Below are 258,929 nucleotides of genomic sequence, written 5' to 3'. Positions count from 1 at the left end.
GGTTATAGGAACTTGGCAAGGCACTTTAATTTCTTTAAGCTTCTCTTTCCTCACCAATGAAATGAGGCTAATAATACCTACCCTGCAGTGTTGTTACTACAAGGATTAAAGTTGATAACTGTAAGACCACAAGAATAATGCCTAGCACATAGCAGTTACCTAGTAAATGGTAGCCACTATACCAGCTCCATTCTTTGATTATTGTCAACGCAAGTAAAAGTTGGCTTTTCCAAATCTATCATTAAGATGAATTTTTAAATAGTCATATTAAAAATAAACTTATCAGAAAACCAGTTTAAGGTATGTTGAAGTTTTATTTCCAAAAAGAGTTAAATAAATTATATTTTAGCTTTTATTTATCCAGTTGGGTAGAAAAGTACAATTGAGTCTGTACATCAAGAAAAAAATTGTTCATACTCAATAAAATTTAATCACAGGGGGTGAGTTTTCTTAGCCACGGCTTCATTGTATCTTTGGTTCCATCATATTTGGTAAAGAAGGTTTTCAAGTTAGCAGTAAATACCTAAAAACAAATTTTAAGTTAGCAAACACTTTTTAGAATTTACAGGCATTATTAAAGATGTTGCCTCAAAAAAAAATCCTATAAAATGGACAGTCCTACAATTCTGTAGAGCACCTAAGAGAAGTAATCCTTCAAAGATTGGACTGGTTTATGTATGACATCCTGTGTACTTTAAGACTAAGGGTATCAAATTTAGTTGTCAGTTAATGGCAAGTTAATTTCTGACACATGGCAGATACTGGAGTATCACAATGAATTACTTAGGGGACCTGTGCCACAGAGCCTGCTAGAATAAACCTAGCCCGAACTTAATCCTGACAGAATTTCTTTCTTCTGAACCCCTTTTTAAAGAAAATCTTTCAAGAAAGCAAAAAATTGTAATTGCTGTTTTCTGAAAGAAAATATCTTTCTAATTAGGATATTTGAAACAGACCCACTATGTCCCAAGCTCCTTTTTAGAAGGAAATACTATTAAAATAAGGTTTCTGAATATTACTGATAAAATTTAGGATTCCATTCAGCTACATGCTAAAGATTCCATTTTTTGTAGTAGTGATTTACCTTACTTATGTCAGTATTCTTATTTGACAGTTAATTTGAGTTCAGTGTAAATAAGACCTGGAAAAATATTTTTTAACTTAAGATTCTGTGCCTCATATTCCATAAATATTGTTATGACCTCCTTGGAAATGTAGGTTTAGGAGACGCAAATTCTGTCAGACTTGTTGATGAGAATTTGATAGTGAGGAATTCTTCTCACTGGTCTAAAAACAATAAAAACATGAATTATGAGGTCAAAAGTGGGAGTTAACATATTATCTACATTACAAAATTATGTGGAAGACAAATGTTTTATTATTCATTCCAGAAAAAAACTATATAAATCGGTTTAATCAAAAATAACAAACATTTATTATTTTATTCATATTATATTTGCAGCCAAATAGTTTCTAATAGCCATAAAATCTCCTGTGGCCTAAATCACTTTAACATGTTCAGTTATGTTAAAAGACTGGAATTAACAGTGGCTTATCCAAGTCAAACACTTCTCAGGGTGAGGTAATAGATACTTTTCAAGAGGAATTATTTGTACTATTTTATTAAACAGAATAACATCCTTTTATCACCTGTTTAGCAGGGGGATATTCTGTTTCAGCCACCCTCTGGAGCTCTGGCTTCAGTGTCCCAACCAAAAGTACTCCCAAATAGCCACGTCACTTATGGATGTTCACCAGTCCCACCTCAGAATGAGCAAATGCTGGCTTTGGACTTCAAATGTAAGTTGGTACTGTTATAACAGTGATAAAACAAAACAGCTAATCAAAAACATATTATTTGCTACACAGAGTTTGATTTATCAGGGTTTCATATGCTTGATACAATTAATAAGGCAAATCAGTGAACCAAAAACTAAAATCAGTTTCCACACTAAGAGATTAAAAGCCTAGGTGGCAGGAGAAAGTACTAATCTAAATGATCCTGAAACAAGGCAGTGATCCCTGAATTTTAAAAAAAATCCTCCAAATATCACGTTGCCATCTGGTGGCAGTGGGGGGGGGTGCGTGTGTGTCCATTTTTTTAAATATAGAGATTCTGTCATCCTCTGCTCCTTCCCTTCTGCAAACGATTTTGCACAAAAGACTCAAAAACAGGTAAATAGTTCCAGTACTTCAAACAGAAAAATTTGCACTGATCACATTCATTACATCCTAATTTTTCATCAGTTTCTATACAAGACTATGAACTCCTCAAGGGTAGGGCTATGTCTTAAACATTTCTTTTCCTAGTACCTGGCTAATAAAAGGCTAAGAGGAGGAAAAGCTGGTTGTCAGTTATTCTGCTTTATTCCCAAATCAGAAGGATAGCATTTATAGCAGAGTACCTCAATGTTGGTACACATGGAAGTGGGGAAGGGAAATGCAGGGCACTGATTCCAGAGTCAAGTACAAATATGATCTTCTATAATAGGCTTTGAAAATTAATGGTAATGGGAACAAATTCAATTTAAATATCTATTTATTAAAAGTTTTAACTGAATTTATTAGATGCAGTTTTATAGTGGTTGCAGTCAGAATTTCAAAAGCAACTTTCCCTGAGAGTGTGTTATGGGCTGTTGTTTTGTTTTCTGTTGTTGTTTTGGGGTTTTTTTGGCTCTAGTTCACTGTTTTTATTTACATAACCACCTTTCTCCCAGACAAGCAACATTAGCAAAACTTAAGGCAAAGATGCCTTGCTGGTGACCATCCTGTTCAGTTTTCTTCCGCGGAGGGTCTTCTCAGTGGCCAGTTACCACATGGAGTTCCTGCTGTGTTTGCACATTTTCTACTGGATCAGCTCTAAGTGAGGACCTTTGCCCTACCCTCCTGTCACCACTGAGAGTAATTATACTTGTACCACACATTGCTCACCAACAGGCCATGACAAACTCTCAGGGTAAGTTGCTTTCTTTGAAATTCTGACTGCAACCGCTATAAAACTGCATCTAATAAATTCAGTTAACTTACAACTTCTAATAAACAGATGCTTAAATTGAATGTTTCCATTACCATTAATTTTACTTTCAAAACCTATTTTAGAAGGTTATATTTGTACTTGATAGCAATAATGAATTTGTATCTCATACAAAAACAGTTTTTATGCTTTTTCTTTTTACCAAATCAGCCATGTTTATTGTAATTCCATTTAAAAAGAGTGAGTGTAATGATTCAGATAAATCAAGTCTAGCCCAAGTAAGTAAATAGCATCAAAAGAAAATTTTTCTTAGTTTATGCTAAACTAATGATGAAAGGTCTAAAGTATTACATTCTATATCGGAGTAGGAGGTGAGGTATAATTAAAGTTGAATGTCAATCAAATACAATACAAAATTATTTTAATATAGCAAATGTTTCACTAGCTCAATACCTGCAAGGAAAGCATAGATTTCTTCTTCATTGTACCTATTCCTAAAATGATAAAGATGCAGTGATACAGGCTGATGTGTTCTGCAAAGAATCCATTATGAATATGCAACTGAAACCTTTGAAAATTTTATTTGCAAACCACAGAGGTCGGCATATATTTGAGGAATGACTCTATTTGTTTCATTCTGTAGGAATGTTGAGAATTCATAGCATCCCCAAATATTACTACTCTTAAACGTTACATTCATTTAAAGTATTCATGGACTTCCCTGGTGGTCCAGTGGCTAACACTCCACACTCCCAATGCAGGGGGCCCGGGTTCTACCCCTGGTCGGGGAACTAGATCCCATATGCCACAACTAAGAGTTCTCATGCTGCAACTAAAGATTCCACATGCTGCAACTAAAGATCCTGCATGCCGCAACTAAAAGATCCCGCATGCCACAACTAAAAGATCACACATACTGCAACTAAAGATCCTGCATGTGCAACTAAAAAGATCATGCATGCTGCAACTAAAAGATCTCGCATGCTGCAATGAGGATCCCGCACGCGGCAACGAAGATCCCGCATGCTGCAACTAAGACCCAGTGCACCCAAATAAATGAATAAAACTTATTTTAATAAATAAATAAAATATTCAACTGTTCGTTTGAATAAGAAATAGAGAATTGATGATCTCACTAACATTAAATCCAACACTTTAGACATGTTTATCTAAATGATTAGACATTTCATTGTCCAATATTAACTAACGGTTTTTCATATTATTTGGTGACAACTCTGGAAACATAACCCTGCAATAACCACACGACTGAATAACTATGAGAACACCTGCAGCTCTGAGACTTGGAGAGATTCTAGCCCTCACTCCACCACCGCAGCCCTGATGGCAGGAAGAGCAGAAACCCCAGCACTGTCTATAGGGCCACCCAACTACTGCTTCTCCATGTGTTCAGAAAGGGAATATGGGAGTTGAGAGAATAATGAACTTCTTGGAAGATAGCAGGCATGACAGAGGCTGTCACATCACTCCCAGAAGTATATGTGGAGGCAGTTCCTTCAGTGCTCAGTTTGCAATTTGCAGTCTGCTACCTGCCAGAGCTTATTACGACTAGAAAGAAACATGTAAAGTCTGAATATAAAGAATTTTTTAAAATCTTGATCAGGAATGTGTGTAGTTGTAATGCTACACTTGCAAGCAACATCATTTAAGAAGAAAGGACAAAAGCTAAAATAAAAATGCTTGAAATTAATAAAACATATAAGAAATCAAAGTTTTGTTTAGGTTTTTATCTTTAAAAAAAAAGAATTCTGAATACTCTTCTCCCCTTCCTACCCTGTCTCACATACAAACTGCTATTTCCCATGAATGCTCTCTCTCCAGTCATACACAGTCAAGATAAACAGCCCAAAATCTTGCACATAAGTGACCTTAACTGAGTCTGCATATCGCAAATAAAGCCAGACATCTTTTCATTTTTGCCACTGAGAAGATGAATTATCATGGATGGTGAGGTTTTCATGACTTATTTGGGGAAAAGTGGATTATGTATTAAAAAAACTTTTATCAAGTCTTAATAACAGTTATATTAGGGTATATTTTGCTACCTGCATCATAATTCTTTTTTCATACCCTGTCCAAAATATATCCCCTTTCCAGCCAAGCCTAAAATAATCGAGGAGCAAATGTTGGAATAAATGTCAAGTTACAATTATTTCTTACAGTTTTTCTTATTCTTTTTCATAAAAAAAAAAATCAGTATTGAATCAGCATGAAAATGTCAAAAATAAATGACTTTTATTTTCAAGGTTTGAAATGAACTTAGGATAATATTCTTACACCTGTAGAATCCCTTAAACCATTCTGTTTGCTAGATGTCTGTGGTCAGTTATATCCCTATGCCCATTATTATTTTTAGGACACTTTTTATTCTCAAGTGGCCTTGATGCTTTTAAATTCATGGTTTTACACTGTTATCTGAAAAATCTTATAAACATTTGTATATATAGATGTAGATACATAGATATATAAATTATCAAAATAAAAGGGATTACTCCTTTGCCACTTCCCCATTACTACTAACAGTATAGTTTTTTTTTTTAAATGATGGGCTTCCCTGGTGGTGCAGTGGTTAAGAATCCGCCTGCCAATGCAGGGGACACGGGTTCGAGCCCTGGTCTGGGAAGATCCCACATGCCGCGGAGCAACTGAGCCCGTGCTCCACAACTACTGAGCCTGCACTCTAGGGCCCATGAGCCACAACTACTGAGCCCAAGTGCCACAACTACTGAAGCCTGCGTGCCTAGAGCCCGTGCTCCGCAACAAGAGAAGCCATCCAATGAGAAACCCATGCACCGCAACGAAGAGTAGCCCCCGCTCGCTGCAACTAGAGAAAGCCCGCGAACGGCAACAAAGACCCAACACAGCCAAAAATAAAAATAAATAAAATAAATAAACTTATTTTAAAAATGAATCAGCCTCCTCTTTTTAAATAGGAAGTAATTATCCCTACTCTTAGCTCCCTGGCCTTTAAAATATTTATTCAGGAATAACATGGAATTAATAAGTTTTACATAAGATTACTAGAAGCCTGGTGAATCTTCTAGATGGGCAGAAAAGACCATTCCTAACTTCCTTTATTTTATACACGATATCTTAGTTCAAAATATATTTTGGAAAGGGTATGTGCAAACCAGGAGTCAGATAAGGCAAAATTTGAAAGCAGATTTATAAATGCTCCCACCTTGTCTTTAATAACCAGTGCTTCATGTGAGTCATGCATGCCTTCATTCTCTGGGATGACCATCTAAAACCATTCCAACAGTCAGAAAGCCTTAAAAAGAAAGAAATAAAATGCTTTTAAAACAACAAATGGCATAATGCATATTAATATATAGCAAATGGCGTTTCTTGTTACCTAAGTCTAGCTATCATCTCTGAGAGAGGAATTTGTCTTTTATCCAACCATGTTGAGTTTATCTGTGTAAAAGTTAGAGAAAATAGACCTCGTCCATGAAACAAGAGTATTAAAATACGTAAAACACACACACACACACTCCATATCATGCCCAGTAAATTTTCTGTTGTGTGAGAAATCAGTGTCGGAACCATAGGTTATTTTATCTTAAGAATGTAATTTTTTAATCAGAAAAGTATAATCTAGCTACATAGTATTTTTCTGCATTTTTATTACAGTTTCATTATTCATTAGAGCCAATTTCTCTTTTCCACAAAGGATCTTTTTCTCATTTTGTACATGTTTAAAAGGAATATACATCAGACAAAATTTATTGTTTAGAAAAAAACTTTTACGAGCACACTATTTTGAAAAAGTGTAATATACCTTATGGGGCAATCAGTCACCTCTGGAATACTGTGGAGCTTTTCACCCTGTAGGGTCAAAACTGAGCTAATAGTAAAAAGGAATTCTAAAGTCTTATATACCAATATTCAGCATTGATATGTGATTTTATAGTAATATTTTACTACAGTTCTCTGATGTCCCAAGAGTTCACAAAACTGCAAAAAAAAAAAAAAAAAGAAAGCAAAAGAAAACTCAGGGTAAAATCCAGATTTGGCAAGGCCAAAAAACCGACTGCAATCCCCACCTCAGCCCTCACTGATGTGACAGACAGGATCTGTCTGAAATAGGGAGAGTAACTCGGTAATTTCTTTCCCCCAAAAGGTAAGGAGAGTGTACACCAATAAAAAGCTGAGAGTAAGACATGTATGCTGGAATAAACTACCCTCGAGTATATGGAATGCTAAATATTCTTTTTTTACTGAATAATCTGGTTTCTTTCCCAACTATATAGGGAAATGATATGTGAAAGAAAGTGGACAAAGAACAGGCTAAGATCATGTCTCCATTACCCTCATAGTCTTGCTTGATTTTCCTTGAGATAAAGCTAAAAAGTAAATACTTTTCAGAAGTTACACTTTGTCATCCAAGGTAACCACCTGACTTTATTTTTCTCCAAAATTGTTTTGAGCCCCCATTTGCCCATCCGTGCTCAAGCTAGTTTTAAAAAAAGATTTTAAGAAGAGTTCCTGTTTGTTCTTAAAGCTAATTGCAATTTTCAAGTTTTCTTATCAATCAAATGTTATTGAAAAGTACTGTGCTAATCTCAATAAGTAGAGGTAGTGTTATAATTTATTGAGCCACCCTCCCAATCCCCGCCTCCAAGAAAAAGATAAGGAGGGAAGATTTAATTACGGAGCTTCCACTACAAAAGGAGAATGTGTACCGATCTTTATTCATTTTTGTTTTTTTTTTAATATTTACAGAAGGATGACTATATCATTGTGTTAAGGGATTTCTATTCTTGGACTTTACTTTTCAACATTTTTGTGCACATGTTGTTTAATATCTTTTATTTGCCAAAAGCCACTACATTGATTAACCCATTTCCTGCTCCCACAATCCCAAAGTATTATCTTAAATGATGTGTAAAGTTCTCCCCTGAAGGATGGTAGCTATTTTTTTTTAAGGATGAAAGAAAATACAAGAATTACAGTACAGTACAACCCTTTGATTCCTTGAAGACTCTTAGCAGGACCATTGGCATACCTGAGTCAGTAGAGTTTCTAGTGGCGTTCAGCCGACAGAACCATCAGTACACCATCTTCAGGAATCTCCACAGTGAGAAGTCTTCCAAGATGCTTCTCTATGTAGTATATCAGGCAAAAAGAAAAATACATTAATTCACCTTCACTGTGCAATCTCCTTTAGCAAGATTTACATATGGAACACTAGATGTTTTCTAATTACTACCTCTGAACTCAGTAACTTACTACTTTTTATTTTTGGTATTGGATTGAAAGCTAACTAGAAGCATTACCAGGTCATTAGGTTTCTTCCCAGCTACAACTACTCTTCTTAAAATAAATGATAAATAGCATAATTTATTTCCCCTAATTCAAGCACCCGACTTTCCACAAAACTTGGGTTCACTTAACAGGTTTCTTACATTTGTGAGCCCAGATAAAAGCTCACTTGATAAACTTGGTAAAAATAGCTTAAAGAGAAATCTTAGACTGCAAGAAAAGCTTCCTTCAGTAGGAAAAGAATATCCTTTCTTAAGGGTAAATTGAAATTCCTAAGACCAATTTAATCCGCAGTTAAAACAATAAAAGGTTAGAAGTTGGCACTGAGAATGTTTATTTTGTATGTGTGTAGAACACACACACAGAGAAAAAAAAATATTGAGATAGCCTAATTTGGACTTTATTGCTGAATTGGGCTATTCTCAGTCTGAGTTAGCACTTGTTGTTGATCAGTATAACGCAGGTGCCTACATTACCCCTGCAGTGTGTACATCTACCAGAAGAACTTCTGGATTTAGACACGTCGTGGGGCAGAATCAACGTGCACTAAATTTTTAAGCTGCCATCTGCTGACTCTTCACCGACAGAGGTCTGACTGGTTTTTCTTCCTTTCAATTTCTTTCCCAGCATCAGGTTTGTTTCCTGATTTACATGCACTCTAGAGCTGGACCGTAGAGGTCAACTCTGGGTCCGCTTTCTACCTAAACCCAGACTTCTTCTACAGCATCTTTGATGAGTGGTCAGCCAGTCTTTGGTATTAGGGCATTGGTAGAAAATTATAAAGAATGATAGCACGAAGGCCAGTTTTGGGACGAGAGAGAAAATATGAAATGGGAAGAGGGAAAAGTGTATATTGAAGAGGAAAACTACTGACTTAAGAAGGGAAAGCAGGCAAATAACACACTGGCTGAGGGGTTGCACATCCCTGCAATGTAAAGATTCTAACCTAGCTTCTCGCAGCAAATCCACTGTGTGTGTGTGTTTTGTTTTTGTTTTTATTTACTTGGCCGCATCGGGTCTTAGTTGTGACGCTCAGGCTCTAAAGCGCGCAGGCTTAGTTGCCCCTTGGCATATGGGATCTTAGGTCCCTGACCAGAGATTGAACCCGCGTCCCCTACATTGGAAGGTGGATTCTTAACCACTGGACCACCAGAGAAGTCCCACATGTGTATGTTTTTAAAGTACATCAAGGATGCCGCTGAATGAGATTTGTCTCTCTATGCTCTTTTCCACTTTCTGATTCCAAGCCAAAATGCTGGGCTTTTAAAGGCATACAAAATGCCAAGGAATTCCACAACTCTTAAGTCCAGACATCACTGGTGAGTCCATTTCACCCTCTAGGAAAAGGTCCTTAAAAAACTAATAATTTACTTCAGTAACAGCAGAAAGTGGTCCAGAGGCTGAGATGAAGTCCAGATGGAGGGGAACTTAGGAATTACTTAAGATATATTAACCAATTATTTGGAGCTTATTTGGATCCTGATTCAAACAAACTAAACAAAACTATAGCAGGACACATTTGGAAATTTAAATACTGACCAGATGTTTGACGTTATTTCTATGTGTTTGCTCTTTTTCATAATATGGTTGTTTAAAATGGCATCTTTCCATTACTGCGTGCTGTTTCCAGTAACAACACAAGAAAAGAGAACAAAAAGAATGAGAAGGCTTGGGTGGGTCACGAAGGAGGGACATGCAGTCTGAAAGGCAGGCTGAAAAGCCAGGTGCCCAAACCTTGACGTTTATCCAAGTGATACTAAGGATAAGCCTGGGGAGTTTCCCGGGAGAGGGGTTGCTAGACCATCACGCGAGAAACTGGAGTTGCTAGTCAGGAGGCAGGGCAGGATCTGTAAGAGGGAATGAGGGCCTGCTTGGGGGTGGGGGGGCTTTCTGATCAGGTCACAAGAGGAATGAGAAGAGGATACTGCTTTCTCTCTGCATACAAAAGTGACAGATCAATTAAAATGATCACTTATTCGTTGAGATAGGTTTGTTAAACCAATTTAACTTCATTATCTTAATCACTAGCTGCTGCAGATGAGTGCATGTGAAGTAATATAAAAGATTTTCATTAAAAAGTGTTGAAAACTTCTAAGGTAAAATGGTGCATTGAGTCAGAACACAGAATCTTTTGAAATAAATAAAAATAAACAACAAAAGAATTACATTATGAATTTTAAAAAGAGTGACAGATTATCAAGAATATATTGAAAGGTAACTGTGTGCCTACCACACTCCTGGGCATTATGGAACATTCTAGAGAAATACAAATCCCAGAATTTAGCTCATGAATCAGCATCAGAACATAATCGCCTGAGTAAACTATTCACGTAAAGTAGTTAGTTTGGTGACAACATTTGACAGAAGAAAAAAAAAATCCACTTCTGGTAAAGTCAATAGTTACTGTTTGAAGAATCATGAACATACATGGGTAGACTGAGGTTGTGTAACAGCTCCAAGATACCTAAAGAAAGTGGAGAATGGGTCATAGCAAAGGAGGAAACATGGCATCAACCAAAAGAGAGATAAAGATGCAGACGACAAAGGACAAACCAAACCAAAACTCACCGCGACAAACACTTGCCCTCCCCCAGGTCCAAAACAGAGCAATAAATTATACACGTCGCCTTCTTCCTCGCCCCCAAAACACCTAAAATGACGCAGGGCGAAGGAGAAGGAGCCGCCCTCGCCCTGGTTCTCCCTCAATCCGGTTACCGTCCAGCAGCCCCGGAGCGGAGGCCCCGGCCCACCCCGCGCTCCGTCCCGGGCGTCCCCGCGCTGAGACGCGGGCGCTCCATCCACACGCAGCGGCGCGGGCCTGTCCCCCGGGGGAGCCGGGATCCCGGCCGGCGCGCCGGGCGAGCCCCTCCCGGGCCGGGCTCAGCCCCCGGGGCGACGCACTCCGCCCCCGCGGTCGGCTCCCCGGGCGGGCGCTCGCTGGGCAGGGCTGCTGGGGGCGCGCTGCGCTGGGACCCCGCGCTCCGCCGGGTCGTTCGCGCTCCAAGGCGCCGCGCCAGCGCGACCTCGGCCTGCAGGCCTCCGGCGTTTCAGGCTCACCGGCCCTCGGCGGGATCTGCCGTAGTCCACCCAGAGCCCCCGTCTCGGGCTGGGACCCCCCCAACCCTAGGCCGTGCCATTTCCCTGCTTTGCCCACTGTTAGTGCAAAAGGTCAGGATGGCCTTCGTGTCCTCCGCATCCCTCACCCTCCTAACGCCGGCAAGGGCCGTGGTTTTTACCTCTTTTTCGCCCTTGCTTCTCAGGCCTTTTACTCCGTTTCTATTGCAGCTGCCTGATCCCAGGCCACCGTCCCTACTGAGACCGTCCTCCGGTCTCAAATCACCGCAAATCCACACCAGGATGCAGTGAGCCAACGTAAACGCGACTCTGATCGCGTTCTTCCCAGCTTAAAACCTTTTGGTGGCTCCTGATGGCCAGCAGCATTAAAGGCCAACCCCCTTGCGTGGTTTCAAGGCCCCTCGAGATCTGACCCCTGTGCTCTCCGCAATCTCACCCGTCCTCCTCCTCGGGCGCTCCAGAAGAATTCCACACTCCCTTCTCTGCGATGTTCCCCACCCCCAATGCCTACCAGGCTTGTCTGGCTAATTTACTCACCTTTATGTTAAAAAGTCGCCTCTGGGGCTTCCCTGATGGCACAGTGGTTGAGAATCTGCCTGCCAAGGCAGGGGACACGGGTGCGAGCCCTGGTCTGGGAAGATCCCACGTGCCGCGGAGCAGCTGGGCCCGTGAGCCACAACTACTGAGCCTGCGCGTCTGGAGCCCGTGCTCCGCAACGGGAGAGGCCGCGATAGTGAGAGGCCCGCGCACCGCGGTGAAGAGTGGCCCCCGCTTGCCACAACTAGAGAAAGCCCTCGCACAGAAACGAAGACCCCACACAGCCAAAAATAAAAATAAATAAAATAAGTAAATTAAAAAAAAAAAAGAAGTTGCAGCACTGAGTGCAACTCTTTAAAAAAAAAAAAAAAAGTCGCCTCTGACATCACATCCTCCAGAACTGCCATCCCAGCCAGCAGAGTGAGACGACCCTCAGAGCCCCTGCATGTTTCTCTCCATTGTAGCAAACCTCACTACTCCAGCTACGTAGTTACCGGTTTTCCCCACCCCACTCCCAGCAGTTCATCACCTGCTACTTTGTACCAGGCACGGGGCTAAGCAGGTGTTACCAATTATTTAATACTTAACAGCCACCCTATGAAGTAGCTTCTGTTATTCCCATCATACACATGCAGCATAGGCTAAGAGCTTAAGAAATGTGTCTAATCTCGCATGGCCAGGACGCAGGGGACTCAGGCATCCATATTTTTTAAATTTATGCTCCCGGCGATTCCTGTATGCAGCCATGATTGAGCATCGCTCTGTGGCCTGTGCGGTCTTTTAGGACAAGGGCCCATCCATGCTTCTGGACCTAGCACAGTGACTGAGACGCAGTAGGTGTTTGTGGAATGAATGGAGGCTTTATTTGATCCTCTACGCCAGTCTAGAAGGCAGGCCCATTCAGAAATCATAACTGCCTTGTTTTCAGATGTGCAAAGAGATCCAGAAAGTTGAGTGACTTTACAGTTCATAAATGGCAGTGCATGTTCCGGACTAGGAACATCTGACTCCCCTGGGCTCTTTTCACCATCGTAGCTTTTTCTTGGACAGCCTCCCAAAGAAAGATTTCCTTTTGATTCTTCCTGGAAAACTTTGGTGATAAGAGTTTCATTTTCACCTCTGATCAGATTTAGAGCATCTGTAGTGACAGAGTACAGAGTAGAAAGGGACAGGGTAGGTTCTGCTGCCAGAAGGAAAGAGGAGTAGCAACCTTCCTGAGCAACATCGCTCTTTGGATGTTTATCCTTAAAAGGAATTGCTTCAGTTACTGGAGTTATCTCGAGATCATTCCAGGTCATCTGGAATATTATTCCAGGTGGTTCTGCTAAGCCTCTAGGTTGAAGGATTTTTAAGTAAGAAAGAGTAACATCAGAATTGGATTTACTGAACACACACACACACACACACACACACACACACACACACACACACCACCAGCAACAGTGCAGGGGATGGGTTGTCAAGGAACAAAAAGCAAACACAGGAAATGATGTCCATAGCAGGGTTGTTAATAACAACAAAAGGCTGGAAACAACCACCATGTCTACTGGCAAACGGAATGGTTCAGTTGTGATGTTCACACAATAAATATTATACGTAAGTGGAAATGAATGAATTATACCTTGTGTAAAACATGAATAAATCTTGGAAGTATTACAAAATTACAGTCGTATGAAGAAACAGCCAAAGAATGTAGGAAAAAAACAGCCAGCAAAAATGTAGGAAAAAAAGATATTAGAGAGCACTCAGGCTCCTTATTTGTTAAACAAAAATGTGATATCCATGTATACACTTGCATACAATATATGCAATTTATTTCACAGATATTTGGATGTTTATAACTCACAGTGCCTCTACAAGCACATGTATATGCATGCTATATAAACACATTATACAACTGGTATACAATGGACTGTGAAAGCATGATTGATGGCACAAATGTTATTACTATGGAGGTGACTGCATCTTTAAAATAGAGTTTAGCTGTATGGAGCTTCCTCAAAAAATTAAAAACAGAACTACCATGTGATCCAGAAATCCCACTTCTGGGTATATATCCAAAGGAAATGAAATTATTGTCTCAAAGAGATATCTGCACCCCCCCCCCATGTTAATTGCAGTATTATTCACAACAGCCAAGATACGGAAACAACGTAAGTGCCCATCAACAAATGAATGGATAAAGCAAATATGGTACATATATACAAGGGGATATTATTCAGCCACCAAAAAGAAGGAAATCCTGCCATTTGTGACAACATGGAAGAAAGTGGCGGACATTATGCCAAGTGAAATAAGACAAAGAAAGATAAATACTGTATGATCTCACTTATTATATGTGGAATCTAAAAAAGTCAAACTCAGACAGTCGAGTGGTGGTTTCCAGGAGCTGGGGAGGAGGTGGGAATGGGGAGAGTTTGGTCAAAGGGTACGAACTTTCAGTTATGAGATGAATAAGTTCTGGGGATCTCACGTACAACATGGTGATTCTACTTAATAATATTGTGTGGTATACTTGAAATTTGCTAAGAGAGTAGATCTTAACTGTTCTCACCACACCAAAAAAAAAGAAAGAAAAAGAAAAAAGATAACTATGTGAGGTCATGGATGTATGAGTAAATTTGTGGTAATCATTTCACAGCGTGTATATCAAACTATCATGTTGTACACCTTAAATATATACAATTTTTATTTGTTAATTATACTTTAATAAGTCTGGGAAAAAATAAAAGAATTTAAAATAAAAAATAAAATAGAGTTTAAAGATAAAATAGATCAAAAAGTGATGAGAACGACTAAGACATAGTTAAATGAAATGGCCCCTTCTTTTTTCTAGCAATATTTCAATGATTTCTGTCAAATGAGTAAAAAAATAGCATTTCTTAGATTTTGGGGGGAAAAACTGACATTAGGTAAAATAGTAAGTAAAATAGGGAGAAGTAAATAGGAAGTGAGCAGATGATATAACCTTATGTCATTTGACGTTTTCTAGCTGCTCCTTAGTGACAAAAGTTAAAATCTATATTTGTAACTGTAACAATATATACTATGCCAAAAAACCTGAGTCATATGAAATGTCCCCAAATAAAATTTCATTTGTAATATAAGACATTTTAACCATTCTTCTAATTGAAAAGAAACTTGATTTAATTAGAGATCAACTAATTAATATATTTGTTATCTAACTCCTAGGTAATTTTAGTAACTTGTAGGAGAAAATTATTTTTCTCAAAATTCAAGGAAAATTGTGTCTCTTAACTTTCCTCTCAAATAACAAGAATTATGAAAAGGGTGACCCAGAGGGTAGCTTCTTTTAAAGTTTTGACTGAAATGAATGTTAAGTTTATAGATAAGCCATTATCTGAGTTTGGGTATTGCCAATATCCAGCACATTAAAGTTATTTATTATAAGCCTTCATGTTTCCAAAATAAAATGTCTGGCTTTTGCACACCACAGCCGGCATCCACACTGAGTGAAAAAAATAATAATAATAATGTTTCTCAGGCTGAAAAGCTCTGTTTATGAAGTTGGAATCTGATATTTCTGTTTTGTGTTCAGTGGAGCCATTTTTGCCTCAGTTGCCTGTCTGCAGTCTTCTTGTTGATGACCTCTTTGATGTAAAAAATTAATTCAAGGCAACACCCCTAACAATTTCAAAGCTTGCTGTGAAATATGGCATATATAGAACTACTTTCAAGGTTTTCAGTGAACCACCCATTACCTATCTGTGATAATGGAGAACTCTCTTGCCAGGTGATTATGACATTCGGCTTCAGAAGCTGAATACATTTTATTGGTACCAATTAATTCTAACGATTACGTTATAGTTTTCATAGCTTAGCCGTTATTGGCAGAACTGTCATCATGCTGCTCATGTTTCCTTCTGGCCACAGCATATGGACCCTTGCACACTGGGTTGCATATCATGCATTAAAAACAACTGAGATAGGCAGAGAAAATTATTCAAGGACTGCCAGTCAGCATTTCTAACAATGTAATACATCAAGCGATTAGAATCAATGGCAGTCATGTAAGCAGAAATGTTACACTGACCTCATGATTAAAATAAAGGCAAAAACTCTTGAGCATGTCATGGTAGCCATGAGAATGGGGCTTGAAGAACTCCATCTACAGGGAATCTAGACCAGAGCCCCAGTAGCTACACTCTGAATCCCATCGCTGCATTTGTGCCATGGATTCACCCTTCCCTGGGCAACTTTGACTCAAGGACTTCCCATTTGTCCTGCTGAACCTTTCTTAGACTGCATGGCAGTTGGGATGCTTTCACCCCACCTTACTTCCCTTTCTGCTTCACTGGGGTCAGACTTAACACTGCAGTCTGATGGATCTCCCAGCCTCTCCTGGCTCCTTCCCAATTTTCTTTCATAGCACTTCCTTATTCAAATCCTTGTATGCTTAATCCCAACTTGTCATCCACTTCTTGGAAGACGTGGACTAATACATATGTCTAGAAATATCTGTTGGGTATTCAATTAAAAGTGTAGTAGTGAAGAACATTTGTATCCTATTACAAGTTAATCACTGAAGGGATGTTGCCTATATGCTTAAATTACACATAATGACCCATATCTGGGAACCCTGCCTCCCAGGTAATGAGCATTAAGCTAAAATACCTTTGTGTAGCTCACAGGAAACATCCTGACCAGGCCCACCTGTGAATGACTGCAGGAAGGAAGAACTAAACACATCACATCTGGAGGCTGATGGGAACCAGGAAATGTTTGAATGTATGCCCTCCCCTTTTAGTATAAAAGGTGCCTGAATTCTAACTCAGGCAAGATGGTTCTTTGAGACTTGAGTCCACAATCTGCTGGGTCTGCTAGCTGTCTGATTAAAGTTGCTATATTCCTTGCCCCAACAACTCGTCTCTCAATTTATTGGCCTGTCCTGTGGCAAGCAGTACCAGCTTGGACTTGGTAACAAATGTTGGCAAAGCCAGCCAGAAGCCCTGCTGCTCAGGGCCAGCCAGCCCCAGTTAGGGAACTTTGGGGTAAGGCCCAAGCAGCTGTCAGGACCACTTGTCCTGTGGATCTTCCTTTCAAAATTCCCCAAAGTGCCACAAACTGCCCCAGCACTTGGCAGTGGGAGCAAAGAATTGTCATCTGGGAGCTGACGAGTTCCATACAGTAGGGTAAGTTACTCCAGTGTGTACAGCCAGAAACTTTGTGTCCTCTCCATTTGGGTTTTTTTCTCCAGAATAAGCCAATTTTCCCCTAATTTCAGCAGGTTACCCTGTTACAGAGAGGAAATAGTTGCTGGACTTTTACCCAGTTTGTGTACCAGTTTGTTTGTTTCTTTGGATGCTAGCATTTGTGTGTGCCTTTTGTTTGTTTGTCTTGTATTTGTGTCTTTAAAAAATGGGGAATGTTTCAACTATCCCTGAAGAACATCCTTTGAGGCCCATTTTGGATAAGTGATCTGATTACAGCTACGAACTAATGAGTGAGAGGAAGATGATATTTTATTGTAACAATGTGTGCCCACAGTACCTGTTAGGATCTCCACAAGGGGTTTAGGCAGGGTATCTTGGGACCCTGTGCACCGTGTACTGTCAGCCTTGCTGTGTTAATTACGTCATCTGTGGTCTCCTGTGTCGTTTGTATATGTAAAACCCCAAGACCAAACTTGAGGATTTATTTAGGGTTTTCTGTTTGTCCTTTGGGTATTTTGTTTCATTTTGTTTTGTACCATTTCTCCATTTACAGCCAAGTCAGTTATATGATATTTAAAACTTCGACTGATGTCAAATGGAGGAAAGGAACAGGACAAAAACAAAAAACAAACCAAAAAACCTGTCCTTGTTTGTTTCTTTTCCCAGGGAGAAAAGAAAGATTCCGCTAGGCTCCTAAAATCAACCAAAGCCCCATCCCAGAATTCAGCCCAGTTGGTTGATGGCAAGGCAAAAAGGCACACTTTGAATGGTGAGAGATGACCAATTGCTATTTATGGTTTTACAGTGGCTTTTGAATGGCTCTATAGCTATTCTGTGAAGAGGTGGAGAAGAATGATGAAATCCTTTATGTGCAAGCATTTGTGCTGTTACATCAGGCAAAATAAGAAAAGGAAGGGAATGAGAGTGAGGATATATCGCTTCAGACCTTAACTCCTCCAGCCGAGCTGACTGTCTCAGCTGCTCTGGCCACTATGCCAATATATCCACCCCTTCCACCACCTCCCCTTCCTATCCAGCCCCAGTTCCTGGTACTGGGGCTCAGGACTCCACCCTCCTTCTGGGGAACAATTAGAAAAGCCTGTGTTAGCTTCTGGGGCGCAGGGACCTGATCTGGTATTGCCACCGTCTACGATCCAACAGGGCACCAATTTGGGCCAGGTGTCACCCCCAAAGCAGGCCAATTTCCCTTACACTGTTATCTCCCAGGGGGCCTAAATGTAAACGGCCAGCTGGCTGGGTTTCTCAGGCTTCTTTAATTGGAAGAGTCGCAAGCCTCCTTATAGAGAGGATCCTCTACACCTGAAGCTCACTTGGCAGTACACACAGCTGAACCAAATTGGGACCCCAGGGAGGGAACAATGCCCTTATTAGAGCCCTACTTGTTAGTTGGCGGGGCTTTGAAAGGGGAAACCAAAGCAAAAGCGTTTGAAAAAAAATTCAAGAAATTCAGCAAAAAAAAAAAAAAAAAAATGAATACCCCTCTGAATTTTTGGAAAAGATTTATCATATCTACAGACATTATACTAGCGCAGATCCTGAGGCCCCTGAACATACTAGAATGGTAAATTTGACCTTTCTGGAGGGCAAAGCGCCTCAGACATCAGGAGAAAGTTGCAACAATTAGATGCTGCTTTTGGAATGAACCCTTATCAGTTGGCAGATGTTGCTTTTCAAGTGTTCAACAGGGAACAACAGAATAAAGAAGATGTCAAATGAAAGGACACTTTTCTGGCGGCATCACTGGATTCCTGGAAGGCAAGTAACCCATTGGGGAGGGAACACTGTAAGGAAGAAGGGAGTTGGAAGAAAGATCGCCCTAGGCTGAAACATAAGAAGAAACAAAAAGAGAAAGGCAAGGGCCTCTCATTCTGATGAATGAACAGACCCAGGGGCTTCCTTGGGCTTGAGGTGCCCAATTTCAATTTCCCCACAGGAGCCCCCAGTAAAATTGACAGTGAGGAATGAGCTGATTAACTTTCTGATAGACATCACCCTGAAACATAGTTTCTTATAGATGCCAGAATGTCCAATCCCTCTTTTGGGCCAAGATCTCCTTTGTAAATTAAATGCTCAAGTAACTGAATGCTCGAGTAATAGAATACACAGGTTCTTCTCTATTACAATTCCCCACTGTCGGTGATCCATTCCACAGTTCTGTGCGAAGAGGGATGAAGACCCTATATTCCTTAGAATCTTTAGTCAATAGTACAATCCTTTTTCTTTTTTTATCTACAACTACTTTAACCTGATGAAATCCATGAGCATTTTGTTGTCTAGTTTCTAATCTCGGGGTTTGGGTTCCAGTTCCCAGTACATATACTAAATTCCTGTGCTATTTATTTGGACAAAATTAAATAGGTTGACCCTTCTCCAGCTACAGTGAAATTACCATCTCAATACATTTAAAAAAGAGCAACCTTAGGTCTTAAAAGGGTTCACAAGCCCATTTTTCCCCAGGCCTCTCGGGAGTTGAGTCATTTTTCTGATGATGGTGGTGCTGCTTTAATCCATGGCTTCAACCCAGCTAACTTGACAGATGAGAGCGTGGTAAGTAATACCACATGTGGTCCTGTCCACCTTGCAGTCAGCTGATGTTCAGGCCCTTTTTCTCTCCAGGTTTTCAGGAGGACTCAGTCTGCAGGTCGGAAGGGATGTAAGGCTACTTCAGTTGGATAGGCAGATCTGCTGGAGGCAAACTCATGAACAGAGATTGGTATAGTGCCCAGAGTTTTAACATAATCGGCAACTGCTAGGTCTTTTAAAGACTTTATAGATTCTCCTGCCCAGGCAGACACCTGGAACGGCCTACCATACAATATTTCAAAGGGGCTTAATTTAAGCCTGCTTCTGGGAGCCACTCCGTAGCAGGGCAACTGGCAAGGCCTCTTCCCAAGTTCAATTAGTCTCTTGACATATTTTAGCAATGCTCCTTTTTACTTTTATATAAATTTATTTATTTTTGGCTGTGTTGGGTCTTCGTTGCTGGGCGTGGGCTTTGTCTAGTTGCGGCGAGGGGGGGCTATTCTTCGTGGCGGTGCATGGGCTTCTCATTACAGTGACATCTCTTATTGCGGAGCACGGGCTCTAGGCACGCGGGCTTCAGTAGTTGTGGCATGCAGGCTCAGTAGTTGTGGCTCGCGGGCTCTAGAGCACAGGCTCAGTAGTTGTGGCACATGGGCTTAGTTGCTCCACGGCATGTGGGATCTTCCCAGACCAGGGATCAAACCCATGTACCCTGCATTGGCAGGCGGGCTCTCAACCACTGCACCACCAGGGAAGTCCAGCAATGCTCCTGTTTAATGTATGATTCATTTTCTCAGTTTTTCCTGTGGATTGCCGTCTCCGGGATGAATGTAGTTTCAATGCCTTAATGCAAATCAGGGGATAATTTCCTTAAGGAGAGCTTTAGCCTCTTCAGAGACTTTCTGTCTTGTGGCATATGCTTCCACCCATCCTGAAACAGTGTCCATATGTCAGGCATTTGAGTAAAGTCTATTTGCCAGTCGTTGGTGGGGCAGGTTCCTTTGTGTTGAGTCCCCCTCTGGGGAGGTCTGATGGCAGTCTTTGGGTTATTTTTAGCCCTAGAGTTTGAATTAATACCCCAAGACTTATGCTTTGTCTTTCATGAACATACAATTTGAAATGTTTCTTTAAATCTGGTAGTCCCCAAACCAGGGCCGAGGCTAATTTTGTTTTTATTGTTTCAAAAGCTGTTTGGTGTTCTTTAGTTCAAGTAAGGGACTCAAGATCATGTCCCTTTTAAAGCCTTATAGAGGGGCTTTACTATGAGCCCATAGTTCAGGATCCGAATCCGACAGAATCCTGCCATTCCCAGAAACCCCCTCAGTTGTCTGCGGGTCTTGGGTGTTCCCAAGCCTGCAATCACCTTTTTTCTGTCAGGCAAAATATCCCTCTGTCCCTGGCAAAGGACAAAGCCCAGATATGTGACTTGTTGCTTATGTATCTGGATCTTTTTCTGGGAGACCTTATATTCACAATAGTTCAGGTTTCTGATGGTATTTTGTAGACATTTATCATATGTAGGACTCAGAATCCTTCATTCAATATGAAATTTCTAAGGTCCCTAGCCAACATTTCCCCAAACACGGTAGGGGAATTCTTAAATCCTTGAGGCAGGACTGTCCAACAATATTGTTGTGCTACCAGTGTGTCTGGGTCCTGCCATTCAAAAGCAAACAGCTGCTGTGATTCTTCTGCAACAGGAATGCAGAAAAAAACATCTTTCAAGTCCAGAACTGAGAACCAGCTGTACTCTCCTGTAATAGTTGTGAGCACAGTGTACAGGTTAGGTACCACAGGGTGCAAGTCTTGGACGACTTCATTAATAACGCTCAAGTCTTGGACAAAGTGACACTCTACTGAGTTTGGCTTTTTGACCAGGAGAATAGAATAGGGGTGTTGTACAGGGACCTGCATTGTTTAATCAGTCCTGTTTTCAGAAACTTTAAGAATTGGCTGAATTCCCTTTTGGGTCTCTTGCCTCAGAGGCTATTGTTTTAGATCAGGTGTCGCAGTGTCCCTTTTTTAATGCGATCTGTATTGGCCTTCTTTGGAGTGCTGTCACCACACACTTCTGGACTTAACATTTCATAGACCTTGAGATTGGAGAGGGGGGAAGATATGTATATATCTGTCTCCTTTTCTGGGGATTTCATGGGTACCATCTGTAGGCTTACCTCATGTTCTAGTGGGCTCTGACGTCAAGCTGTACTGGCGAGCAGTACCAGCTTGGATTTGGTAACAAGAGTAAAGTGATCTATGCCAGACTGGTGAAGTTTGTTAAATCCTAGATATCAGAAAATGATTACGGGTAGTCCAAAAAGGTCCTTGTGGTGGTCTGTATACTGGCCTTTTATAATAAGACCCAACCTTAGGCAGAATTGCCTTTAGAACCAATATTATAAATCATATATGGAAATCACTCATTAATCCAGTCAATTCATTTGGTAGGGGGGTGCAAATTACTTAATCTCTGAGTGTTTAGTTTCTCCTAATTTAACATAGGAATAATAATTGTACCTACCTCAAAGTTGTGCATTCTACATGAACTAATATATATATAAATAATGTATATTGACCCAAGAGTTTAATCACCACATGTTAGCCATCATTATTAATAGCAGCATGAGCTTGGCACTTGAGAACATGTAGTTTGCAAAGACAGCTAGGATAGAAAATTTACATTTAAGTGAACAAAGAGTCAGAAAAGAAATGGTCAGAGTGTTTAGGAAAGCTAAAATTGTTTATTCAATGGCATATCTGAAAAGGGGGAGGAGAAACTTGTTCCATTTGCTCCAAGTTTTACACTATTTTTATATAGCAAACTTTATTGTAGCTTGGTGTCCAGTGAAATAACTAATATTGCTTATTCTGTAAAACAATATGGCTACTCTGACCACTATGAGAACTTATTAGCATTCAATTGGTTCCTTAATAATAATGATAAGAGAAATACATTCCAGATGATCTTTCAAGTGGTCTTAATAAGTGAGGATGACTGACTAAGGTTAAAGAGGAAATAGGTCGCCATGGGGATTAGCAAAATTAGTGACTCATCTGAAAAAACAAAACTGGGACCTCAGAGTCTTTAGGATACAGCTGTAACCAGGAGCAAAATGGCCATATATGTGCATTCTTTCTCTGGGATAAATATGGCCTCCATGGTTTAATAGGGGTGTCCTTATATTATGAGAACACCAGAAAGCTTGATGGAATTACTTGTTTCACAAGTCTTTGGGTGTGGGAGTTTCAGCTGAGTATATGAAGTCCTTTTCATATGACTTTTAAGATTTTGCTTAAAGATTTCACATTAAGTGAAGTTACAGGTTAACTTTTAGATTTTGTCCAGTAGAGTTAAATATCATTTCTGTTCAATGGAAAACATAACTACGAAGTTGTGGTATTGCTCTGTTAAACATTAACCAGTTTTGTATCTAACCCAGCAATTTTATTTTCCTGTGAATGGGCCATATTTTCTTACTTTTCATGCCTCAATTTTTGTTGAAAATTGGACATTTTGAATATTCTAATCTAGTAACTGGAAATCAGATTCTTCCCCCCAGCCCCCGGGGTTTTTTGTTTCTGTTTGTTGAATGTCACAGTTGTTTGTTTAGCAAGTTTTTTAAACTATTTTTGTAAAGACTGTATTCTTTGTCATGTGTGGCCGCCGAAATCTCTGTTCCATTAATTTAGGGGTCAGCTATTGATCTGACAGATTTTCTTAAACAATTAGGGCCCTCACTCTCCCCCCCCCCAAGATGTACCTCCCAGATTAGCTTTGTGTTGGGACATGGACTCATGATTTAGGCAGCCTGTTTACAATTCTGCCATAGCCTTTACTTTCTGTTGTGAGGAGCCTAAAGGTCAGACACAGGTGAAAGTTTAGCATCTTCTCAGGTCTTTTCTGAGCACGCATGCAGCCCTGGCATGCATATTGCCTCCTAGACCATCTAGTATACCTAGAAGCTTTTCAGAGCCTTTATTCCCCCATGTATTATCTTCCTTCCAAGCTTTTCAGTCTGCCTGCTGCTTACCCCATCTGATCTGCCTTGCTTCAGGCAGCTGTGGTTAGTACATTTTTCTTTAAATCCTTTTGACAAACGCCACCCAGGGGACCACTTCAGCCCTGCGAAAGTTCAAATGTAGCTGAAACAAAGGCAAGCCCCTGACCTGATACTTCCAGGAGCCACTAGACCAGTCAAAACACACAACTGCGATTTTTTTAGACACCACATTACAGCAGCCCTCGCAGTGAGCCCTGAGGGAACTCAGGATGGAAACAAAGAATGCCTGCCATCTAGCAGTCAACTGCTGCAGCCGCCCCAGATGGTGTATCCTGAGGAGACTCAGGAGGAGAAAACACATGATACTGGCCCCAGATAGCTGAGATGCGTGTAAAAGGAATGATTTCAGTGAGGCCAGACTCTTGCATCTTCTGATGCATAAGATAACCGGTTTTGTTTTACTAACAGTCATCTTTTGATGTTCCGACTACCTGGTCTTTTGTTGCAAAAACTCCTATACATCCTGGCTTCTCCCCGTTCCTCTTTGGAGCAGTCTCTCAGAATTATCTGAGATGCTGTGTCCAGGGCTTAAGTCCTCAATTTTGTCCACTGAATAAAACATAGCTCAACCTTTAGGTTGTGCATTTTTTTTGGTCAAAGGTTTTGGCGACTAATTATGAAGGGACTCAGAGAGGACTTCTCCCCTTCGCCTGAACTCTATGGGGATCCGGAGCCTTGGTACCAGCAGAGGCCTCTTGTGCCCATCCACGTCCTCGGAGAGTCCAGACAAATTTGGGGGAGTTTGTCCTGGTTCTAGCATCTCCCATTATTGGTTGGTAATCCTAAGTTTTATTTGGTGGTGTTAAACTCCTCTCTGGAGGAGTAGGTTATCCTTGAAACTTAGTTTCAAGAAGAGGTACCTGGGTTATCCTCAGTGAAAGAGACACTGGGAAGATTTCACTCAATTTAGACACTGAGGGGTTTATCCTCAGTTGAATGACTGGGAACGCTTTGCTCAGTTAAACACTGAGTAGGGTTGGACTGAGTTATTAGAGGGAAGACTGGCCTGTTCTTTTTCCTTGAATTGACTACGCTAACGATTTTATTTTGACAAACCAACCTCTGAATGGGGAATAAAACTTTCAAAACAAAAGAAAAAGGAGCGACATATTGCCAGCCTCCAGTTAATACCCCAGCCAAATTTATGTATATACAAAACTTTGGAGTATTTACTTAATTGGAAATTAAAGGAAATCTCACCCTGAAAATAAGGGGCTCTTTTATTACATAAACAGTTAAATTTAGAAAGCCGGCTTGATAAAAATCTTTTCAGAATTCTGACCTTAAACAACAGCCTTGTAGGGGGGAACTTGCCTTTCTCCTCCTGTGTCTTTGAGATGTAAATGTTCTACCTGATCTTGTGTGTGTGTGTGTGTGTGTATTGAAACCTTGACCTCTGCCATATTGTCTTTGGGAGTAAACTTTCTGGGTCTTATTTAGGTGGTATCCTCCCCACTCTCTTATGGGGAAGCCTCTTGCCTCCTATTGGTTTGAATCACTATGAATATATATCTCATTAATAGCCAAAAGATGGATCCTTTAAATTGGAGAAACTTCTAAATTTGTAAATTTTTAAAGAGCTCTCATTATAAACAGCAGCTTTATTGGTACCTATAAAAAATCAAATTAAAGGTGGAAAAAAGAAATCTAATGGTTAACCTAAGAACTTCCTTAGTTTAATACAAATAAAAAAAACTGGTTTGGGAAGCTTTACTTGAGGTCTTTGCTTTCCCTCAATAGGTATTACAGATGCTAATAAAAATATTAGAATAATTAATGTTAACAGGAAAAAAAAAATAAGGAAAGCCTAGATATTTTTTTCCCAACAATGTAGAAATTTTAAAAAGATTTATCCCAAACGGATAAAGAAATCTTTAGATGGTTATTTGAAATGGGATAAATAAAACGAACGTTTATGGGATTAAAAAACCAAGGTTTTGATATTACAGTACCTAGGTTAAATGAGCCAAAAGGGATCCCCTACTGGTCCCCAACATTAAAGGCCAAACAAGTCTGCTCTATTTACCCCAGTTTAATATATAAAATCCTTATAAGTAAATTAAATGCAAATAAGAAGAGCTTTTGGGTGAACTCTTTAAAAATAATTATGTTTTTAAAATGTCTACTTAAAATGATCTCTCCAGATACTTGGTAACTTAAAATTCTAGAGTTACACTAATTTAAGTTAAATGATGGAAGTTTATTGAATAGCTAGATCATTTCCCAAAAATATAAAATACTGAGACATCAATTACTAAACAGAGAAACTAAAGGTGTTTCAGACTATTAATGAATATGTTTGGTGCTATCCTGAGGTGTTCTCTATAAGAAAGCAAATGTTTTTAGAAATTGTCACTGGTATTATGTTCACAATCTACAGAATGCTAATGTAAAAGAGTTAATAATTGCTTGCTTCTTAGCTTTCACTAGAAATTAAGGTTTGTAAGAGTTGAAGATTCTAATTTAAACATGTAATTAAAGCTAATAGAAATAATAAGGAAACATTTCAGTATACAGTAGGAAAGTAGGCTGTGTGTCTTCAGTAAAGAAGGTATGAGGAACGGAATTGCGTTTTGTTAAGGGAAAAGAAAGTAGGTTTAGATCTGTTTGTTTTTGGATGGAAAAATAAGGGACAAACTAATGGATACAGAAAATGATGGAAGGTTGTGGAAAGGAACCCTGAGAAAGTTTTATGCATGGTCAGGATTAGCTAAATTTAGATTGAATTTAAATTAGTAAACGGATCTTGTTAAAAGTAAGCTAGTAAAAGACTGGAATTTGATTTCTCTCTTGTTTACGAGAACAAAGTTTCTTGAGTGCTCCTATTAGATAAGAGATTGAGCTTCCATGCCCTTAAGTGATCTGTATTTGATTTTTGAAATCTTTTTATTATTTTGGTTAAATGAATAAGTATTGTTTCACAGTGTCCTATGATCCTATTGTGTTTTAAAACCTTTTTAAACAAAACTTCCCAAATATCAAATTCTAACTAAAGTTCTTTTAGCCTCCAGCTAACTCTAGGATGCTTTGAAGGAACCCTGAGACATCTCAGAGAGGAACGTTAAATTAAATAGGCTTATTTGGTATGTTAAATTACTTGAAAAACTTTGCCCAGTGATTGGAGGTGAATCTTAGTTTATAGTGTATGGATAAATGTCATTAATATAAATATTCCAAAATTTATATGGAACTCCTAAAATCTCATATACCTTGAAATAATGTAATCTTAAAATGTTGTATGTCACAGAAGTATCCAAGTTTCTTGCCAATTTTATTGTAATCAAATCTTTAACTATGCCATTTTAAGTTTTGACCTTTATAGACAATCATTATTTTACACTGATGCTTTAAAAAATGAAGATCTTCAAGAAGACTCATAAAAGCTCTTTTAAACAAATATAAGTTTCTGATAGCCTTTAGATAATACCACTGAACTAAATAACAAATGACAGAACTCTAAGGGAAAACCTGATGACTTCATTCAGATAAATAGGAATTAATTACATGGGACTAAATGAACTGATAAATATGATTTATAACTTTATGACTCTTGAGAAATACACTAGTTTTTAATCTCTGATTTTCAGAAAAACCTTTCTTCTTATGCTAGGACCTCCAACAAGTTGATAAAGTATACCTTTGTAAACAAAGATGAAACGTTTATCTTTTTTCCTTCTAGAATTTGGATTCTCCAGCTGGCTCTCCTATGGGCTTCATGGCTTATTGCAACTGAATTACAACTAGTTATACTAATCATTGTTTTAATTTGTTCTTTGTTTCCAAATTGTTTATGCTTTGTGTCTCCCAGCCTCACCATGATTTTATTTAATGTTACTAGCGGTATTACTTATATCCTATTTTATAAGGTTATCTCTTACATTACACAACGTGTAAACAGGCCTTCAACAAAATTAATGATGGCTAAACATCTTGAGGAAATAGATCATATTTATGACTCATAAAATAATCGTAATAGTGTGATTCTAGGTATGGGAAGAAGCAACGGGGGAAAATATTTCCTGGATAACAATATACTAGTAAGACAGGAACCAGAGAATTTTTTTTATTGGAGTATAGTTGATTTACAATGTTGTTAGTTTCTGCTGTACAGTAAAGTGAGTCAGTTATACATACACATATATCCACTTTTTTTTAGATTCTATTCCTATATAGGTCATTACAGAGTATTGAATAGAGTTCCCTGTGCTATTCAGTAGGTTCTTTTAATTATCTATTCTATATATAGTAGTGTGTATATGTCAATCCCTATCTCCCAATTTATCCCTCCCTCCCCCTTCCCCCCACCCTGTAACCATAAGTTTGTTTTCTAGATCTGTGACACAATTTCTATTTTGTAAATAGGTTCATTTGTACAATTTCTTTAAATTCCACATATAAGTGATATAATATGATATTTGTATTTTTCTGTCTGACTTCACTCAGTATGACAATCTCTAGGTCCATCCATGTCACTGCAAATGACATGATTTCATTCTTTTTTATGGCTGAGTAATATTCCATTGTATATATGTATCACATTTTCTTTATCCATTCCTCTGTTGATGGATATTTAGGTTACTTTCAAGTCCTGGCTATCGTAAATAGTGCTGCAATGAACATTGGGGTGCATGTATCCTTTTGAAATTATGGTTTTCTCCAGATACATGCCCAAGAATGGCATGATTGCTGGATCATATGGTAGCTCTATTTTTAGTTTTAAAAGGAATCTCCATACTGTTCTCCATAATGGCTGTACCAGTTTACATTCCCACCACTGTCCAGGAGAGTTCCCTTTTCTCTACACCCTCTCTGGCATTTATTGTTTGTAGATTTTTTGATGATGGCCATTCTAACTGGTTGAGGTGATACCTCATTGTAGTGTTGATTTGTATTTCTCTAATTATTAGTGATGTTGAGCATGTTTTCATGTGCCTCTTGGCCATCTGTATGTCTTCTTTGCAGAAATGTTTATTTACAACTTCTGCCCATTTTTTGATTGGGTTATTTTTTCTTTTGATATTGAGCTGCATGAGCTGTTTGAATATTTTGGAGATTAATCCCTTGTTGGTCGCTTCATTCGCAAATATTTTCTCCCATTCTGTGGGTTTTCTTTTCGTTTTGTTGATGGTTTCCTTTGCTATGCAAAAGCTTCTAAGTTTAATTAGGTCCCATTTGTTTATTTTTGTTTTATTTTCTTTACTCTAGGAGGTGGATCAAAAAAGATCTCACTGTGATTTATGTCAGAGAGTGTTCTGCTTATGTTGTCCTCTAAGAGTTTTATAGTATCCAGTCTTACATTTAGGTCTTTAACCCATTTTGAACTTATTTTTGTGTATGGTGTTAGAGAATGTTCTAATTCATTCTTTTACATGCAGCTGTTCAGTTTTCCCAGCACCACTTATTGAAGAGACTGTCTTTTCCCCATTGTGTATTCTTGCCTCCTTTGTCATATACTAGGTAATCATAGGTGCATGGGTTTATCTCTGGGCTTTGTATCCTGTTCCATTGATCTATACTTCTGTTTTTGTGCCAGTACCATACTGTTTTGACTACTGTAGCTTTGTAATATAGTCTGAAATCAGGGAGCCTGATTCCTCCAGCTCCATTTTTCTTAAGATTGCCTTGGGTATTCAGGGTCTTTTGTATTTCCATACAAATTGTAAATTTTTTTTGTTCTAGTTCTGTGAAAAATGCTATTGGTAGTTTGACAGGTATTGCATTGTATCTGTAGATTACTTTAAGTAGTATAGTCATTTTCACAATATTGATTCTTCCAATCCAAGAACATGGTATATCTCTCCAACTGTTGTGTCATCTTTTATTTCTTTCACCACCATCTTATAGCTTTCTGAGTATAGATCTTTTGCATCCTTAGGTAGATTTATTCCTAGGTATTTTATTCTTTTTATTGTGATGGTAAATCGGATTGTTTCCTTAATTTCTCTTTCTGATCTTTCATTGTTAGTGTATAGGAATGCAAGATATTTTTGTGTATTAATTTTGTATTCTGCAACTTTACTGAATTCATTGATGAGCTCTAGTCATTTTCTGGTAGCATCTTTAGGGTTTTCTATGTATAGTATCATGTCATCTGCAAACAGTGACAGTTTTACTTCTTCTTTTCCAATTTGGATTCCTTTTATTTCTTTTTCTTCTCTAATTGCCGTGGCTAGGACTTCCAAAACTATGTTGAATAAAAGCAGAGAGAGTGGATATCCTTGTTGTTCCTGATCTTAGAGGAAATGCTTTCCGTTTTTCACCATTGAGAATGATGTTTGCTGTCGGTTTGTCATATATGGCCTTTATTATGTTGAGGTGTGTTCCCTCTATGCCCACTCTCTGGAGAATTTTTATCATAAATGGATGTTGAGTTTTGTCAAAAACTTTTTCTGCATCTATTGAGATATCATGTGGTTTTTATTCTTCAGTTTGTTAATGTGGTGTATCATATTGATTGATTTATGTATGTTGAAGAATTCTTGCATCCCTGGGATAAATCCCACTTGATCATGGTGTATGATCCTTTTAATGTATTGTTGGATTCAGTTTGCTAGTATTTTGTTGAGGATTTTTGCATGTATGTTCATCAGTGATATTGTCCTGTACGTTTCTTTTTTTGAGATATATTTGTCTGGTTTTGGTATCAGGGTTATGGTAGCCTCATAGAATGAGCTTGAGAGTGTTCCTTCCCCTGCAATTTTTTGGAATTTTTTGAAAAGGATAGGTGTTAACTCTTCTCTAAATGTTTGGTAGAATTCGCCTGTGAAGCCATCTGGTCCTGGACTTTTGTTTGCTGGCAGTTTTTTTTTTTTAATTTTATTTATTTATTTATTTATCCATTTATGGCTGTGTTGGGTCTTCGTTTCTGTGCGAGGGCTTTCTCTAGTTGCGGCAAGTGGGGACCACTCTTCATTGCAGTGCGCGGGCCTCTCACTATCGCGGCCTCTCTTATTGCGGAGCACAGGCTCCAGACGCGCAGGCTCAGTAATTGTGGCTCACGGGCCTAGTTGCTCCGGGGCATGTGGGATCTTCCCAGACCAGGGCTCGAACCCGTGTCCCCTGCATTGGCAGGCAGATTCTCAACCACTGCGCCACCAGGGAAGCCCAGTTTTTTTAATCACAGTTTCAATATCAATACTTCTGATTTGACTCTCCATATTTTCTTTTTTTTTTTTTTTTTTAAACTTAGTCCAGGCAGGGTCTTTTTTTGGGTTTTTTTTTTTTTTGGCTGTGTTGGGTCTTCGTTTCTGTGCGAGGGCCTTCTCCAGTTGCGGCAAGCAGGGGCCACTCTTCATCGCGGTGTGTGGGCCTCTCACTATCGTGGCCTCTCTTGTTGCGGAGCACAGGCTCCAGATGCGCAGGCTCAGTAGTTGTGGCTCACGGGCCTAGTTGCTCTGCAGCATTTGGGATCTTCCCAGACCAGGGCTCGAACCCATGTCCCCTGCATTGGCAGGCAGATTCTCAACCACTGCGCCACCAGGGAAGCCCTCTCCATATTTTCTATTTCTTCCTGAAATAGAAAAGAAACCTTCCTGAAAAGTTGAACCTTTCTAAGAATTTGTCCATTTCTTTTAGGTTGTCCATTTTATTGGCATATAGTTGCTTGTAGTAGTCTCTTATGATCCTTTGTATTTCTGTGGTGTCAATTGTAACTTCTCCTTTTTCATTTCTAATTTTATTGATTTGAGTCCTCTCCCTTTTTTTTTTCTTGATGAGTCTGGCTAAAGGTTTATCAATTTTGTTGATCTTCTCAAAGAACCAGCTTTTAGTTTCATTAATTAGTCTTTGCTATTGGTTTCTTTGTCTCTATTTCAATTTATTTCTGCTCTGATATTTATTATTTCTTTCCTTCTACTAACTTTAGGTTTTGTTTGTTCTTCTTTCTCTAGTTGCTTTAGGTGTAAGGTTAGGTTGTTTATTTGATATTTTTCTTGTTTTCTGAGGTAAAGTGGTATTGCTATAAACTTCCCTCTTAAAACTGATTTTGCTGCATCCCATAAGTTTTGCATTGTCGTGTTTTCGTTGTCATTTGTCTCTAGATATTTTTTGATTTCCTCTTTGATTTCTTCAGGGATCCATTGGTTGTTTAGTAACATATTGTTTAGCTTCCATGTGTTTGTGTTTTTTTACAGGTTTTTTTTCCCTGTAATTGATTTCTAATCTCATAGCATTGTGGTTGGAAAAGATGCTTGATATGATTTCAATTTTCTTAAATTTACCAAGGCTTGATTTGTGGCCCAAGATGTGATCTATCCTGGAGAATATTCCAGGTGCACTTGAGAAGAAAGTGTATTCTGCTGCTTTCGGATGGAATGTCCTATAAATATCAATGAAGTCTATCTGGTCTAATATGTCATTTAAGGCTTGTGTTTCCTTATGAATTTTCTGTCTGGATGATCTGTCTATTGGTGCAAGTGCTGTAAAGTCCCCCACTCCTGTTGTGTTACTGTTGATTTCCCCTTTTATGGCTGTTAGCATTTGCCTTATATATTGAGATACTCCTATGTTGGGAGCATATATATTTATAATTGTTATATCTTCCTCTTGGATTAATCCCTTGATCATTACATAGTGTCCTTCCTTGTTTCTTGTAACTGTCTTTATTTTAAAGTCTATTTTGTCTGACATGAATATTGCTACTCCAGCTTTCTTTTGATTTTCATTTGCATGGAATATATTTTTCCATCCCCTCACTTTCAGTATGTATGTGTCCCTAGGTCTGAAGTGGGTCTCTTGTAGACAGCATATATACAAGTCTTGTTTTTGTATCCATTCACCCAGTCTGTATCTTTTGCTTGGAGCATTTAATCCATTTACATTTAAGGTAATTATCAATATATATGTTTCTATTGCCATTTTCTTAATTGTTTTGGGTTTGTTTTTGTAAGTCATTTTTCTCCCCTTCCTCTTTTGTTCTCTTTTCTTGTGGTTTGATGACCATTTTTAGTGTTTGTTTGTGTTGCTTTTACTTTTTTGTGTGTATCTATTGTAGTTTTTGGGTTTGCTGTTCCCAAGAGGTTTTGATTTAGCAGTCTATATGTATACAGAAGTGTTTTAAGTTGCTGGTCTCTTTCCCACCTAGAGAAGTTCCTTTAGCATTTGTTGTGAAGTTGGTTTGGTGGTGATGAATTCTGTTAGCTTTTGCTTGTCTGTAAAGTTTTTGATTTCTCCACCAAATCTGAATAAGAGCCTTGCTGGGTATTCTTGGTTGTAGGTTTTCCCCTTTCATCACTTGAAATATATCATGACACTCCCTTCTCACCTGCAGAGTTTCTGCTGAAAACTCAGTTGATAACATTTTGGAGATTTCCTTGTATGTTATTTGTTGCTTTTCCCTTGTTGCTTTTATATTTTAAATTTATTTATTATTTATTTGGCTGCACCACATGGCATGTGGCATCTTAGTTCTCCAACCAGGGATTGAACTCATGCAGTGGAAGCACAGAGTCCCAACAACTGGACTACCAGGGAAGTCCCCCCTTGTTGCTTTTAGTATTTTTTCTTTGTCTTTAATTTTGGTCAGTTTGATTAATATGTATATTGACATGTTCTTCCTTGGGTTCATCCTGTGTGGGATTCTCTGCTCTTTCTGGACTTGAGTGTTTCCTTTCTCGTGTTAGGGAAGTTTTCTGCTATTATATCTTCAAATATTTTCTCAGGACTTTTCTCTTTCTCTTCTCCTTCTGGGACCCCTATAATGCAAATGTTGGTGCGTTTAATATTGTCTGAGAGGTCTCTGAGACTGTTCCCAGTTATTCTGCTGTTGATTCCTTCTAGTGTATTTCATTTCAGTTATTGTATTGTTCATCTCTGTTTGTTCTCTAAATCTTCTAGCTCCTTGTTAAACATTTCTTTTACTTTCTTGATCTGTGCCTCCACTCTTTTTCCGAGATTTTGGATCATCTTTATTATCAATACTTTGAATTCTTTTTCAGGTAGATTGCGTATCTCCTCTTCATTTAGTTGTTCTTGTGAGTTTTTATCTTTTTCCTTCACTTGTAACATATTTCTTTTTTTGTCTCACTTTCTGTGTTTGTGGTCTCCTTTCCACAGGCTGCAGGCTTGTAGTTCTTGCTTCTGGTGTCTGCTCCCTGGTGGGCAAGGTTGGTCCAGGGGCTTGTGTAGGCTTCCTGGTGGGAGGAACAGGTGCCTGCTCTCTCGTGGGTTAAGCTAGGTCTTGTCCCTCTAATGGGCAGGGCCTTGTCAAGGGGTGTGTTTTGAGGTGGCTGTGAGCTCAGTACGACTTTAGGCAGCCTGTCTTCTGATAGGTGGGGTTTGCAGCGAGAAGAGGTACAGGAAGAAGCCCAGCAACCAGACACTGTGCAGACAGCAGGTCCTCATGTCTCCACCACCCAGAGAATTTTAAATTATCAACTAGGCCTAATCCAGAAATTAGCCCCTGGAATGGCATATCAACAAAATCTTCGGGGACTTCCCCAGCGGTCCAGTGGTTAAGACTCCACCTTCCAATGCAGGGGACCCAGGTTCGACCCCTGGTTGGGGAACTAAGATCCCACATGGATCTAAGATTCCACATGCCGCACAGTGTGGAAAAAAAAAAAAAAATCTTCACCTGATCTGGGATGAATTTCCCAGTGCCACGGGACAAAAATTGTTCATGAAATGCCTCCCAAACATTGGTCGAATTTATGATCATGAAGGGGCACTGTGAACTAAGAATGCCACCTGCCATATCAGTAAACAAAGGCAGCCATCAAGTCACCACATTACAGCTGCCCTGGCAGTGAGCCCTGAGGGAACTCAGGGTGGAGGCAGGATGCCCCCCCATCTAGCAGTCGACTGCTGCAGCCACCCCGACGGTGCACCCTGAGGAGACTCAGGATGAGAAAGCACAGGATACTGGCCCCAGACAGCTGAGGTGCATATCAAAGGAATGATTTCAGTGAGCCCTGACTCTTGCATCTTCCCATACATAGAAAAGCACTAAATTCTGAAACTTGAGATGTCTGGTTTTCTTTAATCTTTTGATGCTCTGACTACCTGGTTTTTTTGTTGCAAAAAACTCCTATATATTCTGGCTCCTCCTTTACCTCTTCCGAGCAGTCCCTCAGAGCTATCTGAGATCCTGTGTCCTAGGCTTAAGTCCTCAGTTTTGTCCACTGAATAAAACACAACTCTCAACTTTTAGGTTGTGTTGTTTTTTTTTTCAGTTGACAGCATTTATGTTTGACTTGTTACTGACTAAAGTTGTAGAAATGAAGCTATAAGATCTGTGTTTCTGTCTGTAACCAACAAAAGCCTTTACCCTCTTAAGTATGAAATGATTTCCTACTACCAGAAAGTATTAATAAATTGAACTGAAGCATCTCTTAAAGGACTTCAAAGGAGCTCTCTTCTGATTGGTTTATAGAGATAAATGTGTTTTTATAAACTTAATATTTCCCAAATTCACAGAAAATAGAGAAACTAAATTTCTAGTATTTTAAATAAGAGACATTAAAAACAGTCTTACAGAAGCAACAAGCTCACAAATATTTTAAGAATTTCAATTCATATAATTAAGATGAATCTTTGGACAAATTAAACTTATTTAATAACTTTGGTTTTAAAAAAAATGGCTGTCTTTTCTATATAAATATGGAGTATAATGCAAGAATATTTTGCTTTTTTTTTAAATGAGAACTGGGTCTGCTATCTCAAGAAGAGACAAGTTAATCTGAAGCCCCTAAATTTCTCATGCTGGTCTACTGACTAGGTAAGCTAACACTACTCTTACATAATATTTGGAAGAGCTAAAAACATAAAATATGTGTTCAAATTAATTGAATCATAATTCTGACAAATGTTTTTATAACAGTAATTATGTTCTGTAGTATGTCAGCTTGAACATAATTTCCAAGATCTTCAGGTAACTTAAAACTTTGGACTAATATTAAACGGAATTAACGGTTAATCATTGGGTACCTATTTAATTGTAAAATTCAATACTGAAATATTGCTAAGCATAATTTCAAGTTTATATACATCTGGTTATATTTATATACCATGGAGTGGCTATCTTTGGGTCATGTATTTAATGAACATGTTTATTTTTGCAATTTTAAGATTTAGAAGTTATACGTATTCATGAGTTTCCTATTCTACAAAAATGCTTGCACCTGACAGTTTGCAAATTACTTTCCTTCCAATTTTCTCTGAAATCGAATTTAGTTACTTTGGTTGAAATTTGTAATTCATGTAGGTAGTTGAGACCAAGAACAAATAGTGACAGAGAAATAAAACTGAATATCAGGATAACGGAATGAGTTTTTCTAGGACAAAGAGTTTTGTCCTTAAGTGTCTATTTGTTCCAAAATATGAAAAACAAGTATATACAAGTAGCAGAGAGAATAGGAGCCTGAAAAGAAACGATAAAGTGCATTAAAAATTTGACAATTACCCTCCCTTTGATGCACTTATTCAGGTGAAGAAGAGGGGGAGGGAAGAGCTTGTAAAACCTTTATTGCTAAGTATTATGTCAATACCAAAGTAGAATTTGGTTTTCTGTTACAATAATCTCGTTTTCAAAGAGCTTGAAAGAAGACTGAGTTGCTCTTTAGCTTCTGTATAATCTGCTCAGATTTTCCATATCTCATCAGGGTTATTTGCTTTGCTTTGTTTTGACTTTATAATGTCCTTTTTATTAAAACAAAGACCAAAACGAAGAACAAACGTTTTCCACTTGCCAAAGATCTAAGTTTTCTTAAAATAATTCTGCCTTCTATATTTAAATATTTTATTTCATTTTTAATTAAATGGGAAACCAATTATTATTCTCAGGCACCCATGATTAAATTTTCTCAAACTCTTTTGACTTTGCTTTCCCAAGACTGGACCTTAAATAAAAATTTCAGGATGTGTTTTACACTAAAACTATCTTTGAGATTCCTTAGAGGGCCCTGGGAAAAATCACAAACTTTAGTACTTTTTATTACCAGTAAACAAATATTTCAACTCAACTCACAATGTATAGTGTGTTGCAACAGCACAGTTGAAACTAAGGGTTCAGAAGTTCTCGTAACTACAATCAGGTCATGGCCACAAGGCACAGGTTGCCTGAAAGCTACACATTAAATGGCATATTTTCTTTAGGGACTAAATAGAAAAGCCAAGATTGAGTCATGAATGCAGAAGACAATATACACATGAGAAATAATCATGAATTATTTGAATTGAATTGGACATTGCAGATTATCTAATCAATTTTTTTAACTTTACAGATGAGGAAAGTGAAACTCAGAGATGAAATGACTCAACTCCAAGCCCAGTTCATCCCGTTACACTGTGTTGTCAACATGTCTAATATATTAGGCAGAAAGGTACTTACATGAATCTTTTCCACTATTTTCTTCCCCAAACAAAACCGAAAAGAATAATCTATATATGGTAAAACATGTTAAATGCAAAAAAATGACAAATACAAGGTATTCTATTGCAAAGAACAGACATTTTGAGCTTTGGCTTTTAATCTTATTGTTCTCAAATAATGGAGATGCTTAGCCTAGAACATAAAGTTGATGTTATTACAAAAGAGAAACTAGTAAAAAGTGGTTGCTAAAAATAATATTTTTCTTGGCTGGTTCTCCTAAGTATAAACTAGGTATTAGTATCAGCATACTTTAGAAAGAAGAAAGGTACCTGGGAATGCTTATCTGTTTTCCTCAACTTATAAATTTATTTTATACAAAGTCATTTAAACAAAATTTCTTAAGGAGAAGTGATCACTAAAAGCTACAAATTCACAAATTATCTCATGTGCTTAATTGGAGTTTTCATTTATCATAGCCTTATGCACTCTTTATACTAAAATTGGGATTCTCAGGATTGTCAATAAAAATGTATACCAATGTGAACAAATTTCTAGAAAAACAGCAATAGCCTTATGAATCTCATTCTGTATAACTGCTTAACAAATGAAACGTTTTCATCATTCTTCCATTTAATTTTCCCAGAAATTTCACTTCACACTTTTGAGAAAATACTTACACAAACTGTTCCTTTGAAATATATCTTAGAGAAAAAAGTCTGAATATTGAAGTATTCTACCCAGTACAGTAACTTATGCATAGTAGCAAATCAATATAGTTTTAAGTGTACACACTGAAAAGCAAATGACATTTTTAACCTTTGGTTATTTTGGAATTAAATTACATTAGGGTACCCACAATCCTTTAATTAGCTAATGTATTTTAACATTTTGCCAAGCAGACAGGGCATTGGAGACACTAATGTACCAGCATTTACATAATACCTCTTGAAATTATGTACTGAGTGCTTTATGTGTTACCAAAAAAAAAATAAAGAAATCATGAGGCTCTACAAAACAGCTTAGAAAAACAAGTTTTCTATTTATTTAAAAATAAGTTTGTAGTTACTACATTGCAGGGACAGGAATTCTTACACATACATTCTAGTTTGTATAAAAGGATTCAAAGAATTATGCTTCAAAACTAACATAGAAAGTGTCCACCTAACAGTAAAGAAAGGTCCAATCAATATGTACAAAAACAAAGGGCACTGCTATTCTGGTGTGAGACTGCCGTTTATAACATGATACTCCAGGTTTCCAGAAAGAAAAAAACCAAAAACCTCAATAAAGCTAAATAATTAATTTGTTTTTAAACTCTGTTACTTATTACATACAACAGATTTGCTTGTGTTTAACATTGTTTTCTGTACAAAATAAGCATTTTAATTTGCAAATGTGTCAGTTTCAACATTAACTCTCTAGGTCAGTTACTTTTTAAAATTGAGCTACATTCTACACGTCTAAATATCGTGTGACAGGATTTAACAGTTTTCTAAAAGATCTTTAAATAAGACCCCATCTTGCAGTTTTAATATGGTCCAAAAATGTAACTTTGTATTTTGTCGAAATTTGTAGCCTTTCATCATGATCAATCAACACGCACAGTCTTAACAGTAACGAGCGTGTGTGCATCTGCCTCATAGGTGTGTGTACTATATATCATCTCAAACCTATTTTCTTAGCTCCTTAAATGTAGACACTCATAGCCACCCACTATTATGTATTTGGTTTGTGCCATGTAAGGTTAATTTCCTGATGATTTTATCTGCATTAAAAAAGTATTTCAACACAGAGCTATCAAAACTAAAAATTATATTTATAGCTCATAATATTTTCTAATTGTTTTACTACAGTGTGTACAAGGTTTATATCTGGAGCGTCAAAAGCGGTACTTACAGTCTTCTGACTCAATGTGACCTCTTCTTGGGTATTGTACATAGTACAAAATGACCTTCCATCTGGAGTCCTTAGCTCAGTATAATTAAGAACAAAATAGCTTCTTAGTAAATGTAATATTTAGTTCAAATCACTTGGAAATTTGGGAAATGAGGGGAACTGCAAGGAGGGAAGTGAGGAAAAGGTATATTTTCCGATTTTAGTAGGGAAATAAATTGTCGCCTAAATTTAACTAAACCACTTCTCAACCTGTTTAAAAACAAAAAACCCCCCAAAACAACTAAATACGGGTGTAATTCACAGAACATAAAAGTACTTCCCCTATTATGACTTTTAAAATCATATATTTCCTGCATATGAGAACACTTATAGCCCTTTTAAACACTCAAGTATCTTGGTCCTTTCAACCTACTCAAAAATAAATTTCAGGTGGACAAAAACATTCAGAATACCAATTTGTTTTCATTAGGTAGAAAACAGTCAAAATTGCTTCCAGTTGACATCTGAGAGAGAGGTATGTTTGCATGTATAAAATGGAATGCTAGAATTAAACGCTATAAACTGGAGAAACTAATTTATATTACAAATCATATTTCAAAACATGTAAATGTTGCTAATATCATATAAGCTAAAAATATTATTTGAATACTTTTGTTAAAATGTCTGATTAATCTACTGCACTGCAGATAAGGGACAGTTCTAGATGTTAACATACATGCTGCACAAGGATCTTTTTGCTGATCAGTGTATATTACATACTTCATTTCCAAGTGATACTAGATTCAACCAAACTTCGTGTCTCAGATGTGACCTAAACATGCTCACAAATATTCTATACAATTATTCTACTTAAGGAGGAAGATCGTTGTTACAAATGCTGCCAAATAGTCTTCAAATTTGTGATGCTGTACAATAATAAAAACAATGAAAGCAAGGCCAAATCTTTAGTTCATGAATATATGCAGAAAACAGTCCAATGTCATAATAGCAGATTGCAAAGAATAAAATTTTTAAGAAGTATGTCTACTGCCCAGAGTTATGAGATTGTAATTAGACTGACTGTTTAATCTGCTCATTTGCAACATTTTGTAGTTTTATAAGATCTGATTGGGACTCGAGAATGTTGGGGTGGAGGGAGAGAAGATTAGGGTTAGGTACTTAAAAATACATAAATTGATTTACATTTTCTATGAATGTAATAACAAGTTATATTTCTGAAACTTTCAGGAAACTTAAAATTCTTTTATTGCTCACCTAAAACAACTGCCAACATTTCCTTTTGACCTATAAACAGTATATATACGGTGTTACTGTCTCAAAGAAGATATTTTCCAAGTGGTAAAACAGAACAAAACTATGGTGATGACTTAAATTTCTCAATTCAACTTTTGCAACGTATAGAAGCTAAATTATAAAAAAATAAAATCTAGATATATCTGGTTATTACTAACACATTTTTAAGTGTTTCAATTACAAAGAATCTGATCCAAGTCATTTTTGCCTTACTAAGTAACCAGTGTCTAATAATATCCAAATAGGTCATAAGTATATAGTGTCTTTAGAACAGGAATAATACATTTACTTGTTGCAGGTAAGATGGTAAATACTCATTTTTTTGCTCAAGAGTTAGAATTAATACACCCTACTAGTGGTATATTTCACTCTTAAGACTGTACGCTCTTCCTTTTCCTGTACACACCTTAAAACTGTACACATACTTTTTTTTACAAAAATGGATTTTATAGTCTTATTTTCTAACACAATGCAGATAACATCAGGAAATTACATGTTTCAAATAGACTGCCTTCCAAAGCAACAAATTAATGACTTAAATTTCAAACATACACACTATTATTTTCAATACTGGTGTAACTGAGAGACTCATTTTACTATACAACCAAGCCATCCATTTCTGCATTATGAAGAGTTTAACTACTGAATTTTAATTATATAGTTAAATATATTTGTTAGAAAAAAATAAATATACAAAAAACCTGAAAAATTTGAAATTATTTTCAACTGCAAAATCACAGCAATCCAGTTAAGATCTGGAAAATGGTTTACTTAATTTCATAGGAGGATTTCTGTACAAATTTAGTTACAAACAATCTAAAAAGCCCAAATGTATCACTTTCCATCCTTTTTCAAGACAATCAAATGACAGCTAACATTTATCCCTACCAGAAATATTGTAGAAATAATTATGTAATGTATTTTGCCAAGGTTCAATTAAAGACTTTATTTTTCTATATCAGGGTCATGCTGATACATATATTCCCCAGCCTCGCTTTTTAAAAATGTAGTATCTGAAAATTTTGGCTACATTTTTGTACCATACCAGTCCTCAGAAAATACTACATTCTTTAAAACTTTTAAAAAAATGGACAATAATCTTTAAACAATAGAAATGGTATTTATGTTGGTTTTTAAGGTATAAAATAACTGTACCATAAACAAATAAATAACTGCTTTCCTTTTCCATAGCAGTACATATAGCAATACATTCTCCTAAGTCATATAGTTATCATTTACAATAGACAACTTAATTTTACTAATGATGCAAAAAATAATAGAATACAAGGCACAATCATTAAATGGAATTTTTCTTTAGGGTGTATACTGACATACCAGCGTGATAAGGATACCGTAAAAAGTGCAGAAAAAACACAATGTGCAATGAGACCACTGTATAAAACATGATTGCATAAAAAGTGATTTGGCCTATTTTTAAACCTTTAATAATTGAAAATAACCAATCTTCCCCTTAAAATTAAACTATAAAGTATGACATTTTAAAATTTTTATTCTACCATTATCTAAAAAATCCTGAAAAAAGAATTTATACCTGGGTAATAGTATATAAGTATGTGTTTGTATATATATTTAATTATACCCATTTATCAATATATACACATACACACACAGACACATTTCTTTGTAAGTCATTTTAGCCTATTAGATATGTCTAAAGTTTAGAAATGACATTAATCCGGATTAACAAGTAAACATCAAATCCCATACCTTTTTCCTGTATTTTCCTTGAATCCTTTAACCACTTAAACATTTTCTCTAAAACATCTCTGTCAAAGGACCCACCAGTGCATTATTTTCTACTATTAGTACCAAAAAAAGATACACCTCAGCATAACTCTTTAATAACTTGCTCTTTAGAATAATATATAGCCTTTCCAATATTGAAAAAGTGTATGCTGTCCTGACAGTCAAAAACAGGCTTTCCACTGCACTGATTCTCAGTCTTTGGCACAATAAACAGAGATTGAGTGATTGACATAAGAATCAAGGTCTGAAAAATTAGACAGTCAAATGTTTTCCAATGTGGATATGTCTCCTTTTCATCAGTACATTTTCTCTTAAGTTTGGCAGAAATGGAATACAGCAAAAGCCTCCTCTAGATTCTTTGTAAAGGAACATTCTATAATTAAAATTAAAGTTTTCAGGGTATCAAATGGTGGGAATTTTATATTTATCTTTAGAGGAAACACATTTCTTAATTTACTGCTACTCTGGTAACATCTGTTCTCCTAGGGACAAGACTTCTGTATCAACAGAAATGTACCTGGCTTGGTCAAAAATAATTCATTTTAACATAAAATGCTCTATCACTAGGAATATTATGCTCCTTAAGAGTATAGCAGAACTGTCTTCTTCAGAAATAAATTGGGAATTCTATAATATAGAGCCTCAATTTCCTTTGTTTTGAACAGTAAACGAAATGAATGTTGAAATGCATAACCTACCTAAGGGCAATAAATAGCAAACATTTAAAATATATATGTATATATTTATATATATATATATTCATTTAAAGAAGTGAAGTGTCTTGTAAGTTTGTTTTTTTTTTGCAAATCAAATCATAACATTCCCTAATCCGTCATAGCAGCAAGGAAGCAGAAGCCATAGTTCTACATACTCCTTAACTGTACCTGCTTTATAGATTTTGAAGTAAAATATTTTGGTGCAAGTTACCAACCAATTAAGTTAGCTTTTGCTTTTTCAGTCAACTTTCGGACTCGTCCTCTACTAGAAGTTCCAAAAGTCAAAGAAGTGTCTTCAAACAACAGCTGCCTTTGCTCCTCTTCAGAGTCATCCTCGTTATAGAAGGCTGTCCTTCGACCTTGGTTTCTAGTTCTCATGTGAGGTTCAGAGCCTTTAAGTTCCTCAAACTCTTCTTCCTCATCCAGGGGATCGTCTGTCTTTTTTCGGTTACTTCTCCTTAGCATTTTAACACTTGTAGGAACTATGAGATCTGAGTCTAGTTTTTGCGTCTTCATCTTCCTTTTGGGTTTTCTGCCTCCACGACTCTTTTTCTGTAACAAATCCTCCTTTACAATATTAGTTTCAGAAAGAAAATTGCAGGCTGAAGAAGGAACTACTTCATCTCTGATGGGATGCATGCTATTTTGCTCCGAATCTTCGGGCTTTGCATACTGTAGCTTTTTGGGCTTCCTACCCCTCTTCTTGTGTGTAACTTCACCACTGCTGGTATTAACATCCACCTTAGGTTTCCTTCCAGGTCCTCTCTTCACAAGCTTAGACGGCTGCCCTCCGTGCCCATTTACTTGAATGCTTCCGGGTACAAGAGCATTGTTTTTACAATCTGCTGAAAGGGAACAACAGTGCACTTAATATACGGAACTGCTTTTTTATTTGACCCTCAAACCAGTCAAATAAGTCCACTGCTATACTTATACGTAATGACATAATCCTAATTTTTTTTTAACTAATATGAGAAAAAGAACTGACAAAAGGCTAACAGTTTAATGATATTATTTATCTTCTATTTAAAACTCACAGAGGAGAAGCATCCTTAATGAAGTCATTGATGACTTGACAAGAGGGAAATGAAACTCAGAGCGAATAAATTACTTGCCTAAGTTAATACTGTAAATTATGATAGAGCTGGGATTAGCCAAGGTTTCTTATTCCTACTACCTTTACTACACATTCTAACGTATGAGCGTTGTTTTCATTACACAAAATGACCTGTTTACTCGTATGGAACTTCACCACCACAAAGCACTTTGTTTCCCTCATTAACACAGAATTTTTCTGTCTTGTAATTTTTCTGTCTTGTAATCGGAATAAATAAGCATTATCACCCCCCTCTACTTTCCTCTAATCATTTTTTCTATTACAGATGGAGGAAAAAGGGATTATCAAGACTGGAATGATTCTAACTCTTATTTAATCCTCTCTTGGATGTGATGATCATGACCTCTCTGATATCAGAGAAGAATTTGTAGTCTAAATATTTCCTTATGTTCCTCAGAAGTAAAAAGGATCTCCTTTCCTACTAACTCCTATGCAAGAGGTTTGGAAGTACATCTACTGGAATAATTTATAACAGTTGTTCTCCATAAACACTACCATGGCTTTGATATTCTTCATCTATCCTTTTTACAAGAGTAGAAAAATAAGTTACTCTTGGTCACAGAATTTTTTAAAAAAGGGTTAAAAAAAATAGCAACTAAATGGCAGTTTTCTTCACAGGCTCTTTTTGGAACAGTCCTATCTCCTTATGTAACTGAACGGCAAATGACTGATTTATAATCATAAGCAATACTGGCTGCATATATCAATCAAATCCACTATGTGTGCAACTATTATCAGGATCAAAATCCCATTATAACAAACTCCACGATAAAGACCATTACGCTTTATTAAAAAATAAAAAAAATTCTGAAGATCAAATTTTAAATCTGTAGGATCTAGACATCATGATGAACTGCCTTTCTATGGTTTAAAAAAAAAAAGCTATTACCCTTGCAGATGACGAAAAAGATGACAAACACGCATTACCACTAACTTTTTTTCCTCCAAAATTCTCAAGTTTTTTGTTTTGGTTGTGGTGGGAGATCTGCAATGCAGTATTTTTACAGGAAATCCATAAAGAGATGGAAAGTGCTGTTAAAGAGAATGCTTCTTCATAATGGTATATGTCTTGGGCTTGAACTGTACAGTGCTTTGTAAACTTCAGGAAATAACTGTCAAGAGACTCAGAGAAGGAGTCTCTGAGCCAATAGCAGAGGAAGAAGGCAAAGCCCTCATTTTCTGACCCCACAGTACAAATGACTTTCTTCAGATTAGTGGTTTTGAATAATGATGAGGGGAGGGGTGCAGGGGAGAAACGTGTGTGTGCATAAAGTAGTAAAAGTATTTTCTAACAAACAATTACCCTTAACCTGCCTGAGGATTCTGTAAGATTCTGTATATCTTTTAATTTGTTTTACATTAAGACTACTGGCAAATAAACATCCAGTTCATATACCCTACAAAAGTTCTACAGACTGGCTTCAAGGACTCCAGCAGCTCCTTGAAATGGTCCAAATTTTGTGTGGATATGCCTATGTGAATTTTTTTAGGGAAAAAAACTACAGGGTTGGCCAACTTTACAAAGCAATATGTAACCTAAAAAGGTTCAGAACTAATGCAGTTCTTTTAAAAAGGAATTCAAGAGTTAAAAAGAAGTTTTAAAAATCACTCATCTGGACCTGTACTATCCAATGAGGTCACTACTAACCACATGGCCACTGAGCACTTGAAATGTAACTAAGCAATTGAGGAACTGAGTGTTTAATTAAGTTTAAATTTGAATATGAAGCGGTGTACATTTTGAAACACTGATGACACACTGAAATAATATTTTGGATATAAAGGAGTAAATAAAATACAGTATTAAAACTGATAATTTCACCTGTTTGCTGTTACTACATGTAGCTACTAGAACATATGTGGCTTGTATTATATTTCAATTGCACAGCACTGCTCTTGTTTCTAATAGTTAATTCAAGTGCCAATATTTATGTGATAAGTCATCATTAATGAGTTACATAGTAGCTTATTATATTTCTATACTGTACTCATATTCCTATGTATTTGTAATACTCAAAAACTATGAATCAAATTGGCTATTGGACCTCCCTTATCACAATGCTAGAACCAATTCTCTATATTTGATTTCTCTAGGATTCAGGACTAACAGAAGCAAGGCCAATATACCATTCAAAACTTTGAATTCAGTTCAGATAGGAAGCAAATATGAAAATGTAAAACACTCACATACAAAATTATTTGCTTATTTATTCAAACACTGATTGTCCACTATATAATAAGTTCAGGCAGTTAAAAAATGAGCATGGGCAAGCACAAGAGTTCAGATTGTACTGGAGATAGACAACGTAAAAAAAGAATAGTGGGCTTCCCTGGTGGCGCAGTGGTTGAGAATCTGCCTGCCAATGCAGGGGACACAGGTTCGAGCCCTGGTCTGGGAAGATCTCACATGCCGCGGAGCAACTAGGCCCGTGAGCCACAATTACTGAGCCTGGGCGTCTGGAGCCTGTGCTCCGCAACAAGAGAGGCTGCGATAGTGAGAGGCCCGTGCACCGCGATGAAGAGTGGTCCCCACTTGCTGCAATTAGAGAAAGCCCTCGCACAGAAACGAAGACCCAACACAGCCATAAATAAATAAGTAAATAAATAAAAATTAAAAAAAAAAAGACTAAAGGGAAAAAACTGCAAAAAAAAAAAAAGAATAGTTCTATCAACATTATAAGGGCCGCAAAAGGCAATGAACAGGAAACTATTAAACTAGTAGGAAAAAAGAAATTCCAAAGAAGGAAGAAAGGACAACAATATTTATGGACTTCCAAGTGGTTTTAAGATGGCTGGGACATAAAAGGGAGACAGAAAAGTAAGGACAGCTGAATGTCAGACAATAGCCAAATAATGAAGAGTCTTGTATAACAGGCAAAAACATTAAACTCTGATTCCATGTATGATTCGAAGGCAGGGAAGGATCTTAATTCTCTCTGTGTGTGCGTCTGTGTGCACGTGATCAGAAAGGTCACTTTGACTGAAATGTGGAAGATGGACTGAATAAGGTAGAGCTGAGAACTGAGGCAGGGAGACCAGTTAGGAGAGAATGACAGTCCACCGAAGTGAGAATGGAGAGGAGGAAATGGATCTGAGATGTTAAGGAGGCAGAAAGAAATAAGTAGATTTGGATGATGATTTTAAACTTATTCAGGTGGGAAGATCCCAATATCATTAATCAAAATGAGGTCGTTTCAGTAGAAAAATTAAATTGTGAGAGGTTTCTGGGGGGAATACTGAAAAGGAAATGGTCTAGACACTCTGGAAGTCATGACGAAAAATGCTTAGTCTTGAGCTGTCTGCTGTCAAGAAGCCATAATTATTTTAACATGTCGTAGGGTGTATTTCATCAGTTACTTTCTTCATCTTACAAACAGAAAACTTTTACAATGAAAATCTGAAGACAAAAGAACTTTGGAAGCATAACTGTAAGCGGTCGAAAGTTGTATGCTAGAATAGATACCTGGCTATAGACAATCCTAATGAATTATTATTTAAAGGTCAGTGTGTTGAATTTTGTGATATAAAAACAACTCAAAAATTTTTCTAAAGGAGTGCTATACTGGGTTAACTAAATTCAACTTTATTTAAACTTCTTGGATATACTTTTCCAGGTTTTGTAATACTGAAGTTAAAAACTACTAAATTTATATCATTAAAAGCCTCTGATTTTAGAATATGTTTTTATTTTTCATAGGGCAGAATATGCTTTTATTTTTCATAGGGCAAGTTTTTCTTGGCTTTTAAAATTTAGTAACAATACAGTTTGCTTTTGGCACAAAACTGAAAATCAAAAGATGTCTCAGTAAATTTATCAACTAATACAGAATGTGTGACTTAAATGAGCAACCTAAAAAGTGGATATAAATGTTATCTCCAATAGAACCATCATTTGTAAGATCTACGGTACCTTGCTCGATGACAGCTGATGACTTCGAGAGAGCGGATGTCTTGGAGAGCACAGATGATTTCATTTTACGTTTGGCTGGCTTTTCCTTTTCCATGTTTTCTTTTGTAGAATTATTCCTGGTGGCATGACTAAAATTGGACTGACCAGGACTTGAAAGAGTACTCAAGGTTTTGGAATGTTTCACGGAATTCTCTAGAACTAAAACACACATACAAAAGATTAAAAGCTAAGAGTTAAATTATTTAACGTTAAAACAAGCAAGAAGGTTGGGATTACTTCCAAAGTGAATTGTCTGAATTAGCCAACAGGACAAAACCTGGGGGGATGCTTAAAGCTTCCGTAAGAAATCTACTTTCAAAAAGGAAAAAGGCGTACATAACAGTTTCAGCCCTTTCAGAAGCTGTCCAGTCACGGCAAGATTATGAAGGCAAGTGCTGGCAAACTGCTGGCAAGTCTGGGTTCTTCGATTTAAATTTAGGCAGTCTGGGTCAGAGTTGCCATTTCTGAGCATTATCCTATGCTGACACTCCTAAACCTCAATATACTTTTCCTTACCAAAAAAAAATTAAAAGAAAAACATGCAAAAACAATGAAGAAAAGCAAAACCAACAGTGTCTCCTGGAATTTACTAAATCCAGTATATTCCATTTGGCAAAGTAAATGCTTAAATTACAAAAGTCATTATATATATTTCAATTTAGAAACTGCAGCTGATTCTTACTTGTTTTCCCTGGCACTGCAGATGTGTTAGCTTTCGAAATAAAAGTCTTCGCTGCTGAAGAAGTTGATGGTTGCTCACTGGTAACTGGATCTACAGCTACTCGATTGCTTCTGGTTCGAACTACAGAACTGGATTCCGTTTTACCATTTATCTGAGCAGCACTGTGCCTTGGTGGTATTGATCGTGTAGGTGCAGAGAACGGAGAGGTAGCAATATCTGACTTTAACTGGGGTTTTAAGATCCTTTTTTTCCGTTCAGGGCTGTAAATAAAATAGTATCATTAGTCATTCTTATAGCTCTATGTGGATGAATAAAACAGTTTTATAATACTGTTGGATTCAATATTTGTACTGTTATGAAATATGTTAAAATATGAGATTTGTAGTGGATTTCATATGGTTGTGAGCCTTTGAAAAGTGAATATTTAGTGAAGGATCGCTGTAAATACTATAGTTATATGACAGAAAGCATGATGCCATCACTATCCTAAAAATGCTGTTTTACTGTACAGATTTAGCAGTTTGAATTTAAGCACTTACACTAGTATAGCTTTAGTTAAAAGATTAAAAATCCTCCACATCATAGGAACTTGCATGTCAAATATATCATTCTGCAATATAGGGAATAGTAAAGGAAGTATTAAAAAACACCAAGTTCTATCATTTAGACGACAAAGTTATAGATCAGTTGATGATATTTAAAATAAATCAAATACCTTGATGCAGCACTACTGGAAACAGAGCTGCTTCTATTTCTTTTCCTCCTCCTTTTGGTTATTGTATTTCTTTTATGAAAACGAAGGGCAGATTTATAATCCGATAAAACTGAACTAATGTGTTCTTCAAAGAAAGCGGACAGGCGCAAACTCATGCTGTAAATCTATGGAAAGAAAACTGTTCAAACATTCCCGAAAGGAAATGCCTGTTCCTTTGAGATAATAATTTAAATATTTTTCTAGCAAAACGTTTTTAGAATTTAAAACACTGCTTTTTCTCAATCTCTTTTGACAAAGACTAAAACAGAAACATTGTTACAATTAAATTATTTTTGTATTTGTTGGACAAAGAAAAGTAAATGATATTTATAGTTTTACTCATTTTTATGACTCATATGAGCATTACATGGAAAAAAATGCTCCTTTCCACTAATTCAGAAAAGAGCTGGAAAAGTTAAGCACACGTACCTCTAACACATATCAGGACAATGTGTACGTGATGTCTATTCAACTACACTACCTTCAAGAAAAGTAACCATTCCTACACATTAGTGACATTAGTGTTTTTTCACAGAAGGAATAAAATAGAAAGATGTGAATTCTTTTTTCCACTAGAATACCATTAAGAACCTAATAGAAAGTTTGTCAATTTTGCTTTAAATTTTAAATAAAAGCAGCATTTAGTTACTCAACATACTTTTCTACTAATTTCATTTCATTTAAACAGAAAAGAAAACAATTCAATTATATATACCCTTGATCTTTTGCTTGGTGTATATGCTTTGGAATTACTAAAAATAAGTCTGACATCTTTACATAACTCCATTGGTGACTCATAATTCCCAGCCTCTAAAGTCTCTCTAACGGTAGCAAAATCCATTGGAGTGTCAATGATGTCTCTGTAGTCCTAAGAGAGGGAAAACAGGTCATATTAATAATATAATATAATATAATAATATAATAATAATAATGCATTACTTCTCATAACAGGGATTCACATTCAATTTCTGTGATGACTGCAAGTCCTAGAACTATTAATAATCACTCCTTGTTTCCCTCATCAAGGCTCCCTTTTTTCCCCCAAGTCATTTTTATTTTTTTCATGTCCCCTACCTTTTACTGCAATCAACACAGGATTTCTCTCATTCAAGAACCTATAAATTCTGCTTTTTTTTTTTTCCTTCAGAAAGAGGTAACGGGTAGAGTTGTGTTCGAAAAAGGAGATTAAAAGAATATCGAGGGCTTCCCTGGTGGCGCAGTGGTTGAGAATCTGCCTGCCAATGCAGGGGACGCGGGTTCGAGCCCTGGTCTGGGAAGATCCCACATGTCACGGAGCAGCTGGGCCCGTGAGCCACAATTACTGAGCCTGCGCGTCTGGAGCCTGTGCTCCGCAACAAGAGAGGCCGCGATGGTGAGAGGCCCGCGCACCGCGATGAGGAGTGGCCCCCGCTTGCCGCAACTAGAGAAAGCCCTCGCACAGAAACGAAGACTCAACACAGTCATAAATAAATAAATAAATAAATAAATAAAAGAACGTGAATTTCTTAAAAAAAAAAAAAAGAATATCGAAAAAACTCAGTTCCACAACTACAAGTTTGATATAAAAAACCCAAAACTTTATACTACCCATGAACTCTAAAGGCTTCTAATTCACTGAAACATAATTGTACCTTTAAAATTAAGAGATAAAAACAATAAAAATATGTTAACATCCCATGTATGTGAAGGCCTGAGTTCTAGTAACCTCAACTTCAGTACTACAATGACTATAATTGGGAACTTTGCAGTAATCAAGAATTATGAATGTAAGTATCTGTCACAAAGCCTTTACACTTCATTCCACGGAAGAAAAGTGCAGTCACCCAAAGTCTCCACCTAATCAATTGTGTATAAAATAAAGCAATAGATTAGAAGCAATAAAAACAGGCAAATGAAAGGAGAAAAAAGCAACAGAATAGTATAAAATGATCCAAATATGGTATCTTTAAAGGAGTAAATAATACTACACCTTTTCCATAGCCCCAGAGTATGTAACTGTATTTGTTGAAATACAATAACTTGACTTTGCCCCATCAAGTTTAAATTATGATCAAATATGTTTGACCATAAAAGCAAACAGTATCACTGCCTTTTACAAATAGGGACAGTTTTATTTCTTCCATAACAATCTGCAATGCCCTTATATTTCCTTTTCTTGTCTTGTTGCACTGGCTCGAATTTGTAGTACTATGTTAAATAGCAGCTGTGAGAATGGACATTTTTGCTTCACTCCCAATCTTAGGGGGAAAGCATTCAGTTTTTCATGATTAAGCATGATGTTAGCTATAGGTTGTTAAACAGATGTTCTTCATCAAGTTACGGAAGATCCCCTTTATTCCTAGTTTTCTTAAGAGTCTGTTTTTATTATTAATGGTGTTCTGTTTTCTTAGATTATGTATTTGTCTTTTTGGCATCCATTCAACACAGGGCCAACTATATTCATTTTCTTATTTTTGTATTCTTGATACTGCGGCATTTTGGGGGCCAAAAAGAACTAAGGAGAGACGGCCCCCTCCCAAGGGCTAGGCAATTCTTAGAGATGGCAAAGGGTTGTGCTGGGAATACAGCTTTCATATGCAAACCAACCATGTCCTTAAGCAACCCTCACACACCAAGCCAGTAGTTCCTCTGCCCTGAATCATCCCAGGGTCAGGTATCAGACAACCAGAGACCACCCTTATGCCCCAAAACCAACTGGAGTAATTCTAAGTAGCCAATCTTAAGCTGTTGACTATGCCCTGCCTTGCCTTTCTCATGGAAACCCCAGTAAAGGCTCTGGCCTAAGCTTTTCCTTTGCTCCTGTTTTTTTTTTTTGGCTGTGTTGGGTCTTCATTGCTGTGTGAGGGCTTTCTCTAGTTGTGGCGAGTGGGGGCTACTCTTTGTGGTGGTGTGCGGGCTTCTCACCGCAGTGGCTTCTCTTGTTGCAAAGCACGGGCTCTAGGTGCGCGGGCTTCAGTAGTTGTGGCTTACGAGCTCTAGAGCACAGGCTCAGTAGTTGTGGCACACAGGCTAGTTGCTCCACGGCATGTGGGATCTTCCTGGACCAGGGATCAGACCCGTGTCCCCTGCTTTGGCATGCTGATTCTTAACCACTGTGCCACGAGGGAAGCCCCCCTCCTCCTGTCTTCTGCAACATGACTAAGACCCTGTGCTTTCCCCTGTGGCCCTAAGTGGTATTTGGTGAACCTCTCTCTGGGATCTGTAAGTGTAATAAATTTCTTTCTTCCAAGACTCATTCTTGTTTCCTCCTGTGGTCACAATGATTAATTACCACACCATACCCAACATGTACATTCTTAGAAGAAATGAGTACTGAATTCTGTGAAATGCCTTTTCTGCACTGATATGATCATGTGATTTTTCTTCTTTAGTAATGAATTACTGACATATTGACTGATTTCTGAATACTGAACCAGCCTTATATCCCTGGGGAAAAAACCCACTTGGTCAGGGTACAAAATCATTTTTATATATTGCTGAATTCTATTTGCTGATATTAAGAATTTTTGCACTTTCTTCTTTTGTACTGTTTTGTCTGGTTTTGACATCAGGGTAACACTGGCTTCATAGAATGAGTGTAGAAGCATTCTTTATCTTGAGGAAGAGACAGTGTAAATTTGTGTTAGTTCTTTAAACATCTGGTAGAATTTACCAGTGAAAACTCCTGGGCTTAGAGATTATATAAAATACATACTTGGGCTTGCAAGAAACAAAGGGAAATCCACAGGTTTCAAAAACAAAGAGAAATGAAAACCAGAGCACTTTAGCATTAGCTCAGTTCTTCTAAGAGGTTTTTTGGATGGTAGGGTTTGAATTAGTCCAGTTTATCACATTGCTGGAATTATAGATTTATCTTCTACATTTAAGATTACATGTTTCTTGATTTTTAAAACGACAAGTCATTTATGATATTTATCTATTGATGAAATTTCTCTATTTTCATCATTGCAAATTAGAACACATACATAAAAAAACAGATAATAAAGACTTTGGTGATACCACATCCAGGTCATGATCTCTTATAAAACATTTAATTTTAATTTGAAACCATGAATGTTATCTGATATACAATCTTTAGTAACTGGAAAAAGGAATAAAAAAAAATCACTTCTAGTGAAATTTAGATTGCTAAGACTGCATGCAAAAATAAATACTTGCAACATGTTTACTCAAACTTTTTACCATGAATTCCATAAACATCATAAATTGGCATAACCTACATATATAACAGTGCCACCTTACATTTATATATAATGCTTCCGTGTAAAAACTACTTTAATGTTTAATAAATAACTAGTAATATTCTCATTCCACTTCTATAACCCTGTAAGGAAGGTTAGAGACAGGTATAATTATTCTTGTTTCCTAAATAATTTCCACAGTAAATTCACAGAATTAGTGTGGAAAAGAAAATAGTAACTATATACTCAGATATGAAAACAAAATAACTTGCTCGAAACTGCAGAACTGGTAAGAGGCAGAGCTGGGACAATGACCCAATCCTCTGGAGTCTTAGTCCAGGGTTACTTCTTTTGTACCACACTGTTCAATTTAGATGCTCTATGTAGCCAAATGGATAATGAGAATGTGTGTGAAATAAAAAAGAAAGAAGCTATAATCATAAAAATAAATAGTAAACTGTCATGTATAAGAGATATATATGTATTTATATATATAAATCAAAATCAAACTGACAAGTTAAGAAAGTATTTTCAAAAATACTTCCCTGGTGGCACAGTGGTTAAGAATCCGCCTGCCAATGCAGGGGACACGGGTTCTCGAGCCCTGGTCCGGGAAGATCCCACATGCTGCGGAGCAACTAAGCCCGTGCGGCACAACTACTGAAGCCTGCGCTCTAGAGCCCGTGAGCCACACCTACTGAGCCCACACGCCTAGAGCTGGTGCTCCACAAGAGAATGAGAAGCCTGCGCCCTGCAACGACGAGTAGTCCCTGTCTGCCGCAACTAGAGAAAGCCTGCGCGCAGCAACGAAGACCCAACACAGCCAAAAATAAATAAATTAAAAAAAAAAAAAAAAAAAGCTATGTGCGAACACATTAAAAAAAAAATACTTACTGGATATTCAAGAAGATCTACTGGCTGGCGGAAAGGCTCAGAATCTTCACACTGAAATATGAGATTTAACAACTCTTGACACTGTTTTTTCCATGCTTGAATATCATAAGACTGTGCTCTGTTACGTAATCTTCTTCTAGGCTGATGGTCCTAAAATTAAAATGTTCAAATAATATTAATAAAATAATACATATAATAGAAATTTTTATTTTTAATCTTGGATAATTAGGTAATACACAGTAATTCAAATAAAAGAAAACGTCATTCACCTAGTTCTGAAAACCATGCATTTTTGTGATGGAAACTGGTCTGGAAGTTAATACTTAATCTGTCTTTAGAAACAGTAAGAGTAAAACAAAGGCGGAATACATCTGCCTTCCTGTAAGGCAGCCCCGTGAACACACACGCTTACTACCTTCCTTTTCCGGGTGGAGGCTCCTGGCGCACCAGGGTCTTCTTTCTCTTCGTCCTTTGAAGCAAGAAGTCATCAGATTCATAAAATATTCTAGGTTTCACTATATTCTATAGTTTTTTAATACCAATTATCTCCTTCACATTTTGGAAAACCCATAGTATATATGATGCTGGAACACTTTATTGACTCACTAAAAAGTCTCCCTCCACCTACCGTTTAAAAAAAATTTTAACTATAACAAGATAATTCCGAATCATTTTTTTTAAAAAGTTAGCAACAGCATTAGGCAAAAATAATTTTCCTAACAGCATTTACCTGAAAACTACTGTGTGTAAATTCCTTTTTATATACGGAACATAAGCAATGTAGTAAATGAAATATTAAATACCTCAGAGTCAGACAGAACTTTCTTCTTCATTGAATTGTAGAGTGGAATTAGGTTATAACAAGTCTGATCCCTAAATAACAAAGAAATGTTAGTATACAAGACTGGAGTCATGAGATTTTTGTCCTTTAAACCTGTTAGCAAAACAAGAGCTTAAGATAAAACTTGAAGCCGAAGGCTTCCGCATCAGTTGACCCCAAAGCCCTGTGCACACACATCTGCCCCTGCCCCTCCACTCCATGTGGAGCCTCCGCTCTGGCCTCTTTCATTACACCAAGCCCAGTGCCCATCTCCCACGTTTTGCTCAGTTCACTACTGTGCCTGGAATGCCTTCCTTCATTCTTCAGTCTACAAGGAACAGCTAGTATACCTCCTGTCTTCTAATTCCTTCTTCCTTTTATTCTTAAATGTAGGCATTCCCTAAAATTTTGTCCTTAGCCATCTTCTATACCTTTTGACCAGATAATCTTCTATATCTGCAGTTTATCTGTGTTAATGAACTCCAAATTCCTATAATTTGGTCTGACTCTTCTCCTGAGATTCCTGACACCATCTAAAATTCTGCATGTCTAAACCTAACTGTCGTTTTCCACTCTTTCTCCCTTTTCTTTTTAACTTTTTTTTTTCAACCATTCTTACAGTAATGCATGGTTTTTCAATATTCCTTCCCTTGCCTCCTCCTTATAAACCCAATCACTGGACAAGTTTTGTGATTCTACCTTTAAAATCTCTTGGCATCTGCCTCTTTCTCACTTCCATAAATTAAGCCATCACCTCTTACTTGCTCAGCTGTAGAAGTCAATCTGCAGTCAGTTTAATATTTTCAAGGCAATTTGCATCATGTTATTCTCATGTTAAAAAAATTTCAACAGTCCCTTGCCTTTTGTCTCCTCCCTATCGGTTAACATTAGACACTGCAGTCAAATTAATATTTTTAAGGCATAGCAAGCATCATGCTATTCTCATGTACAAATATTTTCGATAGCTCCTTGCTCCCTGTGCTCATATTTTAAGTATAGTTCCTCAGATCAGCATTCGAGGCCCTCCACGATATGGTCCAAACTCGAGTTTAGCACACTGTATCCCTATTACTTCTGCTCATGTACTCTCTCTACTTCACCTGATTTCAGTTACTCGATTCCCTTAACAAATCTTTACCTTCCTCCATCATGCCATTCCTCATCCCTGGAACTGCTTTCCTTTCATCTAACTCCTGAATCAGTATCTACCTTGTCCAGAACATCTTAACATACTTCTCCCTGTACCTGAAATCCCACCCTTATAGCCAGAAGTGACCCTATCCCTCATCTAAACATTCATACAAACTCCTTTTACTTTTTCCTTATATTATAGTTACAGATTTATCTACCCTACAAAACTGTATTAAGAGGATAATTATGCATTTCTTTCTATCTCCAAGTATCTATTAAAACACTTTGTATACATCTATTGCTTGAAATTTGGCCAAATAACTCAATTAAGAAGTACCATTACCAAAATTTCAAGACATACTAGACACATCTTGAAAAGTAATGCTAGCTAAAAATGGTTCTTAACAAATTGTATACCTCTAAAAAATGCCGGGGATTTGCTTTTAGATATATACAATGTAAATGCTTTATTATTTTATTTTAATCTGTTCTTATAAGGCATTTCAAAATAACTATTTGAAAGAAATACAATTTCACAGATTATTCCAAATGTAAAAATAATTGTTTCATCTAAATTATTTCACTAAAATATGAATTTACTCTATCATGTGATTCTATTGATTCCTATCTCTTTGGAAAAACAGATGTACATAACATATATAAAACACACAAAATTACAGATTAAAAACTTTACAGTTAAGATATTATAAACTTTTACAACCAAGTTATATAAATAGTTTTCTGAGGATAACTAGTTTTTATTATCTTGATTATTAATTCTTGATTATCAATTTTACTGAAAAGCAGCAAAAGCTTAGCAATAACAGCCCCGAAACTACTTGGAAGGCAACAGCTTTCTTTAGAGAAATAAGGTCGAGGAAGGGCATAAAGTTTATCTTACGAATTTTCTTTGGTGGTTTTTTTATATTGCAATTACCTACATTCCTTAGCAAAACAAACTCACCTAATACCAAGAAAAGGGATCCTATGATTATGCTGAGTAATGAGAATGAAGCTGGAGATGTTTTTTTAAAAAAAAAGCCTCAATAATCCCTTCATGTAAAAATGAAAGCTGATAACAGGTGAATACTTAAATTATAAAATACCCAATTCTCCTCTTAATGAGAAAAAATTATCCAATATAAATAAACTTAGTATGAATTCAGATCTGTATTTTGTAGAAAACATACATATGATTCATTCCTCGGGCTTCAATTTAGAAGACTCAATTCATTCTATGAATACATAAAATCCATAAGACAAGGAAGTAAAAGTCCTGCTGTCTTAAGAAGTTGTAGTTATCTTTACTCTTGGTATGGGATTAATGAATGAGGAAGTAAACCTGACTTTGAAGAAGAAAAACCTTGAAAGTTAAATTCAGTTTCCTACTGACGTATTTGAATACTTGTTCATAAACTTGATAGGGGCAATACTATTTTAAGATGAAAGGTTCTCAAATCAAATGGCAGACACTCATTTACTGTGAAAATTAAACAAGTTAACCTCTAAAAGATTCAACTTCCTTAACTGTAAATTCCAGATAATGACTCCCACCTGTAAGATTTTTATCTGACTTAGAAGAGCTAATTTAGGTAAAACATTACACGTTCAGTAAAAGTTTGCTATTATTATTATCGAACATTGCATTTAGAGAAAGATCCACGTTTTCTTACTTGAATTGCAGAACACAACTGTAACACAATCTCTTTGACTCTGTAATTATTATCAGCCAGTGAACTAAACGCTGCTTCTTTAGACAGACATACACTTCCTATTTTGAGTGGAACTATGCTTACAGCACAGCACGTGACATGATGTATAATAAACAATGATTGTATTCTACGTTTTGGCATTTTACCTTTTAAAATACTGCCATTAATTATTACAGTAATATAATTAAGTGTGGAAAAATACTCACTTTATAAAATGTAGAAGAAGATCAGTCACAAATTTAGCAGATTTCACAATAGGGCTTCCAGGCTCATTAAATGTTCGTGTATTATGCTCTATATACCGAACTTCCCACATTAAGGAAGAAACCCGCCTTTGAACAAAATGCAGAAGTCTTATTAATCTCTTTATACTTAGAAATACATACAGACATTTTAAAACCAAGACATTCAGACTTTTTAATTGCAGTTTTAAATCAATTACAAAACTCACACCTTAAAAAGCTGTTTTCAAAAAAATAGAACGTCATTTGTGTTAGCCGGGGGGGAAAGAGTAGAAACGTTATGTACTGGCATAGAAAATGTCTGGATTAGACACATTAGACTATCAACAGGGCCTTCTTTTAGGGAGAAAGACTATAAGGAGAGTAGCAGGAGGAGAGAAACAGTGGAGTTTTAGTTTTTGCTTTACATATTCCTTTCATGTATGGTGTCATTTTTTGGTAATAAGCATATCTGACTTTTACTTAAAAAAGGAAACCAAGCAATTTCAATCTAATTCTATTACTGGTAATCAAATGACATTTAAAAATGAAAAGCTAACTAAGATCTTGCTTATGAGATACAAAAATATAAAAATATGGTGAACATGTTAGTTTACTAAGAAACCTAACGAAATGAAAATTAATTTTTTTTTTACACTAAATTGACAATGCAGTTGATCCTTGAACAATGGGGGAGTTAGGGGCACTGGCCCTCCTTGAAGTCTAAAATCCGAATACAACTTTAGAGTTGGCCCTCCGTATCCGAGGTTCCGCATCCGTGGATTCAATCAACCATGGATCATGTAGTACTATAGGTACATATTTATTGAAGAAGAAATCCATGTATAAGTGGACCCGTGCAGTTCAAACCCATGCTGTTCAAGAGTCAACTGTACTAAAATTTTGGTGTTTTATTATTTTATTTCAGTAACTAAAGAAAAATCCAAAGGCAGATTCTAGAATATCATCCAACTTAAAATAAGGAAGAAAATACTCAGAAAATGTTACTGATGTGTGACCAGAAAACAATTATATGGAATTTTAAAAGAATTATATATAATTATGGATACAGAAGCATACAGAAAAGCTTCTGTGCATTTCCAATAGCATTTACAAGGCTCGTTCTGATAAAGGAATCACAGTACCCTATAGAAACTGTGTATAAGATAAGGCATGAGGTTTTAATATCAGTAGGGCAAACTGACAGTGGTTTAAGACTGAACTAGAAGTATCAAAGAGGAAAACTACAAACTGCAAGAAGTCTGAAGCCAATGAGTAGAGGAGAAGCAAAAAAGCTTGAAACAGTGAAATAGCACATGAAGGCATCATTATTATGAAATAAGAACATAACTCAGGTCTACAACTACATTATTTGGTTAAAAATCAGTTTCTAATTTATGTAAGGACTCTGTTCCAAAAGATTTTTTTCCTAAGTTGGTTACTAAGCTAGGCTAATGCCAAAAAGCCTAATTAAGCTGTAATGTATATTGAAATACAGTACACCTTAGCAATTCTCATGTTGAGCAGTATTTCTGAGAAAGTATATTTTTAACAATGGTGGGAGATGGCAGAAGTTTATCTTTCTAGATGTAGTCCAACTACTAGTGTGTAGAAAACAGTTCTTTCTCTCCCTTTTATCCTCCCACGTCTTGTTCCATCTCTGAAGCACTGGGTGTAACTCCTAAGGTTTAACAACTTAGGGGCTTAGAGAGAAATAAGGATATAGTTAAGAATTTCTTCTCCATTTCCTGTCTTAAACCTTTAACATGTAATGTTGAAAATGATTTACTTAAAGAAGTGTGCTTCGAGAGGAAGATGGCTGGGAGGCACATATCACAGGTGATTTCCTCCTCATCTCAATACTTTTGACAAATACTAATGAAGCAGCAGCAGAAATACCTAACAAGATCAGAACGTAAAGTCCAACGCCTTAGTTTTCTTTATTCCAAGAGGCTCTCGGTGAAGTGACTCTGACCAGCAGGAGGCATCTGGCAATGTCTAGAGACACTTTTGGTTTTTACAACTAGGGGCTGCTACGGCACTTAAGGGTAGAGGCAAAGGACAGCCCCTCATAATGAAGAATTTTCCAGCCCTAAATGTCAGTAATGCTTTTGTTGAGAAACCCTACCTTAGTCAGTAAGGAATAACAAATGGTGTTTTCAGCGCCAGGTACACACAGTATCAAATTAGAATTATAATTTAAGTATTAAAAAGAACTAAAGGCACATTTCACACAGAAAAATATGAATACAAAATATGATTAAAAACTTCCCTAAGTTAAAATAAACAGTAGTGTAAAGAACTGCAGTACTATAAAACTGGTCACAAAAATAAAGTTTTAATGCAATTATTATTTAAGTTAAAATGTTGTTGGCCTGCTAATAAGCAAAAGTCATAAGAAATGTGAAAGCTAAAAGTCTGATTTCATTACGTGAAAACAATGGACTTAACCTCACTTTTTGATAAGACATTTTAGGTAATAAACCTACAAAGCCTGCCCAACATTAGAACTCAATGTTTACCAAAATTGTTAACCAGCATACGCAAATTAACTGAAATTACATCTTTTTAAAACTCTCGTTATATTTCAAGCTAAGCTACAACTATAAAAAGTACCCCAAATTTTCCTAATTTCATTTTTCAGAAGTATTCATAAGCTAAATAAATAAGAGAACACACAGTTTTTAATATTACTCTATGAAAAAATCCATGAACAAATATTTCAATGGGATATCTCGGAGAAAATAGAATACGCTGGACTGTTTCATAAAACACAATACACACACCGTGACCATCAACTCACATTTGTTTCTAAGTGTGGTCTACAGAGCAGCAGCGCCAGCATCACCGGGAACTTGTCAGAAACGCAATCTCAGGTCCTACTCTAAACCTACTACCAGATTCTACATTTTAACAAGATCCCCAAGGTGATTTGCATGCACATGGAAGTTTGAGAAACACGGCTAGAGAGGATCAGTAAAAGGGTGAAAGAAGCACTTAGCTTTCTTTTGGTAGTAGCTACAGCAAATGGTTCTAACCTGTAAAACCTGTTTTCCAGTCTTTGCTTAATTGTACTTAAATCCGTTGGATATGCCACTACAGTGCAATACATGGGATAGGCTTGCAAATCCACAGGAGCCACAAATGCTGAAGCAATATCTAAGATAAACAAACAAATACGTTTATAAATTTATTTTTGTACTGCTTAAAATACTTCAAAATTCTGCTTGAATTAAGCTTTAAGTTCTAATCCACATAACCGTTAGTCTACCACTATCTTCTGATAGAAAATACATACAGTTTAGCTAACACATAGTCTCACTTTTTATTATGTCTACATTTATACTGCAAAATTCTAGGAGTATTTGTTATTTATGGATTCCTTAGAAGAAAAGAGATGACAGACAATATATAAAGCTGACTTATTAAAGAACATCCACATGTATTTCTATAATTAAAACCAGGCCATTCCTGAATCTATGTTATGCATTTGACAGTAATTGTTTTGACATAATTACTAAAATTACCTAAGATAGTATCTGAGACAATAATTAATTAAGTGTTGCCCATATTTTAAAAGACTTCAGATGAAAATATCATCCAACATGTGTCTCCAATATCTTCAGCTCTTATTCATGTTAATTTCTCCCTTAGACTCTTTAAAGCTCATTCCTTACTGAAAGTCTAGGTTAATACAAACCACCACACTAGTTTAGAGTTATTTTGGGCACCAAAAGTTCAGATAATCATGCTTTGTGGTCATTGTTCTTTTTCTTTTTTTTAAAATAAAGCAAAGCAGTTCATACACCCTCTCCCTTCCCTTTACAAATATTCTATTGTGTATACCTATATCAAGTTAAGAGGAAAACTGGTACAGTTACCCATATAATTCAGCTTTCAGCCCTCCTCTTTCAAGTCGCATCATGTCAGCTTGAGTATGTCAAGGATTTTAAAATTAGGTTCTGGAGGATCTAGGTTTTTCAACGGTACCCCTGGTGTTTCTGGGGTCCCTCACTCTGAAATTCAGCTAGAGCAACCTCATTTATAACTGTTTTAGATATTTAAGCCCTGTGTAAAATCGCATTAAAAAAAAAAAACCACTTAAAAATGTTTGAAAACAATGACATGATATTATGGAAAAAAGTTTTGCTTGAAAAGTAATATTTTTCCTTTCCTTTGCTTTCTGGCAACATCTTCTATCTATATTCATGTGTTACTATTATTTACCTAGTGTCATTAACTGGTTTATTCCTGTAACAATTCTTTCACATTCTTCATCCCTGGGATTGGAACCCCATTCACCATCAAGAGGCTTATAGATCAATGATCTGCATTCAACATCAGTTAAAGGAACACTGGTACCTAGTTCTTCAGGAAATACAGCTGAAATACAAAGAAAGCAAGCAGATTTAGTGAAAATATGTGGTAATTTACTAATATTTAGGTTACCTTTAGAAATTAGAGTTAATATTGTTATAAAATTAAAGTATAATTTTGTAAAGGTTTGGTAAGTATATTCTTTATTTTCATTAAAGGAAAGTATGTTTCAAGGGTCAATAAAATTTATTCTTTAAAACATTAATTTCATAATTCTCTAGATGAGCATATAATTACTTCTCCAAAATTATACCTGACAACTTGCTCTATTATCAGTTACAGGTGAAGGAGAAAGTATTCCTATAAAATGATGCAAATTTAAAGTTTTCTAAATCATTTCATAATATGTAATCTCCATGTTTACTTTGATAAAACGCACAGGTGAAACTGAGCAAAAGTGGTATTCTTTCAGAAATGCTTCAATCAAAGGCTCAGTTTTTTTCAAATGTGGGAACAGAGACAATTATGAATATTGACAGATGATTCTTACGCTTTTTGCTCTTAAATGATGAAGGTATGCTTTCTGCATGCCTGAATCTTTAACAGAATCATTAGGGGGTGGTGGTGACATAAAATCTACAAATCTGCCAAGCAATTTTTTCTTTGAACTAGACTTCATGAGAGAAACATTTCAAAATATGCTACTATTTGTTTACAAAATTTCTCCTCCTCCCAAAATGTAATTAAACTCTATGAGTGCCTATGTACGTGTATCCAAATAGAACAAAAACAACAAAAATCACCCCCTCCACATAGCAATATATTCAGGTAGGAGACAAGTAGTATATTACTGTCACTAATTCATTTCAAGAAATACCCCAGACATTACAACATCGATTAGCTTCATTTCTCTCATATTCACAATAGTCTGATGTGACTTCAAATTCAAACCTTCACAAAGGAGAGAAATAAAACCAGAAGATAAGCCATGTAACACATTTACAAGTTGATTAAGATATTTTAAACAGCTCTAATTTAGCAATGAGATGAAAAAGACATTATTGGTATTGGTATCTCAAAGTGATAATTTCTAGAAAGTATTAGTTTTGAACAAAATCAGCATGACCATTTCCTCATTTCTAAGATTTACTAGATTGGGTTTACTTTTTCCAGGTTGTCTTTTCTCTGCTTTTTTAGAATACAATAACTAGTGAGGAACTCCATTTATAAATGATTATTTCTACTATGTTACAAGTCAGGCTTTTTTTTCTTTTTGTTTTTTAAAGTCTTTATTCTTACATGATCGTAAAAGTAACATACTATTAAAAAAAATCAAACAATACAGAATAATGTAAAAGATAATTTGTGGAAGTCCTCATATCCCCACCCTTTATAAATGATCATTATTAATAATTTGGTATATATCCTTTTAAACCTTTTTGGGCATATACAATTGTGTGTGTTGTATTTTTTTTTTAAACTGAAACAAACATGGACAATGAAATAGAAAGAAAATGCAATCTCCAGGCTCCAGCCACATTGGTCTTTTCTCAGTTCCAGGAAGATGTCATACTCACTGCCTAAGGCTAACTCCCAAATCCTAAGGCAATGCGTCAGGCCATATGCAAGATGACGGTTATTATTATTAATTATAATTACCTACTCATTGAGCCCTTACATGTGTCAGGCTCTATAATAAGCACTTTACACATATGATATCATTTAATCCTCACAGCAGCCCTCTAAGCAAAGTATTAGTTTACACAGTTTCAAAAGCTGAATCCTAAGAATCTGGAGTTTTGAGATTTAAAGGAATTGTCAAGATGACATAGATAAAAGACAGCAGAGCTAGGATAGAAATCTACGTCTCACTCAAAAGCCTGAACTCTCAGTATTACATTGTATTCTATGTATTCTGCTGGAGTTACAAAAATATCTTTGATCCCAAGTGCTCATCTTCTAGAGCAGCGGTCCCCAAACTTTTCAGCACCAGGGACCAGTATCATAGAAGACAATTTTTCCACGGACGGGAGGTGGGGGTGGGGGGTTTGGGGGCGGAGTGGGATATGGCTCAGGCGGTGATGCGAGTGGTGGGAGCGGCAGATGAAGCTTTGCTCGCTTGCCTGCTGCTCACCTCCTGCTGTGCGGCCCAGTTCCTAACAGGCCACAGACCAGTACCGGTCCGCTGCCCGGGGGTTGGGGACCCCTGTTCTAGAGTGAATAATAATTAGCAAATCAGTATCGTATTCTGCTGTAATTAATTTCAACCTTCCCTGTTAAACTACAAATTCCAAGTGGGCAAGGATTATGTCTAATTTTTTCACTGTTATGCCTCCCCTACCCTCCAGGGTCAATAATAGGTGCGTAATAAATATTTGTGGAATGAATATTTTCTACTTGGTCTTCATTAAGAACTCTTTGTAGTTGCAAGTTAGCAAATCAGATTTTTATTTAAGAAATTAATTCCATAATACTGACACAAAAAGCTTAACCTACACTTACCATTGTTAGGTATAAGCTCCATATCCCAAGGACTCATCTTTTCTGTATCTCCATTGTCCCAGCTTAAAGGAAGGAAAACCTTTATATTAAAAAATCTAAATATTGCATTGCAATTTTAATAAAATCACATTGTAAAAATAATTACTTCAGTGTTTAAAAGTAGTATCTTTATCATTTTATTAACAGACGGGAAAACATTCAAAACAAGTTAGGCTGAACCAAAATACAATACTTCCTTACCAAACATTATAACACTGAAACAAACTATCAGGGTACTCAGGCTGAAGAGGTTCCTGGCTTTCAATTGTTCCAAACCACCAGGCATCATCTATGACTGATCTGAAACGGTCACCTGGACAAGAATAAAAGCCATCTCATTACTCTGAAATGAAACGCTGCTGTTGTTACTCCTCTTTCCTTTAAGACACTTAAACTGCCTGTATGATTTTAAAAGACCTATGAAAAATGACCTACACACTCCAAAATAAATAAGTAAATAAATAAAATCAGCAATACTGGGGGAAAAAGTTATTTAATAAGCACACCTGAAGTGTGACCGACTTTCAGCAACATTTTTTTACATTTTATTACGGTAAGGAGAAATTCACTCTTATCTTAAACATTTTTACCAATCTAGCACATCATTAGGACTATGCACAAATTTTTCATTCAAATAAAAACACAGATAATTCCTTCCCAACAAATATTTATAGTCTATCTTTAATTTCTTACTTTCTGTAGGGAAGTTTCTCTAACCAACAATTAAGAGTCCAGGCTAAAAACAAACCAAACAAGAACAATCCAACCTGCTTTCCTTTGACTCAGATCACCCTTAAGTTACTAACACTCATCTATACACTCACTTTCCCTTTCCTATAGAAACAAATAAAAAAGAAACAAAAACAACTAATCTTTGTAATAGTTTTGATCCAAGATTGGTTGAATCTGTGGAGGCAGAACCCATGGATACGGAGGGCCAACTATATATAGCATAAAATGAATTTAAAAAAGAAAAGAAATTTAATGACAAAAAAGAAAGCTGGAGTCAGGCTGAATTAACAGAACACAACTGCATGTTGTTGAGTTATATATATGTGTATATATATACTCTGAGTGGGTATGCACTGGGATCAAATTTAGATTCAAATTCAAGCATTCTAACAGCCAATGTTAAGAGGGAAACATGATGTATTACTAGACTAAGAGTCTCTGATTGCTCCTCAGATGCATATTAGTGACACTACCCTTAGTGAGAAGCTAATATATAATTTAATAAACAGCACTACTGACACCTCCGACACCTTACAGTAAACATAATGAGTTTCATAAAGCTATTTCTTACAATCCTATTGTACCTAGACTGACGACATTACGCTAAAGAGGAAGAAATGGATAATGTGTGCCTGACCACAATGAATGATACTGCAGGCTAATGACAATAAAGTTAAGCAAGGAATACAGTCTACCAGAGCAAGCCTTAAACATACCTGAGGACAGGCTGAAGTAATTATTATTGATGTAATTTTAAATGGCAGTTGGTAGATACATGCAAATATCTTCAGAAATAGAAGACTAGCTAGTATTAACTTTAGAAGAAATAGTAATCTATAAATTTAGGGGAGAAAAATGATAAGATCCAAATGAGAACATTCTGATGTACATCCATTTGAAATCTCTCTCTGATCTGTCCAATGCGTGCCGTATTCCTTTGCTTAGGTTGTCAGTGCATTTCTAGAATGTTCTCCTGGACTCTGACTGCTAATATTTGTTCCGCCAATTTATTGGCGGATGCGTGTCCTCAAAAATAAGAGATGAAATTGATCTTATCAACTAACACATGTAAATAATTTAAAACATCATATGTACCAAAGGCTTACATCTAAAACCAAGAAGAACTTTTAACTCTTTCTTCTTGAATTTACTTACGGTTTTCTAAATAATGAGTATATAGCTATTTCTTCACTCATCAATTTTAGACATTAAGTATTGGTCTCTCTCCATATAACTGTATATAAAGGGTATGTGCATTTTATTTAATCCATATTCAGTTTTACTTTGTCATGACTACACTGTATAAATATTGTTTGCTAATGAGCCAAATAGCACATAATTCCTTTCCTATATAATTTTGTATAATTGCTTCATTTTCTTATGGTTGGTTTTCTCTGAATTTATGATTATGTCTTCCCACATTCTCTAATAGCTCAAACTATAAAACACTCTTCAATACATAATTTCCCACAAAGTCAAACATGTTATACAATTTATCAGTTTCACTTTTTTTTCCTGATGATTTCACTCTTAGAGGACAATGTTTTCGGGACTGTTTGTTTTACAGACTTGCTAAACAGATGCTATCCTGAGACTTCTGTTGACTGTTATTTGGGAATTCCTTTCGGTGCTTTCCTGTTCTGAATTTCCTGTCTCCTGCAGAGATTCCGTGTCTTTTTCTTTACTCCCTTATTTGATGGAACACATCTTTCAAAGCTTCCCGAGAAATGGCACATGGGTGTAAATTTTTTTCTGTAACTTGCATGCCCCTTATTTTAATGACTTGCATTTCCATAATTTTTCTTTTTACAGCACACATGTAAATTTCTACATTTACCAAGACCAAACAAGAGACAACAAATCACCACACAAAGGCCTTCCAATGGCACTGGAAGAGGGATGAAATGCCACGTCAACTGATGTGCTTTTTCAAACCAAATAAGCCATATAGGCACCAGAGTCTACTCCAAGATGACAGAGTGGCCCTGTCTGAAATTTTTTAAAAGGAATACTCTAGAAAATAGCACATCTATCTGTACATAAATTAATGCACCTTAAACGCCTGGAGACTTTTAAGGATTTTAGAAGTTTTTTTTGAGTCTTGATTACAGTATTAGCTTTAATTTTAACAGAGTTAACCAATAAAAGAAAAATGTCAGTTCAGTTTTAGTCCCAGTCCAAATTATTAAACATTTTGAACTGGAAGACTTCTTTTGCTTCAAGTTTGAATTCTGTCATTAATTCCTTTGGATAAAAAGTTAATTCAGCACATAAAACAGCAGAAGGAATAGCTATAAACAATCTTATACATAGTTAAGAAATATAAGAGAGAAAATGTTTGGAATTTCAGCATCACCTAGATTAAAAGTATTTTCATTCTTAGAAATAAATAAATAAATTCCTGACACAATATCTTATTTTCTTATTAACATTCCTGCAAATGGCAAGATTTCTGATTATCTTTACCTAAATTATGAAAAATAGTAAGTCACTTATTAGATAAAGCAAACATTACGGCTTCTAAATAAATTACCCACCTATATTCCACCGCCTATATTTTGCATCGTCAAATTGTTGTCTCAAGACTAGGAAATCTATAACATCAGGCATATCATGGTACCTAAGTACAAACAGAAACAAACTGATTAGGTCATATACTTACAAATATCTAAAAGGTGTTCAAATTTATCTGGATCTTGAAAAATAATCTACAATACTAAGAAACTACTGCCTCTTTCAACAGTCCTTACTTCATGGTAAATGATCCACCGGTCAGTTTACCAGTATCAGGATCCAGAAAAGCAAGTTTAAGGCAGCAAAGGGTAGGCAATCCCACTTCATACTTTATGCCGACTATTTTCATCAGTTCTTGTTCCTGAGGAAAATACAGAAAATAAGAAACCATCTTCACAAAATAAACTGCTAAAACATGATAAAAAAAATTATCCATTTTAATATTGATCTAGGTGATTACTCTGTATGTATATGTAAAAATCCATTGAGCTGTGTACTTATCGGTGTACTTTACAGTATGCAAGTTATATCTCAATTTAAAAAAGAGAAAACAAAAGAAAGAAAAAAAAAAGAAAAAGGAAAACTTTAGCGAAATAAGAATTTTCTAACACAGTTCCAAGGACCTGGAAATAATTTTAAACTACTGCTGATAAACCTAGAAATACTTGCAAATTTACAAAGATGAAGTTTGCCTTAGATGTTAATGTTGTCCAGTTCTCACCATAATTACATTTTATTCCCAACTTATAAACTATTGGAATATATAAATTCAATCTTATGTTTCTTTAGAAATTAAACACCTTCTACTTCCCAGATTGTTTCAATTAGAAAAGGTATCTTCATGATACAGTTCTTATAGTGAAAATAGTAACACTCAATACAATTTCCTCTATAATCGCATCTTTTTGGACTATTAAATTATAAACACCATACCCGTAGTTCCATTTTATGCCATGGCTGTTTTTTGGGATTGATACTATAAATTTTATTTTTCCGGGCCATTTCAACATATGCTTCATGTCCTTGTCGGAAATAATAAACCTAAAAAGTAAATAAAGTCACAATTTTAAAACTTGAATGTGTTTCCTTTGACGCAAGATGCACGGTATCAGCTGAAACTGCAGAGAGAATTTAATGTCCTTTAAACTAAAAGAAATTCTAATATTTTGATTTCTTTTCCCTTCTTTTCCTCAAGCTGTCCTACTGTCACTTAATCATAACCATAGTGTTCTAAATAACATTAAGAGGTCAGGATAAGCAGTTATTTTTTGGCTTTTTGGTTTCACCATTTTATTTTTGGATTCAAAATAAGTTAATTTATGTTGTATAATTAAGTTGTAACTAGGGGTCATGTTTAGTTGATTATTCACCTACTTTTATAGCAAGCAGTTTGTACAAATGCAGGAAACTTTAAAATGAAAAATATATTTTCATATATATTTTCACATATATTTTATCATTATAAAGAGAGCAAGGCATATATTTATCCTCATTTATGGAGGTCAAATTTAAGTGACTCCTGACTACCACCCTGGAGAACTGGTACGTGAATACAGCAGTCTGAGCCCAAGTGTTCTTCCCACGACGCTTCCCACGATAAATAGTTGAGCTTGTTAAAAAATGCTGCTGGAATTTCAAAAAATGCTATTAAGTTCTTAGCAATATTTTGGGATACCCATTAGCTTACACACATTCATTCTATTCATTAATATCATTATTGCTCCAGCTGCCTGGAACTTTAGAGTTACTTACTCTTGTATTAAAAAGTTTTTGTTTTCCTTTTTTTTTAAAGCTGTCAACTGCCACCTGTCACTTTCTACTGTTAGTGTGCTCTGCTAAAGAAGCCTCTATTTTAATTCCCAACTTACTACTATGAATCTACTGAACACCAGATAACCCTGCCTCTTAACATTTATGCATAAAACAAGGAGACATGAACTCCTGAGTGGAAAAGTTTGGTCTAATATCTTACATTTTCATTTCAAATTCACAAGAACATAGTCCAAAACGATGGCCAACCATATTTTCTTAAAAATGAAATGATATTCGAATAGATTTTTTTTAAGATCTAAGAAACATATTATGAACATTATAGTTATTTAAACAAAATACTTTTATGAAATAAAATGCTGAATTTTGTTTTTCCTTTACCATATAAATATAACTTAGGAAAAAGAAAACTGGCCATAAAATCTTCTTTTTTTTTTTTTTTTTTTGTTTTATGGAAAATTGAGCTGAGTAGTTTTTCCCCAGTGTTTGACGGTACACTTGGAAATTCAAGGAGCATCCCTATTTACTGGAACATGATTTGAGAAACGTTAATTTTTTTTTTTTTTTTTTTAATTTTATAGCTACTTTATTTATTTATTTATTTATTTTTGGCTGTGTTGGGTCTTCAGTTCGTGCGAGGGCTTTCTCTGGTTACGGCAAGTGGGGGCCACTCTTCATCGCGGTGCGGGGACCGCTCTTCATCGTGGTGCGCGGGCCTTTCACTATCGCGGCCCCTCCCGTTGCGGGGCACAGGCTCCAGACGCGCAGGCTCAGTAGCTGTGGCTCACGGGCCCAGCTGCTCCGTGGCATGTGGGATCTTCCCAGACCAGGGCTCGAACCCGTGTCCCCTGCATTAGCAGGCAGATTCTCAACCACTGCGCCACCAGGGAAGCCCCATAAAATCTTCTTATTAAAAAATACGTATTAGTTTTTAAAATGTCAACGAAACCTCTATTCTCTTACAATATTTAATTTGTTATTGCAATTTTTACAGTAGCCTCAAAAAAGATTATCAGTAAAGCTTTCCTCCTAATTTTCCTTTTTCCACATACAGCTACAAATATGTAAAATGAAATACTTTATAAAACTGCTGCAATTTTCTAGAGTTCTGTTTCAAGAGCTATAAAAAGTATTTAGTTACTTGAATGAAACAAAGGATATTTTCTAAAAGTTAAAAAATACCTCATCACCCATTTGTGGCACAAATGGACATCTTCGGGGGAGAGTATCTGTAATCCACGTTGAAGGTAACCATTCTTCTAACGTCAAACCATTTTCCGTTAGTTCTCCCACAGCCAATCTCTAAGTGTAAAACAATATAAAGTAATATTATCATGAAAGCATTCATCTATCAATCTGCCCTTTAAAATAACTACAAAGGTAGTTTAAAAAATAAAAGGGGAAGGGATCTTTGTACAAAAATGTATATTAAGTATTAAAAACCTTACTCTGGGAAGATGGCAGCAGTGGCAGTATAGTTATATTCGATTTCTCCAAATCACTCCATAAAAAAAGAACTAGATAAACCAAAGCTCTACAGACAATATTCAAAACAAAACTAGGTGACAAGATATTCCCATAAACACTGAAGTATAAGCTCTGTCTCCTTTCTTTCCTCTCAAAATTCTATCAGTTTCATAAACACTCCATGTAACAGACCAAAGCATATTCGAGATTTTATTTTAAAAAATCCTAGTCATAAGCGTGTTAGTAAGAACTAAGTAAGATATTCTCATATGGGCTGAGCAGTGCCAAGATACAGAAGGCTAACTGTTTCCATGGGCTGGGCATTATACTTCCACATAGCCCAAGAATATTCCTTTAACTCCTTTTAAAGTAGCCATTTCACACACAAGCTTCTAAAAAAAATTTTTTTTCAGATTTTTTTTTTTTTTTTTTCCAAACAGAATGCTGTCAAGCCAGGTCTCTTACTTTTGTGAATAGGCCTTTGAGAAAAAGCTAAAATTTTCTGGTCACCTACAGGTGGCCATCATAGTCTGGATATTGGTACCTTAGACTTTGGAAAAATGGACTTTCTAAGAGCTGAAACCTAACATATGTAAGTAGAGACATAGAAACTTCATGCAGTTGATTAAAAATGTTTTGGTTCAGTGTTTGTAAACTAAGATTTCTAAATTTTATTCTCTTGCGTTAAAAAAAAAAAAAAGGTGGTTATAAGGTAATTATCACTGTGAGTTAATGAAAGCTCATGAAAAGAAAAAAGGTCATAATGGGTGTCGAGAACACTACCTGCAGCAGGTATGCTATAGTTGCTACTTAATACTCATTTTCCTATTAACTCTTCTTCCTATTAACCACCTTTATTTGTATTTCTCAGTTAAGCACATCAGGAGAACTCTCTCTGGAGAGTAAGGGAGGGGTAAAGGACTTTGGCATTTACTATACGTGAGATGGATCCATTGGAGAATTTTAGGCAGAAGAGTGATAGGATCTGACATATTTTAAAAGGATCACTCTGGATGCATCAGAGCAGGCATCTGCAAATTACGGCCCATGGTCCAAGTCCAGCCCACTATCTTCTTTTATAAATCAAATTTTATTGGAACAAAGCCATACCCATTCATTTATGTATTGTCTAGGGCTGCTTTTAGGCTACAATGGTGGAGTAGCTGGCCCTCTACAGAAAGTTTGTTGATCCCTGCTTTAGAAAACAGAGCCTAGGGGGACGAGGGTAGAAGCAGGAAGAGAGATGGAAGGCTACTGCAGTAATACAAGTGAGAGTTCACGGTAGCTCACACTAGCATGATAGCAAAAGTGGTGAAAACAGTCAAGTGCTGAATGTATTTAGAAGACAGAGCCATGATAATAATTCCCTGATGGACTGAATGTGGAATGAGAGAAAAAGAAGAATTACAGGGTTTTGGTGCAAACAACTGGAGTTGTCACTGCTGAGATGAGGAAGGCTGAAGTGCAGCACGTTAGAGGGGAAAGCTTAGAAAATAAATTTTGTTATGTGTTAGATTTGAGATGTAAAACCACATGACATGTGAACAGTTATTTTATCCACAAATAGCTACTGAGTAGCCAGTACTGTTATGCACTGAGCACATCACAGAGTGAGATCCACAGATCGTATCCGTCTTACATATGGTGAGGTGTTCAGTTAAAGTGTCTGAAAAAGGTTTCCTTTGACTTAATAAAAAGAAAGAAAGGTAGGAAAAGTCTAAAAACTACTTATTCCAGCCTCAATATGAACTATTAATATGCTAAGGCAAGCATTTCTTCCCAGAATGTCGATTAGGATAGCTAACAACTCTTACACGAGAAGTAATCATATTTATAACTGTAAGACTGTGGCATAGACAAGAATCATTATGATAAACATTATGACAATTCCTCAACAATTCTTGGGGAACCTAGAAGTTTTGGTTAAAGTAGATTTCTGTCAGTTAGTACTTACAACCACTTAGGGGATAAAATGCATTGACATGTCTATAAATTTCCAGCCTCGTGCATTGCGATTTCTTTAATTTTGGAGATACAGGTAACTGATTTATTTCCTTTCTATCCATGGATATTCTTCTAGGTCCACCTAAAATTTTATTTCTTCTGGAAAGCTTATGTGAAACTCTAAGATAAGATGGCCCCATTTGGTTTCTGAGTTATTATCTATAAAATTACTTTGCCAATCAAACATATTTTATCATGTGATATTTATTCTATTTTTTTGGGGGGGGATTCAAACAACTTGTTAGTCACACATTGTTTCTGGAGCAAGTACTACGTCTTACACTTCTTTTTATCCACTGTATTGCTTTATAAACTGCAGGCACCAGATAAAGATTCATTGCTCTGATTTCCAGAGCTCCTAACAGCATAAGGGATATATGTCAGATAATATCTGAGATAACTTTACTGTATCTCTCGAGAATTCTATTTTTTAATAAGCATTTTCTATATTTGCCTAACTGGGTTTTTTTTTTCTGTTTTTTTGCTTAATTCAAACAATCATATGGAAAATATTTTCATTTTTTTCATAGACGCAATAAATATCAACTAATTAATGATGTCTCAGTTACTTTTCAGCTCTACAGCTCTATGCATAAGAAGGGAAATATTGTGTTTACTTGAGATAGGACGACTAAGGAATAAGAACAATTCTATCTACTGTTAGATTCACTGATAGGCTAACAACAAACCATGTGAACAAAATCCGAATTACAGGGAGTAGCCTGTAACATCCTAACTTTATGCTATTTAAAATCTGTCCCACATAAATTTAGTGGCAGACAGACCCTGGGGTAATACTTTAAGCAAAAGAGTGAAATGAAAATACGCCAAACAGTAACAGTGGATCCAAATGTAGCATGTGTGAAGGAGCCTGAGGTATTAGTTTATGGATAATCATCAAATAAAAGGGGACCAGGTGAAGTAAACTGCACTCCTGAGACAAAAGAATTATGTGAGGTAACAATGCAAACCTCAAAAGTTCATCAAAACTGTCTTGAGATGAAAAAAAAGTTTACCTCATTAGCCAGATACATGGCTAAATCGGTTTTATCTGTCTACTATGTAAAATAATGGGTCAGCCTACATTTATCATCACTGACAAGGAAGAAGAGAAATACTGTGGCTAATGTGTGGTACTCTCTTTGGTAAATATCCCCTAGACAAAGGCAAAGGAGGTGACAAAAAGGATAGTAGGCTGAGGAATGCAGATTAAAGTAACCCATAATTATAAAGCTGAAACAAACAAGCGCTCAATGGATGCAGATAAAATAAACACTTAAGACAGAAGTAGTCTTAAAATTTTTCAAAGCTCTCTAAAGATAAAGACCCTACCGTCTCCCTAGTATTTAATTCTACAGGTAACAACTTCTATTTAATTCTAAAAATGGCAGAGGTTTTAAAAAAAATCTTCCATTTGTTTAACCAAATGTGCCTCGAACTTACAGTCTTCTGGGGAATACAAAACGTGTCCCTTGTATTTCATTTACTTTAGAGCAAAATTTAAACAGTTCTTGTTTTTGAAGTATTCCAACTCCGTAACAGCTAACAGATCTTATTCACATAACATTCATCTCTTGCTTTCTCTGATCTGTCTCAAAGTATCCACAGACTAAAGACGTAGTAATCAAACCAGTAATTAAACCAGTGACCTAAGGACTAGTGATGGCTCACATACTCTGTAAATTAATGAAGGCTTGTTACCACAGTAGTATTTTCAGCAGTAACAGTTAATAAGGATGGTTGAAAAGGAAAGGCAATTAAAAGACTAATAAACTGTGTGTTTTGTAGCATTATTTTTTTTACATAAATAAACAAATCCCACTGGAGTCTCAAGAAAAAGATCTGCTCATGTTATACGATTAAATGCTCAATATTTACAATATGGTAATTCTACAAGTAAATACTCTCACATGCTAAACATTTAAAAACTTGAGGAAACTAAAGAGATCTTAACATATTTTATTTTACTACTGCGTACTTCTGAGTTTTTTCTATTACTTGCTGGTACACTTGAAAAATGTTTATGTTCATCAGCTGCACTTTTAAAATGCATGCTTTGTTTTTATAGAAAACATATATATATATAAAAATCAACCTTTTGTTTTCTTTCTTTGGGCTTCTTTTTCTTTGGTGATACTGGTCCATCTTTTTCTTCATTTACTTTCTTTCTTTCCTTTTTAATCTGTTTCTGCTTCTGTTTTTCAGATTCTTCTTCTTCATCTGAACTGCTTTCTGCTTTCTTGGTTTTATGCTTAGGAATTTTCTTTGGTGGCTGCAGATTAATTCCTGCATCTGCTGTCCAGTCAGAATAATCACTGGAGTAGTCACTAGAAGGAAAGAGGAGATTTAAAAAATACACAGACAAGATACACTTTCAGACTTTGTTGTATGAAAACGTAAAGAAAGATCATAATAAAAAGTAATGACAGAACAGTACATACTAAATGAACTAAAAGTATTTCCTAACTTTCAACTCATCTTCTCAATAGTTTCTTAAACGTCTGTAGGCTTAATTTACTTAAGTATCTCCAAAAATTTTTAAGATAAATAAGGTCGTAGTGCTAGTTAAACAATGAATTTAAGTACCTTCTATGATTTTAGCAAACATACAGATTTCTGAGTGCTGCATGTGTTCAAAATATTGTGGAGTATACAAAAATGAGGAGCACAGCGCCACTTGCCTCAGCTCTAGCAACGGCAGAAAGATAGCCCTAGGTAGCACAGGAGGTACTGACACTGAGGAAGAAGCATAGGGATTCCTTTTTGAGGGCAGGTGGGCCCCTTGACACGGGAACGCCCATGATACAGCCCTGGTGCCTTCACGGTAGCTAGATACCGAATTGGCAGGGCCAGAAGTCCTCCCACCCAGCGGGAAGACTGTGCCTGCCAACTTTGCATGGCATCTCCAGTGTACACCCTAGGTGTATCTTATGCTTCAAAGCAAAGTAAGATTCAGAAAAATACAGGCCTAATATTTTATGTATCACTACCAATCGTGTTTGCCATTGGCTGTATCTCACTGGAAACTCAAGCTTTCTTTTCAGTTTACCTTCAACAGACCTAAGTTTTACTAAACTGATGTTGCAAAATAAAGAATCCAATTATGTTATCTTCTGTTTTAATTTTAGTACATGAGAATATTTCATTACTTGATTTTATAGTTTTATAAATATAATTACCTTAATGGAATCTAAATTATACTATGTTAAAATCAATAATCAGGTTGCCTAGATTTACTGATGTATATATCCTCACTCCTCTAAACATATTGCTGATAACACTGAAGGCATATTTTTCTGGAGTTTTATTCTACTACCTTGTCCCTCTGGCCCGAGTGTCCTCTATGGGCAATTTACCTGTTATCTCCCTAAGAATAATCATCACAGATAACAATCAAATAATTAAGGTGTTTTCTAGTATGATTTCATGACTTCATCTTAAAACTTAAAATGATTTTGAAGAACTTAAATAAAAAATATTTTCTGACACTACTCTGGATATGTGGGAACACATCTGCAAGGCAAATAGCTACCTGGCTATCCTCAACTTAGGAGCATTTATTTACTCTAACCCCAGCCATGGTCACTGTAAATGGCACTCGCCAAATACTCACTGTTGTTACTCTCTGGAGCACTCAGCTCTTACAGAAAATCTGCTGCCGCCAGCACGGACTACAAACCCCAGAGGTCTATGTACTTTACAACAATTTCCCCAACTGCTGAAGCCAACACTGCTTTTTCAAAACAAGAACCTCTATGTTGTTTCATGGTTTGAGATACAGGCATACCTTGTTTTTACTGTGCTTCATAGACACTGTTTTTTTTTTTTTTTTTACAAATTGAAGGTTTGTGGCAACTCTGCACTGAACAAGTCTATCAGTGCCACTTTCCCAATAGTATTATTTTTAGATTAATGCTGTTTTTAAATGTTTAATTATTTTTTTTAGACGTAATGCCACTGCACACCTAACAGACTACAGTATAGTGTAAACATAACTTTTATATGCACTGGGAAAACAAAAATTCGTGTGACTTGCTTTACTGCAATATTCTCTTCATCGTGGTGGTCTGAAGTCAAACCTGAGATATCACCAATGTATGCTTGTACTCTATTTCCACTGCTGAGCCAAAAGAAAGTGAGTTTTCCTTCTACTGTCTTGTTTCAAATACAGAAAACCACCAGACATAACAATGAACACTTGCATATCATTACTGGGAGCAACTACTGTGGAAATAGGAAAAGTCCATGATAAAAAGAGGTGAAGAATTCTTAAATACAGCCTCTTGGTTTCTTTGGCAATTTTAAGAGCTAGTGCTGCCAGGGAATAAGTATCAGGGGCTAAACATAATTACCATTCCCAAAGGCTCTACCTCTTTCTTGCTACTAAGACCTCGCAAGGTCAGCCAAGGCCATCAAGCCCTGTCAACAATGTGAATCACCAGTAAGTAGAAGGAGCTGAAGGAATCCTCGCTTACGTGATCAAATGGGGTGGGAACAACAGGAAAAAGGGAAAGTTTATTCTCATTGCTGGAAGAAAATATTATTAGCATTCAACAAATTCCATTAAAAAAGACAGTTAATTCTAAAAAATCTCATTACTTTCATAATTTAAGGCATAAATATTTCTCAAAGCCAGTAATGAAGCTAGTTTGTGGTTCAGTATTACAAATATAACAGCATTCAGAAGATAAAATATCAACTAAGAAAAAGTTAAAAGCATCATTTTGTAGATCTAGCTACAATATCCAAAATTTTCTTTCTACTAGAGAAAACATGTCAAAGGAAATCTAAATTTTGGACAACTACAAAAAGACTCTGAAGAAAGATCAACTTTAAACCCAAAGGGACTCTGAAATATGTTTCTGATGGAAAGGATTTTAACGTTAAGAATCAAGGCAGCTTTCTAACGAATTAACATTACATTTGGAAGAATACGAATTCATTAAGTTACCTAGAACTGCCATCACTGTGCCACGCTCCCTCTTCCTCTCCGGACGTCCCGCCACTGACAGCGACAGCTTCACCTTCCTAAGAGGCAGTTAATGCATATTTTATTGTATAGCTTTACAGAATAACATTCTGTGATGACAGAAAATGTCACTGATATCCAATAGTATGAATCATATTAGGATATTTATATTAAAACCTGATTTAAGTTAGTTATAAAACACAGGTCTCATATTTTTATACAAAAATTACTGAATGTATCCAAATATTAAGTGTATCCAAAGATAAAATACTTATTAATACTGGATTCAGAGCAATCTCTCGGGTGGATTAACATTTTTTTAAAAAGCCTCATAACACATCTTCTAGACTGGGTGATACCAAATTAATATTTGATATCAACTTTACTTCTTGGGCCTTTTTTAAAATTTAAGTTTTCTTTTTCTATAGATGCATTGAGAAACTTAAATTTAGGAACTTTTATGTTTTTATTATTAAAATAGCTTTATCATATAAAAAAAGGATATTCCAACTCAGGTATTATTTTATACAAATGGAGAGGATTAGAAACTACCCAAACACTCTGATTTCTCTTTAGTAAATATTCACTGGTTAACACAGGATACTACCTGTGAAGCCATTTTCTTTATAAAAATTGGGTTTTTTTTTTTTTTTTTTTGGTCACAAAATCTTGCTCCAATAAAAACACCAGCTCACATTAATTAAGCTTTTAGTATATGTCAGAAACTGTTCTAAGCACTTTGTATATATCATCCCATTTGATCTAGACAAACAGTGCTGGTGATAGGAAATCAGTCATTTAAATAAAAGAAACTAAAGCTTAAACAGGCTAAGAAATTTACCCCAGGCAGCACAATTAATAAGCAGCAAAGCCTATTTTGAACTCATGTCATTTTACTTCAAAACTCAGACCCACTCTACACAAGAATGGTTCAGTGTTATTAACTGCTGGGCACATCCAGATCATTTTTCACGAGGATAATGAAATGTATTTTTTTACTAATTAAATGTTACATCTTGGGGAGAAAATTTTTCCTGTTTTGATGGCTTAAAAATGAAGAATGTATTATATAACTGTTCCACAGGGCTTTGAAAACTAGGCAAATATGAAAAGATCAAAATCCAGAGTAAATTTTATTTAGCAAATTTAATCTTTGCTCAATATAACTGAAAAAAAAAATCTGAACAAGTGATCTGATTATTCCCACTCTTAGTATATTAATTCTTTAAAGGGGGAGAACAGAAACATAATTCTACATTCTAAATACAAAATAAAAAGGTACTATATGGAAGTACAAATTATTTGAACCAAAAACCCAGGATTCTTTCATTTTTAACTAATATATTGTGCCAAAGGTGATATTCTTTTCTTATTATTCTCCTCTACAAATATAAGGCATAAACAAATTAGTTTTGAAGACAAATCAAAGAATTAGTAGAATTTTCTTATGTAACAGATGTACCTGGAAATACATTTTGAGCTGAATTAATATTTTTAAAATTTTATAGAAACTTAATATTTAAAGGAGGAATAATACTATAAATCTTTCAAAAATAAAGAAATATTTTATAATGCAAATAAATAGCACACATATATTTTACATTCTGTGGCGTATTAAATTGTTATGTGTCAAGTTTATATAATAAGTATATTTTATCTTTTTTGCCAGATTGAACGTATCATTTTGTTCTGGCCATACAAGGACCTGAAAACACTGGAGACTAACTTTTAAATTATGGTTAGAATACTCTCGGTTTGTGCTAATATTGCCCTGTCCATAGAGAATATATGTGGAGAATCCCCATACATGTCTACCACTGCAAAACGTAACATGACTTCAAAAATGTGTAGCTGTCAACATCTCAGACCATAGAGTCTCTGACTTAACTGTGAGTGAAGGGGTAATAGGGCAAGTGGGACAGGGGAAGGAAGACCATTGTAATTGCTAAATAAGACTGATTTGTGACTGCAAATGGATTCCCTTTGCTGAAAGAATATATAATTTAGTAGGGACAATGATATTTATGGAAATAATTATACATAAGGAATATTTTAAAAATTTACATTGAGAAAGCTATAAATTGGTACAGAGATTAAAAACTAACCAAAACTGTCAAATGTCTACTGATCAGTTATAGTTACAGACTAGAGTTTCATGGTACCATTTCAAAAACCTGGCTTTGGAGTGAAAGGAACATGGGTTTAATCCCTGCTCTACCATTTAATAGTTCGGTAAATGTGTAATCTAAACATCTTTGAACTTCAGAGCCCTCAAAATGGGAATAATTAATTCACATGCATTTGTTTTGTGGACTTGAGGTTATGAATATCTGTGCCACGCCCAGAACACACACTACGGTCCTTCAACTATCACTATCATTTTAAGACCTAGACAAACCATGTTTGAGCTACATCTATAAATATAACAATGAATGCAAAGAATAAAAGTTACATTAAAAAAAACAAGTAAAAATGAAAACAGAAATCTATGAGTGTGCTGAGCTCTCACATCTGAAGAACTAGTGCCATTTTCTATCTCTTCTGAAGGTCTGGGAGTCTCTTCCAATGCAGATCTCGTACGATAATTGTGTTGGTTTGCTTGCTGCTTTTTGGATTCTCCAAGATCCAGGAAATGTTCATGAGTATGATTCTGGAAAAAAGTAAATTAAATTTATTTAGAGTATGCTTAAAGAACGCCTTTTACTTTAAAAGTTGTATTTTTTAATGATAAAAAACCCATTCATATTTAAGATATCCCATAAGTAGACTAGACTATAGTACCAGCTCAAATATTTTAACATTAAGTTAAAACACAGGTTTATGATATGTTGAAATTCACTTGCTGATTGATAGGTTATAAAAACTTTTTTTTCTGATGAGGATTCATAGTAACAGACTAAGCCTAACACTGAACTCTCCTGTATGCACCCCAAACCTATAGAACAGATGTAAGAACGAGGACCACAGACTGTGAGGCATATATAATAAGGCAGAGGCAAACTAGAAAACAAAATGGTGATCACAAAGCTAACCAATCACTATGAGACTTGGATACCAGGTGACTAGCTCTCTCTTCTGCTGCAGGCAAATGTGAGAAAAAAGTCTTCTGCAGCAGATGAGAAAACAACTAAGACTGATCAAAATAACTTAAAGTCCAACATGGTTACAGAGATGAAAAGAACTCAACACAAGAATTTACAGCTGAAAAAAACCCAACTTGTGAATATAAAAAAATAGAAGCAAAATACTAAAAACTACCTTCGAAAAAAGAGACTGACATCAGACTTATACATACAACATATCATGCAATAAATCATACAATAAGAAAAAGGAACACTATCTTTAAAGTGTGGGCAGAAAATAATTTTGAACCTATTAGTTATATTCTCAGTCCTTTGAACCTATAGTTATATCCTCACTTTTTTTTTTTCTCTTCTCATTAACTTTGTCTTAATGGATCTCAAAATTCTGTGACAGATTTCTGGTCAAGTTGTTTCCATTAAAACGTACTGATTTAAAAACTATTAAGTTAAAACTGCCACATACAGAAAATCAAATGGTCCACAAAACATTCTCCATTTCTTTAAGGTTTTATGACGCATTGTTATCAATCAGTCTTTTACTATTCAGCTTAAATGGCTGATCGAGAAACAGTCCTGAGACAGTTCTTCCCCCACTGGTTAAGACTGGGGTGCCCGGTACTGGCAATAATATTCATTTAGCCCTCTGAGCTTTCTGGGCAGACGTGGTGACCTTGCCAGCTCCAGATGCCTTCTTGTCCACTGATCTGATGACACCGATAGCAACTGTCTGTCTCACGTCACGAACAGCAAAGCGACAGTCAGAGGAGCTCTCAACACACAAGGGGGCTTGCCAGGAACCTATCAACAGTGGCAGGCAGCACCACCACCTTTCAAGAATTTGAGGCCATCTTCCAGAAGCCCCTTCCCAGAACAGTGACCAATCTTCTCCTTCAGGTCAGCAACCTTGCAAGCTGCGTGAGCTGAGCTGTGGTACAATCCAGCACGGGTGCGTAGCCAGCACTGACTTAGCTTGGATGGCTCAGGATAATCATTTGAGCTGTGATGCTGGCTGCTTCCATCATTCATGGCTTATTTTTGCTGTCAGGAAGCACAAAGCTATTATGGCGAGCAGCTCTGACAGACACGCTCTTGACACTGAGGTCTACATTGTCTCAGAAGAGCTTCACCCAAGGCTTCACGCACACTTCAACAGACTGTTTTTTTTTTTAAACTTCAGTTGTAATGACGACTGAGCAAAGGTGATCACATGCCAGATTTGAGAACCCCAGTCTGCAACTGGCCCACAGGGACAGTACCCATACTACCTGGAGAGGCAGGCACCAAGGGCTTGTCCATTAGACAAGTGGGTGGCAGGATGCCATTCAGAGCTTTCGGCCGCATGGTTCCACTGGCACTGCCATCTTTACAGGGGACTTTCCATCCCCTGAACCAAGGCATGTTAGCACTTGGCTCCAGCATGTTGTCACCATTCCAGTAAGAAATCAGCATAAGCACTACTGTCTTGGGGTTGCAGACAGCTTCCCTAATGTAGGTGTTGATTCTTTAATTTCCTCTTAACTCTTCTGGCTGTAGGGTGCTCGGTGGAATCCATTTTGTCAACAACAAACAGAAAGTCTAATATTAGTCAAGTTCAAGTTCATGGGATTCCCTTTTTCTCTCCAGAAACTTTCAGAATATTCTGTTTTAGATATTTTCAAATCTCACTATAATGTGCTTAATTGAGGTTTTAAATTTAATTTTGTATTATTTTCTTCCTTATTCTAGTTGGCACCCCATGCATTTGCTCAGCTAGAGATTAATTCTAGGAAATTCTGGATCATTTTTCCAACTCTTTTCTCCCTCTGTATATTTCTTCTTCTTTGAAGACTCTTACCAAATAAAGCTTTTTTTGTTTTTATTATGTACTTCTAATCTCTCTGTGCATATATGTGTGTATACATGTGTGTATACAATATACACATGACATAAACATACACATACATGTTTTTCACATTTCCCTCACTCTCTCCATCATTTTATCCCTTGTTGATGCATTCTGAAGAGTTCTTCAACTTGACATTCCAGCTTGTTAACTTATTTTTCAGTGTTTTGTATTCCTCTATTCAACCCATCCATTGAGTTCTCCATTTCAAAGACAAGATGTTTCATCCCAATTCCTCCAACAGAACCCTCTCCAAAACAGCTTGCTGCTACATCATGTTTCCAATATCCTCTCTTATCTCTCTCAGAATAATATGCTGTGTTGAGTATCTGAATATGTTTGGCTCTGGTTTCACAAGTGTATTGGGTGGCACTTGGGAAGGGAGGGAAAAAGAAAACTTGCCCTGTCTCCTAAAAAAGATTCTGTATGTGTATGGGGGGATGGGGCTGTGTACCTCAAGACCTATAATACTGCAAACCTGAGTTCAACCAGTCTCTGTCTCTCCATCACCTCCACTCTCCAGTTCCCTCCCCACAGTCTTGTCACTTCTTCCCTGCACTTTACCTCTACTCTTGCTGGGGCTGTTAACTTGTAAAAGCCAAGTGAAATAAAATACATTTTCACATACAAGGATACAAGATTTACTCCACACAGATTCTCTCTACAAGAATTACTGAAGGGTTCTGTAATTTTGCAAAAATTTGGGAAAATATGTAAAAGGTGTAAAAAAGGAAATAATATTCAACTATAATCTCATAAGCTTTGAGTAATTTATTGTTAAGAATGTAATGGATCTTGCTTCTTTCATTTAAATATTATTTATCTACGCAAATCTATTTCATTAAAAACTGCTTTTTGTTTCATTTTGTAAAGCTTTATCCACAATTTTGCATTTCATTAGAATAAATTCCAAGTCAAAGAACATGTTTTTAATGCCTTAATATATAATGCATAAGAAAAAGCTGGTTGTCAACCAACATCTGTTCCCCGCTTCTTGCACAGAAAATGAAATTTTCATTGCCAGAATTTCATGTGACTAAATTCTGGCCAATGGGGTATCTGGCACAATGTTGCAGAACAACTTCGAAAAACCTTCCTCAGGAGAGCATATGTACCCTCTGCACCTTCCTCACTGACATGATCTTCCATCCTGCAGCCTTATATGAAAATGCTGACATCCTGGGGCATGAAGTCAAATTCACACACAAGAGAATCAGAAATATTTAAAGGACTTCAGTTCTCAACACAGAGGGCATCAAACCAGATCTTGACCACCTACCGAGGCTTTTAATCAGAGAGAAATACATTTCCCTCAAGGGGAATAAATAAATATGTAAGAGAAATTAAGTAAATTTAAGGCACTGTAATTTGGGGACCAAACCTATTGTCAAAAATCAACTTTATAACTGCTTTCTAAACAGTTTTTTTGTATTAATTTATACAACCCCCCTGCACAGTTAGTACCCTCTACTATTAGAGGAAAAAAATAATGCAACTCTGAGATGAAAGGTAGCATCTCGTAACTTGTACATCTGTGATTATCAATAGGAGGTGCTTTCAAACCTTTCTCCAGTCTCATAAAATTTGAAAAACAAAAATGAGGTCATGTTATAAACACTACTTTCCCACTTGTTCTTTTTCACTTAACAAATACATCATGAACGTTTCTCCAAGGCAATGGAGTGAGCTCTAACTCATTTCTTTAAAAAGCTGTATAGTATTCCATGGGTATATATATGTCATGACATCCTACCTTTCGTCCACCAATAAACACTAAAGTTATTCCAGTTTTTGCACCAGAGACACTACAAATATCTGCATGCACACACACATGTATACATTCACATCAATTCTTTTCTTTCTAAAAAAATAGTCTTCGAAGTACCACTACTGGATTAAAAGATAAGCATATCCTTTTAATTTTTACAGATATTACCATATTCCATCCATAAAAGTGGTAGCAATACAAGCTCACAATCATTATATGAATTATGTCTCCACATCCTTGGATTCAGAGCAAAGGATACCAAAAAAAGGGTATGCTTTCCAGCCACCATGAAAAAAACCAACAACAACAACAACAACAAAAACCTAAAAAAGAAAAGATTATTTCAGATTATACTAACAGAAACTGTAGCAGTGTAGGGTCCTACTGATGCCAAGGTATGATACCCTTAGTAAAGGAAAACATAAAATAATAGCAAAGGACTACTTGAGTCCTTCAAAGAGTCACAAAACAGAAAGAGGGAGCTGTAATAAAGGAAACTACTTTAGAAGGTCTGAGGAACTCAAATAAGAGGAAGGAGCACAAAGCTGGGTCTAGAGAGCAGTCAACCCTTGACACGCAAGAAGGTTAAGTACGTATCTCTCCCAGATTAGGGCATAACCAATTGAAATCCACTGGACTGAAAAGTTTTTCCAGAGTAGGATGACAGACAAACCAACAGGGTAAACTAGTAGGGACAATTTACCTATCTTAATGGAGAAAATGAGAACTATTATTTATAGCAGCATAGCTGACTTAATTACCTGCAATAACAAATAGGTGCAAAAACAGTAAAAAAAAAAAAAAAAAAAAAAAAGTGTAGGACAAAAAACAAAACCAGAACACTGTTTTACAGTGTGCCACCAATGGCAGAACTAAAAAAAAGATCTTGCTTAGGCTTAAGGTATAATTTATTAGATTTAACAGGCATATTACAATTGGCATTTGGGGGAAAGGTATGCTAGAAAGTAGGAAATGTAATGTTAAAGATTTAAAGATAATCCAAAGATAATCGAGAATTAGCTATGTTAACTTTATTTCACTAGTTAAATATCCTGTCTACAATGCTAACATCTTTAATTACAAAAAGGCCTTAAAATGGTCACTATACTTATGAAGCAAATATTAAACATTAAAGTAATTACTATTTACCTTTGAGACAGTGGGCATTTTATTCTCTTTTGGAACTGTGAAGTGTTTTCTTTTCTCTTCTGATCTGTAAGTCTTTATTTCTTCTTCTCCCTTTGCAGTTCTCCATTCTTCTTGCCTACTGAAAGAGAATTAAAAGCCACATATAATCTATAATGTTTATAACTGATTTCTCCCCAAAGGGAATGTTAGGTATCAGAGAGGGGATGTTACTCCTGATGCCTTCTTTTCAGATGAGGCATGTGATAAAGATTTCTGAGTTTTATTTCATAGATTGTGAGCTCTGGACATTGAGCATTAAATGACTGGCATACTGGAAAGACAGACTCTGTCCACTTGAACTAGATACTATGTTTCTACTACAGTATTAGGCAAATAAAGTTTTAGGATCTGGGAACACAGTTACTCCTAAGGTAACTGCTCCAAGGATTAAAAACAGAATTTATTTATTCTTCAAAAATTATGTCAGGGTTGGGCTTATGCTGCGATAATCTTAGGTGCCGTACAGATAGCTGGAATTAAAAAAAAAATACGGCACAACAGACCCTTGAGGTAGAACTAACATTAACTCCCGAAGCCCTGAAAGAACTACATTCTCTCCAGTGAAAGGCAGGTCAGGCTTCAGCCGCTGAAAAAACTTCAACTCTATCCAGGTATGAAGCTGAATTTGAGCAACAGAAGTTTTGAGGAACATTAACTGTGAACTTTAATTTCATGGAACCTGAACTCACAAGGACAACACAATTCTTAAAAAATTTTAATTCCTTAAAACTTTAAGGTTTTTGAACTGGAAGGGTATTTAATCTTTGAACTTTAATTTTTCCCTGGAGATATCACAGTTGGAAGGGAGTTAAAATTCGAACCTGGAAGAGCTCTATAATATTGATATTTTATTACTTGGGTATATTAATGTTGTCATTTCATACTTAATTGCAGAATCTCTAATGTGGCTGGTCATGATTCTGAATGGAAATGAGTGAACTTGAATCTTGTGAAAAGAATGCCCTTGGATTTAATTTTGTTTGTTCTTAAATTTTTTTTTAATTAAACTTTTTTATTGAGATAACTGTAGGTTCACATACAGTTCTAAGAAATAATACAAAGAGGTTCCTTGTATCATTTACCTAGCTTCCCCCAATGGTAATATCTTGCAAAACTACAGTACAACATCATAACCCGGATCTGGATATTGATACAACCCACTGATATTCAGAACTCCCCAGTTTTACTTCCACTCATGTGTCTGTGTTTGTGTGTGTATTTGGTTCTCTCCAAGTTTATCACATGTGTACATCTGTGTATCCATTGCCCCAGTGAAGATACAGAAAGAACATTTCCATTACCACAAAGATCCCTTGCGGTGCCCTTTTAATGATCATATCCACCTTTTTCTCCTCCTCCTCAGCCCTTCCTCCCCACAATGTCTAGCAACCACTAATCTGTTTTCCATCTCTATACTTTTGTCATTTCAAGAGTAGTCCATAAATGGATTAATACATAACCTTTGAGATTGGTTGCTCACCATAATTCCCTGAAGATTCAATCAAGTTGTGTATCAACAGGCTGTTCCTGTTTAATGCAGTCTTAGTCTGTGGTGTGGATATACCATAGTTTGTTTAATCATACACCCACTGAAGGACATCTGGGTTGCTTCTAGGTTTTGGCTATTACGAATAAAGCTGCTATACATTTGCGTACAGGTTTTTGTGTGAAAATAAGTTTAATTTCTTTGGGATAAATCCCCAAACAGTGCAATCAATGGATCGTATGATAGTCTTACGTTTAGGTTTTAAGAAAAAAATGCCAAACTGCTTTCTGGAGTGGCTGCACCATTTTACATCCCCACCAGCAGTGCGTGGAGGGATCCAGTTTCTCCACACCCTTCCCAGCATTTGGTGCTGTCACTGTATTTCAGCCATTCTGATAGGTACAAAGATTATTGCACTGAAGTTTTAATTTGCATTTCACTAATGGCTAATGATGCTGAGTATCTTTTCATGTGCTTATTTGCCATCTGTATGTACTCTTTGATGAAATGTCTGTTCATAGCTTTTGCCCAATTTTCTAACTGGATTGCTTTGTTTACTGCTGAGTTTTGAGAGTTCTTTATATATAATAGATATTAATCCTTTGTTGGCTATGGGATTGGATTTAATTTTAATGCAAAGTTCCAGGAAGGCCGAATATCCTTTGAAGTAATGGCCACAGCCTCGCTGGACCATATGCTCAATGGTCAAGCTCAAAGAAAAAGAGATAAAAAGGTGACGAATATTTGGAGAGAAACAAATCTTCCCCACTGTTCCGTGTGCAGGGACCTCCACCACCAACGAGCAACCCACTCCTGGACTCTGTTCACCTCCTTACTCATTCTTCTCTAGGGTAGGAGGAGTGAACTAATTAATTAGGATGCTCTAGAAGGAAAATCCAGCTTAGCATGGCCCAGTTCTATGCCCCGTTTGCCATGTATACATTCTTCTCTGCACTTTAAAGAGGCAAACCAGCTGCCTCACATGAGGAGAAATACCGTGGCCCAGTGGTACCTTTCGCTGGGGTTCAGTATTAGGAAGCGCACATTCATGCAGATAAAAGTCATGTTCTTCACAGCCGTAGGAATAATAAAATATTCTCATTTCCTGTCTTACTCTTTTGTGTTATTTTTTACTCCTTCAGAACTATTTTTAAAATGATGGGTATTATTTATTGCACCCTCTTCAAACCTTAACATTAGAATTAAAAAGTAGACAGGAACGCAGCTAAAAATATACTAAGAGAGTTAATTTTTTATTAAGAACATCTGGGTGTATTTGTCATCAGATAAAGTTATGGTTCAAATTCAAGCTTTAGGTGTATAATCCTAAAACCTAACACAAATTTGGGTGTTGTCCAATCAAAAAAGCATAATATATATAAATATTCAGATTACAAATATTTTTAATTATATAATTACTCTTATCTTTTAAGAACTAGGAAATCCTAAAATCAAATTTGATCTTCCTATGTTTTTTATTATAGTACAGTATTATAATATATAGTCAGTATTAGTTGGGGCTCATATGGACCTCATTCATGAGTATTTCGTTAATAAAGAATCAAAAGGAATTGGATATAAACGTCCCTCATAGCAATGACCTTGAGAATAGGATTACATAAAATCAATACTTTTAAATTTACATATGTATACTTTTAAGTATAAAAAAGAATTATTTAAAAATACTTATATAATCTATTACCAATAAATAATATAATGTATTTTCACTATGCCTCTGAATGATGTGGTGTGAATGACTAGTAAAATCCATAAAAAACTAAATTATAACAAACTATGAATGTGTTTTAAGATACAGTTAAACAAGACAAACTAAGATTTAAATATGCTACTCAGTAAAATCTCATATTTGTTCAAGCCAAATTTATAATCCCCCCCCATTCACCTTAACACTCCCCCCATAACATTTATATGAATCATCCCAGAAAGGGACATATACTGAAATTTAACTTTTCTCCAGAGTCATGAAGAGTTTAAAACATTAGCTCTGCAGATAAATTTAAAACAAATTAGAGCTAAAAAGGCACTCTGAAGACTGTAATTCAAAATGAATACAAACAACTGTGGTACCTAACAATTCATAATTCCCCTTCCTTACCTGGCTACACCAGCTGATAGCTCAGGTACTACCACCCTTCGACTCCAAGCTACAAGATCCCGCTCTGTGGCTATTTCACTTCTTGGTGCATTACTATGCATTTGCCGTACACCTTCGATTTGACCACTACGCCTTAGTCCTACATTAGGTGGTGAATGAACCTCTGAGGTAGAACTTGTAGAGCCTAAGTGAAAAAATTAAAATTAATACAGTAAGTTCTATTTAGAGACACTTCTCCATTAGCTTCTGACAGGAACACACACACACACACACACACACACACGCACACACACACACACCCCAGGGGGAAAAAATCCATACTATCTTCCACATGAAACTTCACAGTGCTGTGGCAAATAATCACATCACCAAATTAGGAGCTAAACCACAAGCAAAAGCTTAATGAAAACAGAACGTGGTTATTCAGTTGACTAGATAAGTTAATGAATCATGACTATGGACTGTTAAGCTCCAAAGATGTAAAACCCAATATTACTTAAAAAAAATTGCCCACTGTGTATTTTTGGGAAAACTATATAAGAAGCAAAAACAGACACAAACCCAAGGACATTTATGGTTCATAAATTTGCTTTAAATTTTCTCTAAAGTTTAATAATATACAACAACAAGGATGGTGAGATGTTTGAGAATGTGGCTTTGAATGTATTCCATAAATAATTGAATAAATTTATTTTTAACATGTTTCTAAGTTATTCACGTTTATTATAGGAAATTTGGAAGAATATACACATTAAAAAACTCATTGTCCATAGTTTGAAACCTTATATTAAGAATATTTTTTTAGGTCATTAAATACTCTTCAAAAACATGATCATTTTGGCAGCCTAATATTTCATATAATGGATTTACCATATTTGTTTAATCACTTCTCTACTGCTGTAGGTTTAGACTGCTTCAGTTTTTTAAATATTTCACTTAAGAATCACTGCTTACCTCTACTTAAACGGCTGGTATTACTGATACCTGCTTCACCAGAACGTCTCAGGTCTTGCTCCTGTTGCAGTCTTTGAATCATACTGTCCAGTGGGCTGATCTCCTGGTTTGCTTGCTGACTTAAAACTTGGTTCAGTCCTATGTAAACCACAAAAATGCTAAGGATACTTCAAACCATATTACTTATCAACCTCACTTTGAGTCCAGGATTAAACATAAATTCTGCTTGAGTAAGACCTAAAATGAGCAACTATGAATGATGGGAGAGAGAGAGAAAAAAAAAAAAAGGAAACATGCCCCCTTCAATCTTCATTAAAAATAATGATGATGATGATGACATAACTTTTACTTAGTGTTTACCATGATTCAGGTACTCACATAATCATTACAATACCACAATCCCACAGGTATTATTAATTCCACTTTATGGATAAGAAAATCAAAATAACTATTCAAAGTCATATATCTAGTAAGTGGCAAAAGAAGGATTTCATCTTAGATCTTCTTTTAAAAAAGGCAAATCTGATTACCCACTTTCTCAAAAAGCTTTACTGCTTCATTCAACCAATTCTTGAGTGCCCATTATGTGTTAGGAACTACGCCAAAAAACTGAGGATCCAGTGGTGAATAAGATACATCACGGTCCCTGACCATCAGGGAGCTAACATTCTAATGGGGAAACTGAATGATAAACCCACACACAAATGCAGATTGTGAAAAAATGTTGTCAACATAAAGAAGGTGATGAGATAGAGAAAATGGGGAAGGAGAGAAATGGGAACTACCTATGGTGAGTCAGAAAAGTCAAAGAAGCCCACTTTGAAAAGGAAGCATTTGAGTGAGACTTGAAGAAAAAGAAGAATTAGTCACTCATGTGAAGAGCTAGAATACACTCTGGACAGAAGGTAAGAGCTGGTACAAAAGCTCTGAAGTAGGGAGGAACTTGGTGTATTTGAACCCATCCTGCTTTTCCAACATCAATTCTCACCCACACCAGTGATATGAGACTACCTGACTCTTTTACTCTCGTAATAGGATATACACCTTTATGCTTTGGAGCTTTTGACCACTTCAAGTACAAATGTGATAAATGCTAACATCCTTCAAGCACCAAGAGAAATGGCATCTCCATATTTCCTACATGAAATCTTTCCAGACTACCCCTGAAACACCTAATACAATGAAATGCTATGTAAATTGTAAATACAATGTAAATGCTATGTAAATAGTTCCCTGCAAGTAGCAAATTCAAGTTTAGCTTTTTGGAACTTTCTGGAGTTTTCTTCCCGAATATCTTCTATACGGGTTGGTTGACTCCACAGATGCTGAATCCAGGAATACGGAGGTCCGACTGTGTACATACCTTAGTACTCAGCCCAATATAGAAAGGAAGCCCACTACTTAGTTCTTCAAAAGCATGAATTTTCTTATCCATCTTAATATTCTAATTCTAAATCTAGAACAATGTTAGGCATATAAAGATGCTCAATCCTGCTGAACAAATAAGAAAATGTATGTTATGAGATATATGAAAGGCATTGCCACAAGAGGAGAGAAAACAGCAATTAATATCGGGTGTGTGGGAATGTAAGCAAGGACTCGGTGAGATCAGACTTTTAGAGTGGGTTAGTAAGATACAAAGTATATTCTGAAATGAAGTAGTAGTAGTATGAAGGTATAAGAAAAGAGGAAATTACGTGTATTAAGCACATAAGGTTATTTCATTTCATAAGAGAAAACTAAAATTCAATGAGATAAAATAACTTGACCAAGGTCACAAAGCTAGAAAGTGGTAAAAAGTGAACAGAGGTAAAAATTAAAATGCCTATGGATGCCTATTTCCTGGTATACTGGAGAGAAAACATCTCATGTTTGAATCTGATATAGCTCAAGTTTACAACTGAGAAAACATTTAAAGTGTATTGTTCAGTGTAGATATAACAGAACTGCACTCAAACCAACTTATTACAATATCCAACATGTATGTTTACCTAACTCTATTTCCCCAAAAGAATTTTACTACAGATCTAGATTTGCAAATAGAAATATAATTAGAAATGATGCTAAAGTTTTTTCAAAAAGTATTTTTCTTTTGTTCTATTTTTGTACCTGGCAAGTCAAAAATAATGAAGGAAATGATATTTACCCTGAATTCTGTGAACTACTAGAACACTTAAAAATTCCGTGACTCACTCTGAAGCCATAATTATTGCTCTGGGTTCTCTTGTACCCCAATACTATAACTGGTGTCTTTCATTTTCAAGATCAAGTCCACCTGTTACTCTAAGGGCAGCTTGGCATGGAAGAAAGAACAATGCACTGGGAGTCAGAGCTGGATTTGAGTCCCTATGATTCCGTGTACTTTAACTTGAACAAGACATAATGTTGTTAAATTTTCATTTTCTCAATTTTTAGAATTGGGATACCACAGATAAAAGGATTAAATGAGTGTTATTTATGAAAGCCCTTTAAAAACTGTTAAATGAAGGGAAGAATAATCACGATAATTAAGTAGCGCTGATATTTTAATAAATGAGTCCTTTTCTTATTTCCCTGTCCCTGAAATCCCAGCCTAGGTACCTGACTGAGACCTGGGAAAGATCTGAGTCTTGCCAGTTCCCCACTAAGGGAATGAAGACATTTATCTTAATTTCAGTCCTATGACCAAGACTTCTCTAACAATTGTGAATTCTCTAATCTGAATGCCTGCCTAGATTTCTCAAATCCTGCCTTTTCTTAGATTGAGTTCATGCTGTGTCCACGTACTGAAACATTCTAGTTTCACATACTCTAGATTCTTCATTATAATTTCACATGCCCAATCCTTTAAGAAAATAAGAGATGATTGATTTTTCTGTGCTGCTTACAGAATCTGAATTCATTATTTAAAAGTTAACTCATTATATATTACATCCCATATATGTCCTTCATATCTACTTAGAAGTTTTGCCCATTTATGCTAGTCGAGAACCTAAACTATTTTCATAAACATTTTCCTAGTCTAAAATATAACAAAGATTCATAACTGCAAAACTGGTTTAACTCTCTTTACAGTCCTTCCATTATTTTCACTTAATAAATTAAGTGCTACTCTTCTTGCCAAAAGCAGGGAAGAAGCCTGTAGACCCTGACTCCATTTCAACTCCCATTCGATTCTTCAACTAATTCAACTTTCACCCTCCGTTACTTCACCCTCCAAAACAGCATCACTTTTCATTCCTATCTTAACTTTTCTTAAACTTTTAAAAGTTGATCACTTCTTAAAACAATCGTTAACGTAAACAGACTATCTAGTCTTTTATTATTATTATTATTACTTATTTATTTATTTATTTGGCTGTGCCAGGTCTTAGTTGCGGCATGCGGGATGGGATCTTCGTTTGTCGCATGCAGGAGCTTTCAGTTGCCACATGCGAACTCTTAGTTGCGGCACATGGGATCTAGTTCCCTGACCAGGGATTGAACCCAGGCCCCTTGCATTGGGAGCGCAGGGTCTTAGCCACTGGACCACCAGGGAAGTCCCCTAGGCTATCTAGTCTCATTCTCTCTCTCACATCATACTATTATTATTCGCTTTAATAATTTATCATCATTTTTAACTATGTATTTGTTTACAACTGTTGACTAATCTAACTCACTCCACGAGAGCAAGGATTGCATCTGTTTACTTCACTGCTGAATACCGCAGCTTAGCAAGTGCCAGCGACAGAGGAGATTCACAAGGTATGCTACTGAATGAATAAACAAATGAACTGACTCATCTCATACCAAATACAGACTTACCCTGTTAGTCCTCAGAAGGTTATAAATAGATACAGACCAAAATTATTGCTTTAAACCTCCAATGCTTCTTAACTGCCTTGCAATACTTAAGCATTATTCAAAGAACTTTAAAGAAGTATAAATATCATTTTACTTCTCATTTGTTCAAAACAATTAAAAACAAAGTTCTACCCACTTATCAATTTTATAAGATTTCAACAGGAAAAGGAAGATTTAGCATGGACTTAAAATGAGCATCTACCTGAGGAAGTTACCCCCATCTGGGGGATGAGCTGCTCCTCCCTGCAATTTTCACGACCAGGAACTAATCTCTGGTATCTTGATGGATGAGGGTTACCATCGACATCAACCAAAAAAGGCGGCGGCATGAGATGAGGTGCTTGCTGCGTCTGTTCATCTAACACAAAATTGTTGGCATCACGGATGAGGGGCCGGTAATCACTGTGAAAGAACATCTGATCTGCTATCTATAAAAAGAAAGGCCCATAAAAGATTGGACAAAGAAAAATTTATCATTATAGATTTCTAATGGAAGGCAAACATTTTAATATAAATCATGGTATTAAACAATAATATAAAAGAATATTTTCTTGAATTAACTGTAAATAAATCTTTGTATGTTCTACATTAAATTTTATGATTAGAAAAGTAGCTGCTTTGACTTGAGGACACGGGGAGGGGGAAGGGTAAGCTGGGACAAAGTGAGACAGTGGCATGGACATATATACACTACCAAATGTAAAACAGATAGCTAGTGGGAAGCAGCCGCATAGCACAGGGAGATCAGCTCAGTGCTTTGTGACCACCTAGAGGGGTGGGATAGGGAGGGTGAGAGGGAGGGAGACACAAGAGGGACGAGATATGGGGACATATGTATATGTATAACTGATTCACTTTGTTAGAAAGCAGAAACTAACACACCACTGTAAAGCAATTATACTCCAATAAAGACGTTAAAAAAAAAAAGAAAAAGAAAAAGAAAAATAGCTGCTTTGAAGTTTCCCTGGAATAGAAAGAGACTGTATTCATAAAAAGAATTAAAAAAACATTAAAAATAAGTTAAATAATTTCAAATTAAATGGTAAAATTAAATCTAGGCATAAATCTTTCAGCAGTACTTTGACTTTCCCAGGGCTATCATGCTTTATCTTATCTTTAAAATTACTAAATATGGTAATTATTTGTTTTAGCACTTTGCAACGAGAAATCAATTTATTCTTTGAATTAAACTCTTTAATGAAACCACTCATACAATTTAAGAAAATCCGTAAGTATACAGTAAGCATGGTTTATATAATAATAATATAAAAAATTAATGACATGATTTTCTAAGAGAATAAGCATTTTCTCTAAAATTTCTGAAATAATATAAAAATTATTAACATGAACTCATACCTGACACATCTGTAACTTTAAATTTTATCATTTAATCTGGAATTTCTTAAACCTGAACTCTTCAGTTTTTACTATGATAACCTTTTAAACAACTCTACCACAAATAAACCATTTAAATCTTTTAGTCACTCATCTCAGATAGGGTCTTTAATATTTAAAAATATTAACTACCATCACAGTAGTCCATACATTTTTTTGAGAACCACATAAAAGCCACAGAATTGTACCCCAGACAAATGCATATTCTCCATATAAGTAAAACATTTTACATAATTTCAACGAATCCCTGTCTATGGACATCTCCAACACCCATCTTATATACCCCAACCTGAAAACTGCAATCTAGACCTTTCTGGCAGGCTAAGTAAAAGGTTATTTCTTCTGAAATATAAAGATTATTATCACTTCCCTCCCCAAAATACAACCCCTAAACATCTATGGATTTAAAAACAAACAAACAAACAACTATAAGGAGAAGACATATAGTCATCGTACTCTACCTTGTCATATTTGCTACTGGAGCCAAAGCCAAAAATTAAAAGATGTCCATGAGAGTCTGTGCATGCAAAATGCTGACCATCAGGAGAGCATTTGCAGTCAAATACTGCACCATGTCCTTGGCCTTCAATCTGAAATGTATTTAACCAACAATCAGAAAACTGCCATTAAAATATAAAGAACTGGCTGGTCACTATTGTTACTAAAATTCTATGATAAAAGATACGTAAGTATATATCCTAATGAAGTGAAGATATAACAAACACAGTATAGTAACAAAATTTGTGAATATTCATGAAAAGTGCCAGATTAAAAGCCTTGAAAAACAACGTATTATCTTTATCCATAGACCAGACACAAGTCAGGAAATAAAACACCACCATTCTCCCCCACCCATAGTTCTGCTTCATGTCTTTAACCCAGATTTAAAATGTTAATTGCGCCTTACAGTCCATCTTATCTGCATTTAATCAAGCCCTTTCAGCAAAGGCTGACAATGTGGAGTAACTGTAGCGATTTTTGGGTAACTCTTGAAGTAACAGCCAGAGATCACTGCTCACAAGACACTAAATTTTTCTTTTTGGTAATAAATTCCCTTGATGGTCTGACTCATTTTTTAAATGGTGAATTTCAAAGGTTAAAGAAAAGGTTTTTTTTACCTGATAATTGTTTTCTGTTTTCCAGTTCCATTAATCCAGAACGAATGGGTTTCTCCCTGCAACCTGTCAATCAAACAGAGGTGGCCAATCACCACTCTGAATTTTTTTGCTCTCAGTGCTTCTTCAGACTATGTTCCAGTTGAAAACTTCTTTAGCAGTGTTCTGAAAGAGGTAAAAATTCTACCCTATCTAAAGCACAACTAGGGACTGAATTTCAGAAAACAACTAAAATAGGGAGTTGACTCCCTAACAAATAACAACTAAGGATGATTTTCAACAAATGTGACTGGATTTCTGGATTAGCAGAATCGGAACACACACACATTATCAGGTAAGAAATACCTCCTCTCTGTTCCGGTATCCACTGATCTAGAACAAATTGGTTTTATTAGTAATATCCCAATATCCCAGTAAATGCTTGGAAAAGAGAGAAGTGGTCATTTTCTTCCTTTAGTGTTAAAAATATGGCACAGGGATGAATGTACAGTTCACCAAGTACAGAAGTGAAATTAAAATTTTGAAGAACAGTTGATTTCTCAAGGAAGGTTTGCATTTTGGTCAAAAGAGAAAATGTTGTTCTAAAAGAAAGGGCTCTGCCTAAGAAGTTTATATAGTACCACAAATGGGATTACCTCAAAAAGAAAACTAATTTTTCCTTTGGCTTGTTGAAAAGAAGGAATGAGCACACAGGTGTTTATTAATGCTGTTTTGAACGGTGATAATAATGGAAAAGAAATAAGAATAACTTTCTTTATAATTTAATCACATGAAAGAAAACTGGTGAAGTAATCTAACGTCTAATACACTAAAAGACATAACATAAAAGCAAGAAAATGAGTAGGTGAAACAGGATCATTTCTTGGTTGTGAAGAAAGTTGGAGGATAAGACAACAGAGAAAGGGAACTGATTCCAAGTCTACTTTAAAACTATTCAAAAATAAGAAAGAACTACTTCTCCAGATTAACCTAAGGGCATTAGTAGCTATATAGCTTCGTATTTTCCAAAAACGAAAGAATGTAAGCAGAAATGTCAGGATTCACATCTCTATTTTTCAGTGTTGTCTAGGGAAATAAAAAGTTACATGAACTGTTATAATACCTAATCACACGAACAAAGTTTACCTCTATATAGAATTTTACACAAAAAACTCAAGACCAAAGAATTAAAAGTGTCTTGGCCATGTGTTGTTAAATGTTTTATTTACCTCAATTCACTCGAGACAGAGAAAAAAAACAAAAAACAAAAAAACCCCAACTACTTTATAAATTTAATATAATAAATGCTCCCAGAACTGTAATACTATTCTAAGTTTACGATTCTAAGTATACGGTAGAACAGAGGAAGAGATCTGAGAGTCTGACTCAGCAATGCCAAAGTATGTCTGATGGATGTTCATAAGCATGGTATCCTTTATATAATGTTTAGACAATCTTGCTCTACATTCTTCTTTTGGGGAGGTGGCGGGGGGGAGTGGTGGTGAGGATTTATCAACCCTATACCCATGCTACCTACCAATGTTGCCACATTTACAGTTGGTAGAAGATCTCTGAGAGAATACTTGGGAGAGGCAGAACTTCTAAAGCTCTAAAAAAGCAAAGAAAAAATAGCAATCCTATTGAAGATCACTGTGTTGCTATACAATAACACATGCCACTGTGAATATGGCAGGATGGTACAAATTCTCTTGGTATAAGCCATTTGCATAACTCCAGAGTGACTTTTATATGGAGAATATGAAAGTGTATTTCAAAAGTACATTATTTGGATGAACTGTTCATTAAAGAAGACAATGGATCTGCTTTACTTACAAACCAATTAGAAAAGGTGCCCATAACCTTACTATGTAAAATGCCAACTTTATCTTCAGAAAAAGCTCCTCAGATAATAAACAGCCCTAACTACAAAATGCTGTCTAGCCTTTCCAGTTGATACAAAGTAGGAAAATATTTTACTTTCCTATATAGCTAAATATACCCTAGCTATTTTTATGATTTATGCTATAATTAACTAAGCCAACCATTAAAAATAGTTAAATACTTCTCTCTGAAAAGGATTTCATCTTCTTAAACCAGGGTCAGAATATTTATAACTAAGAATTCTTAAAGAAAAAATTTAATAATGAAGGGACTATTTGAATATGCATGTGTAACTAGAAAGCAATGAGATTTACGTTCAAAAACTAAAAGGAAGAAAATATCCTTTCTATTCATATTAAAGTTATATGCACCTATATATATTATATATCAACTACACTTCAATTAAAAAATACATTTAGATAAAAAGGTATATGAACCTATCATAAAATTAAACGCTCAACAGAAAAAGTCAACATAAAATTTAATATTGTACATAACTTATGCTAGTACTTATAGCATGCTCTAGTAAGTTTAAAAATAGAAAGAAATGAATAATAACAAATTTTCAAAATCAGTGAATTTTAGATGAACTATTTCCCTAATAATATCAAGTATGCTTGCTAAACATTATTTGGGACATATGTAAACAAAGACCACATAATAAAACTCATACTTGCTAAACCACAGTAAGGAAAGCTGAGAAAATCCATGAGGTAATATTCACTAATAAGTGTAAAAATTTCAAGAAGAATAGGAGTTAAAAGAAAATAGAAAAATACATTCAGCGACTGTGATAAGGTTATTTTGTTTTGTTTTTTAAAGTTAAGAGATGAAAAGACCAGACAAGTTAAAATAATCACTCCTTTGTAGGAAAATTCTCATACTGACTGAAGAATTCTAGAAATATTTCCAAGAAATGAGCAGCACAATCTTGTTAGTTTAGAAGTTTACACTGAACTTGGAAAAAATAAAATCAATGCAAAAACTTATGAATTAAGAGCTTTGATGATGATAGAATTGTCATATTTAATGAAGAATACTAGTACCCTTTCCAAGGCAGAATACAATCCACAACTTCTAATATAATTCTTGTGAAGTAGAAAGATGAATAATTAAAGGAGACAGAAGAGTGACACCTAGGACTGAAGAGACCTCTCCTCTAGTAATGGGTAAATCACTTAATATTTCTGGGAAATGATAAAGGTCATTTCAATGATCACTAGAGTCCTACCCACTTCTAAAATCCTAACACCTAATATTCAGGAAGCCTTTTTTGGAAGAACTGGACAATCTGAAAATGAGGCATGCTAAAAGCACCAGAATGCAGACTAAAATTATAGGGTCTAAATTACATCAATTGTGAGGAACACACATAGAGATGAATATGAGAAGTATGTACTCCTAAAGGAACTCAACACAAATCAGGATGCTTAAAAATATTGGCTTTCTTAGGCAGAATCATCCTTTTATGGAATTATTCCAAGTCTATGACCACGGTCAATTTTGCGGTCTCATTCATTTTTCAAAATATACCATTGATTAGAAGGGAGTAAGTATCTCACCTAGAAAATACTCAGCAATTTCAAATTAGGAAACTTTCAAAATATCCTAATAATTTTATGGGATAGATTCATATCCCAAGAATAAAAGAGCTGAGAAACTAAATTTATGCTAAGAATTACCCTTAGAAAGTCTTCCTTATGTATAAAGAAACTTTAAAGCTTATCAACCTGGGGGAAAATAAAACTTAATTAAGAATGTACACTAGATACTGGAGATAGACACTGTCATACCTATGGTTAAAATATGCTTAGGTCACCTTCTAATTACTACTATAGTAACAATGTAAACCAAGAATATATCTTAAGGGAAGCTATCCACACTCCAACAGTCCAGGTGTCATCAAGTTACTTTAAAAGATTATTCCTAAATAAATGTTTACTTTAACATTGAAAATTCTTTAATTGTAACATTATTACATATGAATTAAAGATAGCTATTGAAAATAAATGGTGCCAAGACAAATAAGTTTATATAAAAAAGGAAACTGTTGTAACTGACTTAATAAAACCAGTAGATATATAAAAGTGATTCTGAAGAATCAACTCTAACGTTCATCAAAAGAAAAGTGTATTACCAAAATAAATAACTCATCTTCAAATTTAACACCATTTTGTTTACCCATATTCTGATTTCTCTGAGGGAAGTAATACTATTAATCAAGTCCTCCTTGAAACTGATTCTCCTCCTTTGGCCTCTCTGACATAGCATGGTGTCTTCCCAACACACTTTCTGGAGATTGTAATCTCTTCTCCATTCCGCTAAACATGACTAAGGTTGACCCTTAAACAATGAAGGAGGTTAGGGGCACCAACCCTTGGCACAGTCAAAAATCCACATATAACTATATAGCCAGTCCTCCATATAAACGCAGTTCCTCTGTATCGACGGTCTGCATCCCGTGGATTCAACCAACCGCGGACTGGGTAGTACTATAGTATTTACTATTGAAAAAATCTGCATGTAAGTGGACCTGCACAACTCAAGCCAATGTTGTTCAAGGGTCAACTGTATTTCTAAATGTTTAGTTTTAAGCCCTCTACACTGTCCTCTCTATCTCCATGAGGAGGTAGACATCTTTCTACACGGAAGACTACATTTCTTTTTCTCTACAACTAGCCTCTCCAAGTAGTCTATCTCCAAGTGCTGGCTGTCCACTTCCACAAAAAGTCCAACACTACGTCACAATAAACATATTAAAAAAATCAGTTTTCTTTCACATCTCTCATATTTCCATCAAGAGTATCACTGTTGTCAAGATCACCTAGGCTCAATACTCTTAACACATTTATTAAATTTTCTGTCACTCTCCAGCTCTAATCCTTCTATCATCACAGAACACCAAGTCCTATGTATGTTTTTCTTTCACAAATTTACTACCTGTCGCTACAATGTTTCATCATGATTTCACTGATGAAAGCAGATCTCCCCCACCTACCCAATTTCATACCTGAAACACTACCACTGGCAACCAAAATATTTTTCTCTTGTTTCTAGAATAAAAGTAATTCACCAAAACCCCCACTAGGTTAACTACTCTTTATGTTTACAAGTAATTTGAGGGCACCAACAAGCCACTTCAATTTATGCTTTTCATTTTATCACCCATTTTTCAAAGTCTATTCCAGAAAAACTTTCCAAATTACTCTATGAACATGCCTTAACATTTCTTATTTGGCTATTTAAATAATATTCCTCTTACTTATAAAATTATCTTCTGACACAATTGTTATTTATCTTTCAAGGCATAATTCCAATTCTTCCTCCTCTGACCATCCACCCTGAAGTTATCCTTACATCCTTAGATATACCAATTATCTTATCTCATATGCCACGCTACCATTTCAAACTATTTGGCCATACTTATCTTTTCAGGTATATTTTATCTCCCCAACTTATCTGCAAGCTGGATTAAAAACAAAAATAAAAAAAGGACCACGTCTTACTCTTCCCATATTTTGTGTTTATGTATAAAATCACTCAAGTATCTGCTAATCAAAATGTTTTCACCTGCATGTTTACATTCTGTAATTTTACATACTTTCCCTTATAACTATCAAATCTCAAAATATCCTTTTGATAGCAACTCATGGAACATGTCAAAGAATTACTACATAAAAAAGTAATTCACCAAATATAATATAGTATGACAAGCTCAGATTCATGGCAACAAATATTGAGATATGTTTTTGATATCAAGATATAGATGAGAAACAGACAGACAGAATCTAAAGAACCCCAGAAACCTGAAAGAAAATGACAATAACTGAAGTTTATAATCAGAAGACTGAAGGTAATTTCTTATGTAGAGACGCTGAAACAAAGAATGGAAGCATCAGAAAAATCCTTTTAACAAACAGAGTGCAGGTATATGACATCTTGTTAGATGATGATAGATAGGTAATGAGATAAAAGGGAAGGAACGAAAGAGGGAAGGAAGGAGAGAAAGAAAAAGAAAAAAGGAAAGAGAAAGAGAGATGGAGGAAGAGAGAGGAAGAGAAAGAAAGGTCTTGAAATCTTGGTTCACAAGAGAACACAATACGAGATATACCTATTTCAAGCTTCTTTCTCCCTTTCCTAGATACATGCAGCTACAATTGTCCAAAACTAAACTAGAGGTCACACTGAGAACATGTTAATGTCAGAAGTATGCATGTGCAAAAATTCTGAGTGGTGGATTGGCAGCCTCTGCTTGTTTGGAACGTTGCAAGGAGAAATATATTGTTCTGGATTAGTGGACACTGGAACATTTTTTTAAAATCTCAAGTAAAAGAAAGGTTAACAATTATAAAAAATAAGGAAAATTTAATTAAATAAATGAAAACTGTTATTTGGAATTTACCCATGAAACAACAAAAGCAAAGCAAAAATCAAATTCAGTAAAATTGCTTTCTAGCCAGAGACACTGTACTCTTCAATTAAAATCAAAACCAGACAAAAGGCAACAAACTAGAGCTTTGAATAACATTACAGAAATAGAACGATATGGAGAGAAAGAGACAGACAGACAGACACAGCTAGAACAATAGAAATAGAGAAAAGAGAGCAGAAAAGATAAAGCAAAAGTGCCAGAGACACGAGGAAAGCTACAAATCCCACTCTAAACATCTTTATTTTCTACCTAATAATAAAATGGCCTAGTACTAAGAAATTTCAAGGTCACTTTTCATATCTTTTCAAATTAAGTTAATACTCATTTCATTAAACTTTTAGTTAAAACTTAGCTGTACTGTGATAATTTAAAGGGAAAAAAGGCTATAAAAAACAACTTTGTATTTTAGGAACATTTATGGCTGTATTAAACTTCTAAACTTGCCTACCTCTTTTGGGGGTACGGGGAATATAATACAAAACCCCTCAACTTTAGTTCAGAGAGTTTGCACACATTTTCAAGTTATTCTGTGAAATAATTTATCTGCCTCTTAGCATTTAATAGGAGGTTTACAGCCTTTTAACTAGAATTTAGAACAACTCTTATCAAAACAAGATACCTCCTGTCACATCCAAAGACAGAACATGGGCTTGCTCAACTATACATCAATAGTTTGAAATATTCTTAATATACACTATCAGTCTTCAATAAAATATCCCAAAATATTCAACTTTTGCCCTGAATACTCAAGCTATATAGGATCTATTCAGCTGAAACATGAATAATTGACAGAGGTAGTCGACGAATGTAAATAAGTAAAGCTTAAGGCCTAGAATTTAGGGTTTTTTTTTTGTTTTTTTTTTTAAAGAATAAAGTTATCTTATGTTCACAACCTCCTCTACAATATTCTCTTTAGCTTCTTTCTCTGGTTCATTAAAAAAGAGGAAAGAAAGGCTCGAGCCTTCCACCTTACATATTATGCTTTTCCAACAAACGCTTTTAAAAGCTTACGTTATTTTATTTTTAGTTAAAGATGAAACAACAGAGGGGCAGGGGAGTGCAAGGAGCATGTATTGTCTATCCCATTTGATACCCTGAGTTATACCATCTCATCATACACTTCTTCCAAGTAACAAAAACAAACCCAGCACCCACCCCCAACTGCTTTTATCATTCAGATCCTCTATTAAGAGGAAAGCTAGCAATAAAAATGAGGAAAATAAACCCATCAGTTTTTCTAGACAACACCACCAGCAAGTTGAGAATTTATAAGATTTTGAAATGAAATGAATTAGGGGATTATGTAAGCATACAAGAAATTAAATATTTTTATCTCAACTCTCAATCTTAAATCTTTTAATCTGTTTACAGATTTAGGTGGTGCTAAAATATTTTAAAAACTGTACTTGATACAGGAAAAAGAAAAAAGGAATTAGAAAATTTATCTGAATGATGAATATCACGTGCCATACTACAATAAAATGTTAATGTTTCAAAATATTTTAAAATTTATTAACTTTATTAATAAATCTATTAAAGTGCAATTACCATACGTCAAACATGGACTTTTAAAACATTCAACCTTTGAAACCACTGAAGATTACAAGATTTTTTATTCTAAAAATTTTTTAAAGATTTTTAATTTCTGTAATAGGTGAGAAAAGTACAGTGAATACTGATTAACATAAAATTATTATTTGTTACATGATTTCATTACTTTTCGCAAAGCATTATAAATTTCAAGTAGAAAATTCAATTATCATAAAAAGACTAATATTAAAGCAGTACTCTCAAAATACACTTGATAAAAACCTGTATTTTTAAGAATTTGTATATAGAATTTTTGCTCTTTTAAAGGTACAGTTTACATTCCTTATTTTCTGGCCATAGGTGTAATAGTGAATTTATTCAATACTTATAAGCTTCAATCTAAAAACTCAAATGAAATATTACTTAATCTCAATACTTTGTATAAACTTTTACAATTTCTAGTCTAGAAATGGGGTATGTTCACTAGAATTATTCATCCTTAAATCACCCAAGATACTATAACGAATCCCTCTACATGGTGATCAAAAGGTATTTATTAAATTGAACTTATGATTACTAGTACAATTTAATATCATGGATTGAATTTGTACTTGATCAACTTCTATGTTATTTTAGTAACTCAAACTTACTGATTAGCTACACACAGCCAAATAGTTATAACTATAGCCAAAACTCAACATTCATGATAGCAGACAGTGAACACAAGCTTCTACTTCTCCCTCAAATGGTTTTTATTTTCTTAATAGCAATGCTGGATGCTTTATCTTCTATCTGCCTATAGATTAAAAAAAAAAAAACAAAAAAACAATGAAATGAACAAAGGAGTGAAGAGCAAAAAGTAGGGCACTTAGGTAACTTGTAAATTAAGAGACAAAAATCATCAAGCTACATAAGATCTCAAAAGATCTACTCAAAGTTACTATCATTATGAAAACATTTTCCCCCTGGACATATCACTAACTGGACATAGCTGGGGAATTAGCTATGTAATGACCAACCACAACTAGAGATAGCATTAAGAACACATTAACAGGGGACAAAAATCATGGGTTTAAACCCCAAATGCCCATATGATAGCTTTGTGATTTACGTAAACCTGGGCAAATCACTTCATCTCTGTACAGTTTCTCCATTCATAAAACCAGTAACAATAAAATCTACTCTAATTATATTACAAGGTTTTCATGAGACCCAAAAGAGGTATTAAGTATTTTCAAAGTAGAAGGATTTTGGAAGCTATTAAAAAGCATGCAAAAAATTAAAGTGAGTATCTATATTTTAATGTGATGAGGGGTAGCTTATGTTCCAGCTTTTTAAATGCAAGATATATTTTTAATCCTTTTTAGTCTATGTTTTGTTTTTCTCACAGTTTGAAGATTCAATAGACACCATCCAGTTCTACTATTACAAAAATTTGTTTCTTCCACCCTTTATAGGCTTTTCTCTCTCTTATTCATAGAAAGAACAGGAAAATAGCTTTATCTAAAACTCTTATTAAGCAAATAATACGTTTTAAGGCAGTAATGAAACTAATCCCTTACCTAATTTCAAAAAGCATACCATACAATATGGCTGACTTCTACTCCTGGTTATATCACTAATTTTTATTGGTCTAAGAGCAAGTCACTTCAATCTCAAGGTGCTTCAATTTTTGTATCTACTGATAATGTGGAATATTAGTGTGATCAACTTACCTGATGAGAAAAAATTCACCTTTATAACTTAAAGGTGAAAGCAATATTCAAGTATGAGAGAACACTTTCCCTCCAAACACTCTACTAGTACATCAATGACCTTTGAAAATATGAAACTAACATGTATAGCCCACAATTTGTCTTCTTTTGAAGCTATAAAGGCAAACTGAGATATGACTTATTTCCTAATTCAGCAGAGATGTTCCAAAAAGAAGCAAATCAGAAACGCAAGGACAGAAGAGGAGAAAAGAAAAAATTCTTTACGAGCATATTTAAAGATTTGCTTTTTAAAAATTCTTCTCTATACACATAATCACTAAGGAAATCCATCTATCACTAACACTTGTACCCCAAATAATTAACAGTCTTTTTAGAAAAATAAGAATTTGACCAATTGTATATCTTACCTTATGTACACTAAGGCATATCCATGACAACAGCTAAAGTTAATTTCTTCACTAATAAAAATTCCTTTTATATTCTGCTTGCTTACTACATAGAAGTCACTTTATTATGATTATCAATCAAGTAGTGTCACTTTTATGAAATTTTTCACAAGCCATTATATTTTACAAATGACCGTTTTTTGTCAAATAGTTTTTTTTTTGCAAAATAATTCTGGCCACACACTATTAATTGTATTGCTTTATGATTTATTACTAGAGGTTTTTATAATTGATTTTTTTTTTTAATTTAAAAATGCTGAAACAGTAGAAACACATGCCTTCCTTTTTGTTTTCTTTGTTGAAAGGCAGCCCTGATATACAGGAAGTAGACAAAAAAAGTATGCCTAGATACACAACAGCAGCATGTGAGGACCGGAGCGCTTTTGCCTTCATACAGTAGTTAGAGGAGTGGAAACACTGCACGAGTTGTATGTGGTATTAAACCACTGCAATTCAAATACTCAGCAAAATATGCTAAATATCTATACAAGAAACAAAATGTGGAGGGAAAAGGGCTTAACCCAAATAAATACCTAACATACCATAACTTGATAAAAGGCAAGAATACCTGTTGCTTTGGTTTTAATTTTAAAATGGATATATTTGAATCAAATTCTGTTGCACTGGAGGACTGCTGATGAAATACAATAACACAATATAAATATTTATTTATAATTTCTTCACATGGTTTTCCAAACATTTTTCTTCTCTATATTGTCTTTTCATACTTGTGAGTTTCTCACCAAAGTTTCACTATTAAAAGTATTTTAAAAACTAAACTAGTTATCACAATATACAGGTATTGTAATACGCACATCAATTTTCTTTTAAATTTAGTATCTCAATAGAAGTATGGAATAAATAACAACTCTTTTTTGAAACTTAAAGTGGAAACAATGTCTGAACCGTTTCTTAAATGGATTTCCTTTGTGATATGCAGGGGACCTGTGTCAAGAACTCCCCAGGTCTTTAACAGCCATAAAATGAAGAGACTGATAATTACCATATTGAAATAAGATCGAATTTTGACGCCTCTTGCCAGATCCCACACTATCACATTTCCATCATGACCAGCAGAAAAGAGAACTCTTGGATCGAACGGGTGTGGCTCAAGAACAAATACCTCATCTTCATGACCCTGAAATATTTTTTAAGTGGCAAAGCATTACGAATATTAAAAGATAAAAAGAAAACTCAAACACCAACAGGACAACATTTCTAAAATATGAGTTTTAAGAGTTATTAAAGTGGTAAAAATCTTCAAATTTATCGATGTATAATAACAAAGCTGAGCTAGTATCACTGTCCAGGGATTTGCTATCATTTGGTGAAACCTGAGAATATTATTTACTGATCCAGCCCTACATACTAAAAAATAGCAAGATCTATATTTCTAAGCCAAACCTGTTTAAGTGCATTTTAAAATTATTTCCATTCTCCCACAAAGACCTGTTACCCAGCCAGCAAGTAAGAGATCTCAGATAATATAAAAGACTTTATTTCTTAATGAAAATATTCTATTCTACAATCAGCTTCAGTTTATACCAAATAAAAATTAGTCTTTTTTTCTCACCATCAGGACATGAATTAGTTGACCGGTGTAAGAATTCCAAACTTTCAGAGTCATGTTATTAACTGCAGTTATAACTGTATTGTCATGCCGATCCCATGCTACCATAGTCACTTTCATTTTTGTGATTTTATCTTCTATCCCTTGAAGGTTTTGGCTGAAAGTGATGGAGGCAGTATTTGTTTACACTGATATTATTTATTAAAATACCAATATGACAAAAACCTAAATGTATTTTCTTATAGGTTACATTTATTAACATGGATAACTAACTATTGTTTAACACGGTAATTAAGAATAGTTTGAACCAACAAAGAACCATGGCAAAAATCAGTGCACGGAGTCAGCAGAATCAGGATTCCAGCACTCCTAAGTCCTTAGTCATAGACGACCTTGAGTAAGTATTACTGGCTTTAACTCGTTCTGGACCCAGGAACTCTGTGCCATGCTGCTCACTCGCCATCTTTCACTGTTGCTGTCATTCCCTGCTAACTACTCTGCTCTCCCTTCCGAGACTACTACACGCAAATACAAACAGAGAAAAATGATAAAATATTAAAACCAAAATAACAGTTACAACGTGTAGTATAACTTCTCTTGGCTGGAGACAACCAGTGGATATACCACATCATCCCTGTGTCAGACGGAACATTATAATATGTTCTGCTTTCTGAAAAAACTAGTAAAACTTGCAGCTATTCTTACAGTACTATCATCCTCCTCTTAACAAAACTGAACCGAAAGGAATCATTAATGCAGCAGGTCTTCTCAAACAGGGCAAAAATTCATTTTATAAAAATCAACATCTTCATCTCCAAAAGCACCTCTAGTTATTACAGAAAAGTGATCATTTTAACATGGTTTATGATACATGCATTTATAGGCTGAGAGTCACACCAACCTGTAATATAGCTTTACAACTTTAAATGTTCTAGCTATATCTACGTAATATTTCAAATTTGATCTCTTACCCTGCTGGACGAGTAGCCATATCCAGCAAAATACTCTTCCATTCTCTTCGTTTAAATTGCCAAATACGTGCTGTCCCATCACGACTGCCACTTACAAACCTGCAAAGGAGCCCACCCCACAAAGAAAAAAATCATATGTGCTCTACCAAAATGCACTTTCCAAGAGAGTTATGTTTTTAAAAATGCTAAAAAAGACAGTATTCATCTTTACTTACACAGCATTCTAATATAATAGAGATTACTCTATCTGATATTCTCTGCGAATCTAAGAATTTCTGAAACTTCATGGGCTTTAAAAATTTTAAATACATATACACATTCTAATGTGCACGGCTAGGTCTCACAAATAACATTCAAAAGTGATTCAAGGCCACTATTTACTACCTTAGAAAGAGAATTGATATTTTCCAATGGAAAAACACAGATTTTCCTTTCAACATTAAAGAACTTGACTCATTCTAATCAGGTGTAGAAATATCTTTTTTTAATTTAAAACAAGAACATGAGAAAACTTACACAACGTCATCTAAGCTTATCAATAAACAGTTCTGCCTCAAATATTACATCATGATACATTTCCAATCTCTACTAAGTTTCTTTACACTTTGATATGTATAGAAAATATGTGGGGTGGATAAAAGTCCCTATTATTAAAAAAACAGTGGCCAAATAAACTAACATTATTACAGATAAAACATAAAGACGTGTTCACAGGCATGTGAAGGCTATATTGACTTTTCATTATAACTAGTCAAGACCTTTATTTTAGGTGGCTAATTAATATACAAATCTAACTAAAACCTGACCATAAGAATTGTCTTTATTTCATAATTTAAAAACTGGAATTCAATTTGACAAACAAAAGTAATTATTTTACCTGTTACTAGTGTTGGAAAACTGGATACTGTCAACTTTGTCCTATATATAAACAGATGAACAAAAAAGAGGATCCTGAATATAAACCGTTGGACTCATTTAAATTGTACTCATCTAACTCTTTTCAGCAATACTTACAGTATGAAACTCCAATTCTGATATTTTCTCTGGCTGACCTGATCCAAAAAAATAAACCCTAATAATATGATCTGTGCTCCCTGTGGCCAGAAACATTCCACCTGAGGAATAACACCAAAAATTTATGAGTAAGACACAATGTCAGAATCTCTGGAAATTAAGTAATAAATGCAAGCAACATTATCATAATATATGTTGAATGACTAATATTTCATTCTAAAACTATTCATACTTATCCTAATGTATATAATACATCTAACCTGAAATTAAGAAAGTTTGCTAACATAAGCTTTGCCTGGGAAGAATTTTTCAATGCTTACAGAAGTTTTCTTCTAACAAATGATTTCACCAAGTAACTACATAATCACGTTAAAATTATCAGTCACCATTGCTAGAAAACATGTCTTTTAATTCTGCTGAAATCCCTCTCTTGCCTCATTTCCCATCTGTTAAAACCCTATCAAATTTTTAGGGCCCAGTGCCTTCACTACAGGCTTTACAGACTTGTAATCAAATAAGCCTGCTCTCCTCTGAACTCTCACTCAGACTTCGTCTTGTAGCAAATACATTCTACTCTGCATTACAGTTATTTGTATATGCAATTTACTCTCTCTTGGAATCAATACCCTTCCATAGTGCTGAAAACAGTGCTATATATAATTGCATCTAGAGTACTCTGAAGCATATGTAGTGCCTATAATTATGCTACTACTAGAAGTAAAACTGTCTTCATGGCAATAGCAGTGGAAATCTAGAAACTAGTATATAAAGATGTTTAGATATTAGTATGGCAAAAATAGATTCATGTCCTCAGTTTGCAATCTCTTATCTCAGGTACTACTGCTCTCCACAATTATGAAAGGAAAAGAAAAGGTAAAACCAGAAATAAACGTGGAAGGAACTGGTATTAGGAACATTAATTCGTGTTTCATTCTCTCATCAATTCGCTTAAAATCTCTGGATCATAATTTGTTTAAAAAGACTCTAATATCCATTCAAAATGCTGCTACAAAAACTCAAAACATAATTGGAATCTTAGCATTGCTATACCACTACTTTTTAAAGAGCGAATAAGAATAATCTGGAGCAAAGTAATTAATAAAGATGTACAAATATCTATCAACCTATTTTACTTAGCTAAGTGTGCCTGCAAAATCCATAAAAATATAAAACAGATTTAAAAATACTTTTCTTTCAAAGAGATAACTATTCAAAGACTTATTCTTTAACAGTCAATTTTGAAACTATTTTATCCCTCCTACCAAAGAATTATGGTCTTCTTAAAGAAAAATCTTAATCATTTATACACTCAGTCAAATGAGTATATAAGCTAAACTCGAGCAAAGTTCAAATACTTATAAACTAGTTTACGATCATCCCCTGGTATGCACATGAGAATATGATTTATATTACAACAGTAAGTATTTTCCAAAATTTTATGTGTTCCACTAGAGTATCTCCTTTAAGTGGAGAATACAACTTATACAACTTTAAGTGGAGAATTAGGAAGAAAAAAAATCTTACCAGCACTAAAAGAAGAACAGATCATTTGAACTCCAGGCCGAGGGCGCTCTGTAAATTTTGCAGGTCTCGGACTGTAATACGAAAAATAACCAATTAAAAATATCCCAAAGGGACCAGCAACACCAGAACTCAGCTGTCTCAAAAAATAACTACAGAAGGACAAAATTAAATAAGAAGCAACAGAGGGCTCCCTTCCTAAAAACAAGCTCAAAATCATTGTGTGTCATGATCAGCAGGATCTTGTGGAAACTTTAGATACAGATTTTGCAGGAGCTCCTGATTATACAACAATCCACACATGAAACAAAGCCACTGTCACACCTGGCATGTAGTTATTGGTTACACTCACTTCTAATCATCTATCCAATTTAACAGGTTCTCAGTTTCATACAGCAGAAGAGCAATGCACAAATATATAAGGAAATACAGGTCATTTGTAAACATGAACAAACTAGCAAAATAGGTGCTGTCTCATTGGCATATATACACCATCAATCAATAATCTTTTTCAATATTAGACAGTGTTAATTAAACATCTCCCTCTGTTTACTTTCTATAAAATATGCCCTTTAAGACTCCAAAAACTAAGAATCTTACATTCTAGTGAAAATCTGAAGACTATTTGACTCTCAAATCAACTATAATGCTCATTTAAAACAGTGATCTATAGAAAATAGGTCACACTCAACAATACTTACATTAATTGTATAATTATATTACAGATTATATGTTTTATATTAATGCTATTGACATTAATGCTTAGTGTTACAATCAACTATACTAAAGAAAAATTAAATTACAGATTTTACCCATGCCAGCTCCAATATATGTACAATGTATACGTAATGTTCCAATACAGTGATCATATTTAAAGCCCTTCTTAACATATATTTTGACCAAGTTTTTCTCAGAATATTAGGAGAGAGAGCTAAAAAATAGAGCCTTCAACCAGAGTGCACTGCATAACTTTCACAATCCACAACTATTGAACACAGAACGGTTTCAGTCTTGTGGTCATTTAGGGAAAAAAAGTACAAAATACTTCTGATCTATCAATTATATATTCTGAACAACAGAACACAACAAAAAGTATTTTCTAAAATTTTTAAAAATAAATTTGTAAATAAATTTTGTTAACTGACATTTTAATAACTTTTCTTAATATTCACAGGCTCTGATACAGCTGAGCATAACTGACATGGAGAAAGGAAACTTACTAAAACACTCTTAAAACCTAAACATTTATTCAGAGGAAAATTAACTCTGAGTAAATTTATCTGAAACTAGAAAGGCAACTAAAAGCACTACTTCCATTAGTACCCTGTAGACTGTGGAGGTGTGTTTTTATTAAGTTTTGGCACAACTGCTCATACCTGTGCCAAACAACCAGTTAGTTAGCACTCATAAGCAGAATATGCAAATAATCATACAGATTGTCATTTCAAACGAATGTTAATATTTTTAAAGAGAAAAAAACAGATAAACAGGTACATATAATTTATTTTTAAATGTACATTTGAGGAAATATTTCGAGACTAGGCCTGGAACTCAGACTCTCTGAGTTCAGTTCCCAGTTTTGCCACTTATCTGTGTGACCTTAGGCAAGTTAACATTTCTGTACCTCAGTCTTCTAATCTGTAAAATGGGGGTAAACATGAGAACATATCTCAGAGTCCTGGAGAGAATTAGATGAGTTTAATGCACATAAAGTGCTTAGTTCTGTGCCCAGCACACTCAGTAAATTATTATTAGCATTATTAGTATTTTAATTAGGTTCAACCAGTTCAAGATGGTCCATCAAGAAATAACTGCTATTTGGTTTGGCCTAGTGGTTAAGAGGAGGTCCTGACGGTGCACTTCCAGTATTTGCCTCAGTTTTCTCTCCTATCTGTCCTGAAGATAATAATTATACCTTCCTCATAGGGGTGTCATAAGAATTAATGAGATAACAGTTATAAACTGCCTAATACTAGGCTTGACAGACTAAGTGCTTAATAAAAATTTGTAATCATTATTATCATTTGCACATTTTAGGATTCCAATTCTTTTCTCACATCTGTCTAGGCTTGGACACCTTCCTCCTACTCAGAGATCTCTTGAGCCAGTTTTCAAGTCAACCAGCCACTCAAATTACTCATCTAAGAAGCAGCGTCTTTACTAGTGGGAGTTGTTACCATACACATAAACCCTGTATAAAAGTGAATTTATTAAGAGATTTGGGTTTCCAAAACAGATTTCATTTACTGATAGAACTGATTCTTTCAATTAATGCAGACTGGGCTGCTGAAGTCACTTACCCCAGAGATTATTCAAAAGCATTACCGTTCAATACGATTTTTGCCTCTGATTAGTAATTAAGGCCACATTTTTCGGCAGTTATCAACCATGTATACATAAAGAAAGGAAAACAGGCATCTCAAAGTCTGCGTGTGAGGAAAATTGCTCTTACTTTTATGCCTGAACTCAAACTGAAAGTTTTCATGGGACAATTATAGTAACAAATAGAAAAGAATATTACTTATAAGTGACTAGAAAAAACTTTTATGTCCAAAAATAGGAAAATCACTAAGCAAAGTATGGAACAGCTCAATGGAATATAATGCAGCTATTAAAATTATGTGAAAAAAATTGTTAGGGTAGTGGGTTTATGGGTGAATCTACATAAAGGTTCTGAAAAAAATCATTTATATGGACTACATCACTTCTCACTTCCAAATAAATATTACTGTACTTAGCAATGTAATCCTCTAGAAGCACAAAGTGAGAGCTTAATTTTGTAAACACATTTTTTGTTCCTATGTTGATTCGAAAATTGCTGATCACTTTTTCTTCAAAAACAAGATAGGAAAAGACGAAGGTATCAAAATCAGATCCATAAGGAGGTAAAGAATACTCAAAGGAGAAAACAATTAACTACTGCTATTGTCCATACACATGAGTGAAACATTTCATTTCAACTTTTATCTAAATGCCTACAGAAAGCCTTTACTATTCTAAATATTAAGAATGCAACTAAAGTGAAATCAGCTTGCTTCCTCCCAAGAGCCAAGTCTTTGATCACAATCCCTTCTGCAGAAGAACTACAGTTTGCTGTATTATGCTACCCATGCTGCCACAGCCCCCTAAATGCCCTGTCATAAGAGGCACCATTCAGGAATGTTCACACATATGAGGTTTATCTAAACATTACTGTTTCGAAATAACAAAGACATACACAAATTATTTTATTAAATAACTCAATTTGGGTTGATAATTTATAAACAGATGTCAGAGACAATTATTGAGATATATCTAATCTGAATGACTTTTTACCCTGAGAGCTCAGAGGTGGCCATTTCAACACTATGGAATCACCGTATGCACTACCTCCCCATTCACCGATTGTCCATGGGGTAAATACAGCACTTCTCCCACTATATCCACTTGAGAGGTGGCATGACACAGCACAGAACCAGAGGGCGGGGAAGGAAATGTTACAGTCCTGGCCTTGCCATTTTTAAAAATTTTTAACTGTGGGAAAGTTGTTTAACTTTCCTTTGCCTCAGTGTCCTTAATCTAAACATAATATTGTCCAGACAACTTATTTTGATAAACCAAGATATTATTATAGGTGAAAGCACAAATGCAAAATGCTATTATGGGGCAGAGGTAAAGGTGCATCTATCTACCTTGATGTAGTTTAGTGAAAATTTAATGATTCCATTTTCCTAAATTTCCCTAGATCTACAATAAAATCCAGTCTATAGATGCGATAACAGAAATAATTACAATTCTTCTAAAGAACTAGGAACTCTGAAGATTATGTTCTCAGTACCAAAAGGAGTTACTGATATGTAACTGCAGCATACAAAAAAGAAGTGGTAATAAGACAGGTATATTCTGAAAGAGCTAGGGCTAGGAAAAAAGATAAGAGAAAAAAGAAATAAACATGTTAACAAAAATCTTTCTTTAAAGCATGAAAACAAAAAGAAAAGCATAAAAATGAAAGAGGTCAGTGAAGAGACAAAATGAATTTGTTACTTACTCAAGGAGAAAAAAAAGTAAAATTATTCCTATTGTTGACTACTTCATACTTTTGTGATTTCAACCATTAAATTATACACATTAATTCTATGAAATAGAAGAGCAACTGACTTTATTTTAAGGGTTCCAGCATCCCACAGCCAAAAACAAATAGTGCCATCTGCCCCAGTAGAAGATAGATATCTCTTTGAGCCACTGCACAATGGTGAGAACTGAAAAACAAAGAAAAAAAAATTTTTACAAGAAGAGTAACACAGTCCAAATAATAAACCCATCTTTACCATACAAACAGCAACTAACACTAACAGTTAGAGAATACTCAGGATTGATGAAGGTCATGGTTACCATGTTATTTAGTCCATGTATTTATAAAGAAAAGAAAAATACTCCTTTTTTCATTTTAGTTGGCTTTATACAATAGATTATAAAAGTGACTTCTTAAAATTTACTTTAAATTATAACCAATGAGGATTTTGCAGAGATTAAAACGATTACCTGTAGTGACGTTATAGATGCACTGTGGCCCTGAAGAACAGCCAAAGGCGCACATGTTCGCAGACACCAGACTCGGATCATTTTATCACAACTTCCAGCTGCTATCATGGTATTCTCATAGTTTACAGCCATGTCTGATATTTCAGCAGCATGGCCTCTTAGAGTAGCTAATAATCTCCCATCATCTGTTGCCCAGATTTTCACAAGACAGTCATCAGAACCCTTAAAATAAAAATGGATATTAATAGAATTAACTCTGTAAATTTTAACTGGAAATCTTAACACAGATTAAAAAAAATCATATCTGTTACATCCACTTCCCAACAATTATAATTTTAAGTACTAAAAAGTGTTAAATACTTGTGTTACGAATTTTCCTCTACATAAGGCTCTTTATTTTATTAAATTATTCACTTATAAAGAATACTCGTGTGCCCATCATCTAACAGGAAAAGTAGGATGTTAGCAATAGCTAACATTTACCTGTGGTCCCCTACCCACTACCTATATGGTAGCCTCTATATGGAACCTTGTAAAAGAATCTGAACATCTAAAATAACAAAATTATAACTGCAAAACAAATGTAATACACAATAGTGACTAATCCTATCTATGTTAATATAAAAATGAAAGGAAGCTTATTTGACGCTTTTTCTCCTAAGAAGCCAAAATCTATAATACATGTGAGTTTCCCATCATTGATCTTCAGCTAAATACATTACATATAAAATCAGCCATCAGTTATAAGAAAAAAATTAATTTTATCTGTATGAAGTCAATAAAAATATATATATTACTTGTTTGCTGCAGCAGCATAAGCTCACGGAGAAAATGTAAAGAATACAGAGTTTCCTATGAATTCCTATATTTACAAATAAACATTTCAACTTCACTTAGCCAAAGCAGCAGTAAGACCTTCTAGACCTTTTTTTTCTTTTCTAATTTTCCTTATTCATCCTATAGCTCAAAGTTCACTCTTTTACCAACCTCTCCCTATTTTCCCCTAGTTTTTATATTAAAAAGTTTTAAACACACAAAGAGTAGAGAATATTACCAATAATCTCATATATCCATTCCCCAGATTCAAAATTTATCAAAAGATTGCAAAGGTTGTAGGTTAGAATTCTTTACAATCTTCCAATCTAATTTGTTAAAAAATACACACACAAATTTTATCTGATATTAGAAAGTACTTAGAGGATCTACAAAAGCAAGTGACGCAGATAAGTATCCACTTCATACTGATGACAGACATGACATATAAATGATCACAAACACAGTATTAACAGAATATGTTAAATGCTGTATCTTAAATCAGACTCTGCCAACACTACCTAGAGCACTCTCAATTAACTACAAAACCAGTTCTGACTGACCTTTGAAGCAAATTAAATGGGTCACCAACCACTGAAGACTAGTAATAAAACTTAACTTTGGTGAATTATTCACATTAAAATCTGGTATTCCCATCACGTTCACTTAATCTCAGGCTCTTCATCTATAAAATAAGGAAGTTAAACTGGATGATCTCCAAGGTTCCCTTTTAAAATTCAGTGATTCATGCATTCATTTATCCATTTGCCTTGCGATTAAATATGTGCCCAACACTGGAGATTCAAGGGTGATGAATAAAGACATAGTATTCCTGTCCTTATGAAGCAAGACAGAAGAATATAAATGCAATAACATGTCCTAAGTCCCATACTGTTAATCAGTAGAGATCTAAAAGGAGAGCAGTCTGTTTTTCCTCAAATGTGGAGAGGTAGAATCTGGAAATGAATCCAGAAGCAGTGATGCTTGGACAGTCAATACAATGTAGCAGCTTAAGAGCACAGACTCTAGAGGTCAAGAAAAAAATGGTTAAAAGATCAATAAAAGAATTTAAAATTACATCAAAAATGTCTCTCTAACACAAGTCAGTAAAAGAGAAGCAGAAGAACAAGAAAGAGATGGGACAAATAGAAACTATTAGTAAAAAGGCAGAAGTAAATCCAACCGTATCTAGAATTCCATTAAGCGAGAGAATGGGACCTGGTGCAACCTCTTTCTACACGTTTGACCTCGGAAGAGTTGCATGTACCTTCTTTGCCTCATTCTTCTAATCTACACCTACCTCATACGGTTGTTGCAAAAAATAAATGAGTAAATGAAGGTGGAGTGCCTGGCACAGAGTAAAAGCTATATATATACATATTTATATATATATATGGACTATCTACTATTACTGCTTTTGTTGCTGGTAGTATTCTTATTCTAATAATATTCTTATTATTTTAAAAAGAACAAATATTCCATATGGCAACTAGAGAGAAAAGTATGACCAAAGGCATGAAAATGTGAGAAGTTCAGGGAACTGCAAGTAGTCTGTAAGCTAACTTGAAGTGTGAGGTGAAGGCAAGAGGATGAAGTCAGGGAAAAACTGTGAAGGACCTTTTATGGGATACTAAGGAATATGGTATGTAATGGGGATCACTTAAGGTGATCAAGCAGGTGAATATCAGGATCAGATTTGTTTTCCAAAGATCATCTTGGCATCAGTATGAATTAGGCAAGAAAGTAGGAGGCCCATTGAAAGTTGTTAACTTAGTACAGGCAGGAGAGAATGGTAATATTGTTATTAGAGAAGAGAAGGATTAGAAGAGATGGCTACAATAGGTATTTGGGGGAAAAAAAGGATGAGGACTACATCCCTGCCAACTGTGGGAAATGAAGAAGGAGCCTGTGTGTAGACTGTGATTTCCAGAAAGCTGGTCTACAATACCAGCTGGCACAAAGAAGTGCACTAGGTACCTGTTGGACAACCAAAAAAGGCTTTAAAACATTTATTCAACTCTCAATTTCTCTAAATTCCACAAATTAAGTCAATTTATTCACTTAATTTGCTTACCTTCTAAAAACTAAGGCAGTATTTGCCTCTGACCTACATTCACAACAAAAATAAAATTTTAAGTATGCTAATACAGGCAGAATATGTGAAAAGAGTAAAATCATGTCATCTCATTATTTCTTATGTATCTGAATTAAGAGTCTGCTGTATATCCTACTATAGAAGGTGTATCACATATTTTCCATGTTAACAGAAAAAAACAAAAACAAAAAACAAAACCCATACATCTTTTTGACCAAAATGCCAGCTTTTAATGAAAAGGACAGGGGTAACCTGTTATCTAAACTCAGCTTCCAGTGACTTTTCACTAATTAAAATTGAACAAAAAGTCCCCACTATATTCCTACTGAGTTTATTAAGTTCACTAATTTAATATTACTTTATAATTCTGCTTTATTTAGACAAGTACTAAAAAACCCCCGCAAAACCAAAAACCAAAACTTTTTTTTGTATTAAAAAAAACCACTGTACACAATTCCCCCTATAGTGTGTAGTATCCCCACTAACCTTTCTTTTCTTCCATTAAATTGCAGGAGAGAAATTTTTCATCGTATTTTCACTCTCTTCACTATCCTCTTCTATGATATAAAGTAGTATACTGTCCCCAACCCTTATCCCTGCTCACAGAACTCCTGGCAGAATTTCAAACAAAACCCTAAAGCATCCTCAGGCAATTTCTATTTCATCATTCATTACTTGTGATCATTCATCTATTTTTATGGAAATGTGAAACTAAATATGATTTGACAAATTCAACTAAGTTCTTTTAAAATGACTATCAGAGATACAAGTATACATAAATAATTGTTTGAAAAGGACTGCAGACAAGAAGAAGAATCAAATTTACTGGGAAAACTTTTTTTTTTTAATTTTTATTTATTTATTTATGGCTGTGTTGGGTCTTCGTTTCTGTGCGAGGGCTTTCTCTAGTTGTGGCAAGCGGGGGCCACTCTTCATCGCGGTGCGCGGGCCTCTCACTGTCACGGAGCACAGGCTCCAGACGCGCAGGCTCGGTAGTTGTGGCTCACGGGCTTAGTTGCTCCGCGGCATGTGGGATCTTCCCAGACCAGGGCTCGAACCCGCGTTCCCTGCATTGGCAGGCAGATTCTCAACCACTGCGCCACCAGGGAAGCCCGGAAAACATTTTTTAAAGCACCATAAATGTGTTTAAGTTGAATGTGGAAGGATGAACTAAACTTTGATAAAACTACTCTTTTTAAAAGGACCAAAATGCAGAGAATTTGAACAAATGATCTTTCTTTCCAGAGCCTACCTCAAATGTTAGTAAAGTCAATAATAAACCAAAGAGTAGAACATTTTTAGTTTTCAATCAAAACTTTAAAGAGAGTATTGGACATTAAAGCAAAAGTAATGTTATTTAAATGGTGAAAAGAAAGAGATGGACCACACAGGCACAGGGGTCAGCCTTGGTAGGAGGGACACATAGGCTCCTAGGCTGCATGAAGGGGGAAGAGGTATGGTGGAGACAGCAATTTTAAAGCAAGCAGCAGAGAAATTAGATGATTCTAACCTTAGCAAGTTAAGACAAATATCTGAAGATCATTTCCTTCAAGTGGAGAAGGGGGAAACAAAGAAGGAACCAAAAAAAGGTGAGCAAAGTTTGAAAATGTGGTGGAATTTTAAGAGCAATAAGAAAAAGGGAAAAAACCTGAAAGCAACAGTGAACTTCCTGCTAAAATTAGATAGCATGATTTTAGAAAAAAATCTCAATTGACAAGTTTTTTAAGCAAGGTTCTAATGCCTAGGGGAAAACGAAGTATTCATTTATTTTCAGTAACATCTAGATGTTGCTGCTAGGACTGGGGATTTGGTAAGGTGAGAAAAGTTGGGAGTACGAAGTATAACTGGGAAACTAGAAACAAAAATTAAGCTGGAAAGGTTTTATCTGAGGAAGGTAATAGAAGGTAGGGGTTTTAAATGCCTGTTAGGGAGTTTCAGTTTAACCTGGTGAGGAAGCTACTGAAGAATTTTAAGCAGACAAGGCATAGTCACTCTAATATTTTAACCACGATAAGTTTTAAGAAATACACGAACTGGTGAAAATTGAAGATGCTTTTATGGAATTCATTTTTTAATCAAATTATAATATTAACTAGTGGTTAATGCCAAGCAAATATAAGACAGTAGTGGATCATTAGTTTCACTTTTCAATAATGTAAAATTGTCATAATTACCATGAAAGAGTACTCATTAATATGTTATCATTTGTCTGTTTACATCAAACCTAGTATAAAGATAACAAAAAGAACAAGTAGCTTTAGCTTACATAAATCCCCAAACAAATGAGATATACCAAATTTACATTGCTTTCTCTTAAATGTCAAGACATCTCATCAATGCAAAGATAAAGCCAAGAAAGCTGAAAGAGCACCTTATCTCTATCCTGAATAAACAACAGTGTAGGTATTATTTGTGAAAAGGCTTGATAAAGGGTGGAACTTAAAACAAAATTTAGATTTGCCTAAACTTACGAATTTAAAGTACCCTATGAATTTTCTTATTCCACAGCCACACCTAAAGCCACACACACAAAATGATTAAGGCAAGTGCCTTTAAAACTATCAACATACTCTGTAGCTTAGGACAAGAGGAAGGAAACTGAATCAGACATTTACTCTGGAATCATTATTTCTTTAATACTTTTAAGTAGACTGGTGGCACTAATGACATTTCCTTCCAGCGTACAACTAGATCTCTTACACTGCAGGTAATTCTCATTTTATGTCTATCTAAAACAGGTTCCTATTTTGTGAATCCCTTTTGGAAACGCAAAGTTTCTTCAAAATAAAAAGCGTGAGAGGCAAATTTCAGATAAATAAAAACAAACGCTGACATTCTCTATAGTTAAGCCCAGGCAATAAATGTATTGTACACATTTGCTTTTGGTATTCTGGTAAAGGAAGTTTTCGACAGGTCTCTGTGACATGGCTTTCTACTTTGTCATGCATTTGGGTATTAAAATGTTCCTTAAAATCTACAAAAAACGTCCTACTTATTGATATGAAAATTTTATGAAACAACTTCAGACACAGGGCCTTCTTCAATCACTTAAATTCTATGTAAAAACTAAAGCAGGACCTAAGGTCAAATTTAAAGTTTCTGGAAGACAAGTTTTAAAGAGCTATTTATTTATTTATTTAAACTAAAGCTAGAAGATTAGAGGTAACAACTATGTGAACCATTCAATGATGAAGAAAACTACTCTACAGGATGGAACAGTAAGTGACAAAGAATTGTGGACTTCTGTGAGCAGAAAACCGCACACGTCTGGAAACAGTACAGCAGGTTGATTCTGCTCAGACGACCTTAAAATTAAAAAGTAGATCTGTAAACCTTTCCCTGCTAAAAGAGAAGCATCAATTGAAGAGACCAACCAAAGATTACTACTTTGACACAAAGATAAACTAGGTGATTTTTAATCTTATAGTGTCTTGGAGAATTTGGCAGTCCTTGGCAGAATCAACAAAGAGAATTCTCATTTCTCTCGCTACTGCTGCACAGCTTATGAGTCAGATTTCACCTCTTGATGTCATTAGAACAAACAGAATTAAATGTTAAAAACACCATGTATATGGTTATGCATACTATAATGTCATTTTCTTTTCAGGCTAAAAAGTAGCCTATTCAGGCAGCTAAAAATTGCTTGTAATTTAGATTTAGTTCAATGTTTTTTTCAAGACGAGGCTATTGATTTTCTTTCTTACCAATCTATCAGACCCCTATTTCATTTCCCTTACAAATTACCCTAAACTTCAGTGTCAATCATTTCAACACACGCCAAATTTTCTCACTCCCTTGTCCACCTAACCCACCAATGACTAAACTTGTATCAATGTAATCATCACTTGCTCTTATCCTGCTCCCAGATGCCAAGTACCATTATGGAAAAGAAGACAAGGACACTAAATCTGCAACACTGCAAATTCATAACTCCTGTTCATTTGGAAGGCTAAGGCTAATCAGCAATCCTCTTCCCCCCATTCATCACTCTTTCCTTATTACCAGGTTTGATCACTCACCTCTAGAACCCAGTCCCACCCCCTAACCAAGACTCTTATCAGATAAAATATTTCACCTTGAAAAGCAGAATCTGTTCATTGTAAAACCTAATTATCTATCTTTCTAAATAGTCCAAATAAACTGCTCTTTATCTATTTATTCATTTATCTATCCTCCATAAAGACCACTGTACATCAATTATCTCCTCTCATATCTGCGCTCCTAGTTCCTTACCCTTGACCCAGTTTTTCAAAACTTTACCTTCCTATAAATCACTGTACTCTAGCTCTCCTTTCCATTACTACCAAACTTACTGAATATACAGTATCATCCCTACGCTACCCCCCCCATGTACTTTTAAAAAGTAATTTTGCATTTCAAATTTACAGAAGTTTCAAGAGCAGTACCAATGTCTTCCATCACTCAGATTCATCAACTATTAACAATTCACTGCATCAGCTCCATCACCACCTTTCTTTCCTTTCTCTCCATATAACACACACACACACACACACCCGCCCATTAGTGTTTTTCTGCACCATTTAATAGTAGGCTGCAGACTTGACGTCCTGTCACTTCTAAATATCCCAGTGTGCATTCCTCTAAAACAAAGACACACGTCTACCTAAGTTGGGAAATCAATATTGATAAAACTGCCATCCAACCCACAGGCCCCATTCAAATTTTGTCAACTATCCTGATAACGTTCCCTTTTCCTTTTTGGCCTAGGACCCCATACAGCAACATGTTAAATTTTAGTTGTATTGTCATTTCAGTCTCTTCAATCTGGAGTATTTCCTGAGGCTTTCTCTGTGTTTCATGTCCTCAGAAGTTTATAAAGAATACACACCTTACATCTATAGGATGACCCTGAACCTCAGTCTGTCTAATGTTCATTAATGACCAGACACAGATCATACTGTCCTGGTAGGAATCCCACAGACAAGATGTTGTGTTTTCCTCAGTGTACCACTTCAGAGGATACACAATGTCAACCCATCCCACCACTAGTAAAGTTAATAACTTTGTCTTGTTAATGTTTCCCATGTTTCTCCCCTGGAAAGTTGCACTTTTTCCCCTTTTAATTAATTAACTTGGTATCTTGGGGGAACATATACAAGATTATGCTAAGATCTTTAAACCAGCATCTACCAGTCTTAGCCTCCAGCAACAACACACAAATGAATCAACCACCACTATGATAGTTGCCAAACCACCATTCTTTCTACAATTATCAGTTGGCATTCCACTGTAAATAGGAGTTTTCCCTTCTTTCTCACTTAATTATTTATTTACTTATTTACATCAGTATAACTCACGGATGCCTACTTTAATCAGTGGTCATAACTCAGTCAAGGTCCTATCCGTCCTCATGGAGCTTATTAGTAAGAAAATGCAATAAAAGCTAATTTTTAAAAATAAGAGTTTCAGACAGTGACAGATAGTATAAGAAAAATATAGTAAGGTAACGTGATAGACAATGATGGAGTATGAGGAAGGAAGGTAGTCAGGGAAAAGTCTCTAAGAAAGCAGTGTTTGAACAGAGCTGCCAAAAAAGGAATCAGCCACAGGAATATTTTGGAGAAGACAATTCCAGGCAAAGGGAATAGCTAGTACAAAGGCTCTAAGCCATAAATGGGCTTTGCAAGTTTGAAACACAGAAAAAGACCAGTGTAAATGAAGCACAGTAGAAGAAGGGAATTTGTCTTACAGACATTTTTGTATATACCTTCCCTAACAGAAGTTTCTTACACGAAAGGACATTATTCACTTCTGTATCTCTAACTGACTGGTTCATTCATTCATCTTTTTGTTGTTTGCCTACTGTATGCACCAGATACTCTGTAAAGCACTACAGACCTAAAAAGGTTTAAGAAAAAGGCTTTGTTGTTAGGAAGCTCACAACTTAATAGAGACAGACATCTAAACAAATTCACTGCAACACAGAGGACAATACAATACAATAAAAGTATGTTCAGTGGTAATACACCACATTTGGAAAACAGCTTATTTTTTTAATTGTCAAGTTTTGAAAGATTAATCTATACCGTCTCTAATTCTTCAATTCCCAATCCTTCCTTTGTGCATTAGAATCTCACTTCTACCCGTAAAACTAAAATAAAACATTTTTTCTTAAGTTCATTAATAGCCTTGCCAAATCCAAAAGATGCCTTTCAGTTCTAATTTTTTTTTTTTTTTTATAAAGGTAGTCTTTTAATACTTTATTTATTTATTTTATTTATTTATTTATGACTGTGTTGGGTCTCTTAGTTTTCGTGTGAGGGCTTTCTCTAGTTGCGGCAAGTGGGGGCCACTCTTCATCGCGGTGCGGGGGCCGCTCTTCATCGCGGTGCGCGGGCCTTTTCACTATCGCGGCCCCTCCCGTTGCGGGGCACAGGCTCCAGACGCGCAGGCTCAGTAGTTGTGGCTCACGGGCCCAGTTGCTCCGTGGCATGTGGGATCTTCCCAGACCAGGGCTCGAACCCGTGTCCCCTGCATTGGCAGGCAGATTCTCAGCCACTGCGCCACCAGGGAAGCCCTCAGTTCTAATTTTACTTTAGGTTTTTCTACCTTTCGTGAAATACTAATCCTTTGGCTTTTAAGACACCACTTCTTTTTCTATTTTTCTCCCAGCCTCTTAGGCAGCTCTTTCTCAGTCTTAATTATTGACTCCTCTCCTCTTCTTTAGTTTGCTTTAAAGTTGAAGTTTCAGCCTTTGTACATTACACATATGAGGTAAAAAAATCAATTTTCATATTCAATGATTCCCCAGTTCAATCTTCTAGCCTACATCTCTCTCCTGAGCTCCCACAACCTGTTGAGCATTTCTATTTGGCAATCTATATAAGTATCTCAAATTCAACATGTCCCAACCTTCACAAACTTCTCCACTTAAATCCTTACCACAGTAAGTGACACGACTTTCTAACCAGTCACACAAGTTAAAAAACATGTCATTCCATACTATTCCCTCTCAATTCCTCCCTACATTCAAATGAAGCTTTTAAATCCTAGAGATTCTATTTTTAATCTGTTAATTCCATTCCTACTTCCACTGTGAATCTTTCATGGATCACTGCTAGAACCTTTTCACCAATACCTCCGTATAAAGACTTAGTTTCGATCCATCCTCTACAATAATGCCAAAGAGATCATTAAAAAGATAAATTCTGCTCACTCTTCTGTCTAAATCCATCACTTTTGCTCCATGCCCTCAGGAAAGACATCCCTTCATGTCACAAAAGAATCTTAATGATTTTGTCCTGCAACAATATCTCTAGCTCTTGCTTAGCAGTGGTCCATATTTATTCTTTGCCATGTCCAATAACACACGATTGCATGTTACGTTCTCCCAATGACTGTAAATGCCTTTCCCTAACTCTGGAATACCTAGCTCAGCTGAGGTGTCACTCCTCTAGGAAGTTTCTCTTACCATCTCCTACCACACACTGAACTAGGTACCTCTCTCCTATGGTACACCTCAGCATCTTGTGCTGCCTCTAGCAGGCTTATCACATTGTATCAATATTGTGTGTTAACTCTCTGCAAACTCTCCAGGGACAGATACTATGTCTGTCATTTCTATATCCTAAGCTTTTAGAACAGTGTCCACCTCCTAAAAGACTGAAGTTCATTAAAGGAGTGCATAAACTCATAGTCTTTATTATAAATTACTGAATTTATATAAACAGCTTATGCTCTTTTGCCTTAATTTGAAGAGGTACATTTTATGTTTCTGAAAAAAGAGGGGAAATCTTTTTATATGGTCCTCAACATACTTTTATGAGTGAATGGCTTACTACTGAGAGAATTCATTAACTCTGCTTTTCTTTGGTAAATATTATTTGATGCAATGATTCTGAAATCAATTTAAAAAAATTTAGAAAACTAAGAAAGAGAGAGAATTAGGGAGCAGTCTGACTTGGTAATTATGCTACCTTCCTCCCTGGGTTCTTCTCATTATTCTACTGGGAAATGTCCATTACTAAAATATCCTAGTACAAAATACTGGAAAATTTTCCTAACACAGAATTTCACTTATCAATCACAATGATTTCAATCTTGTATAGCATTTATAAATTAGATTTTAGTTAGGTAAGAAAATAAAATGGAAACAATTTATTTAAATCCATCTATAAAATTAAAAGCAGCAAGTGAAACGTAATAACTGCTTCCTGTATATCTTGTTCTATACTAACTGCATGCATCATTTCATGCAATCCCACAAAAATCCTGTGGGATTGGTACTACTATTATCTATTTCCCTCCTTCTTTTTTTAACAGCTGAGAACACTGTAGATTAAAAGGGTGAGGTAATCTTGGTAAAGCTGCACTGCTAGGAAGTGGTAAAGCTGTGCGTTGAACTAAGAGCCCCCTAAAGCCAAAGCTGATGCTCTTAACCACAGGACTATACTGCCCCCCGCCGTGCCCCCCGCCGTGCCTCCCGCCGTGCCCCCCGCCGTGCCTCCCGCCGTGCCCCCCGCCGTGCCTCCCGCCGTGCCCCCAGCTGTGCCCCCAGCTGTGCCTCCCGCTGTGCCCCCAGCTGTGCCTCCCGCTGTGCCTCCCGCTGTGCCCCCAGCTGTGCCTCCAGCTGTGCCTCCCGCTGTGCCTCCAGCTGTGCCTCCCGCTGTGCCTCCAGCTGTGCCTCCCCAGAAAGGACTCAAAAGTCCCTGGGAATGAGTCCCTTGGAAAAAGTTTTCAAATATACCTAACACTAGAACTTAATAATAAGTGTGCAAGGTCTTCGGATACCAAATACATAAAAAGGAAATACTGAGCTGTCCATTACTGAATTGTTATTCCAATAAATAACAACAGCGTGTCACTCTCTCACAGGAATCTTTCATTGTTCAGTCATAATCTACTATCCTAAAGTCTTATCCTATCAGTTTTCAAGACTGGTTTTCAAAGCATTTGTTAGTGGCTAATGTGTTCCCAGTGGAATAAAATAACATGAATAGTGAACACATATGTACTCTAACTCAAGGTGATAATCACAAAAATACAAAGAAATTTTAAGTAACAGTGATCTCATATCTTTGCATTTCTTGTCACAAGGCAACATTTTGGAATTTGTAACTGCAAATCACCAGTAAAAAATTACAAATGAGACTATAAGTTTGGCACAATTAGCAAATTATATCACATACATAAAACATCAACATTTTTAGACTCTTGATAAGACCATATAAAATAGTACAGTGATAATTTTCTGTCTTTATTTATGCATCTTCAGCTAAAGGAAAACAATCAGAAAATCGCTTCCCTCTTCACATATCATTCAATGCTCTTAAAAGTAGGAATTACGTATCTAGAACAAGGGCTGCAATTTTTTTCTGTACAGGGCCAGATAACAATTATCTTAGGCTTTTCAGGCCATACAGTCTCTGTCATAACTACTCAACTCTGCTGTTGTGGTACAAAAGCTACCACTGAGTGTGCCTGTGTTTGAATAAAATTTTATTTACAAAAAAAAGGTGGCAAGCTGGATTTGACCCACGGGAAGTAGTTTACTAACCCCTGGTTCAGAGTGCCCGCCCAACTCTATGCCTATTACTCTACTAAATTCATAAGCCAGCAACAGTGTATTGTCTCACTGCATTTTTCCCTCAAAAAGTTGTAGGAGATTATGTGTCTAATTCAAATCAACACATACACAGTGCTTCATAAAGTACGACAATCAAATGTTTACCATCCCTCTCATTTTCAAAGAAAGAATTCCCACAAGGTACTTTACAGACATCAAAAATTAAGTAAGAAGTTATATATTTTTTATAATCTCAGTGCAACGGCATAACTTAATACTCACCAAAATGAAGTATAAACACAATGTAATGCATCTTTCTCATTCTTTCAATTTATTACTATTTTTGAAAGAATTCTTTTGAACATTAGAGATGCCAAATTTACTTTATGTTTTGAGAGCTAAATTTAAATGATAATATATTGAACTCAAAAAGGCTGTAAGTAATTTTCCATTACCATGTGAGAGCAAATTACTGTTGCAGGTATATCAAGGATTTTAGACAATATAGGGATAACTATTCCCCACTCTAAAAATAATAACCCATCAGAAAATTTTTTAAATTTCAGTTTTATTCTGCTTCATAGAGAACAGCAGAGATAAAAGAGAACGTGAAAAAAAAAAAAAAAAAAGAGAAGGTGAAAGGGAGAATACTAATGTAGGAAATAATCTGCAAACGCCTGAAGTGGATTCTAGAACAGGGGAAAAGATATGTATGGAAATCCTTTCCCACACCCTGCCATTTAGCTGTTTTATAGAGGACTGGGTGAACGGGTAAAGGAGAGAAAGGAGACATAAATAAATCTCAGTTTACAAGCATATTTACTTAAAAGAGGAATCTATAATTGTTGTGACTGTGTAAAATTCGCAGCTGCTCTCTTCGAAGACAGAGATAGGAATTTCCATGTTAACTTCCATTTCCCATTTAAAATTAGGAATCCTGTGAATGAGTGTGTATCTTCAGCAGAGTATTTAATATAAGTAGTATTTAATGGTAAGTACAACCATAATAGTGTAGTAAGTATTACCCTTAGTGGATATAATAGTCAAGGCACCTAAAAATAAATTGAAATATTTCCAAAAGCAATTTTCTCCCTTAAAGCTGAAAAGCTCTGTTTTCTCCATTCAACAAGTTAAAAGAAACAGTAACAAACAAACCTAAGAGACTCTGAACACATGAGATAAACTGAAGAATGAGGTGCTAAGGATAAAAGGTAAAAGGAGAAAATGTTACATATGCTCAGAATTTTTTCTATCACCACTTTAAGGGAAATTTCTTAGACTCCCCTAATTTGCTTAACACACTTTGGGTGAAATGTCCTTGGTTTAGAACTAAAACTACTGTATGACATTTTTAAAAAGGTCACACTGCATTATTTCATATAATGCTGGGAATTACACTTATCCACGAGGACCATAACTGTAACTGTGCTACAACATGTCTTTCAAGAATGTTCCAAACCTGAAGTCCAACTTTAAGTAAAACCTTCTGTTACAGTAAGCTAATTTACCTGAATTTCTAGTTTTTCATTAAAAGAAAAAACAAAGGTTTTATTTCGAAGTTCAACTTTAAGCAATGTTTCTGCAATTCCATATATGAATTAAGATAATACTTTAAAAACTACTTACGGTAAATATCCGTCTGCCAGTTCGATCAAAAGTTACACAGTACACAGACGACAAGTGTCCAAGAATTCTTTTATGCATCTTCATGTGCTGATACACTGCAGTGGGAACCAGTCGCTCAAGCCTGTATTTTCCATTCAGCTTCCTTGAAAACAAAGTATCCGCTACCAAGAAAAGGGGGGGAAATAAGTATCATTCAGAAATTAATTTTCTTAATCATCCTCTTTTATGAATTCACATATTTCAGTTTCTCATATGTTGGTAAAAATAAAGATGCCTTCTAAGGTATACGGCTCCTAGTTAAAAGTCTTCAAAATAGTCAATAAGAGCCCATTATTTCACCTGAAGTAAGTCAGGCACTATCATCTTCACTTTACAAACAAGTAAATTCAGTTAAACGACCTGTCTGAAGTCACAAAGTAAGGCATGAAGCTAGGATTAAAACTCAGACTTCTATACTCTCTGGCTAGTGCTCTTTAAAAACCAGAATCACTTTATATGACATTATTTCTTTCAAAGGCCCCTATGAGATAGGTTTTCTTACAAAAGCAGTTAAAACTGGATCCAGTGATTTTTACTTTTCATCAACCAGCGAATTCGTGAACACTCTAAATATGACACGCTGAATGATGTTTTTAAAAACTCTGCAACAAATGAAGACAGAGGAATAATCTGTTGCATTATTTAAAAAAAAATAATTAAACTGGGGATCTTGCCAAAGACCTGCATAATGATTCCTTTTCTAGAACCTAGAGCTCTCTTTTTTCACCTCACCCATTTCAACCATCTTTCAAGATATGACTGAAATTTATCTTCTGTCCCAAAGCCTGAGATGCTGACTCCAGCCCAAAATGTTCTTTTCCATCTAAATTACTACTGTACTTATTTTCTATACCAATAATTATAGACAAAGAAGGCACTCAATAAATACATGTTGACTGATCTGCAGGCACATTATTCACCTGTAGATTATCTTTAAATACGAGGCTTTTTTTCTGACTGTGACTGCCATCTACATTGGACAGAATAAACACTAGTTTCTCACTTAAATTTAGTCCCAAAGAAAATTAAATATATGTACAAAGTACTATTTAACCAAGGTTTAGAGCCTACAATTATGCCCTAAAGTTGATGAAATACAAATATCTCAGACGTATCATAAAGAATCTCAGTGCTTATTATTTTATTCACATACAATAAATGTTTGGCTTACACTACATTTGCAAGCAAAAAGGAAAATTTTGGGGACTGGTGAGGAGATACGTAGAAGAATACTTTGCAGGTTCTAAAGTAATAATAATTCAAGGAATAATTACATTATGCTTATATGTTCTTTTACTACATCAATCATTTTATATCCTGATAGAGTACATCTCTTGCTGTTAGCATACAAGTCCTATGATACAATCTATTTCAACATCTGCGATATCTAAGACAAATGTTGAAAGTTGTTAATTAGCATATTTAGGCTTAAACTAGTTATACAATAACAGTGATTCAGTAAGTTTCTAATAAACCCTGATACATTTTTCCTTATGCATAGAAATGGCCTGGTGAAAGACATCCTCCTGTGCTTTGGCTCCAAACTGATTTGGAGCAAAGATCACACAAAACCACAGGCATCAACTGTCCTGCCAAACGAGAACTCAAATGATCTTATCCAAACACTAAGGATCAATGACATCTCACTTATTGTCTGTTTTATAAGAAAATAAGTGATGACATGTAACACAAATGTTGACAGTGCTGCGTTACCGAGACGTAGTTTAATTCCCTCCATACAAAATTTACAAAATTCTCAAAATGTCAAATTTTAAAAAAATATTTAACACTGTTCAGGAATAAAAATGATTGTTGGAGATAACTACAAAATCAAAACCATTATTTTAATGATGATCAGGCACTTTTACATATGTCAGAATTTTTTTAGATGAATTTGTTATAAAGACTATTTATAATTCAGAGTTGATAAAGCAAAAAATACTTCAAGAGAAAATGTTACTACTCTCTTAAACATAGTTTTTACTGAATCTTTACCTAAACTCGGATTAAATCTTTATTTTCATTTTAAGAATCGACAGAAAAAGAACATCCCTTTCGAAAAGTTACTTTACAGTCAACGTTTCAAGTAAAACTTTTCAGAAACAACATTAAGTGAAATACATTTATAGTTAAAACTATATTCCACGCTACCCTATGTTATATTTGGTTACCAATTAACTACTAGATATCTATACTATGACTGCATCCTAAGGGAAAAGGTACCTAGCAGAGTCCTTGCTCTCACCCAATTTACAAACTTGTACAACAGTACTAAAAGATATGACATATAGTATGCGGAGTTCCCAGGTAATAAGTTGGTGGTTCAAACTTGATACAGGGATTTAGAGAAGAAAATATAAGTATGGTTCAATAGTTGAAGTTCAACTGAGGAGACTGGATTTGAAGATGGCCTGACCAGGTCAAACAGGTAGAGAATTTTTATAAACGAAGAGAGGAGGATGTTGTAGGACTCCCATTCAATGAACTCACATTTTCTCTAACTACACCATTTTCATCATGTCTTATCTCCCCTACCAGATCTTAAGTACCTTAAGGACAGAAATTCTGTCTTATTCTTATTCGTATTTCCTACAACTGAGGGTAGAGCCTTTTAAATAAAAAAGTATATAAATGAATCTCAGTTAATAAGAAGAAACACAAGATGGTTCAATTAAATTTACAGTTTTATGGCAGAAAGGTAAATGGCAATCATTTACTTTCAAAAGAAACTCTTAATAGACTAATTGGATTTTTGAGTGAAAAGGAAATATCTCTTGGATTATAGGAACTCCTTAAATTTTATTAAACTAGAACATCAATTTTTAAAACGAGCATGGTTAAACAGATATAAGAGGTCACAAAGGAATAAGTTCTTTATATGACATTATTATACTTTTAACCTTAAATCAAGTAACATGTATGACTTTGGTTTAAAAGTACATTTATTTTCATTAAGTATGGTGATGTGAAATATTGTTAAAATTAAGCCTGCCAAAGCAAATCTCTATCTTCTTCACTTGGCAAATTCTTTCTTACCCTCCAGGGCCAGTTTAAATGTCATCTTCTCTATTAAGGAGTGAATCTTAATTTTAAACTTAAAATTTTTAATTTTAAAAGCGACCTAACTGGTTGCCCTATAGTATCACTCCTGTGTTCAAAACTGCAATGTTCTTCACTTGATTCAGAATAAACACCAAATTCCTTATGCATCAGCCTACCAAGACCCTGCATAATCTTGTCCCCCATTACACCTCTCTGACCCCTTTACTTGGTCTGCTCCAACCATTCTAATCTCCCCCATTCTTCCAACACATCAGGTATGCTCCTGACTTGGGGTCTTTGCGCCAGCTGTTCCCCCTGGCCAGAAAACTCTTCCCACATATAGCTAACTCCTTGACCTCCTTCAAATCTTTCCTCAGATGCCTGTCACCTTCTCAATGAAGTGGAACCTGATCAGCCTATTGAAAATTACAACCCACCCAACACCACCCATTACTCCTGATCCCCCTCTATGTAGCTCAGTATTTGTTCTTTTTCCATCACTTATCACCTTTTACTTGCTAATTATGTTCACTGTTTATTTCCTGCCTCCCCCCACTACAACATAATAAGCTCCACATGAGCAGGATTTTTTACCTGTTTTGTTCTTTGATTAGCCTAAAAGCTGACAATGATGGCTGGCACTTTGTTGATAATATATAGTTGGTGGATTTAATAAATTAATTATACATCAATAAAACAATTTGGTTTAGGAAATAAAACAAAAATGGATTTCTTTATTGGACAGATTATAGATTCAAAGTATCTCTAAACAGTTCTTCATTTCAACTGCCCTGCTAAATTTACTTAATTTGGAGGGAAAGGGATAGGTAAAAATATTTACTCAATGTTTTCTGAGGGAACAGACCAGTAAAGTGAAATAAAACTTCCAGAAATCACTGTTATCCATCTGAAGTATCAGTCTCTCTGAAGAGAGAAAAGGAGCAAAATAGTGAACAGTGTCATTTGTAGCAAATCACTCAGAACAGTCTTTGAAACAAAGTCTACCATGCACAAGTCTATAGAACTAATTACTAAAGATAAACAAAAGGCCCATGATTTCTTAAAGTTAGATGTAACTACTGTATATAACTAGATATATCTAGCCAGTAGGGTCTTAACTATTACTTCTGTGGATACATTCTAGGTAATAAAATGATAAATAAAATTCCCCCACAAGCCATTTCTTCCTAGTTCACACCAAATAATTTTTCAAGAATTGATTTATTTCTTTAATCATAATACTAATGTATACTCAATGTAGAAAATAAGAACATAAAGTCTACATAACTCTACCACCTAAAGCAATCACATAAAATTTTGCAGAGACTTCCCTCATAAACAGCATTTTAATATAGCTATGCCATATTCCTTAATGAAATAAAAGCTAGGCTTTAAGTTTGACAGACTTGTACTTAAATTTGACACTGTGGAGATTTTAAGCAAGTTACTCTCTCTCTACTTCGATTTCTCAAGATATACTTCCAGAAACATTTTCCACAAATATACTTGGTTTTCATATTATGCTATTCTGTGACATCTCACGATTTCACACTTATATAGCCAATTCTATCAATATTTTTCTTTTCTTCTGTAACTTGTTCTAGTACCTTAATATGAAGGTTCTTCTACCAGCCAATGGTACAATAAATACCCATTTACATTTTCTTTTACTTTTTTGTGGTTTAAATTTCTCACTTAACTACTTAATATTTGGAGTTTTAGTGTATGTTACTAGGTGAGTCTCTAAAGATTCCCCTAATCAACTATCTGTTCCAGTCTTTTCACTAACTAATCCTTCTCTATCCTATTAAATTATCTTATATATATTTCTGTGCTAGGTTGCTGATGGCATGTCTATTTATATGCCAGTGCCAAAATTTTTAATTTATAATTAATGGCATTTTAGTTTTTATCTGGCTATTCTTCTTCATGTGTCCTCTTAAAAAACCTTACTCCTGATTTATTATTATCTAATTTGAAGACTACTGAAAAGTTAAAAAAAAAAAAAAACTACTTTGTTGGAAATGTAAGTTTAATTTCATTCACTTATAAACAACTGACATCTGTCTATCCAGGAACACGGTACTTTGGTCCTATAGCTGGGCCGAAGTTTTCAAAGCAGATGATTTTAGAAAAAGATAAACATAAGCAGATTTACCTCAGTTTTCCTCACTATACAAATCTGTATCATTTGAACCAAGTTTCACGGGGGAAAAAATGGGTAGCTGCCAGAAAAGAGCATCTGCAATAACCTTAGTGACTACATTTTTGAGCATATTAGAAAAATATGTGACAAAATCTCTGCAAATAAGAAAGAACTAAAGCAGAAATATTATCACCTCCCTCCAAAAGGTTTCCTCCTTCTGACAGGTACTTTGTTTTCTTCCATCTTTTAAAGTTGAAGTATACTTGTTATGCAATATTATATGTCACAGGTGTACAATAGAGTGATTCACAATTTTTAAAGGCTATACTCCATTTATAGTTATTATAAATATTGGCTATATTCCCTGTGTTGTACAATATATCCTATAACTTACTTTATGCATAAGCTTGTACCTCTTAATTCCTTACCCCTACATTGCCTCTCCCCCCTCCCTCTCCCCACTGATAACCACTAGTTTGTTCTCTCTGTGAGTCTACTTTTTTTTTTTTGTTATATTCACTAGTTTGTTGAATTATTTTAGATTCCACATATAAGTGACATCATACAGTATCTGTCTTTCTCTGATTTACTTCACTTAGCATAATATCCTCCAAGACCATCCTGCTAAGTACTTTAAAAAACGGAGGAATTCCCTGGCGGCCCAGTGATTAGGACTCCAATCTCTCACTGCTGAGGGCCCAGGTTCAATCCCTGGTCGGGGAACTAAAATCCCACAAGCCGCATGGCATGGCCAATCAATCAATCAATAAACAAAAACTGACAAGGGCACATGGTGCAACTGCAATAAATTACCCAAGATCAAAATTAGCCATTGTTAAAAAAGATGAATTGGGGAAAAAAACTAAAATTACTATGAATTAACAAAAATGCACAAGTTAGGGTTTTTTGCTGTTGTTGTTTTAACTCTTATAAACAACGTAACATGCTGTACAATATCTAGACCAGTGCAGGAAAGCTGTTCCCCCTTAACAATCAGAACTGGAGGGCCCAGGACTAGGGCCTACAACTTTTGCCAGCACAGGAAAGCAGAGCCCTGCTGGCAGCATAATGAATGCAAGGAGAGGCATGTGGCTGTAGACGCCAAAACGTGGAGAATTAATGTTTGTGGCAGTAGAAGAATTAAATGAGGAGGCAAAAAGAAGAAAGAATACATAATTTCAGAAGGTGCAACCTAGACCCTTTTCTGATAACAGAAAAAAGAGTATTCAGATAGGGAACATCAGAGTATTTTACTAGAAGATTTTAATTTTTAAAAAAATTCTTTATTAGATTCATTTTTGTACTATATTTTGAAAATTTTATTTCTCTGATTCTGGTTAAAGGAAACACCTGGAAAGCTCCCAGAGTTTCTGTAAATAAAATGCAAAAGTAGTTGTAACTTATAATTAATAACCATATAAACAGTTCCTAAATTAAAGTACAGAAGAGAGTGGATTCTGGATAATCAGTACCTAGATTTTATTTTAATCTCCAGAATCTGTGTTAATAAAGGCTCTCCAAAGTTTGGAAACCTACAGAACTAAACTTAAGTGAACTACAAACATTTTACTGTGCTTTGCTTTACTGCGCTTTGCAGGTACTGCTGCGTTTTGTTTCTGTTTACAAATTGAAGGTTTGTGGCAACCCTGCACTGAGCAAGTCTACTGGCACCATTTTTCCAACAGCATTGTTTTCTAAGACATCGACATTTTTTTTTAGACATAATGCTATTGCACAATTAAAAGACTACAGTACAGTGTACACATAACTTTTATATGCATTGGGAAAACAAAAAAATTTGTGTGACTTGCTTTATTGTGATATTCACTTTATCGCGGTGGTCTAGAACCCAACCCGTAATATCTCTGAGGTACGCCTGTACAAAAATAATGATAAACATGTAAGCAAGACCATGTGAAAACAAATTCCAAAATGATTTACCTCTTTAGACAATAATTAGTTTTCCCAACAAAATGCTGCCGCATATATCCACGATCAGACACTCAGAGGGCAATTTCTATAGAAATAACCTTCCAAATTCACTACGAGCCCAAAAAGTTGTCTCTATATGGTGTTGGTGATTTCCATGAATTAAAGTATTGTGTGGTATAAGGTATTTGCTAACGCATGAAAATACATAAAATTTTATTTTTTTTTAAGAATCACAAAAATGTTGGAATGAAAAGGAGATGATGCAACCATGCAGATCACAAAAAACAGCTATATAATTTTCTAAAAAAGAACTTATGCTAAAGCCAAGAATCACATATCTTGAGAAAATGCATATAAAGGAAGACGAAAGTCACCAGGGACTGAAGCTAGAGAGAGAGGTTCTTACTGGGACTTCAAGAATCTGATAGAAAAAAAGTCTTATCTGCTGTGCTTGTGGTGGGGAGAAAAAAAAGCTGTGGAAAACTATTATGATGTGTAGCAGATCTGGAAAATAATAGCTAATATTTACAGAGTACTTTACTACATGCCAGGCACTGTTCAAGGAACTTTACATATATTCTCATTTAATCCTCACACATCTTTTAATACGGCTACTACTATTATCCCCTTACTGGGGATATTCCTTACCAATAACGGAACTGAAGGACAAAACGTAACTTTCCCAGAGGTGAAGCCCAGGTTTGAATTCAGGCTGTTTGATTCCAAAGAGTGCACTCTTACCATGCTGGCTAGGTAGACAAATATTAGAAAAAAAGACTGAGAGGGAACATGCAAAAGTATTAATAACAGACAACCAGTGAGACTGGTTAATTTTTGAGCTGTTCTATTTTCCAAGTTTTCTCTATTGAGCATATATACATCCTGATTAATTTTTTATTAAATAAAGTATAGCTCAATCTACCTCTAGGAGGTCAAAAGAGCAATATGAAAAATATGAACTGTCTAAGGAGATTAACTTAAATTCAAGACTGATAAAAACAGGTCCAGGGATAAAGATGCAAGGAATTTAAATTCATTTAATCATAAAAAAAGAAACGCTAAAGACTAAGTATATTAAAGTATTTGAATGTATACTACACTACAGAGAATAACCATTGCCTATTTGACAATGGACTGAATGACATGCTACAAAGAATTCACATCTAGTCTGATTCGAAAGCCATAAAATACAAAGGGCCATCAATTTTGTTTATAAGTTTTGTTTCTAAAATCTTTCCCATTAAGTTTTTAAAGTAAAGGATGTCAAAGGTAGTTTAGGTTCAATTTTATTTGGGAAGGAATCATATAAGGAGGAACTTCTAACATTTAATTCTCTTTAGAGCCACAACTGAAAAGCTCGACACAATAGTTCTTCTGGGGTTACTAATATAGATATTAGTAGGAAATTACAACCAAATATTCATAAGTTGAGGGCCAGAGATAATCTGGGAAATAATTCAACACAGGTTGGTTTATTTCTACAGCACCATCTCCTCTCTTTATCATAACTACACCAGTAACTAGTAAGGAACCATCATATGAACAAGACAAATAAAATGCTGTAACAGTAACTATAATGAACAAAAGTCCCAACTTTAAAGTACAAGGGGTTGCAACATTTGAAGGAAAATCCTGTAATTAGCTTTTCTGTCCACAAAAAAAAGGGGGGGGGGGGAGGCAAGAGAGAATGCAAGAGTAAAGGGAAATAATTACCTGGGTGTCATAACGTCCAAGACAGCCTCTCTCCTTATTTTACAACTGTATCTAAAATAATTAGTATGCACAGTAGCTGCCCTCCAAATCTCTACATATTCAATTCAATGTTTAGCTGTAACTCCCATTTGAAAGACACCGTGTTTCTTAAGATTTAGCGGATATCACAAATAAGAATAATGTCTGAAAAGGAGAACTCAAATACTAACTGAAATAAAATACAGAAAGTGAAAAAATGATTTCAAGAGTTAAGCAAAAAATATCATAAACCAAATACCAAAATAAGCACTAAAAAACCAAACCAAACAAAAAACCAGACATTACAATTACTAGGATGGTAATTTACTAGAATTTTACAATTGCTTGATTTGTATTATTCTTCCTCCTCATTTCTTTCCTGGAAACTAGTGTGATGATACAGAAAATACTACAATGGTATAATATTTTCAGTTTTAAGTATTTTAAAATATTTTAATAGTTATTTCAATAAAAATTCATTTTTTATAAAAAGTTAGTTTTGTTTTTTTTCCCCAAACATTTTAATCACTCAATTTCGAGTCAACAAACATTTATAGAGCACCTATATGGGCCAAGTATGAGCTAAAGGATGTAACAGAAAAAGAAAAGACAGAACTTACCGTCCTGGAGATGGCAGTTTAGCAGGGAAGAAAGACATGAAACAAGGACTTATAACAATGGTAAGTGTCATCAAATAGAAGGTACAGGGAAATCTTGAAATATACAGCAGAGGGTCCTAAACATATAGGGCAGGAGGATATCAGGGAGTCAGGGTTGACTTCTCTAAAACACTGACATTTAAACTAAGACCTGAAAACTGAACAGCCAGAGAATGTTGGTGGGAGGCGAGAATATTCTGCCTAGGTGGAGGGAAGAGCATGTGCAGTGGTCTGAAGCTGCAGAGAGCATGACACTCAAGCTACATAAAGAAGTCAGGTGTGACAAGCACACGGAGCACAAAGGGGCAAGCGTCAAAGGGAGAGACCAAGAAGGTCCAAGGCGGACTGCAAAGTGCTTTCTAAGCTATGCCAGGCATTTTGGGCTATTTCCCAAGGACAATAAGTTGAAGTTGTTTAGGGAGAAAGAAGTGGGAGTAATATAGTAAAAGACTTGCTTTGGGATAACTGCAGTTTTATCTCTTGACTACAAAGAGAACAGATCAGAAGGTATATAACTAAAAGCAAAAGCTGATTTTACAAAAGAAATCAGAGGGTTCCAAAAACAAAATTTCATTTTAGAAAAACTTAAATCAGTGCGCCAACAAGATTACAAAGGTTTTCTCAAGGAACTATTTTCTCTCAAATTTAAGTATTTATCTGGCAAGATATAAACTTGAGAGAACACACCATGTTTTACTGTTTCTAGAGTTCTTATACTGGGGCATAATTCAAAAGGCTCCTATCCCAAATCAACAAACGGACACAGGTGGTAACAAGACTAATGGATAAAGCATTTCACAGAACAGTAAAAAGGTGCTATATAAATGTGATATAAAGTTAAATGCATAAGAAGATGAGAAACAAAATAACCAGGGATATAACTCAGTTAGTTACTACCTCTCTTAAGTTTCAGTTTTCTCATTAATAAAGTAGGGATATCTTGCAGAGTTAACTATGAAAAGCAAATAAAACAAAACGTTTTGTAAACTCAAAGGTACTATGTGCTAACATCTATACTGACTGTCCTTAAACAGTCAAATCTTCAGATGTTATAAAAGCAAATTTTACTGAACAGTTTTTCTTTTATTTTTAAGACTTTTGTGGGAGATCATTTTTCCCCCTACATCTCCCTTAAGGAGCTGAACAAATTGCTGCTGTTTATGTAAATATCTACTCAGCCTAATCATGGACTTCCCAGTTTTCAAGATGTCTAGGAAGATGTTTAATCTTTAACTTCAACGGTTCCCTGAAGAAATTCAAAATAAAGAGACTTTATGAAGAAAATATAATAACTTGCTTCACTTACAGAGCTGTGAAATTTAACATCAAACCCAATAATCAATCTGGAAAAATATATGATGCAAAGTAAAAAAGGCAATGGCCAGTGCTTCCTAATTACTACTGAAATTACTTGCCAGACACATCACAGGGGGGGCGCGGTGGGGGGTTGGGGGGAGAAGACCTCTCGTCACATCTATAACCTAAAAACAAATTTCATCTTATGATTTACAAAAGAAAAGAAAACACAGCTACAAGAGCAACAATTTAAACTCACCCAAGGAAACTGTCATTCTTCAAAGTGCCTTCCCCTTTTTTGGTCAATCATAATTTGAAAAGAAATTTAAGCAAAAGAAAAAAATGTAAATAATAATGTCTATTTTATATATTTGGTATTTTGGCATAATAAACATTAGCTTTATTTCCCTTAAAAACCAAAAATGCAAATACATTTTAGTAGTCTCTCACAGCTACCTGTTCTTAGGAAGCAAAGAAAAGAAGAGGTGGGCTGGGGAGGGGGTAGGGAGAAGAGAGTTAACAAAACAAAAACCTGTGACAAGTGAAAACCTGAATATCATTAACTTTTCTTGTTCCACCCCAGTTCATCAATTACAGCAATTATATCCTGCTTCTTCATTTAATATTTACTAATGTTGATGAGCTGGGTCTATAAAGAACAATAAAACATAACCTCTACCTTCCAGACCCTAAAAGTAGTCAGGAAAACAAATGTAAATAAATGAGTATCATCCAGGGGACAGATTAAAAAACAAAAACCAAGACCCCCCTCCCACCCCCACCCCGCAAAAAGTATATATACATATATAGCTAAGTCAGAAATTGTTAAAGAACAACACAAATTATAAAACTATAGAACTAGAAAAGCAGAAGACTAAAATCGCAGAAGAAAATGAGTTCTGGAAGAAAAAATGATTACTGAGAAAAAACAGATCGAAATAAATATATTCAAATAAGTGATGAGTAGAACACCTAACTAAGGATTAACGTATGGATCGTACAGAAGGCAGGAAAAGGAACAAGACTGAACAGAGAATATTAGGGAAAGAAAAAAGGAACAGGAAAGAGACCACAGATTATTAGAATCCTATGATTTACTGAATTATATGCCAAATATTAAATTAGACATTATATGCTGAAGCTCAAAGGTTTATAATAACATAAAACAATCTTTCTAATAGTTTTATAAGAAATATAGTCACATAAGTAAAAAATTAACCCTACAACTCCAGATCCTAGCCCAGTGCCAGATATGTTAAGAAATCAGCAGTTGCAGGGTAAGTCAAATACAATATTGGAAATATGGCAAAATGTAACAGTGAAAATGAGAAGGGAAAAGAACCTTCTCTTTAAAAACGTACTCAAGATTTATGAGCAAAATAATTCATTTTGCTAAATGATAATTACAGAAAGAAAGGGCAGAAAGTAACATTTATTGTTACCTGCTTTGTGCCTCACTTTGCTAACTCATTTAAGCCTCCAAATAACTGGATATGGTAGATATTATCCCCATTTTACAGATGAGAAGGTTGAGAGGCTGAAAAGTTAAACAATTTGCCTAAGGCCGCACATCTTGAGCAGAGTCAAGACTTATACCTAATTTTAAGTGAATATTTGCTGCCTTTGTTCAAACTACTTTCCGCAGAGAAAACCAGAAATGTGGACAAGCTTTAAAACTCCTTTTAATGTACAGTAGTCCCCCCTTATTCACGGTTTGTCTTTCCATGGTTTTAGTTACCTGTAGTCAATCACGGTCCGAAAATATTAAATGGAAAATTCCTGAAATAAACAATTCCTAAGTTTTAAATTGCACACCACTTTGAGTAGCATGATGAAAAAGTTTTCGCCCTCCAGGTCCATGCTACCCAGGATGTAATCATCCCTTTACCCAGTATATCCTGGCCATTTAGTCACTTAGTAACCATCTGAGTTATCAGATCGTGTGGGCTATCAGATTGACTGTCCCTGGTATTGCAGTGCTTATGTTCAAGTAACCCTTATTTTACTAATAATGGCTTAAAGCGCAAGAGTAGTAATGCAGGCAATTCGGATAAGCCAAAGAGAAGCTGTAAAGTGCTTCCTTTAAGTGAAAAGGTGAAAATTCTCAAGTGAGTAAGGAAAGAAAAAAAAAAAAAAATCCCGGGAATTCCCAGGCAGTCCAGCGGTTGGGACTTGGTGCTCTCACTGCCGGGGCCTGGGTTCATGGGGGGAGCTAAGATCCTGCAAACCCAAGTGGCGTGGGCAAAAAAAAAAAAAAGAAAAAAAAAGAAAGAAAAAATCCTATGCTGAGGTTGCTAAAATCTACAGTAACAATATTCTATCCGTGAAATCGTGAAGAAGGAAGAAGAAATTTGTGCTAGTTTTGCTGTTGCACTTCAAACCACAAAAACTATAGCCACACTGTGTGATAAGTGCTTGGTTGAGGTTAAAAAAAAAAAGGCATTAAATTGGTACAATAAGATACTTTGAGAAAGAGAGACCACATTCACAAAACTTTCATTACATTATAGGTGACCACCGAACAACACGGATTCACTTATATTAGGATTTTTTCAATAAATATTTACTATAGTACTACGTAATTGCAGGGGATGGAGGAGCCAGAGCCCCTAACCCCTGCACTGCTCAAGGGTCAACTGTATATTGTTGTAATCGTTCTGTTTTATTATTAGTTATTGTTGCTAATCTCTTACTGTGCCTAATTTATAAATTAAACTTTATCAGGTATGTATGTATAGGAAAAAACATAGTATATATAGGGATGGGTACTATCTGCAGTTCCACGTAACCACTGGAGGGTTTAGAACATATCCACCATGGATAAAGGGGAACTACTGTATAGGCTTTTTAGCATTAATTGGATGTTTGTGTAGTAAAGCTGTTTTTCAAGGCAAAGCTGTTTCCTTCCACACATACATTTTTAAGAAGCAGGTTCCCTAATACTCCTTATTTCCACTCACCAAGACTGCAACCGAGCTGCAGAAGCAACAAGTAAAATAACAAACATATCGAAGAACCTAGGCAAAACAACATAAAAGATGAAAACTGGAAAATCTAGAGATAAAAAGTTTACTTTGCTAACATGGTAAACCTAAGAAAAGTGCAAACAAGGCAATTAGCAAATGATTGCTTTAATTTAATACAATCTTTTCCACAAGATAAACATGCATTAAATGAATCTCCACATTTAGCTTTAAAAACAGACTTAATGTATCTAAGTATCTCCTTTCCTATTTTCTCCCCCCACCATGTCACTTACTATTGAAGTAGGGTTGTTTATCATAGGCAAATAAATACAGAATAAACTATATCTGAAAACAGGCATAATATGGGTAAGGAGGTAAGAAGGGACAGTACCAGAGATTTGTTAGCATCTTTGAAAATAAACATGGCCATGCCAAGTACACATTCACAAATCTTCCACAGAAAATTGTTAGAAACTAGTGATAACAACGGACTAGTAGTATCTTTTGGTTTTTTTGCTTTCGAAAACATTATTAAAGGAGGTTGTAAAGGGCTGGAAAGATGCCAACCACTTTGGTTCTCCTGCCCTGAGACTGAATTTCAGTTCAATTTTCACAATTTACATCAAATAATAGGAGGTACAAAGTAGTCAGGATTTATAAGCAGGTAACAAAATAAAACAGGATAAGAAAGCACTGAGATAAACTCAAGAGTTCGTTTTGAAATTATACAGGTATGGGTTTTAATATTCCAAGTGTAATGAATCGATAACCCAGTTCACTAATAAACCTTGATTTCCTAAAAATCAGTGTCTGGGGGTTTTGCTTACCTCAAAGCTATCCTTGGACCAAGTCTCTCTTCTTCCAACCGCCTATTCTGTTTTTACCCCCTACCACTTCTGAACTTTTCTTGTCCCACTGTAGTTCACCAATTACATCAATTACCTATTGCCTCTTTATTTAATACTTACTAATGCTGAGGAGTTGGGTGTATACAGAGCACTAAAACATAATTTCCAACCTCCAGAACCTAACAGTATAGTAGGAAAAAAAAAAAAAAGTAAATAAACAGCCATGACTATGTGATAAAAGCTACAGTAGAGATTTGTATAAGCACTTAATCCTACCTGGTTACATTTAGGTTTTAAAGGATGAATAGATAAATGTTCATAGAATGAGGGACACTGCAGAGAGAAAGGGATCAAGAGAAATGGCTGATTTTAAGAACTGCCCAATAGTTATACAAAGCTATATAGCACAAAGTATAGGTGAGGAAAAGGTGGGAAAAAGTCAGTTTTGTGAGCCACATTACAGAGTCGAGACTACTCAAAATCACTGGGGAAAAGGAGGCATGACATGATCACATTTGCATTTTAGAAAGTTCAGAGCAGTGGTTCTCAACTGGAGGCAATTTTACCCCAGGGGCATTTGGGAATGTGTGGAGACATTTTCGGTTGTCACGATTTCAGGAAAGGAATTGCTACTAGCGTTTAATGGGTACAGGCAGGGATGCTGATAAACATCCTACAATGCACAAGACAGCTGATTACAAAAAAGAATTATGTGGCCCAAAATGTACACAGTGCTGAGGTTAAGAAACCCTGGTTTAGAGCTAAATCCTAGGGTAGAGAAACAAGACTGGAGGCAGGAGATCAGGTAACCTGTAAGTTCTAGGAAAGCAGAGGCCATGTTCTTCTTTATCCCGCAACTCCAGATCTAACCCAGTATCAGATATAATGTAGGGACTCAATATTTACTTGGTAAGTGAATGAATGATGTAGAGCTCCAGGCAAAAAGTACCAAGGCCCAACATGTGGCTATCGCAATGGTAATGGAAAACAGATTCAAAAGACTGGAACAGAATATATAGGCCTTACTGGAAAAAAAATCTAAGAAAGGAAAATCCAATTTACCATCACCCTGAACTTAAATGATCTTCTGAGTTACAGCAAAAAGTTCAATTTAAAAAACTGAGCAAACCCTAAGTGCAGTATGGTATTCTGGACTGGATCCTGGAACAAGAAAAGGTAATTAGTGGAAAAATGTGGTGAGATATGAATAAGGTCTGGCGTTTAGTTAATAATAACGTACCAATGTTGGTGGAGTAGTTTTAAGCAATACCAGGTAATGTAGGTCTATAACATTAGGGAAAACTGCATAAGGGGTATACAGGAGCTCTTTGTGCAACTTTTCAGCAACTAATTTCTTATTTCAAAATTAAAAGCTTGTTAAACAAAAAAACAAAACCCTGTTTCCCAAATGTATCAAAACTTAAATATCTGAATCTACATTAAACATTTCAACCCATATTTCATGAAAAACTACAATGCTAAGGTTTTTTTCTTATTTACATTGATCCTTGGTAATACTACATTGACCAAGGAAAGAGTAAGGAAAATTTTTAGAGGTAGCCAGACAGAAAATGGCAGAGGAATCAACAAAATAAGATACGAACGTTCATATTTAAAAAAAAAAAAAAAAAAAATCTTCTGACTCATACTCTGTGATAACTTGAAACGATACGTTGTATCACTATGCAGGCAAACTATTCTGCCAAAAAGCCTAATGAATTTTTCTTTCCATTACCATCTAGTCACACTTTTATAGCAATGACAGGACATCCAAGATTGTCACCAAGGTGAACTGACGAGACACGACACTAAACTGTGACTATTAATGAGTAGAGTCGTTTCGATTAGTCCAGCTTCTCTTTGGAGATGTCAAAAACTATGTGTGAGTACAAAAAAAGAAAGCAGGTAAAATTGGCATTCTAGTACAAGTGTTTTTTTAAATATAAAGAACATTTTCCTGAAAATTTGAATGGGAAGAAAATTTATCGTAAACTTTAAAAATGAAATAAAACTCTTTCAGAAAGGTACAATTACCTGCTTGGTAATTAATTCTATTACCTCAATATATTACCTCAATATACCAGTTGCGTCACTCTGATGTGACACGAAACTCAAGATATTTTTGCCATATTTACATCCTCTATATCCATGTCAGCAATATTTACTGATCTGACCATTAATGACCTGGCCTAAAATTTTTTATCTGACTTTATAAATATTTGGTATCTTTTTCCAAAAAGTGACTAATACCAACTTTCTTGAGTAGCCAAGTGTTACACTATTAGCTAACTGAGAATAAGGCATAGCATAATGCGAGTCACTGTGGCTTCACGACTCACTAAATGTGTAACCTTGGTCAAGTCACCAAACCTTTTCATGCCTCAACTTCCTTCTCTGTAAAGTAAGAATATTTCCTACCTACAGACCATTTAAGGTTTTAAAAAAGAAAATAAATGGAAAATGGTTAAAGTAGTGACTGGAACAGGGTAATTACTCACATAGCAAATGTTAAGAGGGAAGTTATTTACTATCAACCATTTTTGCACTTTCATTGCCTACCACAGGGTTGCTTGACAATGTGTTGAAAGAACAACGTAACATATTCCCCTTATTATATGGATCTGCATTTTTTCAAAAAGAGGATAAACTTTTCCCTAGAGGGGAAGCTCCTATTAAATTTACCTTCCCCTTCTTTCAAGAAAACTGTTCTACCTCCTAGCATAATGTTCCAAGTGAAAATAAACTCTAGTGTCTCAAATCCTTTGTTCTTTTAATAGTTGTTTGTTATAGTAAGACTATACAGAAATCATTATTTAACCAGGACAATCGTATGTTTAAAAAAAAAAAAAAATCATCCATGATTACCCACCATGCAAACATAGCATACCTTTGGAAAACAGGTTAGAGAAAACTATCCAGAATGCATCAGAGACAAAAAGATGTAAATCGTAAAAGAGAGGGTAAGAGAGAAGAAAAAGTGGGAAAGTCTAGCATCTGTTTAACTGGAGTCCCAGAGGAGAGAACAGAGAATGGAGCAGACATGATATTTTAAAAGATAATGACTGACAGTTTTCCAATGCCAACAAAAGACATTAGATTCAAGAAGCCTAATAACTCTCAAGCTTGATAGTAGAAAAAATTGACACTAAGACACAGCACAAACTGCAGAAAACCAATGAGAGATAGAAAATCTTAAAAGCAACCAGAGAAAAAGAGATCATCTTCCCAGCAACAGTTAGATTTAAACCCAAATATATCAATAATTGTAATACGAAGGACAAAATGTCCCAGATGAAACACAAAATTTGTCATATTGTATTTTTAAAAAATGACTTCTATGCTATTTTTTAAGATATGGAAAATAAAAGGATACAAAAGGGTTGAAAGTAAAACAACAGAAAAAGATATTCTATATAAACATTAAATGAAAGTTATACAAAACTGTAATACTGATGAATTATAAAACAGTAATACTGACTGTAATTATCCAGAAAAGGAAGAAATAAGTATAATTTGGATAGGTGGAAGAAAGAGGGAGAATAACATTTCTGGCTAGGCAGAAGCGTAGGGATAGGAGAGGAGACTATGATTAAAACATGAAGGTCTCTGCAAGTCAGAAGTATAAACTTGGTGGTAGAGGAACTGCAACACCATTAAAATAGCACAAGCTACCTCATATATCACCTTGAGCAGAAGAGTGACATATTAAATAAGATTAACATTACAGTGTTATGCAGGACGACCTGAAAGGGAGAGAGGGAGAAGACACCTGAAGCAACACTAGTTTGAAGGATGCTATAGTAATTCAAGAAAGACAAGGGCCTTTTAGTAGTAGAGGTAAAAGGGATGAATCCAGAGGCCATTTCAAGAGGAAGACCTATCTGCATCAGTTTTCCTCCTTTGAAATTTTAAAGCCAAAAAAATACATGACTATTCATAAAAATAACAAAACTACTTTTGTTTTCCACCACTACAACTAATCTGTATTATGATAACAGTTGCCCATTAAATCAGCCTAATGATATACATCTTAGTAAACAATTTTTTGTAAAAACACCAATGAGCTAATTAGCTTAGATAGGTACAATATCTACAATCCATAATTACACATTATTATGACTTCTTCACTACAGATTACTAACGTTAAGAAAAAAAATCTGAGAGCTTTTTCCTCTTTGAATGCTAACGTACATAATATGAAATTCTCTGACTTCACAGCAAGTAAAAACATTTTTGTTTTCAAAAGCTCTTTACCAAGAGGATATCAACTTGGTAATGAACTCAAACAACTCACCAATGCTGGGTGGGCTACCATAGTTAATTGGTGACTCTGGTGGTCTTCCACAATGCAACGCCGCCAGAGCAGATCCTTTCCACACAACATGCTTGCAGCCTATTAAACACATACATTTTTAATGGATACAAAGATAAGACACAAAGACGAAAAGTGAGAAAAAAACCATCTAAATTCTAATAGAAATTTTTCATACTTTTATTTGTGCGTAGCAAGGACTGTCTTCCAGCTCCTAATAAAGTTTGTACTCCAGGAACGCTTTGTGGAATTTCTTGTTCAAGAAGAGGTCCTAGTCGATGACATATTTGCAGCAAGTGATCAGGTGCTAAATGTCTGTAATACTTCACCTATTATGTAGAAGACATATAAAATATTTGCTAAATAAAGTGATACAATTCTTTACAGTAAATAAACTTTAAAAAAATATGGTAATTTGTCTGGCTAGTCAACATTTCATTTTACTTGGGGGAAAAGTTCACATTTATTCTGTGAAACCACTTGACTCACAGAATAAAATAGCTACCCAACCATGATTTGACCCACTGAGGAGGAAAAATGCTAAAGAATTAATGTAACCTAAATACAGGAAGTTATAAATTAAGAGATGCTAGTCAGTGCATATACTGAACAATGAAAAAACCTACAGCATTATAATCTAAAATGGTATGTTTCAGTTTAACAATTTTCGAAAACTTCAAACAACAAAAAATCATCCAACTACAAATATAATAAACGTTTTGTATCTTCCGTATTATTTTTTAAAAATCTCCAGAATAGTTCAGGATTAAAGAAACTTGATAGTTCATGTTCTCGTTACAAAATCTAAAAACACTTACATGATTTCTATGCTGAATTTTATAATTTATTTATACCAAAAACCTCACAGAGAGAAAGGCCAAATTCCAACTGTTAAATGAAACAAATTTTGACTATAAAATAAATCTACCAACTACAAAGTTTGAGCACTTTTTGGAACAACTTCAAAGTACTGCTTAATTTATGCTAACATTCAAAACCAAGATATAAAATGCTATATTTTTATTATCCATCCTGGAAGTCTTTAGTAAACAGACAATATTTGCATGATAATGTAGAGAATTAAATTAGAAAAAAAAAGTACACTAGTTTTTCACTTTATATTTAGGTTATCAAGTTACAAAAAATTTCTCAGTGTAGTACCAAAATATTCTAGTTCAGCCGTTTTCAAAGTGTGTCCTGGGGACCCCTAGGGATTTCTCAGGTAAAAATTATGAGTAGGGACTTCCCTGGCGGTACAGTGGTTAAGATTCCGCACTTCCACTGCAGGGGACACGGGTTCAATCCCTGGTGGGGGGCACTAAGATCCTGCATGCCATGCAGTGCGGCCAAAAAATTTTTTTTAAAAAATTATGAAAAATATGAAGACGTTATTTGCTTTTTCAGTCTCATTCTCTCATGAGTGTACTGCGAGTTTTCCAGAGGCCACATGACATGTGATGTTCCAACAGACTGAATGTAGATGTGGATATAAAAATCTGCCTTCTATTAAGCCAGATGCTAAACATCCCCAAAAGTGTAAAACAATACCACTCTTCTCACAAATTTGGTTTGTTTAGGAACATAATTATGTTATAAAAAAATTTTACTTATATGGAATGAGTTTATTATATTTAAATGAATAAAAATATTTTAAAATTTGTTTTAATTTTTAAATGGGAAATATGAATAGATTAGAATCCACAAAAACAAAGGGACTGCAATAATTTTTACTAATGTGAAGAGGTGCTGAGGTGAAGAAGTTTGAGAATTGCTACTCAAATTCACTTAGATTCTTTTTAAAAAAATAACTGGAAGCTTGTACCTTTTGACTCCCTTTACCCATTTCGTCCACTCCCATGGATGAAGGGAGCTAAAAGGTACAAAACTTCCCAGTTATAAAGTATTCAAGCCACCATGAAGAGCACGGTGACTATAGGTAATAATACTGTATTGCACAACTGAAAGTTGCTGAGAGAGATCTTAAAAGTTCTCACGACAAGAGAAAAAAATGCTTTAAGTATATGGTGACAGACATTAACTAGTGTGATGGTGATCATTTCACAGTATATACAAATACCAAATCATTATGTTGTGCACCTGAAACTAAAATAATGTTGTATGTCAATTTCACCTCAGTTAAAAATAAATAAATAAATAAATAACAAGGAAAGTCTGAGAGAATGTCATAGCCAAGAATGGCCTAAAAAACACATGACAACTTAAAAGAAAAGTCCACTTAGTAATGGCAATTTTAGTATGAATTCCTTATGGTAAGACAGATTTGGGGGGAAGTGAGGGATTAAATCACTTCATTCCATCTTGCAGTATCTGTTATACTCTAACTGCAAAAGACTGTGAATGATATTTTTTTAAAAAATTAGCTGATATTCGTTCTTCTAGGCTGAAGCCAATTAAGAGGAACCTACCTTACTTTTTATCATAATATTAGTGTCACAGAGACAATATGTAGCCATATTGTCACACTTTGAAAAGATAATTTAAAATAATAAAGAGTCTCGCACATAGTAGATGGTCAATAATTACTGGTAGAATGAATACTTCTGGAAAAGAAGTTCTAATATAAATTATACATACTACGTCTCTGCTTTGGAGATTCACAAAAGCACCATGACATTAAAGCCTCTGAAAAATCTTGATATATCTTTTCAATTTTAATGCACAATTTCACGAACTCCTTTAGTTACAGAATCCTTTTTTCCCTAATAGTATCAGCATCTTGACTCAAAACATACTTTTTCAAGCACTAGTATGATTAAACAGAAAAAGCATTCAGAAGAAAATACAGCAGAATATAAAATTTTACAATTGTATTTATACTTTAATCTTCCCTAAAATAATTTACTTAAAAATTTAAAGTAAAAGTCTATAATATTTATAGGGTCCCTTCGACTTTCAAACTTGTAAATGATAATTATTCTAATGTGACTTTTTAAAATTGATCGGAATTCTTTTTAAAGTGTTTAACAAGGAAGTTCATTACTAGCTAACTTTAGTTTTGTGATGATCCTGTTTCAGGGTCTTCTTGCAAATACATTTCAGGGAGTGAACCTGAAAATCTTCACTGCAGAACTGTATCTTTTTAATAAAATATTATGAATCCACTTTTTCCAACTAAATCTTTCCTTGATTATCTAGTATATTTCAATTGTTCAAAACCAACTTTCATTTTAAAGTCAGGAGACAATTTCAGTTCTTAAACGCCTCATGCTTTCTGGCTTTGAGACCTTGTGCAAACTGAGCCCTCTGCTAGAAGTTTTTACCCCTGCAGCTCCACACCTCACTCTCCTTCATGTCAGTCTATGCCTCACTGTCTTCCATGACCTGCCTCTGCCTCTTCTTTGGGGACATTCTATCTTTGTGTTTCCACAGCACATTAAACTCCTTCCCAAACATTCCTTTACCCCACTCCCCGGAACTCTGTAGTACTTATCATACCATATTAAGTGTTCTTAATATATTTTGATACCTAGACCTCAGGAGGAATCTAATGATAGCTATGATCCCCTTCCCCTCCCCCCCAAAACACATATAGGCCCTACCACTATCTTGCCCTGTTTTGGGGTTCATAAGGCCCTGCACTATACTAAAATTGCCAATTTACTTTATCCATGTCCTGCCTAAGAACACAGGGGATTAGAACTTGTTTACCTGTCTACCCAGTACCTAACATAGTACTTACAGATAAGTGCTTAATTATTAGATAAATGAATATATGAAAATACGCAGAAAAAAACTGACTTCTCTATCTAGCCATTAAAGGGTGAGGTTCTTTAAGGTCTGAGATCCCAGAGCCCAGTTCCAGACCCTCTCTTATTCTCACTCTATACTCTCTCCCTGAACCATCTTTATGCAAAGCTTCCCAAATTTATATCTATAGCCTAGGCTTGCACATCAAACTTTCTTAAAATACTCCTCTCCTTGGAGCCCCAAAGCCTCCTCAACTCAACATATCCAAAAGTAAACTCATGATGCTCATGCCAACCCCCCACCACCAAAAAGTTCCCTACCGTGGTGACTGGCAACACCATCTAACCAACCTAAAATCAAGAAGTCACATTTTTCACACTGTTCATTCCTCCCTCCCACCTCATTCCAAATATCCAAGCAGTCACCAACTCCAACTGAATTTTTCCTTCCTAGCCTTAAACCCATCTACCCGTCTCTATCTCCATAATAACAATCCAAGTTCAAATCATCTTTGCTATAAACTCCCATCTTTCCCACATCCACTCATGCCTTCTACAACCTCATTCAAATCTATTCTCTATATTGCAATTAGAATGCTCTTTCCAAAACAGAGATCTGGTCAGATCACCTCTACCTAAAGCACTTCAGAGGCTTTCCTTGCTCTCTGGAGATCCGAATCCTTAACATGGTCTACAAGCCCTGAAGCACATGTACAGTCCATTACTGTTTCTCTGCCTCATCTGGCAAATTTACAGCCCTACACTCTCCAGACCCCACTTCTTTCCACATTTAGACACACTGGCTTCCTTTCAGGTTCTTTACCTGCACTCTCTCCTGTCAGGCTTTTCCATGTGGGGTGTACTCCCAGCATTTCCCCACGTCCCCTTGCCCAGACAACTCTTCTACTTGCTTCAGATCTTCCCTTCAATGAACTTCCTTTGTTTTCCTTCACCCTATTCAGTTTAGGTACATTATCTTAGGTGAACAGTCTTTGGTGACTTTTCCTTAACTCATGTACCAGTTCATGATTATACCTTTAACAATGTAATGATTTAATGTTTTTCTTGTCAACTTTACCGTAAACTACGTGAGAACAGGGACCATCAGCTTTCATTCCTAGATGCATCATATATATACACACATCCCCAATACATATTTTTAAAAATGAATAAAAATTATTTTTTTCTACTTTTTCTCAACATTATTCTTCATGAATATTAATCCATGCATTTCTGGTCAATATTTAAAATGTAAAAACAAAAACAAATTTTTAAAAATTAAAATAGCTCATTCATGGCTATACATATGTGATTTTTAATTTTCAAATTATTAAGAACCTTGTGTCTTTAATATTAACTTAAGCTTTTTAGTCTGAATGAACTTTTAATTTACTAGTAAATAATTAAAAGGTAAAGTCAAGACAATATTGTAATAAAATTCCTTATCCAAAAATGTCTATATCTGGATTCTCAGTAGTTATCCATACACTATTATTAAGGAAAAACAAAACAAAACTTGACATTCTCAATTCTAATATGCCCATTACTTTTCAGGACCAGAGCTGCTTTCAAGCTCTTAAAGATATTCAACACATAAAAAGTATGACCAAATGGTAAAGTGTGATGAATATTAATAATACTAACATAGCTAACACATACTGGCTGCACACTAAATGCCAGGCCTTGTGATAATTGTTGTTTACGTGAAAAAGCTGAGTTAATGATTTTAATATCCGTAAGAGGTACGTTCTATTATTATTCCCATTAATAAAGAAATGGTGGCACTAAAAGATAAAACAACCCTCCCACGGTCACACACATTTAGTGGATGGCAGAGATGAGACAAACCAAGGCAATCTAACTCCTGAGCCACAATCATACAGCCCGTCCCCTACCTCCCCTCCAAAGTACCTACTGCCTCAGATATATGTATATATCAATGTTCAAGCAAGCTATAAATTAGACATTTTGAATAGTTTTCAACATATGCATTAAAGTGAACCACAAAGAAATGTTTTAAAAGTTGACCTTTCATGTTGAAAAAAAAATCCTTCTAGACCTAAACAGAGAAAAAAATACTTGGATATCTTTTTAAGGACCTTTTAAAAGTGAGCTTAGATCAATATATTCATTCCAACTACTTGATTTACCTGTGAGACCTAGAAATGCCAGTCCTTCCTCTAGGATGTAATTAAGAAGTCCTAATGAAAATAAGATCCACCTAATGTTTGGCACCAAAACGATCTGATTTGACCAGGCTCTTCACTTTATCCCTATGTCCCAAACACCTGACTGGTTCTAAAACAGTTTTTCACATCTCCCACATCTGTTTTCTCACAATTTTGTCAGACTTGATAGGCTAGTTGCTTCTGCTTCCTACTATGGTTCTGAGTTCTACTTCATGTAATACAGTTCTTATTTTCAGGTCTATTCTAGCATATAAACAAAATCGTAAATTTTTAAAAACCCTATTCACTGTTTAATCGCTCTATAAGGCCTATTACTAAAATCCAGCCCCTAAAATTCTCAAAACTTCTAAACTTACAATTTATAAATCTGTTACCATTATTACAAAGTGTAGGTTAAATTATATCTACACTTTTTAAAACAAGTTTACATTTTCTGAGCATTTTTTTTAAACTGTAATAGCTTTTCCACATAGAAAAAAAATATGGAATACTTACTCTGTGCCAAGTATGCTCAAAATTTATTTATCTTCACAAGCAAATAAGTTTAAGTATTTTCCTCATTTCACAGGTAAAGAAAACTGAGGCCCAAAGGTTAAGGTCACACATTTAGAAAGTAGGAGAAACAGGAAGCAATCCGAGGTCTCCTGATTTGAATTTAGTGTTATTTCTATAACACTACAGTTTCCTTCTCTAAACTTTAGTTTCCCCCCTCACTGTCAAACAGGCTCTATGATTACAAACTTAAATAAAGCCCATGTAACCATTTTTCAAGTCAAATCTTCTAAGCTGGGTAACAATTCTTAGAAGGACTCTTAGAAGCTTATGACTTATTTGTACTTAGAGTAAAATAAAATTAATATAGAATCTTCCTAAGTCTCAAAATTAATCTTGGTGGTCTATTTATTCTTAAATAACTATGAATAAACATGCTCGAAAGACTTGTGTCTTATATTCAGAATTTGGTCAACCACCTAAGAATTCATTTAGATAATAATTCAGTTAGAATTATCAATGCAATTATCAATACATATTTGTCAAATAAATAAAATGCAATATTGCTCTTCCAAATTTTGTTCATTACAATCTGACTGTATTTGTTTAAAAAAAAAAAAAACCCAAAACTCTATCCAGAATTAAGGTTTCCACAAACCACAAAGTAAGGATGCTCTATAAAAAATAATTTAAAACACAACAAAATGACAAAGCTTAACTTTTTAAAATAACATTTTGAAGTTTTGTTTTTAAATCAAGTCAAATTTGCTACGCAAAATCTGTGCAATAAGAAATCTTCTTTAAAACATTATTTACTTAGAAAAGTATAATTTAAACCTATGATTCTGTTGAAAAAGTTATTGTCCATTAATTTTAAGATTAAAAATTCTTAAACTGTTTATTCTTAAAATGCCAATGTAAATAATCTTAAGAGAACAATCAGTTTCATTTTTAGTAATGTTTCAGTTTCAAACACCATACTCAAAATAACTAACATCACACATATAACGGCAGTGTAAAGTTGTTTCAGAAAATGCATATTTCTCCAAGTTGACTAGAATTTAGTACTTCCACACCCCAAAACTAAACCAGAATCAAGTAACACAAGTAAAGGTAAGTATTTCTTGCATTTATACTATAACCTCTGCCAAGACAGGCTATGTGCCTGTTCTTTATCCAGAGACCAAATGGGTCATGCTACCGTGACCACAGCCATCTGGAGCCCAGAATAAACGGATTCCTTATGTGCTTCCTTTGCAGCAGGCTGCTATCACCCATGTTGCCATGAATAATTTAAGCCTTATACCTCAAATCTCACTCCTCTTACAATTTAAATGAGTTTTAACTAAAGCAGAAACTGCATCACACCAATGCTGCTACCCCAATTTTCCTAATATCAAAAGCTTCTCATCCAACCACCCTTTTCATTATCTGTGATCCCTGAGCTTAAATAAGGCCGCTTTTGTGTATGTGCATATACGTGTGTACGTGCGTGAGGCAAGTAACTAAAGGTGGACCGGCTTCACATCTGATGTCTCCCTCCTCTGTAGTGACCAAAGGTTCTCAAACTTTTGTATTTCACTGCTCAATAGCACAATTTTTTATTTTTAGTACCCTGAATTCTCAAATGCCATAATGAAAAAAAGAATTGTCATTTTCCCTAACCTGTTATAAAATGCTTACCCTCCTCTATATTCCATATACTCAACAACGTATTTATTAAGTCCAAAATAACTTGTTTTCACAAATTACTCATATGTCAACAACAGAGGTTCTCACAAACAAGACAGAAACTTTACACATTTAAAACTTCCAGAATTTTCAATTTGGTTCCTATTATATAATAGTCTTTATCACTTTTAAGTATAATTACAAGAGCAACTTAAATATTCTAAACAAATTTGCTGTTAAAATCTTTTTCTCTAATACACTCATTTTAATGCTTGACTTTCCTGAAGTCAATTAAAAGTACATTAAAATAGGAAATTATTCTAAATGTATATACTTAGTACTCTGTTAACTAATGGCCACTTTGCTTAGTACTAGGGATATTTTTCCATGAATTCTAAAATTTATATGTGGAAACTACTAGTAAGAATGAAATTCACCTACCTGGTATTACTTGTCCAAAATAAGTTGTGTAAAATACAATTTTATTTGCTATAATTCTGTAGTGACATGATAGATAACCACAAAATTGAGGAAAAAGAAGAATGGCTGCAAGAGGCGAGAAAAGTTTCTAGACAAAAGAAACAAAAAACTTGTGGTCTATCTGACAAAGAAATTCTGTATGGACTAAAAGACTGACATTCATAGGATTTACTTAACCAAATACTCACTTAAGAATAAATTCAAAACGGTCCTTTTAAAACTCTGCTTAAAACAGAAATACCTTTAAGCCACATTACGAAACAAAGTATCTCCTCCTATTTCCAAAAAGAATACAAAGTATTGTGATGATTTTAAATTACGAAAATCTCTGTACATAAGGAACCAGATGCAACAGCCAAGCTCCTGTCACATATTCCTAAGTGCCACCTGATCATTACCAAAAGAGCTTCATATATCCTCTAATCAATTCTGCACATTTCAACCACCCGAACATTTCTTAATGTTAACTGTTCCACAAATACAGTCATAGTTAGAATCACTATACAGACCAACAAAATTTTTCTAGAAATCTACCCACAATGTTTTTAAAATGATTTATTTTTGATATTTACTATACTTCTTTCTTTGTATCTTAGGCTTAATTATTTTATCCTTGAATCTACAAAGTAACTATACTACTAGTACCTTCTAAAGTTTTAAGCAGCCGGTTTTATATGGCAACTACTATATTCAGAAAGTTATGCATACTTGTTTCTGAAATAAAAATGTTTTTTCTTAAATTTTTATACAACGTTAGAAAGCTATAGTTGGAACAACCTTTACTACTACTACTAAAGTTCTGATAATAGCAAACACAAACCCTTACATAGTATTTGATTTGCACCAGTTTTTACTCTCATAATCTTACAAAGTAGAAGCTATTATTAACCCATTGTACAGATTGGGAAACAGACTCCAACAGTACTTTTCCGCCTCAGAACAATCATAAAACACCACTGTGCAGTTTGGGAGGGCATAATCCAACTCCCCGTTTATATTCATGCCACTTTACAATTATTCAGGAGTATTAAGAATTTAACAGGTATTTATTTTAAAATTTTTGTAAAGGCCTCAAACTCTTTACAATAATGGTATAAGTATCAATAGAATAATTACATGTATAAGAAAGGATGAAGATTTGCCTACTTCAGCCCTTCAGTATGTACTATTCCCTTCACGTCTAACATTTTTTCTTCATTATAATGATTATGAGACATGAAAACCGTGTTATGAAGACTACCAAGCAAAGCTTACTATTTCACTGATACTCTATTAAAAAAGGAAATAAGTCTACTACACATTTAATTCATTATATGCCACCCCCCCTTCCAAAATTGATACTGGTTAAATTTTGACAGTACTATGTTATCTTTAATATAGAATGGGAATCCCTGATTCAAAAACATTTAATATGTTATCTTTTTTTTTTTTTTTTTACCTAAAACTGGTCTCCTAGGTTTTATACCTTAACTTTCACATTAATCAGAATACTCTAAATAAACACACACTTAAGATATATACTTAAGTAAATCCTATTTATGGTTCCTATTCATTTCTGAATTTAAGACCGCCAATAATTTATGAAAACCAGTACTTAAACCACGGTGAAAACATATTAATTATAAAGAGATAGTCTACAAAGTGGTTGTGTCTCAAAAATCATCTTTTCAAGGAGAAATGATTCTACAAACTAAGAACAGCATTACAAAAAGCAATTTCCTAAAATGCATGATTTGTCTAAGTCTACTTTTCTGTGTTTTAGATAATGAAACTCCAGAATGAAAAAGTTGAGCTCTTAGAAACAATGCACTACGACTTCTAGTTAAAAATCAGATTTCAATTCGCTTATCTGACAAGAATGAGATAACAGGGGCCCAGAGAAATTCCTGACTTGCCAGAGGTTAACCTGCAGGCTAACTGCAGGCAGGGCTAAGATCACAACCCCCAGTCTCCTGATTCCCAATCCTTTCCCTTGAATACAAAGATTTCTAATAAAGTGGAATCAGTTTTTAAAAAGCAAATACCACTACAAAAAAATAATAATTATTATATCATAACAGATTAGCAAAACAAGAACGCAGTTTTGGAAAATAATGCCTCGTAGGCAAGAAATGTAATCAGAGTCCCAAATCTGGGCAAAAAGGCTTATAAATTCCGCCTCAAGATCTCATAAATATGCAACTTAAATTATGTCGCCACTACTTAAGGTGACAACTAGAGAGCGAAACTTAATAAACCAACTAATTTCACTATTCAAACTAAGAAATAAATAAATGACAAAGTTTTCTCTTTGTCCAAAAATTAGTTGTTTTCTTATTCTGTAAAGTTGCCTCCTTATGCTTGACTCCTTTTAAAAAAATAAAAATTCTAATGAAAGCTTAAAAAATGCCCTTTTGCTTTAAAAGCAACCTCATACTTTTTAAAAATAGAAAATCTGATTAAACATATATCACTGAGCCAGAAAAATTTTTTAAACCCTTTAACTTCCTATCAAATTCCATCCACTTTTAAAAATGTTTTAAGTCTTAAGATAGACAGTAATAACCATAATCCTGTTTAACAATACCTTTACCAATGACACTTTAAAAAAAAAAAGTTAATACGTTTATTTCAACTCCGTAAACTTTTAAACTGCTCTTAAAACTCCACTTTATGCTTGGTCAAAACTCAACCACTGTGATTTTATCTGCAGCCTGACTGCAGATGCTGATCTATGCCTGTTTTTAAGCTCACAAATACAAATATTATACCCCTTCCTAAATAGCTGTAATTTGAGGTTCTCTAGAAATTTCAATTTGACATACAAATTCTCCCATTTAAAATATTATCCAATTTATCGGTTAACGTAAGCAACAAAATTTCCAGGTAGAGGTAAACACTACTGAAACTACAAACAATAGTTATTACTTTGGCTTCACTCACCAAAATAATCTTCAAACCAACGTTATGTAAGTTCAATTTGATAGGGCACAAAATAAAACTTTTTTTCAGTCTTAGGAATAAATTAAGACAATAGAGAATGATGTACAAGAGACTTTGCATGTGCTCACCTAGCTCACCATAAAATTGCAAAATCCTACTATTAAACAAAAAAGTAGTCAAATACCTAGTATTCCAAAATATCTTTAGAGCTAACTAAATGTCAACCAAAAGTCAAACGAAATTAAACCAAATACCATACACCTAGATATACAGTTCGATGGGTATGAAAGTACCTCAAATGGTGCCTCGGATCCAGCTGATACAGAGCGAGTAACATGCTGAACGAACGAAACGAGAAAATGAGCCAGAGAACCCTGAAGTCTAATGAGAATTCTTAACTATCTCATGAGCGTGCCAACATCACTGCTCTGGTAAAAAGGTCTGAAAACATTCTAAGCAAGAAAAAACACTTCCATGCAAAAGAGGTAGATTTTGATAAATAACACACTGATAAAGACACTGCTTATGGTATCCTAAGTCAAGTCTGATAAAGAGACTAGGAATATAAATTCATTTTACTAATATTTGAGAGGTGAGAAACTCGCTCAAAAAAAGCTGAAAAACACTGGTAACCCTGTTTTTATTGGAAAATAAAATGATATTCCTACAAGGACTAGACATTCTCATAATTTGGCCAGATACCACTGGCCACTTCATTTAAAAAACATAAAAATAGCGTTACCAATAGTCTCCACATTAAAAAGAACACAGCAACCTTCAGTGACTTGGGGTTTGTGGGGTTTTATAAAACGCAAAGATGAGTGTGGTTAAAAGAGAGGCAAAGATGAGTTCTGTCTGTCCAGTTCTTAAAAATGGAATATTATCATCTTTATAATTCTGTCAAGTGTTTACAAACCTAAAAATTAAACATTGCTGTTATTGAATCTTGGCGTTTGCTTCAAACTCCATTCATTTCAGCCAAGTACTGAATAAGACTAGTTGAAATCACTACGTACTTGAACAACTAACAGTATGGAAATGAATGTGCTGTTAACTCTCTACTCAATTAACTAAACCGAAGCACGCTTAGCTTATTTCAATAGCTGTGAGCACTTACCAACAACCTATACTAAATCATAACACATTTAGACACAACAGTTAGATGTTCTATATGCAAGTGAAACAGGAGCCATCAAAAATCATGTCATGCCTTCTTCCACCTCGCTGAAGGCATTCAAAGCTAGCTGAAACTTCCTGATCCTTTCAGAAGCCCTCTTGAAGTAACATTGTAACTATCTTAAAACATCAGCTGCAAACATGTCTCCGAAATATCAATGCACCGCATAAATTTCAAAGGCTCGATGTGCCCCAGTGACTGCTTTAACACACACATCACACACATACGCATACAACCTAAATCAGAGGAGGAGGAGAAATTAACGCGGAAAACAGAACTCCCGAATACAAATACCCCACTGTTCCATTCACAATCCTTCAGGGGATCAGGACCACTTTTAGAAATCAATTTTCAGAAATGACTAAAATACTCAATTCGGAAACCCACAAAATTAAGAGAGGTATTTTTCAAGCGCCTGACAAAATACATCCCGCTGTAAAACTGAAAAACTTTTACTTGCCAATCGCCACTCCACAGTAAGTGTACGTGTAAAAAAAATCAACACTTCTTCAGGGGCCTCCAACGGCAGCTTTTAATTTAGCGTGGGGCCTAACGCGAGAATTAGCAAAATGAAAAAAAAGCCTGTTAAACTTCTGCCTTTAGGGTGTTAACACGCTTTACACTTCTGCGAAAAAAGCTTCCGTGGATGCAAGATGCGCCCGCTGGCCAACGACCACCAGCCGGCCGAACCCCTCCGACGAAACAAACAAACAAACAAAAAACCTAGCTCTGAAGGTAAAGGAAAGCCACAGAAACGGAAGAGGAAAAAAATAACGTCTTGCCACGGTTCCGCGGCGGCTGAATAGGCGGCTTGTGAAATGCTAATGCCACTTCGGAGCAGTTAGTCACCAGCTATTGTGTGCGGCAGGAGAAAGCCGAGCCGAGCGCGCGTGCAGAGCGAGCAGGCGAGCGAGCGCGCCCTCCTTCCTCGCGCCGCCGCCGCCGCCGCCGCCTCGCGCGCGCCCCCGCGCCCGCACGGACGCGCGCGCCGGCCCCTCCTCCTCCGGCCTTGCACTGCACAACACTCATGACGTATCTTTATTTCTAGCACATTAACAAAATATCACAAATAAATTGTCGGCAGCCCCTGCGGCCCCGGGGTGCGGGTCTCCCCGGCCACTGCCCCCCGCAACCCCCGCGCCGGCCTCCCAACCCTCCCCGTGGCCTTCGGAGCTTTCAGGTTCTGGGGCCAAGTTTTTGTCTCTGTAAAAAAATTGCGGGAAATTCAATTTTTATTCGACTCGGGGAAAAGTTTCTTTGCTCCGCGACGTGAATGTCTCACCAGATTCTGGTAGGTCCTGGGATGCTCCTTCCCGGTCCAGTCGGTGCGCCGGGGCAGCAGCTGCGGGGAGAGGACGCCCCGTGAGCCCGGCCCCGGGCCCCGGCCCGCCCGCGCCCCTCCCCCGCCCTCCCCGCGCCCCGCCGGGGACCCCGAGCCCCGCGCCCCGCGCCCCGCCGGCGGCGGCGGCGGCGGCGGCGCAGCGGCCCAGGGGCGGCCGCGCGGCGGCGGGACGCGGCGGCCCGCCGCCGCCCTTACCTCCTTCTCGGCCACCTCACGGATCAGCACCTGCAACAACAAAGCGGGGAGAGCTAAGCCCCGCGCCCCGGGCCGCGGCCCCGCCGCCGCCGCCGCCAACGCCGCCGCCGCCGCCGCCCTCCCCCACGCCCGCGAGCGGCGAGCGCCGGCCCGGCCCGCGCCGCGCGCCGCCGTACCTGAGCCGCCTGCTGACAGGGTCCATCTTCCAGGAACCGGGCGATGAGGAAGTAGAGCTCTGCGCGGGAGAGAGGGACGGGGAGACACACAGGCTGAGCGGCCGGGCGGCGGGGGGCGGGGGACCGCGGGCGGAATCGCCCGGTGCCAGCGGCCCCGGCAGCCCCCCGACTTACCCGATCGCAGCTCCGAGAGGCCTTTCCTCTCACAAGACATGTTTATGGGTCACTTCGGAGCCGCCGGCGGGACACCCCGCCGCCGAGGGGAAGCGGGGATGGTGCCGCCGCCTGCCCTATAGCTGTCACTGTGTGTTCACGAGCCGAGCCTCGGCTCCACCATTCAAGCAACGGCGGCGGAGGCGGAGGAGGAGGAGGAGGAAACAACAACTCTCAGGCAGCGGCTACAGGCGCCGCCGCCGCCTCCGCCGCGGATCCCTCCGCCGCAGAAAGGAGTCCGCCGCCTTCGCGGCCCCGGGCTCGGCCTGTCCTCGGCCCGCGCCCGCGCCCCCGCCCCCGCCCCCGGCGCAGAAAAAGGAGTGCCTCCGACCCCGCGGCCCCGGTGCCCCCGCAGCCGGCGCGGCGAGACCCCCGCCCGCGGCTCCCCGACCGAAGGTGCGATTTATTTATTTATTTCCAGTCGAAGATGTCGGAGCCGGAGCCGCCGGTTGGCTGGAAGGCGCTTTCTCTGTGGAGGCCGACCTCGGAAGGGAGGGGGCCGGGGACGGCTCCGCGGAGGGATCTGACGCACACGGAGCCGCAGCACAGGCTCTATTCAGCGGCGCTGGCTGGGGCTGAGATGGAAGTTAGTTTCTGTGTAGCAGAAATAGGAAACAAATGAAGCAAAACTGCCCAAAGAGGGGAAATGCCCCGAGGATGGGTCTCACTCTCACGCGCGCGCACAGACACACACGCAGAGAGCACTCTCACGCTGGGCAAACTCGGGATCGCGCTACCCTGCCCGAGTTGAATGATAGTGTTTGGTTTCTGTCTCTTGCCATGTGCATGTGTATAAATGCTGCGGATTGGCATCTGTGTAAGTCTTGTCCTGCGTTATTTCTGCAGCCTATGCAAAGTGTTGTGTAATTTATTGGAGTGCTGTATATTGCAATAGAGGTTCAGGCGCTTTTTGTTGAGCACTTGCGTTTGCAAGCCCGTTATTTGCTGAAGACACCTCTGCGTGTCTTTTATTACTGCCATTGCCTTAAGCGTACATTTTAAAAATGTTTTTCATTGTTATATGGGCAGAGCGAACTCCTGATCTGTACTTCAGATACTCTGTTTCCTCGTTACAAAAAGGCTAGTAATGGCTAATTAGGGATTTGGGATTAAAGAACCTTAAAGCTTTTTCTAAGTGTTTACAAGAAGGAATAATGTAAACCTGAGCGAAAGGAAAGAACGTTAATATTTATCTCTAACTGATCTAGAGGTAATGTACTGACAGATCAATAACCTACCGAAGGATAACGAAAGAGTATAGTACGCTTTAGCCAAGGTGATTGGTGATTAAATTATTTAAATTATCTGTGTATCTTGCAGTTGACTTCGTCATGCTAATTAATGGCTTCTAATTTGAGGTGTAAACCATTCCTGTTTACAGTTGATCACAGGAAGACTTCTTGGAAACTGACGAAAAGAAAAAAAAATTAATCTTTCGTAAATTAGTATGTAATTACCGGTTTTATATGCTAAATCATACATCTGCCTTTTGCTGATGAGGATAAGGGCCTTGTTTTTTAAAAAACGAATATGGGTGAAATTAATGGAAACAATGGAAAAAGCCATTTGTTAGGAAACAAGGACACCAAGTGATATTTATCTCCAGATGATTTAAGCACTTTTCAAAAAGACTTGAGAGTTGATTTTTTTGTTTTTTAAGGATTGCATTTTAAAGGGAATTAGGATAGTCGTTCTTTTGTTAACATTTAACAAAAGAGTCTCCTTAAAAATTTTAGATAATAAACTGCATTTTATGGACCTGTTCTAAAAAGGTTATTTATGGGGAAAGGACCAACAAGCTGCATTGTGGTTTTCTAGATTGCTTCCTCAACCCTTGTACCCTCCTAGCTCCTTACATTCCTAGTGGGAAATACTTGCTGCAACTGCCTTGGGCTGCATTGCAAGACTGCACCGGTGTGATGCCTTGTACTGAAACAGCCAGAAATCACCGTACATGTGAGAAAGAGGAAAAAAACACCTAAACCTGTTTGGAGTAATAGGATATAAAAATTGCCTTTTATAATAATCTTAACCAAATTTTTTAAAAAACAGAAGTTACCATGACTTGTCCTATTGCAGTAGGGTTATCAGAGTCATTGTTATTTATTGAACTGGCTATCCTTCAAGTACTAAAAGTATTTGCATTTTTAAAGACATTAGTTCCATTGTAACTATGATAGGTAAAGTAGCTTGCTTCTAGATGGTTAGGTTTAAAAAGATGGACATTTAATATGCCTTTTTGCAATTCTGTTTATTTCCGTGACACATGCTTTCTATTTTATCTTAACTTTTAAAAAAGTATCATATTCTTCAAATAATTGTGATTTTTTACATTACGATGTTCTTCAAATAAACAGATTTTTTTAGGAACTAAACATCGTTAGAATTTTGTGATTTTTAAAATGTTTGCATTAGTCTGATTCTTACTAATAGATGTTTATCCTTGCTAAGGAAAAGAACCCAAATTATGACATGGAATATAAAATTACTCTGGGTAAAGTTTTCTATATATATCTTGTGAGTAGTATGTAAACATGGAAAGCTAGTATGAATAGCTCATGTATGCTTTTCATTTAGAAGCGTTTCCTAAGTATGCTACTAGTACTTAGCTCCTAAAAAAATTTTAAGGAAAAATTTCCTTCTAAATTTTCTGAATATGATGTTCCTGTCATTTTGACTAACCTTTGACAATGTTTATAGTTTCTTTTTCAAAGACCTAATTTGAAGATAGTTGTGAACCTGCCTTTGAACTAATTTGTAACTATCAGTTTGTTATAAGAAAATATAGGTTAACTGCTAAAAATTAAAACTTCTTTTCAGCCAACTAAATTTTTTGTTTTTAACAATAGATGTTAATTTGAATTCTACTAAGTTCTTCAAATGTGACAAATACTCCTTTATAACATTTTAATTTCTTTAAACATAAAACATTTCTGGAATCTGACATCATCAGTTAACTATAGGGTTTATTATGTCATTTATTGTGCATGTGTACACAAAAAGTCAGCACATATCAAATAGGAAGAAAATCTTACTCTGAAGTCCTAAATTTTAGTTCCCAGGGCAGTGGCATTCTCAGCTAACTTTTGCATATAAGGATAGTTCAAATTCCATCTATATCCCTTTCTATTTGTTTATTTTAACATTTTCATGGACTTCAAAAATAAAATGTCAATTTTAAAAGATTTTCATACCCTTTTTTTTATAAGAAGGCTAAAAAAATAGTAAAAGTTTGGAAAGCCAACAACTACTGTTTTTATATAATACAGTCTCTAGGAGATTACAAACTTCGTGCAATGTAAAAGCTCCTGTGAAATTCATTGCTTCACTTGGCATCACATGAAACAAGATAAACATTTAACAGAAAGTCTGTCTTGATTGTGATAAGTTACTATTCTAATGAAATAATCAAATGCTGCCATTCAAGTTCTTCCTGGAACAAGATGGGATAGTTTATAAATAAAAAGATTCAACCACATTTATGAAATTTAGTTTGCTTCCACTAGTATGGTGAACTCAAAAAAACTTAGTTACAACTTTTAAGATGATATATTAAATCTTTTGTGTGTGTGATATTATGCTTTTTTTTTAATATCAAAAGCTTTGTCCTATAAAGTGTAGAAATGGAAAAGTAGGAAACACGCTTCTTCAAAAACCACCTTCTTTTTAAATCCTCAGCTGCCCTAACAACAAAATACCATTGTCGAAAGAGTGTTGTTTTACACACCACATTCCTCCTTCTGGATTGTTCCCCAGTATTGTTCTGTCCATGTTGGTCTGACTTTCTCCCTCTCAACACACATATTCTTCTTCCTTCACAAAGCTTGAATATGTATCAGATTTGAACCATGTAAGTAGATATTACTATTTGGCTGCTACAGAAAGAATAGAGAGAACCAACTTTAGTAAGCCAACTCATTATTTAACACTTTGTATTGTCTCCCTTATGTCTCACTGAGAAACCTTTTTGCTGAAGTTAGAGCACCATTCCTTTTAATCTGTAACAAAGATTAGCTGGTTATCAACAATCGTATAATCCCTTACTTATTTAAATGTTATTAGTAATTTACCACTCAATTTTTTTTCCTCCAAATTAAATTATTCTAGTAGCTTAGATTTTTAAATGTCTTAGTTTGTATGAGAAGGAGAAATACATATCTTCATTGAAAAAAAAACATTACACACACACATACACACATCACTTCATGAGTTCACAGTACAGCTACAAAGATTAAAGGAGAAAAACACTTTTAGAACACATTCCCCCAAGATTTGGAGCAACGCAGTGGATGAAGGAGAAAAAGCTGTTCCGGATGGCAGGAAACTTAAAGGAGAAGTCTGTAGGCATGTTCTATTATATGATGATGTCTGATGGATTCAGAGTGGGCTTTATCGAACAGGGAACAGTGGAAGAAGTGAAGGTAGACTCAGGAGAAGGGATGCAGAGACTTGAAAAGTTGCTAATGGTGGTGTATTAAATAAAGCATATATGATCAATGTGGTTCTAAGATGGAATTTGAGGACGGAAAATGTAGACACTTGCATTCCTATGTACCTGAATTCATAAACTTTGAGAACCCCCAAGAAGAAAAATTATTTTATGCATGGAAAGGGAGAGGTTCGTCTGACGAGTTAGTGAGGAACTTCTACATAATCAGAATCAAGGACACCAAAGCAGACACTGTTGGTGAAGAAAGAGAATGGTTGTTTAAAAGAATAAGATCTGACCACCAGAGTGCCCACAAGGCTGCCTTGAGACTCAAATATGAAAATAAGACGTACAAAAAGTAAGATCCAACTCAAAATTGAGAATGAAGCCAATTTAGATTTAAGCTGACTTTGTAATCAAAAATGGTGTTTCCATTTTCTAAATTCCTATAGAAAGGCATGTCTCATTATACCACCTTATTTGTAAATTGCCTTCATTTATATATGTATACATGTATACGTACATATGTATATATACACACATCCTTGGCAAAGATCCCCTTGACTCATGCATCTGTTGCTTTATTTCCTTCAGTGGATATAATCATACCTATTTGTTGAAATGGTGATTAGCTAACTAGCCTAAAGAATGAGTTCTGTTACACATTTATAAAGTTTAAAATAAGATTGATACCAAGCAGATCTCTCAAATGAGATGTGTGTGTTAAAAATTTAAGAGAAAAAAGAGAACCTTTGAATTTGATTTTGAGATTACACCTACGAATTCCATTGCATTCAAAGTTTTCATGCTTACATTTGAACACGTACAAATAAAGGTGCATATTAAGTGGCTATAGTGGATTTTTTTTTTTTTTTTTTTTTTTTTTTTATTTTTGGCCGTGTTGGGTCCTCGGTTCGTGCGAGGGCTTTCTCTAGTTGCGGCAAGTGCGGGCCACTCTTCATCGCGGTGCGGGGACCGCTCTTCATCGCGGTGCGCGGGCCTTTTTACTATCCCGGCCCCTCCCGTTGCGGGGCACAGGCTCCAGACGCGCAGGCTCAGCAGTTGTGGCTCACGGGCCCAGCCGCTCCGCGGCATGTGGAATCCTCCCAGACCAGGGCTCGAACCCGCGTCCCCCGCATTAGCAGGCAGATTCCCAACCACTGCGCCACCAGGGAAGCCCTATAGTGGATTTTTTTCATGCTTATCCAAACTTCCAGCTGACAGTGATTTATAGAAAAACTAATATAGCCTTTAAATGGAATCTCCTGGTAAGAACATATGTATTATTTCCTCTCAACAGTTATTAGAAGTGGTGTCACTGAGTATCATTAAGGAACATCTTTCTTAAGAATATTGAGTAAGTGGTATCATATGAGAACGAAGAAATATGTTGCCTTTTTGTCTTGCCACCCTCACCTCTCTGGTTTGCACATGTTACATTTTATACTTGTTTCGTCTTTCATTGTTTTGGGGTTTGGGGTAAGTGTATGTATAAGAGTTGCACCTTTCCCTGCTTCCTCACCTTTTCAGTTTTTTCAGTGTCTCTATAAAATTTTCCTTCTCTTCCATCATTGAAACTTTCATTCTAATGGTAAACCAAATATAGGAATTAAGATATATAATTAATTTGGATATATCCTAAAAGCTCTAAAAATGTGAAGATGAATCTATTCTTTGTTTCTTATAGTTGAAAGTGTTGCACACTAAAATCTTCCACCTCTCTTATATTCAGCCTCCTGGTTATTTTACAAAAGACGAGAGAAACAGTTTACACACCTGGTGTGAAAAGGAGGAAAGAAAAAGCCTTCCTTTACTTTTTCATAAGGAAAGAAACGAAGTGCCAAGCAGTAAGCATTTTCTGTTTGTGAAGTATATATACAATTTTGTGTTACAAAATTTTTCCTATTTCAATATTTTTTTGCCAAAGTCAAGGTAAGTTTGGCCTCTTTAGACATTAGATTTTCTGAGTTAGAGGAATTACTAATTTTTTTAGAAGTTATTTTTGAAGTAATTAATGCATCTTTCCGACTCTAGTTTGTGAAGTTTCCAGTCTAGTAGTGACTGAAGAGGACTGCCATTGACTCAAAGCACTGTCCGGTCAGTACTGCGTAACTTCACCTCTTTGAAATATTTAGGATGGAAATTCACTTCATTTTCAGAGCCAGATCCCATCATGCCCATAAAAATGTTCGAAAAAGAAATCCTTGATGGACACACGATGGCGAATTTCCATGGCACGACGGTAAGATATTTTTCCCTAACGCCTGTGAATATCGCATTCTTTTATTAGGATAATAATTACAAAGGTCATTTCCCCTTTCAATCAGCCAGTTTCTCATGTGGCCTCTTCTTTTTCTTTTTATTACTAAGAGAATATTTTAATAGAAATTTATTTTTTTAAATATGGAAAAGAAAAAGAAACAGGAACTTCAGTCACAAGTTCCAGTGACCTGTACTACTTCTGTGAAGCCATCTTTCTGTTTCCCGGGCAAAAATTTTTGAGTTGACATAAGGACCCAAAGTCCACCTTTAATATCTCTCCCTTGTCTCCATGTGCCATTTCTACTGCTGTAGTATCCTCATTGCAGCATTCTGTGCATCCGCTGAACAATCATCATTGAAACACTGGCTTGCAGCTTGACCCTCATTGTGTACTTTTAGTCCAACACATGGAGATGCCCTGTTCACCAGAGGCTGACGGTAGAGACGAGAGCTAATCTGAAGCAGCTGAGACCCTCTCTGATGGCTACACCTGGAAAGCAGAGGTTTCTGTGATAGTCTGGCCAATCTCCAGAAATTATCAATTATGAAAACCTGACTTTATTTAGCAGCAATAACAATTTATTGAATGGACTACAAGAGAGATGAATCAATGGCTATGCATACCATTCAAATTTTAACTACAAGGAATTCACATTCCTGAAATAAAAACAAACAGCACTTAGAGACTGTTTTTGTGTTTTAACCTAATTGCTTTTAGTATAAAATATTCATATTTGATAAATACTAGCAGGATTAAATTCCACTGTTATTTTTAGTAATACAAAGTAACATAAAATTTTTTGAAATAATCAAGTGTGATATAGATTAATGTGAAAGCATTTTTGGAAACACCTTTTGAAACGAGTGTATGATTTCCATATTTTGTAAAAATTTAACTAATTTCTGACAGATTAGTTTCAGTTCTCCAATATAAACTATGAAGAGATATGAGTCAAGAAGATCTCTAGTTAAAGTTAGATTGAAAATTTACAAACCTAGGGTCAAGAATTGCATTGATGCCAAAAATTTTTATAGTGCTCCAGGTTTTCCTTTTCCTTTAAGTTTCTTAAAGTTACATACATATATTATCATTCTTTAAAAATTTGATTCTTTTTAACTAATATATTTATGTTTCAATACATTAATATTTGAAGTCTAGAAATCAAGTCTCCTTAACTCGGGAGAAGTTTTTAAAACCTCTTTGTGGTGGAAAAATATCAAACATTCAAAAAAAGTAAAGAAAATGGCAGTATGATCCCCAGGTACCAGATTCCCAGCATTCATAATTATCCACATTTGGACAATCCTCTACTATCTATCCTCCAACCACCCCCTTTCTTGCTTTAAAGTAAATGTCATCATTACCCCTGTAAATAATTTGGTATTTAGTCTAGAAACAAGTTCTGACTAGCTTAATTCTTTCATTGATTGATTCATTCATTTATTTACCACCTCATATTTTAAACATTTGTAGAAAATCTACCATATTCTAGATGCCATATTAAGCCCTGGAAATTGATTGGCTGGATATGGTCATTTGGGACCATTTCTAAGAAGTTCTCTTATAATTGGAAATGTATGCTGTTAAGAAATCAGATCATACCACTCAACTACTTAAACCCCATCCAATGATGTTTCATGAACTCCTGGACAATCCTTAACATGACATGTGTGATCTCTCATAACCTAACCCCCTCAACCTGTCCACACTCACATTTACCCACTGGACCAGGAACACTCTAAACTCCTGTTTGAAAATATTTTCCCCAATATGCCTTTCTTTCATTTTTTTGTACATGCTGGTCCCTCTTTCTGGAGTCTTGATCTCAAAATCAGACCAATTGTGACGCAGTTTTCAAGACATCCCCTATCATCACTTCTTTGAGTAACCCTGTATACCTCTCCTCCAAGAAAACAAACCTCTAGGTGTTCATCCTCTATTGTAGCACAGAACGTCTTCTGTGTGTCGCTACTGTAGCACAGCTTTCAGGTATATCATAGTTTTATGTTGTTCTGACTAGGCTAAGAATTTTTAGGACAGGCTCTGAATTTTGGATTTCTGTATCCCCGTTATATGCAACAATCAGAATATACAAGAGGTACTTAATAAATTCAGTGGTTTTTTTCTTGGAATATGTTTATCAGATAAACAGACTATGGTCATTTCTGGAGGTATATTAAGATGGATCCCAACAATGACCCAGTTCACCGTGACTTCACAGGGCTAGCAGAGGCCCATGGAACCACTGATAGTTTTCCCACTGAAAGGAAGCAAACAAAGTAGGTGTTGTATTTAAAGAAACACCAGAATATCATGTGATATTTGGATATCAGCTCTGCCCTTTCAGAGTGTTTAGTACAGTATTACTTGAATATAAAATGAAGGGATAAAATGGTCCCTAAAAGAAGGTCACACAATACCAAAATAATGACAAAAAAAAGAAAAGAAAGCCTAACCTAAAGTGAATGACTTTAGGTCATTCCCCTCCTTGCCACTTAACTTGGACTTGTCTTTTTTTAGTACATTTTTCTTACGTATCTTTTGTCTCCATCTTATATCTTGTGCCCTAAAGAATCAGATGGGAAACAAACATACGCGTAAATAAGATATCAAATAAATGAAATAGTGCATCAGCAGGGCCCCTATAGCAAATGGAAAAGAGGGTCTGTGTTACTACATCCATAATTATGGCAATGCCGCATGTAGGATCACTGAATTTTAGAGCTGGAAGGACCCTAGAGATTATCTAGTCCAAATCCCTTTTCAAAGAGATTAAATGATTTATCCAAACTCACACCCTCCTTTTCAAATTTCAGTCAGCCTTGCAATCTTTCTGAGGTTATTGGTGAAAGGGTAGGATAACTGAATAGCCAAAAGAGAATAGTTTAGCATGGAGGAGTCAACATGATTTCTGCACTAGAAATGATGTTTGTTGGTTTTACTAGAGTTGTTTGAGGGGACAAATAAGCATGACTAAGGAGATTTAAAGAGAAAATTTATATTTAAACTTTCAAAAAGCCTTGTGGCAAGTTCCTATATCAGACTATTTAAACAACCCCCATAAGAAATTGGCTTGGAGAGAAATAAGGAGAAATTTGAAAGTTAATATCATTGATAAAGAATCAAGTCCTATTTCTGGCTTTTACTGAGTGTTGTTGGGCAAATTACTTTGCCTCACTTATCATCATTTTCCCACAAATAATATAAGAAAAGTGATTTCACTTAACTCACTGAGCTACTGTGAGGATTGAATGAGATAATAATACTGTTTATAACAAAAGCTAACATATATTAAGTACAATTTGTTAAGTAATAACAAATTTTATTTCACTTAGTCCTCACAAGGAAAATACTGTTGTTATCTTACCACTTTAAAGGTGAGAGAACTGAGGCACAGGGTAAAGAAGTAACTTGTCCTCAGTCCTGAAGCTTGGTAAAGTCTTTACCAAATTATTGGTAAAGTCAGGAATTGAACCCAGGAAGGCTGGTTCGAGAGCCCTTACTCTTAGCCAGTCTCCTGCCTCTTGTGCTAGTAGTATGCACAAATCCCTTTTCACGCACAGCCTAGGTATGTAATAAGGGCTTAGTAAGTTTAGTTATTACTATTTTTATACTTTCTCAGATGGAAGAAGAAAAGGAGGCCTAATATTGACTGAAGACCTACTTTAAGTGTAATGCATTCTCTTTACAACCAGCCTGGGAGGCCATAGATGCCCATAGAGGTATCATGGTTCAACCAGTCAGAACTGGGATTCGGGGGGACATTGGTCTTGTTCCGAAGCCCATGTTCTTTTTACTACATTCCAGCCTGTACTCTTATTTGTTATTCCTCTTGTACCAAAAACACACTTAGGTGTATGGGTAGGTACATACACCTTACACCCAAGATGTAAGGCACATATACACATAAAATCAATGTTTTATTTGACTTCTAGGTGAGTAAATTTTAGTAAGGAAGAAACAAAGAGTAGCAAAGGAAGAACTTAGTAAGTTTCTGAAGAGCAGAACCTAATGGCTGCTGTCCCCAGAGTCAACACTGGAGCTAGTCAAGTTTTATTTTTAGAGCGTGATGGGGCATACAAATACACCTAAAAATTGATTAATTTTCAGTTGATAGTAAGCTTTTATGGGGAGACAAGGGCCAAGCCAATGATATCAAATGGCAGGATCCTAAAATGAACTGCTAGACAGGAGATCTATTGTCATTTTAGGTTATTCCCTGTAAAACATTGTCCAAAAAAGCTTTTGTACCAAACGCTAATGCAAAGGGCTGCAAGGAAGAGTATCAGAAAGCATTATCCGTGGTACTGCACGTCGGCATTAGAAATATTTTGTGGTTCTAGTTGCCACACCTCAAGGAAGACATAAGGCCCTAAGGTTAGAAACCATCTAAAGAAAGAAAATTAAAATGACATAAAGATACAGAAAATTTGCTGCCAGAAAATCGACTAAAAATATTAATACCTTTGAAAACTGAAAAGGGATATAATATAATAAAGTCAGGATGAAAATGAGTAGGATGAACGCAAACTTATTCAACAATTCTAGAATTCCAGAACCAGCAAGTACCTTGTTGCTCTTGTTAACCCCTGAATTCTTCAGAATGTATCTCCCAAGTGAAAGGGAATCTCCTGCAGGATCACATGTATTAATCGCACTTAGGAAATTTAACATTAGTACTATAATATAGCATATAATACACACACATATCCAGATTTCTCCAATTGTCCCAATAATCTTCTTTATAGCTTGCCCTTCTTCCCTCCCTCCCTCCCTCCCTCCCTTTCTTCCTTCCTTCCTCTTTTTTTTTTTTTTTGATCCAGAGTCCAATCAGATATCTCACATTGCATTTATGTAATGTAACTCTCAACTCTCCTCTAATCTGGAACCGTCACTAACGCCATTACCCCCAACCCCTGGCAACCACTGATCTTTTTTACTGCCTCCATAGTTTTGACTTTCCTAGACTGTCATATAGTCAGAAGCATACAGTATGTAACTTTTACAGGTTGGCTTCTTTCACTTAGTAAATATGTACTTAAGGTTCCTGCATGTCTTTTTGTGGCTTGATATTTCATTTTTTAAAAGCACTGAATAATAGTCTATTAACTGGATGTACCACAATTTATTTATCTATTCACCTACTGAAGGACATCTTGGTTGCTTCCAAGTTTTGACAATTATGAATAAAGCTGCTACAAACATCTGTGTGCCTACTTTTGAGTGGAAATAAGTTTTCAAATTTTTTGATTAATTTTGAGTGCAATGACAGGATCATATAATACGAGTATATTTAGTTTTGTAAGACACCTTCAAACTGTCTTCCAAAGTGGCTGTACCATTCTGCATTCCCAGTATCAATGAATGAGAGTTCCTGTTTCTCCACATCCTCACCAGCATTTGGCGTTCTTAGTGTTCTGGATTATGGCCATGCTAATAGATTTATAGTGGTATCTCATTGTTGTTCTAATTTTCATCAGCTTGATGACTTATAATGTTGAGCATCTTTTCATATGCTTATCTGTCATCTATATATCTTCTTTGGTGAGGTGTCCGTTAAGGTCTTTGGCCCTTTAATTGGGTTGTTTGTTTTTTTATTGAGTTTTAAGAGTTCTTTGTATATTTTGGGTAATAATCCTTTATCAGATTGTGTTTTGTAAATATTTTCTCCCAGCCCATGGCTTGTCTTTTCATTCTCTTAACATTGTCTTCCACAGAGCAAACACATTGTAATTGTGAAGAAGTCCAGCTTATCAATTATTTCTTTCATGAATCGTGCCTTTGGTGTTGTATCTAAGAAGTCATCTCCATACTCAAGGTTATCTAGACTTCCTCCAACGTTATCTTCTAAGATTTTTAGGTTTTATAATTTACATTTAGGTCTATGATCCATTTTGATTAATTTAGTAAAGGATGTAAGATCTGTGTCTAGATTCAGTTTTTTGCATGTGGAAGTTCAGTTGTTCCAGCAACATTTGTTGAAAAGACTATCTTTGTTCCACTGGATTGCTTTTGCTCCTTTGTCAAAGATCAGTTGACTATGTTTGTGGGGGCTGGGTAGGGGAGGGTGGTTCTGAGCTCTCCATTCTGTTCCCTCGATCTATTTGTCTATTCTTTCACCAGTACCATACTGTTTTAATTACTGTAGCTTTATGGTAAGTATTGAAGGTGGTAGTGTCAATTTCTTGTCCTTCATTATTGTGTTGGCTATTCTGGGTCTTTTGCCTCTTTGTATAAACTTTAGAATCAGTTTGTCAATATTCACAAATAACTGTTGGGATTTCAACTGGGATTGCATTAAATTTATAGATCAAGTTGGGAAGGACAGACAGCTTGACAATATTGAGTCTTCCTATCCATAAAGATGGAATATCTCTCCATTTCCTTAGTTCTTCTTTGATTTTTTTCATTAGAATTTTGTAGTTTTCCTCATTAGATCATGTGTACATATTTTATTAATTTATTCCTACATATTTTGTGTTTTGGGGTGCTATATAAATTGTATTGTGTTTTTAATCTCAAATTCCACTTGTTCATTATTGGTATGTAGGAAATAATATTTTGATAAAGATCTTTTCATCTATGTTCATTAAGGATACTGGTCTGTCGTTTTCTTACAATGTCTGGTTTTGGTATAAGGGTAATGTTGGCCTCATATTTTAAGTTAGGAAGTATTTTCTCTGCTTCTTGGAAAGAGATTGCAGACCATTGGTATAATTTCTTCCTTAAATGTTTGGTAGAGTTCACCAGTGAAGCCTGGTGTTTTCTGTTTTGGAAAGTTATTAATTATGGATTCAATTTCTTTACTAGATATAGGTCTAGTCAGATTGTCTATTTCTTGTATGAGTTTTGGCAAATTTTCTTTCAAGGAATTGGTCCATTTCATCTAGTTTGTCAAATTCATGAGCATAGAGTTACTCATAGTATTCCTCTATTATCCTTTTAATGTCTATAGGATCTATAGTGATGTCCTCTCTTTCATTTCTTATATTAGTGATTTATGTCCTATCTTTTTCAAAGAACCAGCTTTTGATTTTGTTGATTTTCTCTATTGAACTCCTGTTTTCAGTTTCCTTGATTTCTGCTCTAATTCTTATTATTTCTTTTCTTCTGCTTACTTTGGATTTAATTTGCTCTTCTTTTTCTAGTTTCCTAAGGTGAAAACTTAGGTTATTGATTTTAGCTCTTTTTTATTGTCTAATACGTGCACTCAATATCATAAATTTCCCTCTAAGCACTACTTCCACTGCATCTCACAATTTTTAAGTTATGTGTTTCATTTTCCTTTAGTTCAAAATATTTTAAAATTTCTCCTGAGATTTCTTCTTTGACTCCTATGTTACTTGTGTTGTTTAATCTTCACATATTTTGGGAATTTCCAGTTATATTTCAGTTATTGATTTCTAGTTTAATTTCATTGTGGTCTGAGAGCAGACATTGTTTGATTTCTATTGTTTTAAATTAGGGTATGTTTTATGGCTCATAATATGAACTATTTTGGTGAATGTTCCATGTGAGCTTGAGAAGAATGTGTAGTGTGCTGTTGTTGGATGAAGCAGTATATAGGTGTCAATTATACACAGTTGATTTTTGGTGTTGTTGAGTTCAACTATATCCTTCTGATTTTCTGCCTGCTGATATGTCCATTTCTGATAGAGGGCTGTTCAAATCTCCAACTATGATAGTGAATGGATCTATTTCTCCTTGAAGTTCTGTCAATTTTGCCTCATGTATTAATACTTTGACACTATGCTGTTAGGTAAATACACATTAAGGATTTTTTTTTTTTTGAGAATTGACTTCTTTATCATCATGTAATGCCCATCTTTATCTCTGATAACTTTCCATGCTTTGAAGTCTGCTCTGAAATTAATACAGCTGCTCCTATTTTCTTTTTTTCATAAATTTATTTATTTATTTATTTATTTTTGGCTGTGTTGGGCTCTAGGCACGTGGGCTCAGTAGTTGTGGCTCATGGGCTCTAGAGCAAAGGCTCAGTAGTTGTGGCACATGGGCTTAGTTGCTCTGCGGCATGTGGGATCTTCCTAGACCAGGGCTCAAACCCGTGTCCCCTGCATTGGCAGGCGGATTCTTAACCACTGCACCACTAAGGAAGTCCCTTCTATTTTCTTTGATTAGCGTTAGCATGGTATATTTTTCTCCATCCATTTACTTTTAATCTATCTGTATCTTTGTATTGAAAGTGGGTTTCTTGTGTACAACATATTGTTAGGTCTTATTTCTTGATCTACTCTATCTCTGTTTTTTTAATGCATTTAGACCATTGATATTCAAAGTGATTATTGATATAGTTGGATTAATGTCTACCATATTTGTTGTTGTCTTCTATTTGTTGCCCTTGTTCTTTGTTCCTATTTTTTTCTACCACTCTTTTTCTGCCTTTTGTGTTTCTAACTGAACATTTTATATGATTCCATTTTCTCTCCTTTCTTTATGCATATCAATTATACATCTTCTTAATTTTTTTTAGTGGTTGCCCTGAAGTTTGAAATATACATTTTCAACTAATCCAAGTCCAAATAACTATGCTACTTCATGGGTAGTGTGAATACCTTATAATAACAAAATAATCCTAATAATCCTAATTCCTCCCTCTTGTCCCTTGTATCATTACTAACATTCATTTCACTCATATATTAGCATAAAAAAAAGTCAGGTCTACTGGCAACAGATATCCTCAATATCAGTTTATCTGAGAAAGTTTTTATTTCTCCTTCACTTTTGAAAGACAGTTTCACAGGGTACAGCACTCTGGGTTGATGGGTTTTTTCTCTTTATACTTTAAATATTGTACTGTACTCTGTTCTTGCTTGGTTTCTGAGGAGAAATCAGATTTAATTATAATCCCTTTTCCTTTATAGGTAAGGTTTTTTTTCCCCACTGACGTCTTGCAGCATCTTTCCTTTATCTTTGATTGCTGTAGTTTCAAAATGATATGCCTAACTATAGTTTTTGTTTTTGTTTTTTAATTGCTTGTTTGTTTCAGTTGCTCCACATTCTCAACAGAACTTGGTATGGTCATTATTTTTAATTTTAACCTTTTGAATAGGCACAGAGTGGTATCTTATAGTTTTAATTTGCATTTCCCTAAAGACTAATGACATTGAGCATCATTCATGTATTTATTTTCTATCCTTATATCTTTTTTGGTGGAGGGTCTATTGAAACCATTTAAAAAATTGTGTTATTTGTTTTCTTATTAATGAGACCTGGGAGATGTTTTTCTAAATATCTGGATATAAATTTTTATGAGATATATGTAATGATTACTTGCAAATATTTTTTCCCAATCTGTGGCTTGTCTCTTCATTCTCTTAACAGTGTCTTCTGAAGAGCAATTTTGAATTTTGATGAAGCTCAATTTTTTCTTTCATGGACCATGCTTTTGGAATCATATCTATAAAACCTTTGCCTAACTCAAGATTTTCTAGTCTGTTTTTTCTAGAAGTTGTATAGTTTTAGATTTTATTAAGTACTCTGATCCATTTTGAATTAATTTTTGTATATGATGTGAGATGCTGATCAAATTTACTTTTTGCACATGCATATCCAAATTTTCTATTATCATTTGTTGAAAAGATAATCCTTTCTCCACTGAATTGCCTTTGCTTCTTTGTCAAAATTTTTTTCAATTTTTATTTTTTCATTGCCAGCATACAGAAAAACAATTGAATTTTGTATAATGATCTTGTATGCTTCAAACTCACTAAGCTCTAGTAGTTCTAAAACATTTTATGTGATTCCATAAAGTTTTCCTGATAGGAAAATCATGTTGCCTATGAATTAAGGCAGTTTTACTTTATTTTTAAACTCCATACCTTTTATTGCTTTTGCTTACCCTAGCCTCCAATGAAATGTTGAATAGAGATATTGAGAGCTAACATACTTGCCTTGTTGTTGACATTATGGGACAAACATTCAGTCTTTCACCGATAAGTCTGATGTTAGCTGTGGGCTTTTCATAAATGCCCTTTATTGGATTAAGGAAGTTTCCTTTTTTCCTAGTTTGTGGAGAGGTTTTGTTTTGTTTTGTTTTTTTAAATCAGGAATGGATGTGGATTTTGTTCAATGCTTTTCTGCACCAGCTGAGATGATCACGTGGTTTTCCTTTTTAGTCTGTTAATGTGATGAATTACATTGATAGATTTTCAAATGTTAAGCCAACCTTGCATTCCTGAGGGAAAAAAACCCACTCGGAACCCACTTTTTGCTTCAAATTACTAAAATTTTGTTGAGAATTTTTGCATCTATGTTATGAAAAATATTAGTCTGTGGTTTTCTTCCTGTAAAGTCTTGGTCTGGTTTTCATATCTGAGTAAAGCTGGTCTCATAGAATAAGTTGGAAAGTTTTTTTTTTTTTTCTTTTTACTTTTCTGAGAGAGCTTTTGTAAGATTGTTATCTTTTAAAAAATATTTGGGTAGAATTCACCAATAGAGCCATCTGGACTTGGGGTTTTCTCTATACAAGTTCCCTTTCTTTAATAGATAGATGACCATTAAAATGATCTATTTCTTCTTGAGTGAGCTTTGTTAGTATGTGTAGGATATCTCCATTTATAAAGTTCTCTCCTCTGTGCCCTGCAAACTCTAGCAGCCTTGGCCTCCCTGGACTCCCAGTATGCTTTCTGAACTCAGAGAGACTACCCAGTATCCACCTGAATTCTTCCAATCTGTGCCACGATCTAGAAACTGTAGGCAATAAACTGAGACGATCTTGGTGCTCATCTCATTTGTTTCCTGTTTTTTACAATCACTGTCACTCATTTCATGATGTCCAGTTTCTTAAAAACCAATGATTCATATGTTTTATTCAGTTTTTAAATTGTTTAGGGCAGGAAAGTAAATCTAGTCCCTACTATTCCATCTTGGCTGAAAGCAGAAGTCCATTCTTCAACTTTTAAAATATTTAACTCACCCAAATTTGACTAACATATCTCTCTTACTTTATGCTAATTTTTTAGTAATATTTAAAAATTTTGACACTGTAAAAAACGTGACTTTTCCCCAAGGGGGAGAAAAGCTTTTCACTTTTGTATTCATCTTGGTGCTTGACTTATATAATTTTCACCCATCAGTTTCATAAAAGGTCTTCAGTGTAAGCTATTGGGATCAATTTGACAGTAAGACTTTGTATGATGAATGCATTCTCTAATTGTGAAAAAAAAAATCTAAGCAAGAGATTTAACTGCTGTGGCTAATTCTTCTTCATCACTGCACTATTCTTTGCAGAAAAGCTTGGAAACCAGCCATACTCTTTTTTGTGTCCTTTTTTTTGCCCCTAGGGTTGGTTAGTTGTTGGAATGTCATAAAGACATATTTTTTTAACCATTTAAAAGAAGGAAAATATAAATTATTCTGCAGTTACTTATGTAAAGCATACGTTTGTCTATCAAATCTACCATAAAATCAAGAGCTAAACTTTGAGCCTTAGACAAATTTGAGGTTTGACTTCTTTGGGTCTGTCAGTGACGACAGACTGTCTAATGTTTAAGGCTTGTTCATTCCTTTTGTGTACTGGTGTGCACCCCTCTGGAGTTTACTACTGGCAGACAAAGCTCCTCTTCTTTGCTGTTCTATTCTCAAGCAAGCATTATACCTACTGGCAGGCGAGACTATCATATTATGGAAGTTCTATAGACTTCAGTGGCAGAGGAAAGGCTGTGCTTACAGCAGGTTCATAGCATATGTGACATTGCAAAATAGTTTCTTAACCTGGAATCAGGTACACAGAGCTTTGGAATCTGTGAACATCTGGTAACTGTGTGCACATGTTTGTATATGTGTTCATATTTTCTGTACATGGAATCTGTAACTTTGATACACAGAGAGTTTTTAAATGAGTCCTCCATGTACTCCTATAGCAGAGTAGAACAGAACAATCAGACCCGTTGTAAAAGCACAGGAGAAAGACATCCCCATAAAATTATCCTCTGAGGATAAATTAGGAATCTAGATCACTCAGGCCTCAGAGTGGGCATTTTTGCCCCAATGATCAACTGCCATATACCAAATTATAGCTGGTAGTTTAACACCAGGCTAATCAGATCTTTTGGTTCCTTAAAAAATATGACTGTCCTGTATTTGGTTTTTATGTTTTTCTGTCATGTTAAAAATATATAAATAAATATATATTCAGGCAAAACTTTTATTTAAGGCTGTAAAATATTTCTAGGAAACTCACATTAAAAAAGAAAAAAGAAAAAGTTGCCCATCCACATCATCAACTTTTCAAGTGAAAGCAATGAGGTGTTAAGTTTACCAATGCTATGCTAAATCATGAAGCCAGTTTGATAAGATTAATTGCTTTATCTATCAAGACTTGAAAGTTTTTTTTAAATCACATCATTCTTTCTCACAGTAAACCATTTCTTTGCTACTTTCCTCTTTCCAGTCAAGCAACACTAGGTCTCAGGATGTAGACTAGTCATTTTAATCATTCTAGAATAATTCACTCTATCTTGATTTATATATAGGGGAAGTGTTATTATTTCTATGTCATTTCTAACAAACCAGAACCTCCAAAACAGATTATGTTCATGAGAAAGTCCATTTCCTTACTTTTTAATTATGCTTATTAAGCACCATCTTTTGATCTAAAGCTCCATTTAGTTTCATTTTTCATACCTAGGAATGTTCCTCTGGTGAAAAGAATCATTAACAATGAAGTCATACTTTAAAAATATTTTCCATCATCCATTCATCTTTTTATTTTTATGTCGTGTCTCAGACTCAACTTATACTCAGTTCTCCCTTTGGCAGTTTCTTCAATTCAAGAATTAAGCAGTGTATATCTAAAAAGCAGTTTACCCATAACAACAGAGTCAGTAATATACCAAAATAAAAGTTATTTAAAGAAGGAAGTGCTTTCTTTGTTCACTGAAGCATCTTCTGCATTAATGTTTGAGGATATATCTTACTTGCCAATTATCCAATATAATAAATAGAGCTATATATTCTGAGTTTTTCTACTAAGTCTCTCTCTTTCTCTCTCTTTTTTTTTTTTTGGTAAGAACTACATTTTAAAAAATTTTATAAATATAATGAGTAAATATTGATTTTTTAAAAAATACCAAGTCTTTTTGGTAAATGAAAACCCACCCCTTTCATATATGTTCTTTCTATAGTCATTAATTTAAATCATTATTTAAGTTTGTCCATTGTACCCATTGTGTTGGGTAAAGTATTTTTCTCCCTGGAAGGAAATGATCATTTACCTATGCAATATTGACATAAAATGTGGCAGCTGAAAAACAGCTAAATCTAATGCAAGCAATTGTAATCTCAAAGGTAATATATGATTGTAGGAAATGCTTTGAATGTATTCTCTTAACTTATGGACTATAATAACAATGATAAAGATAATAAAGTCTGGTCATGCTTGCACGTGGCTTCCCTCGAACAATGGTGGGCAGTTGGTGGCACAGGTGGCAAAAGCGACAAGTTGCAGTATCTTAGCATGATATGGAGACTATTTTAAGATCCATCCCTGTGGAAATTCAAGCCGATCAAAGGCACTGAATCTGATCTGTTAGTATCAAGCTACAATAATCCACACTGCTTTTTACTAGGGCCCTGATAAACAAAGGTATTCAGTTACTTTAAAAAAAAAATTAAACATCTTTACATAATGAAATTTGCTTTACAAAAGGGCATATTAACATTAACACATCAGACACATATTCATAAAACAAGAATATGAAAGATCTAAGAAAGCTATGTATTCTTGACATAGACCACAGATTCTAGATAGGCTATAGAATTCAATTAAGTGAGAGATTCTAAAATAAAAAGTCTCAACACTTTTGCAACTCTGAGCTAAAGATCACTTAAATATTCTCAGTCAGGCCCATTGATACTGAAAGAAAAGCAAGGGTATATAAGACCCAGTGCATGGCCAGCTATATTTACTATTTGCCTTACTAATGATCCCTCCATCTCAGTTATCACTAGCCTCAAAGTAAGCATACAGTTTTCAATTTTTTTTCAGAGCCAGGTCATTCAAATGTTTTGAGGCTGGAGATTCATTCTTGTTTCAATCCCAATTAATTCCAATCTCTGTGAGAGTTTAAAAAGAATTCCTAAAGTGGCAATGAAACATTTAATCATTACCAATTGTTTTCAGTAAACTTCCTGGTGAAAACCTCTCATAAAAAATTTTCCAAATTATTCTAAAAAAGATAATTTTAAAAATATGGTAGTAGAAACTTACAAAACCGTCAAGCTTCAGTGTATATTAACTAATGATGTCCTGGAAGTTTGAGAAGATGAAGAGAATAAAATTATTTGTTAAGCAATTACAATTGGAGCTGGGTGTATTTATTTCAACCACATTTTTTTTTAGACCCACGTATTTGAAAAACAGATACTCGAGTCACAACTAGCAATCTTAGAAACACAGAAAAAAATACATGAATCCCTCAATTATAAGGTGCCACCTCACCCATTTTACAGTAGCTTTCAAGGGGGAAAAAAACTATATTAAATGAAAATAATTTATTTTAACTTGCCAATAATATCATTCTTTTATCCACATATTTACATGTATATATATTTTTTTCTTTCAGCAGCAAATCAGAATTTGAGAGTAAATCTTCTGCATGGCTGACATCTAAGAGGTCTGCATTGGTGACCCACTACATTTCATAGTTCGTGCTCAAACCTTTACCTCTTCAACATCTTAAGACTTGACAGGAGAATTTATAGGCGTGTTGAGGAATACCAGTGTTTTTCCTGCACTTTCTAGTTCAGTAAAATCACAGGGTTTTTATGTAAATGAAAAGTTACCTCTCTTAGAAGCCAGCTGGGAGCTTTTGACAGATAAATGTCCAATGCTTTAGTGAAAGGCTTTCACTTCACAAAAAGAAGATCCCCATTTAACTTAAAATTCAACGGTAAATACCAAGTTGAACAGATTCCTTCGAAACACAGGTTTGCACATACGCAGACAATGACGACGTACTTTTTTTTTTTTTCTTCCCTGATGACTGGCGGGTTTTAAGAAATTATCACTGTAAAATACATTCCAACTCTAGACACATTAAATGTGAAGAGAGAAGACTAGAACTGAGAAAATATGGTATGTTTCAACTTCTTTCTTTTCTACTTTGTATGTCAGTCTGAGTCCTCATACCTTCTATTTTCCTGTCACACTTTTTAATATTAGCTATGGCAGCACATTGAAACAGTTAAAGACTTGAAGCAAAGCTAAAGTGAGCAACAATTACAACACAATCAATGGCAACTGTATAATAATATCTCACAGTGTCTATAAAAGCAGAGACAGTTATCAGACAGTTCACTTGATGGTTCTTTCAATACTATGTTGCTGATGCCCTGACTGTGTACTCTTTAATACTCACTAGGTGAAGTTTTTACATGTTCCCATTCTGCATGACTTTTTCTTTGTTGCCAGCTTAATGTTACTTTCTATTCTACACATTTCCACATGACCAGCTCCGCTCAGCATCCCATCTGACAGACAGCACCTCAACCATGTAAACATTAGTTGTAGCAGATATTAGTTGGATGGTGAGAGAGGTATCAGTTTTTACCACATTAAGGCAAAAGAAAAAATAAACTGGCTCATGTAATCCAAGGAAGTATTGAACAACTGAATCATAAGTAAATCAGTAATCACTGACTCTCCGGAAACTTTGGAAACATGGACAGAGGTCCTGGACCAATTAATTATGTGGATGAAAAGAGGGACTTTTCTAGAAATGTAGTGTTAATCAGATACTTCCAGAAATTCCCTACATAGCAAGAAATAAAGTTTATGCATTGTTTATAATTGTGAAGACTTTGTGACACTCTAGGTGGGAAAATCTGGTGTATAACTACTACAATTATGTTCAGTAAAGTATTGCAGTAGTGGATCATTGACACATTCTGAAATTTTGCTCTCCAACACTAACTTAAAGGTTTAAAGAGTCATCAGACTTGTGTAAGTTACAATGATGTTAATTATTTTTCCCTCAATGCCTGTGGTCATTTGCTCCCTCTTTTACTGCTTCAAAACCCACAAATATAAGGGAGCACAGATATCTATTGATTTTCATTTTTTGTCCATAGTCAATTAATATTTTGAGGCTGATTATGTAATCTAAGGAAGGACAGAAGTGTCAGAGTGAATGTGTTTCTTATTTCCCAATTTTGTTAATAAATATCTAAAATACAAGAGGAGCAAGGGAATGTTGCTCCAGGTGCAAGGGAAAGAAAAACCAAACAACTGATAACATCAAAAAAACACATATTTTCAAGAAGAATTAAACTGGTGATGTGGGAGCAGAGAAGAAAAGGAAAATTACCTTGGAATAACTTCTTAAAAAGAAGAAAAAGTTATTTTGGAATAGCTTCTTAAAGCAGATGTATTCAAATCATCAGAACAGAGAAAACATGAAAAATCAAAGTTTAGAGACTTCCTTGTGGCACAGTGGTTAAGAATCTGCCTGCTAATGCAGGGGACACAGGTTTGATCTCTGGCCCGGGAAGATCCCACATGCCGTGGAGCAACTAAGCCCATGCACCACAACTACTGAGCCCACGTGCCACAACTACTGAAGCCCACGCACCTAGAGCCTATGCTCCACAACAAGAGAAGCCACTGCAATGAGAAGCCTGCGCACCACAATGAAGAGTAGCCCCCGCTAGCCGCAACTAGAGAAAAGCCCGCATGAGGCAATGAAGACCCAATGCAGCCAAAAATAAATAAATTCATAAATTTATAAAACCAAACAAACAAAAAGTTTACAGAGTGCATTACACCTTAACCATAATGTTCACATCAACCCTATTATTATCCCTGTTTGGTCACACCGTTGCCAGTGGCAGAGCTAGAGTCTCAATCCAAGTCCTCTGGCAACAAATTAATGTTCTTTCTCTTGCTCTATACTGCCTCCCATTTAAGCTCTTCACAGGCTTGAAATCAAGCTTGCTTCCTAGATGCTTAGAATCAGAAGTCCTACCTCCAACGCCTAAGAGCTCAGTGACCTCAGGCAAGTTACTTTAACCTCTTTGCACTTTACATTACTCATCTATGCAGTGAGAATCGTGACATCTTTCCTGTCATTATAGAGTTGTTGGAAGATCAAATTAGACAGTTCTTTGTAACAATAACATTTATACATGTAATGAATTGTTATAATTAAAATGCATAAAGAAGAAGGTTGATGAGATCTCCCAGCCACTAGTTATTATCTTTAAGGACTCCTGGTAGCAATAGTTGGAAATAATTTCTCTCTCAAATAGTCACACATTGGGCCATTGTGGAGTTAGTACTGCATTCAGTTTATGTCTCCTTACCTTGAGGATGCTGTGAAGTGGAGAAGTTCGGAGTAGTTTAATAATATGATTAAAGTGGTGAATAAATAAGACCCAAGAGGACAGGTAGAAGGAGTTGGAATTAATTAGTCTGGAGACAATAATGCCTCCTAATACATGAGGCATTATCATAAGGAAAATGTAGACCAACTTTTATCCATCTTCTCTGAGAACTAACTGGAAAGTAACTGTGAAAATACAGTACAGACATAAGAAGGAATTTCCTGATAGGGTTGTTTGTTAAATATTAAAACAGGCTATTAAAAGAAGATGTGGAGTCTCCTTTGTTGATGACTTTTCCAAAGAAGAATAGACACAAATCAATTTGGTATGGTCAGGCAATAGATATACTGGCAATCCGGGAACTAGAAAAGCTTTTACTGAGATCTTCTTTCAGCTCTCAAGAATTCTACAGCTCTCTGGCTAATTTTGCTGATTAATCATAAAATTGGTAGGTAGCAAGTTTTTCTAATTATCCTTGTCCAAATATGCAGACTATGTGAATTTGTTACCATCCTATGATATATGTAGTTTTCTTTCTTGTCTTTTTTAGAGGGTGGGATACATGCAGAGGGTGAATTAATCTTATTCTTTTGTTCGTGGCACAGTATCATCATTGATTTAGGCAGGGCAAAAAAGCAATTTTAAATGGATTTTCCCCTATTATCAAATTCCTCACTCCCATCCTCCCCTCCCCAACAGGTACCTGCTCTGATGTGTTTAATGTATACTCTTAAGTGTAAATGCATCTTTGGAAATATATAGTGTCATTTTGTGTGTATATACTTTAAACTTACATAAATATATCTCACTCTTTTTCTTCCATTTTCACCAAGCATTATGTTTCTACGAGCTACGCTGTTTCTTTTTCTTTTTTTTTTTTTTTGACAACCCTCCACCCCGCATTTTTTTAATACATATTTCATTCTTTGTAGAAACTGGATTATTTCTTCTAAATAATTTCCCACATTTTGTCTTTTGGCTGATTGTGTCCTTGAGGTATCATTTTAAATGTTTCTTGTTTAACCCAGTGGTTAGATTTAAAAGCTTGATTTGATTCATTTGTTTGTTTGTTTTCTTGGTAAGAATACTTCATGAATAGTACCATGTATTTCCTAGTGTAACATAATGGGAGGCACATGATATTCCTTTGGTTAGATTAATCAGTGCATTCAGATGATGTTGGCCTGACTTGTCAATTATGATAAGTTCCTCATCCACCTCTCACCTCATGGTTTAGGGACCATTGATGACAGTTGTCTATAGATCTATATTATTTCAGTGTAGGACGGAAAATAGAGATTTTATCATTCTTTTCTCCTGTTGCATTTATTAGTTGTGATTTTCTATAAAGAACTTTCTTTCACCAACTATTTGATCACCTTCAAATATAGTTGGTGCAGGAATGTCTAGATAAATGCTGGATTCTTTACCTTTATAGCAAATTTAAGAATTATGAGTTGACACCCTAATAATCTCCAAAGAGATTTCTTATGGGTGGGGAAGAGTGAAGGAGGCTTATCATTTCTAATCCATGTATTTCTTTACACCTTTATTAAGGTATAATTGACAGAAAATAGACTGTACATACATAAAGTCTACAGTGTGATAAGTTTGGGCATATGCATATACCCATGAAACCATCAACACAATCAAGATGCTGTTTCTAACTGCTGTGTCATCTGCAGGAACGTGCACCCACAGCTTTCTTCCTCTAGTGGTGGACAATGAGGTTGTTTCCAATTCCCTGCTTCCACAGTGGTGTGAAAAACATATTCTCTTACGTGCTTTTTCTGGTAAGGATTCTCCCTTTTTTCCTTTAGGAGTGTGATCGGATAATCATACATAATTGGTATATGTGCAACTACTGTGCCAGATTGTCCTCCAAAATGGCAGTGTTCAAGTGTGAAAGAATTCTTGTTTCCCCGTCAACACTTAGCATTATAGAACTGGGCAACTTTCCCTTGTCTGATGGGTGTAAAGTAGTATCTCATTGATTTTCTTCTTTACTTACTGAGATAATATACTTGTTATTTATTCATATATATTTCCATCTCTCTAGGGTTTTCAGTCTTGTTGATTCTAGGAGTTCCCTTTATACAACAGTATAGCTATAGCTATTATTTCTTTATCTATTCTTATGTCTATTCCATTCATCTGTTTGTCTGTTACAACTGACACTTGGATTGGGACTGAGAGTAATTCAGGGAGAGTAGACATTTTTACACTGTCAAGTCACTGCATCTATATGCATGGGTAGATCTCCATGTATTCAGATCTTTAATGCCATGTGGTAGAGTTTAAAATTTCTCCTTCGAGGGCTAAGGCATTAATGATATCTCATCTAATATGTAGTTATCCCTCTACAAATTGGCATTATTAACTAAATTAATGTACATGTTCACTACTGGCCCTGTTTATGCCCTTTATGTCTGTAGTGTTGATAAACTCAAGACAAACTCTGTTTAACTTCATCTGTGCAGTGTCTACACAGCTCCATGTAAAGATATTGATATGTACTTTTTTTAAAATATATTTTTTAATATATTTATTTATTTATTTTTGGCTGTGTTGGGTCTTCACTGCTGTGCACGGGCTTTCTCTAGTTGCGGTGAGCAGGGGATTCTTTTCGTTGTGATGCGTGGGCTTCTCATTGCTGTGGCTTCTCTTGTTTTGGAGCTCGGGCTCTAGGCGCACAGGCTTCAGTAATTGTGGCATGTGGGCTCAGTAGTTGTGGCTTGTGGGCTCTAGAGCACAGGCTCAGTAGTTGTGACACACGGGCTTAGTTGCTCCGTGGCATGTGGGATCTTCCCAGACCAGGGATCGAACCCGTGTCCCCTGCATTGGCAGGCGGATTCTTAACCACTGTGCCACCAGGGAAGTCCTTGATGGGTACTTTTGATTAAATGGTTCCTTATTTTTTCCCTTAAAAATGCCTCAAAAATGATAAATTCTAAGGCCTAATTATTTTTAGAATAAAGAGTTGCTGAACCAATAATAATGGACTCTAGTAGAATTATTGAGTCCCTCATTTATATTAAAAAATGTTATTAAAACTTCCTACCATTATGTGATCTGGTATCATGTGTTCTGGTATGATCTGTGGATCCCTATGTCCCTGAGACCCTTCCAAGAGGTCTGTGAGATAAGATTATATTCATAACAATTCTAAGATTTATTTGCTTTTTGCACTGTGTTTACATTTACATGGATGGTACAAAAGCAATAGTGGGTAAAACTGCTGGAGTCTTAGCATGAATCAAGGCAGTAGCACAGAACTGCTACAGTCATTGTGTTCTTCACTAACATGCATTCATAGTGAAAAAATTTTAAAACACCAGTTATATTAAGAATCTCCTTGCTGAGGCAATAAAATTATTAATTTTATCAGATCTAACCCTTGAAGATATTTTTTAATATTTTGTGATAAAATGGAAAGTATGCATACTGAAGTACAATGGTCATCTTGAGGAAAAGGACTTTTGCTGTTACTTAAAAACTGAATTAGTTTTTTCATGGAACATCATTAATAATTGAAAAAATGACTGGCTGACAAACTATGATTATCAGAATTGGGCATTTGGCAAATATTTTCTCAAAAATGCAAAAAGTGAGTATTTCATTTGAAAAGAAGCAGTAGATGATACTAATAAAAAACTAAAACTTCCAAATAAAAATCAGAATTTTGGAGAATTTTTATCCACCACCATGGGTTTGATGACTTCCCAATATTTAAAGACTTTTCTGATGAGATTAGAAAAAATGTGATTTTTTTTGATATTGCCTAATAAAATGTGTCAACATTTGAAAAATCTGCATAAACTAGTTACCAAATTACAAATTCATGAAGTTACAAAACCATGCAAAGGCACTGATCCATTCAACTTTCAAAATAGACCAATGAATTTCAATGCACAGTGAAAAATTTAATTGATATGATTTCAGATTCCATGTTGCAACTAGCCTTTAAGGAACTACTTTAAACACATGCAGATGGTCCCCGACTTTTGATGGTTCAATTTACAATTTCTCAACTTTATGATGGTGCAAAGTGATACACAAGTAGAAACTGTGCTTCGAATTTTGGATTTTTATCTTTTCCTGGGCCAGTGATATGCCCTATGATAACTCTCTAAAGAGGTTGGGCAGCTGCAGCTCCTAGTCAGCCATACAATCACCGGGGCAAACAATCGATACATTTACAACCATTCTGTACCCAGACAACCATTCAATTTTTCACTTTCAGTACAGTATTCAATAAATTAAAAAATCTACAAACAGTAAATGCTGGAGAGGGTGTGGAGAAAAGGGAACCCTCTTGCACTGCTGGTGGGAATGTAAATTGATACATCCACTATGGAGAACAGTATGGAGGTTCCTTAAAAAACTAAAAATAGAACTACCATACGACCCAGCAATCCCACTACTGGGCATATACCCTGAGAAAACCATAATTTTTAACATCTTTATTGGAGTATAATTGCTTTACAATGGTGTGTTAGTTTCTGCTTTATAACAAAGTGAATCAGCTATACATATACATATATCCCCATATCTCCTCCCTCTTGTATTATTGTTTTAAAATAAAGGAATAAAATACGTAAATATTTTCTAAATTTATCAGTTTTAATTTCTGGTATATAGTAGATAATAATAGATGTAACTCACACATACTAAAGCTGCTCAGGTTCCTGAATGCTTTTTAAGAGTGTAAATTCCCTGAGATGAATAAATTTGAGAACCACTGCTCTAAGACTAGGCAGGAGAGTAAAGAGACAGAGTCCGTGACCTCATTCTAGTTGGGGTGTGCAGGTGAACAAATGTATAAACATGATTTCAGATGTGTAAGGCTCTAAAACAAATGGGGTGATGTGATACATCATGGGTAAAAGAGCTTTTAATACTAAGCTCAGGGAAGTCTTCTCTGAGAAAGTTATGATTAGAGCTGAGACTTGAAGAATGAGTAAAAGTGACCAATTAATGAGTCAGAGGAAGAGCATTTCAGGTAGAGTGAGAAATTTTCATCAATCTGAGACAAAAAGAGTGTGTATGTTTGAGGACCAGAGATGAGGCCAGTGTGGCTGGAAGAGAGCAGTCATCAGAGAAAGCAGCTCTAGAAGAGGCTGGAGAACTGGGCAGAGGAGCAAAGACCCTGGTGGCCACCATTTGGATTAAAACAGAAGTCCAGTGGGAAGTCACTACAGGCTGCAATAAGGGACTATACAATCTGATGAAGATCTTAGAAGGTGACTCTGGCTGCTGTGTGGAGGATGGATTGCTGGGTAGTAAGAAATGAGGCAGGTAGACCAGTTAGACAGACAAGACCCTGGCACCAAAAGGAGGCAAGTGGCTAAGCCAAGGTGCTGAACATGGGGATTGAGAAAAAGTGATAGATGCCAGATATATACTGGAAGTAACAATAGGATCTGCTGATGGAATGGTTGTGGGGAATGAAAAAAGGGAAGAATCAAAGTTGACTCCTATGTCTTAGTATAGAACAACCAAGAGATTGAGTGCATTTGCTGAGATAGCGCATCACTGTATAATCACCACACTGCCACACCTTCAGCTACCTTGCACCTCTCCAACAAATTTGCCTGGCAAAACCTCGAACCTGGTCGAATATATCTCCATTGACTCTTCATCTGCACCTGAGCAATGAAACATGGATGGAGAAAAAGCACGTGCATAAGCTGACTGATCTCACTTCAAGACCTCAAACTTCAAGTGGGCCTTTGTCCTGCCATGCAACCCTACTATAATTTCCTAGATAATTCACCATCCTGCTCTCCTCAGTAAATATTTTATACGTTCTTCTCTCTCCTTTAACCTCCATTACTTCTTTTTTCTTTTTTCTTAACATCTTTATTGGAGTATAATTGCTTTATAATGTTGTGTTCGTTTCTGCTGTATAAAATAGTGAATCAGCTATATGTATACATATATCCCCATATCCCCTCCCTCTTGCATCTCCCTCCCACCCTCCCTATCCCACGCCTCTAGGTGGTCACAAAGCACCAAGCTGGTCTCCCTGTGCTATGCAGCTGCTTCCCACTAGCTATCTATTTTACATTTGGTAGTGTATATATGTCAATGCTACTCTCTGACTTCGTCCCAGCTTACCCTTCCCCCTCCCCGTGTCCTCAACTCCATTTTCTATGTCTGCGTCTTTATTCCTGTCCTGCCCCTAGGTTCATCAGAACCATTATTTTTTTTAGATTCCATATATATATGTTAGCATACGGTATTTGTTTTTCTCTTTCTGACTTACTTCACTCTGTATGACAGACTCTAGGTCCATCCACCTCACTACAAATAGCTCAGTTTCGTTTCTTTTTATGGCTAATATTCCACTGTATATATGTGCCACATCTTCTTTATCCATTCATCTGTCCATGGACACTTAGGTTGCTTCCATGTCCTGGCTATTGTAAATAGAGCTGCAATGAACATTGTGGTACATGACTCTTTTTGAATTATGGTTTTCTCAGGGTATATGCCCAGTAGTGGGATTGCTGGGTCGTATGGTAGTTCTATTTTTAGTTTTTTAAGGAACCTCCATACTGTTCTCCATAGTGGCTGTATCAATTTACATTCCCACCAGCACTGCAAGAAGGTTCCCTTTTCTCCACACCCTCTCCAGCATTTACTGTTTGTAGATTTTTTGATGATGGCCATTCTGACTGGTGTGAGGTGATACCTCATTGTGGTTTTGATTTGCATTTCTCTAATGATTAGTGATGTGGAGCATCCTTTCATGTGTTTTTTTGGCAATCTGTATATCATCTTTGGAGAAATGTCTGTTTAGGTCTTCTGCCTATTTTTGGATTGGTTTGTTTGTTTTTTGATACTGAGCTGCATGAGCTGGTTGTATATTTTGCAAGAGATTTCTGTGCATTAATTTTGTATCCTGCTACTTTACCAAATTCATTCATTAGCTCTAGTAGTCTTCTGGTAGAGTCTTTAGGATTCTCTACGTATAGTATCATGTCGTCTGCAAACAGTGACAGTTTTACTTCTTCTTTTCCGATTTGGATTCCTTTTCTTTCTTTTTCTTCTCTGATTGCTGTGGCTATACTTCCAAAACTATGTTGAATAATAGTGGTGAGAGTGGACAACCTTGTCTTGTTCCTGATCTTAGAGGAAATGGTTTCAGATTTTCACCATTGAGAATGATGTTTGCTGTGGGTTTCTCATATATGGCCTTTAATATGTTGAGGTAGTTCCCGGTATGCCTACTTTCTGGAGAGTTTTTATCATAAATGGGTGTTAAATTTGTTGAAAGCTTTTTCTGCATCTATGGAGATTATCATATGGTTTTTATCCTTCAGTTTGTTAATATGGTTTATCGCATTGATTGATTTGCATATACTGAAGAATCCTTGCATTCCTGGGATAAACCTAAATTGATCATGGTGTATGATCCTTTTAATGTGCTGTTGGATTCTGTTTGCTAGTATTTTGTTTAGAATTTTTGCATCTATATTCATCAGTGATATTGGCCTGTAGTTTCCTTTTTTTGACATCTTTGTCTGGTTTTGGTATCAGGGTGATGGTGGCCTCGTAGAATTAGTTTGGGAGTGTTTCTCCCTCTGCTGTATTTTGGAAGAGTTTGAGAAGGATAGGTGTTAGCTCTTCTCTAAATGTTTGATAGAATTCGCCTGTGAAGCCATCTGGTCCTGGGCTTTTGTTTGTTGGAAGATTTTTAATCACAGTTTCAATTTCAGTGCTTGTGATTGGTCTGTTTATATTTTCTATTTCTTCCTGGTTCAGTCTCAGAAGGTTGTGCTTTTCTAAGAATTTGTCCATTTCTTCCAGGTTATCCATTTTATTGGCATATAGTTGCTTGTAGTGACCTCTCAGGATCCTTTGTATTTCTGCAGGGTCAGTTGTTACTTCTCCTTTTACATTTCTAATTCTGTTGATTTGAGTCTTCTCCCTTTTTTTCTTGATGAGTCTGGCTAATGGTTTATCAATTTTGTTTATCTTCTCAAAGAACCAGCTTTAGTTTTATTGATCTTGCTATTGTTTCCTTCATTTCTTTTTCATTTATTTCTGATCTGATCTTTATGACTTCTTTCCTTCTGCTAACTTTGGGGTTTTTTTGTTCTTCTTTCTCTAATTGCTTTAGGTGTAAGGTTAGGTTGTTTATCTGAGATTTTTCTTGTTTCTTGAGGTAGGATTGTATTGCTATAAACTTCCCTCTTAGAACTGCTTTTGCTGCATCCCATAGGTTTTGGTTTGCCGTGTTTTCATTGTCATTTGTTTCTCTTTGATTTCTTCAGTGATCTCTTGGTTATTGAGTAGCGTATTGTTTAGCCTCCATGTGTTTGTATTTTTTACAGATTTTTTCCTGTAACTGATAATCTAGTCTCATAGCGTTGTGGTCAGAAAAGATACTTGATATAATTTCAATTTTCTTAAATTTACCAAGGCTTGACTTGTGACCCAAGATATAGTCTAACCTGGAGAATGTTCCATGAGCACTTGGGAAGAAATTGTATTCTGTTGTTTTTGGATGGAATGTCCTATAAATATCAATTAAGTCCATCTTGTCTAATGTGTCATTTAAAGCTTGTGTTTCCTTATTTATTTTCATTTTGGATGATATGTCCATTGGTGAAAGTGGGATGTTCAAGTCTCCTACTATTATTGTGTTACTGTCAATTTCCCCTTTTATGGCTGTTAGCATTTGCCTTGTGTATTGAGGTGCTCCTATGTTGAGTGCATAAATTTTACAATTGTTACATCTTCTTCTTTAATTGATCCCTTGATCATTATGTAGTGTCCTTCTTTGTCTCTTGTAATAGTCTTTATTTTAAAGTCTGTTTTGTCTGATATGAGAATTGCTACTCCAGCTTTCTTTTGATTTCCATTTGCATGGAATATCTTTTTCCATCCCCTCACTTTCAGTCTGTATGTGTCCCTAGGTCTGAAGTGGGTGTCTTGTAGACAGCATATATATAGGTCTTGTTTTTGTATCCATTCAGCCATTCTATGTCTTTTGGTTGGAGCATTTAATCCCTTTACATTTAAGGTAATTATCGATATATATGTTCCTATTACCATTTTCTTAATCGTTTTGGGTTTGTTTTTGTATGTCTTTTCCTTCTCTTGTGTTTCCTGCCTAGAGAAGTTCCTTTAGCATTTGTTGTAATGCCGGTTTGGTGGTGCTGAATTCTCTTTAACTTTTGCTTATCTGTAAAGGTTTTAATTTCTCCATCGAATCTGAATGAGATCCTTGTGGGGTAGAGTAATCTTGGTTGTATATTTTTCTCTTTCATCACTTTAAATATGTCCTGCCACTCTCTTCTGGCTTGCAGAGTTTCTGCTGAGAGATCAGCTGTTAACTTTATGGGGATTCCCTTGTATGTTATTTGCTGCTTTTCCCTTGCTGCTTTCAATATTTTTTCTTTGTATTTAATTTTTGATAGTTTGATTAATATATGTCTTGGCGTGTTTCTTCTTGGATTTTTCCTGTGTGGGATTCCCTGCGCTTCCTGGACTTGACTGACTATCTCCTTTCCCATGTTAGGGAAGTTTTCGACTATAATCTCTTCAAATATTTTCTCAGTCCCTTTCTGTTTCTCTTCTTCTTCTGGGACCCCTATAATTCGAATGTTGGTGTGTTTAATGTTGTCCCAGAGGTCTCTGAGACTGTCTTCAGTTCTTTTCATTCTTTTTTCTTTATTCTGCTCTGTGGTAGTTATTTCCACTATTTTATCTTCCAGGTCACTTATCCATTCTTCTGCCTCAGTTATTCTTCTATTGATTCCTTCTAGAGTATTTTTAATTTCATTTACTGTGTTGTTCATCATTGTTTGTTTGCTCTTTAGTTCTTCTAGATCCTTGTTAAACGTTTCTTGTATTTTCTCCATTCTATTTCCAAGATTTTGGATCATCTTTACTATCATTACTCTGAATTCTTTTTCAGGTAGACTGCCTATTTCCTCTTCATTTGTTTGGTCTGGTGGGTTTTTACCTTGCTCCTTCATCTGCTGCATATTTCTCTGTCTTCTCATTTTGTTTAACTTACTTTGTTTGGGGTCTCCTTTTTGCAGGCTGCAGGTTTGTAGTTCACATTGTTTTTGGTGTCTGCCCCCAGTGGGTGAGGTTGGTTCAGTGGCTTGTGTAGGCTTCCTGGTGGAGGGGACTGGTGCCTGTGTTCTTGGGTGGGGCTGGATCTTATCTTTCTGGTGGCCAGGGCTGCATCCAGCGGTGTGTTTTGGGGTGTCTGTGAACTTAGTATGATTTTAGACAGCCTCTCTGCTAATGGGTGGGGTTGTGTTCCCGTCTTGCTAGTTTGTCATGGGGTGTCCAGCACTGGAGCTTGCTGGCTGTTGGGTGGAGCTCAGTCTTAGCGCTGAGACAGATCTCTGGGAAAGCTCTCGCCGATTGATATTATGTGTGGCCAGGAGGTCTCTGGTGGTCCAATGTCCTGAATTCAGCTCTCCTACATTGGAGGCTCAGGCCTGACACCAGGCCAGAGCACCAAGACCCTGTCAGCCATGCAGCCAGGTACGTGGGGATTTTCTTGCCTTTGGGGAAGTCTGAGGTCTTCTGCCAGCATTCAGTAAGTGTTCTGTAGGAGTTGTTCCACATGTAGATGTATTTTTGATGTATTTGTGGGGAGGAAGGTGATCTCTATGTCTTACTCCTCCGCCATCTTGAAGGTCCCCCTTTTGTTTTTTCTTTTCTTTTGTGCTTCATCTAGTTTCACTTGTTCACAGGGTGCTTCATGCAGAGGTCTCACACCCAGCACTTCAGATCAGAGTGCCTAGTGAGAAATGGCTGCACTGACACCTCAGCTCTGTGGGCCGGGCAGTGTCTAACCTCCATTACCTCTCCATTCTCCATCTTCTCAGCTAATCATGACCTTGCTTTCTAGTTCAATGAAAAGTGAGCTTTCATGCCTCTGGATACATCTGCCAACCTACTTAAAATGACCCTTTCTGCCCTTCCTCCAACTACCATGGATGAACTGTCTGGTTTTCCACCTAAGCCCACCATCTCCATTTAAACTCTGGATCCCGTCTTTCTTGACTAATTATGAGCATTGCTCCAAAAGGTAACACCTGTCTCTCCTGTGTCATCAGTCAGCATCTGCAGCACTCTACTTAAGCTTCCACTCCCTCAGGTCCACTGAAATTATCCTTGTCAGGGTCATCAGTAACCTCCACACTGTTCATCAAATGATCATTTTTCAGACTTCATATTATTCAACTTCTTAGCAGATTTAACAGAGTCCATTACTCGCTTCTTGAAACACCTTCATTTTTCCTCCAGGCACCATCCTTTCTTCGTTCTCCTGTCTCACTGGCCACTCTTTCCTCTGTCTCCTCAATGAGTTCTTTTTCACCTTCACAGTCAGTAAATGGGGAACCCCTCAGATCTCAATCGTTGAAGCTCTTCACTTTTCCTATCCATACTCCCTCCCTTGTTGATCTAATCAAATCTTGTGGCTTTACATACTATTCATACACTGATGAGCCTTAATCAGTATCTTCCACCTGACTGCTCCCTCAAACCCTATACCGGTATATCCAGCAGCCACTTGACATCACCATTTGGTTGTATAAGATTTATCTCCAATTTAACATGTCCAACTGAGCTCCTGTCCCCCTGACCTCCACCTCCCAAATATTTTTTCCACCTATAGCCATCTCCATTTCAGTGACACTATAATTCCATTTGTTCAAGTCAAAAACCTTGGAATATGCTTGACTCTTCTGTTGCCCAATCTAGCAGTAAAATTCTGTTGGCTCTAACTTCAAAGCATATCCAGAATCCTACCACTTCTCACCACAAAAATGGCCAACATTCTAGCTCAAGTCATTATCATCTCTTGCCAATACACTCCTAATTGATGTCTCTGTTTCTGCCTTCATCTCCCCACAGGATATTGTACAGCAGCCACAGTGATTTATTTAGAACATAATTTAATAATATCTGCTTAAAATCATCCAAGGCCTTCCCACTTCATTCTGAATAAAATTCAGAATTCATACCATGGCCTCCAATAAATGATCCGGCCCCTTGCCATCTCTCTACCCTCCTTTGCTAATCGTCTTCCCTCTCCATCCTACCTCTCAATTCTGCTCCGGCAACAGTAGGTTCCTTGCTGTTCCTTGAGCACATTAAGCACACTCCCACGTTAGGACCTTTCTCACTTGCAACTGCCTCCATCTGGAATGCTCTTTTTTTAGATGGCTACATGGCTTACTTCCTCACTGCTTTCAGGTTTCGGCTTGAATATCATTTTCTCATAAATATATTCCCTTTACACTCTGAATCTTCTAAGTGAAGATGGAGGATTGAACACATGCATTTCCTTCAGCACTTTCTTCAAACTCCACTAAATAGCAGTTAATGACTGTATTTTAAGCCCATGGAGTCACAAAGACAAAAAGAGCAAAAGAGACGACATTAATGACAACATTTTGGAAGCTGGAAAGAAGAGATAACAGAAAACACACACACAAGACTATCCATTCTGCTTGCTTAGCTTTATTTTTCTCAATAGCATTTAACCTAGATAAATGTAAGTAAACAGAAACACGATACATATTTACTTAAAAATTTTTTGTTGTCTCCTCCTCCTTCCTCCACGCCTGCAACCTGGAGGAGGTAAGCTGCATGATAGCATTCTTTTCAGTTTGGTTTAGTGTCGTATTCTCAGGCTTTGGAATCTATAGATATTTAATACAAATTTTTGACTGAATATCTGGTGGCCTGGGCAAGGTGCAGTCCGCAGAGTGTGTCGGGTTGTGGCAATCAAGATCTTTGATTTGGATGTTAAATTTGAGGTACGTATTAGATATCCAGGTGAGGATATTAAATGGGCATCTGGATTTCTGGAGCTGAATGCAGAGGTCAAGGCTAAACATATACATTTTGGAGTCACTGACATTTGGACTAGGTAAGATCACCTGGGGGAGTAGGAACACAAAAAGAGGAAAATGCCAAGCTCTGAATCCTGGAGGACTCCACCATTTAGAGGCCAAGCAGAGCAGTGGTCTTCAAACTTTTATCTCATACCATTATCAGTAAGAAGAAGAAAATATAATTGAAATTAAGCAATGAGATAGTAGATTTTTATTTATAAATGATATATGTACTATTGTACAAATATATTATGTGCATTACAAAAAAACACACATATAATACTAAAAAACAATGAGCTGAAGGACTTCTAGTGAAAGAGGAAGTATTGAACACATGCATTTTTCAGCTCCCTCCTTAAGACCACTACAGTGATGGTAAATGGATTTTTAAAAAGAACCTATAAACCCACTAGGACAAAGAGAACAAGAGTAAAACAATGGCACCAGAATATGGTAAGCTGAAAGAAGACAGATGAATGGCAACTAACTTATTAGACCCAGGAGAGCTGAGGCTGCTGTGGGGAGAAGCCAAGAGGCAGCCTGATTCGGAGGACTCAGAATCCCCCAGCCTCGTCCCCCGTCCCTGCCCCCCCCCCCCGCCCCAAGGCACAGGAATTGGTGTCTGGCACCTCTGATAGAGGAGGTAAGTGCTGCGCAACAACAGACTGGATGAGAGTCTGCTTGAGAGACAGTTACACCCAGAGCACTCTCACCACTCTGCACTGCAGGTGATTAACCTTCTCCTACATGGCAACAGACTGGAGGTTTATTTTCTGGAGAGGATTAAAGAGAGGGTCTTGACTGGAGAACAAGAGGCACACTTGAAGATGAGAACTCCAACAGGTAGATTAAGTCAAAATTAACATCAGAATGCTTAAAGCTGAAGTATCAAGAAGGTGCTCTGGGGCTTCCCTGGTGGCGCAGTGGTTGAGAATCTGCCTGCTAATGCAGGGGACACGGGTTCGAGCCCTGGTCTGGGAAGATCCCACATGCCACGGAGCAGCTGGGCCCGTGAGCCACAATTGCTGAGCCTGCGCGTCTGGAGCCTGTGCCCCGCGACGGGAGGGGCCGCGATAGAGAGAGGCCCGCGCACCGCGATGAAGAGCGGTCCCCGCACCGCGATGAAGAGTGGCCCCCGCTTGCCGCAACTGGAGAAAGCCCTCGCACGAACCGAAGACCCAACACAGCCAAAAATAAATAAATAAATAAATAAAATCAAGTAAAAAATCCCTTTGGGATTTTGATAAAAAAAAAAAAAAAAAAAAAAAAAAAAAAAAAAAAAGAAGGTGCTCTGCATGTTTCTTAGGGATACGGAGGCATATAACAAAAAGAGCATTATTTTGATGTGTAGCAATGATTGCCAATGGCATTCGCCTACATAGAGGGAACTTTAAAAATATGAATGCTATATAAAATTTTCTTTACGCCTTAGAGCCATTTCAAATATTTATTTCTATTTCTTTTAAAGTGCATGGATTGTCTGAACATTATTTTGGTACATGCATGCAGACATTTTAAGTAATTGCATTTGTTGTATCCTGGATTGGAAGCAGGCATAAATATTGAATTTTTCCTGTTCTATGTAAATAATGACACCGAGGCTACTCTGAGTACCATGGCATCACCAAAAGTTATTTATATACTTCACATGGCATATACGTCTAGAGAATCAATCCTTGAAGATACAATAATAATATCTTGTTTTTATATTACACTTTGATATTTATATACCTTGATTATCCAGCATATTCTTTTTTTAAATTTATTTATTTTATTTATTTTTGGCTGCATTGGGTCTTCACTGCTGCACACGGGCTTTCTCTAGTTGCAGCGAGTGGGGGCTACTCTTTGTTGTGGTGCGTGGGCTTCTCATTGTGGTGGCTTCTCTTGTTGCGGAGCACAGGCTCTAGGCGCGTGGGCTTCAGTAGTTGTGGCACGCGGGCTCAGTAGTTGTGGTTCACAGGCTCTAGAGCACAGGCTCAGTAGTTGTGGCACAAGGGCTTAGTTGCTCTGCAGCATGTGGGATCTTCCCGGACCAGGGCTCGAACCCATGTCCCCTGCATTGGCAGGTGGATTCTTAACCACTGTGCCACCTGGGAAGTCCCTATCCAGCATATTCTGCACTCCATTCACAGTGAAATTGATTTTGTTCCTGGAAATCACTATGCTTTTATTATTCTTTTCCTGCAATGTTCTTTCCTTCCTTATCTGCCTGAAAAACTTTCACCTACTTTTTAAGAACTGCCTCAAATATACCTCTTCTTTAAGTGTTTCCTTGACTCCCTTCAGCTGTTTTTGCTCCATTATTTATGTAATACAGCAACTTGTTTGTACTTTCATTATGGCAGTTCCTGTATTGTTTTTATAGCTATATTTATAAGTCTGTTAACTCTTTTAGCCCAGGTACTATGTCTTGTTTACATTTTTAGTCTTTAACCTACCATAGTGCTGGGCATACAATAGTTATTCAATAAATGTTTCAATGGATGTTTGAAAATGATTTTGTGTTCATTATCTCATTTGATTTTCCCAGATTCAACCAGTCACTACACCCCATTACTCTAAATAATTATTATATCCATCACTTCTTACCCCTACCAATGTCTGCTGCCCAGAATTCATACTTTTGCTGTCTGTTGTTTGGACTACTAGCATCTTAACCTGATTTGGTCCCTAGTCTCACTCTCCTCCAATTAATACTTTATTTGCCCACCAGAGTGACTTAACTATACATTTTCCCATGTTCTCTATGCCTTTAAGTTGGCTACATCCACTTCTAGACATGATAGAACAAAAGAGTATGTTAATTTTCACTTTAAACAATTAGAAACTGAAAAAACAATTTTTAGACATTTAGACAACAGGTAGTGCAGGACATTGATCCCTAAGAGAAGGCAGACTATTAAAGTGAGTCCTTTGATTGCCCCAGCTGACTGCCTGGAAAGAGTGAGAGACAGCCTGGCAGCCTTTCTCAGTTGAAGAGACACAGTTTAGAGTCCAGAGATGAAAGTGGCTAGAATTTGTGAAGAAAAATGCCAAGGAGATTGGAGAACTTTTTTGGTGGGGAGGTAGCTACAGAGATCTTTCAAGGGTTCCCCACAAGTCTTAAGGCTGAATACTGATCTGTGAATATATGAAAGGAACTGTCTGAGACTGAAGAAAAATACTCTAAGGAAGGAATAGGCTAAACAGTCCTTAAGCTCACACAGGCAGGCAATAGTTTGTGTTCTAACTAGCCAGAGTGAAACAACCTCCTAATATATGGGCATTAAGTAGAGTCCTCAGAAAGAAGATGCCTCAGAAATGGGAATACATTAGCCTAGACTGCTTCACAAAGCTTAAAAGCAAATCTTTAAAGGATCAATCTGATTTCAAGCAACAAAGTCCAGCAATATTTGAGTACTACAAGATTCAGCATCTAACAATGTAGAAATTAGTACTGTCAGCATCCAATCAAATATTTCCAAACATGCAAAGAAGCAGAAAATGCAACCCATAACCAGGAGAAAAATCAATCAATAGATACAGACCCAGAGATGAGAAGACAGTAGAATTGACTGACAAGGATGTTTAAGCAGCTATTATGAACATATGCTATATGTTTAAGAAGGTAAAGAAAATATGAACATGAAGATGAGAGATATGGAAGGTATTAAAGAAAAACAATTTGAATTTCTAGGTATGAAAAAATACATGATCTGAAATGAAAAGTAACTGAATGAGATTAATAGTACTTACACACTGCAGAAAAAAAGACTAGTGAACTTGATGACACAGCAAGAGAAACTATCTAAAATGAAATAAAGGGAAAGAAAAAAATTTTTTAATAAACATAAGATTAATGAGCCATGTGACAATATCAAACAATCTAATAATATATGTATAATTGGAGTACCAGAAAGAAAGGGCAAAACAGAAAACATATTTTAGAAAACAATGGCCACAATTTCTCCAACTCTGATGAAAATTATACATCCAGAGATCCAGGAATCTCAATGAGCCTCAATCAGCATAAACATGAAGAAAAGCACATCAAGACACATTATAATCAAATTACTAAAAATCAGTGATAAGATAAATATTTCAAAAGCATCCAGAGATAAAGGACACATTGCATTCAAAAAATGAAGATAAAAATGACAGCAGACTTCTAATCAGAAACCATGCAGGCCAGAAGATAATGGAGGAACTTCATCAAATAAACGAAACCAAAAGAAAACAAAAGATTTTAACCTATATTTCTATACCCAGAAAAAAATCTTTTAATAATGAAGAAAACTTCTGCTTTCTCTTAGTATATAGAAAGTTGGAAAGAGTGCTGTTTCTACCATAATAATGAGAAAAAGTTGTAATAATGAGTTACAAATTCACATGTTTTCTTGAATCCATCAGAGAGCTGAGATCACAGAGCAACCATGAGGTCTGAAATACAAAATCAGACAGGGCTCTCCAAGGAGAGAGAGAACATGAGAACTGGTTTATCTACGGCATAGCGTAGGAAAAAGAGACGATATGGACCATAGGAGCATGTAAGATGAATTCAGCTAAAAATGTAAGAACTTGATAAAAAGGCTGAGTGTGGGCTAGCATGACAGTACAGATACTTGGGAGCCACAAACACAAGGGGAGTCTGCACCTACTCACAAACCCTTTTCCATGGGTTCCCACTGGGTGCTCACAAGAAAGACTGTGGGCAGGACAAGAGACCAGAACGAGCTTCCTTCACTGGTACAGGATCACTGAAGGGGTTTGGGAGCAGCTGTGGAAAAGGTACAAAGCACCTCCTGGACCCTCTACCCCTATGAAATAAGAGCCTATGTCAAGGAAGTAGAAGCAGCAAACACTGATACTTCCAAGACACATCTGAAGTGCCACTGTGGCTGGTGAATGGGTAAAAGAAAAATATTCTCTAATTATAAGAGAGGGGCAGGAAACAGTCCTAGACACAGATCCTAGATCAATCAATACCATTAGGGGTGTCTTATTGCTGGTGGGTGGAGGAGTGGGCACGGGAATCTGGAAACTCCTGAAAAAGACCCCCTAAGGATACAAGGCAGAGTTTGGCTGTCATGAGGAAGAGGGACAGGATCATGAGAAAGCCCCACCACGAAGACCCAGGCACACAGAGCTGAACTAAGACTGAGCTAGACCAGGACAACAGAGAAACTTCCTGCCCTCTCCCCAGTATTAAACAGCAAACACTGAATAATAAACAATAGAAGGCTACCACTGGGGAGTAGGCAACATTGCGGAGAAAGATCTCCAATGTGGCATAGTTGCAAAGGAAAGCACAAAAGCTGAGAATATTTCAGGGACATTGGAAAAACAAAAACAAAAAAACACACCCTAATCTCAAGGTAAGGCTAGAGGAAACTGAAACCAGTGGAGAATTGTTATCATAGAAACAACAAAACCAAAACCCAGTTCAACTTCTGACTAGATTGACTCAACATCCAAAATTCATGGTCTTATAGAATAAGAAGTGTGCCTATTTCCATGTACAGTTGGCCCTTGAACAATATGGGTTTGAACTGTACAGGTCCACTTTCATGTGGAATTTTTTCAATAGCAAATCCTACAGTATTACACAGTCTGCAGTTGGTTGAATCCATGAATGCAGAACTGCAGATATGGAGGGCCAACTGTAAAGTTATACGTAGATTTTCAACTGCATGGAGGGTTGGCACCCCTAATTCCCTTGTTTTTCAAGGGTCAACTGTATAAATAATATCTACCTCAATTTCTACTGTTCTACATACACTGTCTAGTATTCAGTAAAAATTATCAGACACATAAAAAGTTAAGAAAAGGCAATCTACTAGTAAAAGACAAAGCAATTAATAGAATCAGACTCAGAGATATTGTAGACGTTGGAAATCATTCAGGGAATTTAAAATAACTACTATGAAATTAAAGGTCCTACTTGGAAAGGTGGGCAACATACATGAGCAAAAGGGGAATTTTAGCAGAGGTACAAACCACAAAAAAGAGCCTAATAAAATGCTAGAAGTTTTAAAAAAGCAACAGAGATGGAGAATGCCTTCAATGTGCTCCTCACTTAACTTGATACAGGAAATAATCAGTGAACTTGAAAATAGTTGAATAAAAATCATCCAGACTAAAACACAAAGAGAAAAAAAAGAGTGGAAAAAACATAACAAAACATCCAAGAGCTGTGGGGCAATATAAAAATGGTTTAACATATGTGTAACTGGAATTGCAGAAGGAAGAGAATGGGATAATGGTACAAATTACATCTTGGAAAAGATAACACCCAAAATTAATTAAAGAAGACAAACATAGATCCAAGAATCTCAGAGCATACCAAAAAAATTCCAAAGTATGCAAAAAATGAACACCCTACACCCATCATGTTTAAAGTGCATAAACTGAAAATAAAGAAACAATTTTGAGGGTATCGAGAGATAAAACACACATACAGGGAACAGAGGTGATAATTAAAGCAGATTTTACATCAGAAATTATGCAAGCCAGAAGCCAGTGGATTGACATCTTTAAAGTAATGAAGGAAAAAACTGTCAACCCAGGATATTTACTAAAAAAAACTTTCAAAAATAAAGCAAAATAAAGATTTTTTTCATAAAAGGTGAAAGCTGAATGAAATTATTACCAACAGACTTGTGCTATAAGAAATGTTATAGGAAAATTTTCACGTAGAAGGAAAATGATACCATGCAAAAACCTACACCTATGCAAAGAAACGGGGAGCTCCAAAAGCAGTTAAAATGAAGTTAGTATAAGACACTTCCCCATTTTAAATTGCATTAAGAAATTATTGACTGTTAAAGCAAAAATAGAAGCAAAGTGTTATGAGTTTACAGCAGATGTAAAGGTGTAATGTATGACAAAAATAACATAAAAGAAGAGAGGAAGGAATTGGAAGTATCTTGTTATAAGCTTCTTATACTATATAAAAGAAGTATAACAATCTTTTTTATTCATTTTTATTGGAGTATAGTTGCTTTACAATGTTGTGTTAGTTTCTTGCTGTACAGCAAAGTGAATCAGTCATACATATACATATATCCACTCCTTTTTAGATTTCCTTCCCATTTAGGTCACCACAGAACATTGAGTTCCCTGTGCTATACAGTAAGTTCTCATTAGTTATCTATTTTATGTATAGTAGTGTATATATGTCAGTCCCAATCTCCCAATTCATCCCACCTCCCCTTCCCCACTTGGTAACCATAAGTTTGTTCTCTACATCTGTGACTCTATTTCTGCTTTGCAAATAAGTTCATCTCTACCATTTTTCTAGAGTATAACATAATTTAAAGGTAGCCTATGGTAAACAAAAAATGTACTACAATGTACATTAAATATACTACAATGTAACCCTAGGGAAACCACTAAAACTTTAAAAAATTATAAGTAATAAGTCAGTAATGTATACAAATGAAATAGTAAATTAATTCAAAAGCAGGCAGAGAAAGAGAAGAAAAAGGGAAAAAGTAACAAATAGAAACCAAAGAGCAAGATGGTAGATTTTAATAAAATCATACTAACAATTAAATAAAAGTGGTCTAAACCTGTGTAGTCCAATAGAACTATAATGCGAGCAAGGTATGTAATTTAAAATTTTTCTGGTAGCCATGTTAAAAAAAGAAAAAGAAAAAGATGAGGTTAATTTTAATAATATATTTAAGAGAATCTATGCAAAATATTGGGTTGGCTAGAAGGTTCGTTTGATTTTTTCCGTAAGATGGCTCTAGTAGCACTTAGTTGTCTTTAACTTCATTCAAAACAATTTTGTTAGATTGTATGTGACAGCTGTCATATCAGCATGCATTTTAAAAAAGACATCAAAATTTGGTGAATTTTTGTGTAGCCATTTTAATATTGAAGGTGGAAGAAAAAAAGCAACATTTTTGGCATATTATGCTTTATTATTTCAAGAAAGGTAAAAACGCAACTGAAACTCAAAAAAAGATTTGTGCAGTGTATGGAGAAGGTGCTGTGACTAATCGAACATGTCAAAAGTGGTTTGCGAAGTTTCACGCTGGAGATTTCTCACTGGATGATGCTCCACGGTCAAGTTGACCAGCTGAAGTTGATAGCGATCAAATCGAGACGTTAATTGAGAACAATCACTGTTATGCCACAAGGGAGATCACCGACATACACAAAATATCCAAATCAAGCATTGAAAATCATTTGCACCAGTTTGGTTATGTTCATTGCTTTGATGTTTGGGTTCCACATAAGTTAAGCAAAAAAAACCTTCCTGACCATATTTCCATATGTGATTCTCTACTTAAACGTAATGAAAATATTCCATTTTTAAAACAAATGTTGATGGGTGATGAAAAGTGGATACTGTACAGTAATATGGAATGGAAGAGATCATGGGGCAAGCAAAATGAACTACCACCAACCACACCAAAGGCCGGTCTTCATCCAAAGGTGATGTTGTGTATATGGTGGGATTGGAAGGGAGTCCTCTATTATGAGCTCCTTCCAGAAAACCATACGACTAATTCCAACAAGTACTGCTCCCAGTTAGACCAACTGAAAGCAACACTCGACAAAAAGCGTCCAGAATTAGTCAACAGAAAATGCATAATCTTCCAACAGGATAACACAAGACCGCATGTTTCTTTGATGACCAGGCAAAAACCATTACAGCTTGGCTGGGAAGTTCTGATTCATCCACCATATTCACCAGACATTGCACCTTCGGTTTTCCATTTATTTCAGTCTTTACAAAATTCTCTTAATGGAAAAAATTTCCATTCCCTGGAAGACTGTAAAAGGCACCTGGAACAGTTCTTTGCTCAAAAAGATAAAAAGTTTTGGGAAGATGGAATTATGAAGTTGCCTGGAAAATGGCAGAAGGTAGTGGAACAAAAGGATGAATACATTGTTCAATAAAGTTCTCAGTGAAAATGAAAAATGTGTCTTTTATTTTTACTTAAAAGGCACTTTTTGGCCCACCCAATATTATTTCAACATATAATCAATATAAGAATTATTCATGAGATATTTTACATTCTGTTTTGTAAAATTCCATGTGTATTTTACACTTACATATCAATTCAGACCAGCAGTATGTCAAGTTCTTCAAAGCCACATGTGGCTGGGAGCTACCTTACTGGACAGTGCAGTTCCAATTAACTACACATGTTGAAAGACAGAGATTTTTCTAATTAGATTAGAAAGCAAGACTTGACGAAATGCTATTTACAAGAAACCCACTTTAAATATAAACACATAGGTAAGTTAAAACAAAAAAGGATGAAAAAAAACCCTAAAAGAATGGAAAAATATACTCTAAAAAAAACTGGTCAAAAGAAGCTGAATTCACTACACTAGAATCTGTCGTACAGAGTGAAGTTAGCCAAAAAGAGAAAAACAAATATCGTCCACTAACACGTATATGTGGCATCTGAAAAATGGTACAGATGAACCTATTTGCAGGGCAGGAATAGAGATGTAGACGTAGAGAACGGACATGTGGACACGGTGGGGAAGGGGAGGGCGGGACGAATTGGGAGATTAGGATTGACATATATACACTATGCATAAAATAGATAGCTGGTGGGAACATGCTATAAAGCACAGGAGGCTCAGCTGGATGCTCTGTGACAACCTAGATGGGTGGGATATGGTGGGGGAAGGAGGTCCAAGAGGGAGGGGATATAGGTAAACATATAGCTGATTCACTTCATTGTACAGCAGAAACTAACACAACATTGTAAAGCAATTATACTCCAATTTAAAAAAAAAAGCAAAATAGACATTACATAATGATAAGGAGCCAGTTTACTAATAACAGCTTCAAATGCATAGAGCAAAAAGTGATATAACTGAAAGGAGAAACAGACAAAACTGCAATTATAGTTAGACATTTAAACAATCTTTTCTCAGTAATTGATAGAAAAATTAGAGAGTGAATCACTCAAGATATAGAAGACCTGAACAACACTACTAACCAACTTGACTTAATCAACATTTTTAGAGCACTCCATCCCCAAACAGCAGAACACAAATACTTTTCAAGTGCACATGGAACATTCACCAAAATAGAGCATATTTTAGGTGATAAAACAGCCTCAGTATATTTAAAAGAATTGAAATCATGCAAAATATGATCTCTAACCACAATGGAATTAAGTTAAAAACCAGTAAAAGAAAGCTATCTGGAAAATTCTCATGTACCTGAAACTTACACAGCATACTTATAAATATCAGTCAAAGAGAAAGTCACAAAGGGAATTAGTAAATATTTTGTACTGAATGTAAGTGAACATACAACATATCAAGATTTGTGGAACCTAGTGAAAGCAGTGTTTAAAGGGAAATTTATAGCATTAAATGTTCTTATTAGAAATGAGGTAAGTTCTTAAATCAATGATCTAAGCTTTCAACCTGAGAAAATAGTAAGAGAAGAGCGAATTTAACCCAAAGCAAGTAAAAGAAAGGAAACAATATGCTTAACAGCATAAATTAATAAAATAGAAAACAGAAAAACAATTTAAAAAGTCAATGAAGGCAAAAGCTGATTCTTTGGAAAAATTAATAAAATTGATTAACTTCTCTAGCCAGGCTGATCAAGAAGAGAGAAAAGACAAAACTAACAATATCAGGAATATGAAAATGGACACCGTACAGATCCTACCTATATTAAAAGTATAACAAGTACCTATGAACAATTTTATGCCTATCAATTAGGGAACTTAGATGAAATGGACAAATTCCTTGGAAGACACAAAATATCTAAGCTTTCTCATGAAGATATGAATAACTGGAATAGCCAGTGTTTATTAAAGAAAATGAATTTATAGCTAAAACCCTGCACATAAAGAAAACTTCAGGCCCAGGTGACTTTACTGTCAATTTATATCAAGTATTTAAAGATGAAATAATACAAATTCTATACAACTTCTTCCAAAAAATGGAGAAGAGGGAACACTTTCTAACCTATTTTACAAGGCTAGCAGCATTATCCTGGTAACAAAATGTGACAAAGACATAACAAGGGGGAAAAATACAAACCGGTTATCTCTCAAGGATATAGATGCAAAAAATCCTCATCACAATATTAGCAAATTGAATACAGTTATATACATATATAAAAAGACAATGCATCAGGACCAAGTGTAGTTTTTCTTAGGAATGCAAGGTTGGTTCAGCATTAGAAAATCAATCAATGTAATTCACTGTATTAAGCAACTAAAAAGAAAAATGATATGACCTTCTTACTAGATGAAGACAAAAGCATTTGACAAAATTAAACACCCAGTCATTATAAAGTTCCCCGAAAATTAGGAATTAAAGGAAATTTCCTCCATCTTATAAAGGGCAACTACAAAAAACCCTACAGCTAATAATACTTCATGGTGAAAGGCTACATGCTTTTTTCCTGTTTGGAAACAAGGCAAGGATATATATACTCTTACTACTCCTATTATACATCCATATGAATCAGAAGTTTCACTCCTAGAGATTTACCCAAGAGAAATGAGCACACATCTTCATAAAGACTTGTATAAGACTGTTTATAGAAGTTTTATTCATAGTAGCCTCAAACTGGAAATAATCAAATACCATCAGCTTGTGAATGAATGAACAGATTGTGATATATCTATATTTTGGACTACTGCTCAACAATAAAGAGGCACAGTACTGATATATGCAACAACATCGATGATTCTACAAAGCATTACAGTTAGTGAAAGAAGTCACACACAAAAGACTACAAACTGTATTATTCTATTGCATGAAATTCTAGAAAAGGCCAAACTATAGAGTCAGCAAAGTGATCAATATTTTTCAAGAGGTGGGGGGAAGGAATTAACCACAGAGGGAGCATGCAATAACTTTTCATGGTGATGGAAAGTTTTATATCATAATTGTGGTTGTGATTACACTACTACATCCAACTGTCCAACCTCACTGAAATATAGACTCGGTGGATTTTATTTACATAAATTGAACTTCAGTAAAACTAACAAAAATGTTTAACAGGAAAAAAAAAAAGGAGTGGGGGAAAAGTAGACCTTTTAGTGACCCTACATTATTCACAGTAAAGGTTGCTGAGTAAGCCACAGTGGCCACTTGAGTGTGGGTAAGAGAAGTGTTGCCCCATGGCAGAGGGTGTGGAACAAAGAGGAAATAAAGGGAGTTTCTGAAATGTACATAGAGAAGTGGCACAAGGAATATAATAGGTTTGGCCATAGAGAAGGGGTGGCCAAGGAACTGTTGAGGGAGAGCCATTTCGAACAAAACTCATATTATTTACATGATCCTTCTTGAGCTGAGCCTTGCCTACCTCTCCACCTAACTCGCCTACTCTCTCTCTTACTGTCTGTTTTTACTCTCATGTCTGTTCGCTCTTTCACAAATTCCTTTGTGTGCTTCTCAAAGAAGCATGCTAGGCACCATCGTTTATTCACTCTATACCCTTTGTCCCTTCTAGGTGAATCACCCACTTCCATGACTTTAAATTATTATACCATTGATAGCAAAGCCAGGAAAAGCCACGGAGATTATTTCTTTTCTCCATACTGTCAAAATGTTATTCTTAGGCAACAAAACTAGCTACCTGAATTGGATTTGGAGGAAAAGGAGGCATTTATGGAAGAAAGCAAAGATGGGCAAACAGGAGGGAAAGGAACAACATTTGTTGGTATGTCAAGATTATTATCCTTCCGGACTTAGCAGTATTCTATCCTAGCATCCTATACTTACTTCTTCTCTGAAGCACATAACACACTTGAAATCATTTGTTTAATATTCATCTTCTGGGCTAACCTATCATCTCTTTGAGGGTCTGTCTGAGTCACTTCTGGAATCCCCAAAATTAAGCAAGGTGCTTGACATTTAGTAAGCACCCAATAAATATTTGTTGCCTAACTAACTATTCTAACGTTTAAACTTGTTGTTTCTTCCAAGCTGAGCTTGTGCACCACATCATTTCATGTCCCTACACATTTATTTTAACGTTTCCTGTGCTGGATATGGAATGAATCCTCCTGATTTCTTCCTACCCACTCTCCAACCCTAATCCACCAGGCAAATTCTTACTTTTACTTCCAATCCCAGTTTAAATGTTTTCTCTAGGAAACCTCCCCGACTTCCCTTAAGCAGATCTTTGTGCCACCCTGTACATCCTTCCCTTGTAGTTCGCTCTGCATTGAAATGATGTTTTCATTTCTGTTTTCCCTTTTTGATTCTGATTTCCCTTCCCAGGTTGATTCTGATCCTTCCACATCTGCCATAATAGTTGACGCACAGTAGATTCTTAATACATATTTGATATGGAATGATTTCTTTTCCCATTAATCATGTGAAACATACAGAGAAGCATTATGCCTATATAATTATTAGGTTTGTGAAGCGAATGAGCCCATATTCCTTACATGGAAATGAGTTAAAAAGAGAGTGAATCAGTGGATGCCAAACCTCAGATCCTTGGGGAGAGTTGTTATTGGAACTTCTGACCACTGCTATAATGAGATTTAAATAGTAAAGCAACCCAATTTTTATCAGCAAGTTCTCCAAAGGGAAAAAATAATAAATTTATGTCTACAATTCCTTTAAAATTAGAAGTTTTTTTTACACTAGCTTGGAAATAACTAAATGCAAAGTCCTGAAGAGATTATGCAAAGGAACTTTCCACATGGCCTAATTCAACCTTGTATGAGGCAAATAACTAAGTTAACTCAACCGATTTTTTTTTTAAGTATTATAACTGTGTTACCTACCTACTTCCAAGATTTAGAATTAAAATTGTGATTACTGGGAAATTTCTAACCATGACAAAAGAATTTTGTTAGCATGTAGGACAAATAATGTGTGACAGTGTGTAGTTTAAGTGTGTTAGAGCTGTAAAATAATAGTTTAGTTGAATGAAATGTAAGGATTTAAGATAAGTACACAGATGCTTCCACTTTTAAAACTTTTGCCAACATGATAGAGAGAGGAATGTGTAGTTCAGAAGTGGGTCTGAAGTCAATGTATTCAGTTCTCCCCAGTGGCACCAAGATTTTAAAGCAGGTGATCTCACTGATGGATAAGAATACAATTCTGATTGTTTAAAAAAATGCACAATGTATAAGCAAAAACCTTATCTCCTCCTCCTCCTGGTTATACAGAAGACACCCTGTTACAAATACCTGGAAATCATTTTAGGTTGAAAGAAGAAATAATAAATATGAGAAAGGCTATAGATAAATGTCTGTGAATTTTCTATGATTTGCTCAGGGTTTGTGGTGGGAGTGGGGCAGGAAGGAACTGGAAGGAGACCTGAGTTCTAGGTTCTAGTCAACTGGTATACCACTTGAGTCACCCAAGGAAAATTTCCATTTCCTCCTCATATGTAACAAGCCCTGCCTGAAGCCCTGCCTGAAGTTCCTTGCCCAGAGCCAAGACCACCGCCGTACTTTGCATATTCAGAGGGAGCAGGATGGTGGTTGTGTAGGATCTTCCTTTTCTTTTCATTTCATGGAACTCAGTGAAGAAAATTCTCCTGGAAACATGTGACCTACCAAGCTAGATTAGTTCACTTCTACTAAAAGATCTTACTGTAAATTCCATTCTTTTGTCACCAAGCTTTTCCTAGAATATACATCTAGAATTATTACTATACTGTCGTATGCTTGTGTAAATGCTACCCTGCAATTATTTCCTGTTTTATTCATTCAATAGTCATTCATTCAACAAAATTTATTGAACACCTACTATGATCCAGGTATTACACTACTTACTGTCCCTGCCCTCATGTAATGTATAGTCTAGTGGGAGAAACATACCAGGATAAATGAACAAGTATGTACAACACCAAGAGTGAACCCTAATGTAAACTATGGACTTTGGGGTGATTATGATGTGTCAGTGTAGGTTCATCAATTATAACAAATGTCTCACCGTGGATGGTGGGAGATATTGATAATGGGGAGGCTGTGCATGTGTGGGGACAGGGGGCACAAGGGAAATCTCTGTACCTTCCTCCCAATTTTGCTGTGAACTTAAAACTGCTTTTATATATATATATATATATATATATATATATATATATATATATACACACACACACATATATATGAAACACACATAAAAATGTGTAAGTAAGCAATATAAATTGCAGTAAACTGCAATGAAGGAAACAATAGGGAATAAGAGAAAGCATGAGAAAGTGACTTATTTTACATATGAGTTTCAGGGAAAGTTTCTCCAGGAGGTGATATTTAAGTTGAAGTCTGAAGAATGAAAAGGAGATAGTGATGGGGTGTGTGTGTGGTCTGTGTGAGTGCTCCAGATAGAGGAGAGATATGTATAAAGCCCTATGATGGGAAAAAGCAAGGCAAATAAGTGTGAGAGGCTGAAGGAATGCCAGTCGATGATTCGGACAAGAGCTGACACTGGAGACGCAGAGGCATGATCGTACAGGACTGTATGAAACAGAGTAATCAGTCTGGATTTTATTCTACTGACAGGGAAGCCATGGAGGGATTTTCAGCAAATAAGTTCCATGATCCTATCTATACTGAAAAGAGTTGAGAACATGAGAGTAAAAGGAGCCAGGTTAGGTTGGCCTTCTCCCCTGATCTGGATTGTAACAGTGACTAGATAATAGGTGCTGCCCCTTAGAGCCCAGCCCTGGGCACAGAGAAGGCATCCATGCATGCTGATTGAATGAATGAGTGCAATATTTACATTTTATGATATAGTGTATTCTTCTATTTTAATAACATTTAAAATAGTAACTAAACAAAAGGTGAGTGCATTCAAAGACCTTGCATTATGAGACTTACACTTGTTTTATTTTTACATTCAGAATTGGGTAGAAAATGAAAACCACATTCAGCCAGGCAAAGAAGACGAAGAGCAGAGGGAAGAGAGATGACAATTTTTTTCCTCTTGCCCACGATCCTATTTCCTACAACTCATCTCTCTGTGAATGTCTTTGGCTAATTTAAGGAACCTATTCTTGACTACAAGAACCATATGTTGTTTCTAAATGTTATGCCCTTAGAAACAGCTTAAGTTTTTTTTTCAGGTTACTCATACTTGATCTTTATAAAAAGCATCATTATAATAATAAATAATTTGAGTAGGAGTATGATATTTGAATGTTTCATGGAAGTAGTAAAATATTTCACTTTTGCTTATTCATTAAAGCCATGAAGTTCCACTATTAAATGTGGATGTACAGTGTGATCTGGACTTTCACTCTGTGATAACACAGTTCTGAATAATGGATCATTTGATTCAGCAGTTATTTGGTTTACCTATGGAGGTTCACAGCCCTGGAAAGATCAGAAATATATTTCAAGCTGTATTTTACATTTCTACTTTGGGTATGCTCACCTAGTCTAAATTATAAAAAAAAAAACAATGCCTAAGTTGGTTCTTAATATATTACAATCAAATCATTTGCCTATTATTTCTATTTAACTTGCTTTAACAATTTAAGAAAGTCTTCACTAGGTGAAATGGCTCTGTGGCCAAAATTATGCCCAGGTCAAAGCTGTGGGTTCCTGGGTTCTCTGTGAATATGTCCAATTTGATAGTGGCTAAGAGTGGGAACGCGAGACAACCACGGCATCCTTGGGTCCCAGACTCAGCTCAGAGATCCCTACTCCTTCAGACAAACATGTGGGGATGCCCCAAAAGCTGGCCAATCATGTTTTCAGAATCAAGCGCCTTGAGTACAAGTCAGTGAAAATCATCATCCATCTGGGGTGGCCTCTACTTAGAAAGGTAGATCCTACAAAGCAAAATTCTCCAGCAAATTAGGGATATGAAAACTGTTGTGTTTGGAGAGTAACTTACAGTTACTTAGGAGTTTTCTATTTTTGGACTCTGTTAACAGCATTATTGCTTCTGGTAATTCTAATCCAAGATTGATACATAGCTTTTTAATAATAATAATAGTGTTGATAATTTATAATATGTTTGACTGATTACTATGTGCAAGCTGTGGGCTGAAAACTTTTAAAATATCATCTCATTTACCTTATGAGCCAGGTATTACCATCCCCACTTTACTGATGAGGAAATGGAAGCTTTGTGCTCTTAACCACTACTTCTTAATGCCTCTTACAGAAGTAGTGCTTCTTTAGAGAGGAAATCAGTTGGAGTATACTGCTCTCCCTACTCTCGGAACAGACAGGCCAGTATCTTTGTCATCTTCACACTCATGTCAAAGATCTTATCTCTGGACAACCTGGGATTGTGTGCCAGGATCTGTGTTAAATTAATAATTCCATTTGACATTTGAAGAAACTGAAGCTGAGTAAATGTATACCTTGCCTAAGGTGAGAATCATAATTTTGGAGGCAGAGCTAGGTTTAACTTCTGATTCCACCATTCACTAGCATTGTTACCTTTACTAAACTTTAAAACCTCTCTGAGCCTCTGCGTGCATTTAAATCATGTTGATGGTAATGCCTATTTAATAGGATCCTGTCAGGATCCTACTGTGAAGGTTTAAACAAGAGCCCGTGTCAGTGCCTGCTACAGAGTAGCACCCGATGAAGGGAGCTATCATTGTGACTTTGATTCGCCAGCCTCACACAAGAGAAGAGTGGATGCCCACTTCTCTCCAGGCATTCACAGACACCATCTGGGCTGTGTTTTCCTTGTTATCTAAGGAGGGATGATTAAATGAAGGCTCCACCATGCAAGAATTCTTGGCCCAAGTTTTCTCCTGGAAATGAATCTGAAACTTCATTTTCCCAGGGGGATAGTAATGGCGAGATATGACCATTAGTTGTGTAGATTTATATGTTCTTTTCTTAACGGACCATCATCTTTTATAAGATAAACAAAATGGCAAAGAGTTGACTTGAATACTTTCCATTCATTCTTACTTAGTAGAAGATGAACGAATAAGTGAAATGGAATTGAGCATACAGAATGATTGACAAGTATTTGGTTACTGCCCTCCGGGAGGAAAAAGTATGTATGTGTATATATATATGTATATATATACATATATATATACACAAACACATATATATTCCTCTTGTATATATAGATATAGATATATTCCTCTTGTAGGATGGAATTTGAAACAACATATAGGGGGAAAAAGGCATCTATGAATTTTTAAACAATTCCTCAGTGTTAAAAAAAATTCTCAGTTGCATGCTTTTACCTTTGGAGTTTGAAATGTTAAGACCTTTGCACTTTTTCTTGGAGAGAAAGAAAATGTTTGTAGAAGTTGAAATGTCAGAAGCCATTCTTCATGCCTTCAAGGACTGGGATCAAAACCCCAGGATGGGGGGATTAGGAATAAACAAAAGTAGAAGCAGAATGAGATGTCCAGAAGAATTCTAAACAAGCACTCTTGCTCTTTGAACTATCCTTCTGGTCCTAATTCATTCCCAGCTAACTACTCTGCCCCCTCCTTGATTCTCTCTCTTACTGTGCTTTTTGCTCACCACCTTGGTTACCTAGACTACTCTTGCTTGCTCTTTGTTTTTTCTTTTCTTTTCAATGTCTCTGTCTTCTAAGGCTCAGCTTGACTTTGATCCCTGGTTTCAGCTTCTCACTTTGAATCCTTTTGGTTTCTGACACCCATTTCAGGGCAAACCCTTGATAAATGTTTGCATGCTTAGCCACCTGTCCTGACTGTTTCCTGGCTCTTCCCCAGCTACCTCCAACCAGTTCCAGAGTCTGGACCAGGATGTGTTAACAAAAAAGGGGTGGCAGCGGGGGAAGCTTAATAATCAATAGTCTCCATTTTGGAGACTGTGATGAACTTAATACACGAAAGAAACTTAGTTTTGAAAAGTATTTTCTAACAAGAGCAAGGGCCACATTGGCTAAATTCTATATGGCATGACTTATGATAAGTGAATGAATAAAACGGTGTTTTAGGGCTTCCCTGGTGGCGCAGTGGTTAGGAATCCGCCTGCCAATGCAGGGGACACGGGTTCGAGCCCTGGTCCGGGAAGATCCCACATGCCACAGAGCAACTAAGCCTGTGAGCCACAACTACTGAGGCTGTGCTCTAGAGCCCGCGAGCCACAAAAAAAAAAAAAGAAAAAGAAAAACAAACAAACAAACAAAAAACGGTGTTTTATTTGGCCCGGATCCCCCTGTCTATTTGCTTATAATTTAGGACAAAAGAAAGGGTCAGAAGATAATAATTTTTGTCCTGCAATTCAAACAAAGTGGTAGGATGTGATAATCAAGTGAATAAGCATTACAGAAGTACTCAAAATTAATGGTTGAAATAATGTTCTAATATTTTAGCTTTATTCATACATAGCCCAAGCCTTATCATCTATTTCAAATTTAAATTACAAGAACTGACTAATAATTATAATTTTCCTCAGAATATTTAAAAAGACCTTTCCTTAAACATTTGGTTAGCTTTATTATTATTATTAATTAATTAGTAAACTCTTTCCAATATTAATATCATACCTTAGAGGGGACATGTTCATTTATAACATCTATACTTCATACAGGAGTAAAATTCACTTCTATATTACTCATGTTGTAAACATAATCACCAATTATGGGAGACATGCCAGAGCACCTCAGACTTTATTGCAAGGCATTTTATCATAAATATCAAGACGTACTTTAGCTCCTTGAAATGGATACTTTGTCTAGTCTGTAGTTTGTGTCATGCTATGTTTATTTAATGTTGCATAAATAATACATTATAATACTATTAGTAATTCTTTGCCTCAGTCTACTTCTGCTATCAACTAATTTTTTTAAATAAATAATTACTATGTTGTCTGAAAAAAGAAAACAATTCTAACATAAATAATACCTCAAAAATTGCAACATACACCCTCACTATCAGTTTTCAGAAATTTTACTATTCACTGATTTATTCAGCCATTTAAACATTTACTGAAAGCCTTCTATATGCCAGGTACCACTATGCAAGGTGCTGAGTATATGGGTAAATAAAATATGATTATTCTCACTATGATCTCATAGTTACAACGGAAGTTCAAGAGATCATGCAAATAACTATAATACACAATGATATAGGTTAAAATAGAGTTATTCATAAATTGCAGATATGAGGGCCTTCTTTCTGTCTACAGGACTTAGGGAAAGCTACAGAAAGAAGATACAATTCAGGGTGGCTTTGAAGAATGAGCAGGGGTGCTGCAGAGGCAAGGGATGTGGAAAGCTCATTCCAGGAAGGAGCATCTATATGCATGGAAGCTGGACTCACACAGGAGAGGCAAGGAGGCACGTGAATGCAGGGGGCATATGGGTAACCTCAGGCAGTGCAGTGTGGTTGAAATGCGGGGAACACATCGGAGAAGGTATGCAGACGAAACGGTGGGTGGCCACTTCTCAACATGGTTTAGACTTGGCATTACTTGGGATAGAGGCAAAAGATTCAGCAGAATGAGAGAGAGAAATGAATACAAAAGGTAAAAGAAACAATTCTACATGGCCCTCAAATCTGTTTCATATTTTTTCCTTCCTGTGCACAAGGAAAACTCCATTTCCAGCTCCCCTGCTGTTAGGCAAGGTCATATGAATAGTTCAGGCCAAAACATTGTAAACAAAATTTTAATGTTACTTCTGGGCTGAGGTAGTGAAAAGCCCCTGTGTTATTTTCCAGTGTCTCTTCCTCTGTCATGGAAACCAAGGGGGGCCTTATGTTGATGTGAGGAACCGCAAGATCATAACTGCCTGAATTCATGAGTCACCACATCAAAGACAATTGCCCTGGAGGGTTGCCTAGATCCACAGTAGATCTGGTGGAAGGAATACATTTTAAAAAGTTTTTTATTAAGTCATTGAACTTAGGGGTTTTTTTTTACTGCAGCATAGCATAGCTGATCCTGACCAAAACACAAATTTAAAAGTTAGTACTTAATGAGCATACAATTCAAAGGAGGCAGAGGATGGATTCAAGGTTATAAGTTAAGAGGTCAGAGAGAAATGGGGCTACTTCTTCCTCTGAAACATGTAGGGAAGTTTAGGGAGGGATAAAATATAGAACAATTTGGAGGTAGAAAAGAGGAAGTTAAAGGAGTTTATTCATGATGGCTACTACATTCCTCTGATATTGGAAATTAAGTCTTCTGCTGAGAAGGTGACTTGCAAGATTGAGGGAAATAAAATGATTGAGCAGTTGCTGAGGGGAAAATTACTATACAGAATGGGAAAGAGAATGGGGTAGATCGAAAGGAAAGAAATGCAGAGCAGAGGTAAGTGCTCAGCTGGGTCTGTAGCTCATGAATTTATACTGGAGTCAGCTAACATGAGTTTGTCATTTTCTACAGCAATGATTGCCAGACTGAGAGTAAAAACAAATAATTATGCTCGTATGAGGGCTTGGAAAATAAGTCATGGTATGAAGAGGAGATCTCTAAAAAAATTAGGGAGGCTTGGGAAAGTAGAGTTGAAGTGACTGACAATAGCATTTGATGCAAACAGGAAGAAAGTGAAGCCAGAAGGAAGCTGATAGAGCAAAAGACTCTACAAAAAACTGGATGTTTTAGTGGGTTGAAGGGAAAGTTTAGCAGGGCTCTTGGTGTAGAAGTGGTTAAAAGACATGGAGTTATGCTTATCAAGATGGTAGTATAATGTAATGGTTAAGAGCAGCTTGTTTGGGTTTCAGTGGCTGCTCTGCCCCTCACTAGTGATATATGATATTAGCCAAGTTAGTCATGTTTTTTTCTGTGCCTCAGTTTCCTCATAGGACATACTAAGCTCCACTGAAGGATTTCTGTGTTGACTGAATGAGTCAATATATATAAAGCTCTTAGAATGGTGCTTGGCGTAAAGTGCTCTATAAACATAAATTGTTATAATGGTAGAGATTATGCAGCCATGGAGATGGGTGCTGAGGTGTAAGGAGATGAGCATTGCTGATGGAAAGGGGGTTAAGAAACTGTAAGATGAGAGATTTGGTGAATCATAAATGTGGGCACTGCATAGTCTCAAGATGCTGAAGACAAACAAAGAAAAGAAAATCATGAGCTAGTGGGATGTCCTCAGTTGATGCCATGACATAATAATGACCATGAGGAGAGGAGAATGGCATAACTGTGGCGTGACCTTCAAGATTGGTAACTTAGTAGTCTAGGAAGGTTGTCCACCCCTACAACTTGTTGCTGAGACGGAGAGCATGAGAAAATGACAGCCTCTCCTTTCAAGAGCTTTCAGGAACTTTTGCTGGAGAGGGTGTGGAGAAAAATGAACCCTTCTACACTGTTGATGGGAGTGTAAACTGGTGCAGCCACTGTGGAGAACTGTATGGAGGTTCCTTAAAAAACTAAAATAGAGTTACCATATGATCCAGCAATCCCACTCCTGGGCATATATCTGAGGAAAACTCTAAGTCAAAAAGATACATGCACCCCAATGTTCATTGCAGCACTATTTACAATAGCCATGGAAGCGACCTAAATGTCTATCAACAGATGAATGGATAAAGAAGATGCGGTACATATATACACTGGAATATTACTCAGCCATAAAAAAGAATGAAATAATGCCATTTGCAGCAACATGGATGGACCTAGAGATTAACATATGAAGTGAAGTAAGTCAGACAGAGAAAGACAAACATCATATGATATTGCTTACATGTGGAATCTAAAAAAATGATATAAATGAATTTATTTACAAAACAAAAATAGACTCACAGACATAGAAAAGAAATTTATGATTACCAAAGGGGAAAGGAATAAATTAGGAGTTTGGGATTAAAATATATACACTACTATATATAAAATAGGTAACCACCAAGGACCTCCTGTATAGCACAGGGAACTATATTCAATATCTTGTAATAACCTATAATGGAAAAGAATCTGAAAATGAATATATATATATAATGTATAGATATGAAAAAAAGAGTTTTCAGGAACTTTTATCAAGAAAAAGCCACATTTGAGACTTCCCTGGTGGTCCAGTGGTTAAGACTCCACAGTTCCACTACAGGGGACACGGGTTCAATCCCTGGTCAGGAAACCAAGATCTCACATGCCATGTGGCATGGCCAAAAAAAAAAGAAAAGAAAAAGCCACATTTTAGTCGATGCAGTGAGGAGGAGAAGAAAAGTAGGTGCAATTAAGCAAAACCTGTGGATATTTATGAATGAAGAGTCCCAAAGTCACTCTGGAAAAGATTTTTTTTCTAAGCAAAATCAGTAAGGGTAGAATTGGAGAAAGAAAAGGTAAGAAATTTTCTGAAGGGGAATGGAAGTCTACACACCTTGAGCCATTATCATCGGGTAAGAGATGGGGAGTTAAGTTACTTTTTTGATGTTCATATAACTTAATTTAACATATCCATTTACTTTTCTACATCGACCATTTGTAGTATTTTTAGAGTGTATGTATTCTCAGGTGTAACCAAGAGCTGACTGTGGGGCTCTTTTATTATGTAAACAAAAGATAAGTACATCTATTATGTTTAAAATTATTGAAGAATAAATAATTCCAATGTTATTTAAACCATTCCAAATCATAGAAAATGATATCAAGCTTGTTAATATATTTTATGAAGCTGGCATAATGTTAACAATAAAGATAAATAATAATAAGAGAAAAAATAATAGTCCAATTGTTCACTTAAGAATATAGATGTATGGGCTTCCCTGGTGGTGCAGTGGTTGAGAATCTGCCCGCTAATGCAGGGGACACGGGTTCGGGCCCTGGTCTGGGAAGATCCCACATGCCGCGGAGCAACTAGGCCCGTGAGCCACAACTGCTGAGCCTGCGCGTCTGGAGCCTGTGCTCCGCAACAAGAGAGGCCGCGATAGTGAGAGGCCCGCGCACCGCGATGAAGAGTGGCCCCGCTCGCCGCAACTGGAGAAAGACCGCGCACGGAAACGAAGACCCAACACAGCCAAAACTAAATAAATTAATTAATTAATTAAAAAAAAAAAGAATATAGATGTAAAATTATTAATAAAAAACTAGCAAATAAAGTCCAGTAGTGTGTCAGTGGTGAACTAGTATAGTTTATTGCCAAGATGCAAAGATAGTTTCATGTCAGGAACTCTTTCAATAAGAGAGTTCTTTTAATAACATAACTTATTACAACAGTATATTAATGGATTAAAATGTTCCTAATAGATGCTGAAAAGGCATTTGATTAAATTCAGCAGCCGTTTCTAGTGAAACTCCAATCAAAATAAGAATAAAAGGAAACAATCTAAATATGATAAATACTACTTATGCAAAACCAAGAGCAAACATCATTCTAGATATTAACCCAAGAGACTATCTTAAAACTGTTATAAGGGAATTTAGCAACAAGCCTGTAGAAACAATATCTATTTCAAAAGCAATAGTGGTTCTTTAGTAGAAATAATCAGATAGAATTAGAAATGGAAAAAATAAGCCACATACAATAATATAAAAAATTCAAAATATTTTGAAATAAATTTAACAAGAAAGGTACAACGCCTATAAAAAAGAACTATAAAATCTTATTAAAGGGCTACATCAAGAGCTGAACAAATGGAAAAACATACCTGGTTCTTGCAAGGGAAGATTTAATTTTACAAATATGTCAATTCTGCCCATATTGTGACACACTTAATGAATTTTCAGTTAAAATCACTATGGTCTTAGAAAATTGAATTATCTTACATTTTATATGGAAGAATAAATGTCTATGAGAAGCTAAGAAATGTACAAACATGAAAAATCATGATGAGATTCCTTGCCAGATATTGAAATGTTATAAAGTCAGCATAATCAAAAGGGCTATTATTAGCATAGGGATAGACTAATTGATTAGCAGAACAAAACAAAAATTGCAGAATACATGGGAGTACCATATAGGATAAGGGTGGTATTTCACTTCAAAGGGGAGAGAATGGCTTAGTAAATGAGTACATTTTATTTTTATATTAGTAAGTAGCATAATTAGCTATTCATTTGAAAAAAATTAAAATTGAACCACTATCTCATATGATACATAAAAACATTGCATTAGTTTTTTTTGCATCAAAGATTTATTTACTCTTTTATATGTCAATAGTTCTCTTTTATATGTCAAATGTTATACCCACTTCTCACCTGGGCTCCAGACATATGTATTCAATTGCCCATTTCGCATTTTCACTAAGATATCAACTCCACGTGTCCCAAAACATAATTATGCTATCCATCAGCCACTTCCAAAACAGTCATGCGCCAATGCTGAGTGGGTGCTACCATCCAAATTGTTGCATTAAAAATATCCTCAACAATTACTTCTTCCCTTTGACCACATTCCCAATCACTAAATCCTATTGATTTTACCTGTTAATATCCTTCAAAACAATTCATGTCTCATCTCCTTAACCATTTTCTTAGACAAACACAAGGTATTTTACCTTGACCACTGCATTTACCTTTTAAGTAGTATTTCTGTTTCCACTTGTGTACTCTCCAACTCATTTGCAAAAAAAAAAAAAGAAAGAAAAAGAAAGAAAGAAAAATGCATCCTGGATAAAGAACCTGTATGCAGAATATATAAAGAAATTTCAAAACTCAGTAATAAGAAAATGAACAACCTAATCTGAAAAGAGCAAACAATTTGAATACTTCATAATATAAGAGATAAGGCTGGCAAATAAGCACATGAAATGATGGTCGATATAACAGTTCATCAGAAAAATTCAAATCAAAATCACAATCACATATCCCAACATACCCGCCAGAATAAAGATAAAATATCTGATACATCTAGTGTTTACAAGAATGGGAAGCAATAGTAATTCTTATGTCTTGATATGGGAATGCAAAATGATACAGATACCAACTTCTGAAAACAGATTGGCAGTATTTCATAAGATTAATAGTATATCTATCATAGAATCTAGCAATCCCACTTCTAGGTATTTTTCGAAGTGAAATATGCTCACACATGAACATACATCAGTGTTCACAGGGGCATTATTTCATAATGGCCATATCTACTGGGAGATGAATAAAGACATTGTGATATATTCATACTATGGAAAACTCTTCATCATTAAAGAGGAATAAAATATGAATACAGCAACAACATGGATGAATCTCAAAAACATTATAAGTAAAAAGAGTCAAATGCTAAATGTTACATACTGTGCGGTTCTATTTATATAAAATTCAAGAAAGATCAAAGTTATAATGATACTATATGGATCATTGATTGCTTGGGCTTGAGGGTGAGAGTGGATATATTATTGATAGTTTGCTAGGGCTGCCATAACAAAGTACCACAGACTGGGAGGCTTAAACAAAAGAATTATTTTCTCACAGTTCTGGAGGCTAAAAGTCTGAGATCAAGACATCTTTGGCAGAGCTGATGTTATATAATATCTAAAGACATTGCATTAGTCATAAAGGTTAAAAAATAAAAAATACATAAAATTTTAAAAAGATAAAATTTAGACTGTATATATATATAAAACCTGTATGTTGAGGATACTTTTTAAAGCAAGTTAGTAACCCAGAAATTATTAAGAAAATACATGATTGACCTTATATCAATAAACTTTTTCTTACGGCAAAATATACCTGTCTTAGTTAGGATGCATTCAGCTTCAAGTACCAAGAAATCAAACTCATACAAACAATAAGGGAATTTATAGGCTCACATGCCGGGAAGTCCAGAGGTAGGGTGGCTCGACCCAGTGTCTTTATCAGAATCATTCTCTGTGATTCTCCCGTCTTTACCCACTTTTTTGAATTGGCTTTCTCAAGGCTGGTATCAAGATGGCTACAGCAGTTTCTCTGGAAGCAGCATCTATACTTGACAATGGCCAGGAGAAAAAGAGCCAATTTCTTCCAATGGTCCATTCTTAGAGTGAGGATAAAACCTTTCGGCAAGTTTCTTCTCACACCTCATTGGCCCCAACTGGCCACATTTCTGAATCCCCAGTGGGGAGGGACATGAATTGAAGGGCTTTGGCCTAGGTGTGTATGCATAAAAGGATTGTTATGCATACACATACAATCTGGTTTTCTCAGTGTGGGTGATTTTGTGTAATTTTTACTTTCTTCTTCAATATCAGATTGAATTTTTAGAAGTAAACATATATTATTACTATAATCAGAAAAAAATGATATAGCTTTTTTTTTGTAGAAAAAGTGTATTTCATAATAACAGAGAGCTGGGGAGTGTATGAATTTACATATATTTTCTTTTTATCATTTCATTTCCATCTTTGTCCTGTTATGAAGTCTTTCTTTTTTTTTTTTTAATGGAATCTTCCTTTTAAAACGGCCCCTAAAACATTATGTAGGCATGTGAAAAAATTTGCAATGAGTTTAATTATGTGTTTTAAACGTTAGCGGTTCAATTAACATTTCCTTCTCATCAAACTTCTCTGCTTAGCTGGAACAACGGTATGGTGGACAGACACGCCTGAATTACATTTCTACGATTACACTTGCTTTATGCCCTTGAAACAATGATAAGTTACGCCCCTCTCATCTGAGAAGAAGAAACACGCTAGTTCCTTTTGATCTGATCTGTCCCAGAGCGACCATGAACCAATTCCTACGGAAGTCTCAGCGTCCCAGCAGTGGGTGCGGGGAGAGGTATAGGGTGTCCCCAGACTCGCTTCAGAATTTGATCATCTCATCTCACCAGTTGTTTTTACTCGGACTCTCCTACCCCAGGAAATGCCACCAGCGACATCACGCAGAGTGCGCTATTTTTAGCACCGGGCCTGCCTGGGGAAACTGGAGAACTTGAATACTCCCGGACGAGGAAGGGGAAGGGAGCAAAGGCTTAAAGAGAGAAAGATGAGATGCTTTATCTTTTCCTCCTGTGATTTTATTTGGCAGCTAGTCATCCAGTTTGCAAGGTCTAGGAGACAACAAAGATAAAGTGCTGAGTGGCGAGAGAAGGCTGGGGAAGGAAAGACAGCGCGCCGTGGGAAGGAGTGCGGAGCATTTTTATGTGGAAAGAAGGAAAAGCCATGGAGTTGAGTTACTTAAACACAGAGGGAAAGTTAAGGGCACAGAGGCTGTTTTGGGAGAAGTCAGTCAAGACCTGAAGTGAAAAGCTTTAAAAGTTATGAAAGAGTGGCTAAAAAAATCAGATATGACTTAGGATAACTCTCCAGCCATATGAATTTAGGCGAATTACTTATTAAATTTTGCCATCCAGAATGAGGCAATGCTCAAGATAGTTGTTATACGACATTACTTGGACACTGTCCACCTCTCTTTTGTAGTTTTTCAGCAAACCTGAACTATCATGAACATGGATGGGTTAAGTATAGTATGAGTTTGAGGGCAGACCAAAGTAAATCAATGTATCTCCTTTAGACACTCTGTGCTAACTAAATGTAATAGATCCCAGGGGCAAGATTAAATAGAATATAGGTAAAAGCATCAATATTAATGCAATTAAGGAATAAGAAAAAGCAATGTAGTACATATAGCCTCAAGTTAATACTTAGCAAAGATTATTATTAAACTTCAAAACAGGAAAATATAAAATTAATATTATATTTGTGTATCCTAAGCAAAAGTAAAATAACTCCCCGAAGATATGCCTGCACTGGCCAGAACTTTACAGACTGTGACTTCTAAGATCCTTCCAACTCTCAGGAAAAAAATAACATTATTATTCCTTTGCACCTACAAACACAACGAATGTTGTCTCTCTTAGTCTTACCTTTTCTTCAACTTGATTTTCTTCAGTTTTCCAGTGAAAAGCAGTTGACACTAAAAGTCCTGGCATATGGTATTTCCCAATCTGCATATATCCATCAGCTCTACTCTTCAAGATGACTTACGTTGTTTTGGTTTTTAGAGAACTTTATAAGATTTTATAATTTGTACTTAAAAATTGTCAGCAACTTTCATTTACACTTCTTTCTTATTTTTAATTCTACAGGTTCTCCCAATATATCTACATAAAATCCTCCTCAATGCAACCTAGGAAGAAGTAAATATGCAAAATTTTTTCTCCCCTACCTTTTCCCTCCCCTTGCAATAGTATCCCATTGACTGTATCCAAAACCTAAAATGAACAGAAATAAGCTATAGTTCTTTTCCCACGTGACTTGTTTGAGAGAAGATTCCAAACAACCTAAACATCCCCCACCACTTTTAGGTGTTTGGAACTGAGAGATAGATGGATGAAAAAATATATATATAATGACAGATAGAAGGAGTCTAAAGGTGTCTGTTGCAGGATAAGTCCCCCAGGAAGTAGATTCTGAGATAGAGATTTGCGTGCAGAAAATTTGTGGGAAGTGGTCTTGGGATTGACACCAATGGGGGAAGGGAAGGAGGCCAGATAGCACGAAGAAGATGGGCTGTAATGCAGTCACAAGACTTCAGCCAACTCCTGGGATTAGGTTAGGAGAAGGGCCCCTTCTTTATACTGGATATGAAATTTCGAAGGGAAGAGGTTTGAACCTAGGCAAGGAAGCTCTCTACAGCTGAGGGCAATTCCCAGAGAAAGCTGCAAGCTGATAGCTGTCAGCAGGCAAAATTCCCGTCTCCCCAGTGAATAAGACCTTTAGTCATGGAGTGGGAATCTAGGCAGTGCAGCACAGGATCCAGAAGTCATGGAGAACAGGTGTCATCTTTGGGGCAGGTGCTGGCTATGAATGTGAGGCGGACTGACAGTTGAGATAACATTTGATTGGTCCCCTCGCCCACATACACATTCCTATACCCCATACTTTTCTGCCATTGTCTCGGCAGAAGGATGAAACAGCAGAATGCAGAGAACAAAGGGATCAATTCTTTGCTTTTGAGTTTCAAAAACTTTGGCCTTGGCAAAGACAAAATATTTGGAAGAAGGTAGAAAGTGTAAGAAGAGAAGTTTTCTTAACCCCTCCCAGACTAGATAAAGATTCCCTGGGCTTTGGTAGGGAAAGTATAGAGACTTAGAAGCCTGTAGATTCCTGGGGTACAACTTGGGGAGCTGAGAGCACAGGAGTGAAGAAGATAAGACCTCTGTATCTGCCCTCAAAGAATTTACAGGGAAGATACATTCAACAAATAAATGCGATAAAGTGAATTGATTATTATGATAGAACGTACAGGAAGGGGACCTAGCCTGTCTTATGAATCTGGGAACAACTCACTAAAACAGGATATTAACTGGAAACCTGCAGCATAAGCAGATATTGTCGAGACGGAGAGTGAAGAGAAAAAATTGTTTCAGGGAAAAGGATGATCTGTGGAAAAACGTGGAGGAGGAGAATGTGGCCTGTTTTAGAAGTCGAGAGAAGACCAAGATGATTACTGGAATGCAGAAGAAGAAGAATGGTAGGAAAGGTAGGCAAGCCTGTTAGGAATTTAGTGCTGTAATCAAGAAGGGAAGAGATGGTGGTGGGAATGTATGAAATCAAATGGTTTGGAGAGATATTTAGGAGTTAACATTGATAAGACTCAGTGATTGACTGCTGTGGGAATAAGAAAAAGCCTGTGGCAAATACAAAAGATCTAGTAGGATTGCTGAGAAATACTGAGGACCCAGTGTGGGATGATGACCAAGAACTTTAGAGTAGCACAAGTTATCTGGGAGTATATGTGCAGAATAACTCATTCATACATACTTATAAATTGAGTTATTTCTGGAGATCTCTTTGCTGTTGGTCCTTCTATTCCTATGGAGTTATTTTATACGTTTTAGACTTAGAGAGAAATAACTACCTTTATGAGTTTACTTGGGGACCTTGGCCACATGCAGTGACTTCCTAGAGGGAAGGGGTTTTTTAGGGGGAGGTGGAAATAGGAAGGCAGAGGGAAGGAAAAGTTTTTAGTCTTAGGAAAGTTTACTTTTCTGGCAGCTCAAGGTTATTCTCTCTGGTGAGCTCCACTTATTGATTCATTTGTTCAAACTCTTTCACCGAAGACCTATTCTATTAAAGGTACCACGCCAGGCTTCGTGAAGGACCTAAGGATGAATAGCAGTTAAAGAGCATTGAGTCCCCTGGCAGCTCTTTCAAGGCTGCCTCCAAATCGCTAGCCCGAAAGGATCTCCCCCAAACCTAATTTCCTTTATCAGCACTGTAGGATTGAAAATATGCAACTCTTCAAATTAGATTGAAACCTGTCCAATATACTTTCTTTCCACTTACATTTTTTGGGAGATCTGATTTCTTCCAAGTGCAAATCTTTTTGCTTCTCGTGGAGGCAAGCACTGTATCAGCTATTTCAATCTTCTGCTCGAAGCCCTATTTTAGGGCTCTCTTTCACTTCTTTTCTGTCCCTTGGCCTAATAATGATAATGCTATTAGCTAACATGGCCATCTCCCATTCTGTCCTACCCATGTATGTCATCATTGAGTGTATCTCAACCTAGAACCAACCTTGTTGCTTCAGATGTTTTGATTCATGCCCCCTCATTCCTTTTTCAGCAAGCTCATGGTAGCCCACAGACAGCCTTGAAGGCAGGGGCTTATGGGTCTAGACATTGCTTGTTCTTCTCTGACCTTTTCCTTCCTCAGTGGAACAACCTCTGGCTCCTCCTGTTCCCTTCCCTCCTTTCCTCCAGTGTTTCCCTCTTTTTCCTCAACTCCTCTTGCTGAGTAAGTAATGAAGGGAGCAGAGATCTGTAGCATTCAGAGCTGGGCAGGAGTTGAGTTCTCTCTCCAACTCTCCATTGGAAATACTTCAGGTCAAAAATTGCTGAGATATGGATAATTCTATTAGAATAATAAAATACTGCAATTAGCTTGCTCAGCCATTTGCTAGGTGTATGACTTTAGGTAAGTCATTTTTCTAGGCCTCAGTTTATTGCATGTATAATGAAGCTAATTCATGAATGATAAGTAGAGGTGGATTTCTTAGGAAGCCTATGAAGCTTGGCTTCAAGGCCTCTTATTTGCTCAGATTCCTTTCCAAGGCCCTGTGAAGGGCCCTGGTAATTTTGCATTATTTTCCTCCCCCAATCATATAAACTTCAAACCCCACCATACCTAGCTCTGCCTCTACTGATAGGATTTTATGAGAATGAAATAAATAATAAATGTAAAGTACTTAAGCCAAGCCCTGGCAGCTACTGCTATCACCATTATTGTTAATAATAGTACTAATCATTTTTGTAGAAATGATTGTAAAGACCTTAATCAAAATTTAAAAATCAAACTTCAAAAGCAATAAGAATGAATGAAAAATATACATTTTTCTGGTTTTTATAGGGTTTTGTTTTACAATATTAATAAAATTTTAAACACTTTCACATTTGTTTTTTAATTATAAAGGTAGTGTACGCTTGTTATAAAAATCCAAACAATATAGTTAAAAATAAAAATCTTGAGTTAGAAGAGGGATCAAGATGATGGAGTAGGAAGATCCCGAGCTTACCTCTTCCAGCAGAGCAACTATCTCTGAGAACAACCTGAAATCTAGCAGAAAAGATTTCCCACAACTAAAGATATAAAGAAGGAACCACCATGAAATGAGTAGGAGCGGTGGAGATGTAATCTAGTCAGGACCCACCCTCCTGGTGTGGCAACCCATAAGCCGGAAGGCTATCCCAACCACGGAGGTCCTCCCCAAGGAGGGAGGGGTCTGAGCCCCACATCAGGCTCACCAGCCCAGGAGTCCTGAACTGGGAAGTTGAGTACCCAAATGTCTGACTTTGAGAACCAACGGAGCTTACATTCAGGAGAGCTGGAAGGCTGTAAGAAACTGAGATTCTGCTCTTAAAGGACATACACAAAAACATTCGCTCCAAGTCTCAGCACAGAGGCACCAGTTTGAATGGCACCTGGGTCGGACCTAGTTGCTGATCTTGGAGAGCCTCCCAGACAGGCAGGAGGCAGCTGGGAAACCTCCTGGGGACTGAGATGCTAGTGGCAACCATTTGGGGGGAATTTCATTCTCCCACACTGATACCAGCGCTGGTGGGAGACATTTTGAAATCCTTCCTCTAGCCTATTAGTGCCAGGGGCCTGCCTCACCCACCAGTGTACCCACAGCAGTCAGATGTCATCGGGCCTTGCAGCTAGCTGGGCAGGGACCAGCCCCACCTATCAGCACACCTAGAGCACTCAGCCTCATTACAATAGAAGGATGCACACAGTCCACATAGGAGACAACCCTGGAGCATGTGGCTATGGTGGCTAGAGGGTACCATGCTGCTGGACTCCATAGGACATCTCCTACATAAGGCTACTTCTCCGAGATCAGGAGGCATAAAAGACCTACTTAGTACATAGAAATAACACAGGGAATTAGGCAAAATGAGGACAGAGGAATACATTTCAAATGAACAAAAACGGCCAAAAACCTCAAAAAAGAGCTAAACAAAATGGAGATAAGCAATCTACCCAATGAAGAGTTCAAAGTAATGATTATAATGGTGCTCACCAAACTTGGGAGAAGAATAGATGAATACAGTAAGAACTTCAACAAAGAGTTAGAAAAAATTTATATATATAACCAATCAGGGCTAAAGAATGCAATAACTGAAATGAAAAATACACTAGAGAGAATCAATGGTAGATTAGATGATACAAAAGAGCATCTCAGTGATCTGGAAGACAGAGTAGTCAAAATTACACAAGCTGAAGAGAAAAAAAAGACAAAGGATTTTTTAAAAATGAGGATAGTTTAAGGAACATCAGGGACAACATAAAACATACTAACATTCACAATATGGGGGTCCCAGAAGAGAAAAGAGAGAAAGGGTAGAACATTTATTTAAAAAATCATGGTTGAAAACTTCCCTAATGTAGGGGAGCAAAGAGATATCCAGCTCCAGGAAACACAGACAGTCCCAAACATGATGAACCCAAAGAGGTCTACACCAAGACACATCATAATTAAAATGGCACAAGGTAAAGATAAAAAGAAAATTTTAAAGGCAGCAAGAGAAAAACAACTAGCACATACAAGGGAACCTCCATAAGTCTATCAGCTGATTTTTTAGCAGAAACTTCACAGGCCAGAAGGGAGTGGCATGACATATTTAAAGTGCTAAAAGGAAAAAACTACAACCAAAAATACTTTACCTGGCAAGGTTATTATTCAGAATTGAAGGAGAGATAAAATGTTTTACAGACAAGTAAAACCAAAAGAGTTTATTACCACTATTCTGGCCTTACAAGAAACATTAAAGGGTTTTCTTTAAGTGGAAAAGAAAAGATCATAACTAGAAATACAAAAAATATACGAACGAAATACTCTCACTGGTAAAGGCAAATATAAAGTAAAGGCAATAGATGAGCCACTTAAAAAACTATGATGAAGGTTAAAAGACAAACGTTGTAAAATCAACTACAACTACACTAAGTAGTTAAGAGACACACAAAGTAAAAAGATGTAATATATGATGTCAAAAACATAAAAGATGGAGAAGTAAAAATTTACTACTTTTGGAATGCATTCAAACTGAAGCGACTATCAGCTTAAAACTATCTAGTATATATAGGTCAATATACATAAACCTCATGGTAACCACAAACCAAAAACCTACAGTAGATACACAAAAAATAAAAAGAAGGAAACCCAAACTCAACACTAAAGAAAATCATCAAATCACAAGGGAAGAGACTAAAAGAAGAAGAAAGGAACAGAGAAGAACTACAAAAACAACTAGAAAACCGTTAACAAAATGGCAGTAAGTACATACCTATCCATAATCACTTTAAATGGAAAAGGACTAAATGCTCCAATCAAAAGACAGGGTAAACAAAAGGATTAAAAAAAAAAACAAGACCCATCTACATGCTGACTACAAGAGACTCACTTCAGATCTAAAGATATACACAGACTGAAAGTGAAAGGATGGAAAAATATAGTCCATGTAAATAGAACAGAAAGAAAGCTGGAGTAGCAGTACTTACATCAGACAAAACAGACTTTAAAACAAGACTATAGCAAAAGACAAAGGGGGCATTACATAATGATAAAGGGGTCAGTCCAAGAAGAGATATAACATTAATAAATATTTATGCACCTAACACAGGATCACCTAATATATAAAGCAAACACTAACAGACATAAAGGGAGAAATTGACAGTAATACAATAATAGTAGATAGATCGTGGATAAATGGATAGATCAACCAGATAGAAAATCACTAAGGAAAAATAGGCCTTAAACAACACATTAGATCAGAAGAACTTAATAAATTTATACAGAACATTCCATCCAAAAAGTAGAATACACATTCTTTTCAAATGCACATGGAACATTCTCCAAGATAGATCACATGCTAGGTCACAAAACAAGTCTCAGTAAATTTTAGAAGACTGAATTCTTATCAAGCATCCTTTCCAACCACAACGATTTGAAACCAGAAATCAATTACAAGAAGAAAAATGGAAAAAACACAAACACTTGGAGGCTAAAAAAAAAACATGCTACTAAACAACAAATTGGTCAACAAAAAAACCAAAGAGGAAATCAAAAAATAACTTGAGGGCTTCCCTGGTGGCGCAGTGGTTGAGAATCTGCCTGCCAATGAAGGGGACACGGGTTCAAGCCCTGGTCTGGGAAGATCCCACATGCCGCGGAGCAACTAGGCCCGTGAGCCACAATTACTGAGCCTGCGCGTCTGGAGCCTGTGCGTCTGGAGCCTGTGCTCTGCAACAAGAGAGGCTGCGACAGTGATAGTGAGAGGCCCGCGCACCGCGATGAAGAGTGGCCCCCACTTGCCGCAACTAGAGAAAGCCCTCGCACAGAAACGAAGACCCAACACAGCCATAAATAAATAAATAAATAAAATTTAAAAAAAAAAAAAAAGCACACTTTCTAAAAAAAAAAAAAAATACCTTGAGAAAAATGAAATCGAAATACAATGTACAAAAATCTAAAGGACACAGCAAAAGCAATTCTAAGAGGGAAGTTTATAGCAACAGAGGCCTACCTCAAAAAATAAGAAAAATCTCAAATAAACAATCTAACATTACACCTAAAGGAACTAGGAAAAGAACAAACAAAGCTCAAAATTAGTGGAAGGAAGGAAATAATAAAGATCAGAGCAGAAAGAAATGAAAAAGAGACTAAAAAATATCAAAAACATCAGTGAAACTAGGAGCTAGTTCTTTGAAAAGATAAACAGAATTGATAAATCTCTAGCCAGACTCATCAAGAAAAAAAGAGAAAAGTCCCAAATAAACAAAATCAGAAATGAAAGAGAAATTACTAATGACACTGCAGAAATACAAATGATCATAAAAATTACTATGAACAATTATATGCCAACAAATTGGACAACCTAAAAGAAATGAATAAGTTCCTAGAGATACACAATCTTTCAAGACTGAATCTGGAAGAATTAGTAAACCTGAACAGACCAAGTATCAACAGTGAAATTGAATCAGTAATCAAAAGATTCCCAACAAAAAAAAGGCCAGAACCAAACAGCTTCACAGGTGAAGTCTACCAAACATTTAAAGAAGAGTTAATACTATTCCCCCTCAATTTCAAAAAAAAATTGAAAGGAAGGAACACTCCTAAATTGGTTCTATAAGTGCAGCATTATCCTGTTACCAAAACCAGACAAAGACACTACAAAAAATTTACAGGCCTATATCACTGATGAACATAGATGCAAAGATCTTCAACAACATCCTAGCAAACTGAATTCAACAATACATTAAAAGGATCATAAACCATGACCAAGTGGGATTTATCCCAGGGATGTAAGGATGGTTCAATATCCTCAAATCAATCAGTGTGATACACCATACTAATAAGATGAAAGATAAAAATCATATGATCATCTCAATAGATGCAGAAAAAACATTTGACAAAATCCAACACTCATCTATGATAAAAACTCTCAACAAAGTGGGTATAGAGGGAACATAACATAATAAACACTATAGGTGACACACCCACAGGTAACATATTATTCAATAAAGAAAAGCTGACAGCTTTTCCTCTAAGATCAGGAATAAGACAAAGATGCCCAATTTTGCCACTTATTCAACATAGTATTGGAAGTCCTAGCCCCAGCAATCAGACATGAAAAAAGAAATAAAAGGCATTCAAATTGGAAAGGAAGAAGTAAAACAGTCAGTGACAGTTTTTTTGCAGATGACATGATATGATATATAGAAAACCCTAAAGACTCCACCAATATACTATTAGAATTAATAAATTCAGTGAAGTTGTAGAATAAAAAATTAATATGCAGAAATCTGTTGTACTTCTATATACTAATAACAAACTGTCACAAAGAGAAATTAAGAAACAATTCCCTTTACAATTGCATCAAAAAGAATAAAATACTAGGAATAAACTTAACTAAGGAAGTGAAAGACCTGTACATTGAAAACTATAATATATAGATGAAAGAAATTGAAGATGACACAAATAAACAGAAGGATATCCCATGCTCATGGATTAGAAGAATTAATATTATTAAAGTGTCCATAGTACCCAAAGCATCTACAGATAAACACAATCCCTATCAATATAACAAATAGCATTTTTCACAGAACTAGAACAAATAATCCTAAAATTCATATGGAACTCCTAAAGACCCCGAAAAACCAAAGCAATCCTAAGAAAGAAACAAAGTTGGAGATATTATGCTCCCTGATTTCAAACTACACTACATAACTATAGAAATCAAAACTGTATGGTACTGGCACAAATACAGACACAGAGATAAATGGAACAGTGGAGAGCCCAGAAATAAACCCATGCTTTTATGATCAACTTATTATAAAGGAGCCAAGAATATTCAATGGGGAAAAAGCCTCTTCAATAAATGGTGTTGGGAAAAATTAGTCAGCTACATGCAAAAGAACAACTTTCTTACACCATATACAAAAATAAACTCACAGATTAAAGACTTAAATGTAAGACCTTGACACAATAAAACTTCTAGAAAAAAACATAGAAAAAACTTTGACACTGATCTTAGAAATATTTTGGGGGGATTTGTCTCCTCAGGCAAGGGCAACAAAAGCAAAAATAAACAAATGGGACTACATCAGACTAAAAACTCTTGCACACAAAAGAAAATCATCATCAAAATGAAAAGGCAACCATCTTAATGGGAAAAAATATTTGCAAATGATGATATATCCAATAAAGGGTTGATATTCAAAATATATAAAGAACTCACACATCTCAATATTAAAAAAAAAAAATCCAACAACCTGGTTAAAAAATGGGCAGAGGATCTGATAGATATTTTTCCAAGGAAGACTTACCGGTGAGCAATAGATACATGAAAATATGTTCAACATCATTAATCATATGGGAAATGCAAAATTAAGCAACAGTAAGATATCACCTCAAACCTGTTAGAATGGCTATTATCAAACATAAGAAATAGCAAGGGTTGGCAAGAATGTGGAGAAAAGGGAACCCTTAAACACTATTGGTGGGAATGTAAACTGGTGTAGCCACTATGGAAACAGTATGTAGGTTCCTCAAAAGATTAAAAATAGAACTACCATATAATCCAGCAATTCCTGTTTTGAGTATTTATCCAAAGAAAACCAAAACACCAATTCAAAAACATATATGCCCCCCTATGTTTATTGCAGCATTAGTTACAATAGCCAAGATGTGGAAGCAACCTAAGTGTCCATCAATAGATGAATGGATAAACATGTGATATACATATACAACGGAATATTACTCAGCCATAAAAAGAATGAAATACTGCCATCTGTGACAATATGGATGGATCCAGATGGTATTATGCTAAGTGAAATAAGTCAGACAAAGACAACTACTGTATATTCTCACTTATATGTGGAATCTAAAAAACAAACAAATGAACAAACAAAACAAGACAGAAATAGATCCATACATATAGAGAACAAACTGCTATTGCCAGAGTCGAGCGGGGTGGTGGGGGTGGGTGAAAATTGTGAAGGGGATTAAGGGGCGCAAACTTCCAATTATAAAATAAATAAGTATGTAATGTACAGCATAGGGAATGTAGTCAATAATATTGTAATTTGTATGGTGACAGATGGTTACTAGACTATTGTGGTGATCCGTTCATAATGTATATAAATGCCAAATCACTATGTTCTACACCTGAAATGAATATAATATGGTATGTCATCTATACTTCAATTTAAAAAAAGAAATGCAAAATGAAAAAGAAATTACTGAAAAACCGAAAAAAAGAAAAAATCTTGAGTTAAAAACAAAAATCTCCTTTCTTTTTCTCCCCTTCCTGACCATTGCTCTTTCCTTCCTTAAAACATTCTTCCACCAGTGTAACCATGAATTAATAGTTTGGTGGATATTTTTTTTCCAAATCTTAAAATATAGTTTACAGGGGCTTCCCTGATGGTGCAGTGGTTAAGAATCCGCCTGCCAACACAGGGGACATGGGTTCGAGCCCTGGTCCGGGAAGATCCCACATGCCACGGAGCAACTAAGCCCATGCACCACAACTACTGAGCCTGCGCTCTAGAGCTTGCAAGCCACAGCTATTGAGCCCACGTGCCACAACTCCTGAAGCCTGTGCTCCACAACAAGAGAAGCCACTGCAATGAGAAGCCCGCACACGGCAACAAAGAGTAGCCCCTGCTCGCCACAACTAGAGAAAGCCTGCGCACAGCAACAAAGACCCAATGCAGCCAACAATAAATAAATAAAAATAATTTTAAAAAATATATGTAGTTTACATTTAAAAGTAAAGATTTCTATCTCACAAATAATAGAAAATCTTTTGGTTTTTAAAGTTCCCTCTCAGTTGAAAACTGGCACAAAAGAGCAACACCAAATAGGTAACTAAATGGACACACACACACATTTCTAGTAGTTTCCACAAATCACAAAGCACAGAATTTAAGGAAACCAGGACTGTCTTCTTAAAGATTTTGCCAACTCACCAAACCATTTTACTAAGTGTTATCAGAGAACGTTTGCTAAACAACATTGCACACATCACGTCAAAGTCAACCCTTGCTGAAGACCAGTGTTTCAGCCTGTTCTACAGGTCAGGGTGTGAAAGGCAATGGAAAGCAACCTTAAATAAGGGAAGGGAGATGGTATCAGCCTCATGTCTTTTTAATCTTTCTGCTTAGTTGTAAATATTATGTACGTAGCTCCTGTATTGAGGAAGAAATAAAAACTAGTGTTGCCTTGTATGCATTTTTAAAAATTCACGAGTATGCCAAAAGAGGCTGATATATTAACTATTAGAAGAAGTTTTAGAATATGTGTATATGTATTATACAAAATGTGTATTATAGGCATTATAAAGACTTTTTGGCAAATTTGTAGGTAATTTTTTGCTACCATTATAAATACTGTCTCAGAATTATTTCCAGTGCTTGATGTAACATTCTGCCTGCAAAATATACAGTCACCCAAGAAAGAGTTAAATAGATTACACCTCTTAAAACTTCGCAACCAAAAGGAGAGATGGTAAAAATTTCTGAATGTTATTTATTGAAGACCTTTGTGTCACACTTTTCCAAAAAAATAATCATTTTTCAGAGAGAACATAGATGATTAATCTTGTAGGTTAATTCTTAGAAACTTTTCATAAATTCTTTTCTACATGAACACCTTTTATGAACTTTCTAGTTTAATTTTTTAAGTGGAATTAAAAATTAAAGAACAGGGGACTTTCCTGGCAGTCCAGTGGTTAAGACTCCGTGCTTCCAATGCAGGGGGCGCAGGTTTGATCCCTGGTCGGGGAACTAACATCCCACATGCCTCATGGTGTGGCCAAAAAAAAAAAAAAAATTAAAGAACAGCTACAGTTCATAGTGAAATAATTAACATAGGATTTACACAGAATTTTGCATATATCTATGTATTCATAAAGTGCAATGGATTTGTAGCTTAATGTAATAAATGTGAATAAATTAAGCTACAATTATATACTATTTTCTCTAATTTATGAATTTGATGTTTTACTGTTTTACTATTATGTATATAAATAAAGCAGTTTATTTAAAATATTAACTTGTAAGGGAAATATGTCAGTTTACAAAGAACCTAAATTTAAAATGTATACTGTAGAGAGAAACCTGTAATATTGCATAATATGTTTTTATAAAAGAGTATGACGACTTTAAACATGCAAGGAAAGCTTTCATTTGAGTAATTAAAATTCAAGGCCATCTTAAGACAGATTTCCATGGTAAAATCATAGTTGGCCTGTTTTCACTTTGTATATATAGTAGCACAAAGTCTGTTTTCTCTTGTGCAGTTATATACTTAGCAGAAAACACACACACACACCTTTTCCACGTTTATTTCTTTTTCTGCTAGTTTGGTTTGTACACAAACCAACTTGCAGTCCAACCACTAGTAGAGTTTGGTTGCAAGCAATGAAAAAAAACTCTACCATTTCAACAGTAAAGAAATTTGTTGGAAGGATATTGGTTAGTTGCCAGAATCAAAGATAAAGCTGATGAGCCATCCTGGTAAGGACAGATCCTAGAACAGTTCCAGGAATCTAGGTAGGAGGAATCCATGGACATCATCCTTAGAAAGTTTATTGGAATGAATCTGTGCTCGCCATTTTCTGTCTCAGTGCCAACTCTGCTCAGGAACCAGATTCACAGGGAGAGAGTCTGATCTGCCTAACCAAGTTCACAAGGCCACACCTTGACTGGGGCGATCTGTATGTCTTCCCTGAAATTACCACAAAGAAGGCTGGCAGTTGGGAAGACATAGACCCCCAAAGGGAAATCGAGGTGTGGTTACCAGAAAGGGGACAAGATTCTGGGCAGGCAAAAGCAGTACATGTTTTTAGATTCTAAAATGTAGGATACCATGACATTTATTTGTAATTGCTATATATGGCTTTGATCATTTGTAGTTAAAACACTCATACGGGAGGATATTTTAACCAGCAAGGCTTTTTATTAAGAATAATGAATAAGGGGGGGCCTCCCTGGTGGCGCAGTGGTTAAGAATCTGCCTGCCAATGCAGGGGACACAGGTTCGATCCCTGGTCCAGGAAGATCCCACATGCCAGGGAGCAACAAAGTCTGTGCGCCACAGCTACTGAGTCTGCACTCTGGAGCCCACGAGCCACAACTACTGAAGCCCGCGCGCCTAGAGCCCGTGCTTCGCAACAAGAGAAGCCACCGCAATGAGAAGCCCGCGCACCGCAACAAAGAGTAGCCCCCGCTAGCCGCAACTAGAGAAAAGCCTGCGTGCAGCAACAAAGACACAGGGCAGCCAAAAATAAAATAAATTTATATAAAAAAAAGAATAATGAATAAGAAAAACAAGGACATTTCTTATTTATCCTATTTCCCTCCTCCATTCACTTGTCACTCCTACGCTTTCAATGGAACATGCAAGCCTCATATGGAAAATCTCTTTTTGTGAATATGTATAGAGTACAAGCCAGGAGACCTAGACTGTATTTCCAGTTGTTTCTCTAATACACTAGGAGATCTTGGCTAGTTATACCTTTTTTAGGTTTAATTTCTTCATTTGTAAAACAAAGGTATTAAAGTATAAGAAGTTCCAGAGACCATATTCATTCTCTGGTCAGACGGTGGCAGGCAGAGCTCCGTGCTACTGGTTCCTGCCACCCTTTCCCAGGGTCAGGCCACGCTACAGAGGAACCATGGGCCTGTGTTTACAATTCCTGGAGGTTGACAAGTGGTGGGAGACTCTCCAGCCTCTGCTGAGCGCTTGGGATGAGTCCAATCATTCATTCGTACAATCATTCAATCAGTCAATCATTTGCCAAGTATTAGGTGATGCAGGTGACAGCCACTACTCTCAAGAAGCTCACAGATTCTGATTCAAAGAGTTCCTAAGTAAGAAACAAGGTCTTGTGAATCTGAAGAAACCTAAAGGAAAAAGAGAAAGAGTCAATATACAGATCAACCAAGCCTAATTGTGCTAATTGTAGTAGTTGGGTGTACACAAGGGCTTCCGGGAGCAAGAACGAGGGCTCCTTCTCCACTACAGGAGAGGGTCAGGGGCCAGGGATTATTCTGAGGGGACTGAAAAAAGAACTAGGAGTTTGGTTCATTCATTCATTCAATCTTTATGGAGCACCTTTGTGAAGTCACTGTGTTAGGCAATGAAAATGGCCACGGAAATGAAAGACAAACAGTCTAGGAGATGGGAATGAGGGTGGCGGGAGGAGAGGAAAGAAAAGGGGTCTTAGACAGAAAAGTCAAAAAACAGTATACCTGCAGCTGTCACTATATAAAAGCAAAATAATGCGAAATGGCTGACACTTAGGGATTGCTCTTTGCTAGGTACAATTTTAATTGCTTTCCGTGTATCAATTTATTTTTGAAACAGGCACTGTTATTATTCCTGTTTTACAGTTGAGAAAACGATAGAGTTGAAGCAATCTGCCCAGGGTAATGTTTTAAAAATGCAGCAGGTTTGGGATTTGAAGCCAGACAAGTTGGATTCTAGGGTCTGGGGTCTGGGCGTTTAATCCCCTGTGCTATACCACCTCTCTGCACATATGTAATAGCTGAGCAATCATCCAATACAAATTTAGCAGGGTTTGTCTGTTTTAGACCAATTCTTAATACTGAGGCAGTTTAGAAGAATAAATTCGTACCCATAGCTATAATATTCTTCTTAAAATTACACTATCATTTCCTTTATATTGCTTCTTTTTTTTTCCCCTAGGGCTAAATCTCCCCCAAATTCAGCCTTTCTGACAGAATCTTTGGCCAGAAATTAACACTTGGCTAGAACTGAGAAAAATCTGATCCATTTGGATTTTCTTGGGTTAGAAAAAGGAAACTTCTTTTGAAAATTGAAAAGTGTGGTTATTTTGTTTGTATGAAAAATAGTGACTCTGGGCCATATGAATTCCTAAGTGAGAAACAAGATCTTGTGAATTTGAAGAAAACCTGAAGGTAAATACATCAATGTACAATTGTAGAACAAATGGTCACCTTTCTCCACTCAGATTTAAGCTGTACCATTATCATTAAGAGTTACATAATTTCGTATTCATTACAGGGTCTTTTGTTAGTACCACTTGTTTTTATAACTATGAATTTATATAAATATGTTATCTGGCGATACATAGTCATGTGACTCATTTTGTTTCGGTTTTTGTTGGTTTTTAATTGGTAACTGAAAGAATTTAGGGACTAAAATCATCAAAACTTAAACAGCATGGCATGCACAATATCACAATAGTCATACAACACAAACAAGTTTGAGGGCTCACGTAGGAGATAACTCTTTGGTCACAATAGAATAATGTTCCATTCAATAATGAAAACCTTCACTCTGAAGCCTGAACTTTTTCTCTCAGAATTCTTTCTAGACCCTGACAATCTGTAGATCTCTTTTCTTCCTCTGAACTTCAAAGATATTCACTCTCTCTTCAACCTGTTTGGCCCTCATCACACCCTGCCTGAATGGTAGATGACTGTTGTTTACATATACATTGTTATTATCTTGCTGGAGAATAAAGTCTCCCAAGACAGGGACAGTGGTTCACATTTCTCTGCATTCTCTGGAACAATTGAGCACGTAGTAGGCGCTCAGTAAGTATGTATTAATAAGATATCTGATTAACTAGAATGTCACACTGGATAATTCAGGCTAAAAAATTTCATTCAGGAACACTATTTAAACGGCCTGGCAGTCTACATTAAATCAAATGGGTGACTTCAAAATTCCATTTCACATTATACACACATATATGAATAAGTGCATCAGGAAAGTCAGATTTAAATCAAACAATTGTTTTAGCTGTAAAAACAATGTTGACATATGAGCCTTATCTTCTATTTCCTTCATTTATTTTTTCTCAGCATTAATTCTACTCCCAGGAGAAGCCCAATGAGTGCTGTGTGATTTTTGAATGTATACCTACATGACTACAGCTTTGCAAATGTTCTGTTTTATCATTACTTCCAAAAATGTAGTCGGATAGATTTCTACATCTCTTTTTCATACTCTATTTTTAAATAAATAATTTGAAACCTGAAAAAAAAATCACTTGTCCCCAGATAATGTAAGAAAGTAAAAACAAAATCTCTCTTTCCTGGTAAGTAAGCCACATTTTCTATATGTCACTAAATTCCACCCCTTCTCTTTCTTTTGGGACTTTATCCTGGTTTTTAGAGTTGTATGAATACAGCTGGTAGATCTAGAAAGTTAAGTTTTGCCAATGGTACAAAGTTGAACAATTTCAAGGTTTCTCTGACATTTGGATTTAAAGTTGAAACTCCAAATGGTATTTTCATGCCATGCTCATATAATAGTTGCCCACACTCACCTTTCACAAGCGACAAACACACTGGCTTTGATACAGAGTTTTCACCCTCTGGCTCTTTGCCAAGCTATGGATATGTATGGCAGACAGGAACTCTGGATGCTTTAGATCTGGCAAACAGATTTCAAATGCTTAGTTTATGTCACAATTCCCTTGGAAGTTTTGTAACATTATGATAAAACAGAAACTCATACATGGCAAGACAATTGTCTTCTGAGGCATTTACATAAGGCAGCTCTCTATCTAGCCCAACTATTCCCCTTGCATCGAGTAAAAAACCCACAGTGAACACAGAGCTTGTTGTGCAGGGTTTTAGTAAGGGCCTGACCTTGTAGACACTGGGCTCACAGTCAAGCAGCATCAGCCTTGGGCAGAGGCAGTGATCGTGCCAGGCCTTGTTGTCAGGCAGAGCTCAAGTCTTGGAATCTGATCTTCAACCCACCTGGTTCTGTGAAGAGACGAACAATGATTAGCATTTTAAAATCAAAAATATTTCCAGGGTATGTCAGCTTGCTGGGCTTAAGTCACAAGTTACTACACAGCTATATATAAGGCCCCAGTCACACCAATCAAGGTTGTTCCAAGCTAGTAATTTCCCAATTGATTGACAATGAAAGACTCAAAATTTTGCTGCTCATGTATGCTTGGATGAAGGTACTCACTAAAGAAATAACCTCACATACATCTTAAACTTGCACAATGTTATATGCCAATTATATCTCAATAAAACCATAAAAAAGAAACATTAAAAAATGAAATGACCTCACAAATTAATTGAATTCTGTAAGAAATGATTAAAATTTGATTTGTGGCTTGAAAAAAACTATACCCAGCCTCCAATAACACTAATAAGAACTTAGAGAAATTAAAGCATTTTAACTGTAAGATGATAAAGAACAATATATAATTTAATGTAAACATGCATTTTGTAATTGTGTTAGAAAACATGTTATACCAAAAGATCCCAACATTTTAAATCAGTAAACTGATTTCTTTTTTAATTACTAAGTACCTAGTTAATATTACAGCTGATATTCCTAATTCCTCCTTCAAATACACTCTGAAACTCTGTTTTTAAGATATGCAATTTGAAAAATAAAGACCATGTTAGACAGCTCTTTTGAGGCAAAGAAAAGAATACGGACACTGTTTTCCAACAGTCAGGCATCTTAAATTATGCTGACCACTTTCAAATTTGCATCTCCACCTCATTTTAGAACCCCAGGCCCAAAGAGCCAACTGCTTCTCCAGGGCTCCATGCGGACTTCTCATGGGAATTTCAAACTCAGCAAGCCCCAGGTGAACTCCGTGTGCTTTCGCCCTGCGCACCTGCTCGCAGGGTCTCAGGTGTAGCTCCTCCAGGTAAAAGGCACCACCGGCTGCTTAAGCCAGAAAACTGGACTGGTTCTGAGCTCCTCTTCATCTGTCTCCATGTCCACTCAGTCCCCAAGCCCTCGCCAAATAGATCTTGCATGCATCCTCTTCCCCCGGCTCCCGTGGACTCCGTCACCAGCACCTTAGGGTCTCCGCTCACCTCTGCTGCCTCATCCCCGCCGCTCCTTTGCGCGCCTTCTCCGGCGCAGCTCAGGCATGCGCAGATCCGCCAGCGCGCACTCCTCTTCCCTTCAGGCCTTAGCCCCGCGCTGTTCCCTCGGCCGGGAGCACCTTCCCCCCACTCGTTCACCTAACCACTGCTTAGCCCTTCAGGCGTCAACTTAGATGTTACCATGAAGCCCCTCTGGCACCCCCCCCATTCACTTCTGTGCTCTCCAGGACAACCTCCCACATTGCAGATCCTCCGTGAATATGTACTAAGGAGATGTTTGATCAACTAGACACACACTGGCAGCTTCAGGCTAAAAACTACCATTCCCCTCCCCCCCGCCCCGTCCTTCCTCTGCACTCCCATACCGCCCCCATTATGGTGCGTTTTTTAATTTTTGGCTGTGTTGGGTTTTCGTTTCTGTGCGAGGGCTTTTCTCTAGTTGCGGCGAGCGGGGGCCACTCTTCATCGCGGTGCGCGGGCCTCTCACTGTCGCGGCCTCTCCCGTTGCGGAGCACAGGCTCCAGACGTGCAGGCTCAGCAGTTGTGGCTCACGGGCCTAGTTGCTCCGCGGCATGTGGGATCCTCCCAGACCAGGGCTCGAACCCGTGTCCCCTGCATTAGCAGGCAGATTCTCAACCACTGCGCCACCAGGGAGGCGCCGGTGCGTTTGTTTTAAAGGTCCATTGACTTGTCTGTGTTCCTACGGATAGTTAGCAAGGGCCCCTTTATTACCTGGCAAAGAACCTGGAACCTACCAGGTGCCGTAAATATGAATGAATTAACCCATTTATATTTACGTCACCTGGTCCTTCAGAATTCCTGAAGCAATTTTTTTTTTTTTTTTTTTTTGGCCAGGTTCTAGCAAAGGCTCTCTTTCCTCAATTTGAAACTTCGAGAAAAATTTCTCATGAATGAATGATCCTGACCCCACTTAGCTTTATGAGTTATCCTTTTTGTATTTCTCTACCCTGACAAGATGATTCTTTTTTTTTCACGGAAAGGCATTTTCTTTTATTTATTTATTTATTTTAAATTATTTATTTATTATTTATTTATTATTTTTATTTTTTTGGCTGTGTTGGGTCCCCGTTTCTGTGTGAGGACTTTCTCCAGCTGTGGCGAGTGGGGACCACTCTTCATCGCGGTGCGCGGGCCTCTCACTATCGCAGCCTCTCTTGTTGCGGAGCACAGGCTCCAGACGCGCAGGCTCAGTAGTTGTGGCTCACGGGCCCAGTCGCTCCGCGGCATGTGGGATCCTCCCAGACCAGGGCCCGAACCCGTGTCCCCTGCACCGGCAGGCGGACTCTCAACCACTGTGCCACCAGGGAAGCCCTTCTTTTATTTTTTTAAATATTTATTTGTGATGTGGACCATTTTTAGAGTCTTTATTGAATTTGTTACAATATTGCTTCTGTTTTATGTGTTGGTTTTTTTGGCCCGAGGCAAGTGGGATCTTAGCTCCCCGACCAGGGATCGAACCCACACCCCCTGCGTTGAAAGGCGAAGTCTTAACCACTGGACTGCCAGGGAAGTCCCAAGGCATTTTACATTGGGTTGGCCAAAAAGTTCGTTGGGGGAATCGTACAGAAAACCCTGAACAAACTTTTTGGCCAACCCAATATTAAACATGGCGGTATGTACATGTCAGTCCCAAACTCCCAGTCTATCCCTCCCCTCCCAACCCCAGGTAACCACAAATTTGTTCTCTACGTCTGTGAGTATGTTTCTATTTTGTAAATAAGTTCATTGTATCATTTTTTTTTTTTTTTTTAGATTCTGCATATAAGTGGTAAGGTGATTCTTAATTTTAATTCAAGGCTCTCCAGGCCACTAATAGTCACACTCAGGGCATACTTTCAGTGAACCTGCTTTTTTGCATCATACATGTAACTAAGGAAAACATCAGGTAGCCCTAGGCCAGTTGTCATTCCTGGAGACTGTACCTCCGAGTCTCCTCAGTAGGGAGGTTGTGCTCAGACCTGGTCCTCTGCTGCCACTCGGCTTCCCTTCAACAACTTCTCAGCTGAATCTGCCGCTCTCGACTCCTGCTTTCTTCTACCTGATACCTTGTATTTGGCCTGAACTTGGCTTCTTGTCTGCGCTTGGCCTCCTGGCCCAGGGCTGAGTTGTGACCGCTACTTGTCTGGTCCTACCAGTGTGGCAGGGTCCACAGCTGCCCTCCTCACCACCCACAGTGAGACCCTCACTTCCCAAAGTCCTTCCCGACCACCGTCCCTCATAGCAGCCAGGGAAAGGTCGGCATTCAAATCCTTTTCTATTTGCAGTGGAGCTGCAAATTCAATAACTTCCCACACACACACACACCCCATCTCACCTACTGGATATTATGTTTTATATTTACAGATTCACTGTAACTGAGTTTTTGATGGCTTACTCAGTCTCTTTTGGGAAGATGCTAATTATTTAAGATTTTTCTTTTCCCCTTCCTCAGCTCCAAGACACAGTCATGCTGTCATGTAAGGAGTGTGTAGGTGTGTGGTGAGACGTGGACCCTCCCTGGTCTCTGCAGTTCAGTGTCTGGTCTGGTCCCTGGACTTGTGACTGCAGGTTGCTGATGGTCCCATTTGCCCTGTGAGTCACCGTGTGGACACACACCACCGGACCATTTGCCTCTTTGCCTCACCTCTGGATCTTGTCGGTCCACTGGGCCTTTTTGGATCTTTGCTTTCCCCACCAGGATGCACAATTACTTCTGGACCCTCTGCTCACCACACATAGGCCAGGGGAGCCAGGAGACCAGACCCTTTGGTCTAGATAACTTCTCTCTACCAAGTGCCGTTGCAGGGCCACTCACCCCATGTCTCCACTCGGTGTCCCACAGAGGGAGTAAAGCAAAGGCCCTCTGCTTCCAGGGTTCTCCAGCGTTTTTAAGGCACCGCCCCTTCCGGCGCGGCTCCTGCCTGCAAAGTGATGGTCAGGACTGGGTCTTCCTTCCTGTCTGTCTCTCTCCTCTTGCTGCAGATCTTCCCTAGGACAAAGGAGACAGCTTGACTTCTCCCTTCCCTTCTCTGTGAGCCTGCCAAGCTACAAGGTCTTCCCTTAAGTCTTATCCTGAATCCCGTCTATCCCTGGCACTTGATAATTTCCTTGGACAAAGTCAACATGGAGCTAAAACAATTTGCAAAATTGCAGAGTCTTTTGACAAAGCCTGGATTTTAGGAATATTTTCTTATTGCAAATTCAAAACCCCTGCTTTGGATATGAAAAGCTGAATATTGAAACCCTCTTTATTTTTGCATTCCAGCTGTAACATAACCCTAATGCCTTGGACAGAATGAGCAAAGGTCACACACTAAGAAATGCAAAAGAGAAAAATTCATTAATATATTATATATAAAAACATTTCCATTACAGTATTGATTTGGAGAAAACATATTAACTACGGCAAAATTCCACTAACTTGGACTGAATGGTAAAGTACAGTCTGAATTAGCAAAATGTTTAAGTTATTGACTATACCTAAAGAAAAGTAATATTAAAGTATGTAGAAAGAAAAGAAAAAACTATTAAAGATAAGAAAGGGACAACTGTTATTGAATATTTGGATGGGCTGGGATTTACATATTTTGTGTATATACATGTAAATATATATAACATATATATGCCTATATATGTAGATATACATGTATGTCACACATACATGTAGATATATATGTTAAGTACTTTACATATGGAACCAATTTATCTTTACAACCAATTTTACAGAGGAGGAAACAACACAGAAAGATTGACTTGCCCACTGTAGAATAGTTGGTAAGTTGTTTTGCTAGTGTAGCCTGGCTTTGGGACTCCTGATAACTTTCATAAACCTATCTTTAAAAAATAAATTATATGAAGAGACCTCTAACCAATAAATGGAAAAAATGTAATTAGTGTATTTTGTATAGAAATGACGCTCCTTGAAAATGTTTTCTCTTATTCTTCTAGTATTGGATACAAAAATTTCCATTGTTTATTTTCTTAAGAAACATTTCATAAGTTTTACAGTGAAAATTTTAGCTACTGGTTTACCTAGCTATGCAGAAAAGTCCACGTTAGAAGGATCTGCCTTCATGAATTTTTATTGGATGATTTTCACAGAACTAAACATATTCATTCCTTATGATATTTGCCCTTTTCTCTACTTTCTCTAGGTACTTTGTAATTATAAGATGTCAAAATATTTAGGCAATTCACTAAAAATATTTTTAAAACAGTCAAAGGTCCTAGATACTTAGCATCACTTAACCAAATAGCCACTTGAACTGATTGAATGGGCATAATGTAGAAAAACACAAGTTTTCAGACTCTGAGTTTAATAGTAAGATATATAGAAATAAAACTGTGCAAATTTCTTGCTTAAAATAAAAGGCTTAATACTCAATATAGGCAGAAATGTTAGACTAAAAGTGAATTTTGCAAACTGGAACTATAAAGCATCAAAATTTTATAATAACAAAAATAATTCAAAGTTTCCCAAACAGAGAAAATGACAGCAAAAGAATGCTTTAAAAATATTTTATTAAATTTGGTGCCCAGATCTTTTATTCTCCAGTAAAAGAAACCAGGGCTCCTTGGAGAAAAAGCTGATTCTAGGATGGGGACACGGAATATACACAATGAGCCTGGGGTATCTCGTGCGCCAGAAAGTAAGGAAGGGCTTAAAACATACACCCCCTTCCACACACACAATGTAGGGGTCTCTGACAAAGAGACATAGGAGTCAACTGAAGGAGCTCCCAAAGACCAAAGCTGGAACATTTTGAGCAACAAAATAAATAACATAGTTTTGGATTATAACCCAAAGTATAAAATAAAGAACCAGAAGTCCATACTGATATATACATGATTAAATAAATACAAACATACATACATAGAAAAAATATAGAAGAATTTTCCATAATGTATGTAGTTATTCCACCTAAAGGAGATGGAGGATAATTCTCTGCCCTGTGAAGAGGGGCTTCGCATAGAGCCTTCCTTCCAAAGGGTACTGCAGGGAAAGAGGAAAATGAAGAGTAGGTTTATAATGGAGAAGACTAACAAACACGACCTCAGCCGGGTAACCAAGGTGAGAAGTCATGTGTAGAATATGTATCTCTGATGAAAATGGCATTTTGCTTCTGTGGTCTTCCTCCCCAAAGCCCTCAGACCCCAGTTTAACCATGAGAAAGACATCAGACAAATCCCAATTGGGGGACATTCTACAGAACACCACACCGGTTTGCCTCAACTCTGTAAAGGTCATCAAAAACAAGGAAAGTCTGATAAACTGTCACAGCTAAAAGGAGGCTAATGGGATATGACAACTAAATGCAATATAGTCTCCTAAATGGGATCCTGGAACAGAGAAAGACATTAGGCAAGAACTAAGGGCATCTGAATAAAGTATGGATATTAGGTAATCACAGTGTATCAATATTTGTTTATTAATTATAACAAGTATACCATACTAATTTCAGATGTTAATAATAGGGGAGACTGGGTGTACTGTCTGTGCTGTCTTCACATTTTTCTGTATATCAAACTATTTTAAAATAAAAAGTTTATTTTAAAATAAAAAGTTTATTTTAAAATAAAAGATGTTACATGTGGATATCATATTTTCAACTACTAATATTCAGGAAACACATAGGACTGAAGAACATATTAAACTATACCACAGGATACACTCAGTGAAATCTAAGCTGTAGAAAAGGCCACAGGACAAATGACCCAGTTTCTTCAGCAAATAAATTCCAAGGGGGAGAAAAAAGAGAGAGTTGAAGATTAAAATAGAGTTAAGAGGCATTTTGACAAATCGCAATGTGTGGCCCTTATTTGAAATACTAAATGAAACAAACTGCAAAACTTATAATATTATAAAATAGTTGGAAATTTGAACATACACTGAATATTTGATGATATCAAGGAGTTACTGCTAATTTTATTTTGGGTGTGATAATGCTATAGTGGTTATTTTTTTTCAAAATCCTTATCTTTTAGAGATACATATTGGAATATTTAAGGATTAAATTATATGATCTCTTGAGGCTTGCTCCAAAATGATACGGGGTAGGTGAGGGTTTGTTGGGGGTAGAGGTGAAGCACGATTGACCATGAGTTGTTAATTGTTGAAGCTGGGTTAAATGTATGGGGATTCTTACACCATATGCTTATGCACATGTTTAAAATTTTCCATAATTAAAAGTTAAATGAAATAAAACCTACAAAGTGAAAACAACTGTCTAATAAGCCTTACTGTATAGTACTCTATTTCTAAATAGTAAAGTGTTTTCCACCTACACATCACCAAATCTCAAAATAGCAGCTTGAAGATAGAGAGTGACATTTAAGCTGTGTCTACAGGAAGCCAAAAACCTACTGGTTGATTTGATTAATTCAGACAAAGAGCTAGTCAATTTATATAGAAGAGGAAAAAAAATCAAACCGCTCATTTTGCTGAGTTTACTGAATAGTACCTTGTATAGAGCTATGCACATAATATGTGATTAATATTTGCTGGTCAGTAGGTCAGTGAATTTAGCATTTGTTCTGGCACCTTTATGGACACACGATTTGGCTGTCAACAGCCAATATAAGAGAACTCAGAAACTAAGGGAAAAGGCTAGCTCCAGGCAAAACTATGGAGAAGACAATGTTTACTTTCCAAATGTTCATGTGTAATGAACATCACTGTAAATGTACACAGCCTAAGTTGATGACAAGACCCAGATCATGAAACTACCATTAGGTTAAGTTTTTGTAAAAGTCTGCCGATTGTTATAACAATATATATTTATGCTGAATTGGTATTTCACTGATTTATCTACTATTTAATATATTTTAAGCCTAATGTAAGAACCCTAATGTAGAGGACCCTTTAAAATTTACAAAGCACTTTCTTATTGCGGTGTATCATGTTACCTCATTTGGTGAATCAGACAAAAACAGGTAACATTATCTCTGTTTTTCAGGCCTAGGAGGCCTCCAAGCATTGTCAATGCCAGAACCAGAGGAATGGGGGCTGGAACCCAGGTGTTCTGGTACCAGGTCCAGTGCTGTGTGTTAACACTTAGCTGTTTCTCAAGGGGAAATACACAATACATTCTTGTTGCTTCCACTTCCATTACAGCGGAAAGAAAGTTGGCATGAATAAATATCTCTAATTTAGGAACACAAATAACGTTCTCTTTTTTCCAACCTCTAGTATTTAAATTGTATCAGTAAACTGGTGCTTCTTTTAATGACTGTAGTATCATAAATAGTCAATATTCTGGGCAAAGCAATGCTCCATTAATATTACACTCTGTTTGTTCAGTGATGCACAGCTGAAATCCAGAAATTAAACTCTGTGAGGATGCGAAACACCCTTCTCAGCATTATTAGATCCTTTGATGTTGAAAAAGAATATGTTTTAAGGTATATTAAAATATTATATAATAACTTTATAATGCCAATTGAATACAAAGCTCATCATTCTGGTCCATTAATTGGCAAATGGATTTATTCTTTCACAGCGTCTTTCTCCAGGGGGATTTCAGTTCCTCCTCAATAGTTAGCCCATTTATTTAACACACATTCACTGCTGCTTGAATCCTTTTTCCAGCCTATTTTATATGCAATGAAAACGATTCATAATAGCTTATGTGTGACTGTTTCTTACCTCCAGTCAATGACCATTTTCATTCAGACTATTTTAAACCGTGTTTTAGAATCAGCCCATTCCTTGCCTTTGCATATATTCTATATATTTTTTTAACTCTCCCAAATGGCTCACTTTTGTCTTTGTTTTTAATTAAAGTTTCCTCTATGGTTTCTTCCTGTGTATCCCCTTTGGAGCTAAACAGATAACTTGTTTTGCACAGCAGTATGTCCAGCACAAAACAAAAATACAGAAATGTGTTGCCACAAGGTTTAAGTGGATTTAATCAGAATGCAGTTTAACAGTTCAAATATTTCAAGGACCACAAAAGAACTTAACATTCTCTGCTCTCTGTTTTAGCAATATGAACAAAACAAATTGTCAAACACTGTACCAGTAGAAGATGAACATACTTCCAAAATCACTTCCCTGATCCACTACAAACAGCTTGATCACACTGAAGAATGTGACCCACGGGGTTGCCAAAGTGTATTTTCCCACTTTATCTCATGCAGAATAATCAAACTAAGAGGATCTGAAATGTCACTTCACACACACAAACTGAGGAAACTGGAAGAGATAAACTAGAAGAGATTCCTGAGTTGGAAAAAATGCCTGGTGGTCCATGGCAGAGTGTCAGTGTATGTACCTGGGAGACCCCAGAAACTTGGGCGCTGAGGTTTGGGGGGTTTGAGCTCCCTGCAGCATTCATACCAGGTGATGAAGGGCACCATCAGCATGTGTCACTTCCCCGCTTCACCAAATGTCTTCCTTTCTTATTCCCACAGTAACAAATTGCCACAAATTTCATGGCTTAAAGCAACACAAATGTATTATCTTACAGTTCTGTAGGTCAAAAGTCCAGTAAGAATCTCACTGGACTAAAATCACTGTGTCAGCAGGGCTGTGTTTGCTTTTAGAGGTCAGCACGGCAGGTCGAGTCTGACTCACAAGTCTCACTGACCCTTTGGTCATCACATCACTTTCTCTGACCACAGACGGAAAAGGGTTTCTGCTTTGAAGGATTCATGTCATTAGATGGGGCCCATCTGGATATTCCAGATAATTTCTTCCTTTCCAAGTCTATAACCTTAACCATCTTTGCAAAGTACCTTACATATTCACAGGTTCTGGAGATTTGAACATGGAGTTTGGGGGGGACACTATCTTGCCTACCGTACCAAGTGAAGAGTAGAATGATAAAGACTTGGGGTGCAGTCTTTCTGGCTTCCATCTTTCACCTTATCCTTAGGTCTTAATGTACTGATGGATCTGGGACTACCACTATACACTCTAATATATTCCAGCCTTACTCTCTTCTTATTGTTTAGTTTTAACTCACCTGGCTTGAAAACCATACCATTCCTTCATTATTCTCAACAATATCAGGGAGTGCAGAAAATTTAGAAGAAATAAATTACTTTTTGTGTTGACTGAAAAAATACATCAATTAATTCTTAGTGAAAATCTTCCATCTCCACGTCAGCTATCTTCCGGGGTCATCATAGGTCATAATATATTTAACAATGGCAGCCAATTTGGATTCTTTGAATAAATAAAAATGGGTTTCTTCAGACAAAGACCTCCACGGAATTCCCACCTCCCTTTAAGTCTGTGACCTATGTGGCCTCAGGAAGACAGAGATTATTTTATTCTGTTCTTAAGTCTAAATTAATAAATGACCATTTGCCTATTAAAAATTACAGTATTTTATTTTTAAAGGACTGTGTCAATACAAGTTTTGAAGTGGAAGATATATATATTTTGCTACATTTTATTAATGAATGGAATTAGAGTTTTTACCATATATAAACTGAAAGCAAATTGAATTTACCTTGAAGATAATTAAACTTAAGTTTCAGGGGCTCTAATTATGAAATAGGAGTATTTGATCACATTTTCCTAAAGAGAATCACAAAAATTGCGTATGTTTAAGCCCCTTAAAACTTGAATCCACCACTGACTGGAGGAGTTTTCTGTTGGAACTGCATAAGTGTTTAATAATCATAGTGTTTTCTTTAAAATATATATATTTGGTCATATTATTTTGCTGTTTTCTACATTTTAGGTGTGATAGACTATTTATTTGCTCACAATTTTTCATTCCTCTCCACTTTAGCCATGCTTCCTTGTAATGCAACATACTTTCTTGCCCTGCTAACTTTGTACTTGCTTTGGCCAATAGGAGGTGTGCAGATGGGAAATATGCTGTGTCCCAGCAGAAAATTATGATGCCCTAGTGTGGTTTGGTTTGCCTCTATCTCTCAACTATGAGTATTGCGTGCTCCAAACAGTGACTGCTGCTTCTACCTGGGTCCGAGAATGAGAAGACACATAGAGCACAGCCAAGTTCAGCACAAGTCCAGTTGACCTACAGCCCTCATGATATGTGAGCAAGATATAAATGTTTGTAGTTGCACTGAGATGTGGCCATTATTTATTAGTGTAGCAAAAGTCAGAGTAATGGTCATTCTGCCTACTTTTTCATTTCACCATGTTTATCTATCTATCTATCTCTCTGTCTGTCTGTCTGTCTATCTATCTACCTACCTACCTAGACAGCCAGCCAGCCAGCCACAGTAGTATTTTCCTGGATTTGCAATATGTATATTATACTCTTTAGTTGCCTTTCACTAGCATACTTATTGATGATTGCCAAGGACTGAATCATTAAACGCATACCTTCTCTTCCTTGGAGACCGCCTTTGTAAATGTTTTCTTCTTATCTTTCTCAAAAAGTGTATTGGCAGGTTTGCACAAGGAAGAAAGCTCACATCACTGGGGACTTCAGATCTCAAGCCTGTGCTACATGCTCACTGCTTTCTGAAAGTGCAAAATCCATCTCTGTCTGTTTTCTTGAAGTTATTTTATAAAATACGTGAGGTTTGTTTTCTAATTATTTTTAATTATGCCCCTATAGAATTAGTGCAAATTTCTCCCACTCATTTATCTGAAAACCATTATGTGAAGTGAAGCTATGTCCCCTGATGGGCACTATTTACATTTTAAAGCATCTAAACACAAGTCTCTTCTGCAGATCCTCTCCAATGTGGCCAAATTAATGTCATTTCAATTTTTGCATTTCCACTAAATTTCCCTAATCAGTGATAACAGATGTTATTTGTGTGTGTGAGTTCATTAAATATGTTATTTCCTTAAACACACAAGCTTATCAAGAAATCCATCCCTTCCCTAAAAGATGCTATGATTCTAAACTACTAACTCTTTGAATACATGAGATGTTTCGCTCCTGAGGCACTGTAATATATATCTGTTGAAAAACTCATCCTCGATAGAAGGACAAGGTATCTTTGAAAACACCATGATATTCTCTTTATTTCACAATTGCTTCGATGGGCCTGATTGAATGTGCACCCCAGACCTGTTTCAAACCACTCCTAAATCTAAAT

The 258,929-nt window shown here is 36.1% G+C and overlaps 1 protein-coding gene and 1 long non-coding RNA gene across 11 annotated transcripts; both read right to left on the bottom strand.

Annotated features, from left to right (window-relative positions):
* Positions 1-294: 294 nt before the first annotated feature.
* LOC103014959 (uncharacterized) lies at positions 295-12,088 on the bottom strand. Of its 7 annotated transcripts, none has more exons than XR_003622121.2 (7): positions 11,870-12,088; positions 10,685-10,721; positions 8,001-8,097; positions 6,174-6,263; positions 1,651-1,811; positions 1,085-1,287; positions 295-523 (listed from the first exon to the last, which is right to left on the bottom strand). It is a non-coding gene; the product is annotated as an uncharacterized LOC103014959 (long non-coding RNA). The 7 variants fall into 7 exon arrangements; XR_009005242.1 differs by lacking the exon at positions 11,870-12,088 and adding an exon at positions 11,494-11,768; XR_009005244.1 differs by lacking the exon at positions 11,870-12,088 and adding an exon at positions 10,826-11,463.
* A 25,888-nt stretch (positions 12,089-37,976) lies between these two features.
* PHIP (pleckstrin homology domain interacting protein) lies at positions 37,977-164,665 on the bottom strand. 4 transcript variants are annotated; one of them, XM_057528079.1, is made up of 40 exons: positions 164,350-164,665; positions 164,176-164,234; positions 164,000-164,029; positions 163,745-163,804; positions 150,003-150,153; positions 149,807-149,905; positions 130,854-131,014; positions 116,794-117,015; positions 116,410-116,510; positions 112,276-112,346; positions 110,752-110,852; positions 110,615-110,655; positions 109,738-109,836; positions 108,770-108,923; positions 108,200-108,334; positions 96,560-96,688; positions 94,906-95,131; positions 90,882-91,019; positions 89,928-90,111; positions 86,287-86,401; positions 80,914-81,054; positions 78,387-78,463; positions 75,531-75,762; positions 71,147-71,266; positions 69,128-69,235; positions 68,431-68,555; positions 68,218-68,300; positions 65,150-65,261; positions 64,910-64,971; positions 62,318-62,473; positions 61,129-61,249; positions 58,076-58,201; positions 55,010-55,079; positions 54,622-54,675; positions 54,207-54,356; positions 49,847-49,999; positions 49,093-49,256; positions 48,378-48,637; positions 47,657-47,854; positions 37,977-43,474 (listed from the first exon to the last, which is right to left on the bottom strand). In XM_057528079.1, exons 1-40 carry the CDS (start codon positions 164,387-164,389, stop codon positions 42,837-42,839), a joined length of 5,466 nt encoding a protein of 1,821 aa, XP_057384062.1. In that variant the 5' UTR covers positions 164,390-164,665; the 3' UTR covers positions 37,977-42,836. The 4 variants fall into 4 exon arrangements, with proteins under 4 accessions (XP_057384062.1, XP_057384061.1, XP_057384063.1 ...); XM_057528078.1 differs by having other exon boundaries at positions 86,287-86,404; positions 164,350-164,663; XM_057528080.1 differs by having other exon boundaries at positions 37,977-43,471; positions 86,287-86,404; positions 164,350-164,662.
* Positions 164,666-258,929: the final 94,264 nt, after the last annotated feature.

The sequence above is a fragment of the Balaenoptera acutorostrata genome, chromosome 14 (assembly GCF_949987535.1).
Source record: "Balaenoptera acutorostrata chromosome 14, mBalAcu1.1, whole genome shotgun sequence".
Lineage (NCBI taxonomy): Eukaryota > Metazoa > Chordata > Mammalia > Artiodactyla > Balaenopteridae > Balaenoptera > Balaenoptera acutorostrata.
Note: the sequence above shows the minus strand (reverse complement) of the source record. Positions and strands in the feature narration are given on the sequence as shown.

What these genes read in the sequence shown, in the direction of transcription:
- PHIP (XM_057528078.1), bottom strand. Translation starts at nt 164,389, where the DNA reads ATGTCTTGTGAGAGGAAAGGCCTCTCGGAGCTGCGATCGG. An exon ending in TGGTAGCCCACCCAGCATTG is followed by an intron (nt 131,015 to 149,806) that starts GTGAGTTGTTTG and finishes TTTTCTTGGTAG; the next exon opens with CGGATACTTTGTTTTCAAGG. An exon ending in TGCAGTGCCAGGGAAAACAA is followed by an intron (nt 47,855 to 48,377) that starts GTAAGAATCAGC and finishes TGTGTGTTTTAG; the next exon opens with TTCTAGAGAATTCCGTGAAA.